Source organism: Gasterosteus aculeatus, chromosome 20, assembly GCF_964276395.1.
Source record: "Gasterosteus aculeatus chromosome 20, fGasAcu3.hap1.1, whole genome shotgun sequence".
Lineage (NCBI taxonomy): Eukaryota > Metazoa > Chordata > Actinopteri > Perciformes > Gasterosteidae > Gasterosteus > Gasterosteus aculeatus.
In genome coordinates this window covers 5,386,386-5,657,913 of record NC_135707.1, presented here as the reverse complement: position 1 = coordinate 5,657,913, position 271,528 = coordinate 5,386,386, and the positions used below count along the sequence as shown (strand labels likewise).

Sequence of the window (271,528 nt, the reverse complement as noted above, 5' to 3'; positions counted from 1 at the left end):
TTATTCATGAAAAAAACATTACCACATGTGCACAATATAAATTGTTTTCAGACAGAAGAAAAATACCAGTGCACTGATACACAGAAAAAACAAAGATATAATGTTTAAACCAAGGTAGAATGCTAAAGCGGATCAAACTAAAAGAAGAAAAAAAGTAACTAAAAACATTCCGAAAAAAAGCGACTTTGTCCCAGGTTATTTATATTTATGGAGTTGAAATGTGACTAAGTGGGCAAATATGTCCTTATCGATTTGCTTGGTCTCGAGCAAGTTCCACCAGCATTTAAAAACCAGCAGGTGTCCCTAAAGGATTACAACATATCTGCACCCAAGAAACACAATTCAACATCTTAGAATGCCTTTCATAACAGTGGCTGTCTAATAAGATATCATTGATGTCTTTATTTAAAAGGTGGGCATCACACCCAAACTCTCATTGTTTTTTTTCTTTTATATCTTAAAAAAATGCTGTTTCAATTTCATTGTCCTGTTTTAACACATCCCCATTTTGCTGATAGCAGCCAGCCACACTACAGCTGCAGCCTTGATACCATCATCTGTGGAAGGGAGAGTTTCTATAGACCTCCAGCCCAACAAAAAGAACAAGGACAATTGTATCGTCATATGATTTTGGCAGCTGAGCAGACGAGCAGTCATGCTGGTTCCTTCGAGCTGAGACATGCGTGCCATAGGTATCTATACACAAGAGACAGGGACATGTCAGGAAACCAAAAGCGAGGTAGAGCAAACATGTTGGCAAAGCTGGGGTCGTGAGTCTGATCGTGACCTTTGACCCTTGATGGCACAGTGCAGGATTAAGTAGAAGGTTCGGAAATATGAATCAAATATGAAAGAGCCTTGAACATTCTGTCTACTGACCAGGAGGGGGCAACTAGTTGCAGAGATATGTTCGATTGTTATGGAAATCAATATGAGAAATGGACTATTCTCACTAAATGTATTCCCTTAGTAAACAATATGGTCTCAATATCTAGTTTCAAGTCATCTTCATTACAGCACGATGTTCATTCAGTAAATTAGAGTCAGAGTAGGAGTCAAATAGACAATAGTCATCAATTTCTGAAAACCTTAGCTTCCATACATCTTAAGTAGAATAAGCTTTTCTTTTGTACTTATACTTTTGTACTCCTGAACTTCATCATCAGTACAGCTTACCTGATACTGTGTGGCTTTTAGTGTTTACTTGTAATTAAATATCTTTAAAAAAACAAACTTTTTTTTGTAAAAACAAAAAATGCTGCTTGGAATAAGGAAGCTTTCAGCCTAAATTATAATAAAAGTGTCTACTGACATAATACAAATCCTCTCAATCTAGGCCCGAAACACAAAATGTAATCCTCACGCGTTGGTTCACAACCTGTTAAAATATACTTGCCTTATCCAAACACTGCCCACGCTCATCTGACAGGACGCTTATTGTTGTACCAACCTACAGCCGTTGTTGAAGACCGCCCGCACATGTGGACGAGTGGCCTTCCCTGCGAGCCACATCTCTCACCGTCAACCCCCCGATTTTGCAACCCAGTCGAAGACCCCCCCCCCTCTACTCTCGCCTCTCACGGTGGTATTTTCTCAATCTCTCGGCTGATCCTGGGCCCGCCGGGCTCCGGAGAAATAAAACAACTGAGGCTGGGTCTTCATCGGGGCTGTCAGTATACCGGAGGTGAAGGATGAGCCATTGAGAACTGTTGTAAATGTCCTTGTTTGAGCAGCTTAAACTACAGGATCACGTTCACGTTCACGTTTGCTGACTCTTTTGATTGTGGTGGGGTGTTATCAGATTAATCCAAATATTTGATATTTCCTCTGTGATTCGTCATCTTTCCAAACTAGTAGGAATGTAAGAATGCAGATGGTGTCTATCTAGAAATACAGGTGATGAAATAACTCTGTTCCTTATAGTTCCTTATAGTGCACTCTGATTCACCCTTCTGTCCCTAAAACACGTCAAACACCAGCCATTACATTTTAGTCTGAAGACGATAAGGATTGATGCTGAGTTCAGGGTAAGAGTTGGAATTATTGCAGTTATGTTTATGGGTAAGTGCAAGTCTCCAGTCAATGTGATGTCCTCTAAAGAGATGGAAAGTGTGTGTGTCTGTGTGTGTGCGTGTGCATGAAACAGGAAGTGGGACATGACGGACAGGGCGCAGGTGGGGGGGGTTGAGGGGGCCGGGGGGTGGAGGGCGCCCTGTGCTACTGTGACATGTTTATCACAGAGCAGAAACACATGCTGTCAATGATCACCCGTTGTTTGAGTATCAGTTATCTCAACATTACGGCCCATTAGTATTCTGTGGAAGTCAATTCAATTAGCGCTCTCCAGGGGCCCCGGGGCCACAATACCACATCAGTCAGGATGGAGCGGCTGTCGCGTTCAGACCGTGTGTGTGTTGTGAGGGAGAGTTTACCTGATTTCTTATTAGGGTTCCAAGAATGCAGATGGTGTCTATCTAGAAAGCCTATAAATGTCTTGAATATAGTTTTTGTTGTTTCTTTGGATTCAACACTTTTCTTTAAAATAATTAGATTACATTACTTTGTACCCTAAAACTAGTAACCAAAGTCGCACAAAGCAGTTTATTCCTCTGGATGAGACAAACAGCTGGGGGGAAAGTCATGCAAATGCTTGTTTAGAAATGGTTTATTTGTTATTTAATAGAGACCGGGCCTTTAAATTCCGGGTGTTACTTTACAATTCAGAGGCCATTATTACATTTTTTGGTGAAAGCGACCCACCTCAAATGTTTTATTCTGTGAATGTTTGTTAAAAACCTACAGAGAAACTTTAATACCTCCTTCATGTCAATTTTACATTAACTCGGATGTTTTGTCCCGCTCCTTCAGCAGGTGCTGCAGCTGCACTATACTTTTCATACCCCACCTCACCCCACCTCACCGGGTCATCGTCATGGTAACACCTGTTTCAAATGGACAGAACGATGGCCTCGTCCTAATCCTGGTAACACAGCTGCCTGGATTACCGGCGCACCTTGACCCTCGAGCGTTTGAATCCCTCCGCTTCCCGGGACAAAGCTGTTGGCCGGTTCACCTGCCGCTCCGTCGATGGAGAGATAAACCAAGGAGGAGACGTCAGGCTCAACAGAGTGTGATACTCATCAGGGCCTCATCTCGTTAAGCCAAAGCTGCCGGTGGCTCAGCAAAGCACTCGCGTTAGAGAATTGCCGTTTTTTTTTCGCCCTAAAAGCTCGTATCAGAGGGGCGGGGCCCCCACGTCTTTGTTAGCCGTCCTGGGATCGGGTGTTTTTATTCGGTTGATGTACTGATGCTAACGCTTCGGGAAGTCTTGTGAAAACGTTTAAGTGACCATGTAGTTTCAGAGGTTCATGAGTCCAGCTGGTATCAGTGAAAAAAATAACAGACAATGACAAAATGTGCATTTTCTTGACAATGACATTTCTATATCAATGCCTTCAAGCTCAAATGGAATGTTTTCCTTTTTACAAATGACCATTGAACAATTTCCTAAACAAGGCACAAAATGCCCGAGGGAAGAAACAAATGATGTGATGGTAAATGAGTTATTTGAATGTGTCCGACTCGCAGTTTGCGGTTTTAAACATATAGCATTCAAAGTTGAAACTGCTTCAGAAGCTTTGTTCAATTAGCATTTGAGCTAAATGTGCATAGCTAATCTTATTCAACATCTGAAACATGTGCAGACATATCCAAGCAGACAAACATTTCATTTAAGAAAATAATCAGCCGCCAAGTGGGAATGTATTTTAGGACTGATGATAAGTCTTTCACTTAAGTACAAATAAAGATGGAAAGCTGAAAGAGAAGAGCGAGTCGGAGGGCAAGCGAGAGGCCAAGCGGCGAGTTGAGAGGGAGGACATGATTGGCTTAACTCAGTGCAGAGAGATTGTTTCCTTTGGCCCTGTGCTGCGATTTCCTGCCCTCTGATCGTCGCTTCCATACAATTAGGCCGATGTGCAGGGCATGCAGTCATGTGACGGGCTTTGCCCGGCGCTGGCTGTGCAGACAAATGAAGCAGGGCAGCAACAAGTCAGCGGGTGAACACGCGAGAGGATTAGCAGCAGCAGCGGAGAGAGGGAGGCGCACGCGGTTTAGCTAGCCAGGCTAGCTGTTGTTAGCGCTGCTGGTAGATGGCGTCGCTGCCTGTGGATGAGTTTAAACTCTCCCCCACGCACACAGACACACACACTACCGTATCCTCATTTTACACACGAGGATTAAGCAATACTTTGATGTTGCCAGATATCTACAAACTTTGGGCCGTTATTTATCGTAGCTCCAATCGCTGAATGAGAATAGCCACACACAGTTAACACAAAGTCTTCACCGGCCCCCAAAGTTAATGTTAACCATCACAACCCTCATCTTAACCTTAACGTTAATGGGATCTGAACCCTCAAATAAAACGTGAACCCTCATGCAGGCCTCTGAAAAAGTGAAAATCTGAGAAACTGCGTATTCTCGTGTGTGCTCACAATGATAGATGTACAAGAGCGCACACACACACACACACACACACACACACACACACACACACACACACATATGAACACGCAGACACACACGCGTAAATGCAGACCTAACCAGCCCTGAGTAGGGTCCACGTAATATCATTAGCCACAAATCAGTGACCTCTTTTTCAGACCCTACACAATGCCAGAGGGGCCCTGCTCTCCCTCAGCAACCTCACCCCTCTCTCTCCCCCCACACACACACACAGACACACACATACAGTTGCACCGTCAAACTCCCCCGCCACCGCCACTAACCTCCAGAGTTGCCCAGCTGGGACCTTCTTGTTAGCGATGGGGGGGCTTTCTGCCCGACATACGGAGAAAAGGAAAGACAGACGTTGTGTTTGTGTGTGAGTGAGACATGATGAGCCGTGTCAGAGGTTCCCTAATTACATTTCTTTGTTAATTTGTCTGAACCATTGTTAAATAAGATGTATGCCGATTTATTTTGGGGAAATCTGTTGTGCAAAGAGTTTTGCTGCATCTGGAGGTCCTCGATCACTTTGTGTCAAACGGGAGATCAAAGTATCGTTATATGTTTGTCCTTATGATAACAGATTAGTTAAAGGAGACTGCATTGGGTTGATCCAAGGAAAATAAATGAAACTCTAGTCAACACAAAAGCTTTAAACAATCTCACTCAGTCAAGTTGAAATAATCATTTTATATAACCACAAAATATCTACCAGATGTTAATTGAGTTTCTCTTGGCATTGTGTAGACGTTGTGGTCATTTCGCTTCTTGTAAAAACTACTAGCAGAGTTTATAAGCAGTAGAAGATATTTAGAAATATACTTTGTAAAACTGCAGCAGTGCAAAATCAAGTGTGCAACATTTGTGCAAATATTTAAACCCACTTTCATGATATTGTACTCGATTACAAACATGGGAATGAAGCAACCCTCTCTCTCTCTCTCTCTCTCTCTCTCTCTCTCTCTCTCTCTCTCTCTCTCTCTCTCTCTCTCTCATTACCACAGAGATTCTTGACTAATCCTCTTACTGCTACAGACGAACCTGATCAAGTATTGGCGAAGCAATCTGGAAAACCTGTTGCTTTGATTTAGAGTCCCCGACCATTTGATCCTATACGAACAGCCAGTGTGTGTGCACATCTGTGTCTGTGTGTGTGTGTGTGTGAGAGAGCGCGAGTCTTACACACTCGCCGAGGTTCTTCTGTCATTTGTCAACACCCCAACGGTTTAATCTTTCCTGCCTGTGCAAGTATTAAAAGATTATGAGCGTTCTGCATGGCTTCACGCATGCCGCATAAGGGGCTGTTTCTCCTGAGGCCCCTCACTTCATTCTGAGAGGGGGTGAGACGAAGGCCGACCTGGGGAGGAGAGGGAGGGAAATGTTCTCCTTCAGTTTCTGATGCCAGAGAGACATTGGAAGAGAAAAAAAATCTTTCCAAAACTCTGACCAACTAACCATCGTTTCTCGCCGTGTGTCTTCAGGTCGTCGGGAGCGACTTTTCAAACGTGCCGCCGGAGGCTGGACGCTTCATCTTCATCATCCATATCTAATAATGATGATTGATGTACTCAACTACTCAAAATATCAACCACCAATAGGCGAAAATCAAAAAAATGCGAAGGAACATTTTTAGCCCTTAAAGCACTCGATCAGCGGCCCGTAGCACGCGTTATCACATCGAGTGATGTATGAAGAGCAACCCGGGAAGGGGCGGAGCCAGAGACCGAATAGCTGGAGCAGTTTGTGAGTCGCCCCCTAGTGGTGACGGGAAGGAACACATGTTGACTTCTGACTTCACTGGTGCTGATCTGGGTTTATTGGATGAGAGATCTGTAGGAGATAAACATCAGTAAAAAATATGCTTTTACTGAGTTTGATGTTGACAAACAATCCCATAGTTCTAGTGCCCATCATGCCAGGTCAGGTGTATGTACACTGTGTGTTTCTCCCAGGCCGTGTGTGTGCGTGTCTTTGTGTGTGTACGTGTTCATTAGCACAGGGTCCAGGTACTGAGGCGAGGTGTAATAGGCTCTTTCAGCGCCTCGGCCTGCTGCCGTGCTGCGGTGATCTTTCAGCGGCCGGACGCCCCGCTAACACCTCTCCGCTCGCTACAGTCCTTCAATTAGCAGTTTATTATCGCAGGGGCCCTCGGCCCCCGGGCTCCGAACGACGTGCCCACCGACGCCGTGTGAGCTCCGTGTGTTTGAGAGCGACGGGGTGCGGAGCGACGCCTTTCAGCGGCGCGTCCTTTTTTTTGGCGAGACCCGAGCAGAATGCACGGATCCACTTGGGTTTGTTTGCTCACGTGTGTGTGTTTGTATTTGCCGGACGATGAAGAACGGACGTCAAATCTTCACGACCCGACGACTGACGTTTGGCTCGTCTTCCCCCGCAGACCTTGACACGTGCGTTCCGTTTCACCTGAGGTGATGTCAACATGGGCTCTGACTGTTTTACAGATATATCTGTTAACTTATTTTCACTCGGGAGTAGCGAGATAATCGATACCAGTCATGTCGTGCTTAGCTTAGCAATGTATGTTGTCAGTAATATCTTCAACTAAAGTAATTATCAATCACAGGCAGGTTATTTTTTCTTTCTTTTCTAGCAAAAAAAAAGATAAAGATGTTTTTCTGCTCGTGAAAATAAAATACACATATAATTCAGTAGTTTTGCTAGTGAGGCTTGCGGAGTGTTGGAATAGTTCCCTCTGCTGAGGTCTCACACCTCGCTGCAGCTGGGCGGGAGTGGGTTAACACACACACACACACACACTCGCACACGCACACAACCGACAAATTGTGGGCTTCGCTCTCTTGTTCTTTTGCATGATCTGAAACTATGCAGACACACACACACACACACACACACACACACACACACACACACACACACACACACACTGCCTCACTCTCTGCTGCCAATGCGCTGCTGGTTAGATATTGTTAGGATTCCATTTGCCATTTACATTTTCTCTGCTTGACATAATTGAGGAATGGATGCTCTTATGAAAATTAAACTCGCAGTCCTCCTGGGTTACTGTAACCCTGTTAAAATGTAATGAGATTCTTTATGCGTCTTCCTGTGATTTTTTTATTAAATAGAATATCAGTATGACTAATTCCCTTGGCCCAAATGTGGACGGGGACACCGCATTATTGATAGGCCAGTGCATAAGTGGTCTCTCTCGGCCTGCCTCTAATGGCCTAATAATGCATTATACCAGTATCAGTGGGCCTGCGGCTTACAGTGCTTATTGTCGTTACCGAAAACACCTGGGCGGACCATTCATCAAGGTTAAATCAGCAGGGCCCATCCGTTCATTAGGCTGTCAGTAAACATCTTTATTTAGTTTTGCCTGCCGATACTGACAGAACAGAGGCACGAGGCGCCCTGACGAGCAGCTGCGTGCCCGCCCATCCCCGAGCGTCCAGGAAGACACGAGGCCGGGTACCCGCGGCGAGGCCCCCGGGGCCAGCGGACGGATGGCGGAGCGGAACGGATTAGGGCCATTCCCGGAACGGAGGCGATTTTTAGGATGGCCGTGCGTTCGCTGTGCATATTTGTCTTCTCTGATGGTTGTTTTGAGTGTAAGCAGAGGGTGAGGCTGAGAAACTGTCGGGCAATTTCAGGGAATTTGGGCGGCGGATGGGATGGGAGGGGAGGAGGGGGGGGGGGTTCTCCCTGTGACGGATGGCTCGAGGTCCTAACGAAGAAAGATCTGGGCGCAGGAGCCAGTGTGAGAAATGATTAGCCTCATTGACTCCCATCTTTACGTAAAGAGCAACTTGACAAATCATCACTGCGCGCACTGAAGGCAGTTTGAACATATTCACATGGATGATGAATAGCTGTACATACATCGCACGTGTATTCTAGCAATAAAGTACATTTTAAATTAAAAGTTAAAAAGTCTGCTTCATCGTCAATATACGTTTTTTTCAACTTCGCTTTCCTAGTATTTGACGTGTATAATATGAATTAAAAAAACTTACATTTAAATACAGAGTCAGTTTGAACAGTTTTTAAACAGTCCTAGTTTCACTTTATGAAACTAATTAATTATCACCTGTGATTTAAACCGTTAGACACTAAGAAATAAAACATCACCAATCTACAAAAATATACAAGACTCATTTGTTTTATTCCTGGCACAAACATGGATAAATAATTCATCGTCTGCCCACAATTAATTTCTTAGCAACCACTGGTCTGTTGCAGCATAATTGGGACAATTTAATGAATAAATTAAAGGCATTTTGAGAGAATAATTGACGTCTACTGCCGTACGCTGTAACACAAATGGGATCCTAATTGGGTTGACCGTGACAATAGCAATGAATTCAGAGAAAATGGCAACAAATCAAGCAGATAAAGTTTGGGGCTTTATTTTTTATAAAATACAACCGCGGCTCTCTTTGATTGGTTTGGATTCTAATCTGGGAAATGGGCTGAAAATCAACGGCTGCCATCACTGGCTTTTAGCTGGTTCTAAATAAATGATGAGGGGGATTTCTAAGTCAGTCGGGAGGAAGATTACAAAAGCACAGCGGCGAAGAATTTGCTGACTTGTGGTCCAGTGAAAGAAACAATGTGTTGCTTCATCAGTTTATCACTGAGTCTGCAAAAAGGTTTTGAAAATAAGATTTTCTTTGTCTTGTTCCCCTCTTTTTTTAAACCCAGAAAAACAAACTGAAAGGCAGAACAGGAGAAGGTCAGAAGGAGATGTGCAGACAAAAGACCCGTGTGTCAGCATCTAGAGACACACACACACACACACACCTCTGGCACACTCTGACGACGCACCACATATCAAACATGGCGGCCGGAGGTGTTGATGTATCGATGGCGGGCAGCTCTTCTCCGGCCAGCTTGGGGCACACAGCTCGGATTCATGGGAACTAAAAGTTTAAAAGTTCCAGGGAACAATATTCCTCTCAGAGGCCAAGAGCGCTGAGGGGACGGGGGACGGGGGACGGGGGGGGGGGGTTAAAGAGACGCACACGTCTGTCACTGAGCGAATCGGGGCCCCAAGACAAACATACTGAATCAGCTGGATGGAGGCAACACAGATACACACGGCCACGTATATATCAGAGTCCTCACACACATTCGACTTATGTAACCTCTCACATACTGTCGGAAAAATAACGGGCTTATTTGGAGCAAAGTTACAGTTCTCCTAGAGCTTTATTTATTATTTGGGGAGATTTATTAACCATTCGTCTACAAAATGAGAGTTTGTTTCAATAAATTTCTCATTTCAAATATAACCGTATTTTTTTATATATCCGGAGCTTAGGTCAAGCGGTACTTAGAGAAGACCTGTTAGACTTTGTTCATCCTTACTTTTTAAAGTCTTTACTGAAACATTCTGCAAAGTAAAGTCTAAATATCTACCAGTTGTCCTATTGGATCACGTTTAGTGTTAGAGGGAATGTGTTTCTCTTCATCTTTAATTCAACCCTGTAAAACATTATATCACTGTAAAACCAGTTATTTTACTCGTAAAGGGAAAAACAGCGCTGTTGTTCCTCCACTGACCTCCAGGGGGGGATAACAGCTCGAATAGCATCCTGACTTTAAACCAAATAAAGACAAAGTCCTGCTGAGAGTGAGAGGCGGCGAGATCTCCACCGAGGTCACAAGGAAGGAGGAAGCCTGCAGACACAGAAAGAAGACGGACATATTTCTTCTCACTTACTGGTCGGGAAAACGCATCTCTCTCTTTCACCTGGATGCTTTTCTTTAATCTACAATGACATGAAACAGAAAGTGTCATGATGTCTAGACCCTTATAAGGCTTACAAAATACAGGACATTAAAAGATACCGCTGGAATGAAAAGGAGGGGAAAAAAAGACAAACGTGAAGAAAAAAGTAAAACCAAATTATTCTTCTCACCTGCAGTAAATCCTTGCGAGAGCTGCCGACATACTTTTCCAAGCGTTAGGAGACAGAGACGAACAATTAAAAGCTGTTAAGTGACTGAAGAGGGGAGGGTGAAGCCTTCTCGACAGCGTCCGTCATCCCAGGGGCCGGGGCCCCCGAGAACTTCTGGATGAGTAAAATGATTTGATTACGTTGAGGCTAATGACAAGGGGCACAGTTAAATCCGTCTCCTCGGTTTTCCTTGCTTCTGCGTCTGATTCAGCGCGCTGTCAGCAGCTTGTTGGAGGAAGAGTTCACGAGTTTGACCCACATAGTCCGGAAAACCGAAGCTAATCAGAGAGTCGTGGAGATAGATCTCAGATATTGTATTGTAATTATATATTAAGTCAAATTAGCAACGCCGTGGTGTAAAAAGCAGTACCATAAGTAAAAGTCATGCACTAAACATTTTACAGGTGCTTAAAGGACCAAAAGGTTGAGCCAAACGGCCGATTTTATAATCATTTATACATTACATTCATAACGTTGCAAGATAGCTAACGTTTAACATTTTAAAAGTACATTTGCTGAAAATCGTGTGAATTTCAGTGAAGTTTGAGCTTCATCTAAAATATTACATCTTTTTGGTTCCATTTTGAAACTAGTAAAAAAGTTATTTGAAGTATTTCAATAAGTGTAACAGATTATAATGTACAATATTTGGCTCCAAAAAAAATTATGAAGAAGCACCTTAAAGGTTAGTAGTAATTATATCTGCAGTAACGTTTTTCTGTTGATCTGTGGTTATTAGTAACTTATATCCAAGAGTGTGTGCGTTTGTGTACCAGCACGGCTGTCTTTGTGAGGACATTTAGTCCGTCTTCAAAGGACTGTTTAATGTTTCAGGTCAGAATTAGGTCCAGATTAAGGTTCCGGTGAGGGTTTAGGGTCGGGTAGCTCGCCGTGAAGATTTGGGTAAGTGGCCACAAGGATCCTTACGTCAATGAGTGTCTTCACAGAGATACTAAAGTGTGTGTGTGTGTCTCTGAGAGACGCCGTGTTTGAAATAAAGAGATTAGGAACTGGACAAGAGAAGTAAATCATCTGTTTCATACATGCCAGTGTCATGGAAAAAGTACTCTGATCCCTCACACAATTACAAATACCACCCTCGCCCGGGCTCAAAGACGTTAGCATACCAATGCTAATCTGCGTCCCCGCTGCCGGACACAACGCGCACCATATGGAGACATAAAGTCAAGTCTCCCTGTAATTGACAGAGTTTTAAAAACCAAGAGCAAAAGCGACCCACAATCGGAGGCCGTCCCCGAGCCGGCGCTCGGACCGACCCAAGACAAAGCCGGCGGCTGACAGACAGCGACCTCTCCTTCCCGCCCGTCAACTCAACAAAGACATCCTGCGTCCATTTACAGCCAGCTGCGGCTCCATGGCGATCTGTAAAAAGACAAAAAACAAATTACTGTAAAGAAAAAGGAAAATCACGTTAGGGACGAGAGTGGAAGCGAAAAAGGGAGTCGCGGGCCTGTTGTTCTAATATTAGCGGCGCTATTGTTGGAGGTGAAGCCGGGGAGCTCGGTGAACGGTCGCAGCACGAGACCACTTGTGTCGTCGTGATTGAATTTTAAAGCTGGGGACAATGTTGGGAATAATTTGTCGTGTTTTGTTGCTGCGCGTCTCATTCTCTCAGATGCATTAAGTCCAATCAGTGGACGTCAGTCGTGCTCTCACTGTCTCATCCACTGTTGTGTATTTGTGTACGTGTGTGTGTGTAACCGGATTACACAGATGCCCCGGTGACGCTCAGCTTTAATGTATCATTAGAAATCAGTCTGTTCTAGCTTGACAATATGAGGGGAGATAAAAATCAGGCACGGTTCTGATGGACAGTCTGAAAAAGTCCCACTTTGGGTTGTTTACATTTTTTTATTTCATGTAGTAAACATTAAACAAGTCTTAATATTCCCCAACATGGAAATCCAGGTGTGGCGGCAGACATAAATGAGAAAAATTAAAGACATTTATTACAACCAGAATATACACAAATATTACAAATGTAGAAGTAGTACTAGACTTTGCAGCAGCAATTAAAGAAAGGTTCTGTAATGACAGCGACTTTAACACGTTTGAGAAGCTGGACTTAAAGGCCATGTGCTCACAACATGTTTACGGTTTCTTTTAAGGAGTGTTTAGGCCAAATTTATTCAGTATTTGTTAATTAGTTCGCCATGTGCTCATCTTGTACGACCAACACACATTTGTATACTACAACAAACAAGATAGTAATAAGACAATAAGACACAAAGAAATGAATCATGAATGCGTTAGGGGCACGTCCTCGTCCACCGCCACAGGTACAATAAAAAAAGACAAAATGAGAGCGCGCGGAGCGAGAAGAAGAAGAAGAAGGAAGAAGAAAAGAAACGTTTCACCGCTTGCACAGAGACTCCATCGGAGAGGAGCATGCCCCCCCCCCCCACCTCCATCCCCCCCACCTCCACCCTTCTCCCTAATCACATTACCCAAGAAAACTTTTACTTATGGCTAATGGAATTCGCTTAAAATTGAACCGCTGGGGCGAAAGTAGATTTGCATCGATCCAGATATGTATAGAGCCAAAGTCAGTCTATCTATTCTGTGAGGGAATTAAAGGCCGCTAAGCCTATAGAGCCCGACCGTATAATCCTACGTTAAAAGATCAATACTAGCTGGATCCCACGTGAGCCCTTTTCATTGTGAGTGTTGTTGGTTGCCTGCCTGAATATACCCACAACATCCATACAACCTGTCTATTTCTTACCCAAAATGTATATTTTACCTGTAAATCCTTCAGTCTGTGGGAGCTGGCGCTCCCTCAGCTCGTCTCCGGGCCCGTTTTATTGTGAAGGACGGGCTCTTTTTGGCGGGTTGAAAGGGTGTGGCGGGGGCTTTGCAGTCAAACTGTTAACACCGCACAAAAAGGCCTGGCTGCCCCGGCGTTTATTTAGTCTGACACCCATCGTCTAGCGTCACCCTCTGACAGCTTTCAACCCCCCTCCCCGGGAAGAGCAGAAGAGGCAGAGTCGAGTTGGCAGCCAAAATGTGGTGGGTGCAGCTTTGTCTGCTGCCACCACGAAACATCTGGATGTGAAATACACCGTCGGCGGGCCCACGCTTCTCAGGACGTTTAAAGCAACGGAGGCGGCAGCGGCCTGTCAATCACAGTAAGCACTGCCCTAAAAGACGTCCTGCTTTATGGTCTACATGACCCAAATGGACCATCGTTCAGTAAATAAACATCATCCTGTACTGAATGAGACTTGCCATATTGTTTATTATGGTAATAAATCGAGTGAGAAGTAGAGCCATGGACTTTCATAGAACGAGACTTCTGTTTTTCTTGTTATCTCTGGGGCCGCCCCCTGCAGGCCAAAGAGATAACAAGCTTTACACATTTGCACAAAGTTGAGATTTCTAAATACACATCCGCATGAAGTCCAACTCTGAGTCCAAACTCTACACTAAAGTTCCACCATCCAACTGTTTTTGCGTTTTAAAACCGTTTGCTGACGTAACAGGACTGCACGGGGGACTCCAGTTAGAGGCGGATGGTATGTAGTGATAGTTTTTTAATAAAACAATTTTTTTTTTTAAAACCCCAAAAAACAAAACCACCACTCACACTGCTGCTCTCCCAACACGTCTCCTCTGCTTGTCCTTTTTTGTCCCCACTCCTTGATGAGGAGATGAGGTCCAGGTGTGTCTCCTGGGACACCTGATCTCACTGGGTAGAAGCCCTCTGGCAGGAACGAATACTTCCTCCACAATTTTTCCCTTCAGCCTTTTACACCTGTTTAATAATACCTTAAATATGACGTACAAATTTTTTGGCTGCTCTTTTTTGTAGTGCGTCACAGTTAAAGACAAAACCATGACTGACAAACCTGCAAATATATGAACCAGGTTGAATGAAACCAGAATCATCCTTCAGTTTTACAGATATTTTTCTGTTGTCAATAGATGTACCAAAAATCTATTTGCACCATTATTATCTTGGCGTAACTTCAGGAAAGCATTTTTTCTCTGCATGTGCTTAACATGGAATCAACGAGAGAGATTAGCTAAGTGGTCGGGCCTAATGAAATCACAAGGTTTTAACTGGGCAACATTGATCAGCGGGGGAAAGTAATTCCTCCTGGCAGTCCATCAATCTCATCCTTATTCACCCCCCCCAAACCACACAACCCGCCCTTTAAACATCTCCACCCCCGGCCCCCCAAACCCTGCTGAGAATGTGCTAAATGACCTCGCACAGTGACACCGTCGCCAAGCACACACCCAATAGCTACCTCATTGATGAGGCAGCTATTGCCAATACTGAAGCACAGGGATACACAAACACACGCACGGACTCACACACAGACACACACACACACACACACAGACACACACACACAGACTCATCAGGCAGGAGGTCACGGCGAACCCATCATCATCACACCGCAATGGGCAGCAGCAGCAGCAATGACATTGGCGAATCTGATGACTAAGAAAATCCAAATATGAGATTAGTTCTCTCCGACTGTCCTGCTCCTAAGTGCCACTCCACACAAATGGGGCCCTAAGAAGATAATAAATGTACAATTGCTTTTATAGGGATGGAGTTATTCAATTACAAGCCCCTGAAGTGAAATGTTGCTGTAACTGTACCACAGCCGGAAGGAGAAAGGAGACATTCTCTTTCATTTAAACTTCGTTAAGAAAATGGGAAGAAATGTGTGTTTACTTTTTAGAAACTTTTCGATATTTATTATTTGTTTGGTTTCTTCTACCTGTATTTTTGTCCCGGATGTATTGGACAAACACTCCACAGTGTTCACAGTAAAACTTTGATCTACTGGCCAAACAGCAATTTGGAGAGTAGCCGGCTCAATCAGGAATCAGGAACATTTATTGCAGGAACATTTATTGCCAAAATATTTTTAAGTCAAAGGAAATTGACAATGGCACCTCGGTGGTGGTAATTATGTGTTAATTTCTGTTCCACAAAAAACTCCCGTAAAGTGAAAAAAAGACTATAAAAATGTAGTTTCAAAATGTTTTTTTCCTTATTCCACTTAGTCCGGTTACCTCATCAGTACATGACAGATTTGTTGAGGATTCTTCCTGCACCCACAAAACTTTTTTTTTTTATAGTTGTTTATTCAGGTTTTTAGTTTCCACCTGGAGACAACGTCCGTCACAGAGACCTAAACCCAAAGCAGAAGTTCTCAAAACCTGCACCATCTCTACCGAGCATCAGGGGGCGACTCCTCCGGCTCAAAGTGTCCATGCAGAACTCCCTCTTCTTTGTTAGTTTGGTTCATTTTGGATTCCGATGGTTCCAAAGGTTTTGCTTGATGTTCCACTGCGGACATTCGTGTCGTTAAAGAGATTGAATGCCGTTCTGCACTGGAGGTCACCTCACGTTGGGTTTGGGTTTAATTTACATATCGAACGCCTTATTTAAGTCACCTGATTTAGTTGAAATGCCACCTTCAAATGCTAATAGGAATAAATTACAGAACCACAAAGAGAATCTCCCCCCCAGCCGCACCTTCACCGCGATGAGAATGAACTGCTGCCGTGAGTCGGGCTGAAGGAACGAGTGCGTTGGACCCATTCTTCCTCGCCTCTTTGGCAGCATCCACTCAGAGCTGTTGAAAGTCCACAGGCAAGCTCGCCCTCGCCCAACCCGCTACCTCCCACTTAATCCGGTTTGTCCCCGTTTACCAGGATTGAAGTGGAGATCCCCCTCCGTTGCCTCCCATGTTTAAAACCATTTCCTGCACCATATGTTTTTTGCCCTCATCCCGGGCAACTTCTATTACTTACGAATTACAGGCTTGGTAACCCGGTTACACACCGAGGCCCCGGTTCTTCTGGGGTTCCAGGGGACGGAGGCCGGGCCAAGGGCAAACCACAGCCATGAGGGGGGAGGTCAAGGATTTGAGAGTTGAGAGACACAAGATCGTTGATTGTAAAAAGCTAAAACATTTTATTCCGTTCATCAAATACGTCTTGAACAAAGAATGAGCCAAAGCTTATCGGGGAAATGAAGTTTTCCAGATGGAGTCGTTCTGATCAGAATATTGGATGTGCTCATCGTCACTCTCACATGATAACTCATCACGCTGCCGTTCTCCCCAGAGACGTCCTCAATAAAGACTTATAAATATTGATCGACACTTCCTGACTCCTGAGGAGTGAAGGGGCAGATATGCCTGTGGATAATAACCCATGAGCCTCTTGGATACCAGCGATTAGGTGTGCGAGCGGTGCATTACTGCCTTCTGTTGTCTAGTTGAGGTTTTTGTTTTTTCAAAGTTTATTGTCGTTTATAATATTTTAACATAGCTATCAAAAACTGGTAACAAAGAATGGGGAAAATTAAAAATAATGTTGCATTGTGTGACTTATTGTAGGATTTGCTGTTATTAGAGACCTGCAATGGGCAATTTTAAGGTGATCCAGTGAAGTTCCTCACAAATTTTACAGACTGAATACTTTGCGAACATTGAATGAACCGATCCGCTCGTTTTGTTCTCCACACTCGCCCTCGGTGTTCCTCCCGCAGCACAATAGCTGGATGCTGCTCTGTTGTCTTAGCAAACGAGGCCGTGATTAATCAGCGAGGAGAGAAGACAGCTCGCTGAGGTGATGAGGGTCCACGTGGGCTTCACAAAGGAGGCGACAACAAAAACCACTCCAGACCTTCTCTGCTTGTGTTTCTTCCTGGTTTCTAGGTCTGGTACGTGGTACGGAAAGGATTTCTGGGACACGACGTGGGGTATTTCTTATCCTAAGAACGACGTCTACAGCTGAAGTTGTTAACGTTTCTATGACAATATTAAACATCACTCAAAGTTTTGGAACAGTTTCGGTCACAGATCTGTGAAAACTTTTAAAAAAGAGACGACTATTTTGTCAAATGATGCAGAGTCGTGACTCTCCATTTGCAGCAGCTAAGACTTTTGTTAATGTTGCTACTGCAGCTTTAACCTCCACTTCTGTCCGTGGGAGCGTTCATTTGGGGGGCTTCGGGAGACCCGCGTGATATACGAGTCTTCGATAAGTGCGGAGGGAGGTGTGGAGATCTCGAGGCACGCGGACCTGTTAGGTTGCCGGGGCGACCTGCCGGCCTCTCTACAAGAGGGGATTAGGTTAAGCTAACTCCCAGTCATTTACAGTTTATCACACAGCCGCTGTTTCTGCCAACTACTTTAGAGCACTTTCAGCGAAGAGGGGTCGGGGGGGGGTCTGGGAAATTTCACATTGATGGTGTCTTTACTGTTCTTATCAGCAAACACACACATACACAGACACACATAGCAACAACATATAACAGATACACAAAGATGCGTTAATTAGGAAGCCCAAGTATCTTCTTGTTCTCTTCTAACGCAATTCACAAAAGGTTCTTCTGACTCAAGGACTCCACAGATATACAATACATGTAGGTTATTTATCTGGGACGATCTTTGGGTTTCAAGTGGTTGGTGAAATTCTTCCACCTATATTGAAACAAAACTTGTAGTGAGTATGTTGTCTTCTCAATCCGTCTTGGATATCACAACATTGACAGCTGTAGCGATATTTGTATTTATTTATATAGTTTCCACAACTGAAACTATCAAATTTGTTCCATTTTTTAGTGCTGACTTCTATCAGCGGCACCAGCGCAGGCTTTGGAATGTGGAAAAAAGATTCACTGGAAATAAAAAAAAAACAATCCCAAGTTGTTTATTTCACTCAACTAAAAGGTTTGTGCATTGAAAAGGAGAAGATGTGATAAGAGGCTGACAGGCTGACTGATTTCCTGATTACATTTAATGTTGTCAGGCCCTGCAGCCGCCTCTACTACAGAGGCCAAAGTGAATAATAAAAAGAGCGAGATGCCATAACTTCACCTTCAAACCTGATATTTCCTGAAATGTGTGCAATTTTAGGAATGAACTCATAACTACTGTCTTCTGTCTCCGGCAAAATCAACCTAATCTCCTTATCCTTATCTAACTTCTGAATAAACGTTCCCACCACCTTGTGTCTCCTCCAGTTGGCCTCCTCACCGCCAGGCCTCCAGGGCAACAAGCACAGCAAGTAGCTAGCTAATTAGCTAATAACCCGCTAATCAAATTGGCCGCCGCCGGCCCTTTAAGGCGTGGCGCGGCTCCATTAGCATCAGCGACTGTCGTCGGAGCGCTTTGATCCTTCCAATATTTGGCCCACGGGCCCAACGTTTCTCGGCCAACGTTGCACCTTCATCGGTTCTCGGGCCGCGCTGATAACAGAAATGAAACGTCCTTTTAAATGTCTGCAATTTACTGTAAATTTCGTGAACAGACACAGACAGACACACACAGACACACACACACACACACACACACACACACTGCCTTTAAGAGGGCAGAGCTCTCCTCGCCTCCCCAATTAGGACTCTAATTTGGCTAATGGAGCTTTAATGGAGAAAGAGGCTGCTGAAGACCCGAGCTCAGCACAATGTCCTCCAAACCAACATCGCACACACACACACACACACACACACACAACCCTGGTACCCAAACCCCTCCGACCCCAACCCAATACGACACACAGATTAGATTTCACTAACAATAGTATCAGAATGCTCTGGAGACGACACGCACACACACTTACAGATAGGCTTCTTTGATTAGATTCGCACACACAGTCGGTCTAGCAGGCACAAAAGAAAAAAAACAACACGAAAATGACAAATGATACACAAATGTTGGCAGGGCGACATCATAAGACAGTTTAAACATATGATAACACCCAAAAATAACTGTTTAAAATGAGATAAGACATGTTTAAAATGTAACAAGGAAGTGGGAACATTTCAGGCTTCTTCAGATTTTCCCTTTTTGGAAGAAGGTTCCAGGTTCAATGAGCTCTAGTTTCTAAATAAATAAAAAAAATTGAAGTATATTAAACTATTTTTGTACTCTATATTATTAAAGATGTGTTGGTCTGTGTATTAATACACGTGTACAATATGTAATATGCAAGGTATGGTCTGTATTGTCAAAATGTAAAAAATGTGTAAAAATAACCGATAAACGAACACGCGTATCACACTGATTAAAGGACGTGGACAGCATGGGAACTACTGCCGCGCACTGCAGAGAATCAACATGGCGCCATCACCCTGTTTGTTATCACACACACACTTACACACACAGGTGGTCGTATACTGTCATTGTACATAAACATGTACAACTTGTCTAGTCTCTACAAACGCATTTTGGAGAGAATTTTGTTTTTTTACGCCAAACATCACGCTTGCTAAACCTAAAATTCTGAGGTCATCCCACTCGCAACGGTGGGGTCACGTTTCAGCAGCCAGCATCGGCAGCGAGCCGCTGCCGCGGTGCCTTGTTGGGCTGTGTTGGGGTTTCCAAGGCATGACGGCGCTGGCGACAGCCGTATCTGACGCTGTGACCCTTTTCAAATCAGCCGCTCGCACTTCAATCCTTCTTTCTGTTTCTCTCACACACACACACACATCCTCCCCACATGTGTAGATAATGTCACCGCTCCAGTCTCCAGGCCCACGATAAGGGGACCCCCTGAAAAAAAGGGGAGTGCAACGAGTGTTCATGAGCAGTCTCAGAGTGGAAACCCAGAGAGTGTGTGTGTGTGTGTGTGTATGTGTGTGTGTGTGGCTGTGCTAATCTCCAGCCCCGGCTCCATAAACACTGCCGTGGCCCCGCAGAGTCAGATCCTAAGCAGCCGAGCAGCCCTGCGGCTCCAAGTCTGAGGCAACGCGTCACGCTGCCGCTGACCAACAACAAGAGCAGATTAGCTCGACCCCTATCCGATGATGTCATCAATTTCTGCTGGTTAGGAGGGGGGGGGGGGGGAAGAGGCTTGGCTTCACGACGTGACTCTCATTAATATTTAAAAACTTTTTAAATGATCATTTCTAGGTGATTATATTTTTATTGAGGAAGAAATTCAACCTGCCAGTTGCTTTCTATCTGAAAACATATTTGTTCCCTTGCGTGTCTTGTAATATTGCCAGAAGCTGATTGCCCGGAAGAAACGTTTGTCACTTTCTCGTCTTATCTCAAGCTACATTCTTCTGAACATATTATTATTGTCTGCGTTTGATTTCCCATTCACAGGAAAACAAGAAGATTACTGCCCTTTTTTTTTTCTCGTGCCGTTGCTCTGCCTCCGTTTCGGATTCGCTCCCGGTGTCCAAACCGGGGCCCCCGATTGGTCGACACGAAGGACGAGGCCGCGAGCGCAGAGGAGGGTGGGGGGGGCAGATAAGAGCCGGAGCCAGACCGAAATAAAGCCCAGCGGTCTGTTAGCATTCTTCACGCTGCTCGATACCCCTCTGCCACACACAGAGACATTCCACGCCGCCTCAGGAAGAAAAAGACAACACACTTCAGTCAGGGGATTCATTTGAAGTGTAACATGTCGACTATTTGGGCTGCTCATTTCATAGTCTGAAAAACAGGGCCAAGGTAAAAGAAAAAGACATTAAACGGTGTCGCCAACATGCCCACAAAATGTTAAGCAGACATATGAGTAGCGTAGTAAGTCAGACTAACTCCCGACAGATGATCTTAAACCAACTTTTGGTAACATCGTCTTTGCTTTAAAAGCATTTTACTCTTCCCGCACATACCAAAGGACATCTCACATCACAACATTCTCATAGACATTGTTTGTCATTTGTCTACAATATTAGTGTTAATGTCTTCTAAATTTTTTTAACTCTCAAATATCAAGAATTCTGCTTTCACGTCTACCTGCCACATTAAACAGGATGTTGTGCTTCAGTGTTTCCTGTCGCAACCAGCGGTAATTCAGGCATTTTCAATCTTTTCTTCGCTCTCGCAACGAGAAGCTGTCATTTTCAAGACAAAAGCTCCAGAGTGGGAACTGCCTTCAGCATCGCACACGGGGGAGCTTTCTCTTCCTAAGCAAAACACCACAGCGTGGAACACAACAACACCTACGCCCTCTCGCACTTTCGCTCATTCACGCCGCGGGAAGTAGGATGCCGTTCGTTACCGGCGGTTGTTTTGCTTCTGTCACTCTTTTACGAGTGGAAGAGGAGATGTCGTGTTCCTGTTCCTCGTGGCTCGGACCACCCGGCCGGAGCGTGAATTATAGCCACACGACGAGGCAGCGAGCAGACAGAAATCTGCATCGGTAAAGTCCAGCTGGGGTTTTCTGCCCTCTTTGGACCTTCAAACTAATTCACATCAGCGGCAAATTTAAATAATTTTAATCAATTTCCTCTAATGTCTCAATGTTGGTGATTCACGTTGATATTGGTGAGTCCAAGCTCACTTTGATGAAGAGCTGCAGACAATAAAATGTGGCTCCTTCTTGTAGGCATCGATGCTACAATGATTTTCCTACCTGCAGCAGATTTACAACTTCGCCTATAGATCAGGAATTTGATGACATTTTGATGGAAAAAAGAAATTGATTGTAATTGGATTGTTGTTGTTGGAGAAAAGAAGCTTTGGTGGACTATTGTCTCTTCTTTATTGCAACGTCCTTTATGATTACATCACATTCATTATGTGAAAAAACAAACACACCATAGAAAGTTTGTTCTGTATGAATAAAACTCTAGAACGTGTTGGTATGAAGTGTTTAAAAGGTCGGAGTTCTGTTTAAATCCCATTCGGTATGATGGGCTGGAACTGAACAATTTCCGGTTGCGTTCTCCTTCCAAAAAAGAACTTAAGAGCTCAAGTGCATCTCACCTGAGAGCGAGGGCTAAGTGTGCGATAATGCCTCTGCTCATTGTGGTCACCGACAAGCCACGACTCAAACCCCCCTGACAGCCGTTTTCATCTTTGATCTCTCTGTTTTTTACCTCCGCGTTCGCACCTCGCCGGCGAGCGCTCGCTCATCTGAGTGTTAACAGACGACGTCACCGGCGGGCCGCTGGCTTCAAAGAGCACAAATTGCCTCATGTCCCGCCTCGGCGTTCGTCTCCGTGGATCCAAAACACTACCTGTGTTGTTGAGGGTGTGGCCCGCAGCCACGGGCCCCCGCGGGCCGATCCGCTAGCTGAGGGCTTCAAAAGCCACACAAGAGGAGGCTTAAGCCCTCCTGAAGAGAGGCTGTCATCTTCTGCGGGGCTGCGCCTGTGGGGACTGGCCTGCATCTCCGCGGGCCCTGAAGCCCGGAGAAAGAGAAGGGAGCTTTGGGAGGATTTGAGGGGAGAAAAGGCAGCGCACTTTGCGCCCCGACGCGGTAAATGCCACCGATGGCTTGACAGCCTTTGGGAGGTATGTGTGTGTGTGTAAATGGACATTATGCTTTGTTGAAGAACACTTGAAACTAGAGGTTGAGACCATGAACTCATGTTTACAATGTATACCGTCATCTTCTCATAGACTTCTATAGGACCAGAGGAGTCGCCCCCTAGTGGTCATTAGAGATAATTGGGCCTTTTACTATGAAAGACATGTCAAAGTAATGGTGTTTTTTGTTTTTCCCCCTACTGTGAGTTATGGCCGTCACCCTTTAAAATTTCTTAGTGTCAGTCAGGTCAGTGGAATGCAAACCACTTCCTTTGCAATCGTTTTCTGATTTTTGGTCAACGGCCAACTGCTGACAAGATTTGTCAAACAACAGCATCCTCTTAGAGGCAGAGGGGAAGGCAATGCAACAGATCAAATCTTAATAAAAGGTCGTCTGAGTTTCTACTGAAAAAGGGACATGCTACTTTACTCGGCGGCAATAGTCTTCTAGAATTATTTGAAATCAACAAAACGACAACTCATTTGAGCTTCATCAAATAGCAGCTATCATGTATTTTTCATATAATGGGTCACACTCAAGCCAGAAACAAGAGAGACTCAAACAGGAACTGGTCATGGGTCAGTGGGGGTCGAGTTTTTGTTTTATTATCGTTTTTTGCAGAGATTTAAAACATCCGAGAGACGGATGGACATGTGGCTCTAAACCTGCTCGATATTCCCAACCGCCTCCATCCACAGGAGAGCATTTCACAGTCTGGTACTGCAGACGTGTTTACACACACTTAAGCCTCACTGTATTTATTACTGACAGACTTACCGGGCACTTATACAGTCAGACCACCGTTTAATGAAATACACACAGTCTTGGACACACAATGAATGTCATCGTGCACCGAACGCAGCGTTTTCTCCCTGAATGTGCGATTCTTGACTCCTCACAAGTACTTAGCGCATTAGAGAAACAAAACAGATCTTCCTCTCAGCACACACTTTAATCCTCAGGCATCCAGATCTGAGACGGCGTGCGAGAGGGCGGCTGGGACGCCGAGCGGGATCTGCGCTGACAGACGGCGCTTTCTGCACAAGGGATAGGTCAACGGGTCATGTGACCTATTTTTGGACAAGGCCAACGCAGACACGGAGGGCCGCGCCGCTAATCTAGCCATCCTTCTTCGGTGGAAGAAAAAGGGGGGGAAAGCGTAAATCTGCAGAAACTGAGTCTGAGTTTCAGGGCTGAAAGATCTTCATGGACACACTTGGTGGTTTTAGTGCAACGTAGGAATTCAATGTGCCGTGTTTTTTTCAGTGGAAACATTTTGTCGGACAGAGAATGTCCTGGCTGGAGTGGTGGTCCTGATCAAGGACAAGACAAAGATGCAAATGATGCCGAGAGGATTATAATCTTAAATTAAGGCTGTCGAGAGTCAACACAGTTCACAACCAATCTTGATTGGAAATGTCTGGAGCCCTGTTCTCAGTATCCGCATATATGCCCCTCTCTAAAATACGTGAGAAGGTTTAATCCTCGTGGGTGCACAATGCCCTGAAAACTTCTTGACATGTATGTCTTGCAAATTGAGACTGAAGCTTCTCCTACCTTGAGAGACGGTGAAGGTCACCAAGGTCGAGCTGCTGATCCTCCTGGTGAACACTGTTCAGGGTTTGACCCACAAAAACTTCTGATGTGAGATGTGAAAGGCAAACAAAGCCCCTCCGATTCTGCAAAGTGAAGTTAATGCCGGAGTGTGAAAAAACTCGTGCATTTTCTCTCTTTTTCACCAGCAGGGGGCGACTCCTCTGGATGCAAAATCTCATTTTGTTTGCGTTACCTATAACGGCTCCAATCGGTGTATACATCAGTCTGCGCATTACGAAAATGATCACTTCAAAACGACAACGAGGTGATGGCCTAAATCCAAAATGGCACCGGCAAAATGTAGAAATCAAAACATTTACTCCTTACTTTTACCTGGTGAACAAACAGCGGCCGGCTGAGTGAAGGTTTTCGGTTTGTTCGCCCCCTTAGACTTCATGATTACGCGGATAATGCGGGACGTGTCGGCAGGAAGGCGAATCAACGGTTCCTCGGGTAAGCCGCGCGTGCCGGATGACGCCAGCCTGTACGCAGTGATGTGAGCATAAGATTGAACTAAATAAAAACCAAGATGGAAAAAGTTGACCGTGGCAACAACACCCCCCCCCCCCCCCCCCCCCCCCCCCCCCCCCCAGTGGAGACAGTTTGAGAAATGGAGGCGATCACAAACCCCGGAGGAAACGAATGGAGGGCCGAGCGAGTGCGAGCAAAGTACGCGATCGATCACAGCGCGGGAGGGGAGGGACGAAGACGGGTGTGGAGCTAGCGGGTGGGGGTGGGGGTGGGGGTGGTTGTGGGTGGGGGGGTTTGGTAGGTGGGTGCTGATAAAGCCGCGCTCTGGAGGATTAACTTGTCTTGAGTGTGTTTCACAGCCGGCGTGGTTGAGGGACAGCCACTCTGCTTTCAGGCTCTGGAAGTTCTCAGCAACATCCAGACGGCCTGTCTGCCGTCACACACACACACACACACACACACACAAACACACTAAAAATAAATGTAAATAAAAATAACATGCATGAACACAAGGGCACACCTAAATACAGACACAGCGGGAACATTGACAAACTGAGACACTGTGTCTCTGTTTTTGAACCACCGACTCTTCCGGGTTTCTATTTAAATCCTCTCAAGCTCGTGTTTTGTGTTTGTAGGTCCGTGTGTGAGATGCCCTCTTCTCAATAAACTCATATTTCCATCAACCTTTTAGAACCAATAAACTCCTGTTCTTAACCCAGTCTTCCCCTCTTCCCATCCGCTGCTGCCTGTCCGTTGTCCGATCATCATCATCGTCGTTCATCTTAAAAAAACACATTTTTAGAAAAGCCTACAAGAATGAATCAAGTATGAATCTCTCCTCAAACCTGTTCACCTGAGGATTCACATCCATTATTGGGATTGAGACTACGTCTTTGGTGGAGGTTGTACTTTTGGGTACAAGCGAGTGGGCCAATGAAGATGTTTCTTCTTTGAGTGATGATTGTGAGTTAGAGCGTCTTGCTGAACAACACATAAAAAGTTTGTCTGCCTGATTTTTTGCAATAATCCCAAACTCGATTGACAAATGCCACGGACTCAGGCGATGGAGATTTCTGCAACAGGAGGTTTTACTTCCTTTCGGTGGTTTGCTGGCAGTCATCTTCTCTCCTGGATTGCTTTCAGGGAACCTTTAATCAACCAGCGACTCTGGTTGCGAAGCCCTTTTCATTCTGGCGGCTCGGCTGGTGTCGGCTGAGGAAGGTGACAGGATGCACGGCGTGAGAGCGCTGATAGGAAGCCCCCCTTCCCTCCCCCGACACAGTCGCAGCAACCAGAGTGACATTTCGTAGTGAGGAAATTAGTTTTGTGTAAATTGATAAGTCGAACTGGGCCAGATGATGTCCTGCTGAATTTAATTTATGATGAGCTTTGTGATGAGCAGGCTGATATTATTGCCGAAAATTGACAGTTTGTTTACATTTTAAAGTTCATTCTAATTGATTGAATACAGTTGTGTCTGACAACTGAAGTTGAATATTCATTTTCTTTTTAGCTCTGGTTTGGTCTCCACCTTCGGAGGGAAACGTCTACCGCACTTTCTTCGTCACTTGGTCTCTGACTTTATCTGTCTGCCGTCTGGTGAAGCAGGTAAAGTGTTCGGTGTGTTTATCACCTGTCTACCGCTGCAAGAGAGCAAACTCTATATCACGAAAATATTAATATTGTAATAATGTGATAAGTTTTTTACATCGCATTTGCTTTGTTTTATTTTGTTGTCTCTGTACTTTAATGGGATTTTTATATTTTTCTCACTTCAAATCATTTTGTAACCTTGTCTTGAAATGTGTGGCATGAATAAAGTTTGTTACATTATGTTTGTTATTCTATGCTTTAAATTCAAGGTAACTGTACAGTTTGGATCAAAAAGTGAAACTATATTGTTAAACGTGTTTTACCAGCTTTGTCACGTAAAAAGTCAGCAAAATCTCGCTCACTCACACACGCACACACATGCACACACACACTCTCTCTGCAGACCATGCTACAGAGACCAGATGTTCAGGTGACAGAGAGACATAATCCAGACGACAGGTGACTGTGTGTCTTTGTGTACTTGTGTATCTGTGCATCTCTGGTAAATACTCTGTGTGTGTGTGTGTGTGTGTGTGTGTGTGTGTGTGTGTGTGTTGTTCAGACGTCATCATTACTGTCATGTTGACAGCAGGACACACACGTAGGGCTGAGATGTGTGTGTGTGAGCGGCCTCGGGGTGCGTCTGTGTGTCAGCGGTGAGTTAATCGAGCCATTACTCTGATTAGCTCCTCTCTGCCTTTGCTGTGAAACCAGAGGGAGGGTTAGCAGCTATTTAAAGTATTAAGTATAACGTCCATATAAACATTATATATATATGTACTGTATATATAGACCTGTAGTATGTGTGTGTGAGTGCTGAAAGGATTGTGTAAGAAAATGACCCTTTACAACTAATAATCATGTTTCTCTTGTGTGCTCTTTAAAGCTGAGGACCAGATGTTTGTTGCAGCTGTGATAAAGTTCATTCAGTCAGTTTTGGATCTTGTATTGTATGGATCTCACACAAGTTGCCCTCAAGTATTTTGCATTGGGAATCGTATTTTGTGAGAATCATCCTTCATTAATATCCAAGCAAAGAAAAAAAACAACTTTTAATTGTGATCAATTTATTTTCATTAACTTTAGACACTGACTATTTGCTCAGTCATTCATCTTCTACACCCCTTAATCCTTAGAGCGTCACAGTCAGGGTTACTTCTTAAAAGATCCTTTTGATAGCTTGATGAAAAGTCCCATGACAATGATTACAAACCTACGAGCCAACCACGCTTTGATGTGCACATCATTAAACTTTCTCTGCGGGATTCCTGGTCATCTTCAGCAGCATCTTCCCTCAGCAGAGCCTGTCCAGCTCCCCTCCTTGTGTCTGTGATCCGTCATCTTCTCTTCTCCTTAAAGGAGACCTGGCCGGGGGACAGCTGCCTTTGTGTCGCCGTGGTGTTGAGCCCATGCTGAAAAGGCAACAGAGACGAGGCAATGAGCTAAGTGATATTTAACTCTTTGGCTGCTACACGCACACACACACACAGAATTCTGCAAAAATGTGCCTAAAAAAACTCACACACTGATAGACGAATGCATTAAAACCAGAACACACACAAACAAAGTCATGCACTCAGCGGCCGTCGGGTCCAAAACTCTAAACAATCAACACACACACACACAGACGCAGACACACACAGACGCAGACACACATCCTCTGTCAGCCCGGAGTTGACGTTGACAGGCTGCTCTTTTGTCCATCATTCACCCGCAGACAAGAGCACAAACAAGAGGGAGAGGGAGGGAGAGATAAAAGCCCTCCCCCCTTGCCCGCTGTAATCCAATTACAGGCCTGCAAATTTGATTGGCGCCCCAGGAGTGTGCCTTCAGCTGTCCGTCATTAGCGACTAGAGAACAGGGGGGCTCGCTGAGGGTGCTGTTGGTGTGTGTGTGTGTGTGTGTGTGAGAGACAGAGCAGGACTCACACTCAATCTCTGTTGGCTCAAAGACGCCTCCTCTGTCTTCATGTGCCAAAGTGCGATGTATGCCCCCCATTTAGCGTCCATTAGAACGGAATGATGCACGCCGAAGTATGCCTTTTATTAAACAATCGTCAGGTTATCAAATGTGCTTCGGATTCCTGCGGTGGACCTTCTGCTCGCAGCGGGAGTTACAGAAAAAGGCAAACAAAAAGCACTTTTTGTTGTTTGTCTGTCTTATTTTGTCATCCACTTTGTGATCCACTCAGCTCAGCGTCACAGACGCTTGAAAGGAAAATAATAGCGGAAATGTAAGAGGTCTGGATACTGATTGGCCGAGTGGATAAAGTCACGGAGGGTCTGTTGCACATCCAAGGCCAAAGTCAACATCTTGGTAAATATACTGTGCCTAAACTTACCATCAAGTTCTCACCTTAAAATGACAGATTGTGTGCCCACGAAACACACACGTACAAACACACACTGGGTGCAGTGAGGAAGGAGCGCGGCGATTTGCCGTCTTAAGGACCCTTTGGCATCTATTGGGCTCCGATGTCTGTTCTGCTCCTTTGTCTTTGTGAGACGCACTGAGCTTTCATCTTACTTCGCATTTGTTAACTGAGCAGCCGACGTGGTTCAAAAACTCTTTGTTTGAGGCCGAACAGGTCCGACAAACACAGTGTTAAAACCACGTGGATACAAACTTGTTTTACCATGGCTTTAATACATTCTTACTAAAATGTTATAATGTGGATTTGGTATCTTATATTGGAAGTTGACGCAATCTTTTATTTACACCTGACAACATAAAGGCTTGTTGTGCCACTTCAGCACGCTTGGATAAATAAGGAGACAATAAGGATCAAGGATAGACACTCAAGTGCAGTTCAGGTCGCGGCAAGTTCATACGAAGAAGGTTAATTCACTAATAAATGCATTAGGAGGTCTTAGAAATCTTCATATGAGTATTTGCAGGAAAATCAATCAATGGTTTACTGGATATTCTTTGTTTCCCAATTTAACATTTAATATTTGACATGTTTCTTTACGGGGCTTATTAAGAGAAATTAATGTAGCGCATGAATGTTAAATGTTTCTTTCAGATAATATAAGGAATTTATGGATTTCTGCTAGTTACAGAGTATATCTATGGCATTCACTCGTGACCCCTTCTGTGCTTCGGTCAGCCCGTCTGAGATGGAAGAAGGAAAAGAAACTAAACCACCTGAAATATCGTCCCGTTGCATTGCATGACTTTACCCCTGCGGTGTAATACGACAAAGCAGGCCGGGGAGCAGCTTTGCTAAATAAAGTAGGCATTCATGGCACCAGCTTTAAACTTCAACGTTTCACATGATAACGGTGTCGGCTCGTTAGAAACCCTGACGTTATTTGCCACGATGGACTCCTTTACGAAGCAGTTGTCGCGACTGAGAGAAGCGAGGGCCACGAGCCCGTTGCAGAGGAAGACCTGGGATTTATCTTCAAAAGGAGTTATTTGTTTGAATGCCGCTCCGGGAGTGATGCATATGTCGGGTTTCTCTGTGGATGCCAGCGAGACGCCAGACATATCAGCGCGGTGCCTCGTATCTGCCGAAGGAAGATCAGTGAAGAAGTCACAGACGTGGCCCCGGGTCTTATCTTTTATTGGCTGGCTCCTCGGGGGCTTATCTTTTATTGGCTGGCTCCTCCGTCAAGCTTATCTTTATTGGCTGGCTCCTCCTGAGGACGGCCCGTAAGCCACGCAGGGCCGAGGCGGAGGGCTGAGAGGGGATGGGAGGGGGCGGGGGAGTGAGGGGGGGTCCAGCCAGGATGACTGGGAACAACTCAGATAGCTCTATCACCAGTGTGGGAAAAACAGACAACCCTGTTTCCACCTACAGAGCAGAGAGACGGGGTTTTCATCCTCCTCTTCCTACTTCCCCCTCCTTCGTCCCGCCCACTTCCCTCTGCGTCAAGCGGCCTTTTTTTTTTTTTTTTACCTCGCGGCCTGTTACTCCTCGTTACTCGGTCAGTGCGTAATCTCACCCGAAGGGAACCAGGTTCTGATATACTTTCAAATTCATTTGTAAAGTTTAAAAAAAATAAATACAAATGTATAATGATTTAAATTTCCTCACTCTCAAAATGTTGAGCTTTAGAAGGACTTGTTGCTGCTGCTGTTGGTTAAAAGAAAGTTCGACTAACATAACTTTGATTTGACTTTATTAAGATTGTTTTAGTCCCCAAAACCAACGCCACAAAATACAGTTTTTCCAGTGTTAACAGTTTTGTATTCTTTCCCTAATTTTTTTCTGGTTCAAAGACAACTAATGACAACTGAATGATGAAAGACAACTTGTGTCAAAACCAGCCAGTGTCTTAATCATTGGTTTTCATAGTGTTTCTACATCGTGAGCCTATATTGTTGCAGTGACTCTTATCTGTTCAATGATTTACAACTGTCGTATTCAGTTTCTTTTTTGCTGTCGACGTTTTAAAGGCCCTCATGAAAAACAAGCCCCTGTGGCAGATCTAAGAGAGAAGAATCTCTGTAATTTGCTTCAATAAAAGCTTTTTAAAATTTCTTTATGTTAGTATTGGTCAATACAGACAAATTGATCCATACATTTAATAAGACGAACACAGTAAAAACTGCTGAACATCTTTGTTCTCATATTCCTTTGAACAAACCAAAAACATCAACGGGTTGTGGAACCAATTTTCCACAATTGAAGAAGGTGATTCAAACAACGGTTCCCACACGTCTTTTTCTTTTTTAAGGCTGCTGACACTCGGATGTGCTGCTTGCGTGTGAAATTCAGGAACGAGACGCTGCCGTTCTCAACACAATTCTTCCAGGAGTCTGGCCTATCAGGGAGATAAACCGCAGATCTCTTTCAGCAGGTCTGGTGCAGGAAGTGGTGTTCACAGGCGGTACGCAGGTTTATCATCTGGAGGGAAGCTGATAACTTTATCCTGCGGACCGACCAGTGTTCACGATAATTAGCATTTCTCAGAGCCCCTCGTTCCAACAGTGGATGTCTGTGAAATAGACACCTGCTGTAATTAACTATATATGACCAAAATAACTGCAGTGTCAATGTTTGATGCTTTATAAATCCCGCAAACCAGTTTAGCCACAAGACAGAGACCCCTGTTCCTGTCATGTGTGGAGTTATTGTGAGGTTACATATGTGAAGTTACATATAAGACATTTTTCATAAATCCGCGATTAATTTTAACCCGACTGTTGTGTTTTGTGTAAATCTAAATGCCAACGTTGCTTGAACGTTATTTTTGTGGCCCACCTTGTTTCCGCGGTGCCTTTAAGTCATTTGCTGTTCCTGACGAGAGGTTATCCATCGTTTAAATTGAACTGTGGGACGACGGGTATTTAGAGCCATCCCCGCCTGTCCCTCTAACAGACAAGATGTCTCTGAATGAAATCACTCCAAACTCATAACGAAAAGCTAAAGAATCACTGCAGATGACAGACATGATCTACAGCATCCTGTCAGTCTGTCTGTCCTTTCAGCTGGCTGCTTCCCTTTCTCGTGGTCCCCGGACCCCCTTATCAGTCCCCCCCCCCCCCCCCCCCGCACATACCTCCTGTCCCATACGACCCCCCTACCAACCACAACCCCCCCACACCCCAAAACACACCGAAGTCCTGCATGCCTCCAACATCCTGATAAGTGCGTATGCGTGTGTTTGCTGTGTGTATTTGGCCTCCGTCTGTCTCCGTGCCTCGAATGACATCACTTCGACCACAAAGGGGGAAGTGTGTCTGGAGGCGTTGCTGTGACAACAGCATCATCCCCCCCCCCCATGGGAGGGGGGAGGAGGGGGAACAGGAGGCTTATCACTCTGAAAAGCTTTTAAAACAGGGGGAAAAAAAGAGTGGAGGCTTTAGGAAGCAGAGGCCGATGGGTAAATAAGTTAACCGGGACCCGTCTTTGCCATTTACGATCACTTCCCGTATTCTGTGATTACTAACTGAATGAATAGAGTGAGTGTTGCTGTGTGTTTGTGGGCTCCCGTTTGAATTGTTTCAGCAACGTTTTGCTCGTTTTCCATTCTGTTGTCTCAGTGTAATAACTGTTTTATAAAGGCCCGGCAAAGCTATACCGATGTTTTTTAGTTATTTGTTGACTGGAAATTGATGTAGGATGGAGCGACGATGGCAATTATATCCATTTATCGGTGAAAAAAAAAACAAGTCAAGTCCAATTAAAGACAACCATACTTAAAAAATACACCACAGGCGCAATAATCATTAAACATGTTGAAAGGTTCTTCTCACGCAGCCTTCGAAGCTTCACCTGAATCAATTTGTATGTAATCCACAAAATATTAGTATCAGTCAAACAACTCTAACTAAGTAGTTTTGGTGCCTCCACCTAGAAATTACTTAACGATCTTTTTCTTACCGTGACTCAAGAGGAAAAATCTGCAGCTCTGTCTTCTCATTGGCTGACTTGAATTTGTGATTCAGTGGACAAATGAAGGGGAAATGGTTGCATGAATACACCTTGAGAGTGTGTGTACGCACACACACACACACGGACACACAGTCTGTTAAAGACACACACCATCCAGACGTCCCTTCTTATCTCTTTGCTCCTTGGCTACATCTTGACACGCTGACCATGTACAAATATGGAGAGAGCAAAGCACTGTCAACACCATACCAGTCCTCCCAGTATATGGCCCAAGCGCGCACACACACACACACACACACTAGAAGAACATGCACATCAGGGGAGGTAGGTGATGAAAATAATAATAAATGATTTTTATGGACAATTCATGGTACTTTACTTGTGTATTTCTATGCTGTACTTCTACTCCACTAAATTCACATTAGGCCTATAGTGTACTTTTAGTTTTTGTTACACTTTGTTTTTAAGGATTAATACGAAATGAAACCTACAAACAGATCCTGTTTTATCTTCATATAATAATTAACATAATAACTGCACTGTGCTATTCAAAACTAGGTTATGTTTATTTTACTTTAACATTAGTTATTAGTTGAAGAATACTGAAACGCAGACTCACACACACACACTCACAGCTTTCTCTTTCTATGTTCAAACGCTCAGACACTTTCACTCAGTTATAAACTCACAGCGATCCAGAGCTGCCGCCCCCCCCCCCCCCTGGGAAAGGGTTGAGAGGACAGCAAGCAGGCCGTCACTGTTAGCGTTACATACCACTCAGAGCGCGCTCAGATAAGACAAGCAGAGGAGCCGAGTCCTTCAGAAGACCACGACCAGATCCCGACCAGAGTGCTGACAGTTAAAAATATTAATGAGTCACATGCTCCACAATCCCAACATTTTTAGAAGAAGTGTTTTATTTTGAAATTGGGCAGCACTTCCTTAATGAGAGCTCGTCTGCTAAACTGCAGTCTGCATGGAACTGATTAGGATACTGAGTAAAAGAGAAAGGGGGGGGGGGGGGGTGTTGTGTTCAATGGCTCACTAATTTGAGATGTTCTATAATTGTGTCTCACTAATGGGCTGCATTGGAGCCACTATTAGCATCAGTGAGATAGTTTATCTCTACGCTGACCTGAGCTGAACACTGACCCGGCACACGTGTTTGGGCACATGTTGCAGCCACAGAGTTTGTACTTTGGGTGTGTTTTCCTTCAACTACACCTCATCTTTCAGATAGGAGGATGAAAAAATACAAATTGAGGAGTTAATTTTTGTTTCTCCGGAATACACAAATCTTTGTTCACATGTCATTCAGAGACTGATTTATACAACATAACAATATAACCCTTACATACGGAAAACATCACAAAAAATGTTGTAAAATGAACTTCCGTCTTCACAGGAAACAACTTGGTTGGTCCGGGACAAGAACATTGTTACGTGACAAAAAAAATCAACACCTAATCATTTCACATGGAGAACGAGCAGTCCAGCGCACTCACATAGACTCACACACACACACACACGCACACACACCCTTAGACCTGACCCCGCTACCACCAACAACCTCCCGGTCAGGACCAGGAAGCCGACTGTGTGTTTATATCCGAGCTCAAAGACGCATATTTTACCGCCCGCCCGTCGTCTATCGTCGTGCAGCGACTGCTAGACGGCAGCAGACGGGCAGGCAGGGCGGGAGGGGAGGGGAGGGGAATGGGAGGGGGGTCAAAGGTCGCAGAGAAACAGAAGTCCGTGGCCACATCTATCTGTCGCCACTCCATCATTCTGCACCTTCTTATTCAGAGAGCGGCAAAGTAATGACAGCGTTATCAACACTATATTTCCAGATAATCGGTTGATTTGTTTACGTCTTATTCTGCACAAACTGACCACAGGCTTTGCATCTTCTCAGCCTAAATACCAAAGATCTCCCAACAACAATTGCCCCCCCGCCCCCCTCCCCCCACCAAGGGCACAGACGTTTTCCACTACTTCCCCAGTCCTGCTTCATCAATTACATACAGGTGACATATGTGATGACATGGATTGTAGTAAACTTTTTAGCATGAGGCCGCTGACCAAGCCACTGATTTATTAATTCAAGTGAAAATGGCTCCCCCCCCCTCGGCCCCCCTGTACTGAGCAGCCTGTGCGTCTTTGTAGGCGAGGCCGGAGAAATCAATTGCGCATGTTTTAAAACCAGATAAAACACGACTGTTATGTACTTGATTGATTTTTATTCGTCGGCTCTGAAAGACAAAAAGGACACACTTTTCATGTGTGTCGGGAGTCGGGCTGCAGGGACGTGTGATAGTGTGTATGTGTCATGTGACAGTGTGTGTGTGTGTTTGTGTGTGTGCGGATGGCAATCACACAGAGGGGATACTCTGTATGTTCCATCTTCCATACATTTTAGCAGCGGCGTGTCCACTGGGCATCGGTCTGTTCCTAACAATGTGTTTCTCCGGGGGGTCGGAGACAAAGTGTGTGTACATGCATGTACAGCGCAGCTGAAACCGACTGCGAGGGTTTGAATCTTTTTACGAGGCTGCAGTGAGACTCTTCACTCTGCCAGAATAAACCCAACCTGCACAATCTAAAAGGGGTCCGACCTGATTAGAACACCACGACGCAACAATAACCTCTCTTAAAAAGAGACTCGCAGATATTCGACATGACCGGAGGAGTCGCCCCCTCATGGAGATTTCAGGGAATGTAACTTTAAGGCGCCTGACATCGGCTTCCATTTAAAAGCGGAGGTCGTCACCTCATAGGAAGTAAGTTCCACACACTAACTGCTGCTTCGTCTCCTCAAATAGAGTACCCAGAATCCTTCTCTGTTGCTCTGACAACCATATAACCCAAATCATATTTTCTTTTAATATTAATTACTTTTTGTGTCTTACCAGCTTTTTCATTTTGGAATATAAGGTGTTGAAAGATTCACTTACTGAGTCGACAACTCATGTGTCCTCCTTTCAATCTAATCATGTTTCCTGCATCGTAAAAAGAGGAGATGAATCTTTGTCATTTATTTGAAAAATAAAGAGTTTTAGTTTGCAGGCCTTACAAAGTCTGCAAAACTTTCGTTGATGTGGGCGTGAGCCTTCTTACTTCAAGTTCACATTGATTGTCATTGCATCCGTGTGTGTTATTTGTGTACTGGCACACACACAGACACACACAGGGCGATGCCGGTCCACACTCGTGGGACCGCAGCAGTTCTTAGCAGCTGCTTGGTGTTTATGTGACACCTTTTCAGGGGTGCTAATGCTGGAGAGCCGTTTAACAGCCAAACAGGCCGTCGAGCCCTCTGCTGCTCCCCGCCAGCCAGGAAACAGTAATGGACGGTTGGGGTGGGGTGGGGGGGTGAGGGGGAGAGCGGGGGGGGGGTGAGGGAAGATGTTGTTATGAGAGGGTGTTTCTTATCCCGATCCCATGGCGGCTCCCCTGCTGCGCTGGATGAAAGCTCCCCGACCGGCCGTCGTCGCGGTAACTAATTTGCTGAGATTTTCTGCTCGGCTGGAGGCACGAGGAAGAGGCCCCCTCCTCCTCCTCCTCCTCCTCCTCCCCCTTTTCTGCTCCCCTGACTCTCCTGAGCTGGAGAGACCTTCAACTTCAGAAATCTTTATTTTTCTTTAGTTTTTTACTGTTGTTACTGTTCCTATGTAGATTTCTCCATTGGTGCTGTGACAGTACCGGTACCTGCGGTGGCCAAAAAGACCAAAGGTGCCAAAAGTCCTATTCTGACACAAATGTCTCCATTAAAAGGGATAGAACATATTTCAAACTTACATAGAGGCTTGCAGGCATAATGTGTAGATTGACCATGAGTAGGCAAACTTTTGACTGAGCAATAAAGGCAAAGGCAGCTCAAACTACGTCATTCATAGCTTCCTCATATTGAAATGTGTATGAAACTTTTACAAGTCTTTTTAATGTAATCCTGTTGAGAATGGCCCCCTGTGACATGTGAGAAGACGTAATAATACTATCTCACAAATTTGCAAATTGAAAGCCATGAAGTTGAAACTACAAATGGGGCAGCGGATAAAAATCACCAGAATATTAGTATACAGAATAAGATGCAGGTTCTACTTGAATGTCTGCACAGAATGTCGTGACCTTCTCCGTCTTGAAATGAAGCAACAGCAACTCGCACAACTCTCTCTCTCTCCCTCTCTCTCTCCCTCCCTCCCTCCCTCCCTCCCTCCGCCTGTGGTGTCTCCGCCACGTCGCCTTGATAATATCCCCCTAATCACCACTGTGACACCCTTCAGGGTTCAAACGGGTCATTGGCAAGAAGCCATAATCCTCTCCTTGAACTCTGGCCCGCGACGGCCATTTTAATGGGGTCAGATGCTGAGAGCGGATCGCCTCACGGTGACGTTGTCGCGGGAGGACTCGTTGGGCCCTTCACACTTTTTCGGGAGAGTCCGGCAATTAAGTACCTGGAGCAGATAAACATGAGGATTAAACGCGGGAGGATCAATAATATCGATGGGGACACAGTGGGGATTCAGGGAGGGTGGGTGGGGGGAACATTTGGGGGCCGATCACTTGCCATCACATTGTTAACCTGATGAAAAAACACCTGCATGAGCGTCTGGATTACTGACAGCTGCACGGGAACAGTGTGAAAACTGCAGAGAAAATAAAAAATAGCACTGCAGAGTGTGTGTGAATGTGTGTGTGTGTGTGTGTGTGTGTGTGTGTGTTATGGTGTAACTAAGTGCAGTTAATTCCAGGCGATAACAAAACTTGGACAACAATAGACCTTTTCTTGGCACTGTTTGGCTCTCCTCCAGCTTTCTTTGTGTTATTTTAGCTGCGATGCTAATCCCACTTGTAGAAGCATTCAAGCCCTGAGACGGCGAGATTACGGCTTAAACGTGTTTTCCTTCTCTTTTTTTTTTTTCAATCCCACACACTTAGTCCATGTGAGTGTGAGTGTGTGAGAAAGGGTCATGGTTTGGGGTTTTTACATTTCTGAGTTTCCGACATTTCAGGAAGTACACAACACCGCGGCTCTTCTGTATGAAGATAAGTTAAAAATAAAAACCTTTCACAATAAAAGCCCGGAACTACATCATTGGCAGGGGAGTGGATCCGCGCCACTTACTGACAATAGTGACTTACTTACTAAACTCCCAAAGAAATACAGCCTCGTAAGTTGTCCCATGACCTTGACCATGACTTTGCCAGCTTCCTGCGAGGCGACCCTCTCTCTCTCTCTCTCTCTCTCTCTCTCTCTCTCTCTCTCTCTCTCTCTATCCGTCTCTCTCTCTCTCTCTTTGCCAAAGTGAAAATCTGTGGAGCTCAAGTGTGGAGTTCTGTAGTTGAGGTCAAACTAATAGAAGGACAAGGAGGTGAGGTCCACAGTCTAACATGCAGAGGCGACCCCCACCTCCCCGCCCTCTCGCTCTGGCCATATTTAGAGATGTGACTCTTGGCACTCTTCGCGGGGGGGTCAGCGGGGTCGATGCGGTCCGCAGAATCAGAACACAATTACAGCACTCATCCTTAAAGAGATGTACAAAGAGGCTGCAGGGTGGAGAGGGGCCCTCTCTAAAATCCCACTGTTGGCTTTTAGCACCAAGTCCACCAACCCCCCCCATTGCCGCTAAAATCTTCCTGTTGTCCGTGCAATGCCGCGAAAAGGGTTTGGGTGTTACAGTAAGCGCGTCTTTGGCCCCCCGCCGCCGGTGTCTGTCACGCTCTCTCAGGACGCGCAGCAGAGAGCTCGAAGATGTGAATTAATCGGCCAGCCTCCTCAATTATTCAGCAGCAGTGTGGAGTCAAACATTCCCATTTAAAGATCTAACACTTGTTTGACCAGCCGAATGTCTGGTAGTCGTGTAGAGACAGACGCCCGGGGCGAGCGGCGGGGAGGACGGACACAAAACACCTCCAGGCCGCAGAAGAGCCGAGTAGACTTTATAGCGTTTGCCGCTTTATGCCTGAAGGCCATTGAAAAGACACACTTCACGTGCTCCTCGAGCGTCGCTTCCTCGCGCCAACTCGCCCGCCGCAACGACAACGTGGCTGTCGTGACTTGGGCCCGATGACGTTGTTTTTCCCTCCCAGCGCATCGCGATCAATGGCGGCCTCTGAGCTCGGATCAGAAATAAAGTGTCTCCCCTCCCAACGCTCCATCTGCATCACAGCGTCCCCTGATCCATCACATCCTCGCCCCCCAACAAGCCCCCAACAAGCCCCCACCGCCACGCACTCTCCTTTCGTTTGCCCTATCCTTCACCAAGGCCCAGTGTAATCCCATTGAGTTTGGGGCAAAACAGACTTTAGCGGGGAAGGAGGGGCGAGGGGCAGATGGTTAAGGAAGAATGCTCTTTAATCCAAAAGTCACAGCTTCCGCTGCTTTAGCAGCAAGCGAGGAACAAATAGGAAGCTTGAGAAAACTCCGGGAACAAATGATTGGGAGTCATCGCCGTTTTCAGTTTCCGCACGTTGAGCTTTAGCTCTTTAGCGCCGTGGGTTCAACCGGACAGAAAATGAGCCAACGATTTTTTTTGCTGCTACAACCAGATAGGTAGGAAAAGAACGTTTTTACGCTGCGTAGTTAGATATGGATATTCAGAGCTGCTCTGAATGGCCTTCACATTGGAACAGTTGTTTGTGCGTATGAACAGGCGTCCGCTGGGGGGGGGGAGACGGTGGGGGTCGAGTGGAGTCGTCGGCCCTGCATTTGAACTTAACCTGGCTATGGACCTGGACTGACGCGGCAATTAGCACCAGGGATCAGCTTCAAAAGGAACGGCGCAGTGTGAAGCTGGTCTAATTAGTCATATGAACGGAGGCAACAGACCGATCACTGCATGCCTCAATCGCTGCAGGGGAGGAAGGGTGCGTGTGCGTGTGTGTGTGTGTCTGTGTGTGCGTGTGTGTTGGGGAAGGGGGGGTGGTGCATTGTGGAGGGGGGTTCTCTGCAGCAGGTGAACAAGAGTCCACTCGGGTGAAGACATGCTTCTGATCAAAGCTCCGTCAGGTCAGTGAATGTGTGATCGGAGATGATCTGTTTCTGAAACAGAAAGATAACAACTGCTTCTCCGCATGAATGTTGCTCCACTAGAATGTATCGACGCTGCAGTTGAAGCCATCGACAATAAGAAGCTCAGTATTGCACCTTCAGCATTTAGGTCGTTTACGTTGAGGTGTATTTCAGGGTGTGACCAGGACAGTCAAGTTACAACATCTGTGTTAGCCGTACATGATCCTGCATTATGGACCTATTGACCTACGGACTATTTATCTGGGTCTTTACACACCGTTCTTTCTAAATTCTCCTCTTAACAAAAACTCACTTTCTTTCCTTTACCATTTTACTCAGTATTTTTCCTTACTTTGCTGTAAAATAAGCATGCTCATTTAAAATCTATTCCGTGTACAGGGACAGAAAAGGAATATCTTTCTTAAACTTGACTCGGTAAAACATCTCTTACCAAAATGTTGCTCCTCACATTCCGTGCATTCTTGCACAAAAACCTGCAGCACGTGCCAATGCCCGGTTGTTACATGCACACGGTCTTTTCAAAATAAACACAAGAATCTCTCTTTGGTTTTTGCAAAAAAACGACATAAAAAGATTGTTGTTTGGGTAAAAATAACTTCGTACCCGGCTGGAAGCTGTCAGTTTGTCTGAACGTAGTGATGAGTAGATATTGAGATATTTCTCGACATATGTGAACGACAGACGGACATTTCCTCTGCAGACCTTAGCCTGCTAGTGTGGCTAAATGCTGGCTCTAGGGAGCGGATCTTATACCTGTCGCCGTAAATCTCTCGGTGGCGGCCCTCTGTGACCCCCGTCGGCCCTCTGGGCGAACGCTGTCATGTAATATGCACAAGCATCCGCGATAATGGGGATTTACATTTGACCAAAACAAACCTATGCACATATATTAAATGTGTTCCTGTAGGCAAATAGTCGCCCCTGCTGCCTGCTCTATAATCGGGTAAAAAATCGTCAGGGAGGTGAAGGGGTCGGGTCACAACAACAGCCATTTCATTACTGTGGCTCAAATGTCCCAGGATGCAATTCAATCACGGGGCGATTATTTTTCCCCAGATTCCACTCTGCGGGGAATTGGCTGTCGTTTGTTGCTGACCTTTTCGCGCCGCGGCCATTTATCCCCAGGAATAATTGTTCAGAGGGTTTGGCCGTCATATCCCTGAGTGCTGCAGCTCGTGGGCCGTCGGCGTGGTGAGCCGCCGCCGATCCTGTTATCTGATGCTCGGGGAAAAACAAAATACTGATGTGCAGCACACACGTGAATACAGGTCCGCCGTCGGGAGGGCTTTTATCCTCTCAGATTAAAAACAGAGCAGTGAAAGGGATCGTTTTAGTCGTTTCCAACGGGGAATCTGTATTTCTGGATTTGTTCTTAAATGCAATTTTCAGGTTTTTAACACAAGCATAGAGTTATTAAAAAGTAAATACATTTAACACTGAAAAATGTGTCTTAAAAAAATCACTTTTAATGAGCTGTGCATAGAGGCCTTTTCCTTTTAAAAGTAGAATATTAAAGAAGATTTAATATCTAATTGCATATTTTGTTTAATGAATAGAGAAGCGTTGCTTGTATGTTTCGAGACTGTTAGATTTTTGATGTTGATATTCTTTGTGTACAGCAGTGTAACCTTTGTGTATCGAAGTCTCTGATTGTTCTTTGTATTTTGGGAAATACCATTTTAATCTATGATTTTAACGAATGTTTGAAACTGACCCCTCTTCAAAAGTACACTAACATTTGTTTTTAACTATGTGCTATTGATTGTATTTTTTTCTTTCTCACAAAAAATATGATGAGTTAAAATATGATATATTATATAAATAGAAAATATATAAAGAAATGAACGTGCATATATACTGTATATGTGTGTGTGTGTCTAAAGGAGAGTAAGATGTTGTTTTAAACTGTGGTTGATTTTGAAATATAAGAAGGTTTGCACATTTTATATCATAAAAGGCCTAAAGAAAAAAGGAAAATAGTCCACATTACCAAACATCCACACGTCTAAGTCAGCTGGCTGTGAACCATCAATAACTATTCAACCACCAGAATAAAGGACTATGGCTTCTTTGATTTCCTTGTTTGATCTGTGACTCATCGTGTATTCAGCTGAGAAAGACGCCCACATAAACCGCCATCTGTTTTCCTTCAGCTCTCTCCGGGCCGGCTGTTCCTTTAAGGCTGCACTGGTCCCTCAAAGTGTGAATAATATTCAGTAAGGAGTAACGCTTAAGTGGGAAAGCTTTTAGCACATTATCCACTGGCAATTGCAAGCGTAATCTAATTTGCCCGCGCAGGTCTCTTATTAAATATCTGCTGCAGCTGGATTTGCATTCAGGAGTCTCCTAATGGGTTTAGCTGCTCCGCAGATCTCTGAGCCTCCATCTCCAGAGGAGAGGGAGAGTGACATTGAGGACGAGAGGTGATCTCTCTGTCTCCACACACACACACGCACACACACATACACTCACACACACACACACACTCACACACACACTTAAGCCTTTAGAAAACTCCCAAGTCAGCGTTTTGGAAACACGATGCCTTCAGGTTCTCTTTGGAAATATTCATTTCTGTCTTCAATACATCATTTTTAAACTAGTTGTATTTGTTTACAATTTACAGGAGCAGGACGCAGTGTATGTTGTTGGTCACTGTATTAATATTGTAACGTCATGTTTGCATTTTTCAAAAGCTTACTTTACAGTTTGATGTTTTGTAGTACTTCTACTTTTTTTGTCTTTCTATCTTCGTTGGAACCTTGTGTAAATAGAACGGCTTGAAACACTACAGAACTGAGACCCCGTCGACAGAAAGAAGTGGACGAAGTCACTGTGATGTCGGCAAATGATGAACGGACGACCATTTTCGATTCTCAAGTTTGACGTTTGTTTCTGTCGACACAGAAATACTCTAAATGCTGAATGAAACAGTTTTAAGGGACCCCTTTGTTCAATTACACTTAGATCCAGCAAAAACACACAATGTGAAAATCTGTTAGACCACCACAGACAACTTAAAACATTCCCTGCAATACGGTCTATTTAACTTTAAATGGACCATAATTAAATAAATGAACATCCTGCTGTATTGAGGAAGACTTGGAAATAGAAATTGAGACCATAAACTCATGTTTGCAAGGTTTACTGAGGAAATAAAAAGGGAGAAGTCGAGTCATTTTCTCATAGACTTCTATGGAACCAGAGTGGTCGCCCCCTGCTGTTCAGTAGAGAGAATGCAGACTGAAGGAACTTTGTCACAGCCCCACTCATCAGACACAGACGTTTCCACCTGAGTAGTACTTTAATGAAATAAAATGTATAAATCAAATCTCAACCTTTGGCTGCCAATTTCATCATTTTGCGACAGGCTGACAGTTCCTTTCGACATTTCAGTTATCAGTTCCGTTGGGTGCCGTTGCAGAAACGTGCCGATTAACCTTTGACAACGTGACAATTAAAGACTCGCTTTATTTATGAGATCGGATTCAGTTCCCAGTACGTTAAAAGGGAAAGAAATTTGAAAAAAGTTGTACGATCCGGCCTGAAAGATTCTTCTTTGATACGAAACTGAACAGCAGACCTGTCTGCTGTCACCACTAAACAAACAACGACCCCACAGTTATGCCTCATACAAATAATGTGCATTTCCTGTTTTCACGTGAGACCCACGTGTGTGTGTGTGTGTGTGTGTGTGTGTGTGTGTGTGTGTGTTAAAGATTAGGGGCTCACTGGTGTGTGTCACAGAACGGATTAACCCAAGACTGCTGCTCCTGCACTCAATAAGGTGTGTGTGTGTGTGTGTGTGTGTGTGTGTGTGTGTGTGTGTGTGTGTGTGTGTGTGTGTGTGTGTGTGTGTGTGTGTGTGTGTGTGTAAAGGCATTTCTCACAGTTGCTGAGGGTCTCTCACACACCTCAGACCACTTAATAAGGGCACGAAAGCAGAATCTTTGGTTCTATTTTCACTCTACACATTTATTTTCAACCACATTGAAGACTGAGAAACCTAACGTCCATCCGACTTATGGGTTGAAAGATTGAAAGATAATAATTTAGAAACCATATGTTTCTGTGAACCCTCACAAAAGTACAGGCCTGCGAAATCCTTAAGATGACCTTTTTGTTGCTGACATGAGGAGATTGTCGGTGTTTTGTAGTTTATTGCGTTTAAAAAAAGATCCTGCACATACTCTCCGTCACATACACTCACTTCATTATTGATATTTCTGTCCTCAGACCCTCGTCAGGCAAAGTAAACATACATAACAATCAGAGGGGCCCGGCGGGGGCCTTATTGATTTTACGTTATTATCAGGGTAGTTTTCTGAAATTTGTTGACATAACAAAACACAACACGGATTACGTCAGACGTTGTGAATAAATTGACGCGGTGCAATTAATTCATTCGCTCCCTTTTACGTTCCGAGCTTATTGACACAAGAACAATGAGGCCTTTAATCTCACCTATTTTCTATAATTTGGTAAATTTGCATTCTTTTCAAATGGAAGCAATGACGACCATGTTTTGTTGATGTATTTGAATTAAAATACCAGCTCATTGTCCTGCATCACAATGAGCTCAGTATTAATAACCCGAGTGAGAAGAATATTTTTATTTCCCTTTGTTACAGACCTGTGACGCTGCGCTCCAGTGGTACAACATGTTGGCTCAAGTTCCCCTGAGATCCTGAGACCTGCTTTGCTCATGATTTGATTCGGGAAATTTAAAGCAGAAATGAGCACGCTGCATTTTTTTACACAATGTTGAAAGTAGAAAAGGATAAAAGCTCATTTAGGAATATGTTGGATTGCATTGTGCCGTTAAAAAACTGGGCAGGAGGTGATATTCTGTTTGTGACACATATTATGGCAAAGTAACTAAGAGCGGTTGATTGGCGATCAATATCTTTCAGACACTCGGGTTGGACTCACGTTCTTTTTATTTTTCAAAACAAAGCTCTGAATATTTCCACATTATTTTTTTGTTTTTGATGCTACAGGACGGAGAAAAGTCAAGCTTTTCATCGATACCTTTCTGCTGCCGTTAATGATCAAATAGCACGTCTCTGGCTCCCGGTGTGATCTCCTGTGAGCTCCGGGGCCCCTCCAAGGGCCCGCGAGAGGGGTACACACAGTAAAATAAAGTTTGTATTTCCCTCCTGTATATTGTGCAATGGGTGCAAAGTTCCCTCACCCCATGTTTATCCCGTCCTACTGTCATCACCACACTATAGACAGCATGAGGTCATATCTTTGGCATGAAAAAAAAGGCCCCTGACAGCTCCGGGGTTGTTGTTGGGGGTTTTTTTGTGGGGGGTGGGGGGGGGGGTAATTGGCTGCTCACTATCAGGACTGCTGTGGGACAGTGGAGGAGCGTGACGTGGAGGCGCAGGCAGCGATTGGAGGGCGCACCGGGGACTATAAGGGGAGGGAGGATCGGAGCAGGCTGGCGCACATCTGACACCGCAGGGACGCGCAGAAGTCAGTGGAGTTCAGTCCACCTCCGACGTCCTCCACCATGCAGCCGGCGACACGCACGACGCGCCTGTGACGAGTGTTCGCAAAGAGGGGGAGAGTTTATCCGCAACAGCGAGCGGACTGCGCGCAGAGAGACAGATCAAGGACGAACTCGTGCCCGCGTTTTCTCTTCACCCTTTTTCGCCTTATTCTTCTACGTGGAGTTGAGCATTTCTGTTGGATTTTTTTATTTTATTTCATTTTTTTGTATTTAAAAGGGGGATTATTTTTTGTTGTTGGTCGAAGCCTTTTTTGCCACCGACATGGAGTACACGTCCTCCCCGAAACCGCAGCTCTCCTCCCGGGCAAACGCTTTCTCCATAGCCGCGCTGATGTCCAGTGGGAAGCCCAACAAGGAGAAGGAGACGGAGGAGAACACCATCAAGCCCCTTGGTAAGGATGGAAAATGTGTAATATTAATAATAAAGAAAACTGGATTTAGCTCAACTGGGTTGTGAGACTGCAGCTGTTAAAGTTGTTACAAGCAAAAACAAAAAAAAAAAAACCCTGACGAATAACAGAGACGAAACACAACCTGCAGCTGCAGGGAAAATACAATAGGCAAAAGTTAAATGCATTGTCAATAATCCACAAGTGTAAATACACACGGAAAAATAAATAAAGAAATTAATTAGGACAAACTGTCAGTGGTGAAAAACACCAGCGGCCAGGATTCCTAATGTAGCACCTGCAAATAAATATAAATATGTAGCCTAAATAAGGTGACTGATCCCCATAATCCCACAAACAAATATACAAATAACTGTGATTGTTTGAAAGTTAAACTATTTAATAAATATACAATAAAACACGAGGTGTAAAAGTTGAGGATGTGGCCGAAGAGCTCAGTTGACCGAGCCTGAATATTATTTTATTTTCTGCTAAAAAATAAACTTATGTGTTATTTGAATCCGGCATGTGTTGTAGAAATCCACCCGGCGTGGTTGCTGCATCAAATATAGTTATTATTATAATTTATTTTTTTAAGAAGAATAACACACTTTTAGAACAGTCAGTTCATTTATTTGTATTTGTTACATAAAATCCCCCCCTAACAATAAACAAACGAAAAATTCAGGGTTCAAATATTATTAATCACTCATCATTTGACGTATGGAACAGTGTGGATAATAACAATAATGAGAATAACAGAGGGAAATATTCAAATGAAGACTACAGACACTCCCGTCACCAGCATGTATTTCTAATTTCATGTCAATCAGTCTCATATCTGTTGATTTCTGCGTTTGCTTCAACAAACAGAACAATTTGTGGAGAAGTCCTCCTGCAACCAGCAGTCTCTGGCTGACCTGTCCTCCTTGGACGGGCACGGGGACTTCAGCGGGGGCGCGCCCGCGGTGTGCACGGAGCCGCTCATCCCCACCAATCCCGGGATTCCGAGCGAGGAGATGGCGAAGATCTCGTGCAGTTTGGAGACCAAAGAGCTGTGGGACAAATTTCACGAGCTCGGAACCGAGATGATCATCACCAAGTCCGGAAGGTAAACGGCTTCATTTCATGTATTTCGTTCTAATTATTCACATGATTCCCACTCCCATACAATATTATTTAAAAAGTAAATAATAAGAATAATAATAGTAATGCTCTAATGCATAATACTGATGCATAACATTCTTAAGTAGATAAATCTGATTATTTGATGCCAATTTAAGAATATCGAGTGATAAGAGGCCTTTTATGACAAAGATGCCTATAAATATATTTCGTTAGAGGATGATTGTTGTCCTGATGTGGCGTTCAGGGTCACCGCCTCGTTTTCAGTCTGCAGCTCTCAGGGGGTTTTCCTCAGACGCACCTGACCTGAAGAGTTTAGTCTCGTTGTTTGATGGATACGCGTCTTAATCTGAGGTTTCGTTGACCTTAAAATCCGGCGGACAAAAGAGCACGCTAAAGGTTACAAGCATATTACGGACACGCACGCGTCCACCACGGCGGGATGTACACATTAATAATAACAAATAATTATTTGATCATAATCTGAAGTGAAAGCATCAAGCAAAGACTCAGATGAGTCACTATAAATACCATATTTCTGCACGAAGTGGCCTACGTGTGAATGGAGGATACGGAAGCAGAGTGGCGCCTATCAAGGACAATGAGGTCATGCAGCTTAAGCAACCTGGGAAGAATTTATTAAATAAAGAATTATGAAAGGTATTTCGATCATTTGAGTCATTTTAGACATCAATTTGGCTAAGCGATAAAAAATAATCATTTAGTAATCATTTCTTTTTTAAATTTAAATTGTTTTCGTTTTCCCTTCGTCGGAAGTATTCAGTCAAATAAAATGGACAAATAACTGTAGAAAAGAAATGTATTGACTCTTCTGTATTTGTCAGATCAGTCTCCCCTGAGATGGAGGAGATATATGGTGGTGGGGGCGGGAGAGGGATGGGGGGGGGGGGGGCATACTTATTGGATAATAAAAATGCATACCAACATTTACGATAATAATACAATCCCTAACATCACGTGTCACGGCGTCATCAGGAGGATGTTCCCCACCATCCGGGTCTCTTTCTCCGGGGTGGACCAAGACTCCAAGTACATCGTGTTGATGGACATCGTCCCGGTGGACAACAAACGGTACCGGTACGCGTACCACCGTTCCTCCTGGCTGGTGGCCGGCAAGGCCGACCCTCCCCTTCCCGCAAGGTACCCCCCCTCCCCACACACACACATACACACCGTCAGTGAGCCTCCTTATTCATCCACATCGAGAGGCCGCCATGGCCGGAATAAAGACACGTTTCGTCTTTCTATAAGAAGCAAATATGGAAAAAAAAATATCAACAGATATATTTGTAAACATGAAAGCAAAGTAAATACATTATTATCAAAGCTTTGTTGATAATAAGAAACGTTGATAAGAAACGAAACGGTCTCGCCCCGTGAAAGTGGAATACTTTTGTATTTTCTGTTAAAAAATGTTCCTAAAAATGAACATCGTCAACCTCGTGGAGAGCTGCGCGAGGCCACGCGCCGTAATGGAGACCGATGCAATAATGAAATCCTGCCCAGGAAGCATCTGGGAACAGTCACGTGATGCTGATTTATGTCACGGAGATGTCGGTTCCGTGCAATAAAACTGCTTTAGCATCAGTCCCTGTTCAGGCAGCGACCACAGGCCGTGTCCTTGGTGGTGTTTTTCTTCTGAAAATCTAAGGGCGCGGCGACGACGTTTTCCCTCTCAAATTAAAAAGCCTGATTTCAGCAATCTGTGCTAATATTTAAGCACGTGCAGCAAAAAAGCAAATAAGTGGCCTATCTTTGGTGAGTTGTTTTAATAATCCCCATCCGTGTTGCTCTTTTGTTCCCAATACAATTATTTAATTTCATATTAAGTGTATTTAGTTTTTTCCTTGTCAGGGTTTCCAATGTTTAAACACCCTTAAAAAAAACCTTAAAAAACGAAAAGTAACGAATGCTTCACAACATCAGGCAACGACCAAAGCCTCTTTGGTAATATGCAACAGTTATTGCGCTGATTGGTTGTTGGGCGCCTCTCAGCCAATCACAGCTCAGCATGTGATCCGCTGTCCTTCAGGTTGTACGTCCATCCGGACTCCCCGTTCACCGGAGAGCAGCTCGTCAAGCAGATGGTTTCCTTCGAGAAGGTCAAACTGACCAACAACGAGCTGGACCAACACGGACACGTGAGCGCTCGTTTCCTTTATTCCTCTTTTGTTCCAAAAAATATATAATATTATTCTATGTTATCAGGAGGCGATTGCTAATACAGGTACTATGTGTGTGTGTGTGTCTGTGTGTGTTTTTTTTCTTCTGGTAAAAAGGTTCAAGTGTGGATTTGTGATTTATTATAGTTAACAAGTTGTAGTCTAGTTTTGGATATCAACCAAAAATGCAGGTTTAAACATGTCAAAAGTTGATTCGCCAGTAAGTGAGCCATATAAAATTCCCAAAACAAAGCTTTGTCTCTTGATAGGTTTAAAGACCTGTGTGACATTTTAATTACTCCCCGGACAAGAGCAAAGAGCTTCTTTTAATCCTCCTTTCACCGGAGGAACCATGCCAAGCAACCTAAGAAACATCCAACGTTCAACCAGTATTACGCCACACAGACAGGGAAACAAGGGGAGCATTATTTTGAAGGGTGTGTTTTTGTCTGTGTTTTTGTGTGTGTGTGTGTGTGTCTGTGTTTTTGTGTGTGTGTCACACTTTGGTTGCAGTCCGAAAATAGGTCCTGACATTTTACATGAAACAAATGAGTACATTAAATAAAACAAATGTTGTATACTACAGTATAAGCCTTTTTTTATTATTGATAATCAGTAGTATCAGTATTTTCAAAAAACAGTTGTAGCAGTTTTTATAAATATTTTATGAGGTTAAATCGTAATAAAATAAAAAATAGTAATGTTTTCTTTATACCTCCCAAAAAGAGATATTTTAAATGGCAAGAAGGAGGGTTTTTTGCTGCTAAACTAACGGAATTAATTAAAAAAAACTCCATTTCCCATAATTTGATAACTTGAGTTAATTTCTTAGGTTGATTGTATTTTTATCACACAGCTTCTGTTTGTTATTAATTTACATAAGCTATTCTTCAAAAATTTCTGCTGTTGCAGTTTAATTTCAATATTTATTCATAGATGTTTTACTTTTCATTATATTCCCTTTATTTAGTTCATTTATTGACAATATTTTAATGTATTTATGAAATACAAAATAGCAGGAATAAAATGATAAAGGTCTTGAACATGTTTCTAAATAAATCAGAAAACCTGCCTCAACGTGAAGTCTCTATGCGCTGTCCCTCATATCACTTGGTCTTCATCAGCAGATTGTTGATTGATTCCTAAATGTAGAAATCGACCTTTTGTTGGAGGACTTTAAGTCTAGTTTGCCAACATGTCTAATCAATGCAAAAAGGAGACTGCACTTTAATTATTTTTGTAGACTTTAGGAAAATAGAATGTTGATTATTTTTTCATTACTTTTTAATAATTTAGCCCATAAAACATCATATAGAGAAAAAAACTCCTCCATAATGAGGCGAGGTCTCCCAATGACTGAAGTATTTCACGGTGGCGTCCGTGTGTTGGCGGCCCCTGGCAGGGCGGCGGTTGAACCGTTGATGGTCGTTGATTGGGGCTCTGCTTGTCCTCTGCAGATCATCCTAAACTCCATGCACAAGTACCAGCCGCGGGTCCACATCATCAAGAAGAAGGAGCACACCGCCTCGCTGCTCAACCTCAAGTCCGAGGAGTTCCGCACCTTCGTGTTTGTGGAGACGGTCTTCACCGCCGTCACGGCCTATCAGAACCAGCTGGTGAGGGAAACATTTCTTTCTTCTGGATCAACTGCCAAATGTTGGATTTCAGACACATTTTATAAATTAAAAAAAGTGGCGCCAGCTCCATTTTGATCGTTTTATTCAACCGATTGGAAGTCCAGACAGATATGAAGGCATCTACTAAACCTTCAATACCGAACGGCAGCTGTAATATCGGCCATAGGACAGTTTTTATTGGAGATGGTCAGATACATATTTAAGTTACATATAAGAGGTATCCGAGGGGCAGATCTCAGGGTAAAGTAGTTATTAGGAGCAAAAGTCCTGCATTTAAGTAATAGTATTCGTATGAAAAGGCAGTTAAAGATTATTATTAACAAGGAGACACTCGCACATCAACACTTCTCTCCGCTGTTCCCAGATCACCAAACTGAAGATCGACAGCAACCCGTTCGCCAAAGGTTTCAGGGACTCGTCTCGGCTGACGGACATGGAGAGGTACAGGGGCTTCTGGGTCCTGCACTGAGTGTGTGTCTGTGTGTGAAGCTTGTGTGTTTGTTTGTCTCTTGTGATGATTTCATGTCACGCGCTCCATCACCTGTCCTTGCTATCGTTTATTTATTGTTTTCCTTCTCACATTGTTCATCTTTCTGCTCCTGTTTTGCTTCTCTTCTCTTCTCTTCTCGTCTTCTCGCCGTCCAATCATTCGCAGTCGTCCCTTCCGCCTTGTTGTCCTTTCTCTTTAATTCTTCCTTTCTAGTATAGTCTTCATTGTTTGTCATTTTCTCTCTTTCCTCCCCCTCACCTTCTTTCGTTATTTTCTCATCCACCGCGTCTTCTCATTTCCATCTTCTCTCAGTCGTTCCCGATGTCTTTCTTTCAGTCTTGTCTCCTCTTCCTGCCTTCTCTTCTGGTTTTCTGTCCTTTCCTCAGCTCTCCCCAAAGTCTTCTATTTCTCTTCAATTCAATCATTCCTGTCTTTCTTTTGGTCTTTTTTACTCCTTTTCTCTGCAGTTTTCTTTCATACCTTTATTGTATCTTTCTATCGTTCCCCCTCACTCTAATTGTGTAGGTGTGTGTATGTATTATGTATTGTGCCATAGTTGACATGAAACGGATGCCACACACACACACACACACAGATACAAATCCCCATCTAAAGGATTTTTATGGACGCTGCCAAAACACACACTTCTCGTAATTCCTGATTCCGGCACTACGGCCAAAATCAGCTGACAAAATCAAACCATCTGCCCATTTCCCTCGATCAAACATCCCAAACCAGAGATGACCAAATCCGAGCCAGACCCCCCCCCCCCCCCCCCTCTCTGTCTTTCTCTTTTTGAGGGCTGTGAATTAGACCTGATCAATTGATCTTCGGGGAGCTGCAGAAATCACATTAGGCTGGAGTCGGCCACTGCACTAAAACACAATATAATTCAATTGGCTGCTGTGACTGATTGAAACCAGCATGGCTCACTAACCCCCCCCACACACACCCACACCCACACACACGCACTCTCTCCCTCCCTCACTCCTTGCTTGCCTCCCTCCTGCTCTGCCGTGCATTGTGGGAGTTTGCTGTGGCCTCTGTGCCGAAGAGGCCCGGTGCTGATAAAAACACACACATTTGTACTCCTCTGCTGACAGATATTGCACTTTCCTAACCTAATTGGAGGGGCGGGGCTGCGTAATGTGGACGCATGGCTCGCATGATGCAGACCACTTGCCTGTCCACCCACTCACACACACACACACACACACACACAAATGCTCACTACCTCCCCAACAATTTGTGTCACTGTCTTTGAGAAGTGCGATCTGACAAGACTCAAATGAGCCAATGCACTTTGTGGGATGTGAACACACACACACACACACACACACATACACAGAGAATACTACATGCACAGTCTGCACAAACAGAATGTTCAGAAATGTCAGAAAAATATTACGTAAATGCAAAGAAATCTGCAGCTTGCTCACACTGAAAGTCTGTGACCCCAGTTTGCGACACTGTTGTATAAAACACAATTTTAAAGAATAAATAAGAATGTAAAAGCATAAACTCCATGATCGGTGAAAGGAAAACAGTTTCAATTCAATTCAGTTTTCTAAATTAATTGAAATTGTATTTGCGTGATCACAATTTGACAAATTAAAATTTGAAAAACTAACGTGGAAAAAAAGAGATTTATTTTGGGGCTCTCTCTTGAACTTTTGCTGCAGGGAAAGTGTTGAGAATCTGATCCACAAGCACTCGTACGCCCGGTCGCCGATCCGAACCTACGCCGGCGACGAGGAGAACCTGGGCGAGGACGGACTCGGCGGACACACCCGAGGTGAGAGGCCTTCACATCCGCCCCGGATCTCCTTAGCACCCACACAGGGTCGAAGCGGGTGGGGGTCCTATGACCAGAGCAGCATAAGAACTTGTTGTCAACAAATCCCCATAATATAGAACAAAAGGAACATTCTGTCCTGTCCATTGCTAAATATTGGACTCAGTTCCAGGTCCGCCTGAGTGCAAATCTTTAAATACTGGCTGCAAATAAGTGTAAAAGACACACAGCAGTTTTTGTGCATCTGTGCACCTTTTTTCTGGACGCTGTATTCGGCAAAAAGGGGTATGTAGGACCCTCGTTTCATACATCTGTACCATGTCTCCTGCAGGCTCCGCCTTCAGCGCCTCAGACAACCTCTCCCTGAGCTCCTGGGTCACCACCACTTCGGGCTTCTCGGGCTTCCAGCACCCGCAGTCCCTTTCGGCCATGGGCGCCGGCGCCGGCTCCCTGCCCCACCCCATCCAAGGCTCCCTGCCCCCCTACAGCCGGCTGGGCATGCCGCTGACGCCCACCGCCCTGGCCGGAAGCATGCAGGGCAGCGGGCCGTCCTTCCCCTCCTTCCACATGCCCCGCTACCACCACTACTTCCAGCAGGGGCCCTACGCCGCCATCCAGGGACTGCGGCACTCCTCCACGGTCATGACGCCCTTCGTATGACTGCGTCCCGGGGAGGAGAGGGACGACCTTCTCTCCGACCCCCAAGCCGGTGCAGCCAGTTGCTTCTCCACTCCGGCTCATCCCTCCTCATCCTGTTTGTATCGCCCCCCCTGGTCTCTGTAAATAGTTCACCTGCAGGCGAAGAGAACACTTCAGCGGCATTGTACAAACTCCTGCAACCTCAAAACAAACTGTTCCAAACGACACGAGGAGCAGGTTTGGTCTCGTCCCCCCTGAGGAACAGAAAGTGGAGGCTCAATTTAAACTCGTTTGAAACGATATTTAGAAGAACCCTGTAAAAGGTGTCAAAGTCCCGGCAGGGACGCCACCGAGGCTTTAAAGAGGCCGGGTTGCCGTCTGACCCTTTAACATTTTCGGAGAGACAATTGTGATGCTACAGTGTTGGCTTGGTACAAGTATGTGAACCGTCTGTGACTTTCTTCCGTTTTATTGAAAGCCAGCTCGTGTGTGCAAATCAAACTTCACTCTCATGGTAAAATGCATTGTACAAAGATGGAATTGCAAAATGTATTCATAGGAAAATTCTTATTGCGCAAAAAGAAAAAAAGAAGAAATCATAGGACGCATGCTGACAGCAGTAGACAAACACGCTGGGTAAACTTTATATGGAATAATATGTGACGATTGAGTTCTGAGAATCTGTGCATCCTCTGACGGTCCGGTCACACCAGCATGTAAAAACGCTTAAAAAAAACAATTAATTTCAAAGCAAACTGTGGATAACCCAACAAATATTTCTCCTCAGGATGCACTTTGGTAATTCTGACCCACTAGATGTAGACTGTGGATGGAAGCCTCATTTCAGCTCTTGTTCTCCTCCCCATCCCATATCTTTGCCATGCTAGCTAGTTTAGCTTTAGTTTAAAAAAAAAAGAAAATCATGTGGGACTGTTTATGTCCAACTTCTCTTCGGAGAACTTTGCTAATCTCCCCCTTTGGTCCTACAGCGACCTGCTCGGTAATCATGGCCGATGAGTTTCTGAACGGACAGTTAAAACACCTGCTGGCTTGGAGAGCTTTTCGTATGAATTCCTGATAAAAAAAAGGCCTCGCGAGATTCAAACCGCGCGGCAGAGAGGAAATAAACTGAAAACAATTTCATCCACCAAACCGGTCCTGTTTTCTGAACTCATTCGTTCATCGATCTATCCCCACTGGTAGGATCAAGCGTTCCTCTCTGGCCGCGTGACTTCATCTGTTTTGCTGCAAATGGGCCTCAGCACGTGTGGAGAAACATGGCGGCCTTTTTAAGCCGGTCAGCCTATCAGCAGGTGTTAGCGGGCTGATCCATGGCGGCGTGTCGACAGGGCGTCCGCACCTGGAAGTAATGCCTAGAAGAAGAGGAAGAGGAAAGAGGAGGCTGGGAGCTGCCGAACTCCGCTTAGTGTGTCTGTGCAGCTCCCCCGGAGGCGAGGACGGAGTCATTTATTTGAATGATATATGAAGAAATGCGTGATACGGTTACTGCTGTTGTTTTGGAACACACTTCATCATGAAGATACATTTCCAATCCAGCAGCTCAGAGTGCAAATTGCCGTCAGTCAGGTGTCTGTAACCGAGTTCTAAGAACTAGACTCAGACTGAAACTGATGTGGAGAAATTCCAAAAATATGTTAAAGGTTATTTAAATACTTTCTTTATGCAGTTTGTTGTGCATATGTAAAAGTTATTTGGGGGGCGGCAACAACTTAACAATTATGTTTGCTTTTTAATTGTTTTTAAATTCCTCATCCTCAAGGGATCCTCATCAAATATATTGTTCATCAATTGGCCGATTGTTCAATCCATTTATTTTTTTTTATAGCAAGAACGAGCCCGTCTAAAGCAGTGAAATAGGTGCACATGTTGTGGTCCGAGCCCGTGCATGTTGTGCATTTAACCTGTTTATTGAATCAATCAATCAAAGTATCTTGTCATTTTTCTCTTTGCTTTGGAAATGAGGATTGTATAAGTTCATAAGATCAGAATGTTATCAGAATGTTGATTTTCATCAGTGTCAAAGTAAAACTCTTTCCCCTTTTGAACCGCACGTAGAGTCCTTAAAAAAATCCCTTTTTTAAACAAGACGTTTGTTTTTGTACGACGTAATACGAACGGGATTGTTGTTTTGATGAATTTTAAGTGCAATATATTTATTTTGCTCTCTGGAAATAATGTGTAATGTACTATGCCACATTTAAAAAATGTTATTTGTAAACCTTGAGAAATATATATCACCACCCAAAAGTCTTTGAGTTCTTTCTTTTTTTTAACTGACTTGACGGACTTTCTTTCTCTCAGTGAATCAGATTGTTAGAAATACATTTGAATTGGAAAGTAATTTCCAAATAGCTTTTGCTATTTTAGTTGCTATAGATATTTCCTTTTTTCCAGGTAAGTATTAATAAAGACGATACCTAGTAATAAGTTCAGTATCACTAGGTAGGACAAAAAACACCGCAGAAAGGATTCTAAATGAACTTGGTCATAACATGAACAATCATAACGTGTCCTGCAGCACCACCTAGTGGTCGGCTCTTGAATGGCAGCTGGTATCAATTCACGAGTCAAACATTGAGAAATTTTTAACCCGTCACATTCGCAAATATATCAACCTGAAAGCGATGCACTTTGAGTATGAATATGAACTGTTTGTATACTTAATAGAGAATTATAATCTATTTGGAAAACCTTCAGAATTGCAGAGAACGTGCAGACAGCAGATCAGTTGAAAGATTCAGATCAGCATCAATATTTCATTATCTTTAATGAAATGATTTATTTTTTCCCATTACGACAAAAAAAACCCTTATTTTTACAAAATAATTTAAGATAAGATTTTTCTAACATGCAACCACATCCAGATGTGTTCCTTAGCAGAGTGTGTGCGCATGCGTGCGTGTGTGTGTGTGTGTGGCCATTTCTAAATTGTGTCCAATCAGATTCATTTACCCCAGGTGGACTCCAGTCAAGGTCCACAAACATCTCACCGATGATCCAGAGGAGAGCAGAGCTCTGGGGTGACCTCAGAGGAATATTTCCATCTGGGTTCTCTTGCTGTCGGTAGTGATGGAAGTTATTCTTCTTCATGTTTTAATTACATATCATTTAAAAGTACAAAGATGTAAACTTTTAAACCTGCGTGTAAGATCCTTTATTATCTGCAAATCAAGAAAAGATCAAACATCTGGCAATTATTTACTGGTTTAGAAATGTTACATGATGCAAACAATGCTGTCCTCATTTTGAGATCAGAACATTATTATTTTTAAATATGTTACTTATAAATATTTCTGTATAAGACTCGTCTGAAACAGATTACTGCTTCCCATGATGCATCATGGGTCACCGTCCCCCCTCGTCCATCTTCAAAACAATCAGCAAAAACAGTACAAACAGAAAACTTCTACTCCCCTTGTTGTCAGACAGCTTTTGTTCATTTTCAAATGTGTAACTTTCCTGTTGATAGAAAGTCTTCATCTGCAAATCTGCTCCTTTAATGTGTTTATACAATTCTCCTACTTGTTAAGTGAAATAAACTATTTAAAAGCCTCTTTGATCAGCTGGAGAATGGAAGCTAAAACAGGCTTTTGCTCTGGATAAAGCACACATTATAAGATTTATGTCCTTCAGGGAACAATAACAATTTTCAGTCATCGTGTCCACAGATATTTGTTATTTCCTGTTATGATTTAGTTTATTTTTTACTGCTGCAAGAATCCTCTCTTCAGGATCAAGTCGAGGAAGATTAAAGTCCAAATTGATCGTTTTTCATGTGCAGACACAAACCAACAATCTGTGCCACATGCAGATAAAGAAAATACAACAAACTTTTGTGCCGTGTGATCACTTCCTTTTAAACCACCTGTTCGTCCGACCGATCCCCGGATCACCTGACGGTCTCACCTGTTCCTCATCTCCTCATCACAGCAGCAGTGCAAGTAGAAATGAATGAATAAAAGGGTTTGAGTGAATCTCTGCTGTAACAATCACACTTGTGCTGCTGGTGAACACAGAATAACAGCAGCCTCCTCCTCGCTTCACCCAGGACGTCTCCTGCCAAACGGAAGCAAAAAACGGATTCTGTGATCCTGCCAAAGAAATGACAAAATGAATGGCGGACTTAACGAGAGCGAACAACAATCCACTCAGTAGTTGTTAAATTATTAAAGCCAGCGCTGACATCATAAATCATAATCGCTGGAACCGAACTGCAAATACTTTTGAATGGCAGCACGTAAATGACGAGCATTTACATTTCAGCCATTTATGAGCATAAACGTTACAGTCAAGCAGCTGCACTCTGATGTTGATTTTTAAAAGGTGCCAAAAATGTTCATCAGTTCTCCCTAAAAATCAAATTCATGCAGTCAAGTTAGGCAAGAAACCCACTGAAAATAACATTCCCGGCTTTAATGTTCTATCACAATCCACAGACTGGAGTAAAACACGGCCATATCTGCACTATTGACTCCCACTCATACGTATAAACACACGCGCACGCTGTCGTCTATCACCAGAAGCATCACCCGCCACCGCAGACGAACTGACGGATCGATGGCCGTGGGACGTTAGTCACCGTTTCACCAGGAAGAAAGGCCCCACTTTCTGCCCCGATAACAATCGGTTACATCCTCGGGAAAAAAATACATAAATAAACAAATAAATAACATCCAGTGTGGCTGTGATTGGATTAAAGGCAGAGGGGAAGGGCGAGACGAGCCACCGTGAGGTATGGCCCAACAAATTGGAGCCAACAGTCGGGCCAGAGAGTCCATTTTGGGGCATAATTTACACAGTGAGGAGCATGAGCTGAATCTAATGTCATTTCCATCAATTTTGCATCTTGGCCCTTCTTCCCCCCCCCCAGCCCCCCTCCCTCAGGGCTTTTAGCGGTCGTTCGAACCGTCTGGCGGAAGACAGCCGGCGGGCATTACAATGTCGGGGACGTCCTTTGGGCGCGGAGCGAGAGGTGCCCCTTTACGGCGTGGTGACTGGCTGCACGGCGGCCATTGCTGCGGCCATCCGGCTAATGGCTAACAATATGCTAATTGGGGCCCGCGGCGGGGAGCGGGGGCCCCAGACAAGCCACTTAATGGATGTTTTATCTGCAGGTCGAGAGTCTCATCGGCCATCAGTCTGTCCTGACGAGACGTGCCAAGGCAAATTTAGCGATAAAGCGCTTTTAACAATCCGGCCACAAAGTGCTTCGGGGAAGACGAAGGACAACAAACGACCACACTGGGAGTCTGTGCTGAAATGTGCAAATCTGCTTGGTGTCTTTTTTTTTTAAGAAGAGAAATGCCCCCTGAAAGCAAAGTTGCCCGAGGACGAGCGGAGACGACAGGCACTCCTGACGGAGCGCGAGCTAAATTCACTTCCTGCCCTCAAACTGAGGGATTTAAGACCAAATGCAGTCTGACGTCCAGTCGGGTTACTTCGGATATTTCTTCTGGACCCTAAATCTGCTTTTTTTGAATGATTATCTTTAGTCATTGCATTAAGGAATAACCCCAAATCAGATGTGAAGTAAAGTAGTACTTCCTTTTTTTGCGCCACTACGTCTTAGAAGGAACATTTAAGGCATCACGAGGTGTTTTTGACAGACAGTGTGTCAGACACAGAAAAGAAATTCACTTACCAAGTTCTGTAATGTTGCCTCTGACAAACTGATAATACATTAAGATGATTTGTTTAACTCTGAAATAAAGACACAAGGCCTGAATTCCACCTGGGACATAAAGGACGTGTCCACATTTTATTGTTGCTCCTAAAGTGTCCTAAATAAATTTACAGATTACTGGACACAAATCCATTGAGAGGAAGACTATTCAGGGCGGAAAGTACGCGGTCGGTTAGTTTTGATGCCTCGTGTACGGGATTTTGGCCGTCGCCATCTTGTTTTTTTTGCAACCACATGTGACAGCAGAGAGCTGAACAGGACCTCGTTAGTCAAGTCAAAGTTGTGGAGAAAAAGTTGTGAGACAGAAAGACAAACAAACCCCAGACAGGACAACATCAGGATAGCGACCTGTCAATCACGAGGTAGATGGATCATTTTTTACAAAAATACCAAATATCTTTATTTACAATAAAGATATTAGCGAACGTCTGCTTCTATTTTTGCATGAATAAATGAATCAGAAGATTTAACCTCCACTCATTTAATTTTAAATTTCCTTAATTTGCATCTAACTTTTCTGCTTCTTATATGTCATTTCGGTTCTGTTACTTACAGTTTGACCGCACAACACAACACAACACATGTGTGATCAACCAATGACAATTCGTCATCTGAACATCTCGGTCGCTTACATCCCACTGGAAGCGTGCTTCCTGGCGGGTGTCGCACTCCCTCCTCCCTGGCTTCATGGAGTGTCCGTGTGTCCGTGGCAGGTGTCCAGCCCCACTGCCGTCTGCGGAAGACAAACGCCGCCTGATGGCAGGGGGGGGGGGGGGGGGACAGGAGGGGGCCGTCTGCATAACAACGACTTATTATGATGATGAAATGTCCTACAAGGCCCCAAACACCCTCTTAGAGAAATCTCTCCCTCCGATAAGGGGAGTCTAACCCCGCGGAGAGAGGGATGGAGGGGTGGGGGGGGGGCGTCCTAACCTGATTGGATCGGCGGCTCGGAGGGGGCGCGCGTAACGAAATCAAAGGGCCGTCAAGCCGCTGTCATGCATAATTAATTGGGCCTTCTCCGACCAACTACACAAAAATCCATGGTCATTTGATTAGGGGGGTTTTGGAGGACTCTCTGAAGTGCATCGCTGTCTGAGCCGCTTCCCCCGCTCGCCCCTCCATCAGCGGGGACGCGGCGTCGGGGCCCGCTTGCAGGTTCCGCTTCCAACATCCAGCGGGGCCTCGATTCAAACTCTCATTAAGGTGCTTTTAAAACTCAAGGACATGATTTATCTGACTTCGCGGAGGGGCGGGGGGCGTGCAAGCCTGTGTTTTTGCTGCCCGTGGGTGCAGAGGACATGTGACGGCGGGTGAAGACATCAGCCTGCAGCGGGCTGGCTCGCCCTCGAGCAAGGCATTCGCCGTATTTCATCTCTGAGAACACATCGGAGGCCCCGCAGTGATTTCAGCTAAATATGCTAGCATGCTGATGTGACCGGATGAGGGTCCCCCCCCCCCCTCTCAGCATACCTGGGGCTAATTCCGATTGATTGGGAGAGGCGGGGACATTACTTAAGCCCATGGTGTGTGGACTCACCCTGTTGTCTTCTCCTGCTGGGTGTCTGTGGAGACGTGTCCGGGAGGCGTGCTTCATGTTTTGGCCGCTGCCCTAGGTCATCGTTCTGCTGCGGTGTGCGACCCTGTCTCGGTCATGGATGTCCCCTTGTGGGTGGATGTATGCCTGGACTACTGGCGTTCAGTGTCTTGTGTGGGCCGCTGTCTGTGAGTGTGTGTGGGTGCCACCGCCGGGGTCTGTGGGTGTCCTGTAATTCGCTGGACTGTAATTAAAGGGCCAATATTCCCCGGCGCGTTCTCCCTCCCCACTGAAGCTGTTCTTGATACCGGCTGAAACCGTCCTGGATTCTGGTAAAACTTCAGATTACACAAGCAATCTGGAAACTGGTACAAAAATGGCTCTCTAACTGTTGTACATATTGCATGTGGGTCTTTTCCTTTTTGTTATTTTGTATGCTGGTTTATTGATTTGAATTGTTTGTTTTCTTTATCACTGATCTACTCCCTTCTTCACAAAACATATTGTCATTTTAAAAAGAATATTTAACTAAATAAAACCGTATATTTTTATGATTACCTTTATGGTCTCTGACCCCTGATTTTGGTGAACGGCTCTGTGTGCCTCAACAAGAATGGTCTTGGGCCTATCCCAAGTGGCGTTGTTGGACATTGTTGTTTCCCTTGAGTGTCATAGGCCACTCGTATTGCCACACTAACTTACGGATTCCCTTTTGCCGTCGACCACGTTCTGTTTTCTACTTGATGCTTTAAATGTTCAAAACACATGACTATTGTCATTCGGTTATTTATTTTAACATTGACATTCATCAGTAAATATATTGACATGAGGTTTTGCCCAAAAAGCAAAAAAACAAAACAAAATGGATTATTTGATCTCGTCTAGTGAGCATCAGGGAATGAAATGTATTAATGGGGTGACGTCAGTTAACAGGGTGTGAGGCTTCAGGGGGACATTCGGGATGATGCTGTTGCTCTCCATCAAAAGGGAGACGGCTTAATGGCTTGTTGAACCAATAAGAACTTTCCTAAGATTCCTAAATGTGCACAAACACAAAGCGTGACATTACACAATTGGCATCAGCGGAAAGGAATGCCGTTAGTTTCGGACATAAAACAAAGTCTATGGTTTCATTACCATAAAGGCATATTTAGTAAGACATATTGCATAATTATGCATGAAAGTACTGAAACGCTTTCACATCCTCTTATAAACTTAACATTTTAATTTGTGTGTTTGTTACAAGTGTATGCAATGTATCATTTATAGTATTAAAAAATGGAATGAGGAAAATATCACATTTGATTGTGAAAACGGTTACTGAAGGTAACTGACGTCGCCACCTGCAGGACGCCAGAGGAAAAGAAGTGAAACACAGCCGTCGAACAGCAAGATTTTTATTTAAAAAAGCAAATATTGAGGAATTAGAGATGCATATACTTACATGTGTAACTAATATTCAAACACACAAAGTGGGAAAACAATGTGCTTCAGTAGCTGCAATGTCTTTATGCACTTTGTGTGAAAGTGAAAATGTCTTTTGCGATTGTTTTGATCACGTCCCTCATTTAAAGGTTTGAAAAGCATCACCTCATCACTGTTTGAAATGAAGACAGCTCCCTCCAGGTTCTCTCACCACATCTCATTTAATTCAAGACCAATGAAAAAAGAAATGTATATATCACTTGATCCATTAAAACAACGTGAAATTAACTTTCTTTATGTTCCTTTATTCTGACACATCTGCGCTTAAACCTCAGAGGGGCCTGTTTTCAATGTACAAAGACACCCGGGGTGTTAGAACCAGAAGGTCTGGTATATGAACGCACCGGGGTGACTGAAGATGGCTTAGGGGTATTTAGGTGGGAATTGTGATACTTAAGTCTAGCGGTATAACAGGAGGACACGAGGGACGGCTCTTCCTAGTTGGCCGGTTGGTGCCTTCCCTCTGGGACGATGGAGGTGAAGAAGGTGCTGATGAAGGACCACGCGGTGGCGAGGAAGCCGGGATCGTGGACAACGGCAGCAGGGTCCCGGTGCCCTGCCCCCCCGGCCATGTCCTCCATCCCCTCATCCATCAGGCGCTCCTGGGACACGGATGAAACAATACAGGAAATATTGAAAAAGTGATACATGCAACCTGAGATGAAAGTAGGTGATGTCCTACAGAGCACATTATCCCGCTTTGATGCAGATCTTCATCCAGGCAGAATTCCCTCATTTCATTTTTAACAGATGATTTTTGAGCACTTTTGCCCATTTAACAGAAGACACTGTAAAGATATACAATCATATGTGAGAGAGAGAGAGAGAGACATGACTGGAATGGATTTATGTGGCATGTAACAACCAGTTTTTCTCTCTACTAATAACTTGCCATCCATAAATGGCTATAGACCACAGATCTTCCCAAGGACAACAGACGTTTTACTTAACGTGTCTGACAGCTCACCATTTCCTGTATGTCCTGGTGTCTCCCGTCGTCCTCCTCCTGAGGTTCTCCTTCTCCTCCTCCTCCTCCGACGTTCTGCTGCTCCGGCCTGAAGGGAAACCAACCAGCCTGATGCCTGCAGAGAAAAGAAAACGCCACAAACATATTTTTAGATTCCAAGTACAACGAAATGTGTATCCTTTTCTTTTTTTATTCACACAGAAAACCGAATAGAAATGAAATGAAATCAAGAAAGACCATCCGAGTGACTCACAGGTAGACGAGCAGCATGGCGCCGACCACCATGGCGAAGCGGCTGAAGGAGGAGTAGAAGTAGACGATGCTGAGCAGGACGGCGGCGCGCGACACCGTGTACAACCAGTCCAGCCAATCGCGGTTCAGCTCGTCGTCGTTCAGCACCGCCCCCCCCTGCGCGTTCATCTGGATGGGGTTGGCCGGCTGGTTCTCGGGCAGTGGGTTGGGGGCCGGGTTGGGCCCCAGCGGGGGCTGCACGGCCTCGTTGGGCTGGGCGGGCGGAAGGGGCGAGGGGGAGGGGGAGGAGGGCGGGGGAGGGGGAGGAGGCTGGGCGGCGGCTACTGCCGCCTGACTGGTGAGGAGCAGGAAAACACAATCAGCTCAACTTCACGTCAGAGGTCTGGTTGTAATGTTTCTAATAATCGCCACGTACGGTGGATAAAGCCTTACTATTGCATGTAGTAGTGGCGCGCATACATCTGCTGCCACCACAGCATCTGCATGGGCATGTACATGGGGTGGGGGGGCATGTTGCCCTGTAGAGGGACCTGGGCTGCGTCTGGCCTGTGGAGGGACGTCGTGTTTGTCATTTACATGCCAACAGGAAATTGCCACAGTTGTTGTATCAGCAATTCTCTGTACAGTAACGAGCGACCTTTGAACCGTCAGTGAACACGAGTTGTGCTTCTGTTACAGTGAGGACGACTTGCTTACCACTGAGGGACCCCGGCGGGGCCCTGAGGGTTGTACTGCGGGATGCCGCCGCGATACCGCAGCCCGTCATAACTACCCGGGACCGAGGTAGAAGAGGAGGGGGAGGGGGATGGGGATGGTTGACTGGCATGGGGGGTATCTGAACTCTGAAGGACGACATGTGAGCACCAATCAGACATTGAGACGATGTTTTGTTTTTTTAATTAGGTTTTCATTTAGGTAATCAGGTTTTGCACCAATACCAGTTTATGTGACTTTTCAATGGCAAAAACAGCGTAAAAGGACGGCGATTAACTAACAATCCAAGGATCCAAAGCCTGCCTGTCTCGGTCTACTCACGCTGGCGTCAGAGCCGGCCACGGCGGCGCTCCGGGGCATGGGCGAGGCCGGGGGGCTTTTGGAGGCGCACACTAGGTGCAACATGTGGTATTCATCCTGCTGCGGGTCAACGAGTGGAGGACAGAGAGAGAGAGAATTAGTGAGGGGAAAAGGCTAGAATTCACACACACACACACACACACACACACACACATTGTTGGTAAAACACATCAGATCAGCTGCTTTTTCCCAGGCAGCCTGATTTGGTGCACACAGAAAATAATTGGCGAAGCGAATAATTTACAAAGGCTTTTAAAGATAGGAACAAATCTATTTGGGTGGATTGACAAACCATATCCTTTCAAGGCAGAATATTGCTCACACACACACCTTTCTGAGCACATCTCTGAGCTGCAGGTGGTCTTGAAGGAGCCTCCCTGAGTACACCAGCCGCTGGTCTTTGGACAGCTACAACACAAACAGCACTGCATTGTAAGACACACGGTTAACAGTCAACGTGCTTTATTTAACTTGCTAAATACAGGAAGGTTTAGGTTACAGCCAGTGTGACTCTCTCAGACTCACAATGGTTTCCCAGTGTAAACAGATGAGGGCAAAGTTGCCTTGTAGAGAAATAAGAACTCTAGAACCTAAAACCTAAACAAATGTTTTGCGTAGCCTCGAGGTCCAGAAAGAATCCTGACTTTCAAGAAAACCTGGATAAGAAGTCCTGAAAGTACCCTTGAAATACTATGGAAATTAAAGCGCTGACACAAACCTCAGCCTTTTAAAATAAACATCATGACTTGATATCTCCGATCTAGTTGTTCATCTAGTTGTTGACCTTGTGGTTGACCTTGTTTTCGTCAGGGCGTGAGAACACGGGCGGGTGGCTGATTAGACACCTTTGGATTAGATTAGACTGCTGGGCTACAGATTAGATTTACTAAAAGCAGACCCAGTGTGTACGATCATATTTTCTGCGCCTCATTTTATTAAGTACACATGCCCGTGATAGAAAACGCATCGACAAATAGAAGATGTTAAAAAGGTTATTTCCTCGTTTACACTGTTGATACAAATCCTCGGCTGTGTTAATCTGTGCTATGTCTCTCACCGCCTCTCTCGCAGATCGTGTACTTCTTTTTCACTTTTAACTGTTATTTTTTTATTGCACTGCAAAGTTGTGTGAAATTGATTTCATTAATTTTTTGAAGAAAAGAAAAATAGTTGTGAGAATGCAAAAAGAAAAGCAACAAGGACTTTGCCTCCAAAGATTTGTGTTACGTGCGTGCTTATGTTTTGTACACCACACAGTCAATTACAGGAAAAGCATTGGCAAATTATTGGACAGTTAAAATACTTTAGCAGGGTGGTGTGGTGGTTAGCACTGTCGCCTCACAGGGTTCGACTCCGCCCAGTGGCTTTTCTGTGTGGAGTCTGCATGTTCTCCCCGTGTCTGCCACAGTCCAAAGACTCATCAGGTTGATTGAGGACTCTAAATTGCCCGTAGGTGTATGAATGTGAGTGTGAATGGTTGTTTGTCTCTGTATGTTAGCCCTGCCATTGGCTGGCAACCAGTCCAAGTTGGCTGGGATGGACTCCAGCCCCCCCCCCCGCGACCCTGTGTGCAGGATAAGCGGTTTGCAGATGGATGGATGGAAAATACTTTAGTTTGTGTGTTTGTAGATGTGTGTCCGCCTGTGGTATATTTTTAATGACGAGCCACGAGTCCCCTTCAACTCCTTTTTCAGGGGTATCCAACACATTACGACAAGAAGATCATTACAAATAACCATAAAAAGCAGCGAGCGTGAGCGCGACGTACCGGCTTGCTGGGGTACACGTTGGAGATGTGACTCTTCAGCCTCTCCACGGTCCAGTTGAGGAAGCAGTTAATGGTCTGGTCCCCATACTTCTGGTTGGGGGCCTTAATGACCAGGGTCACAGGACTATCAACTGCCCAGGAGTCCATGGCTCATATTACAAGCAGGGGGGCTCTGAAGAACCTGTAGAGCCTGAGCTTCCTGTGTCACAACTCAGGACTCGCACCTGAGGAGGGAGCTGCCTCAAATCCTCTCCATCCCGGGGCTCAGCAAAGACACACACACCTAAAACTGGACCTGCCGGTGCTGGCGGGGAGAGGGGGGGGGGGGGGTGTGTGTGCGAGGGGGGAGGGGGTGCTTCCCCCTCTAAAACATCTGCCTCATTTGTTGAAGTTGGTGGATTCCGACTGTATTGAAGGGGATTCCTGAGTGACGGTACTTCTTGGATTTCTGCCAGAGGAAAAACATAAAAGGCGTTGTCTCTTTGTATCAGGTTTTATTGCCTTGACTATATCATGTTTCCTCTGAATTTGTTTGTTTACTACTATATACACAGTAGAACATTTGGGCTGCTGCCCCTTCATTGATTAATGTGACTTCAAAATCGAAGAATGAGAGTAACAAAAAAGGTAAATAAAGTAATATAACGTTATATCTCACACACACACACACACAGGTTGACGGTTCGCTGCCTTGCTCAAGAGGGCACCTGCCGCCTCACACAACCGGTCCACTCTCCGTATTTTCAACTCCGGTTCTCGGAAAAAATCCCCCGGGACTGGGCCAACAACCCGCCCCCACCCACCCACAGCACTTCTGTATTCAGGGTGAAAACAGAAGCGCGCCGCCGCGGAGGCGATGGGTCGCGAGTTTCACTTCGTACTTTCTGACACCTGCTACGTTGCGTCATCTTTACGGTCAACTGTCAAACAATTAACGTTAGCTAAACTGTCGGCTAATTCGCTGCGAGTCCAGGTGAGCCGCGGTAAGTTACGGACACGGGCGCAGAGAGGACGGTACACAAGTGCCGCGGCGGTAACGTAAAAGTAGCTCCCGGTGACTCACGCGGCGGCGCGGCTTGTGTTTTGACCCGTCGTTGAAACCGGTGTAGCGGGTTTAGCTCGTGTGCTAACGTTAGCTTCGTTGTTGCTTGCAGGGGGAGAAGAAGAAGAAGAAAAAAAAAACAATCGGGTCGGACTCGTAAACCGTTGACCGCAATGACAACCAGTTTAACGGCGTTACGGGAACGTTTAACGGAATGACGCCGCGCGGTGTCTCCCGGTAGACCTTATCGTTCGGTATTTCGTTCCCGTACCTTGTTTGCTCTGGCGGTGCCCTCGTCTCCGCGTCTCAGCTCGGCTCGGCTCGCCTTGTTGTTGAAAATCGGGTGTGTGTGCGTGTGAGACCGGAAACTACGTCATCGTCTCGTCTTCACAGCTGATCCGGGAAAACGGATCCGGTTGGAAACCAGAAGGGCCGGTTCGAGGAAATCCTGCTGTGTTTGGTTTGTAAACGACTTCGAATAATTTTTCTCTTCGCTTAAGAAAATCACTCCAGCAATAACTGGTTTTAGACATGCGATACATTAAAGTATATACACGTAAAAACGATCCATTTGAATCCTTTGTGTTATGTAATACTGGCACAGAAACAAGTATACATTCATTCTGCATGTATTTATTCATTTATTTTGCAGGGACAATGCACACTAATCAACAGGTGCACTGTAAGTGAGCCAGAGAGGCTCATTTCCATCTGCTGCCCCGGCCGGATGTTTTAAAGACACCCTGAAAAAACATTAGAAATCTCGACAGGAAATATTCACTGAAAAGTTCCATAGAAAAATTAATAGACAAACGGACACAACTCATACACAAAACCAATACAAAGCAAAAGAAAAGGAAAATGTACGACAATAGAGAGCAACCATACCAGGCTGCAGCACTCACACACCTACAGTGGAAGCACATATACAGTAAACCACTGAAGCACATAACATACACAGCATTTCACGAGTGAGCTGCCTTCACAGCGAATGCAGATTTGCTAAAGGCGCTTGACCTGTGTGAAATAACACAGTGAAAAAGATCCAGTAAGTCTGCTGCTTTGACTGCTTTGTTTGATAAAATCACTAAGTGGAGGCCGGGCATTAGTTTTGCTGTGGTAGATGTTATGTGAGACTGAGAAAATACATGTTCTTTATTATGGGGGAAATTATCTGGAGAAAAGTTATTCGATAGGTAATAGCAATGTAATATAAATTTGCTATGGGTTTTGTATAAACAAATATAAATGCTCTGAAAGGAAACCGGATATGTTCCAACTCAAGCATGAAAAGAAACACTGAAAGTAGACACCTGAGGTATCTGTAAGAGGTGTGTTCATCCATGAAATAAATAAATAAAATATATATGTATGGCCCCGGTCTTCTTCTTGATCATTTTGTATTCCTCAACTTCTAGGTAACATTTTATGAGAAGTGAATACAGAAAGAAAAAACTATCAATATTGCATCAATCTACAACATACACCCCCTTTTGTTTTAAACCATATGTTTCATTTCCTATTGCAATGTTTGATATTTCCCCACAAATTGCATTTTTCACACAAGTGGATTAAATAATAATCAAACAAATTCTTTATTCAAAAAAGTCACCACCTAGTAGTAAATAGTTTAATACATTTTCAAACGTCTTACAGAACTAAAATCCTTTTAATTATAATTTTTTTAAGATCACATATTGACACGTCAACCAAAATGTGTGGATACATGAAGCCAAGTCAAAAAACAGATTTTCCCCATTCAAAGAGCCTGGAAAGAAAATAGATTTTAAAACCTTCTCCGGAAACAGCGTGCATGCTTCTGCCTACACCGGCTGTTCGGGCTGATGAGATTATTTACATTTTTCAGATTTTTTCAGTTTCAAACCCGTCACCTCTCAGCCACACGCTCAGTTAAAGCTTCTTTGTTTAAAGTTTCAGTTTGAGGAGAACCTCCTTGGTCAGCTGCTTACTGTACCGGTTAATCTTCCAGTGTCCGGGCCTCCATCCCAGCAGAAAGCGATGAAAATCCGTCCATGCAAAAGCAAACATCTCCCTCCACTCTTTCTCCAGGGCGCCAAAGTCCACGTCCTTCTTCACGGACCGCTTCAACTCGGTGAAATAGTGGTCCAATAGGCCCGGTACCCTCTTCTCACACTCCCTCTCTTCCATGCAACTCCTTAAAAAATACACGACATCTTTCATCCCGCAGCCGCCGCCGACATACTGGAAGTCCACAGCCGCCACGTCCTCTCCGCCCTGCGAGAAACAGAAGTTGGCTAACTTGGCGTCTCCGTGAACGAGGGTCTTGAAGACGCATCCGTTCAGCGTCTCGTCGATGGCACCGGCTGCCGCTTTGAGCTCGGCGTCGTCCATCGCCTCCAGCTCGTCCGGACGGGTCTCCAGGTGCCAGTATGTGCCGACGGGCCACAGGCCCTCGGGTGGCACGCCCAGGAAGAGCGCGTGGAAGTGGGCGAGCCAGCGCAGACAGGCCTTTATTTCTCTGTCCTTCACGCTGGTCCTAAGATGACAACAAACGGTTATCTGTCCAGCATGAAATGTGTTCCTCTTATTAGAAGAATTTCAGTGTATTTATTGACAAATGGCAAAAAGGTCAAAACATAATGTTGTATTTTAAATATCCACTTCACTGGTTCTGAGCTCTATCGCATTGAATTTGAAATGTAAAAATGGTCCCGGTTCACTTTTGAGGGGCATCCACGTCTTTTCCTCTTGTTTTCCTCACACATAAAATTTGATCCTACATTTTATCCTGTTTGTTTTCAAAATTGAAATGTTTTTTTTTCCCATTCTACTGGGGATCGGCCCACTGATTGGCTAATTTGACCAGAAAATGAATCTTAAATCTCATGGAGCGCAAAGAAATGCGTGTTCATTTAAAGCATGAGCTGAGCTTAAAACAAAACGTTTATTCTTAAACTTTCCGACAGCTCTTCTGAGGACCATAGCAATGTCCTTTCCTCAGTGTCGTTTTTGTATTCCTATCACCTGTGTGTACTAGGTACCTTGATTTTGGGGGTCAAAAGGTCACTGTGTCTTCACAGGGTTTTGCGGCCATAACTCATAGGACGAGTACGACAGTTTCACACAAATGTCTAATAGGATCAAATCAAATGAGACTGGGATGTAAATAGCAACCTGATTATTTGAGGTACGGCAGCAAGGCGTTAGTTCTAGTTTTGTCAAAACATATTCGGGTCTGTTGAGTATTCGAACCCAACAACTTAGTAGAACTTGGATGTTTTGAAGAAAAATGTTAAAGCGCATCCCTATTGTAAAAGATATGTGTTTCATACCATAAGCTGTGCTGGTCCATACCTTCTCTGGTCATAACCCACCGCGTCCAGATCCTCCAGCACGATCAGCATCTCGTCGCCATGGGAACAAACAGCCAGGCAGGCGGGAGTCCGACAGCTCCGGTCGGTGTAATAGTTCCGGTACCAGTGCGTCTCTACCTCGTAGGACCTCACTTTGCGCGTGTGCGAGCGATCCGTGTTCCAGCCGCCGGGGTGCGCAGCCTCCTGCGGAAACTTGACGTGCTTGACGACCACCGACGGCCGGTCGCAGCCCTCCAGGTGCAGCCGGACTATCTCCCCGTAACCGCTCCACAGCGTCTGCATCTTGGCACCGACGCGCAGTGATGAGGCGGCGCACGCCCGCAGGATGAGATCCTGGTGCTCTGGTTTCATTTCCAGTCGGAGCTGAACAAACCAAGAAGGAGTGTGTGTGTGTACTTTGCTTGTGTATTTATTCAGCTTTATATTGACACCTCACTGGCAAATGCTATTTCTTTAAAACCTTTGACAGCTTTAGTTACTTTTCAAATCCACATTTTAATCCCCTACCTGTTCACTGTAAACGTTGCATCTCCAGATGTGTTGATTTATAATCACATTTATAACATTTATAATAGTGTTTCATTCCATTATTGTGTCAAGAAAACTACACCATAACATAAATATCTTTAATAAGCTGTAAAATGCATGGTTATAACTTTTTAGAGATATGTGTGTCTCACAGAACAGGGTCAGGGTTAGTGACACATATTATAGAATATGATGCAATGCTGTGGGTCAAACTATCTAAATGTATATGTATGTGTATATGTATGTGTATATATATATATATATATATATATACATACATACGAAGTTCAACATCTACAACAGCAAATACAACATATGCATTCATACAGCAGTATTATGAATCGAATGTCATATACACTGACAACTACCACTTAAACTACTCCAAAATCATCATTTGAAAATATAAGTACTCTTTGCTAATGATGCTTGAAACAGGACTTTTATTCGCATTTAAACATCTTCACAATGTGGCATCAGCAACAATCTCCCACAGATCGTCTTGTGATTGTTGTTCTGTGTATCCCTTACCTTACTCACAAATGATCACGTTTTGGTATCAAGAGAGCACACATTCAGTGGATGCTGCGACGTAAAATTCTATTGAAAAATAACCTGCAAAATACCTCCTGGTTTGTGTCAGATAACAGGAAGTATTCCTTTCAGCGTTCTCTTTCATACTTAAAGCCACAGATGTCGACTCAAGGGAGCTAAATAAACTCTGATGCCACCTTGTGGTGCGGAGTGTATCAGCAGCAGCAAGAGGCGCCTCTGATCAGAACATGTTGGAGGCCTTCACGTGAACACGTGGTGCAACACTGTGCGAGGTGAAAGGAGCTGCGATCCAAAGCACACACCTTTTGGCCCAATCCCCCCCCCCCCCCCCCCCAAACCCTGAACCCTCAGGGACTTAACTGACGTCACCTGGCAAGTGGTTGAGTGTGAGGAATTACGATGTGCATTTGAGGGTATATTCATTCCATACTTTTCCCTGAAATAGAAACTGTCCAGGAGCACAGCAACAGCACCATGCGGGCAAAACTTTCGACCGGATGTTTATGCATCACATTAGCAAATCAATTGATGATGGTGAATCATTCACACTCACAGACACACACTTAGTCTTGTTGTCATTGTTTTGGGGGATATTACATTGACTTACATTCATTTTCTGGATACACATATTTAGTCCCCAATAAGAAGTCGAGTCAGACAGACAGATTTCTGTCCCCACATCACTGGCAGTACTAATACACACACACACACACACACACACACACACACACACACACACACACACACACACACACACACACGCGCGCACACACACAGGCACCATCAAGTATTAGGCATTGATAGTGCCTGTGTACATGTGTGCATTGTGTAGCATGTGTTATTGGCATGTGTTATTTTCACAACGCTTTCCTCTGGTCAATTAACATTGCAGTTACATAGTCAGAGAACATTATAAAAAATGTAGCAGCTTTTTAAAAAAATCAGAAAACACACACATAAAAGAGGAAGAAATTACTATTCAAATGTAAAAAGAGAGGGTTTCCCCCAAACCTTATTTTTGAATTTGTCTCTTTCATTTCTGTCTCGTGACACGCAGAATAATACAGATGATTGATCTTGATATAAATATGAATGAAGACTGCACCGTAAAAACACCTTTTCACCTGAGACGGAAAACTTCAGTCACGGAACAGGGGTGTAATACACGTAATCACTCTTTTCTGATTAGTGATTATTTGTGCGTCTATGTTTCCAGTGGCCTGCATGTTTATCGTGGTATATTTAAGTTGTTAATCAAGAAAAAAATCCGCTTGAATCTGTAAAACTAAAGTGTGTTGATTTTTCTCCGTAATCTGGTCCACCCCCGCTACCGTGTCCGCAGTGGTACATTCCAAATGACAGCTGGCTCCACGCTCGTACCACAGAAAGCCGCCTTTCAACCCAGAACTTCTTGTCTTTTCCGTCCTGTTCAAGCCTAATTGGGAACTCTTAACCACCAACATGTCTGCACCTAAGAAGGGAGACTTGTCTCCAAGCGAGAAGGAGTTGTTTGAGGTGATCACTGCAGGTAAATCTCTGCGGCTAACGCTAATCCCTCTAGAACCCCACATTTTGAGTCAGCTCTTGTTAGCTTGTGTGCTTTATTACGTTGTTAATATTCATGAAATAATGTCACCTTAACAACTTGTTTTTTGGCGACTGCCCAACGACGTGGTTCATTTAAACATGTTCAACAAAACCGTTTTAATTAACTTATGCGTAGATTGTTCTTGCTAGGCTCGGATGTAGCGTTAGCTAATGCCAGCTAACTAGTTTACAATGTGATCACCACTGTGAACTTTACTCGTATTTTTCTCACTGTAGATTCATACAATTGGTTGTTTCGTAAGAGCAGCATTATGACAAGTTTAATAGTAAAACGTTAAATGATCTATTTGCTGAATAAACTGCAGTGAAGGCTCGTTTTTCATTCATTTATAATGAATCGTATGCACTTAGGAAACGTCCAAGAGGCTTCGAGGCTGCTGGGTTGCAAAGATGTTCGAGTTAACTGCCTGGATGAGGTAACGCAGCATTTCCAATCACGCTGGACGCATCGCACCACAAATGATGTGTTTGCTCACAGCAATCACAGGGAAACACTCGAGGCAAAAGGGAATTGTGGATCTCCGGCTTCCTCCCACAATGCTCATTAAATGTTTCCTATGAAAAGCAAATAGAAACACTGGGTATCTACGACACGTGGTAGGCAGTACTTGCTTAAAGTATAAACTCATTTCAGAGGGATGAGGTTGTTTATTGTTGCTATTTTCATGAGGGTAACAAAACACTACAGAAATGTAGTACGTTAAGTTACAGTGGAACGTGTCACTGTGTCAATCGATTCTTAGCCACAACGTGAGCTTTCTTCTGTGTCTCGAATGTAGACATACAGGTGAGAGAACACGCTAAGACCCTTGAGCAAAGCTCCTCTTTTGTTCAGCGGCATGTGTGTGGGACAAGAGGACTGGCGAGTCAGCACCCTGACCGGCTTTGGAGGACGCCCTTCATGTCCTCCCTTGTCCCTTCTGTCACTCCTTTATGTCCGCCTGTCACAATCAGATGTCTCCAACAGATGATCTGTTACGTAGAGTCTTTGGAGTTGTTGTTGTTCTTTTTCTGTTTTGCCTAAGAGGAGAAGTGTGCCATCATGTCGAGACATTTTGGAAAGATTTGAAAAAAAGTTACAAGTCAAAAGACAGAATGCAACCTCAGTCGGAAGCATTTATATAATATCTTGAGCATGTAAACTGATGATCTTTGCGTTGATATTTGTTCTAAAACACATCCGATGCCACCACCCAATAAATTTGGAAATTAACGTTATCATATGAACTTTAATTGACTGGGCGCAGATTAATGACAAAAGGAAATCCCTTAATGCATGTAAATCCTTTTACGCATAACGGTCTTCACAAAGCCGACTAAATATTTAAACCTGACCGGTCTCTCAAATAAGAGAATGAAATATTGCTATAACAATTGAGTTTAAACTCCTTTTTATTATTATTTATTTTATTATATAAGGCGGTGACACTATCCTACATATTTGTAAAGATTTTTATTTAGGATATTACAAAGACATTTCTATTCATGGTTAAACACTGTGACTGTTTGTGTAAATCAAAGTCGTTGTTTCTTCTCCGGCCCACAGAATGGGATGACCCCTCTCATGCATGCTGCTTACAAGGGAAAAGCCGACATGTGCAAGCTGCTGCTGCAACACGGAGCGGACGTGAACTGCAACCAACACGAGCACGGATACACGGCGCTGATGTTCGCCGGCCTGTCAGGTCGGAGTTCATCACCGCGGCAGCATGACGGCAACCCGAAAACGTAAAAGAAAGCCTCACCGTGTGTGTTTGTTGTGACTTCTCCGTCGCTGCAGGTAAGACCGACATCACGTGGATGATGCTGGACGCCGGGGCGGAGACGGACGTGGTCAACTCCGTGGGACGGACCGCCGCACAGATGGCCGCCTTCGTCGGTACGTCCGCGTGTGGCGTGTGAACGTGTGACAAACGAACGTCCACCCGTTGTTGCTGAGGAGAAATAGGGAGCCGTCTCTTCTTCTCCGTCTGCAGGGCAACACGACTGTGTGACGGTGATCAACAACTTCTTCTCCCGGGCCCGACTGGATTACTACACCAGGCCGCAGGGTTTGGAGAAGGAACCCAAACTGCCGCCCAAACTGGCCGGACCCCTCCACAAGGTCATCATGAGCACCAACCTGAACCCCGTCAAGGTAGGACACCACTGGACAGGGAGGGCTGCTTTTGTAGTGATTGTGGTGTAAATATAATAATACGAACAGTAGCAGCTTTATTCGGTGAACGAATCATCTGCTGCAGGGACCTTGATTGCAATTTAAAACCTCTTTTCCTGTGAAAAGTGGGTCATTTTTTAAAAAGTGATAAAAGGGGATACTTTGAAAATGCATGGTTGAAACAACATCACTAGGGGGGTTTTATTCGGAAAGGCTTGATTTCTTTTGTCTCAAACGGAGCTTGACGGGTGTCTCCCGGGTTCTGCAGATGGTGATGCTGGTCAAGGAGAACCCCCTGGTGGCCGAGGTGGAGGCCCTGGATAAGTGCCGACGGGTGATGGAGCTCATCTGTGAGAAGTGCATCAAGCAGCAGGACATGAACGAGGTGCTGGCCATGAAGATGCACTACATCAGCTGCGTGCTGGGAAAGTGCGCGTCCTTCCTCAGGGAGCGCGAGGACAAGCTGGACGGCCTCATTAAAAGGTCAGGCCCATGTCCACCATCCTGTCCTAGGGTGCTGAGTTGCCTGCTTGGCTGTTATTTATCAGGCGTAAGCTCTGCAGAGCCCGAGCAGAGAGAGAAATTCTAGAGAGGTTGTAAAGTGATTCATAACCCCTCCCCCCCACCCGTCCTGCAGCTTGCTGAAGGGTCGGGACAAAGACGGCTTCCCTGTGTACCAAGAGAAGTTTCTCCGCGAGTGCATCCGCAAGTTCCCTTACTGCGACGCCACCCTGCTGCAGCAGCTGGTGCGGAGCATCGCCCCCGTGGAGATCGTGAGTCCGGATGAGGGTCAATCCGGGTGTTGAGCTGCTCCGCGTCCCAGTAGTAGTAAACGTCCGGTCCTGTCTCCCGGTGCCTAACGCTCGCCCCTCGTCTGTCCCGTCCCCGCTCGCAGGGTAACGACCCCACGGCGCTGTCGGTGCTGACGCAGGCCATCACCGGCCAGGTGGGCTTCATGGACGCAGAGTTCTGCACCTCGTGCGGCGAGAAGGGAGCAGAGAAGAGATGCTCTGTTTGCAAGATGGTGAGCATCTGACGTCTCTTCTTCGTGTGTGTGAACGGTGTTTGGTTGTTGAATGCAACAGTTTAATTTTTTTTAACAAAGAAGGATTAAGACTTGTGTTGCTGGTTAACGATCTCTAGGAAACATGTGAGCTAAAGTGGTGCTTTTGCGTGACTTTTTGCAGATTTGTTGGAGGAAAACCTCAGTGACATAAAGTTTATTCACGTTTATTTTTAATTCTGTTTGCAAATGCTAGTGTGGTGTTCCTTTCAGGATGAAACCCTGCAGTCACAACTTGTAATTGTTCCTCCTGTTTGAGATTTTGCAGTCCAACCTTATGAAGACAGGATGTTCAGACTAACGGCAGGAACAGAAGTGTCATCCACATTTTAGACAAAGGAAAGCTCTGTATTAAATGCGTCTCGAGCTTGAGGGAATGGAAGTTACTCATTAGATATGGGCGCAGATACAGAGAAGAGAGCTATGAAAAACAAAGAATTCACCTTATTAACATTTGTAGATGCCGGGAGACCTGAATGTGAAGCATAATGTGAGTTAGTGAATTTCTAAGATAAATCTTCTCTTTGTTTCCCCTTCTCCCTGCTACTCTTTTTTTCAATGCCAGGTGATCTACTGCAACCAGGCCTGTCAGAAGATGCACTGGTTCGCCCACAAGAAGGTTTGCAAGACGCTGCAGGAGCAGAGAGAGGAGCAGGAGGCCGAGTCGGCCCAGATGAGGCTGCAGCAGAGCAAAGGTACTTTCACCCGTCCACAACGCCACGCGGGATGTAAAACATAGTCACGAATACACACAAATACGGTCCTATATATAATATATATATATATTATATATAGGACGTATTAAATGGTCATTATTTGGATAGTCAGATCATTTGGAGAGTTTTCATAAAGGGCCCTAAAAGGAATCAGTTCTTTGTTGTTTTCTTTGTGGTATTTACTTGGTGAGGATTTTAAAAAAACAGATTCATGATGAATCCCATGTGAACTAAAACGTATCAACATGAAACCTCCCCGCTTGACCGCTTACATTTAGACCGTTATTCTCCTGAAGTACAAGTTATGAGAATCTTTTCAGCACAATAACGTGGTAAAAACTGAACCGTGTCGTCTCTGTGCTTCAGAGGAGAGCGACGCCGCGCAGACGGCCACGGACTCCATGCGGGCGCTGTCGGTGGAGACCGGCGGTGAAGCCCCGACCACACAAACCTCAAACCCCGCCCCCACCCAAGCCGCCGAAAACTGAGCAGGCCGTAGAGGAGAAACCCATATTTATTACGCAACTGTCTCGGAGGCCGGGAGACGCTGAGGAGGAAGCTTCAGTGGCCATCTTTTCTTTCTTTTTTTTATTATATATATAATGTGTGTGTATATGTATGTGAAAGTTGACGTGTTTGTGATTAGAGGGTTGTGGGAGGTGGGTCATGTGACAAGCTGATGGTTCACACCCCTGATGGAATGTGATTTTTGCCTTAAACTGTAAGAGACCTGTGCAGCCAATCAGAGCAGTGCTTTCTTTACCTACTTGATTTGTTATTGGGATTTTTTTTTTTTTTGTACCAATAATTTCATAGCAGATTGTGAGCAGATGGCTGGGCCGCACAATATTGACCAAACTTGTATATTTTTTAAATATAAACAAAATAAACATTGAATTACTGTTTCCAGGGTTCCTAGTTTCTTTTAATCATGTTGTTTTTTAATCTATCCTGATCTGTGTTGTCAGTACGACATGAGGTGTGATTGGAGACTGTTGTGTGGATACAAGAGGCTCATTCTCTGCTCGCCGTAACCATCGTCTTCTCAGCCGGCCGCCCGTCTGCCGAAGGCCACGGACTGAAGGACGCGGTGGCGCTCCCGGTTGAACATCTGGAAGCTCCGCCTCCTCTCCGCCGACTCCACCCCTGGCGGCGTGACACACGCGACAGTCGGACAAATGGAACGCGCCGCAGGTGGTTTCCCGACGCGTGTCCCGGAGATCTCACCTTCCCCATCCAACACCTGGATGGAAGGCAAGCGGTGGATCACATGCAGCCGATACTCCGCTTCGTGAGAGATGGGATTTAGGAAAAAAGCTGCAAAGCATTTGAGTCAATAGTCAGATTTTTTTTTTTTTCTCTGTGTAATCTCGTGTGCATCAGTTGACTTTTGAAGCACTGACACGGCCCACGTGTGTTGTGTCTCATCACTCACTGGCAGTGTGGAGCTGCTGCATCCTCCTGAGCTCCTTGGTGGTGTCCTCCAGCCCTCTGAGCCGGTTGTTGTGCAGAAGGAGAACTCTGAGGCAGGTCAGGTGTTTTAAGGCCCCTGTGTGAGAGACCGGAAGGGGTCAATTCAGAGGGTCGTCTTTTGTTTCAATGTGTATCTGTACAAGTGCTTTGTATCTTTGACTGGAATCTCAAACATGCACGAGAGTCTTTTCTCCCAAAAGCACATTTAAAACGGTCTGAACAGTAAATTTGCAACAATGAAATACAAACTCACCAGAAATAGACGGGATGTTATTGTTTTGGAGGTAGAGTTCAGTCAAGCAGCAGTTGAGGGAACGACCGCTGAGCTCGCTGATCTAAATGAAATCAAAATGAAAGAAAAGTCCCGCTCAGGTTCAACTAAAGACAATCAATGGAAGTTTACCTTGTTGTTATTGAGCCACAACTCCCTCAGAAAGTGAAACCTCGACAGGTCAGGGAGCCTGGTGAGTTTTCTGTTCAACAAAATGGCAAACCTGTCAATCATCTTTGAATCATTTTCTCAGAGTATCACAAATACGTTTGTTTTAAATGCATCAACGCTCTTACTTTTTGGAAAGGTTGAGTTGGTCAACGTCAACGTCCCTCCTTCCTGCAGCCGGCTGAGACTCCTTTATGTCCTGTATTTACGGTGAGGGGAGAAGAAATCACTTATTAGAAAAGGGGCCGAAGCTACATTCTAGTGCCTTTTTTTATTTATTTATTTTTTGGACGGCCAATCTTTCTACCTCCACCTTTTCCATTGTCAGGGGCCTTTGGGAATTTCACACCTGTTGCCAGGTAACCTGGTGCTTGAAATCACAACAAAAAACTCATTCTAGTCATTTATTTCAATAACATACAGGGTTTTTATGCATTCTTTATTCATTCCATGTCTGTTAATTCCATTGTTGTTCATTTCCAGTAGAGGGCAATGTTTTACCACACTTAATAGTCAAATGAAGTCGGTTTAGTTGAATTTTTGAAGTTGAAGTTTTGTTTATTCACATTGTGGTTCCTAATAAAAGGCAAATGACTCTCACAACTATTTTGCTTTATCTTCACAGTCTGCATGTTCACTGAAGCACTGAATATACTTTAATTTGATTTTACTTTGAGTTTGGGAAACATGTATAATGTTAAAATAGTTTTGTTCCGCAACTTGTACTCTTATACATTGTTACCACTTTGAGTTCAAGTTATTGGCAAATAGACTTCATCCCGCTCTGTGCAAGAGCAATATGAGAAAATACTACTCTGATGTCTGAGAATGGAAAAGAAAGTAGCAAGTAGCTCAGAATAAAGACTGGAAACAGAACAACTTTACACTTCAAGGTATTTCTCTCCATCCACAAACCTCTGCAACATCTGGAGGAGCAAGTCAATTTGCACATATGCCCGTATTTATTTATGGTTCACTCTTGACCGTGAAACCTTCTAACAAGTAACAAGCATTCAAAATACCTTTCAGATGCAGTGTGTAGATTTGGTATCTGGTTATTAGCATTTGCTAATGCTAATTAGCTTCCAGCACTTGGGAATGATGATGGTAAAAGTACCACTGTGCAGTGAAATCACTCTAAAGGAGACGCGCCCCCCCCCCCCCCCCCCCCCCCTCCCCCCCCCACAGGGATCTTTGTTCTAGGTGTGGTGCATTTCTCTTGTTGCCCATCCGGTCAACCCCCCCCACCCCCCCCTCCTCCCCCCCGTGGGCGCTTCCTGATCATGCATGAGACCCCCCCTCCCTCCACCCTGCTTGTCAATATGGCTATTAACCCGGCCTCCCTTCATTTCCCATGAGGGTTGTGGGGCTACCGAGTTCCTGCTGCAGGGTCTGGCTGCTCCCGAGGGCACGAGGGAGGGAAGGGGGTCTCATGGGAAGCTCGGAGTCAAAGTATCACCACCGGTCTTCTGAGAGGAGCTGCCCATGTTGCCGTTTTATTTATTTTTTTGTTCGGAAGTGCAGTGAATGAGCCTTTGGTCCTCCTGTTTGAGGACAAACAAAAGGGAGGAAGCAATAACAGAAGGTGTGAGGTTTAATGACAGACTGGCTTCAACCGCTGGGGAGTTTTAAACCACCTGAGTCGGGAATTACATTTATTAAAGGTTCTGCAAATGATATTCAGTGAAAGATACTATTTGCTATTTAAATAGAATGGAGTAATGTCTACCTGCAGAGAATAAAGTTTCCCTGTTTGTCTGGTTACCACAGCTTCACATGCACGTTAGTGCACGTGAGTGGGCCAGACTCGCTCACTTATATGCAGGTTCTGTAGCAGAGGTGAAGCTTCTGGTACCCACACCAGCGTGACACGGTGAGCTCAGTCAGCCATTCGGTCATTCCCACTTTCCCTTCTTGCTTATCTTATTCATTACCTCTTTTCTTTCACACCCTCTTAAACACATTTCTGTCCTTGTTTCCTAAATGATTTCTTCCCTTCATTCCTCATATGAAATCCATGAAATACCCCAAATTGCAGGTACGATATTTCAAAATGAACTAAACTCTGCTTTTGCTTAACATGTCTACTTTAACGCAGTTGACAAAATGCTTGTGTACCATTTGCTAACCTTTGCCACTGTGGTAGTCTAACTGTTACCCCCCCCCCCCCCCCCGGGGAAGGAATACTTGTTCTCGGGCCTCCTCCCTTTCTTCCTCCTGAAATGAGACCACAGCCTTAAAAAAACATACAAAACCCCCCAAAAGCTGCTCCTTAGATAATAAAAGTGATATCATCTTTCATTCACATAAGCAACAATTAGTGTGGCTGCACGCCGCCGCTTCTCAAATCAGCGAGACGAGTCTGGAATGAACGTCCCCCACAGAAGTAATTACGCCTCGCCTTGTTTTGGTACCGCGGCAACTCACAGACTCCAGTGAGTCTGAGGTGGAATCAGAAGAGGTGGAGCTCACGGTGATGGAGACGGCAGGCAGAGGGTCGATAGTAGACAATGTCAGCTTTCATTCACCAATCAAACCAGGGGGGGGGGGGGGGGGGGGGAGAGGGAGAAGAGGGGCTGGGGGGGGGGGGGGGGGGGTATCCAACATGAAAGGCAAGTCTTAAATCATCAGTGTGCGATTAATGCTCCGTCACCACTGATTACTGAGCATCGAATTATGTCTGCCATAATGTTACCGTGGCAACACAACAGGTGTCAGTGAGCTCAGACTTTTAACAGAGGAAATTCAGCAGACGCGTCTCAGTAATTGATCGCATCAGTTCTCCTGCACGCACGGTGCATTTTTGTTTCGGCTTATTGAAAGGAAGTAACATTATGATGAATTGCAGCACGTTAAGGTTTAGTCAGAAATGGAACAGTCTCTATTTGATCCATCCGTCTTAATTACAACATGAATGGACCAATCTTCTCTCACAGTGAAAAGTTGTTTTGAGCAATCAAAGCACATTTGGACAAAGCAGCATTTGCTCTCCTGCATGTGATCACAGAGGTATGCAGGCCAAATTTCAACGACAATGTTGAATATGCAAAAACTAAATGATCATTGTCTCAAGCAGAAAAGCTAATCAAACTCCTCACTGGCTTTTCATGGCGCTGCATGAGTAACAGTGGAAACACTTTCACACATCTCACAGCAGCTGGAGCGCGGAACCCTTAATGACACAAATGAAGGCAGAGATTCAAACCAAGCCGGAACGTTCTGCTCTCAGCAGCTTCTCGGGATTTTGTGTCTGATGATGAAGGACGAGGAGAAGCTGCAGCAGCAGCGAGCAACAGACCAAACTCTGAAGGGGAGAAGAGAAGAGGGTCCAAAAAATGAAACGGGAGAACAGCAGGAATCACTGAAAGCACCACACAACCACATTGGTTGATTTGCAAACTTTTGATTTCAAACACGTACTTTCTCGCTTTGACTTGATCTATTGTGACCCAATGAATGTGAAACACTGTTTCGTTCAGCTGCTGAATTAAGGTCTGGAATATTTCTAAATGAATGTCTCCTTATCTGCAGTCTAGAAAAATATTTTAAATATTTCCTGAAAAAGATTCAGAATTTTACAGAACAAAAAGAATGAAGCTTCCTTTTTTTGCCTCCGTTTTATCATTTTCTTCCAGACAAAATCTGATATTCTATAAATATGTCAAAACACATGTGATTTACTCATGCACATAATCCCATCACCATCACGATTGGCCTCCTCTGACGAACGTCTGAGATGAACGCAGTGGGCGCGGTTTATTTACGAGCGCAACATTCACGTCAACCAATCACAGCCTCCCAGGAGAGACGCACCTGAGTCGCTGCCAAAGCGCGTCGGTATAAAAGCCCCGGGTCCCCTCCGTTCTTCATCCAGCATCAGTCTTCCTTCCAGTCGGACCCTTACGTCTCTCCAACCATGCACCTGAGCGCGTGCGAGTCGTGCCACTACCTGCTGGTGCTCTGCGTCCTCCTGAGGAGCTGCCGAGCCTTCCGGAACGATGCCACGGAGCTGCTGTATTCGCGCGTAACCGAGCCGCCGGCGCCGCCGGAGGTGCAGAGCAACGTGACCCTGAACCGTGCGCGGAACGGCGGGAGAGGAGCGGCCGGCGGCGCGCACGACAGAGGAGGTGAGGACCGCAGGAGGCTGTGGCCTGTTTGTGCGATAAGATGCTTGTTTCTAGGCTTTTCTTTTTGTCCTGTTATTTTCCTGTTATTTGTAACCTGCAATTGGCGAGGCACAGACATCTGAATATTCTCTCTAGTCAAATCTCTTACTTTTAGATATTAATAGAGTAGTCACAGATGTAGAAAACATAACTAACAAGCGGCTCCATTTCACCGTCACCTTTTGACTTTATTTTGATTACTTTATTTTAAGGATGCATGCAACCACGAGATCTTGATCTTGATGAAGCTTGTTTTTTTTCGGTATTTAATCTCGAAGAACGGAATGAGAGGCTCCTTTAATCACACGCGTAATTCCATCACCATCCCGCCATCATTAACATTCCCTTCAAAAGAGATTGCAGAGAACACGCCTCCAACCACTTGAATAGAAAAGTTGGTGTTTATCACACGAACCCAGCATGCTGTTGGCAGAGAGCTGAGGCAGACTTGCGTCAAGACGCAGACGCAGACGCAGACGCATGCGCCAGCCTTCAGTGCAACACACAGGAGGATGCAGAGGAATGAAGGTTATCTCATGACGGTTGTCTCTGAGCTCTGTTTACCAAAAGGCGGCAGTGCGGGAAGAGGCGGGAGGGGGGGTCATTCATCAAACACTGTCACTGAGCTGTATATGAATGGACCTGAGCTTGGGTTACAGTGGCCAGCGGCGGGTAGGGAGGGGGGGGGGTTACAGACATAGGTTTCTGCACAAAGGTAATCCTGCGGTTAAATCCCTTCCACACGATAAAAAAAAGAAAGCTTTTAAAATGTTGATCTCGGTCTTTCCACAGAGCGAGGCCAGATCGGCTGCAGAGAGCTGAGGTCCACCAAGTACATCTCCGACGGCCACTGCACCAGCATCAACCCCATCAAGGAGCTGGTGTGCGCCGGCGAGTGCCTCCCGGCCCAGATGCTCCAAAACTGGATCGGCGGCGCGTACGGCCGGAAGCGGTGGGCTCGCCGGGGCGGCGGCCAGGACTGGCGGTGCGTCAACGACAAGACCCGCACGCAGCGCATCCAGCTGCAGTGCCTGGACGGCACCGCGAGGACCTACAAGATCACCGTGGTCACCTCGTGCAAGTGCAAGAGGTACTCGAGCCAGCACAACGAGTCGGGCAACAAGTTCGGGGAGGCGGCCCTGTCGCCGCCGCAGATCCTGCAGAGGCACAAGTCCAAGAGCAAGAGGAGGCCGGGGAAGAACCGGCTGAGCGAGAACTGGCACGACAGCGAACCGTGAGACCCGCCCCGTGAGTCCACACGCACCGCGCGGGAGTTTTGTCCTCGGCGGTGTGCGAGACACGACGTCGGAGAGCTGGCGGATTATCTTCTCAGAGTGACTGGGGCGGGATTCGGGAGAAGCTGGTCCCCTTCGCCGTGATGGAGAGCTGCGGGGGGACCGCTGAGAACCTTTTGTGGGTGAAAGAGAATGTGAACTGAACCGAGGTCCAAAGCCCTCTCGAGTCCAGAGCCGAGACACACCTTCCTCATATATGTTCCCATATAATCATTTTGTATACAGATGGACATCTCCAGGCACCAACACTAGTAAACACCAAACAAATATTTGTGTAAATACTTTGTACATATATCAACATTTCTCACTTGCCTTTTTTAAGTATGTGTGCAAAATTTTACTATGTAAGATTTATGATTCATTTCGATGTAATATATTTTCCTTGGCAACATATGATATGTTGGTTGGTAAGAGGCCTCAGCATGTTGGTGAAATATGGAAAAAAGATTTGTCATCAATCAGTGTTGTAATAACTATATGAAATAAATATAACCTTTTATCACATATTGTTGTCAGTGGAGACATTTCCTCATTTGGTTCGCCATGAAAATGAACCAAAAGTTTAATTGGAGCGGACATAAAAACTTTATTCAAATCATGTAATATCAAAGTTCTAATGTTGGCTAAGAGAAAGTGAAAACGTTCCTGCTTAATTTTTCCAAATAATGCCTAAGTATTCATGTGTATGTACTATTTGTTCAGGCTACATTTTGTACTCAAAAATGTTTAATGCAAGGATAGTTTTCCAATGACAAGAATGATATAGTTGTATGTTCTAGTTCTTTTTTTTTCTTCATCAAAAGATAGATCACCTGAAATCACAAGATTATTTAGACCTGTGAAAGCTGCTACAGCAGAAAGCCGATAGCAGCTGTCACTTTATTATGGCCGGAAATGAAATAATTTCACCTGTAAAATAAAAGTTTAAAAACAAATTATGCAAATTCTAAATGTTATTTTAATCTGCTTCTTCAGTCCTTTCAGAACGTGACATTTGATCAACTGGTTCCACTATTATTACATTTTTATGGGTATAGGTTGTCTACCATATCTGGTTCAGATTTTAAGAATCTTCTGGCATTCAATCGGATGTAACGTTAGAATTTAAATGTACTGTGTTGAAAGCATTACAGCCTGAGGACCTAGTACTGCTATTTGCTATGGAGTTTCACAACTACGACATTTTAAACTGTCTGTAAGGTTCCTCACTTCGACGAATAAAATGAAAGACAAACGGCCTAGACTTTGGTTCTTTTATTTTGAAAGCATCCACCGGAAAAACACCATTCAACAGCTTGACAGCGCTGTTTTCACAAATTTCCATCCACGTTTCCGCTACATTCCCACCCCGCCCATCGGCTGGACGGTGGACGGTTTTTGGGAATCACCTTTCCGTGACCCCCCCCCCCCCCACCTGGACCCCCAGCTGCCCCCCGATGGAGGGCAACCACGCCACCACGCAGAGCGGCTGTGGCGATCCGGACAGGCCCGCTCATCCTGGGGGTTTCCCGAACCGCGACGCCGGAAAGGGCGACCCCCAGCCGGCGGGACGCGACGTGGACTTCCCGGTGTCTGTGGTTCTTCCCGCCGGCGGCACCGGGGAGAGAACGGGACTGCAGACACCCAAACAGTTCTGCTCGTTTCTGGGTCGGCCGCTCATAAGCTACACTATCCAGGCTTTCGAGAGGTGGGAGAATCACAAAAAATACAACGAGACTAAAATGTCATGAACCGTTATTGTGTGCAACATGTCCACGTGACTCCCAGGTTTCACACATTAGTGACTTCACTTCCACTAATGTCCAGTTATCAATCACATCGGTAGTAGTAAAAAGTATAGATCTAATGGATCCAACTTCTCAATTGAAAGAAGCTTAAAATGTTTTTATTGATTTTTATTTCTAATCATTTTAAAGAGATTTTTTTCACATGAAAACTCAAGTTTGGTGGAAACAGTTTCGGAAAGTTTTAAAAACCTTTTGAAATGTGTGTTGGAGGAAATGATCTGCCCTTGTCTGAAGCATAATGATGCTTTAACTCAATGAGCAAGTATCTCTTTGGATTATCAAGACAAACCGTCTCAAATTAGATTAGATTAGATTAATTCCACTTAATTGTCATTGCACATGTACAAGTACAGAGCAACGAAAGTGCAGTTTGGCATCCAACCAGAAGTGCAACAGAATAATAAAATCATAACAAATAACAGTATATACGGATTAATAACAAATAAAGTGCTATACAGAGGGTGGCTTATGCTTACCTGGTACTATTTGGTAATAAATTAGGCAAAAAAGTAGACTGATGAAATTCACCTTAAATAATGCGGAGATATAAACAAAAACTCTAGGGTTGCTAAACTGGTGCAAATATTCAGTGCATATTGACTTGACAGTGCAAACAAATGGTATAAAGTGTCTTCAGTGCATCAAAATCAAATGCTTGACAAATGTAATGTTCTTGAACATATTGATACACAAATAATATTAAATTAAATTTACCCTTAAACATGTACAAAAACCTGTCTACCGCTATCTGCACCCCTGGAAGTGTGGTTTTGACAGCAGCTGCTGCTAAAGAATGTGATTCTTTCCTCCGCCACTGGGGGGGATAGAGAGACCTCAGGCTCCACACCAGGGCGGAGAAGGTGGATGTTTACACTGTGTGGTGATCACCGCCTGACCCTCATTACAACAACGCAATAACAACCGGTGTTTATAATCCGACGTGTGTCCTCTCGGCGTGTTCTCCGTGTTTACAGTAACATCCTGGGACCGCAGGGCGGGGCGGAGAAGCTGCCTGTGTGGCCCCGGTGATCAGAGAGAGGTCGAAGGTCGTCCGTGTCGGTCATGAACTTGAACTAATGTGTTTCAGTCACATCCACAATCCGACTGTGGTCGATCATTAGTGGGGATGCTCGGCCTTGGAATGTTTTTCCGGATGCGTTTTCATGTTACTGGGACGTTGCACAATTTTCAAGTGCCTTATAACTTGAAAATCATATATTTTATCCCGATGCAGAATATATTTGCAGATTATTAATCATTTTGATAATTTGTTAAAGGGCTGTCAAAATCACCACTGTTTTTTTTATTGTAACTGTTTCATGTCTCTGAATAACAATTCGTTTACTTTGAACCCCGCAGGGTGTCGTGGATCCAGAGCATCGTGGTCGTTGTAGCCCGAGAAAACACGGACCTGATGGCGGACATCGTCCGGCGCTTCCGGCACAGGAAGGTTCGAGCGGTGCCGGGCGGCTCGACTCGTCACCGGTCGATACGGAACGGGATCCTCGCTTTAGGGGAGGAAGGGGGGGAGAGGCCGGCGGCGGGGAGGCCGAAGGTGGTCCTCATCCACGACGCCGTGCGGCCTTTTGTGGACGAGGACTTCCTGTACGAGATCGCCACGGCTGCCAAGGAGCACGGGGTCAGTATGATGAACGCTATTCTACCCGAAACACACAAATACCCTCAAGTGAAATCCCTCCCAACTGGTTCCCATCTATTCTGACGCAGCGTTTTACATACGCAAACAAACGTCTCGCCCCAAATGGAGGACGATTTGCTCCAGTTATTTCCTACTGAACCGGTCTGTTCAGAGCTGCAGTGATCTATGATGATCCTGGAGAACACCGTGGAAGTGGAGCCTGAGCTCACAAAGCTGAGTGAATGTCAGTAAACTGTCATTATTCGACTCGTCTCCGCGGCTGGTTTGCAGCTGCGACGGGGAGGTGGCGTAACCTCGGTGGCGACCATCAGTGTTTCCAGTCGCTGGCGGAGGCGGGACGCGTCTTGCTTTTCGAGAGAGCAGCGGATCGCGACCTCCCTGCCGAATGCCAGAGGCTCCTCGAGCCGCCGCCGCCGCCGCACGAGTAATTAAATCTCCAGTGTGGCTCAGACTCCGGCCCCCACAAACACCCCCTCTCCCCTGGCTCCCTCCCTGAAGTTAATTGGAAACACTCGGCCGCAGTTACAGGAATCGAACCTTTCACCTGGCGGGGCGACGGTGTTACGACGGAGCTCGCTGACAGGACGGCGCTCTGTGAAATAAACCCTCACGGCGGGCGGTTCCGCTCTGCGTTATCCCGCCGGGGGGGAGTGTGGGGGGGCCCCGACTCCCTCCGCCCGAAAAAAAACCCAGCGGAGGGTGGTTCTTTTGATTTTCAACCGCACGTTGCGACGCACGTGTTTGCTTTGCTACGATTTTTCCTCTCGCACGCGCCGGTCGAAGCTGTGGTCGAACTATAATCTCAGAAATGGTGATTATTTGGGATTTGCAAGAAGCACAAGCGGTGCGTGCTCCGGCTGCATGGTTGGGATTTATGCTCCTTTGTAATGTGGCGGCGGTCTTGATGTACGATCAGGGGGGGGGAAGTTCTCTCTTTGAAATGGGCACTTGTGGTTGCACGGATATCAAGCACATTTGAGAAGGAAAACAGTAACTGAAAGTCCAGTTTTTTTCCAGCTTCCCACAGCGTTTTTTGATCCCTGTGTGTGTGTTTCATGATTATGTCTTATTACACGGGGATGAAAGTTGTTACTGGAGGTTTAGCCTTCCACGAAACATTTTTGTTTATTTTTACCTACAATGAAAATGTACGAAGCGTCTCGGTTACTCATCCAATCGGTTTGGTCAGATTTCATTCGTCTGACTCATTTCCAGTGCAGAGCCCGTCTAGCGGTGTAACTTCTACCGATTATTGCGCTCGAGACGAATGCTAACAACTTCTTTCTTTGTCGACCCAGGCGGCGGGGGCCATCCGGCCTCTCGTTTCCACGGTGATAGCCACCACACCTGAGGGCTACCTGGACCACTCTCTGGAGCGGGGCAAGTACCGAGCCAGCGAGATGCCTCAGGGATTCACATATGACGTCATCCATCGAGCCTATCAGCGGGTAGAGACCGTTTCTTTTCCGCTTCCTTCAGCGGCTGCTCGGTTGCCAATGTGGGGTAGGCGGGCGGTGACGACGACAAGCATCAACAAACAAAGCGTGTGAGGATGAAGACGAGGGTCGTCACGGTTATGGCTTCCCACAATTAGAGGAGGATGAGTCAAATCACATCAATTGTCTCCACCTGGGAGCGATCGAAATGTTTTGGCTTGACTTTTGTGGAGAAAATGGAGCAGCTGCAGCCCGGAGTAAAAGGTTATGAACTGTAGAGCAGACGGGCAAAAGAAAAACGATTCCAGGGGAAGAATAACCTTTCGTGTGCGTGCTGCTGTTTGCTCAACTGGTTTTCTGGATAAGAAGCTCTTTGTAAAAGTTCATATTTTATTGCTGGGTTAGAGAGCAAAGCTTTACCATCTGTCACGCTGAGTATTCCCAACGTCCGGGTCAAAGGTCAGCCCGACCGACACAGGCGGATCGAGCTGAAGTCCAGAGTTCTTCCATATTTAAGTCCTACTCCTGCTATCTTAGTGGAAACCACACATGGCATCAGGCGATTAGCGATTACTCCTGGAAAAACAACGTATAAAACGACAGCCGGGTGGAGATCTAAGCTCTGAAAGTGGGTGATGCTCGTCGATCCCATCGGGCCTCCCACAGTCCTCCCATCGGTCGGCCCATGTGCCGCTGGACCCGGCGGGTTTCCCCGCGGCGGCGTCCGGGGAAAAGAAAAGAAGCCCCTCTTACACCGCTAAATTCACATTTCACAATTCACTCACATTTGAGCTGCGTCGTCGAGGCCGGCGAACCGGCGGAGGTCTCTGGAGAAACAGAAAGTTGTTTGGGGGGGGGCTTGAGAGCGTGTTCCCCGTCTCGCCACCTCTTCAAAAGCTGAGGGAAAGTGTCAGGTTGGGACTGGGACATTTGCGAGTTCATGGCTTGGCGTCCATTGAGGGTAGGAGAAGACAATGTGGGGGAAGGGGGACAGTGTGGGGAGGGCGGAGGGGGACACTGTATCCCCTCCCCAGTAAAAGCTTTTGTACCTGGAGAAAATGCTCAAGGTTCAGTTACAACTTGTTACTGCTGAGACTTCTCTCCTCATTTTCCATGGAATGAAAGACCCCCCCCCCTCTCTTATAGTGGGATAGAATATTACCCAGGTTTGGGTCATTTTTCTTTGTAGTATTTTACTGTATTTCAAACTCAACAAGCTCATCGCATCATTCCAAACTTCTATGAGATACACGAAACAGCCTCAAAGTAGGAATAAAATGAAACTTAATAATAAATGCATTTAGCAGGTCTATTCTTAAAGCGTTTGCAAACACATTAAAATATAAATACTTTTATTAGGTGATCAGCCAATGTTGTGTTTGAAGGCTTGTACGGCTGACGTTCAAGAAAATCAATAAATTCATCTCTAAGTGAATTTGTCATTAAAACGAGTCAGGAAAGTTTGAAGGAGGATAATCTCGACAGCAGTTGGTTCTCATCTCTGATGTTGCTACAGACAGATTTTGGAGGCCACTGCTGCTCGTAAAGGATTGTGGTTCGATACCCGGCCCGACACACAGCGACACTTCACGTATCCATTCACTTTTTATTGCCTTGTGTCCTGAAATCCCCCCAATTAAATCCACTTCCCTGTGGGATGTGCAGCATTAACATGCACATCCGTGCAAGAGTGTCTTTGGTTGAAGATGGGCCCAAGGCGTTTTTCATTATTTTAGTATGATTTTTAAATATTTTTTTCCATAAGATTCAGTTGATCGGGACGCACCCGACGTCGCAGCCACCAGTAACACATTTTTTTTCACACAAGCACATTTTGGGGATTTCCGTCCAATGAAATATACAAGAACCAAATGTTCTTACCTACTATTGAGCCGGGGAGCTTTCACTTGAACAAAACAAGGGAAAATAAAGAGCTGGAACAAGAAACGTCACATCTCTGCCCCTTTGAAAGGGGAACGTTTTATGAGTAGCTGCTTTTACGATAAAGAGAAAGGACCATAATGGACGGTAGAAGTTGCTTGGAGCGAGTGTAGAAAGACTCACGACTGAACTAGACCACCAGCAGCAGTTCAAACGTTGTAGAGACTCGATAATTTATAGAAGGAAGCACATGCCGTGTGTGCACAACAACGCCGGAAAATTCACCCAGAGCGGTAGGACTGTTGGTCCAATAAAAGACTTGCAAAGTGTCACTTTGTGAACCTCTTTTTCTTCAAGTTTTTAAGATATTTGCTTCTCACACAAAGAGAACACAGGAAGTCATTTTGGGGTCTGGACGTCCTTTAACATCTTTTGATTTAAGTTGATAATCTTTTTTTTGAATCAGTCGAAGGCTTTGATTCAGCTCGAATCCCCTCACAGAGACACGACTCAAGGCTCGCGTTGATAACCGGCTCACATTCGTCTCTTTGACATTTTTAAATGTAGCTTTCAAAAGGGGGCACCCAGCCGTCCACCAGTGCCGCCCCGCCCCGCCCCGCGGGTTTGGAAGGAACCCGTTGTTTTTTAACAGATTGTTTTTGTGTCTTTCCTTGTGCGTCTCTGCAGTGCAGCCAGTCAGACTTTGACTTTGGCACCGAGTGTCTCCATCTGGCTCTGCAGTACTGCGGCACCAACGCCAAGCTCATCCAGGGGCCGCCCACGCTGTGGAAGGTGAGCTCGCCAGGGGCCTGGGTGTAGTGGGGGGTGGGGGGGGGGGAGGGAGGGGTATTTGGTGACGGCTTTCAGGCAGTGTGCCCGCTGCCGATTTATCATATGGGCACAAAGCTGGTGAATTGAAAGTGAGGGGCCGCTGGCACAAGAGGAAGCACTAAGATATCTAATGTGACGTGCAGGGTTTGCATGTAGAAATTAGTTTAAATGTCTTGAATTTGATCCCTCAGATCATGGAGCTTTCTGCCGTCAAAAGCCACTTTGCCCAAATCCTGTTTTTCTTGTTAGACTCTGTTATGTGGACTCAAAGATAACTTGGGTTTTGTGTACCGAAGCTCTTCTGCCGTCACTCCACTATAACGCACATCATTTTGTTGGGACATTTGAGGACATTTTAAATAACGTTGGAAGACTCGTCTTTCCAGAAACAATTCCCCGGTTACTCTGGATAACTCTATTATCTATTCAACCAAATAGTTCAGGGACTCCTTGTACCCGTAGTATTCTAATTAGGGACTAAATGTGGGATAAAAACAACGCTGTTTCACAAACATTGTCGTGTTTGGTTCCTTCTGGACTGTTGGCTTTGCTTTAAAGTCGGCTGCTGGAACCAAAGCGGAGAATGGGCTTTTGGGGGAAAAAGAAACGTTAAATGGAAACTGTCCTAGATTTTCGTTTCTGGTCACGTGATCAAGGTCTGGCCGTGGGAGCAGGTTATTCGAGTCATTCGTTTGACATTTTCAGAGGCAAACAACTGTATTTCAAGCAAAAGCGAAGATGTTTTTTCCTATTCAGCGACTCGTCACACCATCAATGCTTTTAACCCAAATAAACATCTCAAGATCCTGGAAAAAAATCCAATTCTGTCCTCCAGGTGACCTACAAACGTGATTTAGCTGCTGCAGAGTCCATCATCAAAGGTCAGTTCCCTTCTTCATACGTTGTCCATCATCATCACGTCCTGTGATGTGTATAGTGGACTTTTTTGCTCCACTTGTGTTTTACACCAAGATGATGAGTCCATGTAGACGTGTACACATGAGAGGTTCCTTGCATTAGTATCGAAACGATCAGACATGAACCCTGAGGGAGGTTTTGTCTTTTCTTTTAATATATCGAGCCCAAAATGGCCCATGGACGTGCAGCGGGATGCGTTCTTAGGAGCCTTGTTCAGCTCCGCACGAAGCAAGTCGGGACAAGGGATACAATCACAATCAGACACATGGAAATAAAGATTCACCCCGCCAGCCCGTCGGACCGGCAGTTACCTGTTTGATGATGACGTCAGGCGCACGGTGATGTGAATGAATTCATTGTGTGGAAGAAAGTTCTCACATCTGTCAGTTTGAGAAACTGCCGTGTGTTTCAGTTTGTGTTCCTGTGTGCTCCCACATGCTTTTATACTCTGTGTGTGTGTGCGTGTGCGCGGTTAGAAGTGTGTACGAGCCACTTTCTCCGTAGATGACTGGCGGCGGGCGTTCCGGAGGTCCTCTCGTTCTGCTGCTGTGTGTCTCTGATGAGATGATGTTGTTTCGCAAAGTAAAAGTCAGCCGTCTGAAATTGACGTTCTCAAAATTGTGCCTAAACTACAAACTCGTGTTCTGAGCTTTTGTTCAGTTTTTGACCTCAAACCACCGGAGGAGAAGTGGGAGGAGCTCTTTCTGGCGCCCCTTGCTTTTTGAAAATCTGCAGAACAAAAGAGTAACAACTGTCACAGAACATGTCAGAACTGTAGGAGCACAGCTGCTTACATTGGATGTAAACCGTCCCGTCGCAGAGGTGCATTCCTGCTTGAAACGTCTGAAAACAGAATCTGCGTCTTAAATCCATTTACTTTCCGATCCTGGGTCACTTTCGGATAAATTTAGCAACTATTCCCATATTAAACCACAACTCTGATTGATGACTGGCCTCCTTCCTTGTGGGCACTTAAGATCTGAGAAACCGAAATGAGAGACGTGAGCGTGTTACCTAAAGGGTCGTTACATTATCAACACACTTGTGTTATTTCTAGTGACACTGGCCACTAATCCCAAAACCCCGTATTGAGTCAGCAGTCTTCCTTTGTCTCAAAGTAATGTATTTTTTTGGTTTTTGGTCCACGAGTGAAAACGATTTCAACCACATAAGATGCTTCTAAGGACCCGCCTCGTGGATTCCCAAGCTCTTTGCGTGTCTTCGCATAGGCGGTTGTTAACAAGTGGCCAAATAAGACATCATCAAACTGAGCACGGTCGCCACGGCGACGTGACCGCGGCGTAGTGGGTCTATAGCCCAACATTTGTGAACACGTGATTCTCATAAACCATACATTTTCTGCACTGATCCCACATCCAATGTTTAAAAATCTCCTTTGGCTGTTTGGCGAGGGGATGACTCAATTCTCTCTCTCTCTCTCTCGTGTCCTTCTCCTGCAGACGCCGTGTCGCGGTCGGCCTGTTTTGTCACAGGCGGATCCGCACGCGCCGCCGCGCTGGCTGGCGCCCTCCAGGAGCCCGCCCGGGCCCTCGGCACGGTGAGCGCGTTTTCCTCGCAGGCGTTTTAAAGCGCTCGTTTTCCCCCGAAACATCCTCGCAACTTTTAGTCGGACCGTCTCCTGGAGCATCCGCCCTCTGCCACTTTCCCTCCTCCCTCTTGTTTTCACCCTCCACCTCTCCGTCCCCCGGATGCAGCGGAGCAGATGGCCGTCGTACTTCCTGCACCGTGGAGGTTCTCCTGATTAATTGGGTGTTTAGCGATGACTTCTTCCATCGCTCCGTCCTGACGGGCTCCCACGTCACAGTTCCACATCAAAGTCCCCACGTTGCAAACGTCCTGTGTTTGATTTGTAAGACGGTTCCTTCCAGGCGATGGGGAAACGCCATCCACGTGCAGAGCAGTCTGAGGTATCTAATCAGACGGAGGAAACCAAGGTCCTCATGTCCTCAACCGCTGTGTGGTCTCCCTCGATCATCCTCTCGTCGTCTCTCTCTCTCTCTTTCTCCTGAGCAAACGGATGAGACCACACTAGACTTCTTCTAGACGTACACCCGGGCTCAGGGATGGAGGTCAAAGGTCAAGGTCGCTGTGACCTCTGGTCCCACTCTCTCGATATTTTAGGAATGCCTTGGGCAAGTTTCTTCAACGTCTGGCCCAAACGTCTTCCTAGATGAATTTGAGGACGGACCGGTTAGGTTTTCATCTGAGCTCACGAAGAACGTTGTTGGTTCGAACTCACGGATGAACATGTTGGCACGTTCACGCAAATAATCTATAGGATAAAATGATGGTGAGATGATTGCAGAGACATTTATAACTGTTTGCTGGAAGAATACACGAGTAAGGCCGTAATTATAGTTTTATTTGATGTTACAGAACATCTGTTTTAAATCTGAAGAGGAACAAAATCCTGCAAAATAAAACCGTGAGGATCCGGAGGACAAAAAAGCTTCAATGATCATAATAATGCTGTATATCGTAAAGGTGTTTATTGTATTCTTACTGTGTCCATCCCTCTATGTGCTTGTATTTCACTCTCCTCCAGACAAATCACCCACACATGGCTCCGGGTATAGAAACGTGTTTCCCAGATCATCCTGATATCGCTCTAAATTCCCCGTGTGGAGGTGTTGACAGTGAAGGGGGGGGGGGCAGCGCATGCTGCATGCTGCATTACACGGTACACGTTTCCATGTTCCAGCGTGATCAAATTCAATCAAATTAATCTGCAGGACTAAGGAGATATTCTTTGTGTGTTGAATGTGAAAGGAGTTCCTCCATGTTGTCACTATCTTACCTTCCTCGTTTGATAAATAACTATGAGCCATCAGGTATTCCCATCTTTATCATCTGTGAGTTTGGATCAAAGGCTAAACCGACCAGATGTTTTATGTTTTAAGTATATTAACAAGGGAAAAAGTATTTCATAAATAATGTAAACAACGGTCAAACCACCTCGTTTGTATTCACAAACCCTTTTATCTTGATTTATGATCATATTCTTGTATCAAGCCCAGATCAAACACCGACCTCAGACCCATGTTTCAACTCAGTGACGTTTTTCAATGATTAACCTCCTGGAAGAGGATCAGTCACTGAGATGGAGAGGAAGGAGTATTTTTGGGCAGAAGAGTGTTTTTTGGGGGTGATTCAGAGCTGAAGCGAGCAATGGACGTTTAATCGAGTACCTTTTTAAATGTGAGGAATACACTGTTTTTTCATTTCCATCGTCATCAGCTTTCCCTGTAGCTGCTGTTTGTTTCCCTCGTGGTGCCACCTCACGCTTGAATGTTATTTTAAATAAAAAAATCGGGTGTGATCATTTCTGGCCCCGGATTTGCGTCCTAGGTTTTCATTCTCATGGTCGGTCGTGGCTTCTCGGCTCTTCGGGCCGCGCAGAAATGAAAATGAACGTTCCTATTCTGGGATTTCGTACCCAACCTGGTTTAGATCATGTGATTTCTTTTTAATCTACAATCCCCAGCTCAAAGCCACGGGCAAGTTATCTTCCATGACCAATTAACCCACTTATGTTTCCCATAACCTTTCCACGTGTCGGATGACTTTCTTGTTATTTTAAGGCGCTACCACAACCTGCCTCTCCGTGCCAAACTCAAACAAGACTGGCTGCTTGTTTCCGGCGTGGGTGAAGCTGTCCCGGCGCGGTGGCCACGCCGTCCTTTCTGGTGGCCTCGTGTCACGCGTGTGCGAGAAGATCAGAGCTGCCTGGAGAGAAGCAGGACGCCAATCTGCTTGCTTCCTTTTGCGCTTTCAGGTTTTTGGCCGCGCGTCGGCGTTTGACTCAATTTACAGCGTAATTAGATTTAAGTTGGCTTGTGTCGAATTTCCGTTCCTGGCTTTTGCGCACGACTAGTCCAGAAGTATAAAGGAGCCCAGAGCCCGTCTCCTCCATTTTGTTCTAATAAGCTTCTGATCGCAGTCGATGGAAGTCGGCCACTGGGTTGCATTCGCCTTTGAATTCATATCAGTTCACGATCATACCGTGTGTCATGGGGTGTGGGGGGGGTGGGTGGGAGCAGAAGATTGTGCTCTCTCACTAAATGATTGACAAAGTGGCTGAAAAAACAGCAGTGAAGTCAATACGGCTCCTACTTTAAGCGTCATCACTCGGCGTTCTTTAACAAGCAGAATATCAACGGCATATATATATATATATATATATATATATATATATATATATATATATATATATTATCTTCATCTTACAGGAGCTGGACGTCGTCCCGGATCTGACGGGGGAGAACGCCAGCTATCTGTTAAAGGAGTGGAACTTCATCCAGTTTTCTGTAAGTTCCCATTTTAAGCTCAACCTTTAAAAAAAAAAAAAAAACGTGTTTTTCATCAGAGGGGGAAAAGTTGTGATCTAGTTTTTGATTTCCTCGGCCTCCAGGTGGATCATTCTCGGCCGGCTGAAGTGGAAGCGCTGCTGGCGGCTCTGGAGGCGGCGGACCGGGCTCCTCTCCACCCGCTGGTCGTCATTTGGGTGAGTTCATACTGCGGCAAAAGTGCGCTTTGTGCTGAGACCGAGACGCGAATACTTAAAAATACAAAATTTCAGGTCAATCCATTTTTGGTTTTGCTCAAAAGCACAAAAATGAATCTGGGTGGTTTTAAATGTAAAGGTCAAGGCCTCGACCAGAGTTTATATTATCCAACAATTATCTTGTTGGATTGAATAAACAATACTGAGAGGTGATCGACCTGCTGCTATTTCAAGAAGAATCATTTACAGGTAAATTCTTCTACAAGTTATGAGGGATTTTCATTCCAATAACTAAGAATAAATAGTAATCAACGTAACAGTGGTGGAACAGCCGGCGTCCCTCAGGTAACAAAGTTGGACAAAGAGCAACCGGGTCCGTTTGCACTGGAGTGAAACGCGTCTTATTGTCTTTTCCCACACTTCGAATGAACTTTGAATGAACTTTTCTTTGAATACAAACATCTGCCGCAGGACGGATTAAGTTTCTTCGAGGTAAACGCTCAACGCAGAGAGCCCATCCTTATCTTTTTTTTTTTTATGCGCTCAACTGATCAAATGTCATCCATGGAACAATGTAATATTTTTGTAAAGGCCTCCAAACCCTCTGTGTCAATTTGGAAAATTGTCTCATAGTTTTCAAGGGGTTACAGAAGCATTGACGTGAATTGAGGGGGGGGACCTTCAGAGGGCCGATTTCTACCACAAACAAGTTTTGCACTGCGATAGTTTCACCCTAAAAATGAAAGCTGAGTTACAAACAAACTCAATTCACATGAGAAACCCTTTCTTTGATGAGGAATGATGGTCACCTCCATACATGACAAAGCGTGTCTGGATCACGCTGCCCTAATTAAGGGGAAATAAACACACAAGTAAATAGATTTACGGCTGAATTGGAGGATGATTATACCCTCCGACGAAGGCTGTGCATCAACCAGCCCGTGTTCACGCTCAGCAGAGCGTCTCCAACCGCGACCTCAGACAAACAGGCCTGTGGAGTCGTCACACGTCTAAACGGCTGAGTGAACAATGAGCGGTAATTTCTCCGAAGAGCAGAGACGCTCTGCGTTGGCGAGCGTCTTGAAAGGTGCCACCATGACTTTTGTTTATTTTTTTTTAGGTGCAGTGGAGCGATTCGGACGAGCTGCTCGGCGGGAGAGCGGCGGCGGCGGCGGCGGCGGCTGTCATCACGGACCTGTCCTCAGCCGCCAAACTCCGAAATATTCTCCTCTACGGCATACAACTCCATCAGTCAAAGGTAAGCCCTCGCTTGCCCTTCCCCCCTCCCCCCCTCCCCCGCACCTCCCGTCTCTCTTTTTCTTCCTTCCTGAAGTCGACCGGAGTCGCTGCTGCGCCTTGAGAGGCCAAACAAAACAGACTGGTAAACGTCTTTCAAGTGTCTCGTTCCAGTGACCTGTCTTGCTTTTATGCCTCGGGGCGAGGTTGCTGTCTTTTATCACACGTGTGTGAGCGTGTGTACTCGGGCGTTTTTAAGAAAAGAAAGTCATACGTAGGGGCAGGAATGAATGTGTTCCCGCGAGTGTGATTAACAGGGCAGGATGTCAACTTTTCAACTCGCGCCGCCGCCGCCGTTGTTGTTGTGTAGTATTCTTGCAACTGAACGCCAGCGGGATGAAAAGGATACGGTGGTGCTTCGGGTTCAAAAAAAAGCTCCACCCACCCCAGTTGAATTGTAGGTCGAACATAGAGTGTTCTGCAGAGGGGAGCCCACGCAGGTGTGTCCTGAAACCTACATTCTCTCTGTTGACCAGCAGGGCGGCGACTCATCTGGCTGCAAAAACAAGCCAGTTTGTATTGACGTCAATGAGAAAATGACTCCACTTCTCTCTCAGTGAACACAGCATGATGTTCTTTCAGTGAAGCATGGTCCATTTGGAGTGGAGTTGGCTACCGATGGAGTTGCATCCGTCCGTTGCGAATGAAAAAAACATCATCGCAAGGTCCGCAATACAAATGCCGACGATTGCCGCAGTTCACAGACCAATAGATGGCATCGCGATGACGAGGCCCACTCCCTATATACAGTAGTAAAACCTCCTGCGTGGGCCGTGTGTGGGCTGGAGTCATCGGGGGGATGCGGTTAACCTGGAGTCCACAATTTACTCCTCCGTCATTATGGGATTATATCAAATGTAATAACTCATCACAGGTGTCTGGTCTCCTGCTACCAAAGCCGTCGGGTAAAATCACAACATTTGGGCCTGACGTGCGGTTAATGATATGTGAAATACAACCAACCAAAGACCGGAGTGCTGAATATCGTTGCCCTTTTGCTCGGGACTGACTGCTGCGGTGTGATGAAGTAGGGTTTTTTTTTTTTGGTCAGCTGCGCCACTTCACAAATCAGCCGGAGAAGCCCCTGCGTCCGAGACGAGGTGGACGCCGGCTTCATCCCCCCCGCAGACGAGACCGGTGAGCTGAGGTGAATCTGCGTCGCCTTATTAGAAGGAGATGCTTGGTGCTGCCGCCGGCCCACATCTGGGTTCGCTTCAGCTATCGGATGTTGGACATCACGGTTTTCCTCCGAATTACGGAACCAACGCCGTTAATTAGTCATCCTGCTTGGACGGAGAGGAGAGGAAGGGAGTGGACGGGGGTCGATGCCGGTGTCCGCCATGATAAAACGCTTATCGTTATGAGATAGTGGGGAAGCAGAACACAGGCCTGTATAAATCACGGTTAGTGATTCGTTATAATGAGGATAATTCTTCCCAGATGGCCTCGTTCGTACTTGCCTGCCAACACTGTCAGAGGAAAGATCTGAGCATTAATACAGACAAAGTGAACATATTCAGGCAATCTGTGTGATTGGTGAAAAATGCATCATATCTGTGCGGATTTCTTTTTTTTGTTTTGTTTGTTTAAAGAGCCCGAACCTCCGATGAGACAATAGGAGCAGCATCCAGAGGCACCATGTTGTTGTCGGATTGGTCACATGAAGGCCGGCCTGGATCCCACATTCTGTTCCCCGAGGGGAAAGATAATATTTTACGGTTTGGAAAGCTTTATTGAGGAAGAGCTATTAAAACCGTGAGTTATGCTGCGGTTTTGAACAAGTGTCTTTCCTGAGACATTTGACAGGAGACTCGCTATCCGTGAACTTGGTTTATATTGAGATGTTGCCTCCAGTATATACTGAAGTTTAAAATAAGTGCTTTTCATTATTTCATCTCTGTGTGTGGCTTGCCCACCAGCTTCAGCACCACTGAGAAAACCCAAAGTCAACACAATGTTCTGCTTTATCATGTAGTCCAACATTGACCAAATTAGGACTGTTGCCCTAAATTTGTCATCAGTCGTGAAGGCCAAGAGTCAACTCAGCCTTTTACTGTTTTATTGCTGTGTCACTGTTCTCAAAGCGACGCAGGAGGCCTTTAGCCACCAGCGGCGTGACGAATAGTCGACAGGCAAATGAGAAATACTCGCCTGCACATTTTAGATGTCTAGATGGCTTTTATTGTGAAACTAATAATTAGAGGAGATCATGTTTGAAGGGTTAAGTCGTCTCACATGAGATAATTACAGCTCGCAATGCTCAAATGTGTTCAGTTTTGAGCTGGCTCGTTTCAGGCGTTATGTCTTATTATTGTAATAATGTTTACTCTTCTGGATCAAACTGCAAGGTTCAGAGTACCCTCACCAAGGCCTTTTGCTGCCAGGGAATAATAATATTTTAATGTTATAATCAGAGCTGCGTGTCACTGGAAATATTTAGAATCCAGCAAAGTATAAAACCTGAACATAAGCAATAGCTGTCTCTTTGTTTATGTTTTCAGGCAATAGTCTAGATGTCTTTTTTTAGTGCAGCTAGACTAGAGCTTCTTTCTTTTAAAGTTGCTCTGAGGAACTTTTAACTGGTTCTGAAACTGACGTCGCGATATGAACTACATGAGTAGACCATCAGAGAGAACATTGTCTATTTCTAAATATTTCTTCTTAATGCCAGTAATGTTTGAGGTATGGCGAAATCGATGAACAGAGAAATAGAAGCCGCAACCAGGCCACCGTGGACGGCCTCAGATCCAAGTGGACCTGCCGGAGGACCAGGACCAGGTCCTTTTGTAAACATTGTTCCTCCTTTATATGATTTCATTCGTATTCCCTCGTTGTGCATCACCCTGAGGAATTACTGGAAGCACCCACCTCTCTGGAAAAGTACCATCTATTTTCATGCTCCCGACAGCGAGGCTGCATGAGCGCATGGAACAGTGTTCGTCCCAGAGCGGTCGGGGGGGGGAAAAAAAACTCATTCTCGGTTACCTCATTAACCTTTCGTGATGACTTTTTTTTGGGATGGAGTGGATTCTCTGAAACGAGGCCTGACTGTCGTTCCACTCTGTGGAGGGAAAGGAGCGAAATGGTCTCTCCGGGGGGGGGGGGGGACAAAAAAGGGCGCGTGAGCAAAGCACCTCTACGGAGCTTCTTTACGTTTTTGTGTCGTTACCTCTGCGAGAAGAAGATGCCCACGAGCCAAACATCAGGTGCCATAATGTGTGAAACCGCATCAGTCCCGAAGTCGCTGGCACCGGATCCTCGTCGGCCCGGCTTGGTGTTGTGGGAGTGCCGACGTTGTGCGCTATCGGTGTCGATAGGAAGTGTCATTGGATCCCTCCTCGCACAGGGTCCCGGCGACTTGTCATGCGCTGAAAAGGCAGTTGTCAGGGTGATGTATGGGTGTTGTAATCCCCTCAGTGAGAGCCCTGATGTTTACCCAGCCCCATATTTCCTCCTCCTCAAAGAGCCCGGACCGGGAATCCTAAACCCGAGAAGAGATTAGCCGGCCAGGGAAGAAAAGCGAGGGAGAGAAAGGACAGGAGGGAGGCGGAGGAGGGGGTGGAGGGTGTAAGGGTGGAGAAAAGGAGAGCGCTCTATAGGTCTATTCTCCTCTACCTGTTTAGAGCTGGAGTCTGAAAGGTGGACGGGTGAAACCCAACACGACCCACGAGACACTCGTGGAGTTGCACCCTCGCCGGGGTCATGGGAGGTCAGAGGAGGACGTCCCTGTTGTTGTGACACACTCGGGACTTTTCTTAGGCGGATTCCACCAGCTGTCCTCTGCTGAATAAACAAACGCTGAAGCATCGCACGAAAGGAATCACAGGCCACACAAAATATCCTGTAACGGGCTGATTTGATCTGTTTGGGCGACCTCTGTTCTGCGTTAGCGTGTCAGCTACTTTACCGCGTTCGTCGTATCCCAGTTATCTCATATTGTCTTTTATCTGGATGTTGACTGAGTAACGCTGTCAAACTCATGGTGGCGCTAAAGAAAAAGTAGCACCTTTCCTCTCGAGCAAATCCAACAATAGCCTTCGGGTGAATGAGTGACGGGGGGGGTCATATCTTCCAGGATGAATGAGAGTTGGAACCTTTTAATGTGCATCGTCTCCCTGAAGTGCGTGCGTTATCCTCTTTGTCTACTTTGATCGACAGCCGAGGGTAAATGTGAGGAGGAAGCTAATCAAAACCTTGCAGATGGCGGCAGTGAAGGAATGACTGACAGGGGGCTGACAGATTTTGTGTGTCTTTCCCCGTTTCACCCCCACGGTGGAATCCTGACATCTTCATACAGACAGAAGCCCGGGGATCCCCCCTAGTGATGCACTTGTACAGTGTTGGGGTCGCAGCCTGCAACATGTGCAGGATATCAAGCTGAGAGTGCTCCAGATGTGCGTCGGTCTGTGTGAAACTTGACCGCCGGAGTTTGGCTCAAGGAATTAGGCATACCGAAGCACTGTTTACTCAGCTTTGATATCTTAGATTTTTTTTTTTTTTAAAGGACCAGCGAGCGTGCTTTCGGGGGCCGACGGACGATTTTTGGAAATGACATTCCAAGAGACAAGACTTGCAGACGGACAGATTGTTCTCCGGGAGGATTAATGAGAGGCAGCTCTTCCCAATTGGTTTGCAAACAGTCAATCCCTCAGAGAACCGGGCTGAAGGTTTGCGTTTGTTTGTTTTGCCACTCGGGTTGTGGGCCGTTTCTGACCACCCACACGAATCCTGGTTCGAGTTTTCTCCCCGGCTCGTCGGGGTTCTGTGGCGGCTGAGCTCCGGCTCGGCGGGGATTACGCCTTCATTCAACGGGCCCCATCAAAGATTGTTTTTGCGGCGCTCACCTTCCTGCTCGTGCTTTTGTTTGCAGGGACGTCTTGATGCACATGCTTGTCTGATTTGGGTGTGGTGGAAAATAGCTGCGGAAAAGCACACAGCGGATTCAGACCCGGGAAAAACACCACCAGATGGCCCGAGACGCTGGCTAAAGGCTGCTGCATGTGTGATCGGAGGACGAGCTGAACAATCCCAATCATAAAAAAAAGAGACCTTTACTTAAAACCTTGTGTTGTTATTGTGAAAAAACACTAAATCCAGCCAACAAAGGGGGAAGTGGTGGCAGATGCCAGAAGTTCTGAAAACATTTGATTTGCAAAATGCGCAATGCAGCTGCAGAGTCTTGGTTCATATTTGATTGGCGCCGCCTGGTTGAGCAGTTTGAGCTTGAGTTTGACATTTTTTTTCCTCCATTGTTAAGACAGCGAGTCGTGTCCATCGCGCTGCTCGCACCACGATCTCGTGCACTTCATAAAAAGCCAATCGGATCTCTCAACTTTAAATGGATCAACGGATTGGCTGGATCTCCAACGCCATCTCGAGTTGGGCTCGCCGTCTAACTTTGTATGGGATAAGGACATTATAAGATATGTAGAATAAGTATGAAATATACCACATGAACATAATAGCTCAAAAAACGGCTGGCAAGTCTTGAGAATTGGGCCTTGAAGCCAAAATCTAATTTCCTGCTCTGTTGGAAACCCCCAACTGGACGTGGGTAGTTATAAATAACCGGATTTCAAGGTAGCATTTAAGAACCCAAAATCCGGTCTGCTATTTTAACGTCCTCCACTGGATCTCAAGGTCACGGGGTGTCATGTGAAAATGATTTTCCCCCTCCCAGCTTCTCGCGCCGGACCCTTCTGGTTCTCACACTGCATCTGTCAAGTCACACGGCCGGCTTCGTCCCCTTGATGTTTAGTCTGCGGCGCACCGATATTTTGACAGCGCTACAAAAACACAGTGTTGCACCTATGTTTGTGTGTTTGGCTGGCGGCCGACTGCGATTGCGATCTGGTGCTTGTGCAAAGCGCGGAGGTGAGGGCGCTAAGCCTGAAAATCCGGCTTTTAATAAATGTCTTGTTTTGTGAAACACTTCTGCACCTGCGCCTGACCTCGGGCGGCCCCGGGTGTACGGGCCGTGTTTGGCTTCCCTTGGCTTGGTGTAAGTGATACAGTGTGATAAGTAAATGAGGCATCAGCGGACGTGCTGTGTGTGTGTGTGTGTGTGTGTGTGTGTGTGTGTGTGTGTGTGTGTGCACGTGCATTTTTTGGGGGGGAGATTTGGTATGTCCCCGTTCATGAATCCCACCCACGCCTTCATGCTTTCATACCTCCTCAACCAAAGAGCCATTGTTCTGCTTACTGTTTTGAGGCACGTCTTTCGCCGAGTCGAATTCAAACAAAGGCGTCTCTCGCCGGAGCATGTTTAAAGAAAAGAAACTGAAGGGATGCAGCGGAAATAAAGAGCTACCCGACGTCCCGTTCTCTGCAGGGTTCGGCTTCTCTGAAGAGCAGAAAGGAAGTCGTACATTGGACGTGACTGACGTTCGGCTGTGTTTGCCCAACAGACGCCCCTAGACAGGATATTTTGGAAACCGGTGTTGAAAGAGCTTTACCAGCGTACCGTGAAAGGGTTGTGCGGCGGCCATTGTTCCCTCAATGGGGTCTTAAAAGCAGTTATCAATACAAAAGTTCGCTTTTTTTTTTTTTTGTATGGCTGAAAAAGTCTGAGGGAACTCGTAAAAGTAGGCTGGGAGACGGAGTTATTCAGTGCGCCTCCTTTATGACGCCTTTCAGATGAAGTGAGGCCGAACGGGAACGACGGGACATTCAGTCGGTGGCTCTGAAAGCGTCTCGCAAGTTCAATAAAACACGTCCCCCGAGGTACGAAACGACGCTCACGTCGCTGTCGTCTCGTTTTTATTTACAAAGCTCAACTTTCAGTGTGAGGATGATGAATGAAGGTTGTTAAGATCCAGCGCTTGTGTGGCGTTTTTCCCTCTCTGTGTACTTTAAGGTACCTACTTAAGGGACCTTGATCACCTTTCATTGATCGGGCCGTTTCCTTCCCTGAGCTTAAATACCTTTTGTCACAATAAGTTATTTTTCTTTCTTGAAGATGTATTTGCTGCTAATACTTCTGCTTCACTCGTCATATTGACATGACTAACTCATTTTTAAAGTGAAGTGAAGTTTGGGCACAAAAAATAACGACATGGAGTCTCGGGTTGGATGTTTCCCTCGTATACCTTCAACGAGAAGCCAGAGAAAGCTGCTAAAGAACCGATGTGACCCCGTCGGACCGGAATGGTGACGCGGACGCTGCCGAGTGTATTTTTCAGCCGGCCGCCATTTGTCTTTGTCTAAATGAGTCTCCGCAGCAGCCTGGCGGCGTTTGGATTTGCGCTCCAACCAAAGCTCTTGGACCGGCCAGTAATCGGACCTCGTTGCCCTCTTCACTCGCCGGCGCTTCGCCCCGAGCTGCTGCCTGTCTTCAATGGTACACAGGGGGGGGGGGGGGGGGGGGGGGGGCGAGGGGGCCAGGAGCCCCCGAAACTCGATCCGCACCTCAGACCAAAGCGCCCCGGTGTGTCTGAGCAGCATCGTGTCACACCATTTTTCTCAGATGATGGTAGGAGAGTGAAAGTGGAGAATGCTCTCTGGCCTTCTTTCTAGTAATGATGCTGCCCTCATGTGGATGCTGCAGCTATTAGGACTGCAGCTCCCCTCATGTCACCGGCAGCCAGAGAGGCCATAAAAGCGTTTGTCAGCGCTCTCATGGTTACGGTAGCTGGTGTGACTCTTAACAACTTTTTTCCAGTTCTCTCGCCCGCCAAGCGTTTCCACAGGCCGTCGCTCCGTTAGGGACCCGGCGCCGTTGGCGCGTCATGAAGGGGGGACAGAAGTGGGAGCCCTCAGCAGCAGCCGTCCTCGGGGGAGACACGGAGACGGACAAACTGTCACCGTTAGAGTTCCTAATGGCCTCGAAGCTTCCCAGCAGGTTCTTCCTGTGCGGCGGAGAGCAGAGAGGTTGATGGTATCTGCGGCATTAAACAGAGAGTTTGAGGGATTGCTTATTGTGTGGTCCACTGAAACCCCCCCCGCCCCCCCCACCTCCCCAGCCGCCCTCTGTCGCCAGGCGTTTCAAAGACCTGTCGCCTCACGGCTTGTCAAAACCCTCCCGTTTAAGCAAAAATAGAAGCTAATGATTGAAGTTCCATTCCATAAACTTGTGGTTTGGAATAACAAGGCCGCGTGTTTGTACATTCGTACACGTGGAAGCGATTGAGAGCGCTTTGCTTTTAGTTACTGCGCAGTCAAACGGCTATTTGTTATTCATGTATTACAACCAGGCTGTCATTTAATTTCATAATATGACTTCTCTTTTGGATCGGTGTCCTGGGAATAGAAGGAAAAAGCCGAACGCCGCTGAAGTCCCCAGACCATCTCTCCAACTATGACTGGTGTCCGCTGGTATCCCCCCCCCGTGATCACATAGTGTTTGCGAAAAGGTCTCTATTTTTAAACGTGAAATCTGTCGAGAGAAACTATATAAATGTCATGCAGGCCACGAAGGGATTGGACGCGTCGGTAATCGATGTAGCAGAGGCTCTGCTGTCAGTGGAAACAAAAAAACCCCCAAAAAAACCAGTGTGTTTCAGAATATATAAATGTGTCGCTTTCCCGTTGGGCACGGCATGCGTTACCGGTGAAGGTCCTTCCACTAATGTGAATAAACGATGATACTTTTGGCCGGGACACCCTTAAAGTGGTGCTTTGTGGCAGTTATTCATTGCGAAGTGGAAAGTTAGTTCCCCTTACGTCTGATAATAGCAAAGGGAGTCTCGTAAAAGAACAGCCCTTTTAGAGGAGAATAAAGTCAAATTCCCCCTCTCGCACTTCAGACCACGGCGAGTCTCTCTGTCTGTCACCGCTGAAGGAATCGCTCCTCGCCGTGGACAGGTGAGCTCAAACCGCTCCATCACCAAAGCACCACCCTGCTGGCTCCACCTCTCCTCTTTGCCCCGCAAACCGCTCGCCCCCCTCCGCATCTCTTTCCCAGTATGAAGGGTCTTCGGTATGCGTGCGTGCTGTTTCGGCCGCCGCTTTGTTACTCCCGGTTGGTCGGGGGACGACGGGGGGGGGGGCACCAGCTTTTTTCCGTCGAGGTCTAACCGATATGCAGATGCGAATATCTCTGATGCCTCCGAGTCTGTTGCCGTTCAGTGATTCCACCCCCCCCCCCCCCCCCCCCCCCCCTCCCACACACACACACGCACACACACACACGCACACGCCACATTTGAGGCCTGAGTGGCAGTTGGGACGACTTAAAGCTGTGCCACGGGTCAATGAAGAGCTCCGCTCTTATTTGCGTCCCGCTGTGAACGACTTGATTCAATAACGCCGTTTTTATGAAGCGTGATTCATATTTCAAAGGCCGCATATCTGGGATGGATCTCACTCCGCGCTCGGGCCAAGTCGGGTTTAGAACTTTTTGATCCTCCTTGGTGATCTCGACATGCTTGTTCTTATTTCTCTCGCGTGCTCGCTCCAGTGTTTTCTATTATTTATTTTCTCTCCCCGCCTGTAAGGAGAACAGACCCCCGCAGCAGCGTCATTAGCGGCGGTTTGGACGCCGCGGCGGTCCTCAATGGGCGCGAGGCGCCCGGGCCGCTCGCGACTCTCCCCGTCGCGCGCGGCGACGCGCTTTGGGTGGCAATCGAGCGGCAATCGCGCTCGTCCCCTTTTATTTTTTTTATTTTTATTTTTTTACCGCCGGCTCCCCCGGACACGTGCAACGGCTCAAGTGCTCGCCGTGCGAAGACGTAATTTATTTTAGATAACAATCGGAGGAAATGCTTTCATCTGATTGCTTATGGCGTAAACAATGAAATAAGACGCAATTAGATTTCACCAGGACGCTTTGATTTCTCAGGCCGAGCTGGTGACTGATCGCCGATGAATCTTTGCATATTTGCGATGATATGTGGCATCAGTTGCTTTGCGTTGGCTGCTTACAGATGTACTGGATCGCCTCATCGCCTCCTACTTTTGATTAAGCCAGAGGAAACAATGAGTTGGGTAAATACTGAAGAAAAGCAGGAAAGCCTCTGTTTTTCCCTTTTTAATTCTTCAAAGATTTGGCCAGTTTTCAAATCTAAAAAGCATATTAAGAAGAGATTGTAGAAGCTCGCAGCCTCTGGAGCCCGTTCAAAGGCATCATATTTTGATTCCATCTTCCTTCCTTTTTTTTCATTCCTCCCCGTTGATTAAAGCAACGAGGAGTGGCTGATCTGTACTCCAGTTCCCCGTCGGGTCGGTTCGGTGTGGAAAATCCATGTGTCACCCGACTCCCCTGCTCCGCCGGCCCCGCCGGCCCCTGATTGGGGGGGAGAAGTGCTCCGGGAGTTTGGGGGTCTCGCTCTCATCAGGCCTGATTCCACGCTCGCCGCTCTCACACCTCGTCACTTCGGATCCGTCCGGTGGAGAAAGGACAGAGAGAGAGAGAGATTATTTCTTTTTCTCCTGGACTTGATCTCATGCTCGCGTCCAAAAGTGCTTAGACACAAGTCGTGATGCCAGAGGCGTTTGGACGCCAGAGCTGAAGATGTGTTCAACAGGACCTTCTGGATCACAAATCACACCTTTCTTTGTGATTTTAGCACCATTTACTCAACTTAATATATTTTGATGTTCCTGTCGGTTGATGTTAGGACGGTAAAATCCCCCCGTTGAATTGTTTTAACCGACCCTTTGAGAGTTGGCCGATGAAGTCGGCGGTGAACCCAGGAGAGGAAGAAGAGTCGTGTGGGTTGTGGGGGGGGGGGTTGGAACCCGTTCCGTTTTAAAGGATGATCACGGTTTATTACAACTCGGATCCAGTTTTTGTTGGTTTTGCCGTCGTTTCTGTTTGTCTCGATAACGCGGTGCTCGCCAAAGTAAAAGTCCATTTTCATTTTGTCGCGACTTACTGGAGCCCTCAAATAGACACGAGACATTCTTACTGTCTTTAGTTCCACCTGCTCTGACCGGTCAAAGTGTTTTGCTGCGAAGGAGAGGAAACAACAAGATGTTAACTTGAATCTTTTGCAGGTAGTCAGATGTCTGAGAAAATGATTCTACTTCTCTCTTGATTTATTTCCTCAGTCAACATGAGTTTATGGTCTTAATTTCTAGTTCAAAGTCTTTTTCAATGCAGTGCGACGTTCATAAATGGTCCATTTCGAGTCAAATTGACCACAAAGGAGAATTAGACTTGGGCCCACAATTTTTTTGCTATAAATGAGGCTTAAAAAGCCAACGGATGGAGTTAACAAACCCAATTAAATGTCCGTGGGCCAAAAATGAAAAGCCTGCTTTTGTCTCTCTCTCAAAACGACTCATTGTTAAAGACATGAATTGTGACAGTAAACATGCCTGCATGTTAGAATTATAGGTTTCATTGAGTTTGCCAAAACTGTGGAAATACTATCCAGAATGTAAAAAAAAGAGAATCACTTACTATTTAACTGATGTAAGTTTTATGAATGCAGAAGTAAAACAATTTGCTCGATGCAAAGACCAACATGAATGCCAAAGCTTTCTTTTCCTTCTTCTCTGTATCATTTAAACGTTTTCAAGAAATGAAGGTACGTTTTATGCGTTCTCCCTCGTTCACGCTGCCCCATCAAAAGCCTCGTTAAAGTCCACGATCCGTTTATGCCCAAAGTCCAGGTAGAGCACGAAGCATAAACCTACGCCGGGAAAAATGCTTAACGATAAAAGTGAAGCTCGTTGAGCTGCGGCTCCTCTCGAAGAGATGAATCATTCTTAGGCCTCATCAGGGGACTGAACCAGAGCAAGGAGTCGCCGTGGCCCGAGGAACCGAGTGAAAACCATTTCAAGTGGAGAACAAAGAAAGAAGAAAGCGACGCAGAAGAGGAAAGCAAAGCCGCCACAACTGTGGAGATCTTCAGAGGAAAGGGAGAAGGAACGTAGTTCTGTCCAATATCATGCACCATAGATCTCCGAGGAGGCCTTGTTGGTTCACAAGCTTCAAAGGACTTAAAATCAACACAAATTTGTGAAAAGAGAAAGTTAAGTCTCCCACCCCCCTCCCCTTCTTTGGTAAATTGTTTCCATCAGTAGATCCCAACATCAAAGAAATCTTTGATTCCACAGTAAAACTACACGTGGTGAATCCAGTGTGTGAGCATCCATGTCGGAGTCCAGGAGGGTTTTAAGATGCTGACTTTGGATGTTGTAGCTCCTTCCTAACAGGCCTCCAACGAACTACAGTGTGTGCCATCACACTGCTTTCATCCAACGGGAGAAAAGAGCAACGGGAACAATTTTGAGCGGTTGGTCATTTGCAGGCTTCTCTGCACGTATTGAGTGTCTGTCTCTCTCTCTCTCAGGACTCGGAGCGCTGGGAGAGGTCAGTATCGAAGGTCGCTGAGATTGCGTCAGTCCTGATCCGAGAGAGGAGCCCCGCCCTGGTGGGACAGCTTCTGCAGGCCTGAAGGGAAAAGCGGAACCAGAAGAACCCCCCCACCCCCCTGAGTGACTTTCCGGCAAATATGTCTATAAAAACATTGTGTCTTAACCGCTGGACGAAGTTGTTAATGACTTGATTAATACGGTAATTAGGGGCCTATATTTTTGTACTTTGTGTAAATGCTTATTTAAGGCAATAAATGGCATGTGTTTTGCATACTGTGCTCTACGATTGTTTATTTATATTACCATCTTAACATCGACTCTAGAATCAAAGGATAAAGTAAGCGGAGTCAGATGTGCAGAGACTTGCTATCACTTTTTCTCCCCCGACTCATCAAACAAATAAACGAGTCAATACACAGTGTGCTTTTCAAAATAAACTTCCATTTCCACAAGAACTTAAACAACCACTGGGTACGGTTTGGATTAGTGACGCTAATGACGTGAGAAAAATATGTGACAAAATAAGCCAACTTTTTTATTTCCCACTCGTGTCACCTGATCGACGTCCTGTGAACATGTCGTGGAACAAAACGTGGAATTAGTTTGAGTGAATGCACTACCAAACATCTGAATACCCAGGTCAACATTTGACTTTGTGTGATCACGTGAGTGCAGCTGGCCTCGGGCTTCATGTACCTGTCAGAGGAAAGGGTCAAAAACAACGGTGCACATCAAAGACGCCTTAAGAGTGTTGATGGCGGAGCATTCCTGAGGAGCCCACAAAGGCCCCGTCGCTTTGTGTACACCTCTCACACTTCCAGGGCATCTCCAGTTTCCTGCGCTTTCTGCGTCCTCGGCTACTCGCTGGAATTCCAACTGTTGATTGAGAGCCGCCCCGGGGGGGGGGGGGGGGGCGTCTCCGGATTCCTGTGACGAACTCCTCACAACAAAGTCAGCTTGTGTTTCTATAGAACGCGGCCCCACGGAGGAGCGCTGCCAGCAACTGGTGGGAGGTGAATGTAAACATTTTAAGTCATCCATTCAGGATTTTTCCTTTCACTTCCCTCCTGAATGTTTCCACCTTCTCTACATTAATGTGTTATATTTCTTTTCTGTAGCTCTGTCAATGACGTACACTGTTAAAGGATAAAGTTGCACTTGATCTATATTTTCTCACCTACCTCTCCTGTCTTGTACTGATTATCTCTTACAAAACGCTGCATCATTAATAATGAGGCACAAGTTTGAAGGAAGGAGGTCCAGTGACCAGAAAACTCATTAAAAAAAAGATAGGTTACCATGGTGACAGCGAATGATGGATTCTGTGATAAAATACATGATAACATTCTCTGTCTTAAAGGTCGTCTTATCATTTTGCTGAAGGTAACAAACGAGGCTCTCCTTTGAGTACAGCGCCACCTGGTGGTTAAGAAAATCCAACATGACGTGAGTGTGAGACATTGTCTCTCCACTAGGGGGCGGGTCAGATTTGTAATACAGGCTTTGGACGCCTTATTCTGCTTTTTAGCAGAATTGGCCGTGAATAAATATACAATGTTTTCTCTATTGTCATTTTTTGCCTACTCAATATAAATATTGTAGCCTATTCAAATCTACCAATTACAATGTGATTATTCAGGTGAATGTTTACAAAATGAAATATAAATACAAGATAGTTATACAAATAACTAAAAGAATAAATAAGTAATAAGTTATGAAGACAAAAAGAGAAAGTGTACAGCAAGGACCAATTAAATAAATAATTAAAATTGTTGACTAAATATACTGTATTTTCACATACACAGCAAAGTCAATGATGAAGTTGTTTTATTCTACATTATATATTTATTTAAAATCTATAACCATTTATTCTCTAATAGTGGCTTTTTGCAGAGGTTGGAGGCTAAACTGTGTTTCTTTGTCTCTGGTGTTGTATTAAGTGTAATCAAATCCAAGTGAAGGACGGATAAGGTAGATATTTGGGTCCTATAAAAAAGGTTATCCTCACTTAAATGTTTTGAACATTTTTAGTGAACAAGAAAGATCAGCCTGTTCTGTAAGTGTAAACAGAATGTCTGCAGCTTGAGTCTTTCTTTCATCTCTCATCATCTCTCTACTGTCATATTCTAAAAACAAAACCCCTCACATATTTAAACTATTTCGAATGTATCGCTACAACACCCTTAGATCCTCTTCTTCCTGTTGATGTCTTGACGATCCGAGCTACGGGGCCCACAGGTCCCTCCGGCCCCTCCGGCCCCTCCGGCCGGTGCCTCAGCCCGGCCCCTGTTTAGACAGCACCACAGCCGGTGCAGCAGGGCGAAGCCAGATCCCACAGTTTTGACGGCCTCCGGTCTGCTGGGCTCGGGCGGCGCGTCGTCGCCCTCCGCCAGCCGACCACAGCTCTGATTACGGCCTTGGAAGTGTGTGTGTGTGTGTGTGTGTGCCTTTCCATGCGAGCACATTCGCTCCAGTTTTTCCTGGGTTTGAAACCGATGTGACAGCCCTATGTTTAGATTCTGGTGTCCCGAGTTCCATGCCGGCTGAAGGATTCCCAAATCTGGGTCCCAATAAAAGCGTCCGGTCCAGGCGAGCAGCGCCTGGGAGAAGCCACAAGAAAGCCCCCCTTCCTGGAGACTGCAAAACAAAACACGGCGAGGAGGTCAACCGAGCAGACGGAAGAAAACGAAGACTTGGGACGGGTCAGGACGCTCCGTAAAGTGGGATGCCAAGGACAATAACGCAGCTATGAAGACAGGAGGGAAGGTGTTTGGAGGAATTTGACCTCGTGGTGACACAGCGCGCCCACATTGTCAACATGAAAGTCCGATTTCGTTGGACATCAGCGGGATTCCGAGTGTATTTGTGTCGCTGTAACTCAAACGCCTTCCGTCAGTTCCTACGAATGCTCACAGTGAAAAACACGAAGGACACGAGCATGTTAGCAGCGCTGGATGTCACGCCGGATTAAAGCTCCCCAACTGCACGCCGTGTGGACAGCGACGCCATCTGCTGGGGATTACTTTTGCATTTCATGGTGGATTTAAAACTAAACTAACGCTAATACTCCGATTTATTTATTTTATTATTTAACGTTTCAGCAAACAAATCTTCTTCAGGATAAAACAACAGTCGCCTGTGTGGCCCCGACTGGGACAGGTTGACAAATCAGGACAATCGAGACACCCGAGACCAAAGCCAGAACCATGTGATCGAGAAATCAACACCAGAAAAATGGAAAAGAGAACACAATTTATTTTTAGGGAATGATAAGGTTGATCTTCAGAGATTGGAGTGCACAGCTTTCCCTTTGACTTATCGGTAGGTTTTATGTTTTTTGACTAACAAACAACAAAAACAAATGTTATTCATGTAAAAGAACAACAAGTAATGTTTGGTTTTGATGCATAGATAGATTAGATTAGATTTCCCTTCTATTACTTCAAAAATAACTTTTTATGGAATTCTACCACCATTACATGTTTGAACCTTTGGTATAAATAGATCTTTATTTTTTTCACATATAATTAGAGTTCTCTGTTGTGTTGCAGTGAGATTGTGATGAAATTGCTTCACATTTGAATCCTTTGGTTTGTGTCCATTGTGTTTTCTCATTTTGAATCTGAATGTTATTAGAAATGAACATGGAGATTTACAATGAAACAATATATGAACCTGATTTTTTTAATTTACTCAAATCCACTAAAGAAACTTATTCCTGCTGCTCGTTATCACTCGGTTCGCTTTTGGAAGAATTTGTGGTTTGAGTCCAAATAACTTTCTAGATAGCAAAAAAAAAAGCTGAAGGGGAATTCTTGGATTTCATGACAAACTATAACAAAATCCAGGCGCGTGCGTGCGTAATGGTGCACTTTCCCACAGCGCTCACTGGGAAACAAACAGGCAGATGTTGGGGAAAGCTTCCAGGGATCGACACTGGGAATAACTTTGTTCAGTCTGGCGTGGTCGTATTTGAATACCAAACAACAGTAGAAACTATATATTTCAAAATGTTCCGTCCTCCCTCGGCCCCCGTACCCACTCCCACATACTTCCTCCACCCCCCCCTCCCCCCCCCCGCCCCCCAATCGCTGACCGTTCCCGGCGTTCCAAAATGAATCCCACATTTCCCCCTGCGCTGTCTGCACACAGCTGAGGCCCGCTTCCCAAACGAGACTCGGCAGGACTCGGGCTGACGGCCACGTCGGGAAAAAAAAAGGGAGATCCACATTGGGGTGCTTAGAAAAGAAGGTGTTTTAGAACCTCATCGTACGTTCAATTTCTACGTTTCTGCTGTCGGAACAAGTGGACGTGGAATACCGAGCAGAGGTCGGCGTGTCCACGGGGGGCGAGTGGAGGTCAATGGGTCGAACCAACAACCTTCACCCAGGTCACCGCTGTTCACGTGCCATAGTCCGCCATGCCGCCCGTTGTTACATCTTGATGCTTGTTACGTAGTTCCGCTGGTATTTTAACGCAAACCGCGATGTCCCTTCTCATGGTTCACAAGGGGTTTTAGTTGCGTATCCCTCAGCAGTGGTTTCACAGCATTGACCCCCCCCCTGGCGAATGTGCGGCCCTCCAACTGTAATAATAGCTGGTATGTGGTTTTTATGAAACATATTCAGGGTTCAGAAATGTAGAAATGAAAACTATCGCGTGTTTGCAGAAATGCATGATGGGTTGGTAATGCTGCACTATCAAGTACTGAAATCCTTTAACCCTTCAGCCAATGAAGGGACAACACGATAGAAGAAGTGAGCCTTTTTGAGATAGCGTAGGTGGGTGAGGTAGCAAATAAAACTACGTGCTTAGGTTTAGAAAAACATTGGGCTTGGCTTGAGGTATTTTTGTGTGTCTTTAGGGCGCCGAGTTAAAAGACAAAGTCTTCTAACCAAGATGGAAGCAGACTTCATGGGACTATGATTAATAACACCGTCCTTAGTGCTGCTTTGCATGTACAATTATTTCATTAAAACCAGCTGATGAGCCGAGACTGAACCGAAACCCTCAATGTGCGGCACGACCAAAGAAATCTGCTGAAAGGCGCTAAAAAGCTTTCATAATTATTCTGTAAGGTTTTCTCGTCACGACGCATAAATCTTTTAACATTACATTCAAACCGACGACAACGATGAGGGATTTTAAACCAGAGTCGTGTAATTCATCACAGCGCTTTTCACCCCTCCGTACAAAGTGTGAGATCAGAAGCTTTGTGGTGTTTTAATCACGGCGGACTCACTCAGCAGCACTGAGGTCCAAACCGTGTCTACATCACCGGCGCCAAAGACCTGGATTAGATGTAACAGACCGTTTAGTTACGGAGCGAATTGGTCCAAATTGGGTCCAACAATTATCTGCAATTATGGCGCAGGGAGGACGGGATGGCACATGGGAGCTGATTATTTGTGTTTGGAGGCGTCTGGGTGCCGTGGATGAAAGGGTTCTCCATCATCCAGAGAGCAGGAGATGAGTCATCCTGATGTCAACGTCGCCTCCGGTTTTCTTCTTTGGGCTTTTTGCTGCAACGTTTTTTATCGATGGACCACAAGCCGATGACACGAGGCCGGAGCGTTAAGGTGGAGAAATAATCTGGAAAACATTTATCTACAGGTTGTGAACAGTAACTGTGGAACGACGAGACATGAGGAGAGGAAGTAAAACAATATAAGGGAAAGGGAAGTTAGATGTTGAAAGCAAGGAGGTAGTCAAGGAATAAAAAACAAGGGAAATGAACAAGAAAAAGAGAAAAACATATGAAGAAATGAGGAGGGAAGGAAAGGAGCATGGAGCAAAATATGAAGGGAATAAGCAAACAAGGAAGGGAACAAGGAATGAGAAGAAAGAGAGAAACAAACACAGGAAATTGTCAAAACAGAAGGAAAGGAAGAAAGAATAACGAAAGGAGGAAAGGAAAAGAAAAGGAAAGAAGAAGAAGAAGAAGAACCTTTCTGCTCCCGAACCACTCAGCGACAGAGAAGGATGGGATTATAAAAACCCTCAGGTCTCATCTTGAAATGGGAAATATTTCTCTTTCACTTTGCTGCTCATAAAGTTCATAGAAGCGAGCTGAAAGCGACAGGGAGGAGGGGAGTTAGTTGGAAGCAGCTGTGGACTCGGGGTTTTCTCTCGGTGATTCAGACGATGAAATGTCAGCAGAGCTCAGCGCCTCCTCCTCTCTCTGCATCCATCCTGGCTGCCGGAGTCTGCTCCTCCACTCGACTCCTCTGCTCTGCTCCTCTGGCGACCATCAATCAGAGCCCGCCTCCAGGTCCACGTCCATCCATTAGGGCTCCCACCCACACAAGCAGGGAGACGGCTGTAAAGTACGGACACATTAATACATTAATAATACACGTCTGATTGTTCTCTATCCGTGGCAGACAGTCCACTGTGTTTTTTTTTTTTTTTCTTGGTTATGTTTTTTAATATAAACAATAAAAGTGCTGCACAGCAGTTTCCTGCAAGGAGGGAAAAGCCAAAGTTTAAAGAGAGGTTCCTTGATTTTAAGCTGTAGTTCAAGTTAAAAAAGGATTTAATTGGTTGCGTGCAGCTTTTGTTGTCCATTCACTTCACTTGTATTTATTCATTTCCTTTTAAGAATTGTTACCCCCCCCCCCCACTGCTTTATTGTCTATGTGGAAATAGAACATACATGAATAAATTAACATTGTGCTCAAGAAGACTTGAAAGTAGAGATTGAGACCATTAACTCATGTTTACAATGAAACGGGAGAGAAGTACCATTATTTACTCATAGACTTCTATACAAACGGCGGAGCCGCCCCCTGGTGGACATTAGAGAGAATGCAGGTTGAAGGCACTTTTCAGGTGGGGAGGTTGCCTCCTATTCTTTTCTTTTCAGGAATGGCATACATTTAGCAATTCAATTTTGTAGGACCACCATAGATGGAACTAAAGTGAGTGGTTCAGATTATTTTAAATCTGGATTTTCTCATTTTAAACATAGTTTCAGTAGAGTCTGATTAGAACCTTTTACGTGCAACCCGGTCGCCATGGTAACTTTTCACAACAGTAGAGGAGGTTGTTTGTCTCCTGGACGACTTATGTGTTTGGCCCCCCGTTACGGAGAGGCTGTAACACTCCCCGCTTCTTCCCTTCTACCCAACGTGATCTCCAAAACCTGGTCGTAAAAATGTATACGAAAATCTTGAACATACAAATTTGTAACAATACATACGAACTGCGGGGGTTAACCACGCCCCTTGAGTAAACAACATGGCGGACCATTTCGGATTCTCGAGTGAACGTCTCTCCACCATGTTGGATTTTTTGAGGGGGTTAGGGTTAGTATTCTATTCTTACAAGTTAACATTGATTTCTCGTTAAAATGCAATCATAACACGTTTATTTTACATTGTTAGACAAAGTGTGTTTACGGGGTGCAGGTCCCCATTCACTTTGAATAGGGTGACGTCATCAGTTGCAGTCCGTATTTATTTTGTATGTATCACTACGAATTTGTATGTTCAAGAATTTTGTATACATTTTTACGCACAGGTTTTGGAGATCAGGTTGTTCTACTTCCAACCGCGTTGCTGTACCTGTCCACCAGATGCCCTCAGTCACCTGAGTATGAAGCGTCTCTCCTGTCCACAGATGGACAACACCCAGCAAACAGGAAATGTAAAAAAAAAACACTATTGCAAGTGTTGTTTTCAGAGATATAGAAATATTTGATATTTCTTTAGGGAATCCGGCCACCGCCCATGAACCCAGTGACACCGCTTCACTGTGAAGGTTGACGATCATATCAGGGTTTATATAGAAAATAACAAATCCATCTGAATTACTGTCAATTCAGGCTCAACTCTCAGCTGGCTCTCTTTCTCACACACACACACACACACACACACACACACACACACACACACACACACACACACACACACACACACACACACACACACACACACACACACACACACACACACATCATTTCACGGACTAACTACACCGTAGAGACGAATCCCCAGTTGATCTTTCCCATGAACATGTCTCCCTGACTCAGGACTCTTCCCCTCCACCAGACTCCACCCTTTGGCTCCGTCGGGGGCCACGGTGAAGCGCTGTAACCATTTTCAAACACAGCACGAGGAACGTCGCGACCTGCCACAACGTTTTGATTTGTGTAATAGCGTGGGAGCTCAGCAGCACCCTTTGAGGGATCAACTAAGCAGTTAGGAACCCCCCCCCCCCCCCCTCCCCCCCACCAAAGAAAAATGATTTATGAGGCCGAATCATTCACAGCGTTCACTTCCTGTCAGTGAAATCTCAAGACGTCACGTCCCATCTACTCTGGAACTGTGGAATCTAGCGCACGGCTGGATTGCTCTTGTCTGCACATGTGCTACGCTGCAGGATGGGGAGGGGGGGGGGGGGGGAGTGTCCGCGCCGTTTGACCGTCCTCTTCCAGTTTTAACACCTTTTCTTTTTCTGTCTTCTTCATGCAGAGAGCGATTTGGTGTTTTCTCTACGGCGCTTCATCGCCTCTTTGGCGGTCGGCTAAGAGTTTAGCGTCAGGCTCCTAAACTGCTCGAAGCGTTGGACGACTTGCTGTTCGTGCATTACAGCGTTCTCCTGAGGCACTCGGAGATGTTGAAAGCACTTTGCAGGAGACCAGACAGAAAGTGATCCTGGCAGTTTTCTGTGACTTTCGGCAATTCATCCTGACTGAAAAATTCACTTTTGCCTCTTTTTTTTAATATTGTAAATTAAGCGAGTAGCGACATGCTCGGGTGATATTTATCGACATGCAAAAGCCCCTGAGCGCCTAATTGGCTGTTCTGGAACTGACCCGACCTGCGATGGCTCCCTTAGCTGCCAGTTCTCTTCCCTAAAATGGCTGCCCCCCCCCCCTCCGCCCCCCGACCACAAGCCTTCGGTCTGCCCAGCACTTTTCATAGAGCTTGGCTGTAAATTTTCTTTTCCCTTCTCTCCCTCCTCCGCCTCCGACGTCTTCATTACCCGAGTCGTTTTGTCAGCACACCATTGAGCGAAACAGAGTATCACGCTGACCAACATTTAGGTCATTTCCTCCTCTTCAGACCCAATATTGCGCTGCCACAAAGGTATCCATGTTGCCAGATTGGAGGCCCGGAGGTTGCCAGATTGGGGACCCGGCTAATCTAATTAGAGGGTGAGGGAAAGAGGCCCGATGGGGCCCGCGGGAGTGGGACCAGCGGTGGAGCCGGGCCTGGTTCCCCCTTTTTTTTTGAAAAAAGCGACGCACCGCAAAATATAATGTGGTAATGTCTGCCGGCCTAATTCTTCCGGGGGGGAGAGAGCTGGACTCCTCCGTCCTGCAGACAGCCACATCCCTCGCTTCAGAGGGAAAAGGGGGGAGGCAGAAGAAAGAGTCCGAGGATGATTTATGTCCTGCAGTGCAGACGCAGGAATAAATCCAGCGACGTAGAGCGCAGAGGGGGAAGCAGGCCGTAAAGCACGGGGATCAATTCAGAACCGGTTCCCTTTTTTTTTTAAACCCCCCCCCAAATGAGCTAGAATCTACTTCCACGTCAAAGCGGATCGCTTTGTTTTATGTCATCAAGGCTTATTTTATGACAGTGTTCCCACTCTTGAGAGGGAGGCGTGGCCGTCTGTCTGCCGCCGACTGAACTCTCGGAGCCGATAATTAGGGCGCTCGGAGCAGAACGTGTTGAAGGCCGCGTGGGAGGCCTCTTTTAAAAGGAAAAGAGAAAGAAAAAAATAAACACGCCGCTAATATGCGTCGTAGAAGTTATTGGGGGCGCAGAAGGGGGAAGCGGGAGGGGGGGTGTTCTAGCTCCTCGCCGTATACCTCGGGCTCTCTTTGGTGCGTGGGACCCGCAGGTGGCCGGGTGTTTCACACCCACTCCGCATGCGATCAGTTTCACCTCATCGCATGCGGCCAGTTAAGTGTGCAACTTTTACTGGGGAGCGAGGGATCAGTTTCAGACTCCCACAGAAATCTCAGCCTCCATCCATCTGCAGTAAGCGGACCCGCCGTTGACCAGTGATATGGATGCGTGACCTCCTGATTTACGGGGGGTGGGGAGGGGGGCACGGAGGTAACACTTGTTTGTTAAAAGCCACACAGTTGCAGAGCCGTGTATCATAAACATGGCCCCCACCGTCTTGCTTTCAATGACAGGAGTGGGTGGTGACCAAAAACAAAGCAAAAAGTAGAAGGATAACAGTGACTTTTACAACTGATTACAAAAAAGATGTGTATATATATATATACAGTATGCTTAAAGTTAAGTTTAGTAAAAAGCCATTGCATTACAGCTTCCACAACACATGCATACAACAATACCTGATATTTGAATTGAACAGAAATATGTTTAAGACCCACAGGGACAAAGATACAAACACAAACACACATACAATCAAACATGGGTATAAAAATGACTTTGGTAATCATACGTTGATTAGGTATTTGTCAGATGTGGCTTTCAGTTTAATGTATTGATATTCCCTTTAATATTATACATTTGCAAATGTATTATTGTTACGTTTTCTTTTTGTTCATCAACTGGCTTCAGATGCAAATTTCATTTCCATATGAATTAGCTGCATTTTTAAGAAAGAAAAGGCAAAAGGGGAGAAAAAGGAAAATAAACCGGTTTGCCAAACATTTGTTTTCCCTGAAACGCGCTTCCTTCGGCTCTCGCTGATTTCAACACCACGGGGAGAAATAAATAAACGGACTCAAAACATTCCACAAAAAGTGACTTCTGTCGACTCTTCGCCACACGGTGTTTCAGATCTTTCTTCATCACAAAACAGCCGTCGCTCCTGTCGCCTCAGAAGCTTTTCAGTCTGCAGCCCTTCCTCGTCGTTCGTTCGCTCTCGTCGAGATTTCTCTGTTTGGGGATTTTCGCTTTCCCTCCCTGGCTCCTTCTCACACGCTCCCCCCCGCCCCATTTCCCCCCAGCGCCCTCCATCGCCCTCCATCTCCCTCCATCTCCCCGGCCTCCCCCTCTCCCCTCCCGCCTCCTCTCGACTTTGACTAATTGTGCTTTGTTGTGATTAAAGTCTCCAGATGCTCCGAGAGGAACCGGGCCCAAAAAGAACCCTGTAAACTCCCGCCTCTTTTTCTATCGCCTCTCTTTCTTGTGGAGGCCAGCAGGAATGTCGGCCATCTTCCCATCCACACGGGACGCCGCAGCGCTCCGGCTTTTTCCTTTTTTTATATCAGTGTGTTTACAGAGAAACGTCCCGCTGATGTGGAATAGATTTATTACTTATTTACTCTCCGGCTCGGCCGGGGATTTTTGTTGGTCCGATTTCTGATCACTTTCGACGCCTCACGCCAGACCGCGAAGTGATGGCGGCGTGTAAACACGGCCGCCACGATCTGCGATCCAGGAATGTGTATGTTTGTGTTTGTGTGGCTGTGTGTGAGAACGAGGTAGGGAATCTGTATTTATACCCTCGCCTGATTGTGTGCGTGTTTCTGTGTGTGTCTTTGCCCGAGTGTGTGTTAAACCTATTTGTGTCATTTTAAACATCAGGTATTGTTGTACGCGTGTGCATAAACGTGTTAAAAGCAGGACGTGCATTTACTATAGAAGTTAACTTTAAGCTTCTTCTAAGATTTTCACAAACAACATTCTGGTCTTCACACCCGAGCGACAAATACTTCACGACAAAACCGCACAAAACCGCACTGCAACGCCCACGTGAAGCTTTCTAATAAACGCCAACCAAAACCCAGCCGCGCAGTTGGAGGTTGTGGGTGGTGCAGACTTGTGTTCATGTCTTGTTACTCGTTTGTGCGTTTTCCCAATTGTGTCAACTTCCACTTGTTACACGGAGAAATAAAACCTCAGTCTCCACAGGAATCACAGACAGGTTTAGAAACCGATGGTTAAATGCTTAGCTACGGCAACACAGGTTCAGACTTAAAATCACCATGAAAGTAGACAACATAATCCAACATAAGGAAAGAATATCTCAAATGACTGCACATTTTTGCAGGGACGTCCCGTGAGGTTACGTTTAAGCTCACGTATTGTTTGTTGCCTCAAAGTTAATGTTGACGTTAACGAAACCAATCTTCCCAACAAGAATCTAATACTTTGTGCGTCTTAGTCTTTTGCCTGAGAAGAAATCTTGGATGTAAGACTTGTAAACAGAGCGCCTTTAAGATATCAGAACTTCTCTTTTAACTGTGCACAGCAAAATGGACAGACTCAAATTAACACTATTGTAGTTAATTTTAACACTTTTAAAGTGTCCCATGGGGTCCACACTACACAGTGTCAATGTAACACTTTTTAAAGTGTTGCCATTTTAACACTGTTATAGAGTTAATTTTAACACTTATATAGTTGAAATTTAACAATACTCAAGCGTTAGTTTCTCAACACCAGTGGGTAGTGTTAGAAATTAATACTCATCGGAGTCATTAATTAACTCTTATAGTGTGATGTGCATACTATAAAAGGAGTTGCCCCATTAACACTATAAAGTGTTATTGCTGCCCCCCCCCCCCCCCCCACACCAAAAAAAAATCTTTAAATGAAATGTCAATAATTAGAAATACAAATGACAAGTTCACTACATTAACATTTTTATTTCATCAAATGCATCAACATTACCAAATATTTTTTCATTGCTGTACATTTATCTAAATGTAACAATAAGGCACTATGTTCGCTCTTTGACTATTGTCATTAGAGCATTGCTTGTCAAATGGTCTACAATAAGTCAGTGCCTTCACAGATATGACAGAAAACACATTCATTTGGTCTTCTATACAGTATGCACTAAAGTGGTCATCATAGTACATTGTTTGTACATTACAGGATATTATGAAAGCGTGCTGTTCATGTATTATAATATCACAGATCTTTTTGAACACAGGAAGATCATCGGTACATCCAGTGCATAAGTACAACCCAACCTGGTACTCAGTACCGTAATATCTGACCCACCTTGTACTAACATTTGAACAGGCGTCCAAATGTAATGTCTAAAGCTGCCACTGATGTGTGTGCCTTGCACGGGAGTGGTTTTCGGTCGATAATAAGGTAGAACCTTTGGATATTCTTCTTTTGCTCACCGATGCAAAGGAGGAACGGTTGTTTGCGTCGACACTCTCAAGGAAGGTAGGAATACTGGCTCCTTCCTGTAGGTCAGTTAAGAGACATAAATTACTATAACATCTTGATCACATTTCTGCAGATATACAGAGCAAAACTGTCTCAGAATCCCAACATCTATTCAGGGATTCTTGGTGTAGGAACTTTTGCATACCTTAAGATATCTAACAAGACGGCTGGTTGCTTGAGCTGAACTGATCTTGGTAGTTTTTTTCTGGCCCCTTGAAGTTGGAGGGAGTAGATGCAGCAGCAAAAGGATTGAAGACAGATCACTGTCCCATCCTAAAGGCATAAAAAATGTATTTATTTAGTATAACACTGAAATATATATTTCAAGAAAACGTTTTATACTGACCATTGTTATCTTCAGACTCAGATTCAGTTGCTGACAGCAACTCATTCATATTCTTTGCAGTCTTGCAGTCTGTGATGTTTGGCTTGAAGAAAGTTGACCACTTGGACAGGAACTTCTGAGACACTTCGTCACCAAACATCATTGAGAAATCCTGGTCGATCTATAAACAAAGAAAACAATATTTTAATATACAGGTTCAAGCATACTTCACAAAATGAATGAAAGGTCAAATACTGAAATGGAAGATTGAAAAGAAGATTAAAGAGATTATAGTATAGTGCCGAAAAATATTATATTGTCCTGCACTGGACTATATTACTGTTCTACACTGGACAACTACAACCAAAGCAAAAGAGTTTTCTTACCAATCCAGGTACATCAAGAAAACGAGGGAACACATCCAGGAATGAAGATGATGCATCATCCCCAACCATCTTCTGTCGATACTGGAAAGTCGCTCTCATCTTCTCTTTGACCACAGATTCATTGCTGGAATGTCTTATTGTAGATATCGCCTCCCTGCACTCCTCACCAAATAGCTGTTGGCAGGTTGATAGAGATTCTCGCCTGGTTTTTGGACCATCCTGAAGAACGGTCTTGGAACGACCCCGCAAGCCAGCAAAGGTGTTGCGTTGAACCGTCTTGATCCTCCGTGAAATGAAGCCAGTATTACCCTCAGGATCATAGTAGTGTTCCTTTTTAAAGAAAGACCCAAACAGAGGCATCTCATGCTTCAATTTAAGAATAAGTTACTCAACACAAAAATTGTAGACAGTGAATAGACTGCAAAACATTTTAAAAAACAGGTTGAAAATGCAAGGGTGAGCAACCTACAAAAACTCATCTGAAACAAGATGAGTACAAACTAGAAAAGTGAAGAAGATATTGAAATCACACTGATTTGGTTTTCAGATAGAACTTACATATCCAAGTTTGGAGAATGGATCACGGAGGTATGGAAAAAGAGTCACAATTCCCAGTGCATAATTGGTCCTTACACTTGACGGTGGAACCCTCCTTTAAAAATAAGTCATAGTTTACTTTTAAGCATGTATGTTTTGTAAGAATAAATACACCCTTTCCACTTATACAGAACAGCATTATTTTGCTACAACACATGACATAACCAAGTGACCTGCAATTCTTACCCATGTAGCTCTATCATATCTGCAACCAGGATGTTCACCATTTGTTTACTAGTGTTTATTAGTGTTTTAGTCTTATCATACTCATTAAAGACTTCTTCACCCTTTGGATTGGCCCTCAGAACACCCTCAACCATCTGCCAAGAAATATTACATTGTTATGGCATGCTTACGGTAAAAATTAGTTTTTTTTTTAAAGAATTTAACTTTTCTAATGACATTACTTTATACTGCGAATACATTTACAAAAAATAATTAATTTTGGATTTCAAATGTATTTATTCAAAGCTCTACCTGTTTTGCTTCATTCTGGTCCATTAACCCTGTTGGGTTCCTCCTTTTTCTTGTGGACTCCAGAATAACGGTGGAATCAGATGAATGGGATAAAGCTGGGGATAGTGCAGTCTGTGCCACTACCAAGGATGAATGGGATGAAGTTGGGGACAGCGATGTCAATACAGAGGAGGATGCTTGATCTGCAACCAGCTCAACATCCAGATCTACAAAATGGCAGACAGAACAAAGACAATTTAAATGTACCTATCAGTAACAAAACAATCTCAATCTTAAATAAAGCATTTAAAAAGTACTAAGCATATTATATTCTTCCTTAATTACTACCCAGTGATATATCATATGTATTTAAGACAATGATTGTCAAGTGTTACGCCACACATCGTATTTCTCACGCTGAAAAAAAAGTCCGCGCTGGCTCCCCTCCAACCTTCCAGACGGTGTCTGTAACCGTAACCGCTGCACGTAGTGTCCACGCCCGGTCAGCCGTGGCGTTCAGCCCCCCTCTTCAAAACTTCAGCCCTGCGGCGTTGAGTAACTATAAGCACAGTAAAACGTATTTGAGAAAGGAGTCCTTCCGATTAACTTTCCGATAGTAACTTCATATTAACTACCGACACTTCTGATAATCAAAATGTAATTTAGATATACATATACCCAGTCCTCGTATGAGAATATTTGCTTCCATGCAGCTAAGACGTGGGAACCGGTTCTGGCTCTTAGCTAGCCAGCTAACTAGCATTTATTTATTTGAAAGAATGTTGGCATTACTAAAGTACCGTCACGTAACTTAACGTTACATTGTCAAACTTGAAACACTCAACAGGAATTCTATTTTGCTCACAGTCAGACTCAATAGACCAGTAAACAGAAAACATGTGAAAGTAGAAGAAACAAACTCTTGCTAACGTTAGCTTGGCAAAATTAGCTTGCCAACGTTAGCTTGCCAGTTACCGTAGTCTACAGTAGTTTGTCCGCTCTGAGCGTAGGTTACGGTTGCTAGCTAGCTGACATTAGCCTGGCTGCAGTAAAGGTGGCAGCATAACAGTTAACCTACATTAGAGCGGCTATAAATATATTACTAATGTCTAAATATATGTCCATCTGTATATAATAATAGCACTCATTAGGTTATCTAATTAACTGTTACTTACCGACACAATGCAACACGTTTTCTTCAATTTTGAACAAACTGTCCTCGAAAACGTTGTGTTGCTCGTTGCTCCAGTTGAGTTGTGCAGGTAAATTACTTGAATCCCGCCAGATTGTTGCTCTCACGAGATTATTGTTCGCGCGATGCCAGAGAGTAGTCACTCCTTACACCCGAGCTGAGAGACTGACGACCCATAGAGTTGGTTTCACAATAACAGTAATAACACTCCATTTTGACACCAACTCTTTTGTGGTGCTGTGTGAAATCAAACAGATTTAACAACATAGAGATTTAGATCAATTCCAAATAGAGTTCGATTGACTCTATCTTTATCAACACCAGAAATTTAACTCTGCTCAATTTGCTGTGTGTGTTTTGTGTAATTCGTTGCTTGTAATCAGCGCCGAGTGGAGGATCAATCAGGTTGAAGATAAACACGGATGTGTAACACTTCATTAAGAAGGAAAATTAGGCGTTCTGATCACAGAACATCGTTACATTATTTACACTAACCTCTGCCACTTGTAAAGACTTGAAATGGAAATCAGTCCTAAGAAATTCCCTCTTTAAAAGTCTCTCTTGTAAAACCAAGAAGAACATGTGCAGGGACAAATCTTCAAACGCGACAAAAAAGTTCTTGACGTATAGTTTTTTACATCATCCGCCCATCTGGTGTACCTTTTTCTGTAATCACGCGCAAATATCCACAATTTATTCGATAAGGATTTTTTAAAATTTCTTTCCTTTGCAAACACGTCACAAACATTGTATCATAAAGACACTCCCTTACTAATCAAGATGGCTACAAAGTCAACAAAAACAGGGATTGATACATAGTTTCACATTAAAGAACATATTGTGTGAATTTAAAGTATCTTCTAAAACTTTACAACAATATTTTTGGAAATTCTCTTTATATTCTGAGAGCAGTCGGTAAATCAAATGGAAAGAATATGGAAAGAGTCTGTGCCAGAACTACCTGCACATCCATCAGTTAGGGTGCACCCGGCCTTTGTGGGACTGGCTCGGAGGAAGGCGCTGGAAGGACGATCCACGCCAAAATGCCAACTTTCTCGCCGGATTTAGCAGCTTTCGTGGCAAATGCTGCAAGCCACTTTTTTATAAACTGGTCTCTTCTTCAATACAGCATGATGTTCGTTTAAAAAAATGATGGTCCGTATAGAGTCAAATAGCCCATAAAGCAGGGGTATGCTTTAGGGGCGGGCTTACTGTGATTGACGGGTTGCTGCTGCCACCAGAGACGTAGACGGCATACAGTGTATTTCACTACTCGCATTCTGAATATCGTAACTTCCGGTCATCGTCTGCGAAAGAAATCATGCAGCAAGAGGAATGCGAAATCGGCAAACTCGAGGCTTGAAAACGTCCGTCCGCAAACCAACGGGTGACGTCACCGTGACCCCTTCTTGTTTACAGCCTGTGGTTTGTACGCTGCATTTAGATGGAATGGGACGGCTAATGGGATGTTGTTGCACTTTTAATCGGTCACCGGTAGCGGTCTGTTACAGTCACAGGTTATTTGAGTAGAAGAGAATCTGGCGGCGGGTCAACGGAGTTGAGGTAAATTGCTCAGAATAGACGAGGCAGTAGAACCTCTGTAATAGATACGCGCGATATTACTGTCCTGTGACCGTGGGCCTTCTGTGCACATTAAAAGTTGCAGTTCCTTTGGGGTCACGGTTGGCCTGTGGCGTTCCAACAGGAAGTCCCACCTCCTCCTCCTCCTTTTGTTTTAACGAAGCCCCCGGGAGGTTCTGGAAAGCCCTGGAACCGAACGCGCTCCATCCCGTCCAAACCGCCGCCTCCTCTTCGGTCCCAGCGAGCTCGGACCAAACCCCGCTCCGCCTCCCGCACACTGACCCGTCGCCGAGGCAACTGCAAACAGAGGCGGGACAGGGTTGCCGCTATGATTCCAACAGATGTCCCGGCACGCAGGCATCAGAGACGCTTTGGCTCCGGGGGCCGCTCATGGCGTGACTCTCCGTGGATCCGATCCACAAGCAACACGTTTGATGTGTTCTCAGGGTCAGCTTGTTTGGGTTATCATGTACAACATCTGGCCTAAAGTCAGGGTACTGACCCCGTACGACAACCTGCCTAACCCTGTTGTCATGACTGAAGGCGCGAGAGGGGGGGGGGTATTTGCACCCGTGCCGCATGCCCCTGTATCCTCCCATTGTCCCGGCCATGCGTCACGCTCTCCTGTCTCCTGATTGGGCGACGGCATGAGATTGTTCTGCACCACAGTCGGGGGAAATGCTTGGGAACTCCGCTTCCCAGCGTGAGAGGAGACGGGATAGCAGAACGGTTCCCCGGGGGCGCAGCCGGTGACCCCGCCGAGTGCAAAATATGCAGAGGTCGCCAGATCCCTATTGGGCCGGAGCTAAATATGACTGACAGCGAGCAGCAATAACCCTCGACCCCGAGAGCTGCTGCGGAGAAGCGTGATTTGTTTGCACGCAGATGGATGTCAAGCAAACAGTTCTGGCTTTCAAACACGGAGGAAACAGTCTGGGATGCACACTGACGGGAGTTGGGGGGGATTTCTGCTCAATGTGGGCAGCCAGAAAAAAACAAGTAAAAACAAACAGTAGAAGAAGAACTTTTTTTTTTATTGGCTCGTCGCAGCCATCGGCAGAGTGGGGACTCTTACTTCACTTAAAAATCCAAATGTTATGCTTTTAATGGTTTTATTCGAGGGGGAAATAGTTCTCACAGCTGTAATAGCCAGTTACTTTATTTTATAAATAAAACAAATTATCAATTGATACAAAATATTGTCATGCTGTAGAAAAAATTATCCAACAGGGTATCAAGTGGTTAAAATGTGCTTCACCTCCTCCAGAAGTCACATGAGGCTGCGTAGATGTTAAAGCATCAGAAATGGTATCCCAATAATACGATATATGCAATTATATAACTCTCAGAAGTACTTTAACAGTGCCTTTTGCTTTTAATACTTACCCATCTGTGCAGTAAATGCAAATGGAATTTTCCTCATTAAATTCATTTTTTAATAATAATAATAATAGTCATAATATAAAAAACACCTGCTCTCAGATAAGGATTTGATCCATCAACAAATAATTATTTTCAAATATCCTGGCAAAAATTACACAAACTGCTTTACGCAGAGCAGTTTCAAGATAAAGGGCAAATATTTAAGACTCATCAGGGGCGTTTTATATTATGTATATTATATTATATTGCCAGTGTAAGTGACTTAAAGGGTTGACATCAAGAATGATCACACGGCACCTTGTGTCATTTAGATTTCCAACAAAAGCCATGAGCTGTTTTTTTAATGTGCAGAAGGATGGAAATATATATGTTTGGGTTCGCATTCACACATCTGAGCTATAAACCACCATGAGAAAGTAAACATTGGTTTAGCTTTGTGGTGGTAGGAGGCTGTTCATTCAGAATTGTCTACATTTACATCACACACACACACACACACACACACACACACACACACACAGTTACACACCCCTTTCATCCCCCACCAGTAGAGGTCGCTGTTCCCCTGCTGAGGTCAGCCGCACCTTCAGGGCCTCAAGTCGAAGCGTGGAGAGCTTCAGCAGCAGAGACGGTTGCCACGGTTACATCACACGGCTGACCAAAGTAAATGAGACAACAAAACTGGCGTAACAACAGGTAATGTTACAGATGAATGTAATTACAGAAGCTTTACTGAAGTAGGATATTACAGAGATTATAATTTGTTATGAAGGGATTAATTTTCATTGGTAATATAGTTTGTGAAAGTATTCAGTTTGACAGAAAGCCAAGTGAGTTTTTAATTCTGAATAAGATACGACTTCAACGCGAGGCATTCAGTTTCAACGGTTTTCCACAGTCGTTGGTAATTTGTGCCAATTATAATGTTATAATTATGTTAACAAACGTGTTTGTTTTCATGAAGATTTTTTGGGGAGGACTGCAGTGATGAAAAGGATGAGTGGCATTTTACAAAGTGGACTCACAACACAACAACATAAAAAACAAAGAAATTAATTGAACAGCGATAAAATAAAGTCCACCCGTCAAATAAATATTAGCCAGCCATCAAAAGCAACCTTCAGCTTCATTAATCTTGAAATATTAGTGTTGTATATGTACTTTAATCGTTTTTTACTTATTTATTATTATTACATTTTTTTATTTTTTTTACCAATGCTTGTTTTTGTCTCACAGTCGACTGCTGCTGCAACACTGTAATCATTCCCACTAAGAGACGAATACAATATGATGTTATTTTATGTTTCAATTACCTGCGGTATTTCAAATAGTATCTGTTTTGGAGAGAAAATGTTTTTTCTTTTTTTTTAATATTGTCGTTAAAATGTACTTATATGATTTGAAAAAAGTTGAATTGGAAATTGATGGGGTTATTTTCTTGCTCTGATGGTATCCTTATACTTCCCCTTAAACCTTTGTATTACAATTAAAATGGTCATTATCTGTATTTTTATTAATGATTATACTTTGAGAAAACGTGTAGCCATTAATTATTGAAATATTTTTTATAAATAGCAGTTTTATAGCTGCTGTTGTAACATTTGTATGTGGAGAAGGAAATAATAATTAAAAAAACAGAAAGTGTGCAGGAGAGAACACCAACCCATGTCTCCGTCTAAGAGTGCAAAAAAGGTCAAATCACTAATTACATATTTCAATATGAAAACAACAATTGTTTAATACAAAATTAGAAATACAGTCATAAACAGTAGGACTGATCTGGGATCTCATTCAACAAAATTCTCTGCACGCCCACTCAGGTGTTTTCAGTTACTCTGTCTGATTGGACATCTGGTCAGCATGAAAACACGTGAGGGCCGCATTCTAATAGGAACAATAAAGTTTGGAATGGTTCCGCCCAAACAGGTGCAGCAGAGAGCGAGGTGTCATTGGAACTGAGTCACGCCAACGCAGGCTTTTAAAGGAGCTCCCAATCAGGTGAAATAAAACCAGTGGTGTTGTGTGAAGGGCTGTAAAGGAAACTAACCGTCGTGGATGCGTATATATTACTACTATGTATTATACACCACTAAGTCATTTTCACGCTTACTTAGTGAGAAGAAATGTCACTAATTGCTGGATCAAGTTCAGAGGCCGCATTTTCTTTGAGTGGGGGGAGCGGCACATTTATTCCCTAAATAACTCAGAGTCCAACGTGCCGCGTTAACACCTGGCATTGAAAAGCGTCTTGGGTGATCCGATCATAAGTGAAGTGGTCAGCTGAAAGAAGAAAGGGTCTCCACGTGCGTGTTGGGCGACCAGAGCGACCAGTTCTCAGCTCCCCGCTGTGCAATAAAAAAAGAAAGACCCTAGAAATGAAAGAAGATCAAATCCAAATAATATAGACGCAGTCATCATATATATATAAATATTTACCGAATGGAGAACGGCGGCTTTGGATGACTCATCATTCCCTTACGTTGCATTAGCGTTTGCGATACGTGGGTCAAAGTGTCTGAGTCAGCGATACTTGAAGCACCTGCGACCTGATCGACGAAAAAACACTTTAGTTGCGGGAACGGAATGTCTGAACATTTTGTGAAATGTGCAATTGGATCATAGTTAATGATGGAGCACCTGGTTAACGTGGTGAAATGTTGGAGTTTAAGTCTAAGCCTCTAAACCCTTGAGTTAAGGTTGGAAAAAAAACGATATTGGTTACAGACATAACTTCGAGGTGAGTCTGCGGCGTAACGTCATGAAAAACACACCACCTCCCTCACACTCTGGGTGGACTTCATCGTTATTCAGACCACGCCAGTAGCTCTGACCGTCTAACAATGACTAGTTTGGGTTTAGTTTTGAGCTAGCTGAGGTATTTGACGCCGTTGGAGCGAGACCTTTGCGTGCGTTGTGGAGATAATTTTCCAGGAGACGAGGCCGCAAATTTAAAAACACCATCGCTGACCCAGCGGGATGTTTGCTGAGCGGCGACGCTCGGCAGAAATCAAACTGATGGCGCTGCGTCTGTATGAAGTGTTAATAAGATCGAGCCCAGACACATTGACTTAGCATTAGTCACGAAGCAGGCCGGTCCCTCGCCACGGCAACCCAGTGGAATAAATGCTCTGGGAATCGTCCAGAAACTCCCAGCAACCTAAAGAGAGAAGGAAGCCATAAAATCATAAAAGGTTGACTTCACTCTCATGAACGATTGGGGCTTATTGGAACAGCATGTCGGGGCCGGACCGTCGGAGTGATGCAATACGGTCGGAGCCCCTCCGCGCGCCGTGGGCCGGAGCCCGCGACGCCGGGGGGGTGTTGGCGCGAGCGGGACGCTTCAGCGCACAGGGCGGGTTCGGCCGCTGATCCTCGGTGGGCCAACGCGAATGAAAAGTCCCTAATGGGCCCGTTCGCAAATTGAGGAGTCTGGAGCCGCGCCTCGCCTGGCACCCACTCCCTCGAAGGTGAAGGTTGGGGAGGGCGGGGGCGTCGGGGTGGGGGGAGGGGGATTTACAAATTGAGTCTGGGAGGAAACGGGCTTTGCACTCGTGGCTGGCTATAGCCGGTGGCGTTCTTTGGCGGTTGCACCAGGACCAGGTCTAAACTGTTTTATTTTGAAGTGGCGACCCCGGGATGTCTGAGGTGTGGTCCGACTTGCAGCGAGGCCCTGCAAAGCATCAACGCACGTCTCCTCGGGCTCCACTGCCTCGGAGGGGGAGGCGGAGGGCAACCATCACAGCCCACCATTATAGATGGTGATCTCATTGCGGCCATTACACACACACACAAAAATGGCCACCAAAGAGCTGCAGTGGGTCTCGATTAGAGCGGGAAATCGGACTGTGAAGCGAGCGGCTTTCACAAAAGACATTTCACGTGTCGGAAAAGAGCTGTTAAAGCTCTCAAATGTCAACTATTTAAAGGGAATATCCGCTTGTTTTCGCCTCGCTGGTGACCATTACATCCCGACAACTATCACTAATACAAACTACAGCGGCCTGATATGCTTTAATTTCCACAGTGTCCCGTAAATAAAAGATTCTTCCTCTACATTATGTAAAACACATCAACGAAATGAAGCAAAGTGTGATTCAAGGCCTTTCGTTCTCAAATGTAGCAGATGTTTATTTAAAAATAAGGCTCCTCTCCTCTCCTGCTCTCTCCTCTTCCTTTATGATGTCATAATGTCCCCCAGGGGACGGAGGCTGTCCTGCCTGTGTCAGGCAGCTGTGAACGGAGACGACATTCACCGTCTCCCTCGGTCACAGGTCTCTCGTCCCCGAGGACAACCGTCTTCTGTAAGTCTGACCGAAGCATGAAGGGAAACGAGCAGCGAGGCCGGCGTTTACCTCGGTCGCAGGAACTGTGTCCTTTGTCTCCGAAGCGGACGCTGAGATATTCCACTCCGGGCGAGTTTTGAAAAAGCAGAAGAAAAAAAAAAAAAAACGGATCTTAAACGGTCCAAATATTTCCTGTCTGAAACGTTTCTATTTCTATGAAAAGCTGCTTTTAGATTTGATCCTCAAACAAAAATAATGATGAGGACGTGATGGATGTTTAATTTGACGGTAACATCCAAACTGGCAAGAGTTTAATAAGATCAGGAAGGAAGATGAATATGAATATGTAAGAAGTCATACTTCTTCTTTAAGTGCAGTTTTCTTTCCCTTTGTCATCGCGCTGACTGTTTCATTTGGCATATATCGGGTTTCTAATTCTAATCGTACGTTTCTTGGCTCTGTATGTCACAGTGAGTGTTATACGCTGTGAAATGTTTCCATATTAGCAGAGAGAGGGGGAAAAAAGGAAGGACAGGTCTATTAATGATTGCACACACACACACACGCTGGGTCTTTTCAATGCCCTTATTATAGTGAGAGGCATCAAAGCCTTCTGCTATAAAGCGTATAACACTAAAGTGAGTACAGGCAGATCGGGAAGGAAACGTTAACACTCGGCTCTATTCACTTCATCCATGACTTAAATATTTACTTAATCGATATTGTCATTAATCCTTCTCTTGAATTATCAAATACGAATGTTCATAAATGTATTTGTATTTTAACACCTTGGCCTGAGTAACACTTTGTTCGGACCCTTCTATCGTCACTATAGCTGTAACTTTGCATGTTGTCAGCCATTATTTTCTTTTTCTTTTATATGTACTTTAACATCTTATATTTTCACGTTCATGTTAATGCACATAAAAGGGGCTTTAAGTAAAGTGTGTTGCAGGAGCTTTTAAAGACTCCTGCAACACATGTTATGGCAGAAACGTCTCAGCAGACATCCTCACGTCTCAGCCCTCCAAAAACAGATTCCCACTATTTCTCTGAGGAAAACCGAACCCAAAGCCGGCAGCGAGGGACTCGGTTATGAGACGGGGTCTGACGGGGCAGCGGCGTGTTTGTTTTGGTCGCAGGGAGAGCTGTGTTTGCTGTAATCCTCCCCGCCCGGGTGACTGACAGCCACAGGTGGAGCGGCAGGTCTACCTTCGGTTTCTGTCTACTGCGGTGAAACGTCGCCATCAGAAACACGGACACAAGCGACGCCCCCCCCCCCTCCCCACTGACCTCTTTCTTTTTTTATAATTACACTTTCTTGCTGTTGCAGCCTCTTCACCAGTTTGGACCAGTGGACTCTCGTCACATGAAACGTTCCCGTGTTTAAGGTATATTAAAATGTGTTTTCCACAACATTTCAGATTTGATGAAACTGGAAAAGCGTCTTATTTATTTAGTCATCTATTTGTATTCTTTGCAGGGATATCAAGGTATACCGCTATGACGATAACTGTGATATATAAAAGATATTGACATGATGAATATCAATACATGTACAATTAAGGCATGCAAATAATCAGTAGTAATAGTTTCAGCCTGTCTCCACCTCTCCTTGATTGTATTTTAAGAATAATTAATTTGCCAAAAAAGAGACATATGAATAAAACAAATTTAAGTCAGTTTGACATATAGCATTAATTAATTTATAAAACATTTCTATTAGTGCCACGATAATAACATCTTTAATTATTTTGGTAATTGTGTTCAGATCTAAGATCTAATTTCTAAGATCTAAAAAGACAAACAGGTATGTGTATATTTATATATATAAATATATACAAGACAAATTCCTTGTATGTCTGACATATTTTGGCAATAAATGTTTCCTGATTCCTGAAGTGCAAAAAAAGACATTTTGATTGATATACCTGATGTGGAACTTCAAAATAACTGCGTGTATTTTCACAATAAAAGCCCAAGATTGGCACGACTATCGGTGTAAGCCACGCTTCTTCACACAGCAGGATATTTTGCCTCAAATAGCCCACGAGGGCCAAAAACTATTGACTGAAAACACCCCCACGGGCCATCCCTGCGCCAGGATGGAAAACACGTGTGCTTTCTTATTACCTGCTCCGGGCCCTCTGCACATACAAAGCCCAACCTGCTAATAGCCTTAATTTGTAAGGTAAACAGTAGAAGAGTTTCACACTCACTCACCTAAGGTGCCTTTCCTCTCCTGCGCTGCCTCTGCTGCCTTTGGAGGCTTTGGAGTGACTGTGTGTGTGTGCGTGTGCGTGTGTGCGTGTGTTGGGGGGTGGAGGGTGACAGCAGCAAAGTTACAGCCTTTCCTCCCCCGTGCTATCTGTTAAAGTCATTTTCCCTCAAAGAGGAATTAATTTCCTTTCTCAGACGGCCCACAGCGCCTGTGGCACCGCCTGCGAGTCGTCCGCCCGGTTCCCCGGGGTTGGGGTGACGGTCCACATTTAAAAGGACCTGCCGCAGCCACCAAAAACTCTGCAACGGCTATAGAATTATAATACGTTTTATGTATTATTTTACTCTAAATCCGTGTGCACTTTAAATCTGAATTTAAAACAGTACAAGTCACATCGTTGCTTTCAGAGTTTCAGAGATTTGAAGAACGGGGAAAGTGCATGTGTAACGGGATTATTCATCTTTATTGTAGATATAAAAATCTAAAACATATTTACAGTGTTTTAATTCATGTTATCTGTACAAATTCTACAAGTAAAGCAATTTAGCTGCAAGGAAAAAAATAACTTAACCTCAGACCGGGATTCATTCAGACGAGTTTTATCAGAAGTTAGATAAAAAATTTCAAGGGATAATAATTCTGCTTTGGTTTTATTTGAGCTTATTATAACAATAATAAAAGTAAGAGAGGATTAGGGAAGTAATGACAAAGGGGGCTTTCTTCTTTCACTGCTGGGTGTTTACCGACATATTTCTTTTCCTGCTCCACTTTTAGGGCCTTTAATGACCAAGATGATGAATGTGAGGAATGACAACGTGTTTGGTGCTGAGGTTCTAGGTGTTTAAAATATTTAAATCTTATGCAAAGACGTAAACCATTTTCAGGGTTTTTTATTCCTGGTAACAATATTTATATTTATTTTTTCTGTCTGCGAGCACCTTGCACCAGCAAAAAAACAATGTTTCTGCATTGCTACAGTAATTAATGGTAATCTCAAAGCCAACAAACGTGGTGTTTGAGAGGCCAACAAAAAAATACGAAGCTGTTATTTCAACTTCATGACCCCACATTAAAGGTCAGACCTGTGTCAGTATTGCTGTGTGTTTTGTATTTTGATTTGACGACGTGAGGTGTTTCATTTCAAAATGAGATACAAATCATATGTAGAAGAAAAACCCGCTCCTATATAATGATTGACTGCACTAAAGTAAAATGAACTGTGGTTGTTTTTTTTATATTTAGTAATAGATATAAAATGTTAACCTTTATTTCTGTCTGGACCGTAACAAAACTCTTTCTTTTCTGTTACTGGTTATTACTTTTGAATAAAGCGTGTCCTTTAAAAAGTAGTGTGGAGAAAGACATACGGGGAGTAAGAGGGGGAACAAACACTGGGCAGAGGAAAGCCTTTGAAGGCTTCTTCCACAAGACCAACAGTGTTTTAAAGGGTCAAAGCTGAGAAAGACGGGGCGACACACTGAGTTAACCCCTGACACCTCGCCTCCCTGTCTCTCCCTCCACCTCCACCCCCCAGCCCCACCCACCGACCATTTCTTTCAGAAAAGTGAGCAAAAAGACGGCCAGAAAGGTCAGGTCCAAGTCCAAAATAAATTGCCCTCTTTCCTGAGGCTCGGCCATTTTTAATAGTAGAGATTTATTGCGCTGGGCTTTTTGGAGGGCGATCATATGTATGTGGTCAGTAGCGCGTATGCAGCCTGTGACCCAGCCTCCCTCTCACGTTACACCCTATTTATATCATCCCCTCCGCCCGGCTCCCCTCGTTCTGCAGTTCCTAGTGGGAAGCGCCTCCTGCTCCCCGCCTCGAGCTCCAGTCCCCTCCGCTCCTCCAGACATCCGAGAGGCTGTTCTGCAGCTCACTGTTTATCCTGCACAGCCTGGCAACTGGCCGCGCGCTCCGGATTACCACAGGACACCATATACAAAACACACTTTGCTCTCTGCTCTGACTAATCGAGAGTAGACTTCCTTTTTTTTTTTAAACTGGAGGAAAAAAAAAAAACTTTTGGGATAGTCAAAGGATCTTGGATATGTGCTTGTGATTTTATCTTCTGGGTTTGATTCAGTAACTTTACCTTCTTTTACTTGCCCTTCTCACCTTTCCTCGGAGGGCCCCGCGTGTGCGTTTGTGTTTGCACGCGATGGATCACACACTGTTCGGGTGCCTGCGGAGCCCCCACGCGCCGGCCCAGGCCCTGCACCCCGCCTTCACCCAGTCCCCCCTGACTCTGCACGGACGCTCGGACCACGTCTCCTACCCCGACCTGGCCTCCTCCTCATCCTCCTCCTCCACTTCCTCGCCCTCTCCCTGCATCATCTCCAGCTACCCGGTGGACGACGGCCTGTTTGCCGGGCAGCACCACCTCCACCACCACCACCACCACCACCCTCACCGCGGCCACCTGCCCTCGCAGCAGCACCACCACCACCCGCCTCAGCACCACGCGTCGTGGCACATCCCGCAGATGCCGTCACCTGGCGGGAACATGCGCCACAACCTCTGCCACCCGCACTCCCACTCGACCCACGACAGCGGGCCGGCGCCCCCGGACCTGGGACACCCGGGGGGGCCCAGCATGTGCGCCAGCACCCCGAGTCTGGGCATCGGCAGCACCCCTACGGGGGCCTCCTGCGCGCCTGCAGACTTTGGCAGACAGACTCTGTCACCTGCCGAGGCCGAGAAGAGGAACGGCAAGAGGAAAAGCGACAGTTCAGGTAAGGGGGGGGGTCCCAGATTTTATCGCGTTGGTAATTTTTCCTTTATTCATTGTGAATAAATAAGCCGCTTGTGACACATCGCCAAAGACTTTACGAGAACTTCTTTGAAGGCATTTCCAGCAAGTCATTTATCAGCCTTATTGTTAGATAAACACCGTTGCATAAATATCGTCAATTTAATAAATTCCGTGCAGAGCACAGGAATAACACACTCAATCCTTTAACAGCACATTACTGTTGAGATTCCTCCGATAGGAAAACAAGAGAACGGTGTGAGAAGCAGTTTGTAGGTGTCGGCTGACGAGCCGCTGCAGCGAGGAGCCGAAGGCCACATCGTAACCCGCGTGGGCACATCTGACTCCTGCCGTGTTTTGTTTAAAAAAAAAAAAAGAAATCACATCTGGTTTGTTGCGACACTCCTCAGAGGCCACAAAGTGAGTTTCACAGTAAAGAATTAATGTCACAGATTGTAAAAGACTACACCGGCGCCGTGTGGCCTCGCTAAACACCCGGCACACAGAGGATTTTATCCTCTGTAATGTTGAGGATCAAATGAATCGCAGGCAGGTTTCACTGAAATATGATTAAACGATGGCAGGTTTCAAGTATCTGAGCAGAATGCGTTTATTTATTTAATATTCCTAAAAACACCTTGTAAATACGGATTATAAACTATTTACATACCAGAAGTAAACCCTAATGTACAAGTCAGATTCATGAAATGGATTTATATTAATATTCATATTGTCAACAGACTGTTCTGTACAACTCAAGGGTTTTGGGAAATTTGTGACTTGTCTCTTGTGACCACGATCCCTTAAAAGTCATCAACTGCTGTAATTATGAAGCAATGTTTTAAGCTTAATATTGTTAATATTACTTAATATTACTCAATTACGTAAATTGTTTACTAATAATAAACCAAAAAAACTGTACTCAAATAGGTGACACTTCCCGGATGACGCGCGGTCACTGTGATAATTAATCACGCCGTGACAAACCGCCGTCTCGGGTCGCCGGAGCCCTCGCAGAGGGAACGTGATATCGCCGAGGGTTCTTAGTTTTCCAGGGAACGTGCGCCCGCCGTTCTCTCTGTCCATTTGAGGGTGGCGGGACCCTGCACTCCTTTTTATGGGCCTCTTTGTGTGCACGGCGGCGCATCACCTGCCGCTTTGACCCTGACGGTGCTGCCGCTGCTGCAGAACAACAGACATCGCAACGCCGCCTGAAATGGGTGTTGTAAATAGGTTGTGGCACCAAATAGTAAAAAGAGAGAGCGTGAATTCACTCACTGAATTAGCAGGAACTAAAGATGTGATAGTTGGAATAAAGTTGAACAGATTATGTAAGACAGGAAGCTTTTCGAGAGCCCAGGCGGCCTCCTTTTGACTTTAATAGCACTGTCCGTGCTAGACGTCTGATACAACTACATTATAAGCATGCAAAATGTTGCAACAGTACATTGAGTCCACTCCAGCCCACCACCTCCCATTTCCTCCCCTCCTTTGTTAAATCATTTGGACACCGAGCCTCCAAATCCCGCTTGCCCTGTAACAATGGTTGCATCGCCGTGCACCCCCCCCCCCCCCCCATTGGCGCTACCACCAATCACGCTGATTATTGGGGCTAACTAGGTTTGCTGACTTAATCAGCTGTCTAAACATCACACCGCTGCCAAGTTGCACGGGATAGAGCCGCGGTTAGGTTTCACCATCTGGATCAGAAACTGCAGCAAAAAAAAAAAAAGCCTCCCAACTCAGATTCAGGAATAATAACAAAACCCCAAGAGCTCATTTCCATGTTAGATTTAGCCTTCGAATGTGAGGCTTCTCAAGCGTCCGTGTCAGATAGTTGTGATTGTTTCCTCAAGTAGGGCCCGGGGTGAGAAGGGGGGGCTAATGAGATGAGGCGGCTCCCTGGCGTTCTTGCGTGTCTGGTTACTGTGGAACCTGCTCATTGTTTGAGCCCAGCTGGAGAATTTGGTTTGCCCCCGACTGGGGCTGTCGAGGGAGACGTCGTTCCTTTAAAAATGAAAATGAAAAAACCTACTGGATTTTCTGCGTGGGACAATAAAAAGGTGCTTAAAGACTTGTCTGGTTGAGGCGGTGTTGTAAAACAGCAAACAAAAGAGGGGTGAGGTGCTTTTTCCTAAAAGAAGCTCTGTAAACTTCCACTTTATCCTTCTCTATATTATTTAACCAAAGGAAAAAAATATACCTTTCCGTGTCAATTCTTAATTTCTTCAGTCATTAGTCTTAAAGGGGCCCTCCTGCACTGAGCTCAGCTTATTTGGGAACCCGAGATGACGTGCCCTGTTTGGTGGCGCGTATTTCTCTCATATGTGGAGAGATGAAAGTTACAGCGGCGACCTAATTGCTGCGGTGCACCGGCTGTCTCATAAAAGCACGCCGCTGGTTTTAACTCCGGGCCTGCTGGTCCAGCCGGTTGCGTTATTCTTTTGTTTTTTTCTTCACTCAATGTCTGTGTTTACCAGAGAAAGAGAGAGAGAGAGAGACAGTGGATAAATACGTCTGAAGGGCCGCTTCAATCAGCCACACACTGGTTTGAAATGACAGGGAGGGAAAGGCCAGGTCACGGGGGGTAGGGGGGTGCGGACACAGGCTGCGGGTCGAGCAATGTTCATTTCATAAAACTCATGGAGGCAATTTGAGCAGCTTGTCCATCTGTTTTTGCAAACAGTGCAAATGTGACCTCTGGAGGGCTCTCGCAGTTTACCCCTCACCTCCCCTTCAGCCCCCCGAGGGAGTTATTTTGATCTGGAAAAACAACTCACTTAATTAGGAAGATCCTCTTTCTGACCAAAGAAGTGGAAGCGACAGGGGGTCCCGGCGGCGGAAATCCGAGGTGAAGGAGCAGTTGGTCCTGTGACGTGGCCTCGAGGCTTCGCGAGCATCCGTGAGTCCGGCCGCACGAGGCCGCAGGACTATTCGCGGGGAGACTGACGCAGGGCCCGCCGGATTAGCGGCACGGCAGACGAATTAGCGTGCGATCACTGCCGCCTTTGAGGGCAGCGTGCGAAGTGAAGCGCCGACGGAGGAGAAACCACAACAGGCTGTAACAATAGGAAAGTTTCTGGAGGGGCAAATTGAGCGAGCGTGTTGACTTCGGAAAGTTTCCTCGGAAAGTGGAAATAACAAAACAAAATGTATTTTCTCAGGTTGATGAGCTGAAGTGGATCCGACACATGCTGGACGGTTCCGTTTTTTTCACAAGTATATCCCGTTATTTCCTTAATGCTAATTAAATATGTTACAACTTACTTTTGCTGCTCACACATTATTAATATAGTTTATTATTTATTGAAGGGTAAAAGATAATTTATTAATTGGATTCAGATCATCTACTGTAAAATCAAGCTTTAGACTTTTTTTTAATTGCTGCAGGCGTTTTTGTTTTACTGGCTCTCTGAAATGTGCAAAGAAAATGTGAACCTTTTATACAAAAGGCAAATTAAATCCATGTTGGCAGTAAAGAGTCAGACGCCCATGTGTAGCCGCCCCAGAGTCCTTCCAGACACTTAAAGGGTTCATAAACAATACCTGAACAATAAACCCCCGATTGACAGCTCCCATTGTGTCCCTCGCCTCGCCTCTTTTCTCCCCCTGCTGAGTTGCACCTGCCACATGACCTGCGCTATATTTTGTATTTTCTTAGCATATAAATCTGAGTGAAAACAGAAACCCCGTGTGGTGTTTGGTTTCAGAGTCCCAGGACGGGAATTACAAGTCCGACGTGAGCAGCAAACCCAGGAAGGAGAGGACGGCGTTCACCAAAGAGCAGATCCGAGAGCTGGAGGCCGAGTTTGCCCACCACAACTACCTGACCCGACTAAGGCGCTACGAGATCGCCGTCAACCTCGACCTCACCGAGAGACAAGTACGTTCCAACGCTCCGCCGCGTGTCCCCCCCCCCCAGTGCTCAGGCATTATCCAGCCCTCCCCCATTAGCACATTAATGCCATGTTGTGAAAACAGAGGCGGCCTTCGGGACGACGAGGAGCCTTTTTTTTTTTTTTTTTTGCCTCCTTTTTCAGCTTGCTACTGTGTTTTCATAACTCGGAGTTCGAGGGGGCTATTGTGCTCCAGATGTGTCCGTGAGACACGGACTATGATATTCCAGATGTTCCTGTCCATTCTTTCGAGCGGGCCAGAGTCGAGGCGGAGAGACGGCTTGGAGGAAGTGCCGTCTAGCAAGTCACTTCCTCTCTCGCGCCACCCCTGTGTGCACAAATTGGTCTCCGAGCGTGGGCCGGCTGCTGTAAAATGCAGGCATATGAAATAAATAACAGGAGACAAATGGTTGGGGGGCCTTTTGGGGAGGGGGGCGGCGGGGGCGTACAGCCGCGTTGTTCACTGAGGCCCGTTTGGGAGCCGTAGCTCACACTTAGTTGACACCTCGCCACTGATATTTTGATACAGATTGACTGGAGACAGAAACCTGAGTGTTTCAGATGAGGTCTTGGATGCAAATCACAACTTGAGGCGCCAAAGATAGAGCTCTGGGTCAACGTTATACTTCCCGTTACAGTCCACAGGGGTTTGCATAGAGTGCGGAGGCCCGAACCGAGATTCAGACAGTTAGTTGTAAATGATCTTCGGGTTCCGTTCACTTGAAGTTCTTCTAAATGTAACATTAGGGATAAACAGGTATGAAAGTGTGATTTCAGCTGGTAATACCACATTCACTGCGCTTGGCTGCTGCGTCTCCTCGGACAGGAGTTACGCTCTCGGAGTGCACTCTTCGCAAACCTGCCCCTTCCACATGAGAGCCGCGCGTGAAGGACCGGAGCGCCTTTTGGGTCCGGTCCTGTTTTTGGAGAGACAGAAAGTCACACTCTGGTCCACCGGGTGTAAAGTTTGCTCATCCGCAGCTAACTTTGCGATGGCTTCATCCCATTTTGTACCAAGCTTTTTTCCTTGTGCATGCTAATGCTAACGGGGAAACCTAAATGGAACAGAGCCATCATCAATGTTATCAGCTGCACTTGCCATCACACAATAACTTGTCTAGCACGAGGAACTACTGCAGCCATCGAATGTCTCAACAGAATGTTGGTAGTGTGTGAGGCATTGAAACCATTTTGCTGGTGAAATGGTGTCTGGTTGAGCGGCTAAGTTTCCTCTTGAGCAATTTGTGCTAAGAATATACAGTATACATATATGTTTTTGGCGCCTCTCAGAGTAATGCAAGTAAAACCTACACATCTCATTAAGGTCAGCAACTGGAAACTGTGACAAATGTAGGGAATGCAATTGAGATCATGAAAGTAATCCTCTGCCGTGGCTCCATATCACAAAGAAAAAACCTTCTAGATCCAGCTAGATCCATGTCAGACAAAACCCTATTTTCACCAAGCACAGAGTTAGCCATCGTAATTCCAACTCAGCCTTAGACTTTTCCAAGTAATCTTTTTATGCCGCAGGGCATTAAATATGCATGAAGGCTCTTCTGCTCATGCAGCGTTAATTGTGTGTGACCAGGATCGAGGAAAAATCGACGGCAGTAGATAGTGAGCGGAGCATTGGCATCGCAGACGTCTGGTCCCGGCATTCGCTGCAGCCACTGATGGGTTTGATGAGGAGCTACGGGGCCGAATGTGTTGTACGTAACAGCTTGGGGGAGGAAAAATAAGATTATTTTTTATTTCTGTGTGTTTTTTTTATTTTTTAGCCTGAACTATTATTTTAATGCCTTTGAGATGCTGGAGTGACCGATTCCACCAGTTTTAAACTGGACAACTCAATATTTTTCAACCAGGAACCAATGGCACCAAATCTATTCTTGTTGTGGGTTTCAGTGTCTTTCAGTGTGTGGATTTAACGGTTAGTCTCAATCCGTGCGGGTTGAGTGCTCTTGTCTGTGTGTGTGTGTGTGTGTGTGTCTCTGTTTGTGTAGGCCTGGAGCATCGCTTGTTGGGTTTTGACAAATGGGCATTCAATATATACCCCCACCACCTCCTCCCGACCCTCTTTGTAAAGAATCTAAGGTGACACTCGCCCCAAAAACATTTGGTCAGTCAACTCCCTGACCATGTGACCGCTCTGCAGAATGACAGTCCCATAAAAATAAACCGATGAAGGAGGCCCCCCTCCTTCCCCCTGCGGCCCTCCACAGCATGTGTCAACACTCAGGGGGCCTCTGCAGCTACTTTTTAAGCAACAGCTTACTCATCAATCTGAAAGACGTAAATGTGGTGGGGGGAGGGCTGTTGACTCAAGAGGAAAACAGGTAGACACCAAGCGGCAGGTGGAGCGGCAGGCAGAGTGGCAGGCGGAGCGGCAGGCAGAGCGGCAGGTGGAGTGGTGGCACAGCGCAGCAGATACAGCTGCCAAGCTGCAGTGAACCAGTTGCACTCCTTGATGTTTTCTTTTTTTTGTGCGTCTGTTTGTTGTCCCCACCAGGTGAAGGTGTGGTTCCAGAACAGGCGGATGAAGTGGAAGAGGGTGAAGGGCGGCCAGCAGGGGGCGGCAGCCCGAGAGAAAGAACTGACCAACGTGAAAAAGGGCACGTTGCAGCCGTCGGAGTTCTCCGGCATGGCGGCGCTCCACCACTCGACGGACTCCTTAGCCAACGAGGACAGTCACGACAGCGACCAGAGCTCCGAGCACGCCCACTTATGATCCACGACCCCCCACCTTCTTCTCAGAGGACAGGCCCTGCCCAGCCTTAGAAGGACTGCTGTTCGCTGATTCGCCCATCGTCATACAACGATGCTAAATAAGTGTACAAATATACAGAGAGAAGTGACGTGTGGTGAGACGATGCAGCCAGCAGGCAAAATGTAGATTTCAAGAACTGAGAACGTAGAGGAGGATTTTGACATCTTTTAAAGCACCATTGGTTAAAAATGCCCTTGATGAGAGCCAAAAACGATTGACATGTGAGGTTTTTTGGTTCTCCCAAAACACTGAATACCACATAACATTTTGGAAGTCCTACTTGGTCGAGCTGTTGTAAACATTCCACGTTGTGTGCCTCGAGAAAAGCAGGCTTTGATTTGCACTGTTGAGCACTCAGTCTGCACCTCAAGTCAGGTTCCACTGTACAAAATGTAAATTACCGTGTATTTCAGTTATTGAAAAAAAAAAAAAAACATCAAGTGCCAGGAAATCAAATTTGCCTCGCTAATATAAATGATCTGTAAATAATTCTCTGTATTGTCTTACCATAACCAGAATTTTATACCTACACTATTTCAGCTCACGCGGTAATAAACACCGACAGTTCTTTACTCATCACTTTTCTGCTTGGAGATGACGAAGAAGACCTGACATGTGTTTTATTAAATCCTTTCAGGGGCAGTTGCAGATCGAATAAAATTCAACCAGTGGTAAATGAAATGCAACATTTGGTGCAGCCCATGTGCGTTGCATGAAGTGAAGCTGAAATGAATTAAACATTACAGAGAGTGGTGAAAGCTGGTGATGGGTGGGGGTTGGAGGGGGCATCCTAAATTCACCTTCGCCTCGGGGCATAGGCCCGGGACTCCTGCCAGGAGAGAGAGAACCCGCAGAGGATCGGATTCTGTTACAAAATCCAGTTGAAAATACCTTCTTGACTCCATCTCATCTTTCACCACATTGTGATTGTGCATTCTAATTTTTTTTTTTTTGAGGAGGCACCTCACGCGGCATGTCAAGGTTTCAACTTACTTTTTCATCCCAACCCCCCAAAGCAAACCACAAGAAGAAAGTGATACTGTCTTCTTTTTTTTCATTTGCAACTGAAATTCTCTTTCAAGTACTCACAAAAATGAGCTTTAATCAGCTCACAGACTATAAACCTTTCCAAGTGAAAGTCACTGCCTGTTTGATTAATAAACAACCACATAGAAGAAAGCAAATTTAGCAAAACCTTCAATATGTGCCATATCCTTTCATATGTGAAGAAAGAGCAGCTGTCTTGCTTTAAATGTTGCCCTGCAGTGCAACGTAAGAAAGTCATGTGTGTGAACACTGTCTCCATTTTTATGATGATCATCGGTCAGTGATGATCATCGGTCATGCATGATCATCAGTCATGCATGATGGGCTTTCTCCTGATTGTTATCTGTCAGCACACAAGGTCAAAAGTGGCTGAAATCAGCTGAGAATTGCTTTGGAGTACTAAAGTTGAATATAGTTTGATAATGATGTATAAATCTATCTAAGAGTTTCTCCCGCTGATCGATCATGCCCTTGAACTGTCCTTAAGTCTTTCATTTATTGAAGCAAAGAGCAGATATATGAACGGGTAACCTTCATATCTTTACTGTTGAGGGTCATCTACTTTGCCATATAGCTGACCTTACTTGCTTTATTGTCATTTTCACCCAAAATCCCCCTTTTTTTTAACTCTTTTAACCAAATATCAAAACAATCTGAAGTTGTGTGTTTGTGTGGGTGCAGATTAAAGGCTCATTACGTTTCTCGTACGGAAAACGCAACTTTCCTACAAAAATGGAATTCACTGTAATTTGCTAAAACCCCCACAAAAGCAAATCCTATAATCTAGGAAGCTTGAAACCGCAAAAAAAAAGAGGAGGGAGGTGTTGAACAAATGCGGCATTCCCCTCAGGAGACTGCTGTTTGTATCGTGCGTGTCACTGACCTCTACGATGCCCACCGGCCCAATAGCTTATCAACCTAGCTGAGTATTTTGCGATCTTTTTCTAAGCGTAATTAAGGTATTTCATGACCTTTTCATAAATCTATCAAAGTATTTCACAATGTTTTCATCAACTTAACTAAGTATATCCGATCATTTTCTAAACAAGACAGAAGTGTGAAATGGTTCCTAAATGCAATGCATCAAAACTGACACGTTACTGGACGTTCAAAAGACAAACTGAAATCATACAAACTGTCCACAAACCCTCACATTGGATGGCTGTTGAACATTAAAGTTTATAACCCTCGTTCATGAATGTGATTTGGAAGAAAGAAACACAAGGATCGTGGTAGTAACTGTAACAGTGGTAACTGGTGACTTTCGTCACACGTATTGTGTACGTAGATAACGAACACAATTGTGTGCAAAATCGATTGATGGATTTTATTCGGACACCTGCATGTGATCTGCATGTGTCTTCAACAGTAAAGCTATACATAAAACAGAACTGAGTGCGTGTCTTGGTGTCTGACGTTCTCTACATGACATCAGGAAGCTTTCTAGTGGCTCGTGTTCTTAAGCTTAATTCAACAATGTCACAGTTGTGAGTCACAGCCACAGCTGATTATCAATTAGTGGCACTTATGTACACGGCTAATAGACCCTAAAGCCGACATTCACGTAGGCCGTGAGAAACAAATGTTTGCTGGTCGTCTTGTGACTGCTTTTGTTTTTCAGCAGGATGTATGGACACAATGTCCCTGTTCCGGCTAAGCAATAATCTAATAAAGAGCCACCCTGAAAGTGTTTCATCAGTTTTCTATAACAAAGATTTTTTTTTTACAGAATCATATTCATGGAATTGTCAGTGTAGATGATTATCAATTTCACACATGTCAGTATTTGTAATTTCATCGAATTCATATCAAATGTTGGAATCTCATCAACCCAAAAGGAAACGCCAAACTCTCGCGAGATAAAGTCACACGGAACGGGTCAGCCTGCCAGAACATGACCTCGCCGCCCATAAAAGACGCCGTACCTTTTCGCGGTCAACGGTCCCGACGTGACTGCGACCCCGTCGCTCCAAACCGACCCTGACTCGAGAGGCTCGGCCCGCCGACCGACCGCCCGACCGACCGCCTCGAGCCGCCTGCAGCGGAGAGAAACACAAGCGCGGTGCAGAGGAAGCCTCGAGGGGGAACGCCCCCTTCCGCCTCCGCCTCTGAGAGATTCCGACACCTGCTCAGGTAAGCGCAGAAGCTCACCTGCCGGAGAACGGAGGTCATGGCGCAGGCTGCGGAGTCGGGGATCGCCTACACGGGGCTCCGGTCCTTGTTTTTCATGCTCACCCCGAACGAGTCGTCCTATCAGAAGCTGGAGGATGTGCCTCAGTATGTCCAGCAGGTGGGTACACATCGATTTGTTGTTTGTGTAGAAGTCCAAAAACTAATAACAGCCACCTCAGAAACGAGTGCTGCGTTGAAAAGATCACATGCCACAAAAGAGGTTTGCATTATGTACTTGAGCTGCAAAGGTTCGCCGGTTGATCGATTATTCGGTGATTGTTTTAATATTTAATTAGTTAGTTTTCACAGTACAGCGATTCTACAATCATATGATTATCTTATAGAATATTATGCATTTCTTTAAACTAAACCAGCATACAGTTTTATTGCATGCTGTATTATTGCAGCAGTTGTATTATAAGCAGAAACATAAAGCATTAATTGAGTCTTAACTATGGATTCATAACAATATTGTCAGTGGGCGGAAAAGGCTTTACCGTACAATTATTTCAAATGGAATATTCATTTCAGCCAATTACCCAAATACCTGCTGTATCAGGATATTTACCCTTATCGTGATGTGGAATTACAAATATTGAAATAAAAGATGCTGTTCATATAACAGACAAGAAAACAATAAAAAATCAGTGAAAACAAATATTCCTGTGATCTGGGCGATGACATAGTTTATATAACAATCGTAGTCAGACTTCACGTCTAACTGCCTTTAAATAATAACGCACAATTCTTAAACCAGGTTTCTCCTGCTTCTTACTGTCAGTTTTCGGCATTTATTGTGGCGCGCGTCTGCAGCAGGTTTACCAGCACGTGTTTGCGATGAGGTTTTATGAGGCACATCAGGCACATCGGGGGAGGCGAACAATTACCCCCCCCAGCAGGAGTCCTCTTAACTCACTACCAAACGTGATTAAACAAATTTGTTATTGCTGCAGGGCTCGACGGCGATAAAAGTTTGCATTGTGTGTGTGTGTGTGTGTGACTCAGCACTGTTTACAGTTTGGTTTCTGTCATTACTTATTCTGCTCTCTGGTCCCAACAGGCCAAATTAATTAGAAACAAAGCAAAACACAATCTTCTAATTTAGGGGTTGTCTGGAAGTATTACTCCGTGGGTTGTTTCCAGGTCTCAGTGATTTTTTTTTTTTAACGCAAACACAGTATTGTTGTCAGACGGAGGCGGCGGGAGTTAAACGTCACCCCGCCTCAGTCATCAGCAACCTTATAAAAAAGGCTACTTGGAGAAAATGCCGACATCTGCTCCACAAATGTCTCGTTCCATGCGAGGCCCGAACTCATAAGAAAATAAAATACAATTATTAGATGCCACAACAAACAATCCACACAAGACGCAAGTATGCGGCAGTATAAAATGGGCTTTGTTCCATCCGATTTTTAGAAAGAAAGAAAGAAACGCAAGGAGAGACATTTTCGGCGCATGCCAGATCAAAAGGCAACGGCCGAGGGTAAATTAGAGTGCTGCAGGGATGACGTCATTTTGTAGGCCGACCAGCACGTTGGCGTATCGCTGATTCCCACGACGAAAAACCGTTTGGAGTGTTGCTTAAAAAAAAAAGGCTCTGTGGTGGACAACTGTCTACGATACAAGATCATCTTTAACGATTGCAAAAACACTTTTTTAAATGAGGATTTTCTGAGGAAAAGCAAAAGAAAGAGATATGGAGCAAAAAACAAAAATGGAGACAAAGACAAGTCTTTTCCTCTGACCTCTTTTCTTTAATTCATCTCGCCCCGCTTAATAATTTGGCCCTGAGCTGTCGAGAACGCAGAGCCGTGGAGGTAAAACTATCTGCTACACAGGAGGGGGCAGAAGGCGTCCACCATGATAATGTGTTTCTCAGCGGGTTCGGAGGAGGTCTGGAGGAGGTCTGGAGGAGGTCCGCCTGCGCCGCCAGCCCATTTGTCGGCTGCAGCTCTGCGGTCTGCTGCCAGATGTCGGGAGCGTTGCGTGTGATCGCGGGTCCCTGGTGGTTCTCTCGCTTCTGCTTTGTGCACACACACTCATCGCACACCTGCATGTTAAAGTGGAGGCATTCACATGTGGATTATGCAAACACATGCATGCACACTCCCTCTCACTTCCACTCCCTCACACACACACACACACACACACACACACTTCCTCCCTCGCCACCTGCAGATGTGCAGATGTCATTCCTGGCTCTCGGCGGGGCCATGTGTCCCAGTTATGAGTGGAGTCACTTGGTCAATGAGCGCCTTTCAGCTAAAGCTAACCAGCAGGTCTGACACGCCGCTGAAAACGCACTCGTGACCTGTTTGGTAACCCCGTCCCTCACTAATTTGTTCCATGTTTGACAGACCCATTAAGAGGTTATTGCATGTTTCCAGCACAGTTAGAGAGGGAGGCCCGTCACTGACTGTTTGCGTATGGCTTTCCATTTGTTTTGTCACAACTGGTTACTAAATGTACTCCATCCTTTTTACAAATTTTGGAAAATATAATTTAGAAAATTTAAGTTGTTGTTTTTTTTGTTACCAAGAAGGAAAAAGAAGCATGCCGCTTCTTGTGCATGAAAAGTTATCAACATCTGTTTAAAGGAAAAAACACTAAAATTCTGGTGTTTTTTATTAGAGCAGCTTAATAACAAGGTTACTAAAAGGTTCCATATTCAGAGCGTGTCTGTGTTTGACGGAATTGGATCCCTGCCGCTCTTGACCTGGCGACTGCTGAGCTAACGTTGCTAACAAAGCTAAAGGTGCGAACAGTCCTGACAGAGCTAACGGTGTTGCGCGCTAACATGCACTCGGAGGATTCCAACAGATGACATCATTGTCTGCTCAACTAGACATTACTTGGCGGGTTGTTTGCTATATTAATGTTCAGATTTTAGCAATTGAAGGTAGGCTACTTAAAACAACAAATTGAAAAAGAAAAAAAAAAGATAAAAGAACAAATTCTCAGACTACGCAACAGTTGTAATTACCACGTTATCTGGATTGCCTTTCTTTCAGCCAACATCCAGACAGTCCAGTTACATGTTGTGGTTTGTTGGCACAAACTCCAGCGCAGCTCTTCTCAGACGAATGTTTGTGATCCACAGTCTGCCAAAACATTGTGGTTTTAGACCAGTTACAGTGGAACAAACATCCCAGATCACAAGACATGAAAGTCCTGCAGGCTTTTAGCTCGTCTGCCAAGACAAATATCCAAGCTCAACACATTCCCCTAAAATCAACAGTGGCCTTGAAACTGTCTTGTTTTCACAGTTTGCAACAGTGCTGAATCATGATTCTGTGTGTGTGTGTGTGTGTACACAGGCCACTCCTTTCTTCATAGGACTGATGGTGCTGGAGATGGTGGTGGGCCTGCTGAAGACAGGATCCCCAGTGCTCACCATCAGTGACGGACTCACCTCTGTGTCCTGTGGAATGATCTCCAGAATCCCACTGTGAGTGTTTCAGGCCGCTCAAAGTCAAGTGACTTGTGGTGAACTTTTGTAGTGTGATGTAAGCAAACAGGAGGCGGCTGCATCAGGAGTCACACAGTTATAGCTCCATTATTTTGAAAAGCACACAATATCGATGGTAGTGACCCCCCTCCCCCTCCCCCCCCCCCCACTCCCTTCAGGCTGTTCATGAGGAGCTGTGAGCTGACTGCGTACGTGTTCGTGTGGGACCGGTACCACCTGCTGGAGCTCCCCTGGGACTCCGCCTGGACCTGGTGGCTCACCTTCGTGGGCGTGGACTTCTGCTACTACTGGGTCCACCGCATCGCTCACGGTAGCCGCACGAGACACTCACAGAGGGGGGGGGGGGCATAGGGTTGGAATGCCGATAGGTGGAAACGCTCAACATAATCATAATTAAACATACCTCACTGACGGCACACAACCGAGAGGGTAGTGAGTCCACCTAATTTCATGAAAAGAAGTTGTACAAATAATATGTAAACAAGCGTACTAGGTGAGGTATCATATACAATGTATGTTTGACAGTCTAGTTCGTGAGTATTTTTTTTGGTAGTACTTGTGCCGTATGGTTTGTGCACTGCACATGATACAGAAACAGGTGCAACCTGTGCTTTTTTTTATTGTTGTTGTGCTCCTCATACTTTGACCCCTTTGACTTTGCTCCTTCTCGGAGCACTGTGGCCGTGGACAGTTCGGATTTATGGTGTTGATTGCGGATTTGAACAGTGACCCCCTTTTTCCTGCTGGAATAGTATCAAAGTCCAGCAGAAGTCATGTCTGTAGCATATTCTCCAGCGGTCATACAAATACTTGATTTCCTACTTAAACATGGCTAATGGCCATTGTTCTAAGTGGGCTTCTGCACGTTTTTTTACGCCTTCCTTTTTAATTATAAATCATTCAGATAACGCCGACCGAAAACTACGAAGCCAGCTGATGATTGATGGTCTTGCATGTTGATTTAGTTGCCATCCCTGCAGGAAGGCGCACACGAGATAGCGCACACATCATGCTGTCCTGGACCTTGTAAAGGAAGCAATTATTTCTGAGTTACATGCAGCTGTTTTTAGAGCTGTGCAGATGTTAGAGGCCTTAGTCTCCGGGGGGGCAGTGGTCTTAACCCGGAGCCCACAGCAACGAGCTCGATATAGTCAACGCGCTAAAGCAGCAACGTCCTGCAGCATCGCCATTAAAGCAGAAATAAAAGATGTATGCCGGGTACAGTGTTTCCACAGTGGTAGCTCGACATCTTTCCTGTATTTTTGCTCAACTGATGCACGTGCCAGATGCTTGGCTGCCACACCGGAAGAGATGTATTTATCCGTGGCCTGCACCGATGTTTATTTGTGTCAGTGGCACATCAAGCTGCCCGCCGACTTGTCCGCGTGGTTTTGGCTGAAGGTCCAGAATGTGGCTCCACAGAAGCTGTGTTTGGAAAACCGTCTCTCCAAGAACTGCCCGACAGGACTTCGAGGTGACAGAGGAACATCGGCAGTTGTCCTTTAAAGTGCACTAGTGGTTCAGTTTCTCACTGCAATCTGTGGGCTTTTGCTTTTATCTTCCTTCATCTTACAGAGACATGCGACTCACATAATGTACAAGACCAAGGACATTGAACATACCTCTGTGGTGCATTGGAATGAAAAATCAATACGTGCAGCGGTGCCCCCTTCACCCAAAATAATTAAATCCAAAGTCTGTCTGAATTGGAAAGTAAGATGGATATCAACTAATCATCACTATAAATACACTAATAAAAACTCTTATTTCCTAAAATGTACCCTTTTCTTAAAACAAATTTTAAAATTCCAGTTTAGAATCTGGACACAAACCCGTTTTTACTTTTACAACCTTAGAAAGGAGTTGTGTTGGCGAAGGACCTAAACCACGATTATACACGGATCGAGAAACTGGGAAAGATCAGATTATTTAAATAAACCTTCAGTGTTCGAGCCTGAATGATCTGAGTCTAATTGAGTCTAAATGTGCTAGGAAACCAGCATAATCTGTGTGTGTGTGTGTGTGTGTTCCCGCCGTTGACGTCATCGTCTGACGGGGAAGTATCATATTTTTAAACCGCAGAATAATTGTATTACATCTAAATAAAAAGAATGATTCCACTTTCATTTCCTCTTGGACTGGCGTTGCCATCGTGGAACGTTGTGGGGTCGCTGTAACTGTCTGGAGATTTTTCCCCTCGTAACCGAAGCGAAGCGGCCCTCCTGGACCGCAGGACGGGCTCGCCGTGGCCCTCGGCGGTCGGCCGAGGTCATCCCGGTCATCGAAAAGCTTCCAGCGTGTGGGCTGGGTGTTTCCTATCACGAGGCGCTGAGGAAGGAGACGGCTGCAGGATGCGGGTAGAAAGTATCATTTCAGCAGTTTAATGAGGGTCGAATTGTCATGCAACGCTGCTTTTGGGGACTTTTTTTATTATTGCACTCGTGTCTTGGAACAATCTCGCCGTTTTCTTGCCTCAAAACGACAGGAACACCGCATCAATAATCCTATTGTGTCAGGCCAAATGAGCTATAGATCTTAATATTACGTAATAGGGGAAAGATCACAACAGAGAAATGCAAAATGGGGCAAAGGTGACACCCTCTGCTGGGGAATATGAGCCCTTATTGCCTCAGTCTAGAATGTCCTTCTCAGTTTTATGGCCCTTTATTCCCCTTCGTAGTTCCCCTCATGACTTCCACATGAATGGACAGCTCGAAGATGATTAAGTGGAAATTAGGCCGAAGGGACTTCATCCTGTGCTGATGCCGTTTTTGACTGAGGAGACATTCCCACTCGGCTTCACTCCTGCCAGACGCTGTGATCCCGGAGAAAACACCGGATTGAAAGACGAACGCTGCCTTTTTTTTCTGCAGCCTTTTGGATGAAATTCAGGAATCTGCATGAAATCATAGATTTTAGCATCTTTAATGGTGTGGCGTGGTGTCCAGGTCTGATGATGACACACACGCACACGCACGCGCGCCCCAACCCATGATCCTCTCGGAGATGGAATGCTTGTGACTGGATCCCGCTGCAGGCGTTTGTGGCGCGTGAGGTCTGCTGACAAACACCAGCCGTGGTTCAAATTTAGGCGAATGTGCCGGCTCAATCATTTGAATGACCTTTGTGCACACACTGATGAAGTGGTTGTTTTTCTGAACTCTTGATATCTATATTTGCTTAGACCCACCGGTGTAGGTCCCGGGAATCTATGCACTGCAGCTTCAGCGGGCTCCCTCTGTCACCATTATCCTTTTGTTGTTTCTGAGGAAAAGCATCTGCATGTGTTGCTCTAATCAAACGACCTTCGCGGCACATTTTTCTAAACATACCTTTCTCTTCTGAAGCCGATGACTCTCTGTATTTCAGTGGGGGGTTTTGGGTGGGTATTCCACTACCTCTCAATGTCTCTGAGCAGCTTATTGTTTGCATTTGTCGGGCGGTGTGAGAAATAAAAACAGCCGGAAGCTTCTGAATCTCCGCCTTCCTCTTCCTCCACTCAGTCTCCGCTGTACATTAGTTCCTATGTTTGTCTCGCTGATTTTCTTTCGAAGATTATGTCCCTTGACGCCTGTTTGCCTTCGAATCCTGATTGTTTCCTGCGTTGCCTGGGATCCAGTGTTCAGTGTAAAAAAAAAAACAATTTAAAATAGATGTCAGGAAGTGTGACACGTGTCCTCTGGTCTCCCCTCCCAGTGTCTCATGTATTTCATGAGGTCACATGGTGGTGGAGGTGAGATGTGTTGTTTCAGGCGACGCACGAAGCACACGCATGGACAGAAAGATATGCACCCTAACGACATCCTGCATTTCGGTCCATGCACCCCCCCCCCCATCCCCCCACACTGCCTTCCCACGCATTTGGCCCTGCAGACAGCAGCGGTTGTTAAGACAAACGGATGTGCTCCCCCGTGGACACAGACCATGTGGTGGTAAACCTGCACGGGGTCGTCGTCACGGCGATTCCTGGCCAAGTGCAGGTTGCAGGATGAGGGAGAGAGAGAGAGAGGGAGAGAGAGAGAGAGAGAGAGAGGTCCCGTCGCGTATGAGCAGCTGTTAAAGTGAGTGTGGAAAAGAGGAGCGTGACATGCGGGTTGAGAGGGTCGCTCCGTCCGGCTGACTGCTGCCCTCGCGTTGCTCCCCTCGTCGCACGGAGACACTTCCCGCTGTCAGCGTCCAGGGTTTAGGAGGAAGAAGTGTGGACATGAATGATGAATACGAGTTGTTATTAGGGGATGGGGGGGAAAATGTTTCCCCCCCATCTTAGATAAATAAGGAGATTCTTATTTATCTAAGATTCTGATAAGAATAAATAAAAGTATTTAGTATTAATTTAATTACACATAAAATGCCCACTTTAAAGGGAAAGGCATATTAAAAAGCCTGTTGTATTTCACTTCATTTCTTCTGTTTTTTAATTTAACCAGCATTTTTAAATCTTCCATAAACCCTAAGTTGTTATTGCATATAATACAAAATACATCTTTTTGTGTTTGCAACAGAGAAAATGATTTATGTCCACTAGTCCAGAAGAATTGAATACATTCAAATAGAATGTTGCGTATGTTAAGATCTGCTTCAGTCATCCACCCGGTTCGAGGGTGCTGAAAGTGTGTGTGTGTGTGTGTGTGTGTGTGTGTGTGAGCTGCGTAGACAACATGAAGCACGGCGCTCGCTCCCTCCCCCCAAATTTCGAGAGCCCTCCAATACAAACACACCAGCTAACACAGGCCATTACCCGGCTGATTGACAGGTCGGCCCACCACTCAGAAGGGGCGGCGTCTCTCGCTGCCAGGGGTTTGTCGCCGAGGGTGACGGACCGCCAGCCGAGTGGTGAAAAAAGCTTTTTTCTTTCATACGGTTTTGTCAAATTGAGCAAATTTGGCCCTCGTCCTCCGCTTGTTATTTTTCTTTTTTGAATACTCATACTTTCCTTTTCATGGCGGCGTCGTCCAGGAGCAGATTGAGCGTTAATGGGCACTTACTCCAGGCCTCTGGTGCGGCTGCGTCGGTTGCAGCGCAGCAGGACTTTGCTTCCTCGCGTTTATATACGACTCTGGTTATATAAGCACCACTCCCGACAGTGTCGAGGAGGACGTAAACAGAGCGTGTTGGAGCCTAACTGGCTCCCGTAACGTGACTGATGATGATTTATAGGCCTTGATTATGTGTCATGATATAATTCAACAGTGAGCACTGAGAATGGTGGAAATACATCAACATGCCGTCAGACCTCCTCTCTCGCAGCCAGCGGTGAATACCGGAACAATGAGGCTCGTTTTGGCTGCACCATGTAAACAAAAATATATAACGTCATAAAACGGGATATATGAGAGTTTATTGTAAGGTTTATACTATAGCCGCTCATCATTAAGGACATTATTACTTTCTTTTGTACTATTTGTTGCCATCGGAACAATTTAAACTCTGAAATCTTTAATCGTAAATATTTCATTGCGACTGAACACGCATCACCCGTCACTGCTCTCCATAGAATTCAATTTGAACCGCAGTCATATTTTCTCAACTTAGCGAGTTCGGGCCCAGCGACGATTTGGACTGACTCAAGTATTTCATCACATTTGTCAGATCGCTGGATGCTGAGACGACGTATAAGCCAGGCTGAGCTGCCGAGGGTTTATTGAACCCCGTGGGGACTGATTAACGACTGGGAGGTTGGCGGTTCAAGCCCCAGACCCCAACAAGTGCCATCGAGCAAGATGCTGAGCCCAGATTGCACCTTGGCCTTCATACAACAGCCCTACTGAGATCTGTAGGATTTCATACAGTAAATGTTTTTAATAATACAGCACAATTTTAGAATCACTGATGTAAGGACAATTGTAATTGTTTTACTACAAACGTGTCTTTTCATTTCATTGGTTAATATTCAACTCCCCCTTAAAACGTTAAACGGTTGCTCCACCTTCACATTTTGTTCCTCACGGACAGCAGTAATGATTCACACAGCCACAACGTTAACTCGAGGTAAACATCGAGTTAACGTTCCAGGGATTTGGATGAAAGACCCCTTCGGTAATGTATGAGCACGGCCTCATGTGACGCGTCCAAGCTGTCCTTCACCTGACTAGCGCGCACTCATGCTTGCTGTTCCCGGGATGGCGTGAGTCGGGGGCTCGCCGGAGGCCAGATGGAAGCGGCGTCCTCAGCGTTCTCTCTGCTCTTGCTGGGAACGCGGGCTCAGTGGCATTGGTTCTCACCATTAACGGGGCTTCCCTCCTGACCGGGCGCTGCCAAACTATGCGGCGTCCCGCCGAGTCCAGAGACCAGTACATGGGCTTGCAGTGAAGCCTAGCGGTTCCTACTTCCCATTAATGACAAGAAGCATCAATCTCAGCCGCCCGTAGTCCTGGAACCTGCCAAGCACGGTTCCTGTGAGAAGGGGGGAAAAAAGCAAAAAAAGAGACTCCGGCTGCTGGAATTAAACAAAGGGCAGATTATCCTCTCAATATGTCTCTTAGCAGCACAGTTCATCTCTGAATCCCCCACAGTGCACAGCGGAAGAAACTTCATAATTCTAGTGCCTGACTCCCTCAGACTTCTTTTCATTTTTTTTTTAATTCTTACCCCTCTCCTCTCGGACTCATAAGTTGTGTGCAAACTGTCTGTCAGTTGCCTTGAGAGGGAAAATAAAGTTTGAAATAAACTCCAACCCTGTTCCTTCCATTCATACTCAAACCCAAATACATTGTTTCCCACTGTGGGACGCTTCCAAAAACATTCCCCCGTGACATTTATCCTCTCACGCCTGCTAAAACGCAGCAATAACCCTGTTATATATCGGAGGTGTGGAGCATTGCTCGGGCGCGGTACTTTGCTCTGGGAGCACCTCATTCCCCCCCCCCCCAGAAAACGCGTGAGGAAGTCCACCTCGGTCTCACTGATTGGAGAGGTGTCGGGAAAGGTCCTCTGCACACCTTCCGGCGCCCAGCGGCGTGTTTGTTCAGGTGCGGCGGCCCATCGGGACGCTCGACTCAATGCAGTCGGCAAGCTTATTAAACAGCGATAGAGGAGTTTGAGGTGCCGATTTTGAGAGATACTGCCAAAACAGAATGGCGTGTTCCCACGTTAAGCAAGTCGACACTTAGGTTCCCACATCCTCGGTGTGTGAACCGATCGATGATCATCCCATCATGTTGCAAGAGAGACGTGTTTGCATACAAAGAACAACACCTTGGTAAAAAAACAAATTGCATTATGCAAAGGTGCTGGTTACAGATCCAGACGGACCTGCAAATAGCTCTAATTTATTAAGTGTATTATGACTGGTTTAAGGCTCAAACCTCAATGTTTTAGAGCATAAACGTTGTCATTTTGAAGCAGAAGCAGCTAATCTTCTTTGTCTTTACTATACAGCCATGACAAGTTGTATTTATCATCTTCATCAAAGAGCAATAGAATGGATTCCCAAAATGTGTAACTACTCCTTTTTAAATTAAAACCTTTTTAGAGAAAAAAAATACTATAAATGCCAGAAATAAGCTTGTGATACGCACACATCCATGCATGCCATGTGTAATAATAAAAGTTGAATTGCTTGATAATTGATCCCTTAATCACAAATCCCCTTACACATCATGGACGTTCATAAAACTTAAACTTCATTTCAGACCGTTGGCTGCTCTTTTTATTTTCACGAATGCATTACTATACATCGTCGATATGGAACTCTGTGGTTCTGCGATATTTGAAGGTTACTGTTCTCTCTTGTACGGCTGCAGAGGCCTGAGTGGCCGTGAGGTGCCAAAAATGCACAGACTAGACAGGGTGGTCCGGAAACGGCCCGGAGATCCTGTGAAACTTAACAAGCATGTTCCCTTTGGATGTTAAAATGAAGTGTAACACAGATATTAATGTAGCAAGTATCACAACACAGCAGAGGAATGTAAACTGGAGCACTGGGACATCAGACTGGACGCTGACCAGCTGCTGCCGAATCCCCCCCCCCCCCCTCTCCTCTTCCTCCAATCCTTCTGGGGACGAAGGTGTCCAGTTTCTCATGTGCTGGGGTTGATTGTTGAGATAAATCACTTGTGCTGATCTAAAAAGTAGCTGAACTTTTCTGAAGCCGCGTTTCATCTAGGAATTCTTGTATCGTTTTTTTGTCCTGAATCTTTTGTGTGCGTGTCATTCTTCTCCAGAGGTGTCCATCGTCTGGGCTGCTCACCAGGTTCACCACAGCTCAGAGTACTTCAACCTCACCACAGCCCTCAGACAGTCCCTCACCCAGCAGTTCACATCCTGGGTGAGTATTGTCCCCGTTTCATCTACGAACAATGTTTCAGTGGCGCTGGGTTAGCTAGTGTTATCGAGTACGGACACACGCTTCCCAAGTTCGCTGGGAAATAAATAGTTCCTACTTGAATCTGTGGGTTATCCGTGCTTCTCAAAAGTAATTTCCCACATTGCAGACATCTTCACATCAGTGACATTTGTGATGGACTGTGTGAAAATCTACCTCATTACCTTGTGTTGGGCCTTCTGTCGGCATGCAGGAGTAGTTCTCTAAGTGTTTTAGACGTGCTAATGACAGCGTTACTACCGTTATCACAGGAATCAGGAAGCATTTATTGCCATAGTATGTCAGGCATACAAGGAATTTGACTTGGCGGTCTCTGCGTAACAGTACGACAATGGACGACAAGACAACGGTGCAAGAGGAATAAAATAAAATATAATGCTATGGGTTAGTAATATAGTGTTCAGATTTACAGGACCATCTTTGTATTATGCAACATGTTGATAAAAGACACCTTCTGTGCCTCCTCAGATTTTCTACATGCCTTTGGCTCTGATTGCACCTCCCACCGTCTTCGCCGTCCACATACAGTTAAACCTCCTGTATCAGTTCTGGATCCACACTGAGGTAAACATTTCACTCACAGGTTACTTATTCTGTCATTAATTGACTCTTTATCCTAAAGAAGATAACAAGAGATGATGTTTGACTGTATTTAGATTTTGGACTGTTGGATTCTGCAGTTAAACAACAACTACCATCATGCATCAGCAGACACGCGTCCTCGTTCATGTCTTTGCTCCAAATGCTGACTCTTCACCTGTCGGACGAGGAAAGGAAACCTTTGGGTGGAAAAGCTAAATAGTTAAAAATTCACACACGAGGAAAACATTTATGTACAATTTTTATTTTTTTTAATGCAACCCATTGCTTGTTAGAATTGTTATAATATGTAAATATATAAAATCCATCAACATGCAGCACTTGTGGCTGTGTATGAATCTCCTATTAACGTCGTCGTTGCTGTGCAAAGTTAAAAGAAAAAAGTGACGGAAGAAAAGTCTTTAAAAGTTTCTTTCTCGCCGCGCCAAAACGAATCCGCCTGCTAAGTCGAGCCTTTGTGCGACTCGGAGTTGCAGTGGAACCTGTATTCAATAAAAAATAATGAGATTGCATGAAATATTCCAAACAGAAGCATGACCGCTCTTTCTCAGACTTTTAAAGTGACCGGGAGTATCACTTTTACAATCCCCACAATCTTGAGAGGGGATGAATGGATTTGGAACGCCTTCCATCTTTTAGTGCACTATTAGTGAAAACAGTCTTAATAGTCACAATTTTCTGAAGGGATGTAATTTATGCCTCCTTTATGGCCTTTCTTTTCTTTTTTTTTTGATGTCATGTAATTTATTGGCACGCTGTTCGCCGCTCAGCTCAATCCTCAGATGCTGGAGCTGAAGTGGTGGAGACCCTTTTCAGTCGGGATAAAACTCTCACGCTCGGCCGCCAGCCGCTGCATAAATGAAATCAATCCCAGAGGAACTCTGTCCGGCCGCGCGAGTTCTTCCAGACCGAGAGGTTCCGTTCAGTTCGATCAAACATCTAAATAATCTGAGCGTTGCAGCCTGGAGAGAAACGTGAGCTGTGGGAAATGCGCTGTTTTTGACCTCGGTAGCCTTTAATGACTCAGCGGTGCATCCGTTTGGTTTCCAAGAGGAGAAAGTGATTCACGTTTGATAGCTTTATGCACAAAATGTCTACCAGCAAGGATCACACCTTTTCTTTTTATCCTACTAGTCCGTAAGTAGGACTATGATCAGCAAAACACCTTTTTAACTGAAATAATATTACCCCAAAACAAGAGTCCTGGACTCCATGTTAAATTATCCATGGTAATCTCAGAAAGTCAGTCCGACTAATAGGATATAAGGATTAGTCGATCAACAGGTAATTTGTTTCTATTTTCAGACTGCGTCTCTGGTCAAAACTAACCAGAGCTGTTTGAAGATGTCATCTTGAACTCTAAGGCGTTACGGTGGTCAGTTTAAGGCATGACGGCGCCGTGGCTCCAGGGAGGCCAATGTAATATCCGAGTAGTTTTACCATCAGATTCAATTCCACATTCATGCTCCCCTGGGGATGTACCTTGTCTTAATGTGGTGCACATCCTTTCAGCCTTCACCAACCACCAGGAATAAATGAAATAACTCACACAGTGTATATCTCATGATTTAAAAAGTATGTCATGATGAAATCTACTGACCCCATTCTCCATATATGTAATGTTCTCTATGCGGTTGTTCTAATTCAGCTGATCAGAGACCTCGGACCCCTGGAGTGGGTCTTCAACACCCCAAAACACCACCGAGTTCATCACGGTGAGTTCAACTTTGTTTCATCAAGGAGCGGGACAACCTATTATTCATTTTTAATATTTTCTTGTGTGTGATGGCACTCGACACCAAAAGAAAGCGCCATTAAACGTGCGATAAAAGCTTGAATGGTGATTTTTGTCTTGTCTGTTGTATACTCACAAAATCTTTCCCCAACAGGGAGAAATGAATACTGCATTGATAAGAATTACGGAGGAATACTGATCATATGGGACAGAATATTTGGTAAGAAAAAGCCTTCAGACATTCATCGGTGAGTTTGGATCAACGAGTCTGATGAATTTACACGTATATTTTGTGCAATATATAATATTTTCTGCATGTTTCAGGATCGACACCAAGTACGAACGATCAAAGCCGAGGAATGTTCAAAACAATATCAATGTTTTTTAGATTAAAGTCACAACACAAATCTCGAACATTCTCTGGGACATTTAAAAGTAATACTTTTTTAAACCCCCAAATTATCTTCTTCTTTTGGTCAAGGAACCACATCAAGGTTGGATCCCGCAAAAGCCAGCAAGCCGCTTTTATTAGCGTTCAGTATCAATACGAACTCATTTTAGCGGCTTGTGATGTAAAATGGCTCCTCAATTGATCTGTTTCACTTCCTCCCGTACCTTTGAAATGACACTGATGTCTCCCCTCTCATTACTCCGTAGTGAAAGGTTGAGGTATGACCCGTTATAACAACAAAATGAAAGGAAACCATATCTATAAACGTCAGGGTTGCCTTCTAACTCAAGTCAGCACCCTTGCACAAAACGTCAGAGAGGGGCAACTGATTAAAAGTTGAGGTTTACATTACCCAGAAATCCCTGGGGCCGTTTTATTTCTCTTGCTTTGGCTCCAGACAGTTTTAAGAGGTTGATCCCAGAAGCTGTGATCCTGCTGTAGTCATCACACCAACGGCTGAGCTGATGTGGGATTAGCTCGGGAGCCGGATATTTCCCTGAGGATTTGGTGGAGGCCAAAACAGAGCAAAATGTTGTGGACATTTACCAGGTGGCATAGAGCAGAGCGATAATGTTGCCGACGGTCCTCTGAATGTGTAAATGGGTTGTGTTACGTTGCATTTATGTAAATTCTGTAAATAAAAAACTACTTCTCAGGTACCTTTGCTGAAGAGGCTGACAAAGTGGTGTTCGGCCTGGTGTTCCCCATCAACACTTTCGAAATCCTCTACGTTCAGGTCGGTCCCATGTTTTCATCAATGGTTTTGGCCACCGTTGAGCCTCTCGTCCATCCCAACACTAGTTAGTTGAGGAGAGGGACGATGAGCTCAAGTTTCCCTAATTTTCTGGCTGTTTTTGATGATTTTTTTTTAAAAAAAATTCAATGACCGCAAAAACCTTTCTACTCTGGTTGAGTTGCCACAGCTGTGTCTTCATTAACGTTGCCCAAATGTGTGCGAGCATCTAAACGCATGTTGTTTCTTCTCTTTTAGTTACACTACTATTTGTATTTGTGGAGACGGTCCAACACGTTCAAGACTATCGGCGACAAGCTGTCGACTTTCTTCAAAGGTCCCAGTTGGAGTCCTGGTAAACTTCGGCTAGGCGACCACGTCGACAATCCGGAGGTTGGTAACCAAAAGGAAATCCCCTCGTTTACATCATTCCCGCAGGAGGTATAATTTCACAACGATGCCCATAGGCTTCGTTACCCACCGGTTCGACACAAAACGCAGGCTTAAATGACCCGAGAGCGTTCCTCGTTTAAGGATTCACATATTCGACGAGTTTTACAAGGAACTGCCACATCCAATAAAAGCTACAAAGCCTTTGTAGAGGGAACACAATAAGTTCAATTTTCGCCGTCTCTTAAAAGGCAGTCTGCAGGATTTTAACCGCATGCAGTCAAGTGTGAATGTGTGTGTGTGTGTGTGTGTGTGTGTGTGGAAAGAAATACAGGCTCCAGTTGAATGCGCCGGCGGTTAGCTTTGAAATAACGCTTATGGTGTCACGTATATATTTCCCTCCATGCTTTACACTTTTCAAAAAAAGAGAAAAGAAACTCCCCTTTGCCTTTACAATTAAATTGGCCCCTTTAAACCCAGCGGGGTGATTCTGAACACGGACAGAGCTGGAATTGAACCGGAATACCTTGAAAGGCTTCGCGCAGACGGCTGCTCGGTGATATCTGCCGATGAGGGAATGAAAGGAGGGGTGAGGGAGGAGAGACGTTGGAAACGTGTTTTAGCTCTTTGAGAATAAGCAGAGCACCGGGCTGGAATACCTACAGGACTGCGGGGGGAACCCACATGTGGCGGTTTGGTTCCTCGGGATCCTGGGAAACCCCCCCGAATTAGATCTGCGATTGGACAGTTTTATTTTTACTTTATTCCTAAAAAGGAGGCCGTTTGAGCCCAAGGCCCTCAGGCGTAGTTGCTTTGTTAAGAAGCCGGGAAAAACACAGGTCGAATGAGTCAGGGAATTGTGTGTGTTTGGGGGGGAAACTGCTTCACCCAATAAATCCTGGATGACTTTAGAGGTAAAACACAACAAACTTATTTTCACCCTTTTGTGAAATTCGACCTGTAACGACAAAAGGCCTTTTAGCCACAAAGAAACTAAATACATACGAGGTAGAAACTGACACAGGTCATCTGAGAAGTTTGACTTTTATGAGTTTATTTGTGTCATTTTCCTTTTTTAGGGCCCACAAATTCTTTTGATTTGGCCATTTCCTGTACTTCCTTAATCCAACTCCTACACTGTCTATTTTTCTTCTAGTTATAATCCTCCTAATTATAGTTTTTGGAGGATTTTTTTTTGATGTTCTTTTCCCACAATAGCCATTCAAATGTGTTTTAATTTTGTAGTTGCCTCTCTTTTAAATGACCAAATGTGTGTGGCCAAGCACAAGAGCTTCACTGGACGGCATGCAAACATTGAGCTGGATCTGCTAATAGAAACATTTGTTGCTTTTCTGTTTCTTTGGTTCTGGTGTCATTTCAAGGTAATCATTGTCCCTGGCGGTGATTGGCACGAGGCATCATATGGGGTCCTTGGAAACGAACAGATGATTTTAGAAATGAATAAATCAAAAAGTAAACAAATGGGATTACACATTGGTGAGAGGCTCCGGCCAGTCAGTCGGTTGTAAGACCTGAAAGTGTGTCAAATGTACTTAACATGCCGCCAGTTGAAATATATACAGCTTTATATACGAATGCTTTTTATTGGTCCTCCGAGCCGTAGTGAAATAAAACTGACCAAACATTCTATTTGATATGTATTTCAAAAAGGTTGTTAATGAGGAGCGTGGGTACCCGTGTTGCTCTGCTCAGAACGCTACGACCGCACTGTAAAACTCCTGAACCCGTTACCGTGAGCAGGAAGCTGAACTTGAGGAATCCCGTTATATAAGCACAGGCATGGTGTGAGAATCTGTCCAGAAAATTACAACAGAAATATGAGTGTTTGGGGAATTAAACATGTTTTATTTTCCATGTGCAGGTTACCGGACAGGAAGTGGCTCATGATCCCAGCTGGCCGCTGCCTTTACAACTGTATGTGGTCATACATTTCCTGCTGGCGCTGGGGACTTACCATGATCTGTTTGAAAACAAAATGGTGCGTATATGTGTCGCAGATGTGCAAACTGCAAACGCCTGCAGAGGAATTGTGGTTTTAAATTGGATCAGAAGGTTATCTGCCTCGTTCGAAAGCGCGCTGACGGCCCTCCTGAAGCATTTAACGCTCGAAGCCGGTGACCTGCTGGTCGCTCGCCGGCTACCGTCAGGTTTAGGCTACCGTAATCCCTCATATAAAGTATGACGAGGTGGTCCGGGACTCTTTAATTTAAGGCTGAGCGCTGAGTGTTTGTTTGCCAACATTATTTCACCCAATTATGCAGTTTGTTGTGGCTGCTCCACGGTCGAGCAGCGTCCTCTACTTAGCCGGCAGGAAAAGAGCAGCTCCGTCTAACATCATGACAGAATGACTGATCGGCGTTCCCCTCTAGAACAACCTTTGTCTATTATTTTCCACTCGACGAGCCAAGAGACCCCCTTCCTCCTCCTGTCGGCAGTTATCTTTGGAAGCCTCTTATCCCCTGGCATAGTTTTGGTTAGCCAAAAAGTGCTGTCACGCCCAGCGCCTTCAGACTCCCAAATAAAATGTATTTCTTCTGATAGCTGCCGGCGTGCTGCTTCCCCCCCATCACACACACACACACACACCTCTCCATCCGGGGTCGAGGGTTCCCCTCCCTTTCGGCGAATGAAACACCAGCTGGTGGTCCGGCAGTGAACACAAACGTCTTAATTGTCGAGTGGACCATTTCCCAACCCAAATAGCCTTCAGGATGCAGCAATCAGGACTCGGACGGGGAAAATAACAAAGTGAGCGCCGCGGCCCGACGATAAATCATGTCACTGTTATGTATTTATACCCACATGTTCGCCAGGCGCTTATTTCGCACGACAATTGATGATACGTCGCCCTCGAATTCGTGGGCTCTGCGTTAATTGTAAGCCACGAAAAACATGGAATGAAGCTACTCTTTAATTACGCCATCAGCGTAGTCGTGTGCGTTTTATTGCAGGTTCACAGTGATTATTGGAGGCCGAGAGTAGAAGCGACCAAGTCTAATCACAGAACGACTCTCCTCTAGCAACTTTACGATATTTGGACTTTAGTACTTGCTATGCTAGGTTATCATTTAAAGCTACAGCATGAACTTTGAACTAAATGATGTGCAATCGGGGTTAATTATGTGCAATTCCGATTTCTAGCGTCAGCAACATGCAGTTATCAACACTAGTGGGTCTCTTGTTTACCGTGATGGAGAAACACTTTGTACTCTGCTACTTCTATATCACTGCACATTGAAAGGAAATGTGCTCTACTGTGCTTTACTCCACTACATTCATTTAATAACCAAAGTTACTCCGCATCAATAGATCATTTATGATGGATTATTCTAGGTTAAGATAAAACATTGACGTGAACCGTAGACATGTATTAAGGATATTATATTTCTATTTGTTGTTTACGTCATTTTTAATCAATTACATCTTTATTCCCAGTAAATTAGCAATAGTAACATTTCCCTCCGGGTGTATTCCCTGAGCTCTCATGAATGTCATCAGAATAACGGCTGCAATAATGAGTTAATGTGCTTCGTCTCCGGGGACAACAGAATAACACAAACACTCGCTGCCACCAGATGTTCCCTTTCGTTTCTGTCCTCTGCTGTTGTTTCTGCAGTTTGCACTCGATCCCATAAAGAATTAACACGATGAGAGACGTGTGAAACATTTCTTGTTACACACACAAAAAAAAAAAAAAGATTTCTTTTCAAATTTGACTCCACCTGAAAACTGTTGCGAATCCTTATCCGAGTGCGTCTGGGTTATTGAACGAAGATAAGTCGACACAACCTTCCGATCCCAAAATAACTCTCCACTCTTTGTGCCTCTCGCTAAAAATAACCGTGTCTGTAGCCTGTGAACCCTCACGCGGTAATCACTCTGCTTTAATACACTGTGACAGTCCTGGTTCTACACTCTGATAGATGGGTGGAGGCCAGAAATATGCCCCCCTGCACCCCCTGCCCCCCTCCCTCTGCCTTTTGATTCATGGAGAAAAGAAAAAATCACCCCTCAATGAGATAATACGGATAATACGGTTCTTATGGATTACGATTCCTGAATAAACACGAGGACGTATCGCATCCTTTTGATGGGCGGATTTTTATCTTGACTCTCTCTGCCCTTCGGGGTCGTTTGGGAGCAGTCGGCTTTCGAGCTTCGCATTGAGTGTCAGAGAAATACAAACCCGAGCTGACGGCCCGCGCCGTCTCTCGGGAGACGCGGCGCTTCCAGCTGCCGCCCTCAGCCAAGGCCGCAGGTTAGAGAACACAAATTACAGCGTGCACGGCGTCCTGTACCGCTGCGTTTTTGTTTTTTTCCGCCGTGCTTCCCAGATAGTTTGGAAAAGGTCAGTGTGAGTCTGCATCGGGTTTCTGCTGGGATGTTGGTTGTTTTGGCTCCATTCAAGGGGGGGGGCTGCTATCGGGATTCAAACCGAAGCCTCCTCCACCGCGGTCAAGTCCCATCGGGGATGATCGGAGCGTCCCTGCAAACTATGCACGTCTGTGTGGAGCAAGGGGCGGATTCGCTGCTGCAGGATGCTGTGTGTGTGCCAGCGCACTTACGCCGAAGGCCGGACACGTTTAGGTTGGCACTGACCAGTAAACAGCCCCGGCCGGCGCGCGGTTTACGACCGCTCTCCCAGTGAGGGCTCCTGCGATCGTAACTGAACTGTGATATTAATTTAAGGTTTACATTCTAATGTCTTTTTTTTTCAGCTTCTCAACCACAGCGCTCATGGCAAGCATGCATATATGTCTTCCTATAGATGCTGTCCCAGTTAACCGTCCTGGGGATGACCTGCTACGTTCTGCTCACTCTCACTTCCCTGGGCCTCATCATGGATCAGAGGTACAGTTCTGATATTTGTTTGTAATGGCAGACTGGGAAGCAAGAGAGAAGGATCCAGTTATGCATGACACTGGTTCCAAATCTTGGTTTCTTTCAGATTTTAAATGGGAGAAAAATCTTTGCAAAACAACAAGAAAATTGTCAAAACTTGTTTCAGGGAGGAGGGGGGGGGGGGGTATTAAAAACATGCCCTGATGTATATGTTTAAAATAAAGCTTTGGACTGCTGCAAACTGAAACAGGAATACATTTTAGCCATGCAATGAAAATTAAGGTATCCAGCTGAAACGTCGTATTGTGTCTTCGTGTTCAGGCCAACGGCGGCTTTCTTGGAGATGCTGCGCTGCGTCGTCATGGTGACAATGCAGGGGTACGGCTGCGCAAAGCCCCTGCTGTCTTCACTGGCCGGCCCCACGGAGGTAAGACGACCTGCAGCGCGATTTCAAAGTAACAATGGTGACGGGTGGTGATGGTGTGGGTTACAAGACCGTGGTGAATATTGTGGATGGAAACAAAAGAGCCGCGGGTTGAGGCGACAAAACGGTTTCTCGACTGTCTCCGACAGATGTACAGGACAGAAAAATGTATCTACATGGTGACATCATCATAACAAATTCTCATATGAAAACTGTCAGAAACAGACGGCGTCATGTTTGTGTCTGTGTGTGAAATGTGTGTGAACCGGGTGCTAAGTCCAGCCTGTGATCTGTGAGTCCAGATGCGTCGCCCAATTGACCATAAAATTGGCGTGCCTTTCTGGCTCTGGCAGCCCGACTGTAAATGGCGGCTGACCTCTCATTACTTACTCTCCCTCCCAACAACGGCCTCCTTTTTTTCATTTTCTTTTTAAACTTTTTTTTTTGTGCCCGCCCTCGCTTGCTCGCCATCCCAGCCAGTGCGAACGAGAGGGCGCTTCTGGAACCAATTAGTGTCGTCTGCCGCTAACTAGAGCCGGCCGATGGGATTTTGTACTTGAGCGCCCGAATCGCTGCTTTTTAAAAAATTTTTATTGTCCTCCGAACTCCACATCTGTGCTCAGGTGTTTGAAACACGACTCACCTTTTCTCTTTCTCCTCACACGGACGGAGTAAACGGAGTTAATCCCCCCGACACAGTAACTTATATGCGAAGCATTTGGCCTCATTTCGAGTCGCAGTACATCAGTTGGAGCTGAAAAGGTCTCGCTCGCAGGTGGGCCGCCGTTGAAAACTCACACAGTTTACTCAAATTGGTTCCTGACATATTTGGGCAGTTTGTTCAGAACTACAGAAAAAAAGGGGCTGAAAAAAGTGAAATCACCCCCCCCACCATTTTTAAGGTACTTTAATGATATATGAGTCTGACGCGTGAGGTGAATGGCCACCTCTTTGTTGCAGCAGGGGGAGGGAGGGAGGCAGGGAGGGAGGGAGGCAGGGAGGGAGGGTGTTTTGAAGTTGGGCCAATCAATTAACAGTCACTTGAATAGAAAGGAAGGGAAATTCACATTTAATTGTATTCAGGCTCATGCGACTGTACAGTTGGGAAAGGGGTGGCCGGGGGCGGGCGGGCGGACGGCCGGGGGGGGGGATTACTAAAAAAAGAAAATAAAAATGAGTTGGTTTGTGGTCCTTCAAACCCAGCGGTGTGATATACTGCACCCTTAAAGCTCCCAGTGGTATTTATAGTGGCTCTGGAGATTTCCCTTGTAAAGCTACAGGCTTGACCTGTAAACCAGGGCTGCCTCTCTCTCTCCCAGACCCCCCCCCGCCCCCCCTCCACCCCTACGTCTGTGCAGAAGAAGGCGAGACGTAGCTGGTAACCGTGTGTTTGTGTGAGAGCATCTTTGGTCTGTAATCAATCATCGTTTCAACTCTAGACAATTAATAATCCATAGTATCAGGACTTTATAAGCCCACATTGACTTTAACCTTTTATATGTTGGGTCTGGAAAGTAATAGGATCTGATTGCATTATAATGTCTTGCGTGTTTGGGCTGTAATGACGCAACACGTGGTTGGGATACTGTGTGGGCCGCTGGTTAGCCCCAAGCAGAAGGACTTAGACGCTGTATATCCCAAAGTAATGAAGACGGCTCTTCTCCACACACGGCCACGAGCTGCCGGTGAAGTCACAGTAATGTAAGAAGAGAGCTAATAAAAATACACCTGTCTGTGGCAGAGAGCGAGAGATCTTAGGGTGTATAAACTCTTTTCACTTTCTTAGTTTTAATACACGGAGAGAAAATGTAATTTCTATTATTTTGTCTCTTGAAAATAAAAATAAAAGGCCTGAGGACATTCTTTGTTTTGCTCCTACTCTAGAATGTCTCCGACATTTGTCTCACGCAAGTTTGACACTTGAGAAGCAAATCTAAACCTGCGTAATTATGTACGGTTCAAAGTACACTTATTTTAAACTCAACTGTTTTCACACCTTATTAGATTTTCCGTCGATTCATCTCTGCGCTGATGGTGATTTCCAAGCTGAAAAGATCCCTTTCGGGGGGGGACGCTTCACGGCCAAAAGAGGTCATAACAATATTATGAAGTTCATGTCCAATGCCGCGGCTCAACGTCGCTCTATCTGCGACACATCGCCTGATTTGTCTGCCCGAAATCACCCGTTTTCGCAGCCCTGAGCCGGCAGATAAGACGGCGCGGGGTGAAAGGTCGGCGTTATCAGAGAGCGTTGTTTCACCCACTAAGTCTCAGGTGCAACGGGTCAGCGACTTCTTTTCTTTTTTCTTTTCTTTCTTTTCTTTTTTTGAAGCAGGAATGTGTGGTAGCGAGAAGCAGCCCTGAGGTTAGCTGGATTGTTCGGAGCGATGGAAACTCTTGTGAGCATGACATCATCTGAGAGCTCGCGGGAATGGAAAAATAAGAGGAAATCTCCTCCCAGGGAGCAAACGCAGGGATTTGGAGAAAGAAAAGAAAAAAAAGAGCAAATGCTGGGTCGGGCTGCTCCGTTAGGAGTAAACAGCGGGGTGGTCGACAGTACACAGTGTGAAATATTATCACTCAATGTGCAGGGGATCGTGCCCGTCAAAGAGTAACCGCTTGGTTTATGTTGTCAAACCACTTGCCAGGTAAAGCTTTGGAAATCTAAGCGCAATTGGCCCTTTGGGGCCCCTGGTGCAGTGTTTAGTTTGGCTTCTGAGGGACTGAGCTTCTGTGGCCAAGGCTGAATTTCTTTTGAATTTGTCTTCCTATTTGTGCTTTAATTCATGGGTGAAACACAACAGTCTTCCAGTTTATGAAACGGCCTGTGAGCCAGCACGTGAACCTGATTGAACCGGGCCCTTTTCTTTTCTTACAGTGCTGTTTCTCCCTCGTCTTAAAGGCGCATTTCACAGAACTGTGACTCCCCAATTTTCAAAAATCTGAAACATAAAAAACGATGAAAAGGCTTTCATAATATTCAAATCTAAAGACCTCTAAGATTTTTACTGTAAAATCAGTCAAAGTGGTTCTGAATGATTCATTTATTGCAGCGTGAGCTTTCATCACTCTGCACTGCGGTTCATTAATCTCGCTCGCTGCCGCGCTTATTGGCTTACTGGCTAACAATCACACATCTGATGCAGTAAAATGAAACTCCTCGGGATCCTTTTTTCACAATAGTTGAGGGCTACGGTATCTTTTCCTGAAGTGAGCCGGAAAATGTCTCCAGCTGCCGGGAGTTGTGAGTGGTAAAAGTCTTTGGACTGACTTTGCATCGACGGTTACAAAATTGGACAATTGCAAATGGCCGCTGTCAAACACAGACCTGCACCAGTGAAGACCTTCTACTTTGACAAAAAAAATCAATTGTCCAATGGTCTGTAGGAACTGACACTGCTCCTTAAGGTTTTACTAATTCAAACCAATTCAAACTCAACCGGTCACCCTTTAATGCGCATTGATAGTTGTTGTTCCTCCTTCAGCCTTTTGTTTGGCCTTCTCTGCCTTTTTGAAACCTTCCAAACCCCATTTTTTTTAAGACCCATTGTCTTCCATTCCATTAACTGGCTTATACCCTCAAAGCTCCACAGTCACACCCATTTGTCTGATTCCAAATGTGAAAGTTCACCGCCTGCAGCCTCGCCTCACTTTGTAGGTCTCCCATGACGCCTCGGACCCTTTCGCATCCTCTTCTGCTTACATGCAAGCACATACTGGCAATTAGGTGGCCAACATACTTGGAAATATGGGAAGAACAATGCGCCAAGTAGAGTAGGAGGGCTACGCAGCGGCTGTACAATGGTCATGAGCAGCTCCTGCAGAGGTTTTAACAAACCGACATCTTTGACAGCAAGGTTTTTTTTTGTGGTTGCCTTGTCCACACTTCCCACTACGGCTTTGGAAAGCGATAGCTATTCCTGCATGGGCAAATTATGTACAAATGAACTGTTCCAGACAGCAGCCCGCAGCCACTGAGGGCATAATGCCTTTAAGGCGCTCTACCTGACAGCTCGAGCCTTTGAACTTCTCATACCCTTCAAGTCTTTGAGTTCGGGTGAACACGCCTTTGAGAGCTCAATGATCTATCATAGGAACCTGTGTTATACATGACAACTGCTCCTGGCTGCAGGACTCTTTCTGGTCCTGCTACTGCTTCTCGTGCTCTGTACTTTGGTCCTGTGGACCTTTTGTACTCTACCTGACTCCCGAAGGCCTCGCTCTCCCTCTCCAAATCTTCTCTCCAAGTTCCTGACTATCCTCCTTCAGGTTGAATTATTGTCTTTGGAGCCACATTTTATTCTTTAACAGGTTTTTCCAATCCTATTTCAGATGTTTCTGTTTCATTGCTGGAGTCAAATAAACTCAAATTAGGCAGTATGGCTTCTTTCAGCGTGTTTGTTGTTGTGTAAACACAGTGCCGAGCTGGTTATAGCCTCTAGCCACACATACGCGTTGGCACCAAACTCCACAGTGTGAGGGTTTTTATGACAATGAGTGGATTGATAGAAGGAGCCGTCGTACACGTGGTAAAAGAGAACAAACACCAGATGTTGGGAGGAAAACCTCAAAAAACAACTGTATCATTCTAAATTGGCTCATCATCAGGCCATTTTTTGTTTTGCTACACTTGCACTGTCTGACAACTGCCATTTCTTATGTGTTTTATGTGTGTGTGTGGGGGGGGGGGGGGGTGTGGGAGTGTGATGGCGATATTTCTCATAGCATGTGTGTAATGCCTGTCTCATAGCAGCCCGTCTCATAGCAGCCAGTCTCATAGCAGCCCGTCTCATAGCAGCCAGTCTCATAGCAGCCAGTCTCATAGCAGCCAGTCTCATAGCAGCCCGTCTCATAGCCGCCCGTCTCATAGCCGCCCGTCTCATACCCGCCCGTCTCATACCCGCCCGTCTCATACCCGCCCGTCTCATACCCGCCCGTCTCATACCCGCCCGTCTCATAGCACCCCGTCTCATAGCAGCCCGTCTCATAGCAGCCCGTCTCATAGCCGCCCGTCTCATAGCCGCCCGTCTCATAGCCGCCCGTCTCATAGCCGCCCGTCTCATACCCGCCCGTCTCATACCCGCCCGTCTCATAGCACCCCGTCTCATAGCAGCCAGTCTCATAGCAGCCCGTCTCATAGCAGCCCGTCTCATAGCCGCCCGTCTCATAGCCGCCCGTCTCATAGCCGCCCGTCTCATAGCACCCCGTCTCATAGCAGCCCGTCTCATAGCAGCCCGTCTCATAGCAGCCCGTCTCATAGCAGCCCGTCTCATAGCAGGCATTACACTGAGTCCCTGGTGGGACATTAACCTGCTCCGCGTATCCTTCCTGAGTCCAACCCAGACTCATATTGAAACGGACAGGAAGTCCTCTGTGTGTGTGTGTGTGTGTGTGTGTGTGTGTGTGTGTGTGTGTGTGTGTGTGTGTGTGTGTGTGTGTGTGTGTGTGTGTGTGTGTGTGTGTGTGTGTGTGTGTGTGTGTGTGTGTGTGTGTGTGTGTGTGTGTGTGTGCGCGCATATCTGCAGGTGTACTAACTTGTGTTTTCAAAGGGGTTTTATATGATGTGTGTACTGATACACCTGTGTGTTTCATGTGCATCTGTTGGAAAGATTTAAGTAAAGTTACAGTGCTATCTGTGCCTCTACGGTTTGAACACACAGAATATGTTGTGGTATTCATTTTGATTAAAATAAATTTTTTTAAAGCAAGGATTAAATAAAACTTCAAAACAAAATCCTTTTTCTTGAAACCTGAATCTAATTAAGATAAGTAAGTCAGTTTAAACTGATTTCAACGCATTTCTTTACGTAAAAGAAATTGCTATAATAGACCCTACGAGCTACTGATCCGCCAGATTCTCTTAAAAATAAAAGAGCAGAGCTATTTGTCGCTTTCTCACTTAAAAAAAGCTTAAATGATCATTAAATCAAACCGGATAGAAAATGTGTTAAATATGGTTTATTTTCACCGACTCCGTACTCCGCCCACTGCGCTCCTGCAGCCAGGTTCAAACTGAAAGTTATTTTCCGACACCGTTGGGTCCAGATCTGGGGGGCTGTAGGGAGCCATATGGAGACGGCGCTCTGGAAACGTCCCATTACAGGTCGTATATCACACGTCTGACAGCAGCCATTCTGCCTTGTTTTCATTTCAATCACGAGTGCAGCTGCAGCTTCAGAACAGCGAGGCTCTGCCACGTTTAACCCGCTGCAGGCTGCAGGACAGAAGCACGGCCATGCGGGGAGTATCTGCTCGCCGCTTTACGCCCGTCCTCAGCCCTCCGAAGGGCTCCAGAGGTGACCGTTGTTGCCCTCAAGGTCAATGCAGATATTTTCCCGTTGGAGCTGCAGATGGCACGTTACTCAAGGTTTTCATATTTAACCTTGAGGAGCCAGAATTTCACTGTTGTCAGGTAGAGGATTTAGAACCGTGTTGACACGTCGTCTTAGGACAATAAAGCACCGCTTTATAAAACAGACTTTTTTTTCTTTAGGTGAAGCAGCTATGTTGTTTCTCAACTCATATTTTTAATTTAGGAAATGTAGCATGTTTAACACTTTAAGGACACTTAGTTTATTTTACCCGCATTCTGTGTATGTGTTATTCTGGTGTCACATTTGATGTCAGTTCGGTTGTATTTACAGTGGAAATATTACTCTTGTTACTTCTATTTTTGTAGCTATTACACGTTTACAAACTATCACACTCAAGATGATTGAGGGAAGTATGGAATGACTTTTATTTACTTTCTGTTGTGCACAAGGTGAAGTGTGCTGTATAAGGAACGGTTATTGTAAAATAAGCTTTTAGGGTAAAACAACGGTTGTTTCTTTTCACGTCTAACTGATTTGAGGGTTTATTTCAGCTGATCGTAGAAACACTCGGAGGACAAACATGAGTTTTATTTATTTTCTATTGAGTTTGAGTGAACGATCCAGGTAAAATAACTTTTTCTGTCAATGGAGCTTTGATTATATAATATTATTTGTCACTTTCTATGTTTTGTGCGTGGAAAAAACGTAGAAAGTGTCCACATCCTTATTTATTGAATTTTTCTTTTTCTATCTTCACTTTAATATGTCTTCATGTCTTGCAAAAGAGATGATACCTCACCGCAGAAGGCAGTCCGTCCCTCTGGACTCACACCGGCACACTGTGTCCAACAAGTTTACAGCCCTGCTGTGACCCCACTCTCCTAAAACACACGCTTTATTACATCGAGGCTGGCTCGATTTTCACCATTTTGAAATATTACGCAACGAAATGAATTAGATGCATCCTTAACAGGATTTGAGAAGAAATAAGTGTGGCAATAGACAGGCCAGTGTTCAGTATTCAGAATGTCTCCATTGACTTGTCTGGATATGGACGGTTTTCTACTTTCATTTAGGAGACCAAAGTTTGTACCCTTTCACAAACTTCATCATTTGCCTTCTTTTGAAAATCGGCCGATATTTGTGTTTTTTTTTACAGTAAAGGGATTGTTTAAGGAAAACCTCCTTTTCTCTTTTTGGTTTGAGAGGCTAAACATTAATATTTAGAGCGTTGATTCTCTTGCAGAATCGTCCAAAATTTACGTTCTTTTCCGGCAATAAGTGCGACCGTGGAGCTAAATGGCCCATGTGAACTCTTATGCCTCCATGTCAAAGTTGGTCAGAAGAAGTGTTGCACAGTAAAAGAGCGTAAAAGAGAAATAATCAGAGCAAAGAGGCAGAGAAAAAAGTCACCGGTCCGTGGCTTTTAGTATTACTAATCCTAACAAAGTACATTCTGCCCAAAACAAAGTGAGTGTGCGTGGATTTGCTGAGATCTCTACTTATGGAGCCGCTGCTGTCTGGCCACGGTGCTTATTTGTAGACGATCAAACCCGCTTCCTTCCACGATGTAATCTGTCCCACATGGATTTCCTACAGAGTCCATTAAAACGTAGCATAGCGGGGTGGAACACAGAGAGAGAGAGAGATGGCAACGGGAGTCACATAGGTGCCCTTCCTTTGCCTCGACATGCGGCTTTGATAGAAACTTCAGGCGCGTTTCGCTCTGCTGCAACTGAAACGTGATTTGCGAGGTTCTGCCGAGCCTCCCGATCCCACTCCGTCATCTCCCATCGGGTTGGTTCGCAGTTGAACGATACTTTCAGCCATCTTGTATTGTATTAAGTGGATTTAATCGGGAGCAGCAGGTTGCGAAGCGGCTTTTGTCCGCAGGTTTGCGAATGCAACAACTGTGCTCAACTCTACTTAATTCTTCTGGGTTGTACAGGCTTCTCAGGTCAAATAAAAGCATAAAATCCCAAGATTTTCTGATCGTTAAGACAGTGAGGGTTAGTATAAATGTAACTTTCCAATTAAATCAAGATACATTTAAAAAAAAAAAAATCTATTACATTTTTAATTGTGGAGATTGGATCTGGAGATGGGACCCGGCCCACTAGGAAACTGCCGTCATTAGTTGCTCTGTTTCCAGAGTCAAGCCGTTGCCCTTTTACAGTCGTGGGGCTGTTTTTTAGGCACTGCGAGGTCAAAAAGCAGAAAGGGCTCTGCATCATTCTCTCTCTCTCTCTCTGAGGAGAACAGCTGCCGTGTCCTGGAGGAAACGTTGCTTTTTTCTCTTCCCATCAGGCCGTCCCGCCTGTGATGGACAGCGGTCTGGTTTTGGCCTGAGCTGCGATGTAGGAAGCAGTTTATGGGCCAAAGCGCCGCACGGGGTGGAGGAGAGGGTGGAGGAGAGGGTGGAGGAGAGGGCGGCGTCAGGCGTAGCCCCCCTGATCCCCCCCGCCTCGTCTCTCTCGGAGTGACCCTTTCGACCCCGTCACGAGAGAAGACCCGCTCCTTAACCCCTGAGCCCACTTTCTACAGCATCCCAGAGCCAACGTCTCTCACTGTTTTCTTTCAATTACAGATTTACCAGGGTTTTGCGTCCGCGTTGACAGGTCGAAAATGATACGGCTCGCACGTTTTATGTCATGTTTTCTCTTTGGGCTGTGAAAATCCGTGTAACATTTACAATTTGGAATGTGCTCATTCTGGTCCCCAGTTGACCGAAAATCCGGGTTTAATTTATATTGCTAAATATTTCTGTTGTCGTGTTGCACAATATAAACACAAAACAAGTTGTAAAATTTAATACGGTCATAATTGTATGTCTAAGTAATGTCAAAAAAAATATCAAAAAGGTTCTAAAAGAAGGATTAAGTAGAACAACTACAACAAAACTACATAATCAACTATTAAATGTTTACTTAAAATGTGGTTTTATGGTTAATGTTACTGGATCAATTTGCGTTTTTTCCGTGATCGTAAAGTGAAAGTGGGCCGCGTTGATCCCTTTGAAAGACCCGGTGACCCGTCTGCCGCTAACCCTTTCTCTCTGTCGCTGTTGTCCAGGCCTTTGTCTCCCTCTCTCTGCTGTTCTGGGCTCTGCAGAGCTCCTCCCAGCTGCTCCGCATCAAGAAGAAGGCCCACTGACTGGTTTTACTGGTTTATTGTGCAGGGACGATGCACACAGAGTTAGCCCGAGGATGGTTTTCATCTGCTGTTTTATTAAGTTCTAATTACTGAAATGATTACATAGTGAGATATTTTGAATAATCTTTAACACCGTGTTAAGAATCATTTGATCACAACAATAACATTGTTTCAGTTTCAGCTGGATTCACTTTTTACTGGTTACGTATAACTGGTTTTGAAAGAAGCTTTATTACATATATTGTCAGTAAGACAAGGTGATGAAAAGGTGCTCTTCATCAAATTATCTAATTCTCTGTTTAAAAATGTCTTCTGTGTTTTTTTTCTACACTGTGCTAATAGAATTTCAGCGTTGCTAATTTCAGTACTAATGAATTAACACTTTTGTTTATCCCCTGAGCTACAGAATAATTTTTGCCTTTTACTTTGGACAACAAACACTCTTCTGTACATTGTTTTCCATTTGTCATTGCAATTAAAAGCAATTGAAACGTTTGGCTCCTAATTTTTTATTCTTTTAAAAACAGGCAATATAGACAGAATGAAACCTTGGGGGTTTGTGCAGTGTGTCGCAACGACAGATTGTCCGTATGAATTCCTCCTCCAGATCCTGTGTGGGAGTGACAAAGCGTCCACAGCAGATGGTGCTGTTATCAACTGCCAAAAATCGAGTAAATCAAAATCTATATTCAACAAAACTCATCAAGACCCATCAACATATTCCAGGGTGAACATTGGAACTGATACCACAATGAAAATTGTGGTATCACAGTTAATTTGTTACTTGAAGGCAATTTATTTATAATATTTAAGCCTACAAAATTCTTGTTTCATGTTGGTGACATACAGCCAAAGGTTTTTAATAATACCTACAATATTTACATATTATATCCAGCAATAAAGTATCCTTTTATTATGTTTTAGGGTATGAATGACATGAACAAATGCACATAGAAATTGTCAGTAATAGTGTAGATTGGAGAGTTTGGTTAATGGATGGGAAGTAATACTTTAATACAGTTTTTAGCAACATGATGCACAACATCACAGTCACTAAAGGTGTGAAAAGATTCAACATTTTTAATGAATACCAGAAAACCGCATGGTTTTGATCACAGCCCCAAATATATGGCGGAAAAACACAAAATGATACCCAAGTACATCATTTAATTAAATTATCTGAAATAAAGTAAACATAACTGTGTAAATATGAATAAAACAGCCTCATCTCGTTTTCAAATAACATTGACAGCTTCTGTTTGTTCACATGCAAATATGACAATATTAATATCTGTAAAATTATGTAGCAATCATCACCGTACGCAGATTATGTAAATGACTGGAATTCATGAAAGGTGTTGCGTGAATATTCATGTTTCCTTAGAACAGATCCACAGATGGCATCACTCTACTATACATATGTATCACTGACCAGACATCTCATCAAATAAGATAAACGGTGATGATTGTGTATGCTAGCACCAGGGCTTTAAGCAAATATAAATATGTTTTCCTTATAGTATACAATTTCTCAAACTCTAACGACTTTACATGGTCAAAATAATCCTCCAAACATATCTGGAGGCAGCTTTAGTCACCGACCAAAGCCCAGTGTGAGTGTGAGTGAAGAGCAGCCGATACCTTTTTAATAACCCTGCCAAGCGCTAGTGCTAATGAGACAGAGCTTGTGCTAACGTGAATCACTCGCACACACACGTCTCCAGACCTGGTGGCAAAGCTCGAATTCACAAAATGATGCGGGTTTGTACTGTTTTGTTAATCACCACAACAGTCACCATGCTCATAATTATATCGCTTTTTTGAAAAGATATAAAGGCCAGACATTTAGAAAACAGCTACATGTTTACATAAGGTAGAGTTCATTTGCTGTCATATGTAAGTGTTGAACGAATGGTGGAATTAACAAGCCAACTAAAGTACTACCAGCTAGCTCCAAAAAAAGATTTAAACGACTTAATGCTTTGTCAGCACTTTTGTTATTTCACAAGCGCTAATTCACCCAATCTTTCAATGTGTTGATGTGTCGAACCCTGATGTGTAACATTGCGATGATTCCCAAGTGGGGACCCAGCACGCACGCAAGTCGAGTTGTGGGTTGAAAACGTGTACGGTAACATTTAACAAACTCAACTGTTTCAGGTCATTTTGTATTCCCGCAAGTCGCTAATAGCACGGGATGCTTTTGGACGCATGTTACTGCTGCAGTAATGTGCATGTTCCATTTTACTGTTGTGGTTGATTTGAACTCACTGCATAGTGTATAAAATCACCGTAGGTTTGTAGCGTCGCTGTCCGGTTAGAGCCGACTATAGATGGTCACAGACTTCTCTAGAGCCCATTTCTACATCACAGTATTAAGTCTTTGATTTTAAGTCCGTCCAGTAATGACTGTCAAAATAAACCGTGGTTCAATATTCTCCATCAAAGATAAGGAGCCAATACGGTGTGAAGCTTCTGTGCTTATCCAGTATTCTTCGCTTTATAAACGATCTGTTGGGTTGAAGAAACACAATCTATCGACAGATCAAGCAGCTGAAATATTGACCCCAGAGGGGGCGGATGTGGCCTTAACCTTTACATGGGATCCTACTAATAGGCAGTGAGGGAATTCTGCCCGGGGTCTCGCTTAATGGAACTAGGAAATGTGGCTGAAGAAAGCCGATCAATGAGGCAGTCAATGGGAATTGGATCTCGCTGTGATGTAAGGGAGGCCGGACGGAAAGCAGCAGTTACTTCATCCTGGCTGCGTAACGGCAGCTTCTTAAAAGCTTCTGCATCCTCCTGAAGAAATGATTTCATCAAAACCTTTTCTCTGATTGAACTTATCACTGGAGCGATGAGGTTGGCTTTCCTCCTCCAACTTGTCTGTGGTTCTCGTATGCACGAGGTCCGTGTGGTGCTCGAGCGTCATGCAGTGTTTCTACTCGTCCTTTCAGCGGTGGACTGAAGGCTCCAACGTCTCAACAGGTGTGGACGATGGGCCCACATCTCTGACCGAGCATGTTGTGTTGAATAGATGATTAAAGTCACCACTTGTGGGATATATTACGGATCCATTTGCGTCATCAACGGAGACCGTCAAAGGCTTTTGGACACAACTTACTCTGTGGTTTTAAATTAATTTACCTCGCTTCATTGAACTGCATCTGAACGCATACAAAATGTACCAAGCATTGGTGCAGTTGCCATGACAACAGAAACTGATTGTAAATAAGAGTCAACATAATAATTGATCATTGAGTCCACACACGGTGACTTTAATCTTCAGCCGGTCACGTAAATTACATTTCAAATCAAACCCTTGTCTTCCCGCGACACATGAGCACTGATGAGGTCACACGTGTTACGTATGAAATGTAGTTTGATGAGTTTCTTTTACATTTAAAGGAAGTTAAAAGACTGTCAGGGAAACATCACACATTCCCTTTTTTGTCCTATAGCCGGTTTGTTTGGCATGTCTTTGTGTGTGTGTGCGCGTGCGTGTGCATGGGCGTGTGCGTGTGTGCATGTGCGTACGTGCATGTGCGTGTGTGTGTGTGATAGCGCATTTGACAGCAACTGGCAGAGTGAACACCAGAAATCTTACAAACTGGTTTCAAACCTAAACGGGAGTCATTTCCTCCCTGTATTTTTGAAGGAAAAAGTCATTTTTTGACTCTTTTTAAAATAGATGAGATAAAAGCCATTCAACATTCCCCTTGGCTATGTAGCAGTGTGCCATGTGTCCCCATTTGTAGTGCTGAGTACTCCGCCGACACGCTGAGGCATTTAAAAGGAAGAGACCTGCAGCCTAGTACGAACTGTTTGTGCAATAATGTCTTGCTTTGCTTATTTTCGGCAGGTTTTGTCTAATATTCAGCCAACATCATTGTGGCCTCGGTCCGATGAGTGGGAAGACCCGGGGTCAGCTGTGTTCATAGACGGGACCTTACATAATGGTCCCATTATGATGCATTGTGTTCTGCGCTAGACTCCGCAAGCTTCTATTTATAGCGCAGAGAGCCAGAAGTGGGGTAGAATTGATATATGTGCTTTGGGCTGCTGTGACAGTCTGGGGGGGGGCGGGAGGGGAAAGCTCCCTTCTGAGTGGAAACAAAGTGATTTGATTGGCTCTTAAGGAGTTTTATGGTTGATTTACATAGCACGGTATTTATTTCAGACAGCAGAGGTTTCTGGCTACTGTCCACACCAAAGATGCCACATCATGTTTTTAAGTCAATCTCGCACATACCGATGCCAATATTACAATGAGTTTCACACATATTCAGCCTGTTAGTTATCATGAGCAGTCATTAACCACCACAGCTGAATAGAGGAAGAAAACCTTCCAATGTGACATGGAAAAATCACACTCCATTTTCTGAACAGCCTCTAATACAACAGAGTTATTGAGAGTTATTTTATATTTCCATCAAGATTTTGACCTTTTTTGCACTTATTTTCACAATTTTCTCCTACAACAATGTGACTATGCTTCTTAGTTTTCTTTAAATGCTACACTGGATGTTGGTGCTCTATCCGGCCTGACCCACATGCACAACCGCCACAAGAGATCTGACGGCGATGCAGGTCGGATGCACTCAGCAGTGAAAGGCCCATCTGACGTGGACCTTTTGTGAACCCTTCAGGTAAAACACAACAACACACAACAGAAGTAGAAGTAGAACATGATGAATGGATGAATGGGCCCAAGGTCTAACAAACGTTCACACTCAATATAAATATTTCAATATTATAATTTTTTTATGATAACAATAGATTGAAGGATCTATTGAAACTAATAGCAGTCACCAGTAATGACAAACAATCATCTGCTGAATCTGCTATTTCCTTCCGCTTAAGTTTTTTACAGCTCAACAAACACCAAACCGTGCTGACTCCTAATCAGTATGATCTGTCTTATTTGAACGTAAACCCATCACATGGTCACTTTGACCGCATATAACTATATACTATAACTATAACTACTATAACTATAACTATTACAGACTGAAGAAAGTGGGAGAAAGTCTGCCGAGGACCAATGAGGTCTCTTACAAGGGACTTTAGTTTCCTTACATCACTTATCTAATGGCAGCTACGTAACGAAAATTATCTAGTACAAATATTTTGTCGACATGCAAGTAACGACCGGCAACTGGCCCCCCGGCATCATCTGAAAAGTGACGCGAGGTGGGCATCTAGTGCGTCACGGCGTTATCTGACGGGTCCGAGTGAGAACCAGGTTGTTGGTCACCAGCACCAAATACTGAACATCGCATTCAGCAGGTCACCGGAAAACATGACTTCACACCGACTCAAAGAGGGTTGTAGCAAAACAGATAGAAGGTATAGTAATTCGTTTACATTTGCAAATGGAAGCAAACAGAACACGTAGATTAAAGTCACCCTAGATGTCCACAGGGGAGAGTCACATGTGAGGGACTCGTCGATACTTTGACCGCCTCTGACGCGGATGCAAACACGCACATGACCTACGCTGACAGCCTGGAGGCCACGCTGAGACACAAAGATTGTTCGCACGCTGGTCGGCCGCCGCCCACCAACACGCCGGCCCTATCTGGGTCATCGGTCAGCCGTCTCTCACCAGCATCGTAAAGGTTGTCTAAAGGCCGGTGAATGAATTGAAGGTTTTCAGTCTGTTCTGAGGAAGCAGCAAGCTTACAGCTACGGTCTTTTAAAAAAATAAAAATCCTCGTACAGCCGTGTCTCAGGAGCAGAACAGCATGGCGGTAACAATTATTGAGTAACCTTTATGCCTCCCGTGCGAGGGTTGTCCTGTGAACATAACGATCCACAAAGCCGGTCGTTTATACTGTACAGCAGCTCCACTGGTGCAGTTTCAAATGTCGGGCTCATGATCGACGGCACAGGAGAATGTTACTCATTTATCTTCTCTTCCCCAAACAATGACAAACTATATGTATTCTTAAAAATAATATGTCTTTGTATGACAGATTTTGTGCCAGACAATTTTAGAATTAATAATGATAAATTTTCAAATCGACAAATCTACATTTAGAGATTGTTGTTATAAATTATTTCACCCAAAACAATGTTAAAGTGTAGTTTGTACAATGTGTGTCTTTTTACAGTTTGGTCATACACCTAAACACTAAATTCAAATTGTTTATTTATTTATTTATTTTTAACTTTATTTACCTCTTTTATGTTAATTTAACTGTCCATTACTAAAATGCTCTCGTACTCTTCTCCTTTGTTCTTTTGTTATTTTTACGCTGGTGAGATTTCTTCCATCTCATGTGTCGATGCAGTGTCTCCAGCCCCTGACCTCAGTACTATTGATTGTTAAAAGCGAGGCCGCCAAAGAATCTGAGCTTCCACATTTTTTTCCACATTTGCACTCATTATACACCTCTGTGTTAATACGAGTGTCCGATAACTGCCTAAAATGTCAACAACACAGTTTGGAATATTAATGATGGATGAACACATGTTGCCTCGAGCACCACTTTCACCTAGAAATCTAATTATGCAAACAAAAGGTTATTTAATTCAGTGAGATTTTATTATTTGGAATCAAATGAAGAAAACAAATAAATGGAAGATGAGCAACACCTCTCAAGCTAGTGCAGATCCAAAGGAGGGTAATACACATGCTAATGCCAATTAAAACTCTTCCACAGTGGACTCATAAATGGTCATATTGGATGGACTTCCTCGTGGTTTATGTCTAATGCAAAGGTGCAGAGTAGCATCCATTGTTCTGTATGTTTTGTTGTCTGTGTCCAAAGTCCCTCCCACTCCCTTTTTGGACTAACCTTCACTCTGGGCACAGTTGTGTAATATTGACATTTTGGAATCATCATCATTTTGCATCTTCAATAGATTTTTAAGAGATTTCAACACACCCACACAGGCATTTGCTCTCATTGTTAAGCATGGCAGTGTCCTTCCTGTGGGTGTGAATGTTCTCCATCTCCTTGATGTTCCCAGAAAACCAAATGGGGAAGATACAGAAATTGGGTACAAAAAAAAACTCCCCCACCACCTCGTCCTGTTCACCTGCTTGATCTTCATACTGTTTCTTTCATTCTTTTTTTGTCTCCATTTCCCATCATTCACTTTCTGAAGAACCCCCTCCCTCTCGTGTCTTCGTCTTTCTCTCTTTCCCGCCCTCTTCTCAGCCCCCTCGGGGCATCCAACAGGTTGCTGCACTTATCGCCTGTCTCGTTGAATACTAATACTGAGGTTTGAGGCTGAGGTTTGCCAAGGAGAGACGGTGTGAAAGGAAGGGGACGGGGGAGGGTGAAGGGGGAGGGGGGGGGGGGGTGTGGTAGTAACAAGAGAGATGAGGAAGACCGAGAGAAAGTAAGAGAGCTTCGGACCTCGAGGTTCTCTTTTTTGTCTTCAGGGGGGCGTGGAGAGAGAGGACCTGAGAGACAGGGGGGAGGGATGGAGAGATGTGACGCCAGCAAGCGGGAGTATGGAAACTGATGATTGCAGGCAGTGCAGTGCCCCCCTCCCTCCCTCCCTCTCTCTCTCTCTCTCTCTCTCTCTCTCAGCGCTACACATCCCTGGCGATGCCGCTCTGACCAGACACTGCGAAAACAAGCAACCCTCCACATACTCATACACCGACATGCAGCGCAGAGGGCTGCTGCTCCATCGTCTCCTCTCCTTGATGAACAGGGTTTTACACTCCAGCTGATTACCAACTCCCACTTTTGCCCTCGCAGGTGACAGAACACGGCGGGCGGGTGTGACAGAGGAGCTTCATCTGCAAACATCTGCCCGGAGGACTCCTCCCCACCCCCACCCCCTCACGCTCTGTTGGCGGTAAACCCCGGCTTTGCAGCAGGTGAGCTTCATGGTGAATCCGCATCTCGTTGATGGTGGCGTGTCGCACTGGCCAATGTCTTCTGAATGTGCGTGTGTGTGTGTCACTGCATCAGTGGTCTCTGTGCTTGGATCTTCTGTGTTCTGTGGCGTAGCAGCGCACAGATCCATGCTGAATGCAGTAGGACTATGAGGTGGACCTGGTGATGGTGTGAAAATGGATTCTGGTCCATGAAAGGATGCCAGTCCTTTGTGTGGACACCCTAGAGCAAGGCACAGCAGGAATACGCCGCACACGTATACACAACGGTGCCAAAATCAGATGTGGTGTCATCGTGTTGGGATTTGACTCAAAACAAAGATTCTCTTCAGAGCTTTACGTCTTCTTTTTTCCCGCCCGGGCAAAATATTTGATAAGACAGAGCGTATTCTAGTTGCAGCTCCAGCGGCAGATCAAAGTTTTTGCGAGGGAGGCTGGTTCCCACGCAGCCAGCGTGTTCACACAGAAACACACCGCTGGCTGCACATCTCGTTCAATCCCCTTTTCTATGAAGTCTATGTCAAAATAGTGATTCTACCCTTCATCAGTTATACTGCTTTTGTTCACAGAATTACCCTTTTATTCAAGGTAAGACATGGCACCAAGGGATAGTTGCCTGCTCATGTATTACAGCATGGATATGCACACACACACTTGACCACAGGCACACATACACACACAAGGCCAAACTAAATTAAGATAAATGTATACCTCACTCATATTATATTGTACGTGCATCATGCTTATTATTTGCATGCAAAGGAACAAATCCATCCTCCACATGAATGAACGTGACCACTTGTTGATCCACCATTTGCGGCAAAACACTTCACTGGTAATGTAGCACACACACACACACACAAACAGATGTCTAGTTGAGTTACTACACACACAACGTGCAATTACGCTAATCACACTTGTCCAAAAGGGAAAGCAAGGTCAAATAAATCTAAAGATCTGTGATCAGTACAGTGTACTAATACATCTTTTGTTTGCTTTGCTTTGCTTTTATCTAATGACAAATATCGGTGAGTCATGTTTTCCACCTTCTGATATGATGGAGGATCCAGTAACCTGTAAACCCTGGAATACATATTAACGTTTTGGATGATTTACTTGATTGTTCTGTAGTTTGCCTTTGGTGAAGTGCATCATTCCGTCATGATGATGGAGGTCGACGTGCAGCTCTGGAACTGGAACCCTAACCCTGGATACGTTGTTCATGTGTTTACAATCCGCCCATGTTTTTTTCTTTTTCTTCTAGAGATTTTTAATTCTGAAATTGCATAGAGGTCCAACATGTGAAATGTGAAATTAAGAGCATATCTGTGTTTGAGCAATCACCTTCACAACTCTATAACATAACTGTCTCAGCTAGGAGCCGACGATCCTAACGGCACCGCCATTGCAAACAATGCCAACGGTGCTGACGCAGCTAACGGTGCTTCATGGGTGTTGCTTCACTTCCTATAGCGGGATTTAATCCTGTTTGATGTATTTTCTTTTTGTTGCATTTGTATTAAGAACTGCGTGGTTTTCCAACGATGGGGTTTCTTTACGTTGGCTTTATCCAACATTGGCTGACAAACAAGCCTGAAATGTCAAGTCTTCGCATCGAATCAATCAACAGACACGGGGACATTTTGGGCATTTGGTCTTTTCGTGCGCGGCATTGAGAGGAGAAATTGCAGAGTGGAGAAATATGACATGTCAGACTGACTTTGAAAAATGCGTCTCCTCCTCCCCATGCGTCCTCATTTTCACGGGCATCGTGGGGTGTCTCATCCGGGGCCGACGGGCTGATGTCTGCTGTTGTCTTCCAGCGTGCGACGCCCCGCAGTGTGCTGCTGACGGAGGCACGAGGGAATGCTCAGAGGACGGAGATACGAGGTCTGAGCACGATGAGCGGGCAGGAGAAATGGGTCACGCTGACCCCGGCTGAATTCGCCCTGCTCCAGGAGTACACTCAGTGTAAGTAGGAGGGGGTATTCTCTTCGTTGGAGTCTGACTGTGATGAAGAAGGTCTCTCTGCATGTCTGTCATCATGTTCTCCGAGGAAGTCTCATTATCATGGGGACTTTTCTTGCAGCTGTTCAAGATGCTCAGCCCCAAATCAACATCTGCTGCAAATATTGTTTGACTCCTAATCTCATTTTTAAATCTGCCACCCCTGCTGAGCAGAACAAAGCAGACCTCCTTTTTAGGGACTTACTGCTACTAAACTAACAATTAGGGGTGTAACGATTCGATTCATTGATGATCTGGGTTCATTTAGAACCATTCGATTCGATTCAGTGACTTAAAATCGATTCAGTAACTTTACTGGACAGTGCAGGCAAAGTTCCCTGTTGTTTCTTGTAAGGAAATTAATTATGGATATTATAAACAAGCAAAGAACAATTAATAGCAAATATATTAATATATAATATAATATATTATAACCTTTTATTTGAATCAAGTGCAATTTTCAATGTAAACATTACACAATAATTACACAATGTTTGGATCAATTCACAGAACCCCGGATTTTCAACCACATTGTAGGGTCGCATGTCTTTACAGCTAAACTTGGCAATTGTTACTGTGATGTTGAGTTTGGTGCTGGCGAGGCCTGAGGTGTCTGCAGAGCTGTAGTTACCTGCTGCTGCTGCAGCGGTAACGCTGCTAGAGGTCCTGACTGTCAGCGTTGTTTAATCCCACAAAATTTAATATAAAAGGGGTTTGCTTGTCGTGACAGAAACCCTCAGAAAAAGATCAAAGACGAATACATTTCCTCTCGTCTCTTATCGAGTTGTTGGTACTTTCAGCTCATTGTTTGGGTTTTATGGCCTGTTAACCTTGTATAACTGTTGAAGGCAGTTGGAAACAGCGCTCAAACAAAAAAGCTCTGAGACGTCCACTTCACCAACGTGATCTCCAAAACCTGTTCGTAAAAATGTATACGAAAATCTTGAACATACAAATTCGTAACAATACATACAAACTGGCGGTGGTTAACCACGCCCCTTGAGTGAACAACATGGCGGACCATGTCGGATTCTTGAGTGAACGTCTCTCTGCCATGTTGGATTTTTTGAGGGGGTTAGGGTTAGTATTCTATTCTTACAAGTTAACATTGATTTCTCGTTAAAAATGCAATCGTAACACGTTTATTTTTTAGTGTGTTTACGGGTGCAGGTCCCCAATCACTTTGAATAGGGTGACGTCATCAGTTGCAGTCCGTATTTATTTAGTATGTATCACTACGAATTAGTATGTTCAAGAGTTTCGTATACATTTTTACGAACAGGTTTTGGAGGCTGACTTCACACGACCGGCCCAGCGTTAAGCCCGAGACAAACTGAGCTTGTGACAAGCAGAGCACATTTTACAAGGTGATAACTAAAACTAAGGTTTAGGTTAAAACAAGAGTGAAATGTTATTCTAGCTCTTGCTAGATTCTTTGTGTGAGGTTACCCTTGAACCATTGGCTGAGGTGAATTGTATTTCCGATTATTATCATTTTATCGCACCTCATCTTGCTTTAAAAACTGAGACATTTATTTTGGTGTTTTGGGTTTTCACTCCATCAATTGTTTATTTGTTCTTTAAATTGACACCAAGCTGATTTGTGCTGCCACATCGTCTGTACTCGTCCTCTCGGCTCTGGGACCCGTTAACAGAACGAGACACGACTTCTCTCTGATGGCATCAATCCCCACGAGTTAAAGACAAGAGTGCTCCTCTGTGCGACTGCAGCACGACCGGACTCTTAATCTCAAACATCTCTTGCCCTTCTAATGATGCAGCGTTGACGTTGCACAGCGATGTTTGTCTTTCCGAGGTAGGAAGCTGAAGCAGCCGAAGCATTTAATCTGCGTGTGTCGCCGCTTTGGCTCTGAATGATTCATTCGCAGCCTCAACAAATGGCTCCCCTGCTCACTAGACTGCGCTCTGGACGCCCGGAGTTTATGTTCCGCTCCGAGATGTTGACACATTTCATCATTTCAAACGGTACCAGGGACGGAAAATATGACGAGGCCTGTCGGGCCAACCGCGGGGGCTTCAGCGCACCGCCTACACGACCGTTTTTTCTTGGGCAGATTTTTAATCGTTCGTGGACAGACAACGGCACTAACAGTGGATCAGAACCGGAGTCCTTAGGTGCTCCGACTTTCTTGGGATTCCTAAGTGCTTCCTGCAACCCGCGGCAGAATACATTTTAGAGCTATTTTCCGTGTCAAACACAACATCTTCGAGGCGTTTCAACCGCTGCAGCGAGTATGAATATCAATAATGAATCCTTTTCACCGTGGACGTCTTGTTTCTCTAACATTTCTACCTTTAATTCGCTCTGTGCCTCGTGACAACATTGTTCCTCACTCCCCTGCTCTCTCCGGCAGATGCACTTAGAAGGCAATTAGGTTCTGTTTTTTTGTTCTTTTTGTGTGTATTTATGAGTTTGATTCTTTTGTTTTTTTGTGGACGCTAATGAATTCGACGTATTAAACCAAATGTCCCAGGGACATGGTGCTTAGCGCTGTATCGTGAATTTGTGAGGGAATAAAAAAGCGGAATGAAATAAAAAGTGAGGCGGAAGGAGAGAGTTTAAGCCTTGGTGTGTGTGTGTGTGTGCGTGTGTGTGTGCACGCTAGACGGATTTGGATAATCATGTTTCAACGAGCTCGAGGCGACTCTTTGTGCACTGCGCAGCAACAGGTTATAAAATATCCCATCCTCCGTGGAGCAACAACGAGCATCACGTTGCCTCGCCTTCCCTCCTCGTCTCGCCCTTCATCTCGCCTCCTACTGTATCTCTCCCTTCCTTCTCATTAAAGGCTAGCCGCCGCACGCTTTTTATAACATTTTAATAGCTGTGGCACCCAAGATCTGCCTCACAACAATTAGTTTCTATTCAACTGATACATTTTGCTAAAAGGTGTATCACAGAGTGCTGCTTCACAAAGGGACAATTAGAGGGAAAAAACTCATTATTGTATATACGTGAACCTAGAAAAACATTGACCGAGGCTCACCCTGTGATCGCTGTGTGCCACACAATGCTTAAATAATTACCCCGATAGAGAACACATTGTAATCCCGCTGGGCATGTTGAACGTGACACGCAATCAGAGGATTCATTATCACTCTGCCACAAAATGGTTTTGCATGGACGGCGCGCTAATATGTATCGGTCGTCAATAATGATGATGACACACTCCAATGTGAAGCAATTATTTCTTGAAGAATCAAAAGGTACAGAGCCATTAGCGCAGGAGGCGGCGCAATGCTACCACCGACAAAATCCCATCAAGAGGAGTTTAAACATTCTAAATGGATGAAGGACAGCAGCCATTATAACATCACCATCAGCTGCACTGAACGCAGAATGACTGCATCAGGGAACAGTGTGTTCATATTGACTCTGATGTTATTTCTACATAACTCATGTGCTGCTAACGGCCTGTTTGCACTATTGCATAATGTACTTCTGCACGGTTTAAAGGTAAGTTATGCTGTGTGTATCGTGTGTTTCTTTGCTTTACCTGGACATTCGCCATTCCTCATATTCCAAAGCTGGGTCAGTGCTCCAATATAAACATTCCTGCGTCACTAGTAGACACTCAGACCCAGGTGGCCGCTGTTCGATTCGTCATGTCAGTTGTTGCGTCTTGCAAAAACCCCAATTTACCCAAACACCCAGCCTTGCTTTTGTTACCTTACAAAAGCAAGGCTGGGTATTGACACCCCGTCACTGACCAAGGTACGGTATTTGAAACATTGGCGTGACAATATGTATCAGTGGAAACATATATCAGGAAGAGTTGCTAACCAAAGCTAGTGAATTTACATAGTTTACAAGTTACAAGTTTACTGGTTGTGAAAAGATATTATTTCACCTTCTTACCGACGAGGCCAAAACCTACCGACGCACCTGCTGCTTATCAATCAGCCACGTGCTGAGCGGCTCCATGAACCTCACGGTCGGCCCCGTTAGTACGACGGCACGTCGGAGAGCTGCTCGAGAAGCAGACGTACCTTTATGAGAGCAAGGGATCCACATCCTGTGCTAATTAAGCCAGTGAACAGGTGAAACACTGCGTGACTAATGTGGAGCGCTAATTTAAGCAAGCGTGTGTGTGAGAGATGAACCGGGCCCTCAAGTGCATTTGAACAAATTTTACATCTTAATTGACTTTTGTAACATTTACAACCTGGTTTCTGTTGCGCGGCAAATGGATTTAACGGCAGGACTTATAAATGCTCTGCAGCATGTGGTAATTATTGCAGAAAATCTCTGTTCCCAGTGAACGGTGTCACAAAAGGGCCAAATCAACATAATAATTTGTGAAGTAAAGTAAATATTCTAACTTAATATAATCTATTTTTTGAAACTCCAAAATATTCTTTAAAAAAGTTAATTTGGGCTTTGGGTAGTTTAGTGTCTAATCAAAGGAGAGTGAACTGTGTGAATGTGTTTGTTAGCAATTTCACCATATTCATTTAAAAGATGATAATATATTGCGTTTCCGGCTTGTTTTCTGTTTTTCCAGTTGTCAAAAATACTAGATACAGAGCCGGGGTCGGAATGAAGCTAGCTAGCTTAGCACATTGACTTGTGCTTGAACTAGCTAACGTTAGCATGTTCAACTTGTATTCCTTCCTGTGAACACGTTAAACAGTAATAGATGCAGCGTGATTAGTCAACTTGGTCAATGAGTTGCTTGTTTTCCACTTTGGACAGCGCTAAGCTAGCTGTCATGCTAGGCTAAACAATGTTTGTCCTCAGTGGGTCGTGTTGGTGGTATTAGTAGTAGTTTAGTTTCGTCCTTTGGTCCTTAATGTCAATTTTCAAAAAAGGATGGTTGTAAAAACCATAACAGTGGGACACTGAATTAAAGGGCCTGTCTAAATTGCACGGGTAGTATATTGATTTGGGTCTTCTCATCTCGCTCTTGGGAGGAAAGCGAATGAACCAATCTACCGAGGGGCTGCGTGTCTCTCTGCAGACATCAGGGTGCACACGTCTTCTGCAGAAAATCCATACCCGTAAATAAGCCTCACCACTTGGTGGAGAATGAATGCAAGCACAAATCAAACTTGTTTTGTAAAGGAATGTCAAATATACATTCCAATGTAAACTTTCCAAACACAAAGCCATCACAACGCTGAAAAATAGTAACCTGCCCTCCATTTGTTTTCCTCAGACTCGACCAAGAAGCTGAGGGATGTGCTGCAGGAGTTCCATGGAGATGGTGTGTTGGCTAAATACAATCCAGAGGAGGTACGTGCCGTTTATACTCCTATTATATAACACATGGTTTATTGAGCTTTGAGCCCTACTTTGCTATTGGTCTGCTTCATAAACCTATTTTTAACCAAGCTGCCATTTCAGCTTTTAATTTTAAATCATCATGCTTACTGTATTTCAAGGCTGGATTTTTGTATTCAACTTTAAAAGTGTGAATCAAGAATTATTTTATCTTTCAATTTAACAGTCTGTGTTCAAATAGAAACGCATACTATAAAACAGGTTCCCTTTGTGTATTATTCAATATACTAATTTTGAAATAACTATGCATGCATATTAATAATATTTTTTCCATGGTAGTTATAATATCCTTTTATATAGTGAGAACTTAATAAAGAGAGTTCACAGTCACTGAGCATTCACAGACATCATGTCTTTAGGATTTTTTTCATGCACAGGTGGAGTGAGCATTATTAGCACAATTTAGGACATGAGAACTGCACGACCTCCATCAACATGATGGGTTTCTTTCTTTCTACAATGCTACATGTTTAGAAGCAGGACATCCTCAGCCAGGTAATCTCTTCTCTCTGATCCGTTGTTGCTGTGTTTTGTTCAGTGTTTCTTGTTGTTTCTAGTTTTGATAAGAATAATGATCTATTCACACAAACAGTGAAATATTATATCATCTTGAATGTGTTTCTTGAAGACAACAATTAACAACTAACAGAATCAAACAATCAGGCAACCTGAGAGTCCGATGGAAACAGACGTAAGCAGAGAGCCTCTGAAATAGCCCTTCACTCGCCCACAGCCTAAACCACACAAGGCATCTTTCTGAGAAAGAAATCTGCAAAAGGAATTTTTGATAAAGATCAGATTCAAACCCCTCCCTCTCAAACAAACCACCATTCGTCTTAAAAATCATCTGTGTTCCTTTGAAGCCCTCAAGGCGACTGCAGCTCCTCGTGACCAACAACACACTCTTATTTTTCGGAACTGTTTTTTTTTTTTTTTTTAGGACATTGACTTTGACGGCTTCAAGGTCTTCATGCAGACGTTCCTGGAGAGCGAACTCCCCGAAGAGTTCTGCCGACACCTCTTCATGACGTTCAGCAACAAGGGACCCGAACCCGGTCCCTCATCGTCTGACAAACCCAGAGTCTCTGGTGAGTGTAGCGAGGAAGTCTTCACCATAACAAACCCGGGAGCTGTTAGCGCGGCGTCCTGGTGTTGTGTGGTTACTGATTACTGCTGTTGTTGCTGATGGACGGCTGGTTTGTCCCTCGTTCCACGCCCTCACAGCAGTGACTCAGTCTTGATTTGAAAGAGGGGATGCTTTACTGTCTTTGTGTCGAAGCAGAACCATTTTGGTTTGTTTGTCAGTTTTTTGGGGCCCATTACATGATAACAGATTTCCTGCCAGGCTCAGACCTCTGGCACACAAAGCAGATTGTAGTGTAGCGGCTGCCAATTGTCTTGGCTGCGGTTCTGTTTGTTTACAGCATTTGTACTAATATCTCGTTCTGGTGTGATGGATGAGTCACTGGTACTAAAGGGAAAATTCTGCTCTCTTTTGGATGTCAACAACACGGAGATGTGCAGTTGAAATAGTAGCCTTTGTACTTGCAGCCAAATGGCCAATTTGAATAATAGCGAATAATAATATTGATAATAAAGGCCTACATGATTTTGGCCTGATATATGTTTTCAAATATCTGCATCGACTTTGACACTTTAGTTGTGTTTTAGTCTCTCAGAGCTTCTTACACTTTGTTCAGTGCCTTTGATGAATGCACGTACAGCGCTCATATTAGCCTTTGCATGAATTGCAGGTGGTAATGGAACACAAGCAATGGCTGAAAACCGAGTTGTCCTTTCTCACTGATGATAGAGACTCATTTCTGTCTGTTGAAAGTCATGTGCAGTTTTTGCTCATTTGGTTGATGATTGCTGCAGGCATAATGAGCTACAGGAGGTAAAAAAAAGCATGCATACTGCAATTAAAATAATGGGATTGCCTTTTATTCCATTTTTCTTTTTTCATTTTACCCGTGCGGTTACTACAGCAGAGACAGACCCGCACAGGAGATCAGAGGAGTGTATTATGAAAGAGAATAAAGTTCCCCAGTGAGTGGAAGCATTGAAGGCCGCTCCCCGCGGAGACTGAGCGGCACATTGACTGTAAAAAGTGAGGTTGCTTTTTTGTGTCCAAGCAGCAGTGGGACTCAATACTTGACATGCAGCTTAGCAAGGAATGAAATATAATCTAGTCACTTTTTTTCCCTAGAGTTAAGAAATCCATCAATCACATCTTAAAAGTAAATTTGTGTCAGTAAACTGGACTAATTTCTTATTCCGAAACGAATATTGTGACCTGATTAGAACTAAGATACCCAAATATTCTACACAGTCATTGTAAATTCTACTAAACCATTTCAAGTAAAGGTAAAATCTGTAGTGTATAAAAACCGAGTACACTCACTCATTTAGCACGTGATGACCTGAATCAGGGCAGTGCTGGAGTGTGTGTGTGTGTGTGTGTGTGTGTGTGTGTGTTGATAAGGTCTCATTGATCCAGTTTTATCAGTAAGGCCTCCCATCACCCCAAACACAGATAAGAGAACCACTACACACTAAACAGTTGATTTCACCTTAAAAGCCCCTTTAGAATGCTGCAGCTGGACGTACGCACGGACTTGATAGCGTGGTAGTGATGAATGATTCATGAATGATGTCCCTCTACTCTGAGGTACTGACGGTGATTACTGTATACTACAGATACCCCTTATTCCTTTAACTTGGTTTAAATCATGAAGTTCCTGGTTCAAATATTTCAAAAGGCCGTTTTTGTCCCCTGCTGTTTTTACCGTCCAAAAACAAAGTTACGACATGGTAAACAGAGACGGGTCAAGCACTAGGACCAAGCGGAAAAACGGCCGCTCAAGCTGAAGCTGCTTTCGCTTAGTTTAGACCCGCCCACAAGCTCCTCGATTGGTTGTGCTGTTGCTTGTGTAATTGGCCGTCACCGCTGTCACTTCATCGGGTTGTAAACCGGCCTGCTAGTTGCCGAGGACTCGAGGAGTCCATGTTACTCTGCCACTGTAAGTTGGGCGTTTGTTTTGCCTGGGTCACGTCAGCTATAATTGTGTAAGTTGTGTTGTGTGAATTGTGTAAGAGATTGTGTTACTGGACATATTCTCTGTCACAAGCAGCCCTGTAACTGAAAAAAGTCAAAAACCGCGGCAGCTACCGCTGTCGCTAACGGTTTATTTCCCACACACAAGCTCCTAGCAATAGAAAACTATAAGAACTACTAAAAAAAAACAGTGAACTGAAAAAGTTTGCGTTTTATTAAAAATACTTGTGCCCCCGCCCGAATTTATGAAATCAAAAATTCGTCCATGCTAGAAATTAAACGTTTTTGTTGCCGCCCGCCAACAATCACCCCGTGTGACTGAAGCCGAGCCAGCGGGTCACCGGGCCGACATTAGAGGCGTCGCGGAGGATGCTCTGACCTTTCTCCTCCGTCCCCCTGCAGGGCTGAAGCTGATCAAAGGCAGCTCCACCCCCCTGAGGACCGCCTCCCCGCCCCCACCTCTGGAGACGGTGCAGCTGAAGGACATCGTGTGTTACCTCTCTCTGCTGGAGGGCGGGCGTCCCGAGGACAAGCTGGAGTGTGAGTGTCGACCCAGATCACGTGGGCCCCTCTGCTCACTTCTCTGCCATTCAGTGACGTGATGCAGGTAGAAAAATCAGGCAAGAACCAACGACTGAGACATCGACGGGCCGAGTTAATGTCAGTGGTCAGGAGGCCGAAACCGCAGCGGGTGGATGGAAGTTGGGAGTAATTAATATTTTGGGGAGGAAAACATTTTATCATTTTTTTTATATATAATTTATACATAAATCATAAAATCTGTCAGGTTGGCCCGCCCTAGTCAGGCGCCTCCGTTTGCCGGGTCCTATTATGCCTGCAGTGGATGAGCCAATCAAGTTATCCGGACGTCAGGAAGAACTTGTGTCTCCAGCCCAGAATCAGCGTGTTATCATCAGCAAGGGTTCTAGAAAATAGTTTTCCTCTGTGATGTAAGACAATAATGGATGGAGTGGAGGTCGTTAATATTTAAAGCTGATATATTAAGGGACCAGCCAGTGTGATGCGGCGCTCATGCCGCGGCCACTAATGAAAGGAAAGTTGGTTTGTGTGGTTGGGCCGGTATGATCTGTTCATGCAGCACCCGGAAGAACTACTGTTGCTATGGTTACCCGCAGTATGATAGATAGATAGAACCATTTGGGAAGAATACCTGTTTGATCATTAACTTGTTTTCCATGTATGGATGTTGTGGTAGCTGACAGCCGCCGGCTGCATGTTGTCAACCGTTTGGAGGCATTATCTCATTAATGGATAGGCGTTTAAGAAAAAATTCAAAATGACATTGATTTGAAATGATGCATAGTGTAAATGTGGGACTTATTTTTCACTATCTATAGATTAAGCGCAATGCTAAATATATTTGTTTACTTACCAGCATCGGCCACCATCAGTTTCATCCCTTTTTATAGTTTCCTGTTTGCTTCCAAACCCTCTGAATCTTTAATCAAAAATGAATTAGACTACCAGCGTGGAAAATGCGGAGTTGGCCAGCCTCTGTACGTTTGTTTGTTTCTTTTGGTTTTCTCTGGTGGTGAGCAATAACATTCAATTTAATTTAGTTTTAACTGAAATCAGCTCTTTGAGCCTCCAACAAATGTTGGCGTTTATCGTTTATTTAGAATTGTCATCACCATTTTCTCTTTTGGTCATTGCAGCGCCTCGTTTAGCTTCTCTAAAGAGATTCCTAAAGAGAGTTTATCTCTCTTAATTGTGTTTATCACATCCGTTATTAATTCCGTAACATCACCTAATCAGTTTTTTCAGTGTTCCTGTAATTCTCATCCATCTGTTGAATTATTGAGTAGCGTAGAACTCATTAAGCACGCGGGTGAATAAATAATTCAACTGATGCTGCCTGTGTCTGCACATCTGAACTGTGGCCCACGTCTCATTGAGCTTTTCCCGCCTGCGTCCTCAGCTCTCGCCGATGCACTCGGTTGTTGTTGTTTCTGAGGAGACGGCTCTCTCTGCTGGTCGGCTTGAGGACTACTCGGCTTTCTCAGCTGATGTGTCTGCAGTGAGAAACAACACATTTATGAACTCTAGAAGGGCCCAGAGAACCAACTGTGGGGGGAAATTGTGTTATCTTGCTGCAGTGCCGTTTCCATTGTTTCAAGAATTTATTTTAAATTAGTGTTTAAAGGAGAATATGGCAGAAGTAAACCTGTTTATATATTAATAAGAATGTACCAGCAACTCAAGGTGTCACCAGAGAGAGAAAGTTAATTGTTTCATTTCTTTTTTTTAATGTTATTTAACACCATAAAAAAGTAAAAGATGAAAGTTACACACAAAAATAAGGGAATTCCAAATGGATAAGCACAGAAGACAGAGAAAACAGACAAACAAAGAAAAAGATAAAAATTGGTAACAGATAAACATAAGTAAACAAATACAGAAGTTGAAATTTATATCAAATATTTGGTTGTATAAATAAAATACGACCATTATTTTTAGCTTTTAGCTTTATCTTAGTTGTTGTGTAGCCTTTACCCCAACAGAGCTGATATTCACCCGTGTTGCTGGACTTCGATCGGAGACTGCTCTGTTGTGATTGGTTGTTTTTGGTGAGGGTGGAATTCTGGAGGAGCCTTTAAGAGCACTGATAGGAGGCTGCAGAATGGTTACGTTCCCCCACAGATTATTCATCCCATATGCGATTGTCAGGATTTAATGTCAGTTTAAGCAGATATATAAAAGTTACAAAGTGTTGCTTTAATGAATCCAGTTTTTATTTTCTTTTTATGAGAAAAGTCCCAGAAGAAACTCTGTCCAACCCATTTGTACTGCGGACAGAGGCTACCAACAGCCCCCATCATCTTTAGCGTTTTATTACCTCTCTGGGTCTCCGCAAGCGCCACCTCGTGACACCATCACCTTACACCCGACACCCAACGCCAGACACCAGCATCACTTCCCCTCCTTTTACCCCCCAAAAGGTCACCCCCTCCCCCCTTTAGGAAACTGGCACTTAGCTCCTCGTTAGTGGCTTTACGGACCGCACATCTGACGTCAACTCCTCGTGATGTCAGCAGCGCCCGCCGCCAACTGCACCTCGACCGCGCTCGCCTGCAAGCCGTAGGGCGGAGGAGGGATGGTGGTGTTGGTTAAGGGTGTAGACATTGGCACGGAGACGCTCTGAAGCCAGGTCAAGTTGTTGTTGCCGTCGCGTCTATGTGACGTTCAGAAATCCATATCGTCCCTTGATGCTGGAGCCGTCGGTTTCCATGGTGACGCCTTTGGTAATTGGGGGCCATTTGAAGTTGCAACGTTCAGATGCAAACAACTGCAGAGATCTGGGTTTGGCACAGAGGAAATAAAAGCTGTTTTACGGCGCCAAGGTGCCGCGGCTTCACCGGCCAATAACGGCCTTTTAAAGTTCACTTCAAAGGCCGCAGAGAACCGAGCGGTGATGCCGCAGCTTGACCGTTTCTTTTCTCTGTCCACAGTTATGTTCCGCCTCTACGACACCGATGGAAACGGGTCCCTGGACAGCTCGGTAAATATTTCTCCTCTTTAACAACAACCGTCACCTGAAGGTCTTTGTTGAGAGGACACATTGTTTCACTGAATGCGGCCCTAAATATGCACTGTGGGGATGTTTTAATTGCTGGAGAACTTTTATGTTTTTAAAACATTAATTACGTTCATGAGCATCAGAGCCAAGGCTTGAGAGGAAAATGTGTCCCATTATCTGTTGTTTTATTTCTACATAATAGATATGAAATGATGGTGAAAATGTCCCAATGTGATGCCTTGTTTTGTCAGATTTACAGGCAAAACTAAAATACATTACATTTAGGATCACAAGTGAGGAGCTTTTTTCCATTGAATATTATTCTTTCTAAGAGGAGTTTGTTATTTTTCAAATTACGTTGTACTTGAAGCGAGGGTTAAATAGTTTAAGCATATAGTCAGTTTGCTCACATTACATGTTATACCATAACATTGGTGCTTTGTCTACATACAGAAAGTGTTTATGAAGGTTAAGTGGGTGGAGGGGTAATATATGCTATTATTGGCTAGGATGGAGAGCGTAAGGAAAGGAGACTGGAGAGTTTCCAAAAAAAGGGGTATAGAGATATTGATTTAATCTGGTCATAAGAAGATATTAAAACAATAATAAGCCCTTTTTTATTTGCTTTCAACATCTCAAAGAAGTCCAAAGTGCATCATAGTGATTTAGTATCCCACTGGTTAATAATACCCCCCACATCCCCCTCCAAAAGATCAAAACCATTGTAATTAAGCCATCGGCCTCGGAGCTCCTCCCACGCTGCCTTTTGTTTTTCCCGGTGTGGAACAGTGACATTTCCAACCGGCTATTACGCGCTGCCCGTCAGTCTATTCACGCCAAGGGCACTTAGCCCGGGAGGCTGCGGTACGCAGGAAAGGTAAACACTGTGTTTTTGGGGGGGGGCCCTGTAATTGACTGTCTTGTGTCTCACCGCAGGAGCTGGAGCACATTATCTCCCAGATGATGCATGTAGCCGAGTACCTGGAATGGGACGTGACCGAGCTGAAACCAGTAAGACACCCAGTCAGCAGAAGTAATGATGGGAGTTTAGAAAACCTCTCGGCTGGTTTCCCCACTCCTTTTTCATCACAACAATTACTTTTAACGCTAAGTAATGATAACTAAAAAAGTGAACTTTGAACCCAAAGAGGAGCTAACCATTCCAATTTGCTCACAAACTCCTCCTCCTCCTCTCGCCTTCTGACGTATCGACGCAGATCCTCCAGGACATGATGCAGGAGATCGACTACGACCACGATGGCACGGTGTCGCTGGAGGAGTGGATCCAGGGGGGCATGACCACCATCCCGCTACTGGTGCTGCTGGGCCTGGAGACGGTGAGTCCACGGAGGACGACCCGCAGCACCCGGGATTATTCGCCTCCACTTATTGAGGCGACTGACGAATTGTCGAAACATTTGTAACATCAAGATGTCGCATCTGAGCTGTCAGAGATACATTTACATCGGCCTCATACCACGCTTGGAAAAACTGAAAAAATGTCACAAGGTAAACGTTTGCTCTCTCGTTTTTTTGCTGATGGGAAATGTTAATATTTCATTTGATATTAGACAAAAGGATCAACATATCTGAACACGTAATCGATTCACACACATTCATCATTTCATAATCCTTCCACTAGAGGGAACCATTAGACAGGCAACGGCGGAAATCCCTTCTTGTTTCATTTTTTATGAATGGAAATTACTACCAAGGCAAGGCAGCAAAACTTGTCCCACCAGCCAGAAGAACTGGAAGAATACAACACGAGTTCAATGATACACACATGAGCCGAGGATTCTCCCGTCAGAGTATAAAAACATGTAACGAAGCGCTCAATCATTCAATCAATTCAAAATGTTTGTGTTTGCCTGCAGAATGTCAAGGATGACGGGCAGCACGTGTGGAGGCTGAAGCACTTCAACAAGCCGGCCTACTGTAACCTGTGTCTCAACATGCTGATCGGACTGGGGAAGCAGGGGCTCTGCTGCTCATGTGAGTGAACTGAAACTAGCCCTTTGTTTTAAGCCTACAGCTTGAAATGTAGGTGTTACCTTATTATCAACTTTTGATGTGTAGAATACGTTTCGGTCCTGTTTTCATCAACTTTGAATGTTTGTGAAATGATATTGTTACTATTATAATGTGACGGGGAAATACATGAATTCACCTTTTTACACTTTGTGTAAACAATAAAGCACATTTTTACAAAAAGCTTCAACCGTTAATCTGTTAATCAAAGGAGATGAAATATCATTACACAAATGATGGTGTCTTATGTAGCACTTGTTCTTGCACCAGGGCTTGAGCAAACATTACTCAAGTCCTGGTGCACTCGTAGCACTGCTGCTGTCGTTGTTGTCGTTTCTCCTCTCCTCTGCGCTCCTTTTAAATTACTCTTAGTTGAAAGTCTTGAATTAAAATGTTTTTGCTTTTTTCTCTCCCCCTCCCCCAGTCTGCAAGTACACAGTGCACGAGCGCTGCGTGGCTCGCGCTCCGCCGTCTTGCATCAAAACATACGTCAAGACCAAGAAAAACCCAGAGGTGCGTCGGATTGGAGTGTTTAGCGGTGGGCACGCTCGGCTCAGCGGTGCTCAGGATGAGGGCATCTCTTCTTCTGCAGGAATTAAAACAACTCAATCTGCTACTAGGCATGGCTAATCGCCAGGACGGGTCTGCTTTACAGACAGACGGCGTCGTTTGTTGGGCCTTTCTGGCTCTCTGCTGTGCTTTTCTTCTCCCACTCTCTCTCTCTCTCGCTTTCCTTTCTTGCTTGTCTTCTCTCCGGCTTGCTTTCTTTAATTGTTGTGTCACTTGTGCCTTTGTATAGGTCTTGTTTTTCTGCACCGTGTGTCTTTTCTCACCTCTCTCCCTCCCTGCACGCCGCCTCTCCCTCTCTCCGCAGGTAATGCATCATTTCTGGGTGGAAGGGAACTGCCCCACCAAGTGTGACAAGTGTCACAAAACCATCAAGTGTTACCAGGGCCTGACCGGGCTCCACTGTGTGTGGTGTCAAATCACGGTAAGCCGCCCCCCCGAGGAGATGCAGCTCACCTCCTCATTATATTCCCACTGCTTCTTGCTTCGTTTTTTTTTTTTTTTTTTGGGGGGTTTTGTTTTTTGCACCTCGGCTGCCTCACAAGCCATCCCACCAATTTACACCCCGAAAACACTTGTTTGTTGTTGCGAGTTGCTAGAAATTTAAACCCAAGCAAAAGACGCGCGTGACGCAAATGAGTCCTCGAACGCGCATGCAAACCTTAACGTGTGCGTTTGTTTGTTAACTAACTGCTGCGCCCCCCCGCGCCCCGGCGCCCCCGACCTGCAGCTCCATAACAAGTGTGCCTCCCACGTGAAACCAGAGTGTGACTGCGGACCCCTGAAGGACCACATCCTGCCCCCCAGCTCCATCTGCCCCGTCGTCCTGGTAAGGCTCCTTGCTGGTCAGCATGGCCGACGGAGGCTAACCTGGTTTGACACCGTGTCACCCGAGGATGCAATCGTCAGCCTCCCTTCTCCCACTGGGCGCTCAAATGGCGAAGCTTTATTTATTTTTTTATTAAGAAAATGGTAGAAAGTCCATTTCACAGGAAAAGAGTGCAACTAAAAAAATCAAGAAGCATCTCTAAAATAAAGATGATTCTTTTGACTTATAGATCGGCAGAAGACAACAGCGATCTTGAAAGGTTTTATTCAAATGGAGCAGCAATTGCTCTGAAAATCAGCATCTGTTTATAAACTAATTTAAACCAGATTCAGAACCAGATTAAAAAAAGCTATTTTCAGGTAACCTCCTGCGTGTACAGTATACATTATTGGGAGGCTACGGCAATAAATACAGGCTTCAACAACAGTAAAAAAAAAAAGAATAATGCACAGAGAAGATCTTTATAGTTTCAAGTTTGATTTGCAAAGTACAATTCCTCTCTTACCATTTGTGTAATAAATAGTTAAAGATGCATTTTCCTCCGTGTTGGAAATCACCTCATGCATGTGTCCGCGGTTTGACCTTTGACCCCCAGGAGAGACAGTCGACGCTGAGGAAAGACTCGCGGTGCAGTCAGTCGAGCAGAGGGAAGATGCAGAGAGCCAACTCCGTCACAGTGGACGGCCAAGGACTCCAGGTACGTGTTGTCAGTCCTGATCGTCAATTTGTATTTTTGTCGGGAGGGTTAACAGAAATAAATAAAATAAAAATAACGCCCCACTTTATCGGCTGATCAGTGCAGGACACAATCCACCTTTCCGTCTGAAGCAGGAACTTTTAAAAATATCTGATTTGAGGTGAATAAAAGGACCTGCAACATAAAGAGGAGCCAGTGGCGATGTTAAAAATATGAAACATAATCCCAAATAGATGTTTAAACCCGACATTTTTTAACCCGAAACTCACCATTCATTACTCGATTTGTACTACCTTTTGTTTTGAAGTGAACCTCTGCAGCTGGTCATGTGACGAGAACGCCGCTAATCGGTATCATGCAGCAGAGCTCGGACCCCCAGCCGCCCCCCCTCCCTTACTATCTGTTAGCCGGCGACGTCTGTGGCGACTGCTCGTCTGCGCCAGGCCCAGAGAGAAATATGATGAATCACATCCCCGGCACATCCATCTCTGCCTCTCGCCGGCTAACCAGCGTAATAATCCAGATTATTATTTATAATTACAGGAAGTAATGGATCACTCCGGACAGGACAGGGAGCTCATTAATTCCCCCTTGGCCTGCTGGGAAAGCAGACAGGGGGAGTTAAGCGCTTCATCTGTGTCAGGGAGAGTGCGGGCCCAGTTGTCGCACGAAGGGGGCCGGACTCCGGCGGGATTAGAGCTTTGTGAGTCCGGCCCTTCGGCACCACGGGCGCCTTTTCCCAGCGCAACACACACACACACACACACACGTGACAAACTGCCCCGCCAATTAGGAAGCGGTGACAAAGGACTATTAGGACGGAATCGTCAATCGTGATTCATCAGTTTGAGGGTATTGATCGGCTGAGGGATGGATGGGTTGTTCTGCTGTACTGAAACCCGGCCTGCATCCGCTATCACTTGCAGCCATAACTTCTGAGAAAACCCGGAGCAGATGCACAATATCATTCAACCTGAGTGATATATTTGGCATACGGTATTCTTCATTTTTTTGACAAATCTGATAAAATGACTAAAACTAAAAGTATTGTGATATCTTCGAGCTCCGTTGTTGTACAAAAACTGTCACAAGTCACACTCTAGTTTATTTTAAATAAATGAAACATTTGCCCTATAACGCTTGTTTGAGTTAATTCAAACAAAATGTATACCAAGCATTTTTTTTTTTCGAACTCGAATTGACATACATCACATTGCTTTTTCTCTTTCCACGGGATTTTTAAAAATATTCTAGTGAGAAAAAGAACATTTAAATGATTTATTTTCTAAAATGTTGCTTTAGAAATACATTTATTTTGAGGACTTTATCACTGTTCTCCTTTTTATAATTAGATACTATAATTAACACAAGATTAGATTTGGACTCGGGCAAAGAAAGTGGTGCGCGCCCACACTTTGCCTTCCAACCACTCCATGAAACGGGAAAGCTACGATTGAATCAGGCGGCTGGAAGTGCCCCGTCGACTCGGGAACAAAAAAGAAAAGAAGAAAAAAGTCTGAGGCACACGGCTTGAAAGTGAATTCCTGTGAAGCATCCTGCAGTCTCCGAACGCCGACGCTTTGTTTTGACATCTCCCATTCAGATCACAACAATAGAGGGCACTCATCCTCTGCTGGTGTTTGTCAATCCGAAGAGCGGGGGGAAGCAGGGCGATAGGTGAGTACACCCTCCGCCTGGACCAGAAAGGCCTCCGGAGCTCCGCTCCTCACAGTGACAGGGTGCTTCGGGCTTACTTACTACTTACTTACTTCAATTAATAAAAGATACGAGGACTTCAGCGCCGACCGCCCCTCACCTCTCCACAGACGCCCCCGCTCGCTGTCACCACCCCGGCCGGTCCCCCGTCTTTATCCCAGGGCTAATTGGGTTATTACTGAAGCATATTCATTCGCTCCTTATTACGCCGGCCCCTCATTCGTTTAAATTATGAGATCAAAATATGACTTCAGCCAGTTGATGTAATGAAATTGAAATTAAAATGAATTAGTCTTTCTAATGGTTTCTCCTTCAGGGTATGTCTTTGGGTATGTCCCGGCTCGCCGCCGTGTCGCGCTCCGCTTGGACAGAATGTGACACTAAATCCACATTCCTGGAATGTCTCTTGAATCTTCAAACGTTTGCGTTGTAAGTTTTGGTTTATTGTTTACACTTTCTCTGATCTCGCTCTCTTTCGCTACATATTTCCTCCTGCAGGATTTACAGAAAGTTCCAGTATCTTCTGAACCCGAGGCAAGTGTACAACCTGGCCAAGAATGGACCCATGCCAGGGTACGTGGATCAGTAACAGCAAAGTGCAAATATACACATTGAAGCATTTAGTTTAACAGTAAAAGTAGCAACTCTCTCGAGGTCTTTTATGTGAGACAGAATATAATAAATATAAATAAATGTTTTGATAAGGTTAACTCTTAAAAATCAGTGTTAGCGCTCTTTTACATTTAGCTTGTTGCATTCTCCACCGGCTCCACTAGATGCCACCAAATCTTCCACACTGTCCCTTTTGAGTAAAAGTGTTACCTGCTCATGGATGTGAATGTTTAGTTTAAAATCAGTCAAATTACAATATGACATCAAATTAAATCATTTTGTTATTACTGCATGATTAAAAGTCACTTTTCTATTTCTTTTCATTTATTTGAGTTAATCTATTAAAAAATAATTTATATTAGTTTTTCAGGCAGAACATTATTAATTGATCTCCGAATTTTTAAACTTAAAAAGCGTTAACAGCCGTAAACATCATAACATTAATGGGAAAAGAAAGACACATCCTGGAGAATCTGCTCCTGATCTTCTGTTTACAAACAGGCTGCTCACATATACAAATCATAATAACCTCCATCACATGCAAGAGAGGCCTTTTAATATCAGACCCTCCACTTCCTCTCATGTGGCGCCGCCACAAATGAGGGCGGCTCGCTTGTAACCAACCCTGGAGACGACGGCGTCATGTACCGCGGCCTCCGAAGGAGCGGCGGCTCCATATGCATAAGCCCCGCGTGGGAGCGCCCCGGTGCGGGTGACACCGGCGGCTGACGGACGGGCAGACGAGCGACGCTCCTCGCCGTCCCACGTGTGCTCGCGCATACAGACGAGCAGCTCACCGCCGGGCTGTAGGCGTCCGGGCTTCCTATGGGCCGCGTCTTGTGATTAAGGCAATGAATGGATCATTTACATGCGTGAGGCCCCTTCGCCGCTCTGGCAGGCACGCGACATAAGGGACGGCCGCGCACCGCCGTGCCGCCTCGCTGTCTGGCTTTGATTAGACCTGAAGCGCGCACTCACAGTGCGGCTCGCAGAGCGGAGACGCGCAACCCTCCTCGAAGGGGGCCCGACCTCGTGTCTCACTGGTTTTGATGACCCCCTCCCTCCGAGACGTCGCCTGCAGCCGGAGCTCCCTACCCGGAGCTGACGGCATTCCAGATGACCTCGGGCCGCCGTAACCCGGTTAATGTCCCGTCAGGTGTACGCCCCGCCGCACACATTAGGAGAGGTGACGGGTCACCGCTGGACACGGCAGGCCGAGGCAGCCGCACGCGCCCAGCTGTCAATTAGGAGCCTCGCTAACGCAATCACGGCAAATTAAGTGTTTTGTTTCTTGGTATTAAAATACTCCCAAAGTTGCCTTTCATGTGCACGGCCGTCTGTTTTGCGCCTAATGCAGTTTGCGGTCCCAGTTGGAGAGTAATTGAGCGAATCATTTACCCGCCATACGAGCCTCGGAGGCCGGCTCATTGGGTTAGGGCTTTGTTATTGTGAAGGAACGGAAGAAGTTGGACTGAACATTGCCTGTCATGATCCAATTAGCCCTCCAACAGGCGGGCTAGCTCGTCGAATGAGTTACTGTCAGTGCGACATGTGTTGTTTTGTGGGATTAGGGGGGGTTCACGGAAAGGATCGGCACACGGATCCGTCATGTGAACACTTAACACGCTCTCTTACCGACGAGTGAAAGGCTGATACGTCCAAAGTAATTGTCATTTCTTTCAACACCCGATCGATCCGTGACTTTGAGCAAAAAGAATAGAGGACACTCACCACTTGTTGCAGAATATGACGTGTGAGAGCGTGACAATTTTCAACACTTGAAGAGGAAGCGGGGGCAATAAATTTAACTAATTACACACTCCCAAGTAAAACGTTTTCAAAATAAAACGTTAGGAATAAAGGTTCTAGAATAAACAATTACAATCTTACCCTCTCCGATCAGGGCCTCTCTGCAGAAACCAATGTGGGTTACAATTCGTTAGTACAAAGAGAGAAACGAAAAGCTCCTTTGTGAATCAGCACACACGGTTTTTGAGCAACTCTTGTTCATTCTAAAGCAGCCCACGTGATGCTGTAGTGACGCGCAGGGCCCACTGTGTTTGCTTGCAGGCTGAACTTCTTCAGAGACGTTGCTGATTTCAGAGTGCTGGCCTGCGGAGGGGACGGCACTGTGGGCTGGATCCTCGACTTTATAGGTACAGAACACATCGTACATTTAACGCTCGGCCTCCTAAAGTCGACTCATACTGCCGATGACGTACCACGTGGTGGAGCTTGACCGCTTTGTTTCTTTTTCTTTCTTTAAATTGCATTTGTTTTTTATTAATTTTCCAAAGCCAGTGGCGCCGCTCGCTGTTCATCCCGGGCTAGTAAAGCGTACATTATGGTCTGTACATAAACGCTTTTCATTACGTCCGAGCCTGCGTATTCAGGGGAGGTAAAGTGGGATGATTACGTGTGTTGGAAAACAACAAGCCATCATTTGAGGGGAGAAAAGGAGAAAAAACACCTGGACCTCTTTATTTACTTGTTCTGAAAACGTGCTTTGAAAAATTGCCTCAATTTTTTATCAATCAAAACGAAGAGAGGTAATAACCATCTCTTGAAATAGACTGTGCAACTGGAGTTGTACAAAAAATGATTTGATGCTTTCTTTGCAGGTATTTGCTGTGAGTTTTCTCGGTGTGGCCCTCTTCGGTATATGTGGGGTTGTGATATTTGTCCCGCTGTTCCAGATAAGGCCAACCTGGACAGGAACCCCCCCGTGTGTATACTTCCTCTCGGCACGGGCAACGACCTGGCGAGATGTCTGCGATGGGGAGGAGGTACGGACAGAGAAATTACGTCCATAGTGACCAAGCGTGAATATTTCAACAGGCATTAACCCGGTTTTGAGAAGAAAGACGCGGTTTCTAGTCTTAAGTCTTAATTTGATTATCAAAGCCATTCATCTTTTGATTGGTTGACCTTAAGGTTAAATTACAATTTGAGGGGTTTGAAACCCATTAAGGACCTCTCGACCAACTAATTATGGCTTACAGTCCAGTAGAAGCATTTTCAAAGGCAGTATTTATTAAAAGACCTTTTTCAAACTACAAAAATTCCCAAGGACAAAGTATGTAATGCTGTAGTGATAAATTAATTAAATCATTGTTAGCTCTTTGTTAAAAAGCTATTTAAACACACATTGAGCGATTATAAGGAGCATCAATTATTTCTGATCGTAAGTCCCTTTTCCGCGTCTCTGCTTGGAAGCCTTTATTCTCGCCTCATCGCGACTCACACCTCATGGTTTGTTTCCCTGAGGCTACGAGGGCGAGAGCCTCCTGAAGATAACGCGCGACATCGAGAACAGTTCAGAGATGATGCTCGATCGCTGGAAGATCGACGTCACGCCCGCCGACAAGGAGGAGCGAGGGGACCCGGTGCCTTACAGCATCGTAAACAACTACTTCTCCATCGGAGTGGTGAGTCCAACTTCAGCCAACAGTCATGGCACCGAGGGGATAGTCTTTCGTTTAAATCATAGCGAGAGTAGATTTAAATGGTTTATACTTAAAGTTTTCTAGTATTGGAGTTATGTATTTCCACAAAAAAGACCCCAGAGGATCTGTCTTAAGAACTTAACATAACGGAGACACAGAAGACTCCACCAGGAATATTATAAATCTATTTTATTGTGAAAAGTAGAAACACTTTGAGTGGATCTGGTCTGCGCTGCTTATGTCAAGGTTGAGAGGAGTAATAAAGTCTGCCTTCTTGGCAAAAAAGGTGAAAAATTATATTATATTTTATTTTGGCGTTAAGGTACTAATGACAAAAGAAACAACGCAAAATAACCCTCAAAACTCTGCTGCAATGTTCTGTTGCTTCATAGTAGTCTATTTTCTATTTTCGAGTCTCACTTTCTTCTCCCAAGTAGAAAGAAAGCAGCTTAGATCTGCGCCCCCATTACATTGCATTACATCAGAGGTCATTTAGCTGACGCTTTTATCCAAAGCGACTTACATTTTTAACCCATGGCTTTTTACCTTTTTTTGCCCTGGGGAGCAATTAGAGGTCAGGTTTCTTGCTCAGGGACACTTCCCACATAGAACATGGGGCCGTCAGGACTTGAACCATCAACCATGTGCTTCCCAGCACACCCTCTCTACCCCCTGCGCCAGACAACCCATTAGCTTTTTGGAGAGGGATAATTCTTTAAAAAAATCAAAAAAAGTCACCACCTTTTTTTTCTACTCACAATACAATTTTAACAAAAGTGCTTATATAGTGACAGTAATTTTATTTGTAAAGCATCTCATACGATGCAAATACACAGTAACAATCGATAACACATTGCAAAACAACGCCAATAAAACAAAGGGGGAACAATCCTTTTAACACCAGAGACTGGGAATTGTTGGGATGAGCTTCTCGATGACATCGGGACAGCAGAAAGCCTAGAAACACCTCTACCGACTACACCTGGACTAGTTAGCACTTTATTAGCACTTACCAAGGCACTTACTTTTAGCACTTTGTAGTTTGTAGCTTTCTTGAAGAAACGGTACTTTGATTTTCTTTGTTTTACAGCTTGGTATTTAGTATTGTGTAAGACAACTTACAGTTTTAACTATCATTTATTGTTTGGTTTGACGAATGCAAATCTAAAATGTACAACGTGGGTCATTATCTGCATTTTACCTGTAGTTCTTATTCATTGTTGTGCCTTCATACAACAGAAGGCGCTATGAATAGAACACCTCTTCTGTAACATCGCCCACACGGCGGGATTTCGCTTCTCAGCACCGTGTAACTTTTTATTTTTCGCAGGATCTTTTAAAGCACGCTACAGTGTCACAAACCTTACGTGTGCGACTTCAGGCTCACCTGTGAGCATACGGCGGCTTTTTGATCCTTTCACACCAAAGAGAAGTTTAATCACGGGGACAAAGTCTCCACCGCGGAATAGCCGAGGAGCCAGTAAACCGCTTAACCCAACAGACGGACGGAGAGACACCGTCAGTTATTTAAAGATACAGAAAAATAAATAAAAAAACTCCAATAACGGCATAATCAGTCAATTTGTTTGCTTTGATCACATTCTGGTTGGGCCTTTATTGAGATGTGCTCAACAGCCTCTGATTGACGAACAAGCCTCGTCGTGTCTTTGGCGTCACCCGCCCCCTCCCCCCCTCACCCCTCTCCCCTCCACACACACACACACACACACACCCTCCTGTCCATCTACTACATAATGACACTGATTTCACGTAGCTCATGTTAGCCATTACTGATAAATGTCAGGGGAAATATGGTAATTGACATTTGCAGGTGGCATAGGAGGGAGCCACTCGATGTTGGGAGACGTAAGTGATGCATGGCTTCACAAATGTTAGTTGAATAACACCTCCAGCCGGGGCCCCTAATGACGATGTCGGAGGACTTTGGCGGGCGGGTCTTGTTAACATTGTGATAAAGGAGAGCGCTACTGGCTGTCGTACAGGGCTAAGTGGTTACAGCGGGGAAATGCATCTCTCCACATTCATCCTGTGGTTCGAGCGCATTCATTTGCCTGTATAGAAAAACAGGTTTGGAGCGATATATTTCCTGCGTAGATTTATTCCGCCTGTTCTCATCCGGCATTCGTAGCCGGAAATTAAAATCCACGTTATCTTGAAAGAAGTTTGAAGAACTTGAGAGACGGCGCTTCTTTAGTTATTTTTTCTCAAACAACAATAGTTTCCTCAATACAACCAAGTATTTGTGTTGCCTAAAACAAACTGAGTTGTTTACTGTGAAGCTGGAAGCTTATTTTGAAAAGACTGTATGCGTGTCATGAGCGGAACTTAACGCAATTTTTTGTGTGATGGCATCCATGTTGCATGAGGACATGTTGTTAGCTTCTCTAGCACAGCGCTGTCAAATCAGCCTTGTTTGTAAGACGCTTTGTAAAGGCACAAAAAGAGTGAGAGGTTAAGTGGAATAGGTGAAAGGAGTCGGAGCTGGAAAATCCTTCAGAAAATGTCAGATTTGGGGATATTTTTTGCAGAAATCCAGCATAAAGCCTGGAGGGAAAACCAGAGAAGTACGCCTCATATTTGGAGCATTGGATGTGTACATCCTCAGAAATGAAACGTATAAATCCCAGAGGTTTCCTCATCACAGCTTCACGTCAACTCTTCTCCGTGCAAAGCGTCCTCACTGAAGATATTACCAAAGCTTATTGAACACTTTGGCAACAGCATTAAAAAAAAAAAGCTAAAAAAAGAAAAATTGAAACATCAGATTTTCTGTTCAGTATTAAAAAAAAAACATCTCTCTCAATACCTTTTCCAACCCTGGATTGAGTGGAATGAGTCGTGACATTCAGTGAGGACGCATAATGTCTCTGGATTTGTAGTCCTGGCGAGGTGTACGGATGCCTGGTATTGATTTACGACTATTTGTGTTTTTTTAATGTGACTTTTCTGTTAAATACACCATAGAAATAACAGTAAGTTGTTGACTCCTTCTTGCTGAACCAGAGCTTTGTCCCGCCTGGTTCCTGGACTCATCACCGCTATTGTCTCCGCTCTGCAAGCGGGATTAGCACCCGGCAGGCGTGATGATGACAAATGAAGTTGTTCGTGGGGGATTAAGAAGACTTTGATATCTCTATGGAATTGAGTGTGATATAATATTTCATGTCACATCAATTATTATTTTTTTCTTTTTGGCTTTCCGTTGGAACGAAAAGACCGAAAATGGCAATAAAGATTACCCGACAAGTCAAGCTGGTAATTACCTCAGAGATTATGCAGATGGAGATTAGATTGTTTCTGTAATGACGACGTTGAAACCAAGACATCAGCAGGAGAAGCGCCGCCGCCGCGTGCTCAAATCTGAAGTCATTCAAAGAGAACTTCTACCTTTCTATCGCTGCGTTTGCTCTCGTTGCTCTCTAACGGCCTCCAACCGGAGACTCCTCTCATTTCAAGTTGTTTCAATCCAACAACTCGGGTGATTCTTTCAACAACAACAAAAAATAACCATCCCTTTTTTGTCGTCTTTTTTTCTCTTTTTTGGGGGAGGTGTGTAGGGGGGGGGGTCTTCCAAACTAACCTTCTTCCACGGCGGTTCAGAATTAATGGCCGCCGTCCCTTCGGGAGGATGTGGAAGTGACGTGAAGTGTAATGATCTCAATCAGGACCAGGGGTGAGAGACAGAACTAATCTCTGAGCGCGCTCCACTACCATAATGCAGTCAGCCGCCCTAATGACCCCGGCCCTCCTGTCAAAGCCATTACTCTCCCCCGTGGTGAAAGGCACATCAAACCGCTGGGGCCCACTCGTAATTGGACTAAACTTTGAGCTATGAGAGGACATTACACATGTCCTGTATTAATTTGGGTGCCAGATTTTTACATTGGTAATTATTTGAGGGCAGCTATGGAGAGAGAGAAGGACGGAGAGGGGGAGAGAGCAGACGCCGCCGCGAGGGGGTCATGAACATGTGTCCAACATACTGATATATATATATATATATATATATATATATATATCAGTAGCTGTGCTGATTATACAAAGTTTATGGAACATTTAGTGAGGAGAACATGTCATGGGTTCAGTCTTTGGTCGTTTTATCACGTTAAAGTTTTAATATTTTTGAAAAGTTGAAATCATTTCAGCCACTTTGATCACACGTATGAACATAAATCATTGTTTCAGGTCTGCAGGTCTGAAACCTCACCTTATGACGTGTACTTTTGGAGTGCGCTTCAATAGGGAGGCGAGAATAAAATACTTTCATCTTTGAGCAGACACATCTATCTATCATTTCTATAAATTCTTGTTGGCTTTTTTCCTAATGTTTTTAGTTGATTTCATAATTGTATCAGTCATTTTACGTATCTGCCAAGTTCTGTTATTTGTCCATCTTGAAAAACAGATATATAGTGTATATTCTTTATGAGGTTGATTTCAGCAACATGGCGGCATTGAGCCGGTTCACTTCAAAAGTTTCCCCCCTTCAACAAACTACCGCTGCGTCGATGGAGGACCACAAAGGCCTTCCTGCGCCGCCGGCAGCTTGAAATCGCTGTTTACTGTTGCAAAGCCGCGGCTCCACTTGTACAAATCTCCGATAACGGAGCCTAAACCAAAGGGGAGACAACCTCTCTCGCTTTTCACTCTTTTGTTTGCAGCCATTGTCCTGTTTGCAAGAAAGTCAAGTTGCGCTGTCTCAGATATATCCATCATCTCACCTCTCTGGCTGGCGTTGGAAGCGTGAGGAGAGTCTGCGGGGATCTTGAAGGATTCTTTTGGTCTTCAGCTTACAGCGTCTTCAAGAGACTTCAAGAGAAGCGCCATTGATTTCTTTTCTCTTTTTGGCTTCTCTTAAATATCGGTATAGAGCGCTAGCAGGGGGTCTTCCCTGTGGTGTAGTTCCACTCAAAATGGAGCGGGTCAAAACAGATTGCTTTAGTAGAAGGGAGGAGGAGGAGGAGGAGGAGGAGGAAGCAGAAGAAGAAGAGAAGGACGAGGAGAGGAACAAGCTCCAGAAATTTGTAGCCACTTCCTAGCTGCTTCCTGAGAAGTTTGTTCGGAGTCTTTTTCATCAGGAAGGTCTTTCTTTCAGCGTTTTTCTGCTGACACCGACTTGGAAGTGTAAATTAAAGAAAATTCTCTCTGTCCTTCTGTAGTTCATTACCTCAGACTCCCCAGTCTGCTGCCGAGGTCCTCTGCATACTTATTCGCACAACTGATGTGGGGAACAGGGATGTTTAATATGAGCATAATATTGATCTGGTTTAGCTTTTCCCGTGTTTGTCCCTGCATGCCTTGTGTGTGCGTGTGTGTGTGTGTGTGTTGCCTTTATTGCATGGTAGCATGCCCGGCTCGTTAGCCACGAGCCGCTCGGCCACAGAGCAAAGTGGCGGCCGTTCTGTTAGCTCTGCTGGATGCGAGCTGTCCACTCGCCATCGAGTCCAAAAGCTCGCTTTTCTTAGCTTTAACCACTTTAAAAAGACATATAATCAGTGACACATCATTGAAATCTAAACTAATAAATAATTGATACTTGACAACTATGGTACTCAACTAATCTGCATTTTTCAGATATCATGTTATTTAAAGGTACACTGTATTATCTTTTGGGGTGTTTATTGGCAGAGATGGAATATGAAGTTCAGGACATTATTAGTGTAGAATCAATTGAAATAAACAATTGTTGAATCTGCACAATAAGCGCTTCATATCTACATATGGAGCTTGTAACCTCCAACCTCAGATAAACAGATAAACCAAACGCTGGAGGGACCCGGTTTGATGTTGTTGGACATGCTACTGAATTCTGGATGTAGGGGATTTGTTTTTAAGGAATTATTCCTCCTCAGGAATCAGGAAACATTTTTTTGCCAAAATATGTCAGACATACATGGAATTTGACTTGGCAGTTGACAGTAGACAGTATGACAATAGACGAGTAACACGAGTAATAAAATAAAATGCTAATGCTATGAGTTAGTTTAAAATAAATGAACAAAGTTAAAAATATTTAAAAATTAAAAAATAGCGAACCTTCATACTGCAAAATTGAGATTTATTTTCTTTTTCTTGACGCAGCAGGACGAAGCGAGGTCAAGTGACCTTTTTTAAACTTGTTCCAAAGAGAGACTTAAACACCTCCACAAAGTCTCGTCTGGTCCAACTTCTGATCCTGCCGCTGTGCTCCGGCACATGGCCACATCACCGCTCGGTTGGGCTTCAGACTCTTCAACGACACGATTTTCTTCCGGGCGGCTCGGTTGTTTGTTCCGTACGTTAACGCTCAAATACCACATAACAGGCATACCAGATGGAGGAGGTGTTACTGATGAAGTGTCTCCGTCAGTCACACCACTCTAGCGTATGTAACATGAACTGTGTCCCTGTGACACCAAGAACTCCCAACGAGGCTGCACAGCGAAAGACAGACGGGGGGGTCAGAAACGGGGTTGAGAGGATATATATATTAATATATATATATATATATATATATATATAGAAGTGTATATTTGTGTGTGTGTGTGTGTGTGTGTGTGTGTACGCGTCTCGATATGTATGTATATATAGAGAGAGAGGCGGGGGGAGGAGAGAAAACAGCACCCTGTTGGCTGGGAGCTGTGATTACTCACAATGTGTGTTTAATTAATTAGCCTGTGTGGAGACAGCGTGCTGTTCATCAGGCTCTCTGTCAATACCCCTCCAACCCGAGCTCAACCCCGCTGCCACCTCCCGCACACAGCTTTTTTTTCCTCCATCTTATAGAACTATAGACACGAGAGACGTGCGAGGTGTGACTGCGCTGCTGGAGAGGTCGGGTCGGTTAAAGTGGAGCGGTTCGCTTTGAAGGCGAATGGCTGTACTTGTGCTGAGGATGTTGAATAGCTTGACGTGTTAAGCAAGCTTTATATTAAATCACAGAATCACAAAACGCCCCCAAAAACGCCACACTGCGTGGCTGCAGCAGGAAGTGTGATTTGATTAATGGAGGCCGGAGTTGGAGGTTTGAGGAGGAGAGAATAACTGAGCTGGAGATGTGCTTGTGTCTTTCAGGACGCCTCTATTGCACGTCGCTTCCATGTCATGAGGGAGAAGCATCCCGAGAAGTTCAACAGCAGGTAAGTTGGCTTTTCCGATACCATAAAGTATGGCGATAGGTTACAAACCCACCGGATTTTCACAGTAATAGACTTCTAGTTGTATAGAAGTCTGTTGCACAATGATTGTACTTACTTATGAGTATACTTTATACTTTAAAACATGCTTCTCCTTGCTAACAATTACGGACAAGAGGAATTTAACAAGGAACATATTTCCCAGTAGAAAAGTTCAGGTTTTTTTGAGTTCAGGTTTTTTCGTATTGTGGCTGCAGCGGCTGATACAAACAAGGTGAACAGTTATGTCACTCGTCATTCATCTTTGTTGAGACATGGAAAGCATTTGAAAACATTTCGAAAAATCGTCTCCCTCTGGTGCTGGTTTCCGTCCAAATGAACAGAACTCGTTCTTTTCAGTAACCATAAATATCCCGAGGCTCAATGTTTGGACCAAAGCCCGTGATTGGCACAAGTCTTGAGAGGTAAAAGAAGAAGCTCCCTCATTCTGAACCAACCGGCCTGCAGAGCCTCCCCAGACCGTCTGTTGCCCGCTTCATGAATCCTCTCCGGAGCGCCGTTTGACAAATGGGCCGGCTTCTTATTTAGCATTTGTGATTACCTCAAGGAGACGCGTTCACCTTTGGAGATGAACAAATGTGGCATCTATGTTTCCATCAATATTTAACGTCCCCCATACGTCTCCACTAGCGCCAGGGAGTAATTGCGGGCCTAATTGAATTTGCTTGGCTAGTTTGACATCACGGATCAGTCAGACTGATGACACGCGGCCTCTTAATAATCCCATTTGTACTCATTATCATATTTTACCCCGGTCTTAGTACAACATTTAGCCAACTATCCTTCTGCCTCTTGTTGCTCGATCATGCGGCCGTGCCGGCGAAATGGGGAAGCTGAGACTGTGTCGGTTGTGTAATGGCTACAAGGGAGCGGCCTAAAGACATCGGCTGTAAATCTTCTGATTAACCAGAGACGCGTTGGGTAGTCATCGCCGTGTCGTCGTCAGTAACCACATTACTTCTTCGGTGTTGTTTGTCCAGCTCACGGTGAGCCAGGGTCCAGACCTGCGCACACCGACCGCATCTCTGTTGTCCTACTCGCCGTTTCAAGCCTTTTAATGAAAAATGATATAGGTATTTTAGGCAAAAGATTCCGTCTGTTATTCGAATTCATTTAATAATTCAGGAGGGGGAATGGGTTTAGGATCTCTCTATTACACACTTTCCTTTGCCAATTCAATAATGCATGATTATAGTTTTTCAAGGTAGCAAGAGTGTAATGTGCGGATCCTTGGGGGGGGGGTCCTGGAATGACGAGGATACGATCTCCGCTACTGAAATACAGGGACAAAACAAATGTTGATTTCCGTTCCCTGAGCCACTCCCCTCTCCGTCACCTCTGCAGCTGAGCCAAACCACGCCCGCCACCACACAGCGATTTTGTTGGATTTGTCCAAAATGGCTCGTGTCCATTGGAAGCGCGTCGCGACTCATCACAGAGTCGTCTTCCTGCAGCTCGAAGCTCATGAACGCCAGTGAGAACGGAGCAGGTTGCACCCGCTTTTATCCAAGGATGATTTCCTCAAGGAAACATGTTTTTGTCAACCTTTAAGCGCCATGAAACTCCCTTATGCATAAATGTGTTGGAAGCTTTTGCTCCACACACATTCACATTTGATTTTACACCAGACCGAATGATATTTCTAACAGTTGCTCAACTTTTCCTTTTCATCTTATATGTTGTAACGTCAAATCAAAATACCTAATTGACCAATGTTTCAAAGACAAGCAATTTTTTTTCTGAGGTAACAGCGGGAAGGGAAAAGTTTTTATTTATTAATTAAATGTAATACTTTTTTCATTGAAATAATTTATTTTACCTAGTGATTGTTATCTTTAGTTGCAGGTATCTGCACCGTAAAATTAGTTTAATATTCCTTGTCAGACGTAGAGAATACTAAAGAATAGAAGATATCCTTAAAAACAAGGCCTCATAGAGACAAAAATTCTTTATATCTCTTATCTTTATTGCTGTCATGTAGCTTTTTAGAGCCATATCTTGGCTCTTGATCATAGTTCAAATTCGAGTAGGTTTATAAAAATGTAAAATTTTAGAACTTGGAAAAAGAGAAATGTCAAATTTTGACATAATGGGGTTTTAATATGTGACAGCTGTAATGGCGCTTCACTTCCCACATTCAACAAATCTGTAGATTTTGTGACTCGTTTGACCTTAAGGAAACTGAATATTTAATGAGTTTTAATTACCAAACAACATCAAGTAGCTTTTGTTAATTATGAAATGAGGGGATTTTGTTGATGAAATGCTGGGGTCATACCCCCCCTCCTCCTCCCCCTCCCTTCATTTCTCTTGTTCTATCCATCTTCTGTATTTGCACCTTGGGGTGATTACCAGGGCGAAGGTGTGAAGATTTGACACTCGGCAGATAGATTCATTTACTGCCACTGCCGGACCTGGAGGTGATAATGAGGTTGAGGATTAAAAGCAGACAATCAGTCGGCCCGTGACGAAGGCTGCGCCACCTCCTCCCCCGTCGCCACTCCTCCTCCGCCGCCCCGTTAAAATATATGCTACTCCCCTTTTTTTCATGCTGATCTCCCATGTAATTACACGCTAATCTGTAACTGAGAGGAAAGTAATCCGCCGAAAGAAGGGAAGAGAGCGGTGGAGGTTTGGAAGAACTTTGTCCTGTTTACTTTCCCTGTGATGTTACATTAAGTTTTGACATAGCGTAACACAGATTACACATTTTCCTTTCTTTCCCGATACGTCTGTTTGTTATTTAGAAACGTGTGAGCCGTTCTTTAAACGTTCTTTCACGGATAGACGTTCTTTGGACAGGTTTTATAGGTTGTTGAATATGGAGGAGCAGCAGGAAAACACAAAGATTTTATCATATTAATAGTAATATGATAAAATAATAATAATGTCTTCGTTTAAAAGTCATGTTCTCTGAGTTAATAGTAAGGAAGGATCAACATACATTGATGGGACATTGACCGTCTCCCGTGTTACTGAAATGAAATTGCTTTGAGATGATACTAATTCGTCTGATTTGGGACATTTGGGCCGCAGCGTGAAAACCGCTGCGACTTCACCTGCGATGTTTTGTTTATTCCGCGGCATCCATCACGGCGCTTTGATGTTCCCATGATATTTACCCCGCGTACCCGGATCTGTTTTCGGTCCCCGAGACATCTAACACCGCCGCGGCGCTCCTCCAGAGCCGCTCTGCGCCCGTGCGCCCACAGGCCCTCGCTGTGCTGTGTAACCATCCTGAGTTAACCTTTCTCGAAGGCACAGGGAAGCCCGGGCATGGAGCACTCTTTAGCATAATGAGTATGTTCATCAAAGCGCTGCCGTGTGCTGGATGGGAGCCGCCGGAATCACCAACACACGCACACGTCCACACACATTTGTGTGTGTGTGTTTCCTGCTGAGCTGGGAACCGGGCCACAGGTGATGGCGCTCTACGTTACACATGCGCAGGCACTCATTTGGGAAACACGCAGGGCGGAGCTCGGTGGCGGCCGCCCTCGGACCTCATTTGAGGATGAAATGTGACCAAAGTGTCATCTATAATTGATGAACGCTTTTGTGTAATTTAGAGAGATCTCACCTGTGGCCCTATCCCCAGCTCAGTGGGAACACACACACACACACAAACCACATGGACTTAAGCAAAGACTCTGCATATTACATACGTACATCTAGTGGAGGGGCTGAGACTTTAAAGGACCATCATTTAGAAAATAAATGATTTATTGGAGAAGACTTTTAACTGGAGATTGAGACCATAAACACATGTTTAAAATGTTTACTGAGGGAGTAAATCCAGTAAGACGTAGAGTCCTTTTCTTATAGACTTCTGTAGAACCAGACTTCCTTTTTTTGCAACCAAAAGAGTTGCCACCTGCTGGTCACTAAAAGTAATGCATATTTATTTTTTGGTAGTTGGCCGACTGGCACAAAGACAATGTTTGTTACCTGAAAGGCAAACACACCGGCTGTATTCGATCACATTTTAAAATAAGTGTCAGCATTTATTTTTGACATCTGAGTTTCTCCGTCTCTGATTTTGGCCCGACATTGTCTGGCAAGACTGTAGCGACATTCAGAGAGACGTGGAAATCAGTTTGACACAACGGTTGACCGCAAACAGCGATGACATTTAGCATTTCAGCTGGAGTACAAGTCTTATAAACTATTAATGCATCTCCCCTTAGCACTCATCATGTCGCATGCTGCTCAAACGCAGAGCGAAGGTGGAAGAACATCAGTGACGTCACTGACTGACAACCACCGAGGGTCCATTCGGGAGAAGACTCGCACGCGCTAATGGGGAACGATAACTAACTCGATCGCACCCTGACTGTAGAAACAAAACGGGATCGAAGTAAGATCCCCCTGCAGATGTGTTGCAGGAGGTGTCAGACCTTCGATAAACACCCGAAGCCCTGTAAACAATATGAAATCATTAATTAACAGCATGGCTTCGTTCAGTTCATTTCAGGTGTCTCAACAGTTCCCAGACAGTCACAAATGAGATTCTGTTTCTTTTCGACTTTTATATTATTACAATACTTGTTTTTAATTGTTCAACAGCCGCCGTAACAACGCTCAAGTGTTCCTACTAATTATCGGAATTGTTACTGGAATAATGGTGGGAAAAAAGCACATTTTTCCCCAAAAATGTTTTCTCCAAAAAGTGTAAAAGAAAATGTTGAGCCGAACAGTTAAGTTCTATGCACCGTATCACTTCAGTTTTTTATATTCAACCCTAAAGATGTTGACGAAAAAAGGCCCCTTGGAATCATTTCAGTGCAACAGACACAGATACATTTTTCAAACTGCTCGCTGGGCCTCTGAAGGCAAGGCGACGCAACCCGGGTCGTTCCTCAAACTGCCAGTCGGCGCGCTCCAGGCGGTGTCGTGTTAAACAAAACAGTGCATTGATGCAATGCACAAAGAGTTGGTTATGTCAATGCGATATTTATCACCTCTGATCAAGTAGAAATTAGTGTGAAGATGAAGGTCGTAGATCATCCAGGGTTAGATTAGGTGTCAGAGGGGAAGAAAATCGATGGCTGCTTGCTCGGCGTGCAGTGTGGCCGGTAGAAAGTGCACTTGAAAGCGCTGTGGCCTGAGGACAGCAAGGCTGCAGTGAAGCTCATCGCCTCAGACATCCTTTAATATCAGGTGACCAACCGGTGGAGGGTTGATGCACACGGGTGTTTTGATTTAGGGTGTTAGAGCTACAGTACATTTGTCTTTTATTAGATGTTTTTCTAAGCCCGTTTGTGGTCTTCTCTCATCTCGCGCCACACAGTTTGAATATGTCCTCTTCTTTCAGTTTTATTTTGTGATTTGTTTGTGCAAATAAAACGACACCTGGGTAGCGGTGGAAACATGAGCTGCTGTTTTTCTTTTGCTGTGCCAGCTGTGACAACAACAGCTGATCTCACGTGAGCACCGCTAAAGTTATGATTGCAGTACACTTTGCATTGATACACTGCAGGTTAAATCACAGCTCGGAGGATGGAAAACCTGCTACATACCTAATGGTGAAAACACAAATCGCTCCCACGGGGAATACATCAGAGGAACTTCCAAGATGTTTATGGAAATGGACACTTTATTTTACCATTTATTGCTCTTACCACTAAGTCCTCGTAATCTAACTTAAAAGTATCATCTTACTCAAATGGACTCCCTGATAATACTGTAGGAGACGCTCCCCGCAGTCAGTCTGAGGAGTCTGGTGTTCAGCGTCAGTCGGCGGATAACGAACGACAATCCGATCCAGCCAATGGGATGCTCCTAATTACCTAATGAACAGGGACATGAGGTGATTTGTTGCCATGGTGCGCTTGTTAGGGTAAGTGGTAGCGAATCGACCGGATTCTCAGATGTTGTCTCTCACTGTATCTGTTCTTTAGTGTCGTTTGGTTCTGCAGTCCTTTTAAATAAAAAAAACAGATTTAGCCATACTGTCAAATTTGAGGAGAGGACAATGATTTATTGATGCAAATCCCAATAAATGTCTTGGTGAATGACATAGTAGCTCATGGGCAGTGTTTTGCCATTAAGAATTATAATATAACAACAAGCTCTCTTGTGGATTCTGTTGGAGACTCCTACAACTTGCCAAATGTATATCTCAAACAGCAGCATGTGTTGCTTTCTTCTAATTTCATCTCAACATTAAAAAATTGGACGTAGCTGCTTCTGGCATAATTGGATTTTCTTCTTCTTTGAAAATGTTGGATTGTTCAAATCAGCCTTTTCACATCTGCTCATGTGGTTCTATTGAATATTTTACCTCTGATACTCCGCTTCCACACAGCGATAACGATTCTATGCATCCAGAACATTCCTTGTACTGAACCTGGCTTCATTCTCCGACCACTCGTTTTGAATATGCTTTTCAAAGTGGCCACCTCCATTTGTTTACTTGCAAAAATGGCCCTGTCTCGTGTTCATGTGCTCTTGTGGGTTGGACTACCGGCCTTACAGACGGACGAGGATGATGATGATGATGATGATGATGATGATGATGATGATCATGCTGGGGAAGAGGTCGGGGTGTGTTGTTGTGGAAAGCCTCCCAGCATGGCCCTGTCGCCCTCCTGCCTCTTCCCACCTCCCTCTGCTACCATCCCTCTTCTATTGACCATGTTGCACATTATAAATCAACTGAGTTGGGCTACCTTGCAAGTACCCTAACGAAAGCTCATTTATAAAGTGGCTAAATGGTCCTGACAAAAGTCCTAATGAGGAAATCAATAATTCAGTGATTGTTACTCTTCTTATACTAATACGTTCCTCTCATAGCACTTTGACTACAGCCACGAGAAGGCCATTTTTTACTGTGGTCAGTTCTTACGTGTTAGCACTGTTTTTTCTTCTGTTCTTGAAGCGTTTTGATGGCATGACGCTGATTCAACGCTGTGATGCTGTGACGCACATTGTGATACATCCGATACAACTTGCTCTCTTCCTTTTCAATTTTCTGCATTTAATCTCTTCCGTCCTCTACTTTATTTCATGAGGTTTTCTACTTTTTTATTTTCATATGTCTTTCAAGAAAACCTGGAGTGATATTTTCTCGGGGGGTGGACGCTACGTTCTCTGAAGTTTTCAATGAATTTCAAGATTTTTTGGCGTGAGTAATTGGATGTGTGGTGTGATATGGAATGCCTTTTAGTCAAAATTAAATAAATGAATAAATACGTAAGTACATGAAATATGCATTTGAAATACATCATGAAATAAATAAATGAGGCAATAAATACATAAATATTAAATACATTTAATTATTTCATGGTACTTTTATTTCATAATGCCATTTTACATTTCACGTTCTTATATGCAAATCAGGGGGCGTGGCTACATCTAACATTCAAAACAGACAACAGAGCCGTGTGCAAAAGAAGGCTGGCTAAGGGACGTGAGATTAGCGCTGGTACTACAAGCACAGGTGCTGGACGCCCGCCTCCGGACAACACAAAGTTAGCCAGCTTGTCGTGTTGACTTCTTCAACTTGAACGTGCGTGTGGAAGAGGTCCAAGTTGAAGAAGTCAACATTTGCGCTGGTACTACAAGCACAGGTGCTGGACGCCCGCCTCTGGATATTCCTGGCGACATGCGAAATGCGTGACTGACACTTGAGAGTGACGGATTCTGTGTTGGTTGGTTTGCTAAATTGCTAGCTTAGCTTAGCTGAAGCTAATGCAACCTCATCAAAGTTTGACACCCACTCTGCTAGTGATAGCACTTGAATAATCTTGTTGCAGATAATGTAGAGCAATAGACATTTTTAAAGCTAAATCAAAGCATTGCGCTCAGTTACAATTGTTGGAGAAATAATATCACACTGCCATAAAAAGTTAAATCCGATGCCCCTCAGATGTTTGTTTGATTAGTTTGAAGACACACAGGCCGCCTTTACGTTACTTACTAGAAAAAAAAACAATATAACACACAGAGTATAACAAATAATCAATACGCCGATAGCCAAATAAGACATTTTCTTTGTGTAGTCACGAGAATTGAATGTACCACAGCAGCATGCGGACAGATGGTGACTCACCCCTGCGAGGTCATTGATCATCAGCCTTAGCGGTGGGAGTGTGTGTGCTGGAGGAAGCCCGGGGAGCAGCGCCCCGGTCCTCCGTTAATTGCAGGGGCAGTTAGATTACCCTCTTACACCCCTCACTGGGTCATAATGTTTGGCATGCGTACCCACTGGTGACCCCATGTGCTCCCTCAGATGCCTCTCTTACTGGCTTTGGATTCATCATTATGCTTCAATATGTGATTAATGAGCCACATTATACATTCTTTGGAGATTAATGACTGTGTGATTTTGGTCAGCGGTAAACATTAGAGGTGTATTTCCTGTGTAGTTCAGAGAATCCTCTTTTCAAGCGTGAATCAATCACACCTTTACAGACTGGGTTCTTTTTCACCAGCTGAGCGTATAAGAGACTGGAGACAGAAGAGAAAAAGAGATGCTGACTGAACATGCTTCAAAATTTTGATGTGGGAAAAACACACCCTATGTTTCCTCTCTATTGTTGATCTTTTTCCACTTCCTGTTGTCTCGTTTCTTTCAGAACAAAGAATAAGCTGTGGTACTTTGAGTTCGGCACTTCGGAAACCTTTTCGGCCACGTGTAAGAAGCTCCACGACTTTCTGGAGGTTGAGGTAAATAAAACCACACATTTTCTGGTTCTGTTTTAGCCTTATAGAAAATGAAAACGGAAAATAAACTAAAGTTACAGCTTTTATGTGCTCTGCTGTGTGAATCCGGGTCATCATATTAATATTCTGTTGAGAACTTGATGAAGACGGTATGCACATGAATGCAGGTAAGCTCTCAGCTAAAGATACTGGTGCTTGTTAAAACATATTCTGGTCAACCATTGTTCCTTAAATGGGACACATTTGTACAAGTTTTAAATTCACCTAGACAGCGTGTTGATGTGTGAAGGCTATCCGTACACCTTCCCTCCTGCTTCACACTGAACGTCAGTTCGACATAAAGGTAATTAGCCCTACATGACCCTGCTGTGCGTGATATTGAGTGATAATGAAGACGGTGTCTATACAATTCATCTTCCCCCTTCTCAGAGCTATCCACTGAATGCCGAGGTCGTCATTAATTAGTGCTCGATAAGTACCCATAGTGCTGGATGAGGTAGGAAGATCCATACTGGTGTATAATCTACAAGTATTACTGGCCTTTGTCACATCAAATTCATTGTTCGGGTTCAGGTTGGGATAGTAAGAGCGGACTCAGTCTAAAACTTCATAGAGACGGATTCAGGATTAGACATGTATTCAGACTGACACAGAGGAGAGCTAAAAGGGAGATAGGCCTACAGGGTCAGACAGAGGAACGTGTACATGTTCAGAAAGACCGATATCAGTTTAGGCCTGGGCAGAAAGTAGGTTCCGGTGTTCATGGTTGCCCTTTAAACACGTGTGGCGCTCAACAGCCGTTTTTCCATGACAGACGCTTTCTCAGAGGTGGAAAATACTTCTACGGTCCTGCAGTTGCGTAGCCGTTTGTCATTTTTGGTTCCTTGCCTCTCCTTGGCTTTTGTCTGATGTTTTTAGGGTTGTGCCTTTAGCAACAGAGTCACAAATCTCATCAACTCTCTAGTTGTTCCAGTTCTTTCGTTGGCATCTTTGACCAATCGGTTTCTCTTCTCCACCCTCCGTTGTTTCTTAATTTTTTTTTATTTTTATCAGCAGCCCAGTGGAAACGTCATCAACCCACCCACTGTCTCTACAATGAGAAGCGCCATTCAAACAAAGGTTGAATAGGACATTACAAAGACTGATGGTGGTCTGATAAATGTCTAATCTAGCTGCAATCATGGGTTGATAACCTATTTTTTTTTACTTAAAGACAAGGTAGCATTAGAATAAGTGCTGGCATCCACATTTCCAACTTTCGTCCATCGTCCATCAGGTGATCTGTTAAGTCACGCGGAACCACATTTTGCTCAGCAAATTTCATCACTTATCTGATTAGAATGTTTTCTACCTAGAAACCACTGGTGCCAACGACTTATACCTTTGTGGCAAATCATTTTTTTTTTTTTTTTACTTTTTCTTTCTCCTTTCTAAAAGTGTGACGGCGTTACTTTGGACCTCAGCAGCATCTCCTTGGAAGGCATTGCCATTCTCAACATTCCCAGCATGCACGGCGGGTCCAACCTTTGGGGCGAGAGCAAGAAGAGGAGGGGTAACCGCAAGGGGGGCAAAAAGAGCCAAGACAAGAGGACACCAGTGCTCGACCCCAAGGAGCTCACGTTTGCAGTTCAAGGTAGCTTTGACAGCAGAGGAGTTAATACATGTTCAACTGTTGTGGTTTTCTTTTATGAGATAGAACATAGTGGAAAAAAACATTACGAGTTGTTTTTGTTTAAAAACAGTGTGTGTATCTTTAGCCAGAGCAGCTGTATGGATCCTGAGATAGCAATGTTGGCTTCCTTGTCTCGTCGAAAAAGTGTTTTTCATGGTGTCCCGAGGATAAACCCTGAGTACTTCATTACTGAACTGAGACCAAACTTGGCTAGATGAAACACATCCCCAAGTTAACATTGTCACTGACATGCTGACAACCTCAACACACATGAGTGAGGTAATTGTGCAAATCAGCACTTTCAAAACCCTGCACCTACAGTAGATCTGGGTTTGTTTGCGTTATCAGACATTATACCGTACGAAATATCGGGAGGCAAGGACACAGAATCGCACAGTCTGTGTCCTTGCCCCTATCAGACAGATCAAAGCCTCAACTTACCACCAAACTTTTCCAGAGTGCATGAATATTTCACCGATGACAAGGCGAATCATTGCTAGCCGGTTTTGTTTGCAAAGAAGAGGTACAATCATGTCACTGTTTGGGACTGTCACTTGCGTATTAATGGTTTGTGTGGGCTCCAGTGGACAGGCTCAGTTAATAGGAGTGGACGGAGGGGGGAGGGGAAGGTGTTTGGCATTCCCCCGAATCCATATATGTCAAAAGGAAGCCCATTAATGGGAATATATGAATGAACGAAGCAGAATGAGTCAGCTGAGTCACATGAAGGGCCTAAACCTTTTATTTCCTATCGTGTCCAGCTGCTGCCTTCATGCTTTTCAGGTGTAAATGGTGAGATGGGTTTATTTTACCTGGTAAGAAAAAGAGTCACCATCAAGCTTTCATTTATTTCCTTTTCTGATTTGTTTTGTTTCAGTTAGATTTCGGGTGATGCACCTTGAAAGAAAAGCATATCTGTGACATCCCAAATGGGATGATGTGAGTTTTCGATGAAGGTGCAGTGTGGCCCGGACTGTGAGGGTGATAGTTGATCAATTCAAAGCCCAATTTTGCTACAATGAACACTCCATTAATCCCTCAATAAAAATCAATCAGTGTGAATTAAAAAAGGGGGCCACTGTCTGAACGTGGAAAGGCACTTAGTGTGAGCAGGCAGTGTATTCGTATGCCACTACGTCTCTGTCTGTTTGTTTATTGATGTGTGTGTGTGTGTGTGTGTGTGTGTGTGTGTGTGTGTGTATAAATGGACGCCCTTGTGGAAGGTGCCCTCAAGGTGAGCCGCCCAACTTGTCAGATCAAGAGAACAACGTATTTAGAGGTAAACACAGAAGTGCATTAGCCCAGAGGGGGCACCGCCGAGCCCGATGCACGGATCAAACTGTTGGTTGGGATTATTTTGTGTGTGTGTGTGTGTGTGTGTGTGTGTGTGTGTGTGTGTGTGTGTGTGTGTGTGTGTGTGTGTGTGTATATGTTTGGGTCTGTCGGGTGGGTGGAGGATGGGTGGAGGGTGGCTGCAGAATAAAAAAAAAACATGACCTTTCGAGAGCTGTTAATTCGTCCCGCTGGTGACGCCAGGAGACAAGCCCCCTCAGGTGGAAGGGAATGGCTGCAGAGTGAATTATTTAGAATGGGACTGAGGTTTTTGCAGGGGAGGGTTGGAAGGGAGGGGCTCCAACGTGTGGGCGGAGGGGCTGTTGCTTGGGACTGATGCCCCTCGACAAGCCCCATGAAGCTTTCTTTGGAGGATCGGCCTCCTCACACCCTACACCTCCTCCTCCTCCTCCCCGCCATTTCTCTTTAGTTTTACTTTCCGCCGATGGGCTGCTGGTCCTGCTCCACCAGCGGCCTCCACAGTTACTTCTTTGACAGTGACAAGGACGCCGTTTGTCTTCATGGGAAGACATGGCTGATGTTAAAGCCGTAGCGCTGCTATTGGGAATTCTCCATATGGATTTTTTCTTTTTCTGCGTTGTCACCTTCACTGTTTGTTTGTTCATCGCAGTCAAATATCGACTTCAAAATGTCACATGGTTGTTTATTGTGCTTTCATCAGTCATGTCTGAAAATGACTATTTAGACCCAAATATAGTTGTATTGTCACGTAGGATTGGTTTAATAATAATAATCAGGTCGTCTAGAGGTCAATGGTTTTACCCAAAACTTTTAGGTCAAACATCTATTTGTGTGTTTTTATTAAACATCTGGTCGAACAGAGTGGCTCTGACCTTGTTACATTTAGCAGAGAGGCTCTACGGTCTTTTCCAACAGTAAGCACTCCCGGGAACACTGGATCCTTGTAGCCCAGGGCAACGAGGAATCCCTATCGCCATGGTGACGCTGTCCATCACGCTTGTCAGCACGGGCCCCGTGTGAGCTGTTTGCGTTAACGTGAGAAGTCACAATGGGTGTGTGTGTCGGGGGGGCGGCTTTAAAGCCCAGTGTCAGCGGGTCAACCTGCTGGGCATGTACACACACTCCTCCACCCCGACCCTGGAAAGCACTGCACTCACAGGCCCGGCGCCGAGACAGGGACGGACGTGTGTCCATCACCACGGTGACAGCTGGACACCACAGCTCGGCGGCTACAACAGCAACTCACCGCAACAGCAACATTACCCACGACACTCCTTCAGGGCAAGCGGCGCGGATGTACGCGGCGGCGGTGACGGCGAGCTAACTTTGCGCCGCACGCACCTAGCGGCTAAAAGTGGGTCCTGGTTCCGATTAGTGTCCGTGCGCTCACCAGCAGCGAGGCTGCACCGTCTTAAATTGTGGAGTGACGAGTCGATGGAGAGTCGTAGGCGTAGCGGGCCCCCTGAAACGGATGGGCCCTGCGTGACACGGGGCTTCCAGCGGGGGCAAAATCAACGCTCACAACGGCAAAACAGAAGAGGAATTAATAATTATACTATCACCAGATTGCCGGTGTAATCTATTTAATAGCTGTTTTGTGTGTAGCTTGTTATTCTTGTTGCCTTTTCTCTCTTTTTTTTCTTCACCGTGAATGTTAAAAGGTTCTGAAGCGATCACATCTTATTTGAACTCCTTGTCTTTTTGTCTTCCTCGCCTAAATGTAGTATGGCATGACATAAAATGTCCGTACATCAGTATCTACACAAAGCAACAGGAATTTACTCGTAAAAATCTATTCTTTGTGCCTTAGACCTGTCTGACCACCTGCTGGAGGTGGTGGGGCTGGAAGGGGCCATGGAGATGGGTCAGATCTACACCGGCCTGAAGAGCGCTGGGAGGCGCCTGGCGCAGTGCTCCTCCGTGACCATAAGGTCAGCGTTCAGCCGGATCACTTTCTCAGTCAGGATTTGTCCTCTTTCTTGTTGGCATCTTTGCTGGAATTTGCTATTTTTCACAAAGTTGCATTTCTTCTTCCCTCTCAGAACCAGTAAATCCCTCCCCATGCAGATTGATGGGGAACCTTGGATGCAGACTCCCTGCACGGTAGGTCACGAAAGCCGTTCTTTGGCAGCACCCATCTTCCACCTCCCCCGATGATGTCATTGTTCAAAGAACAGGTGATTTCACCTGTTTTCAATGACGAGAACTCTTGATTTCGGTGTTGGACCTGATACCACCCATTCCGCCGGAATTAATTGGGATAGCAGCAAAACTGTGCCGATTTCAAGTGCACCCAAGGCTTCAGAGGTGATTGGTGGCCTCAGGTGGAGATTTTACATCTCCACCCAACGTGAACCTGAGCAGAAGACTGATCAGCCAGAATAAGTGACATCACCTGAACAGCCTCAGGCAAGAACTGATACAGACATGACGATGACTTCAGAGTGTAAAATATGGTTGTGGTTTCATGTTACCAGACACAACTTACTTTTACTTATTTATACCGGACAATCTGCTATTATTGATTACAATGGTCATTTTAAATTTGTTCATTGCCAGTTGCTTGTAGTTTGAGTGGAAGGATTTGAATAATAATTAATAATCTCATTCAATAGTGCAATACTGCATAAGGGATAATAATACCAACATTGATAAATATATTGAGGTCCAGCAAGGTTTTAAAATATCAATCCAGTGCCTTTTCTTAGCGTCCGCATGTCAAACATGTGCCTTGACGAGTGTCTGCCCTTCCGTCACTTGATTTCCAAAACGAATTTCCTTAGTTTGCGTTGATTAGGCTTATGTTTAGTTCTAATCACCACCCCACTGCAGATGAAGGGCCGCTGAGATTTACATACGGAAGCTAAAGAAAAGCGGCGCATGACAAACCGAGTGGCCTGTGAGGGCTCTTGTGTCTGCTGGCACAACTCCATGTAGCAAAGTTAGGATCTGACCATCCATAATTGTGCTGCAACGATTGCCACGGCGAGTTATTCATACTGTCTGTCTGAGCTGAATTTGAATCAGGCGGCCTGTTAAATCCATTCAAAAACACCACAGTTCAAATGGGATGTTAACCCACTAATTATTAACAACAACAACTATGCAAATGCGTCTCAGTTCCTCGGTGTGCATAACATATTTAACACCATTCAACCATTTGCATTTTGAAGTGACACATGACATGTATCTGTGTCTCTTTGATAACTGGCTCTTTAATAACTGAGTGCGAGCTGTGGTAAAAATGAAATGAAACACTTCAAATATAAAACCATCCTAGTTTCTGTAGTTTGGCTGATGTGAGCGGGAACAACAAATCAATAATTTGTTCTAATTGTTTTTTATTTCTAAGAGGTGCATTGCTTTGTAACTGGGGCTTTTGATATGTAGATGCTTGATGTTGCGTATTTAAAACAGAGCTCAGCCATCCTCAAAATGTATTTTGGGTTTCCTCGGAGAGCCTCCTGAGGTGACCAGTGTCTTCCCCAAAAAGATTTTTTTGTCTTTTGTAATCCACATCAGAAACCTAGAGCTCAATCATGTTTCATGATGGTAGAGAGCCAACAAGAAGCTGTAACGACTTCTGAGTCAGAGGGCAAGAACAACAAGTGCCAGCTTTCCTTTGTAGTGACTGTAATCCAGACGGTAGCATTTCCTCTCACCATTATGTCGTTTTGACTCTTTGTGCAGCTCTATAATGAACGAGGTCCCTGATATGAAAGCCCTTGATCCTGATGATATTTGTTGTTGCATTGATCTTCAATCCTGTAACCTTTTCACATTGAGGACCAAACAGGCCCCATTTGACATCAACCCATATTTTCTTTGGCACATAGGAGGATAAAAGGAAAAAACTTAAGAGAAAGGTTTATCTTGAGTTAAAGCACCATAACCCCGACTGAAGAGGAGGTATTACAAGTTATTAGAAGAGACAAAATGGTAGACAAACATCAGTTCTCTCATTTCCTCACGTACCTTTCGTACTCTCCTGCAGCAACTTAATCTCATCTTCGCTTCCTTCCAACACCAGATCGAGATCGTCCACAAGAACCAGGCCCCCATGCTGATCGGACCGCCGCAGTGCCGGAGCTTCCTCTCCTCCGTCATAAGACGGACGCGCTCCGAGAGCAAAGACTGATCGCTTCGGGGGCCTTTTCGAATCCTCTCGAGCTTTAAGGGGCAGCGGCCTTCAAGTTGATGGTTGCTCGGCCCCGTTAGCGAAGGGTTGTCTCCGATGCCTGTTGACCGCCCGGAGCAGAGTTACAAACTGTGGGTTGGGTGCGTGGAAGCGTCACAGAGAAGCCCTAGTTAATGCGGAACGAGGTGTGTTTAGGGGCCGGCGCTTCGATCTGCGGCGTGCAGAGTAGGTTAGCTCCAAAAATACCGAAGCTATTTTGGGATGTCCAATTTTCTAATTGTCTGTTTTTATTTTTGCTGTTGTGATCTGTGGCATGTGGAGGGGGAAAAAAACACTGATGAATGTGTTTTTTGTGATATGATGTATTTATTTATTTATTCATATTTTGCTGCTATTGATGTTTTTTTTTAAGTATTTTTTTTGTTTTTTTTTCACATTTGCATACCCCATGACGCATGATGGACAGAGTAAGATGCTGCTGCTGTCGAAGCTGACATATCTAGAGCTTTCAGCTGATCTTTCCCAAGTGTTCAGTAAGTTTGCTCAGCATTTCTTCAGCGTTTCACTCGTGAATGGCTTCAAGTAGTAAAAAAAGACAGAGAATCACATTTTGCTTTCTTCTTAAATGGTTCCTGCAAGTCATCCTTGTCACGTTTTGATCTGCCGTGTTGCTGCTAAGTCAGTGAAAAGATTAGGAATGATTATTGATCTTCATGAAAAATGCATGACACTCTTTGTTTTATGTTGCACGAGAGATTTTCCAGACAGCTTTACCAATACGGTGCACACTTTCTGTCTCACGAGGGACCAAGATCTGTTTTGACACTTGTGAAAATTGATCTTTTTTTGGAATCTACATCTTCAGTGCTGCTTGGTTTGACCATATCATTCTTTATAAGATGGCTGCATTTTTATGAGATCCTGTATTTTTCCTGAACAGGTTCTCAGGTACTTTCAAAGTGGATAGAAGCATCAGAAAAAAAGTCTTGTGTTCAATCGGACTGTATGTTGTTACAGTGACTGTATTGTTGGATATTCACAAGAGGCAGTTTGAGTGGTCATTGATTTGTTCCAATTTGTACGGTTGAGTGTTTGCAGTCCGCTGCGCATAACAGCATGCATCGACCAATTAAGGTCTAAAAACAAAATGACTATTGACAATTTATGTACAAACTCGATTTAAAGAAGAAATACTGAAAATCAATCTCATCCAATAATTACATTTCCGAGAGGCTTTTCCCAGCCACTAACGTGCACACATAAATGAATGAATGATGCAGCTTTTTACAAAAAAGTCTCCTCTATACCAATAAAAAATATCATTCTGGATGGTAGTGATTCAGTAGATTTCTACACAACAGTAGTTTTATCTCATCCAGTCCCACCAAACACACATCTTAGAGAATTTGTTAGTGACCAACCAGCGTGACACACACTTGGTAAATGTGTTCAGTCATTAAAAGTGCCATACACCAGTGGAGACGGATCCGACGAGTTTCCCATCTCTTTGCTTTTTAGGGTGCTGCGTTTGTACAGTGAGGTTGTATTTTTGTACACAGCATTTTTTATTTTTCCGCTTAATGCTTTTACTCTAGAACTACCGCCATGTTGTTCTGCCTAAAAACAAGTACTGCCTGCCAATGTTGAATGGGAAAAGTTATAATGGATGTAATAATAAAAAATATTAAAAGCTTTTTTTGTTTGAAGTGTTTTAAATATGATTTGTACATTGACCTTTGTCCAACATTTTGTTGTCCTAACATTCCACATATTGCTGTCTGAGAAAATTTCAACAAATATATTTTTTAAATGTTTCTAAAATAGCCTTAACTAGCTTAAAACGTAGCTTGCTACCAGGCGAAGATTATCAACCTTAACAATAATTATCAAGTCGTATTTCTTTTTGTGCATGAAATTCCAACACTTGCCGAGTTACTGGCGGCTGTAACGTACTCGGTGCTGTGCTCGTTCTTCATTCTACAAAGCAGAGAAGGAGAGACAAAGCAATGGTAGACCCCCAACTGTAGCTCACGACAGCTAATTCAATATGGTGTGGCTAACAAATTGGCTTTGTAACTGTAGCTCATGATTTAGCTTTTAAACTGTAGCTGAGGACAGCTAATTGACCCTTCACTGAGCACCGCCCCCCCCACTGCTTCCGCCCAAGCTGTCGGAGCTATGTTGCCATGGAGCCCACAATGTCACTAACTGCAGGTTGTGAAGGAAATGTAATCTAATTTTCATTAATTTGTTACTAAGCAAGTGCTAACAATGTTGACTATATTTGTACCTATTCAAATATTTCTCAAATCAAATTACTTATTGCGAGATTGTCAGTTGATGAATATGCAAGCCCCCTTGAGAGAATACTTTCCCTGTAGATGTAATAAATACAATTTTCTCTTTTTGGTAATTACATTTTTTGCCAAATAATAACCAAAGAAGGGGGGAAAAAATCAAGGACTTCCAGGAACCTACCATGGGGCCTTACGAGAGCACCGGCAGAGTCAATACACCAAAAGAAATCTTTCTATCCTACCGTGGAGTGGCACTTTGTTTACTGCGTGTCTCGATGTCAGATGGGTGCACGCCTGCACTTGAACTGCGTCTCTCCGTCCTAGGGGGGTTCAGCAGAAGTGACACAGTATATCAGTTCACATCCACTTCACCTGGCTGGTAATGGAACCCTGTGTGGATCCAAGATGGCATCAATGTGACCACAGCCGACTTTCGACAAATCTGTCTCTCAGTCAAGTGTGTAATGCAACAGCAAAGTTCCCTTTCGCTGGTTTATTCTAGATCTCTCCTGCACAGGTGAAAGGGAAATCTATGTAGATTAATGCACTTTGGAAATATTCTTATGACAATTTAGCCACTGCAGTCACACAAAAAAAACGAAGCTTCTTCTCATTTGTGACAGAGTGCAATACTCACAAAATACATTTATTTAAAAACTTTAGGTAGTTAGGTTTGCAGAATCATATTATTTGTCTAACTATGCTCAACAAAAAATATATGATGTATTCTTGTAGATTAAGTTTTAGTGATCAAATAAAGGACACATTTACAAGCCAACCAATGCAGTATATAAAGTATTTGGAATTAGCACCCCATTTATAGTAGGCCAATATTCTGGCCTTTCCGCATGTTACTTTTGATTCATGACACACACATGCTGTCGGGTCAGAAAATAAGTCATTATCTAAGTAGGAAAGGTAAGTCCTCATGAAAGGTAAATCTCCGTATGCTTTATCAAGTCAAATTGTCTTAGAAAGAACAAACATTTACAATCTGTTGCTCTTTAGATTTAGGAAACTGGCGAAAAAGAACTTACACGTTGCTAGCATACGTCACTTGTTAGCTTAGCTAATTTAGCTAGTTAATAAGTTACTTAGCTAACACGTTAATTAATCCGTATTTATTTAATTTAATTTAATCTTACAGTTTTGCATGCTTGTTTATATGCTGTGTTTTACGTCGACAATGGTGACATTGTTATTTAAATGTCTCATTATGTTTTGAAAACTAGCAAGCTTGCTAAGTAAGCTAGCCATGCTATCCATTAGCCATGAATATACTGCTGATCTTGTGTTCAACTCTGGTTAATATTCAAAACTTTAATGCCTCCTCTTTCAGTATTTTACTCCTCTGCATTCACGTACGGCGAATACAAGCATCCCAGTGAACCAAAAAAGCTACAGGGAAACGGCACGACCGCTTTACAGGCGTCGTGTTAGCACATTTCCTCTTATATAAAGTAACTCATTATATGTCCGCTGATACTCTCTAGCCGTGCTGCCCTTGAGTCATGGCCGGTGACCCAAGCGCTACTTCCAGGTGAGAGCCTTGTGCGGGTCGCCGGGCCCTCCCGAACACGTCTCCATGCAGGAGAGCGACGAGACTCCAAACACAGTTACCATGGACACGCACTTCACCGGGAGTGGAGCGCGTGTTTGCGTGTGTGTGTCTGTGTGCGTGAGAGAGAGCGAGAACAAGAGGGTGCAGGTGCTTGTTTGTGACTTTAGAAACACGATAAATTGTGAGAAAGTTTGGTGCGTATATATAATATATATATATTAGTCCAGCCTTTCTTTCATGTGTTTAAAAAAAAAAGCACGGCACCATAATGTTACCATTGTCTCCGCCGGTGCGCTGCCCGCCCGCGGCCGCGCGTGATTGACCGCCAGCCATCTGATCCAAGTGAAAGGCATCGACGACCAATAGGAAGCGGAGTGCGGCCGGTTTCCATGGGAGGCCCCGGGAGGCGATGCCGAGCCGCCAGTAAGCAGCGCAGTGAGCGGCGGGGAAGAAGCGCAAAGCAGCAGCCGGGACCGGTGAGGATCTTTTTGTAAGCGCTCGCAGGGTAAGTTGCATGTTAGTTCTTCTTTTTCTGACCATCCCCCCTTTTACACACACATGCTCGCCATGTGCGGCAGGAGTTAATCCCATCGTGTAAAACATTTCGGCGCGCCCCGGAGCGGCTCGCTCCTCGTTTTACGCACGAGATTTGCAGCTTGTCAACTTAAGTCTGCAGCATCGCCGGAGGTGCCGTCGGCAATTTCCGCACTTAAGCCGCTGGCAAGAGGTCCCCCCCGAACTGAACGGTCCCTCAACGAATGAGACGTTCATTCATGTCCTCTTCTCTTTCTGCTTTCCATCCATCTTTCTTTCTTTTTTTCCCTCTCAAGGGTGAGGGGGCAGGAGACTCTGGAGACTGCAGATCGCTCGTCAATTAAAAAAGACCACAGAGGCGGAGGATGGATAGATTACGCGACCAGCAAGTGCCTTACTGTAACTCCAAAGTGAGTTGTCATTGACCAAAAAAAGAAGAAGAAAAAAAAACTTGGGAGCAATTCCAGTAACAAATGCAGACATCTCGCATCATCTTTAATATGTTTTCTGGTTTCTGTTCTTTTCTGTAATACTTGTATTGGTTCTGATCTGATCTCTTGTCTCTCTTCCTGCTGCTGCCAAGACTCATTTCTCCCTCAGGGACCATTTAAGTTTCATCCAATAATCAAAGATCAACAGCTAAACAAGGTGCCCGCTACTATACAAACTGTGTTATTGGTCACAGCACCATGTTACAACTTGTTGATTTACATCCGGCGGATGAAGAGGCGGCGGGTCCCTTTGCATGGCTTTGGAAGTGTGTTTGTTTGCACGTGAGCTGCGGCGGCCAAGAGCAGAATCCCCGCATCCAGTGAGGGAAGGAACACATTGATCTGTGTCTCTCCTCTTTGTTGCAGAAGCCACACGGAAATACGAGCTACGAGAGGCCAGCAAATGACAGAAAGAGAAAATTCATTAAGTCCGACTTGGCTTTGGACACCGAAGGTAGGCAGAGGGCAGAGGGAGAAGTTAATTTCACGGCTCCTAAACATTTAGCAAAATTCAATTGGTTTGTGGCCACCTGCGCTGCTAACTAGAGAATCTCAATTACAACACAGCGGCCTGTGATGATTCCCACAAGCCTCCGTCAGTGGTCAGAGACACAAATTGACTTGTTATTAGCTGCGCACGTGCCCACTGAGATCCAAAAGGGCTCTGACGGCAGATCGGCCTCTCTGATGCTCCTCCGGGGCGTTAAATGTGTGTGTGTGTGTGTGTTTTTTTTACCGGCTTCACCTTGTTCTCTGCTTCTTCCCTTCAGAGCTCTTCCAGGACCTCAGTCAGCTGCAAGAGACTTGGCTGGCAGAAGGTGAGTATTTTAAATTCTGAGCAAAAAAAAATATATATATATATATTATTGCACTGTGAGAGATGAGTTGGGGTGGGGGCTGCCTGGAGTTACAAGCCTTGTGTCGCAGTCCAATTAAAAGCCTGTGTGGAAGAGGCACCTTGTGTGTCATGCATACATTAGAGACTGTGAGCGAGGGGTCTTGAGGGAGACAGAGGCGTCTCTACCCAGAGAGTGTCATCACAAATTACCAGGAGAAGGCTCTCCGACGCTCACTGCCTCTTCTGCTTTTGGCAGGAGCTAACGCACTGCACGCCAGCCGCCGCCTCCACCTCCACCTCCACCAGAGCTCCGCTGTAGCCTACCAGCTCTCGCTCTCTCTCTCTCTCTCTCTTTTTTTGCTCCTTCGTCTGCGCTCTCTCCCTCTCTCTCTCTCCCTCTCTGCTTCCTCTCAGCACACCTCTCTATCTGCTCCAGCTGTATCACCACCCTGTCGTCTTCAGTTTCATTTCTTGGCAGCCCCCAAAAAAAAAAAAAAAAGAATGGATCTATAATTTATCTTTTTAAAACGGTAGAATCCTTCTCCGAAAGCGGCAATTTATTTTTTTTAAATATATATATTTATCCATTTCTTTGCTTTTTAATTTTTTTTCTCTAATGGCAAGACTTGGTCAGTGTGGTCTAACTGAGACGTGATGCTTCAGGATTTAAGTGCGAGTGTCCTCTTTCCAGCGTGTCTGCAGCACCGAAGTTTTGGTTAGTGTTGAATATTTGTTGACTGTTTGTATGTGCATGTGCATGCTACACGTGGTTTCCTTTCTTGACCTTTGTACTTCTCACTAAGATGCAAATCTCTTTGACTATTGCATGTAATCTGAAAGTTGTTTATGTCTGTTGAGTGCAGGTTGGGTTTTTAAGAGATCAGTTGTTTTGGATTTCAAACGGTGTCAACTTGTACGAAGTGAAAGAACGTACCTGCTTGGAATGAGGGATTTTACTCTTTTCCAGCATGTATCAAAAAAGAAAAGTAAAACAAATTACTAGTTTTTCTAATGCAAAAAATATCTTGTTTTCAACTCATTGTCTCAATTGTAACTCAAGCTTCTTCTTTACTGCACATACTTTAAACATATAATGTTATACAGAGGAAAATAATGGTGTGTTAGTGTTAAGGACTAAGTCATTTTTAGAATTGGTTTTAGTGTAAAGTGTAAAATTACAGTTTGAGTTATTTTTTAGTCCATAATGCATTTGGGATTATTAATTTAATTTAGATATTGACTGTAAAAAAGGAATGAATATAAATATATTAGAAAACAATTTATCTGTGCAAATTAACTTAATTAGAGTTTTTAATTTTTAAAGGGTTTTTGCAGAATCCCAACCTGTGAAACGCCTTCAACACATCAGTCAGTGCTCAGCTTGTAAAGCCATAATTCTAGTCCTAAAGTGGACTTCTCAAGTGCACAGTATAATTGAATCAACTTCAGTACTTTTTCCTTTTAATACAGTTTGAGTCGTAATACATCCCCCCCTTTGAAAAGTGTCTGGAGAGCCTTTAGCTCGCTGCCTTCACACAGGTGAATAAGACTTTAAATCATTTATAGGCTCCATCTATTCTTTAACACGTTTGAAAATGCTTGCAGAGCAATCTGAAAGAATAAAAAAAAAAATGAAAAGCCCGCATTGAAACAGATATTGGAGCGGTCGAGACCAAATTTGAGCAGCGGTTTAGATTACGTGTCGGCGTGGCGCACACCGCGGGGCGTGAAGAGAAAAAAAAATAGAATAAGACACGGTTTTAATATTTCAGTATGCAAAGGGAGAAAAGAGACAGCGGCGGCCGATAAGAGGTATCACCGTTAAAGATTACAGTTCTTCTGCCTGTCATGGATCAACCTGACGATGTGCACTTCAAAACTGTAGATTTAATGAACGACTTCCTGTCCATTAAGACGAAAAAGGAATACCTTCCCGTCCCTGAGATTTATTGGTTCAGGTAATTGGAACGAGAGGAGGAATTATGAGGAACGGGCGGCACTTCTGACTCGCGCGGCTGTGCGTTCGACCCCCCGCGGAACACTTCTGCCCTCCACCCACAACCTGCTTCTTTTTCTTTATACTTCTCAAGACTTATTTTGTCACCTTTTCTTTCTTTTGTTTATGCGGTAATCGCTCGGCCTCCGATAGCTTCCCTCGCTCAGGCCTCATGTTTACAACTTCTCCCTTTTTTTTTTTTTAACCTCACTCCCTCTTTTCCCTTCTCTCCTTCTCCCTCTGTTTTTTCGGTGGAGTGAGGACGGGGGGCAGAGGGCGGGTGGGTTCTTGTTTTGTGAATGGCTGCCGTTCCTCCCCAGGAGTTTGTTGCAGAGATCAGCTGGCTCATTCACAGACTGAGGCCGGTGACTCATCCATCCTGTACTTCCTTTTTGGACACCAGCACTACTGCCTTTCCCTTTTTGTGTGTGTGTGTGTGTGTCTCATCGCTCCTCTCTTTGTCCCTTTCCCAGTTAGGTTTTCTGAAGTGACTGAAAGTTTGTTTGCGTTGCGGTCACGGGACGAGAGCCGTTTGTGGGTTCCGCCCTTGTTTCTGTGATTTTCATTTGTGCTCTGAGGAGAAGCGGAAAAAAATGATTAAGAGTCAAAGCGTTCATGCTTTTGGAAGGTCTTTAGTAGGATTTTCTTTGTATTTGTTTTAAATCTCATTTAAATGGAATCTAACAAAGTGCAGTAAAAGAGCAAAATTGTTTCCCAGATAAACGACTTTGCAGCCTGACTGAAATGCTAATAGTATTTAAAACAACATATAATGCAGGGCTGAGGCCTCTGGAGAGACATCATTCTACGTCTTTTGTTTGCTGCTCCCTTCACCCGCTCAACACGGTCGTAAAATACGGAGCAAACTCGCCTCTTGATCTGTTGATTGTTTACTCTCCCCAATTCGCACCTCTGTCGAGAAAGAACAACCATCATATCAAGAGGGAAAAAGAAATGGAAAATCAAATCTCTAGACATGTCGAGACATGTTACCAACCTGTGATAATGAAGATCCACCTCATTGTGTGTATAAATAGACGTGCTAATGACACATTTAAATCTCTCTTTGCCTTTCGCCAGAGAGAGACAGAGACGAGCTTGAGGGACACGCAGATTCTGTCACCGAGTGTAAATATGTGTGATATAAATATGTAAGTGCCTAATTGGAGCCCGAGCGGAGCGGGCTTCGTTATTTCAGCATTAGCCTGAGAGTGAAGGGGCGTTTTTGAAGCAGGCGAAGCATCGGAGGGTCTGGAACAGACCTAACGCGGCAGGTACAGGTGGATTCACCAGTAGGGAGGAAGCCAATTAGATACTGTTAACAATGGGTGTTTGGCTGCTGGCGCGGAGCGAGAGCCGGGGCCGCGGAGCAGTCGATGGGCCAGGCGACCTCAGGAAGTGGAATTAGGAAGTAGACGGTCCCCTAACGCAACGTATTAAAAACCTCGCAGGCAGGCGGAAAACGGGGACGTATTGTTCATCACATTTCAAGGTTATTTGGCACATTGTGTAATTTGGGTGAATTTCCTGGTAGCTCACAAGTTGTTTTTTTCTATTATAGAGTATTTTAAAAAAAATTAAAATCGATCTGATTTCTTTTCACTAGAAAAAAAGGAATTCTTTTAGACACAAAAGGCAGATTGTTAAAGGTTTTTTTAAAATAAAAAAGGGAAATTTGTGTTTGCATCTGAACAAGCCTGATCTGCAGAGGAAGGTTGTGTAAAACAATAGAAAGCTTCTGAATGAATTGTGGCGGGAATGTTTTGGCTGCTGAAATCTCATTTCATCCCAAATTTATTTTGTTATTAGGACATTTTTTTTGATGCACAAAAAAATGATCTTGTTTAAAATAACCCTCCTGGAATTCAATTATAGATAAAAATGACTTGATAACATTTTGGGCTGTTGAAGCACATGAAGCCGTATGGCACTTCATTTACACAACATCGGCAACAAGCAATAACTAAATACCCCTTATTTCAACCTACTGTTGGTGTCCTCTAACCGACGGAGGAGGCGAACAACGCCGGGATGCGCCCGAGCTGAGATCCCGGGAGAGCGTTTGCCAGAGCAGAGCACCGGGCTGCAGCGCGCTGTGATCAATGCTGCGTTGTCCATCTACATCACAAACAATCACTGCCTTTCTTCTCCTCTGCTCGTGTCTTCAGCTCAAGTTCCCGACAATGACGAGCAGTTCGTTCCAGACTTCCAGACTGAAAACTGTGAGTAAGAGACCATACGTCGCTTTGCTCCCGTGTGTTGGTGTGCATGCTTTTGTGTGTGTGAACTTCTGTGATACTTTTTTTCTTTCTTTTTTTTTCTTCACTCGTCTCGGCTGCTTGTGTTCGTTCTCGGGGAGAGCGAGTGCGGCGGCGGCGCTGGTGATAGTGCCTGTTTTTTTTTTTTTTTTACGTGTCTCTCAATACCCTCACCTTTGCTCGCACAGATGCTCTCTGGAGAGCTGCAGCAGTCTTGCAGGTCCGCAGATGGGTGGGAGGGTTGGGGGGGGTGGGGGGGCTCTCTGTGTCTCCATATCCGTCTCTCCCTGCTTTCTGTCGCTCATGTGCCTCTCACCACCACTGAGATATTATTGCACTGTGATTTATTTGCATGAACGTCAAAATATTGTGGCAGATCTTTTTTTTTTTCACTGGTGATATTTTTAACTCAGGTAGTCAATTGATGGCTGTTTTTGAAAATTATTTTTTGGAACAAAATCGTACTCCTACGTGACCTTTCCTTGAAGTGCTTTTTGTGTCAACCATCCAGTGTGGTTAGATTTTCTAAATCCGGCAGTTTAATATTAGTCAATACTGTATTTGTCCTCTTCAGTTGAAGGCTTGTTGGCCTCCTGTTATACAGTATGAAAGCAAGCAGGATTTTATTTACTCCTTCTTCTTCTTCTTCTTCTTTTTTATATCCCGCTTCAGAAAGAAATTCTGTTTTATTTTTTTCAAAATGATCCTTCTCACTTTTCTCAGTTTGAGAGAAATGTCTTTGACCTGAGCTGCTTTTACTCTCGCAGCGTTAAGGATTAGGTGGTTAGTCGTACTTCACCTGGTTGTGCACGCCGGCTGCACACACTAACCGGTGACTTGGCACGGCCCACTTCTGGAGGAAGTAGTGCCAAGGTGGGGACAGAAATGGAGTGAGTGGAGCTCAGTGGGACCCCGAGCGAGCACATGTCTTTCAGATGAGCCAAAACGCCCATGAAACTGTGAGAAAAGACACAAAACAAGTCTTCCCTATGTCCTCAACGCCGTCTAACCTGGAAACAAAGTTGAGAGCTGAAATGTACTTGAACAAAGAGGAAAGGTCACAAGGGGATTTTCATTGCTAACCTTTTAGATTTTTGGAAAACATTTGGGCAAGATGAAGCACAAATCGGTCCGGCATTTAGCTAAATCTAAAAATTCATCAGCCAAATGACAGCCTGACATCCTTAAGAAGGTTCCTTAGATTAAAAACCAGAAGGGGAGCTGTGTCTTTTCTTTTTTCAAACGTCTCTGAAGCTTTTTAAATATTCTCTACCTATTTATTTATGTACGGCCATATTACCTTCAAAGATTGAATCAAGAGAAGCTAAAATGGAGTTAAGGAGTAAAAAAAGACAATCCTCATCCTACTTTATTGTCTCCATTCATTATTCGGTTGGATATTCCACTGCTTGGTGTGAATTGGCCCACCCGGACCTCCGAGGCGGAGGAGCGTCGCGGCGTACGGTAGAGAACCAGAGGTCACCGAGACTGTCCCGTTGTCCTTCAGAGGTAGCCGGGGTGGGTGGCCGCGGTGGCAGGAGACTGCTGACCATCTGAATTGTCCTGTTGGCAGACTGGAGAGCCACTGACAGATGGCGGGAGGGTGAGGGCACTGGGTTGGGCGCGCACGCAGGCGTCCCAGCCGGCAGCTCTCCCATATGGGTTTCACCGGTACGGAGAGACGGGGAGGTAGAGAGCCAGAGAGGAAGCCGCGAGGAGACGTGTCCCAGAGTGGGGAGAGAAGGACAGCGAGCCGGGACGGAAGTTGTTACACGCGGGGGGAAATGTCATCGCTGAAATCAGCTTCCGTGTGTGCTGCTGACTGTCAACAAATACCACGGAAAGACCAAAAGTTTTTCTTACCTACAAGTATTATTAGTATCCGGGCGTACAGCATTTATTCCTCCGTGCCACAGAGCTCCGTTGACCAACTCTCGTTTGCTTTTCTTTGCTAAAGACTGCACCGCCTGGCCGCGATAGGACATTTTGTACCCTTATCACAAATGTAAACACATATCAGTGACCTCTTTATTGGATTCACTGTCAGTCGCTCTTATATAATTGTTAATTATTATTATATATTGTTCAAATTTCAAATGAAGTTTAGCCTTACTGTTAGCTAGTTAGCTCTCTTTGCTAATTTATTGGTAGCATTAGTCAAAATAACTAGGGTAGTAACAATAATATATTTTTCATGAATGTGAAAGTAATTTTTCTTAAACGTAAATGTTAAAAACAAATTTGATAGTTAGCATTTAGCAAAAAAAAAATCTTTCTGGTTATGTTTAAAGCCTGAACATTTTTTATCTAGTGTGCTATATGCTAATTGGTAGCGATAGCAAAACAAACCAGGAGCTACATTTATTGCAGAATCTTATTTTTACAAAACTGAATCTAGTCAAATACATCATTTTTCCTAGTATATCTGTTTTTATTGAATTCTTATTAGTAATAACACAATAATATTTCAACATTTGTAGGCTATGAGTTTTGCTAGTCTGTTTAACAGACAGAAGAAAAATAATAAAATAAATAAACAAATGGGCCTTCAAGAATTGTAATGTAAAGGAAAGGTTTGAAGTGTTATTCTTTATTTTTCCGTGGCCTCCGATTCATCACTCAGGAAGCCATGGCGGTTCCTCTCAACGTCGACTTTGCGCTCCATCCGTGCAGCACATAAGCAGCATGTGAGCGGCCTGGAAGCGAAAGTGTCCTCGGGCTGAATGAGGAGAAGGAACATTTTTCTTTGTCTCAAACTCCAACACAGATGCCTACAATTAGCATAACTTAGCGGGGACCGAAGTAGTAGCTGAGGTGTAAAATGAGGCCACACGTTACCAGCAGATCTGAGCATCCGCCATTTAACAGCAAAGGCGGTCACCTACCGTAGGTGAAAATGGAACGGAGGGCTTTTCACTGTTGCCGAAAGACGTGTTTTTTTTATTTTTTATGAATGGACCAGAGAGATATCTGCCAAACGCTGGCTACAGTTCTGCCAAAACACACCACTCGTACCTGAGAATATATAACGTTTAGGGCCAAGAGTTGTTTGACAGCGCACCAAAATGATTACCAGAAAAATGGCAGCTAAAATTCAATTGAGGAAATGTATGAAGATTAGATTTTTATTTTATTTTTTTAAGATTCACGGTGAATCTCTAAATCAAAGATCAAAGAAAATTGCAGACTATTTCAGTTAATGGCTTAGAGGAAAAAACACATCAACAAAAAAATGTTTGCATTCAAAATAGAGGCAGTAATTGTTCTAACTGCTTCTACGTTTAAACACCGTACCATCCTGGCTAATCAATATGTAGATAATGAGAGCAATCAAGCCGTGACGCCCATGACATTTTGGACTAAAAAGGAAGTCTCTGTTTTAGTCAGAGGCAATGCCCTCGCTATTGATTTGTGTACCTTGGCACCCCACTGACAAAATCTATTGTGACATTTCCATTTCTAATTCAAGGCCCTCCGCTGCAGCACACACGCCAAGCTGTCGCTAATAGCCGGTGTGACGCGGCACTTTTTTTTTTTTTTTACAGGTGTATGTAAATTAAAGGCCTGATGTGGATTAAATGAAGAAAAGCCTGGCGTGAGCCAGGGGAGACGTTCTGAACCCGGAGGACAATAAATAAACGTGTGTTTTCAGTAGGCGGGTGAAAAGCCACACTGAACATTCATAACAACGGGTGTTGTTTGGGCTGCGTGGGCCCTTAACGAGGCTCCGCCGGGCCGCGGCCGTCAAAAGGTCTCCCCTCAGGAAGTGTCTCTTTGACCTCTGATCGATGACCCGGAAAGGTCAGGCCCCCAGCGAGGGCTGCGAACAGCCCCTGAGCTTTGTCGAAGCCCGGCCCATGTGGGCCCCCCCCCCCCCACCCGGGAGCCCGGCTGCGCCTCAGATGGGCTGTTGGCAGATCGACCCCTGCTCGTACGGCAGCTGTCAGTCAGTCGTGAGAAAACTCCCCAAAACATCCTCCTCCGTCAGCTCCTGGCGCCCGTTAGAGACCGGCCGCAATGATGGTGCACCAAAAAGAAAAAATACTCTCCAAACCGCAGATTTGAGTCTCCGGGTCGTCGAATGTAAATGTTTGTACTTTATCCCAACCGGGAGTGGTTGAATCCCCCCCCTTTTTTTTTTTCTTTCTTCCATTCACAATTTCACGCCCGCTTTTGGATAAAAAAGGCCGTCTCTCAGTCCCTCTACGCTTGGATGCTGCAGGGACAGACTCACCGCCGCTCCGTGAGCAGCCCCCCTCCCCCTTGCCCCCCCCCTCCTCTGCGAGGCAACCCGAGCCCGACTTCATTCTGACTGACTGGCTTCTTCGTCAAAAGCGCAGCCAATTGCATTAGCGCTGATCATGACTCGAGATGATGGCATGTTGATCAGGACGGATCAGGCACTTAACAGCCTCTCCGATGCACCGGGCTCACTGTGTAGGCAGAGAGCGCAGAAATGCCCCCACCCCACCCGACCCGACCCCCCCCACCGGATCAATGAGCCCCGTTGTTGACGTCTGGAGCGTATTGACATCCAGCTTTATGACATGTCATATTTCACTAAAAGAGTCGCTGTCAGGAGCTAAAGGCTGAACAAATGGCATTTGGAGTGAGTGGTTTTGTGTCGGCGGAGTCAGATTTGTGGGTGGGCGGATGTTTCGCAAGCGTCTTTTTAACTTATCCAACATGAATTGTCTCAATCACACACACTCCTGATTTTTGTGAATGATTCTGCAGAGCACGGAGTGATTAGTTTTCCCCAAAATACTGCTTTTCCTTGTCCAATGAGAGTCTGAATGCTATTTGACGGGCTTATTCTTCACTAAACCTATGCAAAAATATACTGAGCACTACCCCCCCCCCCCCCCTCTCTCTTGTCTAGTGGCTTTCCACGGACTGCAGCTGAAGATCAAGAGGGAGCTGCACAGCCCGTGTTCAGAGCTGAGCTCCAACTGTAGTCAGGAACGGCCCTTCAAGCTCCAGTATGGAGAGAAGTGCCCCTTCAACGTCAGGTGGGCACCGGGATGTACTTTAAGTACGCCTGTTTTTAAAACGCTTTTTACACATACTGAGATTTGGTCACTTTAAAAAGATACCCGGATGATTCATTCATGATTTTGTCCTTAAGCAGCAACTTTTTAGTTATATGTCGGCCTTCGCTTAAAAATGAAATGCTTCAGGAACTCATGATTTAAATAAATCCAAAGCATGTTTTTTGGGTTTTTTTTTACTTCACATGAACATGAATTCTCTTTGCATGCTCTGGTAATGACCTTCAATGCAGAGAGGAGCGGTTTCAGAAGTGATGAATCATATGCGTGATTCATTTGCTCACCTGGTGATGAAAAAAACCTGCCAAGTCCAACGTTTGGCAGGGCTCGCTTTACGTTAAAACCTGCACAGTGTGGGCCAAAGGGGTGGGATTTGTCTTGATATATCCTTTGAAACAAGCGTCTGAGCTGATGGAATTCAAAGAAGGACAAATGTGTGGCAGACAAAGGAGAATATACGACACACACCAACGCTACATGGCGAAGAGCGAAAAGCAACCGTTAACTAAACTACTTAACTAAATGAGTTTGAATCCATCTTTTGGAAAAGATTTGTTGCTTTTCAAAATAAAAGTAGCAATATAACATTTCATATCCCTCTATCCCACAATTGTCTTCTGTTGAGCATTTTTCTTTTCATCCGTAGTTTCTTCCATATTTACCTCACCTTGTGTAAAGCACGTCAACAACAGAATCTGATGCACAAACATATGGATAAAGCCTTATTCCAAAACATGTAAGATAAAACAGAAAGCATGTGATGACTTATGTAATTAAAATACGCAGTTCTCCTCATGAAAGCTCTTCTTTTCCATGTGTGCACCTCAAACCTGAACCCTCGCCGCATCTGACTCCCCTCCATTTCTCCACAGTGCCTATGAGCAGAAGCAGCCTGCAGGAATGAAGCCCTCCAGCCCAGTGACGCCCCCCTGTAGCACCCCGGTGTCCCCCCTCCACCATGCCTCGCCCACGGCGGCCCCGACGCCCAAACCGGACCGGACCTACGCCCACATACCGGCCTCGCAGCCGCTCCCCGACAGCGCCTACTCCATGGACCACAGGTACCGCAGGCTGCTTTCACATCCTCCTTTACACCTGGAGATCACGACGGGATCGTTTGTCTGTTTTAGTCGTTTAGTAGAATCTCATTGTTTTTAGTGGGAGGAGCCAGCGTACCGCATCAAATGTTATCTGACGTCTGAATCTGAACTCACCAAACTGTAAAAGTAATTACTTTTATTCCGAATTAAAAAAATTTTTGCTTGCGACTGTTTAGAATAAAGCGACAACATGCAACAGCATGTGACCCTCTATCACTGAATAATTTCAGAAGCCGAAGGAGGTAAAAGTATCCAGTGATAATGAAAAAGTATTGTCATCATAACCCTTCACATACATCTTGACACACCTTGTAGGGGCCCTGACCCATAAGTTGGGAACCACTGAGAAACCTCTTTTTAGGTTTAAAAGACTCACAGCTGCAGAAGAAGCGAATGTTTATTCCAAAAGACTTCGCAGTACTAATATTTGGCCTTTCATTTCATATGATTTAGGGTTCTCTGTTCTGTTGTTGCATTCCTATGTTTTTCTTCTGTGACCATGCTGAAGGAAACAAAGTGAAGTTCGTGTCTCCTTCTGTCTCGGCTGATAACAAATCCTCTGACTCCGCATTCCTCCTCAGATTTCGCCGTCAGCTCTCCGAGCCGTGCCACTCGTTCCCCTCCCCGCCCACCATGGCCCGGGACAGCCGGCCCATCTACCACAGGCAGATGTCCGAGCCCAACATCCCCTTCCCTCCTCAGGGCTTCAAGCAGGAGTACCCCGACCCCCTGTTCGAACACCCGGCCGTGATGGGGGCGCCGCTGCCCCACGCGTACCCGGCCATGATGATCAAACAGGAGCCGCGGGACTTCACCTACGACTCAGGTGAGAGGCTGACAGGGAGAGGGGGGGGGGCAGCTGCCCAAACGTTATCATTTCAGGAATGGGAGAAGATGTGGGAGGAGGAGGAAGAAGAAGACAGGGGGGGGCGGGCGCACGTTTATTGAGTTTGCCCATTATTAGGGCAGGGGATCTGGTTGGGCCGGGTGTCTGTGCCGGTCGCCATTTCCTGTGGTGCTCTAATAGGAAAGGGGAAAGGGGGGTGGCGGGGGAGCCGGCTATGCCTGGTCCCAATCCAAAGTCCGCCCTCCCACGCTCGTCCACTCCCTTCAGTCACAGAGTAAAGCGAGCGAACGGGAGGACGTGAATGGACACGCGCTGGACTGCTCGGTTCATTCAGAGAGGACCGGAGGGGGGGGGGGCGGGAGTCCGGACCCAGACCGATCCGGTCCTCCCCCCACTCATTCATGAGTTTACTTTGCCACGGATGTGTCTATTGAGTTTTTACGACTTCTAAAAAGACCCATTCTGTAGCTTCCAGGCTTAGCGGTGAATACGTCAGACAGAAGCTGCATCTAACATTACATTACATTAATCTTGTTGATCTTTTATTTTTTTATTATACCCAATCATTCATTTTGTCTGAATTCATGTTTTAAATCTTGCACAGCCAAAATGTAATCACTTCACAATGATAAAAACAAGAGACGATAGCATTTAAGAAAGCTTGCGAACTTTTTACTCAATAACGATTAATCAATGATGAAAATGGTTATGGATTAACATGTTGTTTCAAAGCTAGTCAGGATGTAAGCTGTGACTCACAAAGAGAACATCTGTAATATGGAGTTCAACAGTACACACTATGGGGAGTCAACATGCAGAGAGGAGGTGTATTTTGTTCGTAGTGGTCTGTTGCGCACTGTCGCGTACTGTCATTGTAGATCCAAGATGGAGCATCACAGTGAATTTATAAGTCACAGTGGGGCATGTTGACGGGGGCAGGCCTGTTGCAAAGGATGGGAGGGGAGCTGGTAATTTCATTAGCAGCAATTTCCTCTACAAGCCCATTACTTTGATGAAGTTCAGAGAAATGTTTATGGGCCTAAATGAAGGGCCTCAGTCTGTTTATTGAACATCGGCTTTGTAACCTGTTTGGCCCTTTCTTTGATCACGAGCGTGTTGCACAGTGCAGTAAATTAAGCTTGAATAAAGGCTTCCTCTTAAGAGAAAGGCGTGATGAAAAACTAGTAGTTAAAAATTTGTGAAATGGTATTATTTATTTAAAAAATATTATTGAAATTTCAGGGAATCCAGCTGAACATTTGATCTCTTGCTTAGTCTTAATAATAAAATTAAAAAAAAATAATAAATGAATATAATAAATAAGTTAACCTTCCTCGAGTTACCACCAATATTTTGCATTATTTTTTTTTTTACTTGGAACATTCAATCAATTATTTCATTATGTAAAACTCACCTGCGTTGGTGTGTTTTCACATGAAAACGGGGTCCTTTTATTTATTTATTTTTAAATGAGAGAAAATAACTTGTTCACGTCAGACATGCAGAGAGGAGAAATCAAGCCGTAAAAAGCTTCACATCGAGCCCCTCGCGTTGTGTTTCGGTAGTAAATCTTCCTCTGAGTGGAGTTGCCGTCGGCGGGTATTAGCGGGGTGATACGGTGAGCCGGGGGGCCGATGCTGGAGGGCCCGTTCTTTAATCAGAGCCACTGGTGCATTGAGTGAGCCGGCTCTCAGATAACCGAGGTGGGATTCTTCGCGCTGCCTGCGGGCCCTTTTTAACACCCACTCCTCCCATTGTGGCTTTCAGCAGAAGTGCCTAGCTGCCATTCTGTCTACCTGCGGCAAGACGGCTACCTGGCTCACGCCAACCGGACCGAAGGTACCGCCGGCGAGCCGGGCGAACGCTGCGGTCGTGCACTTTGACTCTGGGGCCGAGTGTGTTGTCAAACTCTCTTATCGTCTGCTTCTCTAGGTTGTCTGTTCGACAAAGCGGCGAGGCATTTCTACGACGACACCTGCGTGGTGCCTGAAAAGGTCGAAGGTGAGTTCTCCCTGAGATCTTTTGAAATCTTACATTTAAAAAAAAAAAAAAAAACACGTTTAGTTGTGCTGGAACAGGTGTGTTTCCACAAAGAATAGTGACCCAGTTCACAACCAGTATCTATGAAGCCTTTTCCTGCATAAAGGAGCGTTCCTGACTATTTGTCTTGAACAGGTAATCAAGCCCTTTTATAAAGAGTCTTTTCACGTTTTTTCAATCACGGCTTTTGTCTTATCAGTGTGTTATTTCAAAAATACTTAGGAAAACAACATTGTTTGGATTCACATAACTAATGGAAGTTACGCAAATATGTCTTCATGCTTCTTCCCTCATGATTGAATGGGAAACATCATTTTGTGGGGTATCTACGAGTCATGGTGCATTATTTTTCGTAGCGCTAGCTTTGTAAATAGGTGCAATTAAATGCATTGGGTGAAGTTAGCCAGTTTAACTAAAAGCTTTTCATGTCGGATTTAATGCTGAAAATTTCTACAATATCCGGAACTCCCCTCGTGCAGCTTAAAGGTGTACTGCAGATATGTGAATGTTAAATAAAACTGATTCGGGAAGAACCTGCCCCCCCACCTCCCCCCTCCCTCTCTGTGGCTGGAGCTCACGGTCCGTTGTGCGTCCTGCAGGGGACATCAAACAGGAGTCGGGCCTCTACCGCGAGGGCCCGTCGTACCAGCGCAGAGGCTCGCTGCAGCTCTGGCAGTTCCTGGTGGCTCTGCTGGACGACCCGTCCAACTCCCACTTCATCGCCTGGACCGGCCGCGGCATGGAGTTCAAACTCATCGAGCCGGAGGAGGTGAGAGAAAAGGTTTTACTTTGAATTCTTGTGGTCTCGACAATGGATCGGGCTTTGTGAGGAAGTCTGAATGGTCACTTTTCATCAATACAGCTTTACTCTTGTTTTAAATTTAAAATGCATATGTATATAGAAGTACCTCGTACCCAGCCACATTCATCCAGGCCAGCGATGTGCTAAATATTTCACAGGCCGTGTTCCTTCAAACATAACCCACGTTGGCGGTTGGGCCTTTTGACATGGAAGCACAGGCCGGGTCTGTGAGCGCCCGCATCCCACACACTGGGGCTCAGTCACTGCCGCTCGCTGATGGAGGAGGATGCAGGTTGCCGGCGTTGAAGGTTGGGTTGGGGAGGGGGGAGGGAGGGGGTTACGTGGCAGCGGTCCACGCAGCACCGACGGCGTCTAGAGGCTCGGGCCAGCTGCAGCCAACAGGGGGTTCCATTCATGCCGTCAGGTGACCGAACGCGCTCGCTTCGGAGGGGACGAGGGTTCGCTCGCCCACTTCCCCAAGGAGAAGAAAAGAAAAGGGCTCTGGGTAATCGAACGGTGGAGGAGCAGAAAGGAGACCCGGGCGGGCTCTGCGGAGCAGAAGCTGGAGCTTCGGGGGGGCTTCAGGTTTGGACGGCGGGGCCCGGGTGGTGGGCGGTCTGCTAGACAGGTGCTGCAACATCTGCTGCCTCCTCGGCTGGGTGTGTGACAAGCTCCTAATGAACACGTCCCCGGTCAGGTCTGGCGAGGCTGGGCCGCGCTCTAATGACGGTTATTAGGAAAATATGGATTAATAAGTTTGTCCAACGCTAACAGCTGCCGGGAGGAATCGGTCAAGACGCTGCGTGTTTGTGTTGGTCTGTTTCTGTTTACCAACGCGCCTTTGTGTTGTTTATCCATGTGTGGTGCGAAGGTGGCACGCCGGTGGGGGATACAGAAGAATCGACCGGCGATGAATTACGACAAGCTCAGCCGATCGTTGCGCTACTACTACGAGAAGGGAATCATGCAAAAGGTAAAAGGAGACATTATGAGACAATAAAAAAGTAAAGACATTAAAATGAAATCTATTTCTTTGTTCGGCTTTGCACCAAATTGTGAAGATTTATATTTTTTGTCCTAATGCCCCGCCCCAAGCCATTTAAAGGGGTGGAGCCTCTCAAACACTGAACTCAATGAAAATCAAGGTTCTGAAGCCTTGATTTACTCTGAGCTCTTCTTGTAAATATTTGGCAGCAATGTACTCTGATATATTTACTTTTATATATATATAAATATAATATATTTTATATATTAAATATCTTAAACCAACAGCACTCAGGTTAAGGGAGTTTTTCAATCCTCATTTAAATGCTTTTAAAGTGCGAACAAACTCTAAACCTGCCTGAGTGAGATGCAGGGTGAACACACGTGTAACTAATCACATTCCCAGTGTCATTTCGGTGGGGCAGTGGACTGGTTTCACTGGAAAGATCAACAAACTAAACCTTATTCTTGATCAGTCGGTCCTGTGTTTTAAAATCAGTTTATTAAAATGACCCCCGAGCCCAACTAATTGATACTCAAATTCAACCATGATTTAAGAACCGATCCAATAATAGGAGAAAATAAATAATTAGAGCCATTTTTAAGACTAAACCGTTTCAGTAAGGACATTTTGTGAATAGTGCATCTTTATTTAAAAAACCAAACCAAAAGCCTCCTCACTCCCCCGTCCCCCCCCTCTGCCTCCCAGGTGGCCGGAGAGAGATACGTCTACAAGTTTGTGTGCGACCCCGAGGCCTTGTTCTCCATGGCGTTCCCCGACAACCAGCGGCCGGTGCTGAAGACGGACATGGAGCGGCAGATCAACGAGGAGGACACGGTGCCGCTGTCGCACTTTGACGAGAACATGGCCTACGTACAGGAGGCGCCGTACTGCCCGCCGCACCCCTACAGCGAAGGCTATGTTTATTAACGCTCGCCTCCCCCGCACACACACACATGCACGCACACACACACACACACACAGGCAGCGGCAACTCCCCCATATCTCTCTGTCACACACACACACTTTCTTTTTTTCTTTTCAAGCCGCGGGACGGAGAGTGCACTTTATGGACAGGAAGCGCGGCGTTAACCTGCCAGGGCCCCGCTGCGTGGTTTGGCTTTTTAGCCGTTGTTTATGTTTGTACATTAACGTGGGAATCATTGTTGGGTTTTTTTGTTATGGTTTCCAAGCATGTGGCGCCCCGGTGAGACAGGACTCGTGCTCACCCGAGGGCTGACACTTATGACTCACCTGCGAAAGAGACTCGATTCATCCGAAGGACGATCGCTTCTGGTTGTTGTTTTACTTTGGAACAGCCGTCCCGTACTTTCATGCTCATCTTTAAAGTGAACACTGGCAACGTGGCGAAGGGACGTGATTATAGACTAACGCGGCGAGGAAAGAGAAGCACCCGCTCACTCCTCAATGATCTCGACCCCCATCGTCCAGTCGGCCTGCAGAGCTTATTTTGCCGTTGTTGACAGGGTTCGTTCTCTCCGTGAAGCCCCTCGGGGCAGTGAGGTAAAGAAACCAGGATGCATCACGGGGTTGTGCAGATGAAAATACGGCCTGTGTTTAGGGATAAATCAATAAAGCTCCGAGCCGCTGTAGGACGGCAGCATTTCTTTGTAGTTTTCTTGATGGATTACAGGTGGAAGTGTATGTACAGTCAGTGGACACAGCAGCCAATACACGCAGGATTATTTGCATCCCCAAAATGAAGATGAAAAGATTTTATCGGCCTAAGAATTAAAAAACCTAGAAAAAAAAAAGACAAAGTCAAATATTTCCCTGATTTGATTACTGTTTTGTTCCAGATGAAACAAGAGGTGTACATTTTTGTTTTGACTTTGATTTTTGGTCAAATTAAATTTTAAAAAAGTATAAGGAATATTTAGTCTTATGTGATGAAAAACACATTCATGTTACAACAGAAATAATGTTCCATTGTATAATCAGGTAAATGCACATTTTGTTGCTGCTTAAAATTGTAAGTGTATTTTAAAAAAGAATAAGTGCGGCAGTTACAACCTGCTATTCTGGATTTCTTTTTTTATTGTTATTATTTTGACTTTTTACCTGTTTTTGTTTGATCTGAGCATTAAAAAAAGAATCTGGTCTGAGTTCGGTTTGTCTGTGTTCTCGTGTGGGGGATGGGATTGGCACGAGGATGGAAACGCGTTAGTTCTCAAAAGAAAATTACACATTTTTATTTGATTATTACAGAGATTTTGATTGTAAAATTGTATAAAAACTTTGACATACTAGAAGTGAAGAAAAGGCTCCAGGCGAAGGACTAATAGATTATGGCCTCTTGTCAATTTCCAGGTTGGAGAGAAACCACAAAGCATTTAACCAAAGTGACACCTGAGGAAAAATCAATGGCTAATTTAAAACACCACTTTTTCATGTAGGTGAATTGTTTCTGCTCTTACAAGACTGGCAGTAATGAAAAAGAACTCCCTTAAAGTTATTATTTCCTTCTGCAAGGTGACACCATTGCTAAAAAAGAAAAGAAAATCAATGACTAATTTAAGGAATCATTGTTTAATTGCTGCCACTGATGGGAAAAATGAAAACGGATGTGTAAGTAATGAAAAAACACGACTTGCCTTAATTTGTCAGAGCGGGTTATACGCCAGCCCCATTACAGTCCCCACGCGTTGTGTTTTTTATTGATTGTCAGCAGACGAGGGAATTGCCCTTAACTTAAAAACACCTGATTGCTTCCCTGAGGATATTTAACAACATCTAATCCGACGTGCACAAAACTAGAGAGCACCGGTGGAGCTTTTAATACGATGAATGAAACTTCTGATTGTGGATTTTCACTCTGTAATGGAAATAGTCTGTAATAATGACCAGGGAAGTAAGTACTGTGTGCACGTAATGATAATACTCGCTAATATGAAACAACATCCTCTACGTGGGTTTGCTTGAGGAAGTCCTCACATGTTGTACCGTGATTCTTAAAATGTAAAACTTTGAAAATAACACTCAGAGGGGCTTCGTTTGAGGAAAGTGTTTTATATCCTCCGTTGTTTTGGTTGATTTGTGTTTTCTTTTTACTTGTTGGACATTTTACAGGCTGTTTCCAGTATATCAAGTTTAATTCTGTATTTTTTAGGAACACTCAATCAGCAGAAATATGATTTACATTATTAGAAGTATATATAACATGAAAATCGTCTAAATAATTTTTGTATGTAGGAAGTAGGAAACATGACAACTTTTTACTCCATACATTTAGTTACTCGCTACAATGCAGACTAAGAAGGTGGAAAGCTTTAACAGGCACACACCAAACATCGCTTGCAAACTGAAATGGGTCAAATTATCTACAATAGTAATGCTGCCAACGTGTTGACTATTTAGTAATATAATAATATAGAAATATGATAATACATAAAGGGCACTTTAACGTTTGGGCCGGAATAATCCTGCTAATACATTTACACTTTAACCCGAGTACAATTTTAAAAGCAGGCTTTTCACCTGAGCGGTGTCTTTGGGGGGGGGGGGGGCTCCCTCTGAGGCCTCGGAGGCTCCACGTGGTTTGACTTCTGCTGTTCAGTGAACTTCACGGTTTCAGAACAGACACAAATCACTGCGGTTTATTCAAACGCACATCATTGAAATCTCATGCAAACCCACCGGCGCTTTGAATAATGTGGTGAGTTTCTCATGTCAGCCGTCACTTTCTGACGCAGTATTTTCCACCTGTGTGTGTTTTTTGGGGAGGGAGCAGGGTGGGGGTGGTGGGGGGTCTTAAGGTCACTTGCAGGATTACGCGTTTTACACCATCCGAAGGTGTCGTGTCACCGGTGCTGAAAACCACCATGCAGATCATGTCATCTGGCCCCGGGTCAGGGGATGGGGGGTCTCAGCCATCAACACACTCACCACTTATGGACATATGCTCTGCATCCGGTGCCACCGGCCAAATCCGCCCCTCCACCAGCTAATATTCTGTGTATCTGAACTGCGAATTGTGGTCCCCCATCCCTCCTCCCCCCCCCCACTGTAACTAACAGATGGCGGCTCGATCTTGAGTCATCACAAAGCCATTACGGGAGTGACTCGTCCTCAGCCGGGCCGCCTTGATCCGTGGCCGATGGCTCGCGCCACTGTTTGCTCAGGCTCTCAAGTCGTCCTCTGGTTACGTGACACGCCGTGTTTGCTCAGGTTAAATGGCCTGTGTTGCCCCCCGGAGCCCCCCGATTGGCCGCGACACCGCTGTGTTTGACGAGCGAGATGATGCGGTGGGGTGGGGGGGTGTTTGGCTGTTTGAAACAAGTTGGCTTTTAATGCAGTGTGTTTACCCACCGAAAAGCCCCTAAGTGTGTTTCTATCTGTGTTGCCAGGGTCTATCAGTGGCCGGACCAGTGGGCATAAATCATTCAGGGGTAATTCAGAGGAACAACAGAGGCTCTAAAAGGAAAAGGCAAGGAAATTATAAAGCCTCTATAATGGAGGCCCCTATTACAGCTGCTGGTCCAAGACTGCCTTCATAAATGCTTTCATTATCTAGGAGGCTCTATTTTGACCAGCCGACCAGCACTAAGGCTGCATCTGTCCAAAATCACTCAGTGGGCTGTATTTTACTGTACTCCTGAACACAGTTCTCAGTCGTAATCACAAATCACCCCACACATCCCCATTTTCTGCCAAAAGTTGCAATTCCCAAAACCGAAGTCGAATCAACTATACTTCTTTTTTCTTGTTGTTTCTTGTTGGGTCAGTTAAAAAAAATACTCAGCACAGTGTCGCACACACACACACACACACACACACACACACACACACACACACACACACACACACACACGCACACAGGGGTCATCATTTGTACCCAGCAGCGTTGGACCGGGCCGTTGAGCGTTTTTTTCGGGGTTGTTTCAGGCGACGCCATTGGTTCCCCACTCGCTCCGGAGCAGATGAAACATGAAAGACAAGCCCGCCCTCCCTCTTCAACCTCCCCCCCCCCCCACCCTCCCGCCGGACACAAAAGCCCATGACAGTAATAAATAGCCTCGGTGATCTAGGTTTAGAAAGCTGTGAAATTGGATATTGAGATGCTCTCCGGAGTAGTTTCAGACTAGACTGTGGGAATCGTCTAATCCGATCACCGGGAAGGTAAGACGGGCTAATCGCCCGGCGGGCCCGGCCCCTCCTGTCCGCGGGGCGCTGGCGGCGGGGAATTGGTGCCACGCTCGGTTTGTTTTCAAAATGGGAATTCATCAGCTGCTTAGTTTCACTAGTTTCAAACTGTTTTACTTCTTCAGCGACGACACGTTTGTGCGATACAGAATGTTTTCTCTTTTCTAACACTTGTTCTGTTTGAACAAATCGTACCAGTTTGCACAGACAGACAATGTTGCTAGAAAACCACAATGGGGGAAACTACAAAGCTGGAAACTCTTCATTAATTCAAGAATTGACAAAAGTGACACTCCACATCCGCCGCCTGGTGCAAACTACAACCTGCGGATGTTAAAAACAAAGCAGACAAAGGACGTGTTAAAAGCTGCCTCCCAAAGCGAGCCGCTCCCCATGGACCTCCATGTTGAAATGCCCGACTTCACAGCAGAAATAAACACGCTTACAGCGTTGTACCAAAAACTGTTCTGTCTCTAAAGTTAATTTCCTCCTTTGTGACAACTGTGCGGGAGGGTGAACCTCGCCGCGATTTAGACACAATCGAGGGTGTGGCCGCTTTAATCTGGAGATTGAGCCCATAAACTTCCCAATGTTTACCGAGGGAATGAATCGAGACTTCGGTAAAACCGGACTGCCGGGAGGAGTCGCCCCCTGCTGGTCCGTCGAGTTAATGCAGGTTTTTAAAACTCTTCCACGTTGGCCTCACTCGTCAGAACCGGAGGCTAGCTGCTAGCTGCTAGCTGCTAGCAGCTACACGGTTGATGCTGCTTAGTCTCTGCGGTGGATCCGTACAAACACACCTCCATTTACCTGTGTAACTGGTACAGACGTGTGTATATTTAAAACATAAGGAAGAAGAAATGACTCAAAAAAAGAAATGACTCAATTTAAGCAAAGTAGCCGCATGCGATGTTCTCATTTCCGGGACTTTATAACAACGCCAACATTTGCGCGACAAACAGTTTCACCAGAGCGTGATGAAACCTGCTGAAAGCTGTTTGCTGAAACGCTGGCGTCTTAATAAACAGGCCCCCGAATATAGAAACCCAGCGTGCGGCTTCTTAACTTTTGATGAAGAACGCAATATTGGCCACTCACAACGTTTACCGCTGATGTGATGTTTCTCTGTGACTTCACAGCCTGTAATATCTAAAGATGTGTTTGTTTTTTCCTGATAATGTAATTAGTCTTCAAGCATTGTATTTAACAACAACGATAATGATTTTTGACGATATCTTCTATCAGGCCTACCAACTCTCACGGTTTCGCCGTGTGACACACGCTTTTGCATGTTTTCACACGCACTCACGCCACACAACCAATTTCTCACGGCAAAAAAAAAAATCTGATTTTGGGCCGAAGCGCGTTCGTTCCTTTTCAAACTCCCCGACAATAGATGGCGCTAAGGAGCGCATCTGTAAACCCATTCGCTGCATAGACATCCTGTTTACCCCAAAGAGTCCCGAAGTTACCAACAGAATACGATTTTCAAACCGACACAACCGCGGGAGAAACTCAGGAGGAGCAAAGACTAAGGCACGTTAATGACATGTGGTTCAATTAAGTACTCACTCTCTTAAACTTTAAATCTTGAAAGAAATTATTTGTTGTGTTTGTGCGTGTGATTTTGAGTGGTGAATGTAAACTCAGCTGTCATAACAAGCAGCAGGAGAGCACCTTGTTAACCTCTTGGTGTACTGCATGCTCAAAACACAAATTACTAACCAGCTTCTGATCTCCTTCTTAATACCTCATTTTTTGTTATTTTATTTATGTGTATTTATATTATGTGTATCCATTGTTTTGCTTTGAAAGGCTACTGTTTAAGCACTTTAAGCACTTTATTTGTTGCACTTTTTTGTTTGATAATGAAAAATATTTTTCCCTAACTAAACTTGTGTCATTTTTTGCTGAACATAAATCATTAAGTGCTCTTAAGAATACAATTATTAACAATATAGGTTAGGTTTCAGTTAAGAATTAGTTGAATACCATTGTAATCAAAATGTCAATCAACCTAAATTGGTCTAATCTTAAACACAGGTCTATTAATTAGGCTATATTGTGGTACATAGACAGTCATTGAGGCACAGCAATAGTTTTCTGGTTGAATGTTCAGCTCAAGTCTAGAAGGCCCAACAAGTCATGAGCAGATGAACATAAATCAGAATAAGTTCAGGCATACCACCCAAAAATCCACGAGAATGCATGAAATAACATCTACTTAAACCAAAATGTCCTGGGGGTGGACCATCAGCTATGTCTTTGCTTCACAGAATGTAACCAATGTTGTCCATCTCCAGTAGGCCGCCCCTATCAACGACTTTGGGCCCCACAAACCACCAGAATGCAGGGTACAACATGGGTACTACGCCAAATGAATTCCAATTTCCTGATATTTGAGCCACCAACGTGTGTGGCTGCGTGCGCGGCAAAATTTTGGTCACCCCCGACAAAATCTCACTCCAAGGTTTTTTGAAAAGTTGGCAGCTCTGTTCTATCCATCGTAACCTTGTTTGTGAGTGATATGAAATTATGTTTTTGGGGTAAATTTATTTTAAATATCCAGTTCACTGAAAAAAGGGTTTTGATAAGAAGGTTTTATTCTCAGATCAAATACATCATGTTTGAGTGTCAAACATTCAAACATAAAACCCAGGCAGCTGCTGGTTCACCATATGTTAAATGTATAAAATAAAATAAAAAATGGAACGTTGTTCCCTCACTGGTCCAATCGCAAACAGTCACCTTTTGAATTTAAGCCGTTGGATCCAGTCTTGTTCACAGATCTCTCGCGGGTCGACCCACAGCTTTAAATCATGAATTGATTACTGACAAACATTGACGAGTGGATAAAAGGATTACAAAGGAAATTGATTCGTAGGAGAGGTCAGGCAAACATGGAGATCATCAGATATCAGGTGATTCATGAAAGCATATATATTCATTTAACGCTGGCTCTCAGTGGGGACTTTAATCGATAGCTCCGTTGGATACACAGGAACCTTTCAACACCGTACTTGATTTTCAGTAACCTGACAAAAAGAGTACTTTTCTAAAAGAAATCAGCGTTGGCGACTTCCTCCCAAAAAACTCCCAACCCGGCGAAGTCCTCCCGCCCGCCCTCGCGTGCCCTGGCGGGGTCACGCCACCCCGTCTCTTCACCTTCCACAATGTCGTTTGATCCCTGCGACGCCGTGGATCCGTCTCACGACAGACCTTGTGGCCACAAGCACGCGGCGAGGTGGCAAACCATCTGTCACCGGGACCCGCAGACCTTCGGGGCGGCAAAGGGCCCAACACCCCCACCGACCCCCACCTCCACCAGTCACCCGCCCCCTCCCAGGGCCCATTAGCCCCCTCCCCGTCCCCCCCCCACTAATGCAGCCGCCGTGGCTCCGAGAGGGCCCCTAACAGGCACAGAATGGACTGCTACTTATCCTCCTTAATTCCCAAATGAGTTCTCTTTAGCGGATACATAATTCATTTCTCCCAGTCACTTACGCGCGCCTTTTCACCCGTTTAGCAAATACTCGTGTCAGTGTCTTTTCTTTTTTCTTCAGGTGTGTAAATGTGATTGCGGCTCGTAATCCTGGCGGGTTGAAACAAGGAGAAACACAGAGCAGTCTGGATCTCACAGTCGAGCCGTGCGATTTGAATAGCGAGCGACGAGCCTGCAGAGCCTGGAAAAGTCCACTAATGTAGTCAGATGAGGATAGATATTACGGGGGTAAATTTAGACCACCTCACATTCATAATACCTAATGCCCTTTAAATAGGCTTAAGAAGAGGACTCGAAATAGCCTGTGATAATTAATTATTTTCACTACATTTCTTCTTCTTCTTCTGCTTTCGTTTCCACGGGCGTATTAATTCTTTCTCTGCGAATACTTGGCAGCCATGTCAAATCTACTAAATAATGCACTTGTTTCGATACACCTTAATTTCTCGGCGAGAGGAACTCACGCCGGTTTAAAATGAATGCGGGCGCTAATGTTTTAGTAATATTTTTCTTCAAGTTATTCTGTTTCCCCGCACGACTTGAGCCATGAAGAGCAACGTGAGGATGGATGAGGGGAGGAGAGTGAAATGAGATGTGTGCTCAGAAGTGTTGAAAGTCAACAGGGCTTGTATTTGATTTAACCAACCACCACAAAGTGGGATTTGTCGGTTTATAATAGATTAAAGCGGATTTAAGGCACCGCATGAATATAAATACTGTTTCTGTTTCATGAGGTCCTTTGGAAAGCGTCACGTCTTGGTCCTTGAAATAGATCCCGTGGACAACAAATGCACACAAACTTAAGTGAGCAAACAATTATCAACGCGCATTGTGAGTTCAGCATATTTAAAAAAGGGAGAAAAACAACCCCCCACCTGTTCCCCCGCTGCTGTAAACAGTCTTATTTAAAGCCTGCGTCGCAAAACACTCGTCATAAATAGAAAGGACCAAGATATCTCGATCACAAAAAACCTGCAAAAACACACAGGACAAGCACGGCCTTCTTCTCGTAAGTGGCACGAGAAACAAAAGGCGTAGTGTGATAAACGCACGTGGCTCGCTTCCAGGAGGCTCCTCTGGGCCGAGCCGCAAACCACCAAGAGCCGAGTAAATACGTTCCCGCCCGGCGAGCCGGGCGAGCCGACCACTGCCGAGTCGCTGGTGCGAGGAGAGATTTCTGATCTGGACGCCCCGTCGCGCTGTTTTGGCCGCGGAGGGTTAGGGGACCGAGAGAGCGGAGCCAGGACAACGTGTTTTTTCAAACGCCCCCCCCCCAGACAATATTTATTTAGCTACAAGCCGGCACGTCTGAGGAGGCGCCAGGCGGCCAAATCCGCCGTGTTCAAGATGCTACAGACATCAGGCTTCAGTGTGGTTCCGACCTTTGCCGACCTGCAACCGACGACCTCTCCAAAAAAAGAATAAAAAAATAAATAAATTGACAATTTCATCATTTGCCCCGTGAAATAGATGGAATAAAATAGTTTTCTCCAATAAGAAATTGCTTATTTTCTCGTCCTGTCTCAATTTGAAAGGCCAATACGGAGCAATAGAGATTCCCCAGCAGTAATTTCAGTAGCTGGCTGTTGATTGCAAATGATGAGGAGCAGGATAATAGCAGAGCTCTGCTTACTGTAGGGGGGGAGGGGAGGGGGGGGGCGCACCTCTTTATTTATTTATTTCTGGCTTTTTAAAACAGATGGTTCCTTATGTGCCGAGCGGAAGTGTCTGTTAACTCGGTTGGCTCGCTGCTGGTGGCTGCCGGCCAATGACAACAACGGGCTCGGGGAGTGTGAGCAACAGTGCAGTTTGCTTTTCTTCGGATGCTCGGCGAGCAGAAGGACGGCAGCCTGCGGGTAGACCGTTTCGCCAGGCCGGGCCCGGCGCCGCCCGCCCAATCGCACCTTTCACGGCGTACTCCACCTCGCCGCTGCAAGCGCGGGTTCGCAGGTCAAACAGAGGCCAAGTGTAGAGGGGGGGAGTCGGAAGTGGCGGCGCTGAGTGCGTGAGGCTGTTTGGTGAGTGTGGATCAGAAGGAATGGATGGAGGATTGGAGGGGATGGAGCACGCATACCTTACCTCAAGCATCAGAAATACGTCAAACGTCCATCATGCTTCTAAAGTATCACCAATCACCAATGACCCGTGGTGTTTTTATAAAATGTAACCAAGCAGTTTGCGCCTGGTTTAATGCTAACCAGGTGCATCAAACCGTGACCGCAGTTTTCAGTTGGTGTGGGAACTGTATTTTGTAGAAGACACTTTTGGCTTCCCTCCTTTTTAATGCAAACATTTCCATCTTCAAAACTCGGTAAAAGCGGTAAAAGAAAAGTCCAGATTCTTCCAGAGAGTTTGGCAAGAAAACAATCTGCAGACGTTAACGTCTCTTTTGAGAAAAACAGAAATCAGACAAGTGCTATGTCTATAACAATATTTAAACATATTTTAATGAACACAAAATCAAGAAATTGGTATTACAAGTGATAAAAAAGACAATGTTGTTGTTATCACACAATATGGCTTTGGCAAAATCGCCGTGTCTGGGTTGATTAAAAATGTGCATGTACACTTTCATTCTCACTTAGAACTGAAACTGTCATTCAACTGATGTCAATCTCTGTGATTTATGGCTTTTAAATGTTATTTTGCTGCCTTATCTAAAGCTCCCTGCGCTTCCTTTCTGATTGAACAGCGTTATAGAATATAAAACATCACCTTGCCTCCGCTGACAGTCAGAATAATTAAATTACTCATGCACTCTATATGTGTTCACACCACGAGGTCGGGAGGCGTAATCAGCCTATAGGAAATCTCTCTAATTAACCAGTTGATTAATCAGTATGCTAATGAAACTATATTGATACAGTTCCACGCGTCTGGTTCGAGGCCTAGCGAGCGATGAGATCAAATTAGAGCAGTGGGACAGTTGCTGTGCTGAAAAGATGCATCGCCAGTCTGGCAATATGTTGGAGGGAAAACACACAGACAACACTTCTCCTTCCATCCATATGGCTGCGTTCGTGGTGCATCTGGCTCGGCGGGGCCTGCGTACAGTCGCCAACCTACATCTCCAGTTGTATTCGCACCTCGAGACGCCGCGCACAAAGTGTAAATTAAGGCAGAAGGCTCGTGTTACGGGAATAATTAAACGGGGGCCAAGTGAAGTCACACTTGCCGTGGCAGGCGCGCTCCAACCCTCAATTACTCACAGTGAACAGAGCAATTAAAAGCACTGTCCTATGGAGTTACCTGGGACTGGATCGGGAGCTGTCTATGGCGAAACCCCCGAGGGGCCTGACGAGCTCCACCGGCCAGGTCCACAGGTAGGTAATTACTATTGATCACCTGGCATCAGCGCACGCGAGGAGACGTTGTTATTTCAGCCGGCGCTCCATTTTAGGTGTTCACTTCAACAGCGACGTTGCCGGCCGATGGTCTGTTAGGAGGGTTAGATGGAAAGATGCGCACACGCTCATGCATCGATGATTATAGTATAGTGATAGGATAAATGTTATTCTAGCATAAGTACTTTTACTTCAGGCCGCTTTCATACAGACTGTGTACCTACAACAAGGAGTTGTAATCGCTTGAGATCCCACGAAATCCATTCGTAATCTACGCAAGCTCTAAACAGGGAGAATAAAGACCCCGAAACACACACAGGTCAGATCACAGATGACAAAAATGTCTTGTTTATTGTGCGGTTGTATTTAGCTCTGCATCTCTGGTGTCACTTCCAAAGGATTGCACCATTATGTAATGAATTATTATCTCGGGGGCCTGAAGAAGAGGCGCTCGGTGCGAGCAGAGTGCTCCAACCCGTCGATGGAAGGGCAAAGTCACACTTTGAGAAAACCAACACGGTGGATCGACGTCAGGAAGAGACGCGTAGAAGTCAGAACAGCTCCAACCTGCTACTTCCTGCTCGACCACTGACCCCTCGTCACAGGACATATCCTACTGCACTAAGGGTGAACTCACGTCTCTCGACAATGTAGAGGGAACTTCCTGTGTGAGCGTCGGGGGGGGCCAACATGTGTGCAGTGCTATTACTTGAACACAGGCTGCAGTCTTTCAATAGATTCATTGAGTATATCCACACACACACACACACACACACACACACACACAATGTTCCCTTATGAGCTCTGCAGCACGTTATTCTTCAATAGACTCATTGACACACACAAACATACAGATGTATCTCCAGTCTCTGTAAGCAGAGCAGGGCAGGGTACACGCCGTCACCACGGAGATGCCACCCACGCTTACCCCCCCCCACACACACACACCAGACCCACATACACTTGATTGATTTAGATTGATCGCTCCAGTGTCGTGTTTTGTCCCGATCCAGACCGGGTCACCGCCGGATCGCACCGATGATGTTTACTTCGCTTGACTCTTTGACGGAGCCATTGTCTCATTCACGCTGCTTCCTGGGTTGTTTTTTTTTCCTCCTTCGCCCACTTCCTTGTTTTTTTTTTTTTTTTCTTCTCTCCTTGTTTTTTTTCTCCTTTCGTGTTGCCTCACTTTCTCCCCTCTCCTGCAGCTATTCTTAGCTGGGAGCTGTGTGCAGTGTGTGTGACTGCCTCTACCTCACAAACAGAAAACCTCGAGGGGGGGAAGAATACAGGGTTCGTACCTCAAAGCAGTGAATTGCCTTTTCTTTTTAGAGGCTCTAGAAGTCCGTCCAAAAAACGCCTGAACTCCTGATCCTCGGAGGCCTTTCAAAGTTTAATGTGCTGTAATTGTGACTCCGACGGAGCATCCAAAGAGTCCATGGAATTAGAAAACATGAGAGAAAACCAGCAGGAAGCGAGACGCTAGATGTTGCCAACTCTTTTCCAATTAAAGTAGCTCACAACATTAGCAACAAAAGGGCTGAATTTCAGTGAGAAATTTTAAGTTTGCAACACCGAGCCTCACTTCAGGCCTTTCTTTTAAAGACAGGCCCCCTAAATGATCACAATGAATGTAAACAAGAACATGACAAACATGTACTAGCTAGCAGCTTGTGGACGAATCAGTTGATGCATAACGAGTTCACATCAAGAATGACATCAGCTAGACAGCCTCAGCACCCTTGGTCGAGTTTATTCCTCTCTCTTTTTGTCCTGGTGATTTATTAATTACTGTAATGATTTTACAAATTCATCAAAAACGTTTTGGAAATTAATTACCTAATATAGCTTTGATATATATATTTGTGTGTACATACACGCATGCACACACACACATTTTATATATATATATAGACATATACAGTATATTTATCATCTTATGAAGATCCTTGCTCAAGATCTTCAGAAAAGCAACTAAATGGACCTTGAGGTGAGAGTGTTTAGGCATTTTCGCACTAAATACCAAAGCTATAAAACCTTTACCTTCTTTCCTCTTCAAAACCAACAGATCAATAAGGGAATAAAAATCAATTCCAGGCTCAGAAACAGCTTTGTGTTTGTGTGCGTGTGCATGTGTGGACAAGGGTAACAAAATCAAAGCTTCCCAGGAAAAATAAATAAACACACACACGCACACACACACACACGCACGCACACACACACAGCCTTAATTCTCATTGAAGCCCCAAATTGACATGCCTCCCTTATGATCTTGACATATTATTAAGATATAATGGGGGAATTATGATCATTAAAACAACATGACTGATGCAGGGGCCAGATCATGGGCTATTCATTTAACCTGCGTTTCCTGTAATAATATTGAAACAGACAGTCTGCCAGTTATTAGATCATAATTAGCTGTTGCAATCTGTGCGGAATCCGAGGAAATGACGGTAAGTTAGCGCTGCTCGCTGTCCGCTCAGCCACACGGGCACTCCGGCACGCGGCCCTTTAAAGTCTTGTTTCATGAACAAACCGTACAGTGTGGTTTAAATAAAGAGGAATATGATGAACCAGATGGCAACTGATGAAAATAACGACGGGTCGTGGAGCCGCAGTTGAGGAAGTTTTCTTTGTAAAAGCACTACACTGCGTTCCAGACATTAGCCTACTTCAGGGTGCTTCCATTTTGTGTGAATTTTGGAACTTCCTGTGGACAAAAGTGGTATTGCCAGACTCCCTTTATAAAAGTCTTACTTTACAGCGGGGGTCTGAAAGTCGACCCCTTTGCACCTTTTACAAAACACTCATTTTAATACTGATGCCTCTACTTGCCCCATGTGAGGTAGCGACACCTCCAGCGAAAAAAATGGGCTATTTCCTAAATGCTCGTCATGGTGCCCCACCTGGTCGGAATCAAGATCTGAAAAACAAATCCTGCACGTTCAGAAGATCCTGGAGAAAGATCTTATAGCTGCTCCTGTGGTCCCCGCTGGAAGCCAACACCACCGACACGCGGCTGGAGAGCCGGCCCGTGATGCCGGCCCGTGATGCCGGCCCGTGGAGCCGGCCCGTGGTGCCGGCTCCAGTAGAGGCGTGAACGGGGCCGACTGTCAGACACCCGCCTCAATAAAATGAGAGGTTTTCTGAAGGGAATCTGGTGCTCAGACACACCACTGCTTTTTGTCCACAGAGGCCGCCAAAATCAGATCCTAGAAGTAACTTCAGTAGAGAAACTCAGTAGATGTACCAAGAAAGTTCAATCAAGGCATCTTCTTTGTTTTATCTTTATCTGTATTCACGCTCTCTTACCTGCTCCTCATACACTCGATAAACACACGAAGCTCTGTGCTTTTCATGCGTGGCTGACTAACACACCCTGGCTCTCTGATTTCCATAAAGTGTGAGTGCACTCTTGTGTGTCTGTGTGTGTAGTGTGTACCTTCATCAACCGTACCAGTTTAGCAATAAGAAATCTGCACCCTCAGCATTTTTTTCCCCCCTTCTTTCTTTTTGCACAGAAGAGAGAAACCCCACTTTAGGCGCCCCTCTCTCCTCCAGTAGCTCCCCCCTGCGGCTTTTCTCCAGGTAGCGCTCGCCAAAGTCGTCCTATTAATAAGCAACATATTTGATTTTCAATACCCCCCCCCCCCCAAATCCCCTCCTCCACCTCCCCCAAATGAGATGAGATACGTATGGTGGCGGCAGAATTATTCAGAGGAGTCGGAGAGAGTGGGAGAAGTGTCACGCCGCCCCGGGGCGTCCAACATGCTGCATGGGGCTCCGACGCCCCGGGTGAGCAGCGAGCTGAGAACTCCACATCCCGCAGTTACATTTCACTTTCCTCGACACAACAGGAATTGTTTACCGCGCACGCAGCCGACTGACGCTCAAACTGCCCCCTTAACATTTATGCAAAATAAAAAGGGTCTTTACGGCTGTTCTACGGTACAATTTTTGAAATATCATCGATTAACGCGTCGCGTCTCGTAGGTTTGAGTCGCACAAAACAGAACTTCAGAGAGAGCCTCTACTCACAGTCTTTATGCTAAGCTAAGCTAATCGCCGCCTGGCCCCGGCTCCAGTGTTAATGCGCGAGAGCATGAGAGA

The 271,528-nt window shown here is 44.9% G+C and overlaps 12 protein-coding genes and 2 long non-coding RNA genes across 25 annotated transcripts; 9 read left to right on the top strand and 5 right to left on the bottom strand.

Moving 5' to 3' along the window:
* Nucleotides 1–27,431: 27,431 nt before the first annotated feature.
* LOC144389461 (uncharacterized) lies at nt 27,432–28,215 on the bottom strand. Its single transcript, XR_013453547.1, has 2 exons — nt 27,904–28,215; nt 27,432–27,793 (listed from the first exon to the last, which is right to left on the bottom strand). It is a non-coding gene; the product is annotated as an uncharacterized LOC144389461 (long non-coding RNA).
* A 16,967-nt stretch (nt 28,216–45,182) lies between these two features.
* Nucleotides 45,183–55,804, top strand: tbx20 (T-box transcription factor 20). 2 transcript variants are annotated; one of them, XM_040166362.2, is made up of 8 exons: nt 45,183–45,670; nt 46,541–46,778; nt 47,789–47,953; nt 48,846–48,954; nt 50,433–50,591; nt 50,977–51,053; nt 52,785–52,897; nt 53,229–55,804. In XM_040166362.2, exons 1-8 carry the CDS (start codon nt 45,541–45,543, stop codon nt 53,555–53,557), a joined length of 1,320 nt encoding a protein of 439 aa, XP_040022296.2. In that variant the 5' UTR covers nt 45,183–45,540; the 3' UTR covers nt 53,558–55,804. The 2 variants fall into 2 exon arrangements, with proteins under 2 accessions (XP_040022296.2, XP_040022295.2); XM_040166361.2 differs by having other exon boundaries at nt 45,198–45,670; nt 52,782–52,897; nt 53,229–54,456.
* Nucleotides 55,805–62,158: 6,354 nt separating this feature from the next.
* herpud2 (HERPUD family member 2) lies at nt 62,159–67,765 on the bottom strand. 2 transcript variants are annotated; one of them, XM_078094643.1, is made up of 9 exons: nt 67,637–67,765; nt 66,324–66,771; nt 64,886–64,963; nt 64,517–64,615; nt 64,178–64,323; nt 63,914–64,027; nt 63,483–63,815; nt 63,230–63,344; nt 62,159–62,864 (listed from the first exon to the last, which is right to left on the bottom strand). In XM_078094643.1, the coding sequence occupies exons 2-9, from the start codon at nt 66,468–66,470 to the stop codon at nt 62,700–62,702; spliced, it is 1,197 nt and encodes a 398-aa protein (XP_077950769.1). In that variant the 5' UTR covers nt 66,471–66,771; nt 67,637–67,765; the 3' UTR covers nt 62,159–62,699. The 2 variants fall into 2 exon arrangements, with proteins under 2 accessions (XP_077950769.1, XP_077950770.1); XM_078094644.1 differs by having other exon boundaries at nt 64,517–64,612.
* On the top strand, nt 67,701–70,133 carry LOC120810442 (uncharacterized). Its single transcript, XR_013453625.1, has 2 exons — nt 67,701–67,825; nt 69,575–70,133. It is a non-coding gene; the product is annotated as an uncharacterized LOC120810442 (long non-coding RNA).
* Nucleotides 68,937–71,935, bottom strand: pkdc (protein kinase-like domain containing). Its single transcript, XM_040164956.2, has 3 exons — nt 71,778–71,935; nt 70,702–71,084; nt 68,937–69,883 (listed from the first exon to the last, which is right to left on the bottom strand). Exons 2-3 carry the CDS (start codon nt 71,070–71,072, stop codon nt 69,292–69,294), a joined length of 963 nt encoding a protein of 320 aa, XP_040020890.2. The 5' UTR covers nt 71,073–71,084; nt 71,778–71,935; the 3' UTR covers nt 68,937–69,291.
* A 1,198-nt stretch (nt 71,936–73,133) lies between these two features.
* ankmy2a (ankyrin repeat and MYND domain containing 2a) lies at nt 73,134–78,251 on the top strand. The gene is made up of 10 exons (XM_040164953.2): nt 73,134–73,329; nt 73,761–73,825; nt 74,956–75,094; nt 75,190–75,288; nt 75,386–75,546; nt 75,836–76,050; nt 76,205–76,340; nt 76,463–76,591; nt 77,196–77,325; nt 77,713–78,251. The coding sequence occupies exons 1-10, from the start codon at nt 73,263–73,265 to the stop codon at nt 77,832–77,834; spliced, it is 1,263 nt and encodes a 420-aa protein (XP_040020887.2). The 5' UTR covers nt 73,134–73,262; the 3' UTR covers nt 77,835–78,251.
* Nucleotides 78,244–80,756, bottom strand: lrrc72 (leucine rich repeat containing 72). 2 transcript variants are annotated; one of them, XM_040164959.2, is made up of 8 exons: nt 80,632–80,756; nt 79,566–79,628; nt 79,387–79,457; nt 79,223–79,292; nt 79,073–79,154; nt 78,782–78,895; nt 78,574–78,663; nt 78,244–78,492 (listed from the first exon to the last, which is right to left on the bottom strand). In XM_040164959.2, the coding sequence occupies exons 2-8, from the start codon at nt 79,578–79,580 to the stop codon at nt 78,392–78,394; spliced, it is 543 nt and encodes a 180-aa protein (XP_040020893.2). In that variant the 5' UTR covers nt 79,581–79,628; nt 80,632–80,756; the 3' UTR covers nt 78,244–78,391. The 2 variants fall into 2 exon arrangements, with proteins under 2 accessions (XP_040020893.2, XP_040020892.2); XM_040164958.2 differs by having other exon boundaries at nt 78,244–78,663.
* Nucleotides 80,757–83,076: 2,320 nt separating this feature from the next.
* Nucleotides 83,077–85,223, top strand: sostdc1a (sclerostin domain containing 1a). Its single transcript, XM_040164957.2, has 2 exons — nt 83,077–83,385; nt 84,217–85,223. Exons 1-2 carry the CDS (start codon nt 83,175–83,177, stop codon nt 84,660–84,662), a joined length of 657 nt encoding a protein of 218 aa, XP_040020891.1. The 5' UTR covers nt 83,077–83,174; the 3' UTR covers nt 84,663–85,223.
* A 769-nt stretch (nt 85,224–85,992) lies between these two features.
* On the top strand, nt 85,993–111,588 carry crppa (CDP-L-ribitol pyrophosphorylase A). Its single transcript, XM_040165560.2, has 10 exons — nt 85,993–86,406; nt 87,866–88,145; nt 89,465–89,614; nt 92,171–92,275; nt 93,150–93,195; nt 94,693–94,790; nt 97,483–97,560; nt 97,665–97,757; nt 98,878–99,015; nt 111,293–111,588. Exons 1-10 carry the CDS (start codon nt 86,156–86,158, stop codon nt 111,395–111,397), a joined length of 1,344 nt encoding a protein of 447 aa, XP_040021494.1. The 5' UTR covers nt 85,993–86,155; the 3' UTR covers nt 111,398–111,588.
* A 12,296-nt stretch (nt 111,589–123,884) lies between these two features.
* LOC120820842 (uncharacterized) lies at nt 123,885–126,359 on the bottom strand. Its single transcript, XM_078094641.1, has 7 exons — nt 126,224–126,359; nt 125,933–126,066; nt 125,708–125,801; nt 125,150–125,479; nt 124,785–124,944; nt 124,584–124,711; nt 123,885–124,455 (listed from the first exon to the last, which is right to left on the bottom strand). The coding sequence occupies exons 1-7, from the start codon at nt 126,245–126,247 to the stop codon at nt 124,300–124,302; spliced, it is 1,026 nt and encodes a 341-aa protein (XP_077950767.1). The 5' UTR covers nt 126,248–126,359; the 3' UTR covers nt 123,885–124,299.
* A 12,287-nt stretch (nt 126,360–138,646) lies between these two features.
* meox2a (mesenchyme homeobox 2a) lies at nt 138,647–148,716 on the top strand. Its single transcript, XM_040165561.2, has 3 exons — nt 138,647–139,595; nt 143,323–143,495; nt 146,021–148,716. The coding sequence occupies exons 1-3, from the start codon at nt 139,022–139,024 to the stop codon at nt 146,237–146,239; spliced, it is 966 nt and encodes a 321-aa protein (XP_040021495.2). The 5' UTR covers nt 138,647–139,021; the 3' UTR covers nt 146,240–148,716.
* Nucleotides 148,717–149,181: 465 nt separating this feature from the next.
* agmo (alkylglycerol monooxygenase) lies at nt 149,182–180,447 on the top strand. The gene is made up of 13 exons (XM_040166036.2): nt 149,182–149,615; nt 152,815–152,945; nt 153,125–153,276; nt 161,129–161,232; nt 161,758–161,853; nt 163,538–163,604; nt 163,779–163,844; nt 164,732–164,811; nt 165,067–165,201; nt 167,081–167,197; nt 169,988–170,070; nt 170,383–170,488; nt 179,872–180,447. The coding sequence occupies exons 1-13, from the start codon at nt 149,496–149,498 to the stop codon at nt 179,950–179,952; spliced, it is 1,338 nt and encodes a 445-aa protein (XP_040021970.2). The 5' UTR covers nt 149,182–149,495; the 3' UTR covers nt 179,953–180,447.
* Nucleotides 180,448–187,503: 7,056 nt separating this feature from the next.
* dgkb (diacylglycerol kinase, beta) lies at nt 187,504–236,299 on the top strand. Of its 4 annotated transcripts, none has more exons than XM_040164832.2 (25): nt 187,504–187,795; nt 189,637–189,784; nt 195,001–195,077; nt 195,600–195,620; nt 196,066–196,213; nt 198,586–198,723; nt 201,654–201,703; nt 202,658–202,732; nt 202,939–203,058; nt 203,599–203,716; nt 204,177–204,265; nt 204,627–204,743; nt 205,050–205,148; nt 205,744–205,845; nt 207,449–207,522; nt 208,060–208,134; nt 210,244–210,329; nt 210,870–210,959; nt 211,441–211,601; nt 218,694–218,758; nt 227,395–227,485; nt 228,920–229,115; nt 232,279–232,399; nt 232,511–232,571; nt 234,499–236,299. In XM_040164832.2, the coding sequence occupies exons 2-25, from the start codon at nt 189,715–189,717 to the stop codon at nt 234,604–234,606; spliced, it is 2,352 nt and encodes a 783-aa protein (XP_040020766.2). In that variant the 5' UTR covers nt 187,504–187,795; nt 189,637–189,714; the 3' UTR covers nt 234,607–236,299. The 4 variants fall into 4 exon arrangements, with proteins under 4 accessions (XP_040020766.2, XP_040020765.2, XP_077950766.1 ...); XM_040164831.2 differs by having other exon boundaries at nt 210,795–210,959; XM_078094640.1 differs by lacking the exon at nt 195,600–195,620 and having other exon boundaries at nt 187,532–187,795.
* A 1,452-nt stretch (nt 236,300–237,751) lies between these two features.
* Nucleotides 237,752–257,532, top strand: etv1 (ETS variant transcription factor 1). Of its 6 annotated transcripts, none has more exons than XM_078094637.1 (14): nt 238,521–238,658; nt 238,794–238,969; nt 239,295–239,408; nt 239,856–239,943; nt 240,260–240,307; nt 244,492–244,545; nt 249,464–249,593; nt 250,505–250,693; nt 251,314–251,558; nt 253,350–253,418; nt 253,512–253,580; nt 254,219–254,388; nt 255,293–255,394; nt 256,115–257,532. In XM_078094637.1, the coding sequence occupies exons 3-14, from the start codon at nt 239,364–239,366 to the stop codon at nt 256,334–256,336; spliced, it is 1,431 nt and encodes a 476-aa protein (XP_077950763.1). In that variant the 5' UTR covers nt 238,521–238,658; nt 238,794–238,969; nt 239,295–239,363; the 3' UTR covers nt 256,337–257,532. The 6 variants fall into 6 exon arrangements, with proteins under 6 accessions (XP_077950764.1, XP_077950763.1, XP_040020767.2 ...); XM_040164833.2 differs by having other exon boundaries at nt 253,347–253,418; XM_078094638.1 differs by having other exon boundaries at nt 237,752–238,969.
* The last annotated feature ends 13,996 nt before the right edge of the window (nt 257,533–271,528 follow it).

What these genes read in the sequence shown, in the direction of transcription:
- tbx20 (XM_040166361.2), top strand. Translation starts at nt 45,541, where the DNA reads ATGGAGTACACGTCCTCCCCGAAACCGCAGCTCTCCTCCCGGGCAAAC. An exon ending in GAACACCATCAAGCCCCTTG is followed by an intron (nt 45,671 to 46,540) that starts GTAAGGATGGAA and finishes TTCAACAAACAG; the next exon opens with AACAATTTGTGGAGAAGTCC. An exon ending in ACTCGGCGGACACACCCGAG is followed by an intron (nt 52,898 to 53,228) that starts GTGAGAGGCCTT and finishes TGTCTCCTGCAG; the next exon opens with GCTCCGCCTTCAGCGCCTCA.
- herpud2 (XM_078094643.1), bottom strand. Translation starts at nt 66,470, where the DNA reads ATGGACTCCTGGGCAGTTGATAGTCCTGTGACCCTGGTCATTAAGGCC. An exon ending in TCAGAGATGTGCTCAGAAAG is followed by an intron (nt 64,616 to 64,885) that starts GTGTGTGTGTGA and finishes GTTGACCCGCAG; the next exon opens with CAGGATGAATACCACATGTT. An exon ending in ACCAGGACATACAGGAAATG is followed by an intron (nt 62,865 to 63,229) that starts GTGAGCTGTCAG and finishes TCCGTGTCCCAG; the next exon opens with GAGCGCCTGATGGATGAGGG.
- pkdc (XM_040164956.2), bottom strand. Translation starts at nt 71,072, where the DNA reads ATGAAACCAGAGCACCAGGATCTCATCCTGCGGGCGTGCGCCGCCTCA. An exon ending in GTGGGTTATGACCAGAGAAG is followed by an intron (nt 69,884 to 70,701) that starts GTATGGACCAGC and finishes TTGTCATCTTAG; the next exon opens with GACCAGCGTGAAGGACAGAG.
- ankmy2a (XM_040164953.2), top strand. Translation starts at nt 73,263, where the DNA reads ATGTCTGCACCTAAGAAGGGAGACTTGTCTCCAAGCGAGAAGGAGTTG. An exon ending in ACAGATGGCCGCCTTCGTCG is followed by an intron (nt 75,289 to 75,385) that starts GTACGTCCGCGT and finishes CTCCGTCTGCAG; the next exon opens with GGCAACACGACTGTGTGACG. An exon ending in CTGGACGGCCTCATTAAAAG is followed by an intron (nt 76,051 to 76,204) that starts GTCAGGCCCATG and finishes CCCGTCCTGCAG; the next exon opens with CTTGCTGAAGGGTCGGGACA.
- lrrc72 (XM_040164958.2), bottom strand. An exon ending in CAACTCAACCTTTCCAAAAA is followed by an intron (nt 79,293 to 79,386) that starts GTAAGAGCGTTG and finishes TTTGTTGAACAG; the next exon opens with AAAACTCACCAGGCTCCCTG. An exon ending in TGTGGCTCAATAACAACAAG is followed by an intron (nt 79,155 to 79,222) that starts GTAAACTTCCAT and finishes GATTTCATTTAG; the next exon opens with ATCAGCGAGCTCAGCGGTCG.
- sostdc1a (XM_040164957.2), top strand. Translation starts at nt 83,175, where the DNA reads ATGCACCTGAGCGCGTGCGAGTCGTGCCACTACCTGCTGGTGCTCTGC. An exon ending in CGGCGCGCACGACAGAGGAG is followed by an intron (nt 83,386 to 84,216) that starts GTGAGGACCGCA and finishes GTCTTTCCACAG; the next exon opens with AGCGAGGCCAGATCGGCTGC.
- crppa (XM_040165560.2), top strand. Translation starts at nt 86,156, where the DNA reads ATGGAGGGCAACCACGCCACCACGCAGAGCGGCTGTGGCGATCCGGAC. An exon ending in ACTATCCAGGCTTTCGAGAG is followed by an intron (nt 86,407 to 87,865) that starts GTGGGAGAATCA and finishes TGAACCCCGCAG; the next exon opens with GGTGTCGTGGATCCAGAGCA. An exon ending in TGCAGAGTCCATCATCAAAG is followed by an intron (nt 93,196 to 94,692) that starts GTCAGTTCCCTT and finishes CTTCTCCTGCAG; the next exon opens with ACGCCGTGTCGCGGTCGGCC.
- LOC120820842 (XM_078094641.1), bottom strand. Translation starts at nt 126,247, where the DNA reads ATGGACCAGAATGAAGCAAAACAG. An exon ending in GATATGATAGAGCTACATGG is followed by an intron (nt 125,802 to 125,932) that starts GTAAGAATTGCA and finishes TTATTTTTAAAG; the next exon opens with GAGGGTTCCACCGTCAAGTG. An exon ending in CATTCTCCAAACTTGGATAT is followed by an intron (nt 125,480 to 125,707) that starts GTAAGTTCTATC and finishes TTCTTTAAAAAG; the next exon opens with GAACACTACTATGATCCTGA.
- meox2a (XM_040165561.2), top strand. Translation starts at nt 139,022, where the DNA reads ATGGATCACACACTGTTCGGGTGCCTGCGGAGCCCCCACGCGCCGGCC. An exon ending in GAGGAAAAGCGACAGTTCAG is followed by an intron (nt 139,596 to 143,322) that starts GTAAGGGGGGGG and finishes GTTTGGTTTCAG; the next exon opens with AGTCCCAGGACGGGAATTAC. An exon ending in TCGACCTCACCGAGAGACAA is followed by an intron (nt 143,496 to 146,020) that starts GTACGTTCCAAC and finishes TGTCCCCACCAG; the next exon opens with GTGAAGGTGTGGTTCCAGAA.
- agmo (XM_040166036.2), top strand. Translation starts at nt 149,496, where the DNA reads ATGGCGCAGGCTGCGGAGTCGGGGATCGCCTACACGGGGCTCCGGTCC. An exon ending in ACACCACCGAGTTCATCACG is followed by an intron (nt 163,605 to 163,778) that starts GTGAGTTCAACT and finishes TTTCCCCAACAG; the next exon opens with GGAGAAATGAATACTGCATT. An exon ending in ATCTGTTTGAAAACAAAATG is followed by an intron (nt 167,198 to 169,987) that starts GTGCGTATATGT and finishes GTCTTCCTATAG; the next exon opens with ATGCTGTCCCAGTTAACCGT.
- dgkb (XM_040164831.2), top strand. Translation starts at nt 189,715, where the DNA reads ATGAGCGGGCAGGAGAAATGGGTCACGCTGACCCCGGCTGAATTCGCC. An exon ending in CCATCTGCCCCGTCGTCCTG is followed by an intron (nt 205,149 to 205,743) that starts GTAAGGCTCCTT and finishes TTTGACCCCCAG; the next exon opens with GAGAGACAGTCGACGCTGAG. An exon ending in GGATGCAGACTCCCTGCACG is followed by an intron (nt 232,572 to 234,498) that starts GTAGGTCACGAA and finishes TTCCAACACCAG; the next exon opens with ATCGAGATCGTCCACAAGAA.
- etv1 (XM_040164833.2), top strand. Translation starts at nt 239,364, where the DNA reads ATGGATAGATTACGCGACCAGCAAGTGCCTTACTGTAACTCCAAA. An exon ending in AAGTGCCCCTTCAACGTCAG is followed by an intron (nt 249,594 to 250,504) that starts GTGGGCACCGGG and finishes ATTTCTCCACAG; the next exon opens with TGCCTATGAGCAGAAGCAGC. An exon ending in GCCTACTCCATGGACCACAG is followed by an intron (nt 250,694 to 251,313) that starts GTACCGCAGGCT and finishes ATTCCTCCTCAG; the next exon opens with ATTTCGCCGTCAGCTCTCCG.